We start from the raw sequence: 287,243 nt of genomic DNA, 5'->3' as shown, positions 1-287,243 counted from the left end.
GATATGTGGGTAGAGACCTGTCGTTTTTTTTTTTTTTTTGTTTTTTTTTGGCCCCTGAGGCAATCTGTACATCCAAAATTACTGCTGTATTACCCATGTAGCCTTTAAAAGGGCTGCCCATTTTCTTGCAAATTTATATCACGGAATATTACCAAGCATTGTCACGTACTTGTACATTTTTATTACATTTTCTGGGGTGTTTGGGTTGTTAAGGGGGTTGTTATTATTATTTATTATGCCTTTCATTCCATGACACTGTACATATGTTAGGGTTGTACATACATAATACAGACATTTGCAATGAGCATGACGACATACATACTGATACTGAAGGAGAGAGGGTCTTTCCATGAGATTGTCATTGGCATTTATCATATAGAGGACGTTGATAAAAGGCACTTATCCATATTACTTCCTTTTCTGGCTAGATTTTTTTTTTTTTTTTTTTTACCATCACATTATACACCTCTCGTTTCCATGGCTCAGTTGCAAGCTGCAAGCAGGGTTTTTTGGTGTCCGTCTCCATGTAGGGAGTTTGGTGACCTTTGGTGTCCGAATGAACCGATGCATTCTGAGCGGATCCTTTTCCATTCAGAATGCAATAGAATGCAAACTGATCCGTTTTGGACCGCTTGTGAGAGCCCTGAATAGATCTCACAAATGGAAAGCCAAAACGCCAGTGTGAAAGTAGACTAAGCTGGTTCTACTTTACATCAGTTTGATAAAAGACCCCATTAGTGTAATAACATGTTGGGCAATCAGAAGATTGCTGTAGCAGTGTATATTCATAACTAACAGGTGAAAAAAGTCCAATTGCAGATGGATATAATCAGCGTGGCAATTCCAACGGCCTGACTTCATCAGCCATCACTCAGCTGCCCCAGGACAAGCCAGTTTATGAAGTTTAACTCGGCTCTTGAAATTTAATGCCAGGTGGCTTTTCATGGGGGGAAGGAAGTACTCCAACCATACAAGCATGTATCTACACAATGAAGAACAGCCTGCAGCTACACAGGATTAATCTTTGTAAGAAACGCACAAGTGCAGCTCAGAGCGTTCTAATTACTGAGACACCCCCCCCCCCCTTAACTGATCCCTAGAATGAGTTGAGAGCAGCACTCTCCTCGCAGCAGAGGAGACCATAGAGGTGGGCCATTAGACTTCTATTGAGCCTGTCTTTTGCAAGAAGAAAGAGCACAATATGCAAGCGCTTCCCCTCTTTGTTGTAGCTATTGGTAGGGTTCTGAGCACTCAGACCCCCACAGATCGAAATTTTTATGAGCACTTGCGTCCCTTTAGTTTACAGCTTCCTGTTTCCCCTATAATGACCCCTTACTGCCTGGTTCTCTTATATGGGCCATGTTTCCACTACCATTGGTCACTCCCGCTGTCCGACTTCACAGTGGGTCGGGGACAGGATAGAGGAAGTATCAGTTTAGCACGTGCACAGAAAATGCACTGCACATAACCCTAGCTTAGGAACGGACAGACTTGAGGACAGAAATCTGTGCAAGCATGATCACTAAAACCTGGACCCACTGGTAGCTGTAACCCGTAGAAACAGAATAATTGACTTTACATCATGAGTTTGATGTCACCGTGCGCTTCTGCACTTGGTGGCATCAGCAGAATCGTGCTCTCCGTGTACAATGACAGGGAAGTAAATCAGTTCCTTGTCACCGACAACCCCTGGAAATGGCGCTCATTGAGCGCTGTACACATATGCAGAAGCGCCACATTTGGACAGTTGCTAGGGAACAGCATGATGTCGGTGATTATATCGCAGGTATTACCTGTGCATGGGGGGGGGCGGCTTGGTGGCATGAAGTGAAGATGTGATCTGTGTCTACTGTACATGTCTATCCTATACAGATCAAAGGAAGCTGTGATCTGTGTATGGGGACAGAAGGGAACACATAATTTGCCTACACAGTGTAAAAAAAAAAAAAAAATTATATACAGTAAAATGTAAAAAAATAAAATAAGACCCTCGACCATAGAAAAAATGGTGAATCTCGCACATACTGTAAGTTTAGACCTGCATGACGTGCGCAGGTTTTACATGGTTGTCAGGTCCTGTCAGAATATTTGTTCGGGCCAGTGGCAATTATAATATGCTTTGGCCTATCTACTTCTTGCACCTTTATTTAAAAATGTTGGTAGTTGGATGATTATCATCCATGTACATAGGCTGCATCTAAAGGTAAGGGAGGGGCAATGCGTGTAAAGAGGATAGGTCAGCAGTTACAAACAGATAACCCCTTTAAGGAACTAAGGGCTATTTATTTATATTTTTTTTATCATTAATCATCCAATATAAAGGTTTAAAATAAAGTGATTAGAAAAAGGAAAAAATGTATACCCCTATATGTAGATAACCACATTTTCATTACCCATTTAAAACTGTGTATAGTATTGGTAAACTTGTGGTTTCTCTTGAAGCGACCCTCTGGTTCAAGGGGAATTTTTTTTTTTTTTTTCAACTGGGGAGCAAATAGAACACTTATCTGGTGCCCTTTTGTAGATCTGTTGATTCCTGGGTTCCTTTTCTTTGATCCAAGATGGCACATTGTACAATTGATAGTGCTGGCCACTCCAAAGGGACGGCTTGACAAGCAGGAAGTGTCGATGCTTAGGTAGTCTGAGAAGTGGTGAGGCCATCTTGGATGAGAAAACAGGAGCCTGGGAATTGGCGAATCTGCAGATGAAGAGAGGGTACCAGGTAAGGCTTGGCGCACGCAGCAGTATGCTTCTTGGCATATTTGCCAGGTAGTGGCCGGGTCCCCATTATAGTGAATGGGGCCGGACGGTATCTCGGCAGCACCCGCTATTCACTGATCTGGTAGGCCGTTGCTGGCCAGAACAGTCTGTCAGATTTGCTTACCGCAAATGTGAATCAGGTCTAAGTGTTCTTTTCACCCAAGTCACTTAGAAACTGCTGATCTCCTGAGCTTTCTATGCACATCTGTACTCTTTACGAGACAGGCCCTTTAGACTTTCTATTGAGTCCGACTCGCTTCCAGTCCTGCATCGAGGAGCCGAGAACAGGCTAAGCGATTGCTTCTCTCCTCTCATTCTACAGGTCGTTGGGGGTGTCAGCACTCAGACCCCCCACGGTCTAAACTTTTGGTATGTCCCTATGACGAATCAGACGTTTACAAAAAGTTCAGTGCCTTTTTAAGCTTAATTAAAATAAGTAAGTATTTTTTTTTTTTTTTTTTTTTTTTTTTTTTTGACAACCACATTAGGGCATAGAAATGCAATATAGTTGAGTCCCCTGTGTGGGACAACCTGTCCGCCCCCATTCTACAGTATTGATAACAGCTGACTAGCGACATTCAGCATGTTGTCAGAGAATTGCTCAAGTGATCAAAGGTTGGCTGAACCAGAAAATCCCTTAAAATGCCACAGTTTAAGTGAATGTTATAGCTGTCTGTGTGCATTCCTTTTAAGGCCATAGACTGTTCATAGATATGCTCTTACCCTAACATTTAAAGCGGGCATCCTCCAACTGCGGCCCTCCAGCTGTTGTAAAACGACAACTCCCACAATGCCCTGCTGTAGGCTGATACCTGTAGGCTGTTCGGGCATGCTGGGAGTTGTCATTTTGCAACAGCTGGAGGGCCGCAGTTTGAGGATGCCTGATTTAAAGTGTCACTGAAAAAACTTTGTCATAGTGACATATCAAAGGTTTTTATCAGTAGGGGTCTAAATGCTGAGACTGCATTGATCACTAGAACGAGGAGAGAAGTGCTCACATAGCATTGTACATGTACAGAGGATTTCCGGTCCTTAAAGACACAGCAGACATCCAGTGGTAGAGTCTGATCAGAGACAACTGTGATCATGGACTTTTAACCCCTCAGATGCCACGGTCAATTGTGACCACGGTATCTGAGCAGTTATTCACTGGGAGCTCTGCACTCCGACTATGACACGGCAAGAGCAATTTTATTTTGTGGCCGCCTGCGGCCTTCTGAAGGCTCTGAGACCTGCCATAGTAAAAAGGCCTGTGGGAATGCTTGACAGGAAGGCAGTGATTTTTACCTTAGACTGCACTGGTAAATCATTGACCTCAATGATGTAAGCGATCAAATGGTTGAATCTTTATGTCCCCCTATAGAGACTATAAATAAAGATAAAAGGAATGTTTTTAACAAAATGTAAAAATTTAAAATCGCCTTATTTCCCTATTTTTACAAATGAAAATAAACAGTAAAAATAAAATAATTGGTATCAGTGTCCAACTTTCCCGCTTTGTTACTAAAGTGAAACACTTCTGCCTCAAACTGAGAGAGATAAAACCTATCCCTTCTATCCACCGATAGTTTGTACAATGTCCAAGCCTCTTGCCTTGCCAGTTTATTCGCCGTAGTAGGAGAGGCCAGAAAACTAGTATGGGTGTCTCTAACTCGAGTCAGATCTACGCACTGAGTTGTTTGCATCAAACTCTAGCCACAAACCTCTCAGCAATTCTAGAAATGTATCTTTGGTAAGAAAGGAGGCGAATTTCCAAATATAGTCTGAGCCTCGGGTACAGCGTGTGGAGATCCATGGGCACTGGGGCATGCTCTGAAATGACTAGATCGTGAATTGACTTTTCCTCTGTTCACTTAAAAGCCTCTATACTGGTGAATAAGTAATCTATACGTGACCATGACTTGTGAACATGGGAAACGTAAGTATAATCTGTGCAAGGGTGGAATATACGACGTATATCAGTTAGGCCAATCGGGTCTAAAAAAGTTGAAAACACAGAATCGCGACCTCTCGGGTTCTGAGGTATTGAAATATATCCCATTCTAGCTTCCCCTGGTGTCAAGACAGTGTTCGTGTGTTGTTGTCGTCGTCCCTAATCACCTTTAACCGAATTGGGGCTTGCTATAAGCAGTTCCTTAGGGACTGGGGGGAAAAAAAATACTTTCATTGCATCACTTTCAATACAAATCATTGGGCCCATAAATTCTGTGAAAACTACACCTCTCTCCCCAATCTCCAGGAGGGAACACACTACTCATCCCTCAGTATGTCAGATACCTCAGATTCAGAAGACACAATCTTGCATGCAAGGTTTTGATGGATTAATATAAAGGACCCCTGCCCTCTCATCCTTAGCTGCCAATCTGAAGACATGTTTGACCCAGAACTTCCTCATTCAATGAAAATCAGCTTCTGCCAGATGAGTTTCCTGCAATAATACTATATCGAGATGAAGTTGTTTTAGGTGTCATAAGACCCTGAATTGTTTATTTGGGGGCTTATGTCCTTTAACATTGCATGTGCTAATATTCATAATCTTAGTGTATGTAGGGACAGTTAATTAGCAGAAACATATAGAAGAAGCCTGGGTCAGACTCGTGGGCTCAACGTACAACCAACTGCAGGATTTCTGTTAGGTAATAGGTCATACAATGAGGTGTGTGCATCGAGAGAGGAAAACATGAGAACTAAAAAAAACAATACTAAAGTGAAGAAAAATGGAAGCACCTAAAGGTGATCTCATTAAAATCGTCCAACCAACTTTGCTGTGGACCTTTTTTTTTTTTTTTTTACTAGATAGCGAGGCTGTCTGATTTATGCCCCCAGCATACAGTAAACTTAACTGCTCCCACAAACAGGCACAAAACCAACTAAACCATTGCATTCCGTCTAGTAGTTCTGCCTGTAGGTGATGTTTGGTCGATGGGCTGCTAGCGCCTGGAGGACGTAGAGATTTTTGCTGCCAAAGATGATCATCTTCCAGAGCCTTTTCCACTTCATGACGTTGCCATGGAAGATCCTCAGGGTTGCCGGATATTGAAGCTGAAACCTTTTCTTTGCTTGGAATAAGGAAGTGCACACTTTGCTGAAGGCTCTCCTTTTCCATGCTGCTTCTGCCGAGAAGTCCTCAAATAGGCAGATCTTGCTGTCGGTATGCTTTCAGAATGGCAACTTTATCATTATAATCCAGGAACTTCATAATGATCTGTCTGGGATGCTGCAGGTCTTTGTTTGCTCGAGGTCCCTAAAGACATGGATCCAGTCCAATTCTAGGGGCTCTCTCTACTTGGTAGGTATTTGTTATACCCAGAGCAGAAGGGTAGACCCTTTTCACATACATTTTGTAGATCTTTGGGTAATATTGATTCTTTCAAACCTACCAGACACAGGTTATTTCTGCTGATGCAATTTTTTAATATCCACTTTATCATGTAGCCATGTATTCTCTTTCAGCACTTTATTAGTATTATTATTAATTTTAAAGCGCCGTTAATTTCATGGTGCTGTACATCCCGACAGGGTTACACAAATATAAAAATACAAGAAACTATTAACAGACTGATACAGAGGGGTAGAGTACTTTGCCCACAAAAGCTTACAATCTATAAGGGAAGGGGAGATCACAGTAGGTGAGGATATAGGCTGCTCATGTGGCTGCGTGGTGGCAGCATGTTCATTGCCTATGGTAGGCTTTCCTGAAAAGGTGGGTTTTCAGGTTACTCTTTAAAGTTTGGATGTTGGAGGAGAGTCTAATTGTGTTCCAGAGTAGGGGAGAGACACGTGAGAAATCTTGTAGTCAATTGTGTGAAGAACAGATGAGGCTCTGTCTTATAGAATCATAATTTACATTGTTGAATCTTAACAAGGTTCCAAGTAGAGCTTCAACATGCAACAAGAAGAAATGCGAGTGAGACAAAACATTTTTTGAGCATTCAATTAATTAAAAATAACTATTAAACTGAAACAGGCTGTTTTTCAGCTGATCCAAATTTTAGGACCACATGCCTTTAAAAGGCCAAATCTGTGCAAAGATGTGGATTCATTGTCATTTTCTGTCAGGTAGTCACACATTGTGATGGCAAAGGCAAAAAAACTCTCCCTTTTTTAATGTGGTCGGGTTGTTGAACTGCATAAGCAGGGTCTCTCACAGCGCGCCATCGCTGCTGAGGTGGGACACAGTAAGACAATCATTTGGAATTTCTTAAATGATCCTGAGGGTTATGGAACAAAAAAGTCAAGTGGAAGACCCCAAAAAATTCATCAGCACTGAGCCAGAGGATCCAATTGGCTGTCCGTCAAGACACTGGATGATCCTCGACCCAAATTAAGTCCCTTGCTGGTGCTGACTGCAGCCCCATAACCATCAGACGGCATCTGAGACTGAAGGGCTTCAAAAACAAAAAAAGGTCTTCAAAGACCTTGTCTCCTTGAACGCCACAGAACTGCACGTTTGGACTTTGAAAGAGAGCACCAAACATGGGACATTCAAAGGTAAAATGTAACCTTGATGGTTTCCAACGTTACTGGCATGACAAGCAAATCCTACCTGAGACGTTTTATATGCGCCACACTGGAGGGGGCGCCATAATGGTCTGGGGTGCTTTTTCCTTCAGTGGAACAATGGAGCTTCAGGAAGTGCAGGGGCGTCAAATAGCCGCTGTCTATGTCCAGATGTTGCAGAGAGCATTCTTTATCACTGAGGGCCCTCGTCTGTGTGGTAAAGACTGGGTTTTTCAACAGGACAACGCTACAGTAACACAATGCCCACAGGACAAGGGACTTCTTCCAGGAGAAAAACATCACTCTTTTGACCCATCCTGCGTGTTCCCCTGATCTAAATCCAATTGAGAACCTTTGGGGATGGATGGCAAGGGAAGTTTACAAAAATGGACAACAGTTCCAGACAGTAGATGGCCTTCGTGCGGCCGTCTTCACCACTTGGAGAAATGTTCCTACTCACCTCATGGAAACACTTGCATCAAGCATGCCGAAACAAATTTCTGAAGTGATAAACAATAACGGCGGAGCTACTCATTACTGAGTTAATGTTTGGAAGTTGGATTTCTGTTTTGGGGGGGGGGGGGGTTTAGGGGAGGTGTGGTCCTAAACTTTTGATCAGCTGAAAAACAGCCTGTTTCAGTTTATTCGTTTTTTTTTTATTAAATTGAATGCTCAAAAAATGTTTTGTCTCACTCCCATTTCTTCTTGTTGCATGTTGAAGCTCTACTTGGAACCTTGTTAAGCCATGCTAAATATGATTTTTTGCCATTTTTCAAGTGGTCTTAAACTTTTGATCAGGACTGTATGAGCATTTGCAACAGGGGATGATGGAGGTGGAGGAGAGGGAACTAGATCTCCTATAGATATCTCTTGAGAGGCGCTCATGGTCAGGTTGTTTGGGGTCCCCAGAGTCTGGTATATCACCACTGCAGGCTTGAGGCGGGTCGTTAGATCTTTGATGCAGGAGGTAGCACTCCATAAAGTGGAGAAATGAGCACTGTAGCAAAAGGGAATGCTGTTTCACGTCCTACAAAAGCATCTGCTCCTATGAGCTTTAGAGTTCATTGTGGCAATGTGTCAAGTTCTTTAGGTAGACTGCCTGTGGGCGCCCTGTCTGTTATTTGTGTTGCAGTCACAATATGAACTGCAGTTCCCTCTGTCTGTGGAGGGGGGGTCCCAGGTAATGAAAGGCCCGTGCTGTCCTTGTGCTGTGTCACGGCTTGTACCTGCCAACCCACACTCCTGACAGATCCCCCGATGGAACTAAACAAGAGACCACTAGTGACTTGGCCATCTCAGGTGCAGAGGTGCGACACATGGTCCCTGGAAAGATGGCGGCATGCACTTGTCTCCCCGCTGACGGTTTCGTTCAGTTCCTGGTAGCAGGAGTCTCAGCTACCAGCGATCACGCTGCAGGGAGGCAGGAGCGGACTGGGAACTTATGTCGCCCTGGGAACATGTAAAAAGGCCCAAATTAACAGAAGGCGGGGCCACACAAGTAGGCAGGGTTAACAATACCATGGTGCAAAATACCATCCCAGCAGAACCAAATAACAGTGTAGCGCAACATACTGCCCCAAAATGTCACCCTCTGTGGTGGCCATTAATAGCTATCATCTTCTGTCCTCCTCCTCCAGTTGTCTATGGGACAGGGGGCTTAGGGGATGAGGTGCGGGCCACAGCAGTTAAATTCAGGAGGGCATGTTCGGCTGCTGGCTGGGTACATGAGTAACTGATTCTTACAGCAATAATTACTGTTGAGAGCTCATTATGTACCTGGTCAGTGGCAGAAAGGAGGACTGAGGGGGGATGAGAGAGACCTTCTCCTGCGTCCTCACATCCCGATGCCAGAACCAGATGTCGTCTTTTTAAAGGTCGCTCACTCTCCGGTCCGGATCAACGGTCAAATGTGACCATGGCATTTGAGCGCTGCGATCCCAGGGCTGGAAAAGCTTCTCCCAGCGGCGATTGGCAGAGCCGTTCATTCCCTGAAGGACCCTCTGTCCCCGTGAAGGATATGAGGCTGCCACAACTATGTGCCTTTGGAGACCCTGCCTATGAGAAATAACGAATTTCTCATAGATTTCAAAGCTAATGCATTGGATTCAAGAGGCGATCTGATGATTGCTTGTTCAAGATGTAAAAAAAAAAATTAAAAAAAGAAAGTAAACTATTAAAAATAAACATCATAAGCATCACTACGTCCCAAAACGCTTTATCATAAATTTTTTAAATCCCATATGAAGAACGGCGCAACGGATAAAGAGAAATCAAAATGGCCGATTCACAGTTTTTTCTTCACTACACCTTCCCCCCAAATTTTTTTTATTAAAAATGATCGAAAATTCTTACACACCCCAAAATCATATCAATGAAAAGTACACATTTCCCCGCAAAAAATGAGCCCTCACATAGCTCCTATCCGAGTGAATGGGATGAGCAGTTGTAATTACACTGCAACACCTCTACAAAGGAGGTGACTCGCAGAAAGTTTTAAAAGAGGAAGTAGCGCTTGCACAAGTTTAAAAAAACATGGCTCCCAAATTTCCACGATCACTGCCGAAATCTTCCAACCTGATGGATAAAATTTGTGGCACACAGAATGCTGCAGCCATTTGTGTTAAATTTTCATGATCGGCTAAAATGACCAAAATTGTCCATTTTAACCAACTTTTATTTCATCTGTATGGACAGCTGAATTCTGGTTGGAAAAATAATTTGTGTTTCTTGCAGTGTCCACAAGAGGGCAACCCATCTCTGCATATAACCTGTTATGGCTTTATGGGAGAACATGTCTTTTAACCATGAAATGTAAATTTGTAACAGTTTTTTGTTTGTTTGTTTGTTTTGTTTCGTTTTTTTGCTAAATGTGGGGTATTGTGGGGTAATTTATACAATATATTTTATTCGTCGATTTTGCACTTTGTCATAGCAAAACTGCCTCTGACATTTTACCTAATCTGTCATCACAGTGCAGTGAAAACGCTCCTCGCTCACTGCTGATCCCCTCACTGCCTCCCTTATGTATAGATAAAACCGGCCATAAATACTAATATATATATATTTTATTTTAAATTGTTTTTTTTTTTTTATATACTGCCCTGTCTGGCAGACATCAGTACCCTGTCAAGGTGAGCACTGACGGTGATCTGTATGCCTGGTGCGCTCGCTAACTAACTAGCTGCTGGGAGATGCAGGAGATCACTGTTGGACACATTTGGTACGTGGGTGACAGGTTATATAAACCTGTTTTATATGCTAATAGAGCCACAGGCACATTTAATAAGGTCAGTTTCGGATTCAGGGTATTAGTAGGGACCTGGCCATATGTTTAGGTTATAGGCCTCAAATCTGATGACAGAATCCCTTTCAGTAATGCAACTTAAAATTTGAATATTGTGAAAGCTTCAATATTCAGTGTCACACTCTAGTCAGCTAATTAATCCATACCCCCTGAGCAAAGGGTACCTCAAAATTGTGACTTTGGGGTTTCATAAACTGTAAGCCATAATCATCCAAATTATAACAAATAAAGGCTTGGAATATCTCGCGTTGCATGTAATGAGTCTCATCTATTAGTTTCACCTTTTAAGTTGCATTACTGAAATAAATGAACTTTGCACGATATTCAAATTTTTCGAGTTTCATCTGTATAAAGTATTTTTGACCAGTTTTAGCTATATATGAGGAAGAGAGTGAGGACAGCAGCAGTGAGCAAGGAGAGTCTTTACTGTTCGGTAATTCACTGTACTGAACAGTGAAGAGACACCTTCAAGGCAGTTTTGTCATGAAAAAGTGCAAAATCAATAAAAAAAAATATATAGCAAAAATAATCTGTATCACTTTTCCTACGCATTTCTAAAAAAAAAATTTTTAAAGGGTGAAATCTAACATAGTAACAGTTTACAGGGCTTAAAAAAGTGAAATTTTTTCAAAACTCAATTTTTTATACTATAAATCTTGTAGACTACCACATGCTACATTCTTATTTGCACTATATTTATTGTATTATGTATTTAGAAGAATTATTATATTATTTGCATGGACAAACAGGAACAATTCATGCCAGCTATTGCCTAAAGAATTGTTAAAGCAGCCAAAACATACACCAATATTTTGAGTTTGATATTCAGATTTCTTGGTGGTTTGAGCCAGTGGTTGGCTGAGCAGGCCTTTCCGGGCATTTCCTGCGTGTTAAAGGGGTTACCCCAGACTAAAAAATGTCCCCCATATGCCTGGGCCCCTCACATTGAATATACTTGCTAGTGATGAGCGGCAGGGGTAATATTCGAATTCACGATATTTCGCAAATATTTTGTAGAATATTCATCATATATTCAAGAATTCGAGCAACTTTTCTATTGGTTGCTAGGGATGTTGCTAAGCTGTGATCAAAGCCTTCTCATTGGCCCACAAGCTAGAAGAAGGGAGGGATCATCACCTGATGTGTACTGTGTTAAAAAAACGAATATTCGATTTTACGAATATATAACGCTATATTTTGAAATATTCGCGAATTCTCATAGTGCAGATATTCGCGATTAAAATTCGCTATTCGAATATTCGCACTCAACACTAATATTTACCTGGCTCCCTGCTCCCTGCACCGCTCCTGGTCCCCGCAAAGCCGCTGCTGCTTCTCCCCGTGCACAGATGAAAACATATGATGTCAGGGCTAGGGCAGCCAATAGCAGGTGGGGAAGGGCAATGCTAGGGAGGCTCATCCCTGTCCCTGCTTGCCATTGGCTGACAGCACAACCCCACCCGCCGACACCGGATGTTTTAATCCGTGCATGGGGAGAAGCTGCAGCAGCGGTGTGGGGACCAGGAGTGGCTTCAGGGCCGGACTGGCCTGCCGGGATAACGGGAATTTTCCCGCTAGGCCGGCAGGCCTGAGTGCCGCAAGGCCGCGGCCCTGGTGACGAGGGGGGGCGGCAGGGCACAGCAGCAGGAGATGAGCGCTTCCATTGTGGAAGCGCTCATCTTCATAGTCATCTGTATCGCCGTCCTCAGGACGGCGATACAGATGTTTATGCTGTGGCAGGGGAGGGAGAGGTGTGTCCCCTCCTGTTCCTCTGATAGGCTGCTGTCCTAGTGCTGGCAGCCTATCAGAGGCCGTTGCAGGCGGCGCGATGACGCCATCGCGCCGCCTGAGCCGTATAGCGAGGGACACAGGCCGGAAGAGGCCTGCATCGCATCGCTGGAGGTAAGTATAAGTGTTTTTTTGTTTTATATAGGTACAATACTGGCACATGATAAGGGGGAACTACTGGGCTGGCACATAAGGGGGAACTACTGGGCTGGCACATAAGGGGGCTACTGGCACATATGGGGGGCTACTGGCACATAAGGGGGGCTACTGGCACATGATATGGGGGCTACTGGCACATGATATGGGGGCTACTGGCACATAAGGGGGACTACTGGCACATGATAAAGGGGGCTACTGGCACATGATAAAGGGGGCTACTGGCACATGATAAAGGAGGCTACTGGCACATGATAAGGGGGCTACTGGCACATGATAAGGGGCGGCTACTGGCACATAAGGGGCAGCTACTGTCTCATAAGGGGGGCTACTGGCACATAAGGGGGGCTACTGGCACATAAGGGGGGTTACTGGCACATGATGGGGGCACTCTGGCTACTGGTACATGATGGTGGGGGGCTCTGGCTACTGGCACATGATGGTGGGGGCTCTGGCTACTGGCACATGATTGGGGGCATCTATGGCGGCACATGATTGGGGGCGTCTATTGGGGCACTTATTACTGGCAGATTATTGGGTGGCACTATATGGGCATCTACTGAGGCTAAAAAGAAGGGGTATTTTATATGGGGGGCTCTGTATAGGGGCATTTCATACTGGGACACGTTATGGTGGGTACTATGGGAAAGGGGGAGGAGCACTATGGGGGTCATCTACGGGGGGCACTGAGAAGGGGTATTTTATATTGGCACATTATGGGAACATTAGCTCAACTGGGGGCATTACAAAGGGGTATGTTTTGCACATTATAAGGAGAATTATTACTACTGGGGGGCATTATGGTAGGCTTTATTACTCCCCCATGGTATGACCCCCTAGTAGCAGCACCAGCCTCTCTCTGCTCTGCTATCCCTCTGCCCCTTCTCCAAATCCTTATTATGAAATCTTTCTCATTAGGATAAAGCACAACATCAGCTCCACTGAGCCCCCGGCCCAGTGTTGAAGTGGTGTCCGGGATCCCCAAGGGCCAAGCCAAGTAATTGTAAGTTTTTATGTGAAATATGTTTATGTTTGTAGTTGATCTTTATTATCGATTTTACATTGCAGATTTTATTTTATTTTTTGCAGCATATGGGTGAGATTTTATAAATATTTGTATTATTTGGTCGAAAGGCTCATTGGGGGGGATTGTAACAGGACTGCCGTAGAATATCTAAAATAGCTGGTCAAGTAAAATGTTGCATGCAACAATCATTAAATAGGTGGCCAACAAAAAAGGGGCGGCTCAAAGGGCGTGGTAAAACACTGTCTGAGCATGCTGAGAGTTGTAGTTTTGCAACAGTTGGAGGCATCCTGGTTGGGAAAACATTGTGATAATATGAACAATGGGGGTTCTGCAAAAGAGCTATCGTGGGGCAAAGTTCATATTCATGTTTACACACGTGTTTTAAAATGAATGCTTTCTCCTATTATTGTAAATAATGACGCAATGCTGTGGGGCTGGTATGCAACTTTTCCCAGGGCTGTTTTTTATCCCCAGTCCGGCCCTGAGTGGCATGGGGAGCCAGGTAAGTATATTCAATGTGAGGGGCCCTGGAATATGGAGAGCATTTTTTAGTCTTGGATAACCCCTTTTAAGTCTTGACCAGAAAGTGGAGAAAGCACGGACTGGAAGAGCAGCATACCAGCAGCGGCTGGAGAATGGTTTAGGAAAGTAATCTTCTTTTTATTTTGAACTCTTATTGACCCTTTTTTTTCTTTGGAACCCACTTTAAATGTTGGGTTTTCACTCTAAGTGAATCTACTCCTGGCTTTGGCTTCTAAAACAACATGAAAACACCTTAATGTGGAAACCCAGCCCATATGAATGCAATCAAATGGAAAGGAGTGGGACCATCATGTGACAGCTGCCCCGTGCACAGCATTGAGAGTGATACTATAAGTCACTATTTTCTCATACATACTTCCTAGCATCTGTAAGGGGAAACTCGGGACCCTTTCTGGTTTTCTCTAGGGAGCCTGAGATTTTTTCTGTTGGCTGTGTTTTTTTGTGTGTGTCTAGTTCATGCATATATTTAAATGTCCTTAGGGCCTTATGCACATGACCGTAAATGCTTTGCAGTCCAAAAATCCACAAAACACACATACCAGCCATGTGCACGCCGCCATTTTCATTTTCCCTTCGATGGAAATGTATAGCACATGTACTAATATTTTGGCGGGGCTACGGCATAGACATATGGATGCGGACAGCACACAGTGTGCTTTCCGCATTTTTGAGGCCCCATTGAAATGAATGAGTCTGCATCCAATCCGCAAGAATTGAGGATTGGAAGCAGGCCAAAAATACGGTTATGTGTGTGGGACCTTATCTTGTGTGCTGCTAATAGTCTGTGCTTCATAGGTGGATTATTGAGAAGAGAAGAATCTATTACATTTGTCAAAAAGAAGCGACACCTGGTTTCGTTGACTAGGACTGAGGGACCTATCTGCAGATGCTTTCTTCTTTTATTACAGGAACATATAGACATAGATTCAGTTTACTGTGCTCTGAGGAATCCCTGCAGTTTGTACAAGAAAAATCCTCGGCTGTTTGCACTGAGAAGAGCGGATGAAAGCTGAACTGATCTACACAGATGCCATCACTGCCCAAACTTCTGACTAGTTTGTGCCAAACTATGGAGGGGTGCTCCCTAATTAACTCGTTCAGCCTTCTGTTCTCTGATAGCTAAAACTATAGGAGACTAATGACTTCAGCAGAAAAGACTGTTCAAGCTCCAACTGCTGATGTCAGCTTTGGTTCCTCAGTATGATTTATTGGTTTACAGGAAGGTACCTTTCATAATACACTCCAGTGTGCTTTAGGAATGTATGCAATATCTCACTGACTGAAGTAAACTAGGCCTTCAAAGATTATGTAGAATATGCTGCTGCCCTAAGAACCCTTGGGAGGTCATGGACATAGTATCCCTGTGATTATGTTTTCTGATGGAGGTTACAATAGTAACCTTTCAGGAAGGACAGCACCAGGGGCGTAGCTATAGGAGAAGTGGCTGCTTTGGGGCCCAAACTCAGAAGATGCCCATCCAGGAGGAGAACTAAAAGATTTTATTGTCAGGGCCCCCTCAACAGTATTATAAAATAACATTATATACAGTGACACTGTGGGAAATTGGGAAATGGTCAGTGCAGCTTCCGGGCCTCATCTGAGAGAGCAATCTAGACTAGCCACAGGAGTAGGGGATGCACGGAAGGAGGAATTTGCGAATAAGTTGCTGGGGATGGGAGGCCCAGTCATTTCTAGTTACACCACTGGACATATATGCCCACTGTCTTGAACCAGTTTTATAATCCACAGAACTATATTAGCGAAAAAGTATATCCTACAATAAAATTGCATCATTATTTTAGCCATGTATTTGTGCTTCTGGTTGCTTTTTAGTTTGTGTTTAGTTTATGACCAGATCCCAGAGGGGGACTCGTTTATCTAATTAATCAAATGGGGAGACTAGAAATCCAGGCTCTGGAAAAGTGCTTAGAAGACTGCCACCTCCACCGCTAAGACATCCATCAACATAATCCTGACCCAAGCAGGGTATAAGGGGTTACTAAAAAATGCACACTGTCCCTTTGAGACTGACTAACTATATTTCTACAGGCAGATTTTCACAGGTATTGTTAGGACATGACTATGTCTGTTGGATGCATTCGAAAACATTCTACATTCAAATATATAATTTCTAATATTTTTATTAAACATCCAAAAATCATATACTGAAATGTTATTACAAAATCTCTTTTGGAGTTTCCTTAAAATAAGTCCTAATTCATTTCATGTACAGTATGTTGGTGCTCATTTCAAATTCCTAATCTGATCAGCTGTGTTAGGAGACGGGGCGCACAGTGTGCACGTGCTGCCTTCCGTCTACTCACTGCGCGTCGTCTCCTCATACAGCTTATCGGCAGGGGTGCTGGGTGTCGGACCCCCACCGCTCTGATGTTAATGACCTATCCTGAGGATAGGTCATCAATATTAAAAGCCCAGACAACCCCTTTTATACAATCTGGATGCCCTGATCCTTCTATTGCTAATAAAGGATGTAGGGTGATTTATTTCCTTTCCCTTCATTCCTATGCAATAATTGCATAATTTCTATCTGATTGCGATGGCTTTCACAAATCGATGCAGTCTAAGCCACATGGATGCAATACCCCGTTCCCCCCAAGCTGCACGATTATGACACACTGATCCTGGTTAGATGTACCCTGTATATTACAGAGTAATTTTGTCAAATTTTTGTCAAAAGTAAAAAAAAAGAAAAACACGTCAAAGTTTCAAGTTGACATATTAGGTATCGCCGTGTCCGTATCGACCGGCTCTATAAACATATCACATGACCTAACCCCTCAGATGAACACCGTAAAAAATACAAACTGTGCCAAAAAAGAAACATTTTTTGTCACCTTACATCACTAAAAGTACAACAGCAAGCGATCAAAAAGGCGTATGCCCACCAAAATAGTACCAATCTAACCGTCCCCTTATACCGCAAAAATAAGCCCCTACCTAAGACAATCACCCAAAAAAAAACTAAAGTATACATATTAGGTATTGCCATGTCCGTAATAGCAAGCGATCAAAAATTCATATGCACCCCAAAATAGTGCCAATCAAACCGTCATCTCATTTTGCAAACAATGAGACCCTACCTAAGATAATCGCCCAAAAACCTATGGCTTTCAGAATATGGAGACACTAAAACATTATTACGGACACATATTAGGTATCGCCGTGTCCGTAATAACCTTCTCTATAAAAATATCACATTACCTAACCCCTCAGGTGAATACCATAAAAAAAAAAATGGTGTAAAAAAAAAGCAATTTTTTTGTTACCTTACATCACAAAAAGTGTAATAGCAAGCAATCAAAAAGTGATACGTACCCCAAAATAGTGTCAATCAACCCGTCATCTCAGCACGAAAAAAATGAGCCCCTACAAAAGACAGTCGCCCTAAAAATAAATAAAACTATGGCTTTCAGAATGTGGAGACACTAAAGAATCATTTAATTGCTTTGTTATGTAAAACTGAATATTTGGTCATATTTGGTATTGTTGCGTCCGTGACAACCTGATCTATTAAAATACCACATGATCTAACCTGTCAGATGAATGTTGTAAATAACAAAAAATAAAAACGGTGCCAAAACAGCTATTTCTTGTTACCTTGCCTCACAAAAAATGTTATATAGAGCAACCAAAAATCATATATCATATGTACCCTAAAATAGTACCAACAAAACTGCCACCCTATCCCGTAGTTTCTAAAATCGGGTCACTTTTTTGGAGTTTCTACTCTAGGGGTGCATCAGGGGGGCTTCAAATGGGACATGGTGTAAAAAAAAACAGTCCAGCAAAATCTGCCTTCCAAAAACCGTATGGCATCCCTTTCCTTCTGCGCCCTGTCGTGTGCACGTACAGCTGTTTACAACCACATATGGGGTGTTTCTGTAAACTACAGAATCAGAGCCATAAATATTGAGTTTTGTTTGGCTGTTAACCCTTGCTTTGTAACTGGAAAAAAATTATTAAAATGGAAAATCTGCTAAAAAAGTGAAATTTTGAAATTGTATCTATATTTTCCATTAATTCTTGTGGAACACCTAAAGGATTAACAAAGTTTGTAAAATCAGTTTTGAATTCCTTAAATACCTTTGGGTGGTTTCTATGATGTAAGCTTCACAAAGTGACTTCAGACCTGAACTGGTCCTTAAAAAGTGGGTTTTTGAAAATTTGCTTCTACATTTCTAAGCCTTGTAACATCCCCCAAAAATAAAATGTAATTCCCCAAATGATCCAAACATGAAGTATGGGGAATGTAAAGGTATAACTATTTTTGTAGGTATTACTATGTATTATAGAAGTAGAGAAATTGAAACTTGGAAATTTGCAAATTTTTCAAAATTTTGGCCAATTTTTTTATTTATTTTTATAAATAAAAATTCTTTTTTTTTTACTCCATTTTACCAGTATCATGAAGTATAATATGTGACGAAAAAACAATCTCAGAATGGCCAGGATAAGTCAAAGCGTTTCAAAGTTATCACCACATAAAGTGACACTTTTCAGATTTGCAAAAAATGGCCTGGTCCATAAGGTGAAAATGAGCCCGGTCCTTAAGGGGTTAAACTTATAAGAGTTTTATTGTACATTGGCAGAGCCAGGGCAAAGATTTTTGCCAACACAAGTGAAGATACATTTTGGTGCCCCCCTCCCTGCAGCTCCCCTGGCCCTGGTCCCGTCTGCATCAGCTAGCTTCTCCTCTGTTTGGTCCTGGTATCTTCACTCTGCTTCAGACAATCGCTGGTTTGAGGACCATATTTTTCGCTCTATAAGATGCACTAGGTTTTAGAGGAGGATAATAAGAAAAAAATATTTTCCATTACACCTCAGGTCAGACCAGCAATCAGACCCACAATGTTAATCAGACCTCAGCTCACAGCCCCAATCAGACCCCCAATGTTAATCAGACCTCAGATTGGACCCCCAATGCCTCAGATCAGCCCCCCATGTCAGCCATCAGCCCCCATGTCAGCCATCAGCCCCTATTGTCAGCCATCATGCTACCATTGTAAGCCATCATGCCCCCATGTCACCCATCATGCCCGTATGTCAGCCATCAGCCCCCTGTGTCACATTTCTCCCCACATGTCTCATTTCTCCCCCTCAATGTCAAATCACCTATGTCACATTTCTCCCCCTTCATGTCACATTTCTCCCCCTTCATGTCACATTTCTCCCCCTCCATGTCACATCACCCCTTCTTTTTACATCACCCCCATGACCCCCTATTGTGTCACATTTCTCCCCTCCCCCATGGCATATTTCTCCCCCTCCATGGCACTGGCACAGACTACAGACAATTCCCCCCCCCCCCCTCATTAATGTTGTGTAAGTAAGTTACAGTATTAAACATTATGCGTTCTGCGTGCGCTCATCATCACCTACCAGTTGGCAGCCAGGCTTTGTGTGAGTCACAGCATGAGTCATCAGCTCCCTCCAGTCCCAGCCGCTGCTGCCCGCCGCGAGCCTCGGCGCCAAACGCCACACCAGTCATACCCCCTGCTGACCCCGTGACCGTGTTGCCGTGCTCGCGTGCTGCTCTGTGATTGAGAGCTGACGCTGGGGCCGCACGGCACACACGCACGAAGGCGGGGGGGGGGGGGGTCGTTGTTGTGCAAGAACTACTCGGAGTACTTGCAAGTGATTTATAAAAAAAAAAAAAAAAGGTTAATTGGTCTGCCTTATGGTAGCGCCAGGCCTTTACATTGGCATTAAGGTGGCGGAGTACTTCTAGGTACACCGTCAGGCTTACCATGTCTTCTTTTCCCAGAGACATGCCCTCTCAAAGCGACTGCAGGGGCCCCCATAATCAATCATATTGTAGTCTTGTGGGCCCCTAGAATGAATTTTACTGGTGGGCCCTAGGCACAGCAGTCCAGCCGGCAGCTACCAATACTAGGAGCTTAGCAGCATAGTGCATAAGATTCATATATTAACCACAAAAATACGAAGCTCCCTCCACTATACAGATAAATTATGCAATTAATCAGTGCAGGATGCTGGACTTAAAAATGAAATGATCTAATAAGCTAAACACTTATCATGAAGATACAACAAAATACTACTCTTCCAATAAAAGTTGATCAGACAAACACAGTTGAACAGTTTAATTTTTCTTTTTTGAAATCATTTTTTTCAGGATTGGCCAACAACGGTCCAATTTATTATATGAGCCGGCTGACCAGCATATGCGTTATTTTCTTAAGGCCGTGAGTACCTTAAATAATACCATTGCAGACAAATACTTATTTTTAGTTGTATGCAAATCAGGTGCTCAGAGTACTGAGATCTTCACTGTGCCAGTGTATGCACAAGATTTCAGGGCCAGACATTGTAGCAGTGGGGATGCCTTGCCCTGCTTATCTTACAGAGTAGGAGTGGCAACAGGGAGAGGCAGAGCTGAAGCGGTGCTATGAGGGGCCAGGCCAGCACTTTGGTGCTCCAAGCACCTCCTTTAAAAATAAGCATTTATCTGCATCTGTAATACTGATTGCGGGTAGACAGGACTTATTTTAGACACCATGATCAACTCTACCAGGCAGAATGCCAGGTTTAATAGGGTTGATTATGGTGACAGGTAATCTTTAAACAGTTGAATATTGGTAATTTATTATTTTAAAGTGCTCCTGACCAGATCAGATTTTACATAGAATTAAGGTGTTTTTTTAGGAGCCTAAGCACAGCCAAGTGAATCACTACTTTTTATCTTTATGTTTTAGGTCCAAAATTATGAGCTAATTATTTTTTAAAGGACTATTTCCATCTGAAACATTTATAGCACATGCTATAAATGTCTGATAGGTGCAGGTCTCACCTCTGATGTGTTATTATTGCATTGAATTTGTAGTGGTGGCTGCAGACGGCCTACATGCTATTCTTTAAAATGTATATCTTTGTATAGGATTTGGAGTTGCCTCAGAAAAAAAAAATATTGGACCACTCTAAAGATGTGTTAAAAATAAAAAGTCAGCATAGAATTTTTTTACTTTTTGGAAAAAATTTCTGTTTACTTTTGGACATTCACCTTAAGAGAAAGGGAGGCATTTATTATTATTGGCTATATTTTGTTGCTTTATTTGTATAAGAATATGCACCATTTGGTCGTTTTCTGACACTCTTTTCTCATTTCAGAAAAGTTGGCATTGCAGAGTAGGAGGTGTGTGACCTCCGGTGGTCTGACAGATTTCATAGTTGGCATAGATTTGATTTTCTGATACATGGATAGGCAAAGATGGAACAAATGTGGGAGGAGGACTTGACCTCTTAATTTGTCGTATCTTATTCCTGCGCAGTTTGGAATAAGACCAGAGTATAAAATTCCAGTCTTAGTAAATTTCCCCTTCAGTGTCTCTGATGGTCCTGTATGAGGCAGCATAATCACTGGCTTCTAGATGTTTGTATCCTACCTGTATTTCATAGATATTTCTCGTGACACTGAAATCTCTGCTTCTGGATCTTGTCATTGTTTTCCCTCTAGGTTTTGCTGACATAAGTGATACTGCAAAATGTACTATAATGGCACTCAGGAAAGATAAATGCATTTAACCAGGTAGCATTAGACGGAGAGAATAAATGGCAAGCGACAATGTTAATGCATCCAACGCATTAGCACACCTAAGGTTTCAGTATTAGTAAAGATCAAGAACTATATATATATATATATATATATATATATACAGAGTATAATAAGAGCATTATAAATATGTGTGTATGTGTATTCACTTAATCATGTGTTATAATCTCTCTATATCCTTCAAGTAACAGAATTGTGGTATCTGATTCACTTCCTGGCAGAGAAGTTTTCTAGCCTTGGTATTATATACAGTCATAAAACATCTGCCATTTTAGTCAACTAATTTATTTTTATGTAATTTAAAACTTAATAAACACTTTGTTACAAAAAAAAACCCCCTCTGTATCCTGTAGACTGAAGCTCTGTTTGACCATTGTTGGTTAAAATGACAAAGAGGCTAACATGAGTTATTAAAGGGGTTGTCCGGCCTAGAACCTGATCCTCAGAACCAGTGCCCAATAAAAAAAAACTGCAATCCTATCATCTGGCTTCACTACTAGTGACCTGCTAGGATGTGTTGTCCTAGAACATGTGACCACTGCGGCCAGTTATAAGCCACAGCGGTCACGAAATCAAGCCTCTTCTGGTGTGATGGTGAACTGAAGTGGCTGGCAACAGAGGCGTAGTGTGGGAGTGGGGGGCTGTATTCTGGTGAGCAAAATTATTTTTTTTTTTAATTGGGCACAGGTTCTCAGGAATGGGTTTGTCAGCTCCTAAGCCAGGCAACCCCTTTATTAACTCTAGTAGCCAGGCTAGCCAGGAGTAATGCTGAGTACTAACTGCTACACCAGGAGTACTCAACTGGCTGACTACGGTTGGGATTTGGTAGCTGTCCAGACCCGGAGGGCAGCAGTGTTAGCTGGCGGCTGCACCGCCTCCAAACTTATCCTGCTCAGCCAAGATTACAGCCAGCAGATAGACTGGGCAGTGAAGGAGAAACAGCACTCCTTTACTGCAGCATCATGTAATAATGGCTGTATGAGAGGCGGAACGTTTCTCTACTACTAAGTCAGTGACCACTGCCACCAATTGCTTAACAGATTGAGGAAGGGAGAAATATAGGAAGAAGAGGTAAAGACAGAGAGGGGGGCATGGGCAACGAAAATCTGGTGTGTGCCCATTTCTGTCTCTGCCAAGCACTGCATGGGCTGTGGGAATTTTAAACACAGGATTACTAGATTAAGGGACTTGTTGTTATGGGGTTATGTGAGGTGCATAGGGTTATTAAGGGAGTTGTCCAGTTTTCGGGAAAAAAATAATAATCCACATCCATTCCATAAAAATTAAAAAAATGACACATTACTTACTTCTTCAATTCAGATGCTTTGATAATTCTTGTACACCAGCTACCAGCACTTGACTACTGCAGTCAATCATTAGCCTCATTGGTGATGTGTCATACCTCTGGCATTGCACACAGAGGAGTATTAATTTAGTGACCTCATGTACCTCCTGTTAGGAACCCCGTGCATCTGTCAGGATAAAGTGACTACCGTTACACACAAACAGGGATAGTGTAGCCCTAAAACTTCCTGGACCTACTATTCCTACCTACCTGCACGGTCACCCTAGGCAGTAACCCCACAACTGGGCGTCAGTCCCTGTACTGAGGATGCAGCAGTTGTAGAGACAGTAGAGCTCCTAGGTGTAACAGCAACGCCCCCATTGCTCCAAGAGGCTCATTTGCATATATTTTTTCTAAGCAATGCGGGCACATATGAACATGGGACCAACACAGATGGCAAGTGCACATGTAATAGGTCACCTAGTTACATAGTTACAAATTTGCTAACAGATGTCCTATAACCCTTGTTCTTGAAGACCTTTACAAAAAGTAACTCAGTTCTCTTACTATGTACTATACAGTACATTGTAGCATTGCAAGGTAAGTTATTATATGACTAACAAGGTTGTAGCCCCCTCTGAGAATAGACACCAAACACTATTTAATCAATAGTTTCAATGTCAATAGTTTTAGCACTCTGACTGAAAGGCTGTATGTTATGAGTAAAAAATAAATAAAATAAAAAGCCTTAAAATGAGTATACTAGCGTGATCTGTTATCATAATTTTTTATGTTAGGGCATGTTCCCCTCCCTTTGTAAACTCTTTTTTTTTTATGTTTTTCATGTTTGCAGAGTTCAATTCTGAGTATTTCAGTTATTCTTTTTAATCTGTCATTTAAATAATCTGATGATTAGCTTCCTGCTTGCACTGGAACAAATCATTTATCATATACAGTCATCTAAAGTTTATACTTTAAAATATGTAGATTGTCCTCCACAATCACCCGCCTCACACACACACACACACACACACTCATTTTAAGCAATATCTGTTCGGTTACTTGTAACAATCAAACTAATATTCTTAAAGGGAATCTGTCACTGCCATTCTGGACTATTATCTGCAGTAATACATGGGTAGTACTGCAGAAAAGAAGTCCAGATCAAATTTTTTATTTTCCTTCTGCCCCCTCAAAACTGTGCTGAAATACAGTCTGGATTGCTGTACTATGCTAGTCCTGTGCACATTCACTGCAGTCCTGACAATGTACAACCCCAATTCCCAAAAAGTTGGGACGGTGTGCAAAATGCGAATAAATGTAAATGAAAACAAAATGCGAATAAATGTAAATGAAAACAAAATGCAATTATTTGCAAATCTCATGGACCCATATTTTATTCATTGTAGACCATAGAACACATATCAGATGTTAAAAGTGAGACATTTTACCATTTCCTAAAAAAATAATAATAATAAAAAAAACTCATCTAGAACACATCTCAAAAAAGTTCAGGCAGGAGCAACACAAGAATGGAAAAGTAAGTGCTACTGATAAAAAAACAGCTGGAGGAGCAAATTGCTACTAAGTCAAAGATGGGCAGAGGTTCACCAATCTGGGAAAAACTGTGTCTAAAAATTGTGGGACAATTTAAGAAAAATGTTCCTCAAAGTGAAATTGTAAAGACTTTGAATATCCCACCATCTACAGTACGTAATATTATCAAAAGATAAAGATTCTGAGAATCTCGAGAAATCCACGTGCACAAAGGACAATAGTGATGGACGAACATCGGCCGGAACGGTTCACGAACGCGATCAAATGTTCACGAATCGCAAGTTGAAAATGTTTATTTTAGGCCATGGGAGTACAAGGCCCCAAACATAAGGCATTCACCGGACAAAAAAAACATCAAGTGATTATGTGGCTGGAGGTATATTAGACGGTCTTTAGATATCAATTTTACTGCAGGCCAGTGGAGTACAGGCCCCAAAAATGATTCATTCAATGTACAGAAAAGAACAAGCTTTGTCTTCTTCTCATTGTCTGTCGCTAGTAGAGGCCTAAGCATGCCAGGTAGGTTCCCCCAGAAGTATCTTGCTGGATGAGCAGCCAATACCGCACTTGCATCAATCTTGACAGGATTCGGCTCCAGGAGGAGAGTAATTTTTTTGTTGGAATGCTTTCTCCATCACAACACCACGTCACTGAATAAACAGAAGACTGGCCAATTCTCTCCTGTCTTACGCAACATTTAATTTTTATTATTAAATGTATTAAATATTTTAACATTAATTTTATTAAACCAAAACTGGATTAAAATGATAAGAAAGTATACTTAAATTTGACAAACCTGGCCTAATAACTCAAGTATGAACTCTGCCTTATAGGTCGATGTTAGTGTCAAGAAGAAGTGCACTCCTTTTACACCCTTGCCAGCTGACTCCACATAGATGTCTACAGAACCTGTTCTATACCACGCCTATACAAGTAGAGCCCCCCTCACAGAGTGGAGAGGATGTCAGCAGTAAGTTTGTGTTGACATCACTGATTAATTTGTCCTTCCTCTGATCCGTCAGAACAATAACCCACAAAAAACGGATCCTGTCTTTGGAGCATACGCCTTCACTCTATCAGCATTTGCTCAGTATTGCTAATGCCAATAAAAACAGGAGTGGATCTAAAACAGAGATGACACGTGAATGGAATATTTGCATGTCTTCTGTGTTTTGTACCCACTCCTGCTTTTGTCTACCAAATCATAAGCCAATTCTGATGGGACTATACAGGCCTTACAGCTGCTACACAGACAGGATCTGTTGTGCGTGTCATTTTTCCTTCCTTCTGACAGATCAGAAGAAAGGTCAAATAAATGATGATGTCATCCAGGCCAAAATAGTGGCCCAGTCATGTAGTGGGGAGGGTGTGAACAGCATGAGAAGTCCACAGAGTGTCCCTATGACAGAGTGGTGAGGTGGAAGCAGCATGAGGAGACCACACAGTGGCCCAATGACAAAGTTTGGTGGTGGCGCCAGCATCAGGAGGCCACAGAGTGGCACAATGACAGTGTGGAGGTGGCAGCAGTATGAGGAGGCCACCGAGTGGCACAATCACAGAGTATGTAGTTGGCAGCAGTATGTGGAGGCCAGCGAGTGGCCAGGTTACATAGTGTGGCGATGGCAGCAGCAGCATGATACAACAGAGTGGCATGGTGACATAGTGTAGACATGGCAGCACCAGGAGGCCACAGAGTGGCAAGGTGACATGGTGTGGACATGGCAGCATCAGTAGGCCACAGAGTGGCAAGGTTACAGTGTGGAGGTGGGTGGCAATACTAGTACTCGCTGAAGATGGTGGGTAAAAGAAGGAGCACTTGGCATCAGATGTTTGGCATCGAGCGGGTAACAGCATCAGAATAGTAGCTGAGGCAGGTAGCCAAAAGAAAACGGTCTCTTTTGTCAAAATGTTGGTGTGGCACCATGGATGATCTATTCTAGTCTGATGCATCAGGCATTGGTGGCTGATCCACACCTGATTCATCTTGATGCAGTGCCCCACTATGTGCTTAACTCTTGCTAAATGTCATATCAAATGTATTGTGGTATCATGCTGTAGCTCCCTTTACCAGGCAGGCAGTATCATTTACATTTATTCGCTCCTGGGTGGTGCAGCAACCACATAGATATATATAGCTGGGGTGGGGTGTAAAGTTAGTGTGTCCGATGTTAATGAAGAGCTGAGGAAGTTAATGGAGGAGGTGGAAATTTTTATTTCCACCAAAATAATTCACAAAAGATTTTACCGCATATAAGTGTAGCGCTTAACACCGAATACAAGTCTTTTTAACAACTAAAATATTTCAAAAGAGATTTTAGCGCATATCAGTGCAGCGCTTAACGCTGAATACAAGATTTTTCGCCACCCAAATATTTCTAAAGAGATTCTAGTGCAGATCAGTGCAGCGCTTAACACAGAATGCAAGATTTTTTCTGAAGTGACATAGCGGAGGAAGTAGATCTGCACTGGAAGAGCGAGACGCGGACCTCGTGCGGTTTCTGTGCTGCAGAAAAGTCCCCGTAGTGTCCAGTAAGCAATACCGTAGACAGATGCGGACTTGTGTGAATTATTTAGCATTTTTGTGCAGGGTTAGTGCATAGTGTTTTCATCTGTATTGGGGCACCGCTCTTATGGACGTCGTAACATAAGTGCGCAGTGTCTGTAACGTAAATACAAAATTTTAACACAACGTAATTCAGTCCATACTGCAAAAAGGACTTTCACAGATATAACTGCAGTGCTGAACGCGGAATATATCTTGATTTTTGTACAGAAATACGTCAATAAATGTTTTTCAAGATATAAGTGCAGCAGCGAATGGCGAATGTATATTTCTTTTTCTACTGCTATACGCCAGTAAAGGCTTTACCAGATATAACTGCAACAGTGAACTGAGAATATATTTTTCTTGTAGTACTGAAATACGCCCCTATACGCTTTCACCAGAAATAACTGCAGAAGTGACCTGAGAATATATATTACTTGTTGGACTCAAATAGGCCACTTTACGCTTTCACCAGCAGTGCGTATGTATTATTATTTTTTTTTTATGAAATAAACCTCTATCATCTTTCGCTAGAAATGAATGAAACCGTGCAGTGCATTTAAATGTTTTGTGTATTATTGAAATACTGCCCTATGCTCTTTCACAAGAAATGACTGCAAATGCTTTTAGCGTAAATAACACCCCTGCTTCAATAAAAAAAATTGGGGGGCAACTGGTATATCACACTAGTAGAAATTATTTGTTCCAATGGCGTTTGTCACTCTGTGTCGATGCGGTAACGCACCAAAACCGCAAACCAATGCTGAATGCACTATAAAGAAAGTATATTGGTATATAACACTCCTGCTTCAATCAGTTTTTTAGGGGGGGCAACTGGTAAATCACACCAGTAGAAATAATTAGTTCCAATAGCGTTTGGCACTCTGTGTAGCTGCAGTATCGCAGCAGAACCGCACACAACTCATAGGTGTGCGCAGCCTATTGCATTATGCACCCTAAAGCACAAACACACACGCCCCACGCATGTGTGTATGTATGTATATATATATATATTATATACACACACAGGCCGGGCCTCACTCTAGCGTTGCCGTGACTCCTCCTCTGTGCCTAGGAACAATATACACTACGTGCAGAATTATTAGGCAAATGAGTATTTTGACCACATCATCCTCTTTATGCATGTTGTCTTACTCCAAGCTGTATAGGCTCGAAAGCCTACTACCAATTAAGCATATTAGGTGATGTGCATCTCTGTAATGAGAAGGGGTGTGGTCTAATGACATCAACACCCTATATCAGGTGTGCATAATTATTAGGCAACTTCCTTTCCTTTGGCAAAATGGGTCAAAAGAAGGACTTGACAGGCTCAGAAAAGTCAAAAATAGTGAGATATCTTGCAGAGGGATGCAGCACTCTTAAAATGGCAAAGCTTGTGAAGCGTGATCATCGAACAATCAAGTGTTTCATTCAAAATAGTCAACCGGGTCGCAAGAAGCGTGTGGAAAAACCAAGGCGCAAAATAACTGCCCATGAACTGAGAAAAGTCAAGTGTGCAGCTGCCAAGATGCCACTTGCCACCAGTTTGGCCATATTTCAGAGCTGCAACATCACTGGAGTGCCCAAAAGCACAAGGTGTGCAATACTCAGAGACATGGCCAAGGTAAGAAAGGCTGAAAGACGACCACCACTGAACAAGACACACAAGCTGAAACGTCAAGACTGGGCCAAGAAATATCTCAAGACTGATTTTTCTAAGGTTTTATGGACTGATGAAATGAGAGTGAGTCTTGATGGGCCAGATGGCTGGATTGGCAAAGGGCAGAGAGCTCCAGTCCGACTCAGACGCCAGCGAGGTGGAGTACTGGTTTGGGCTGGTATCATCAAAGATGAGCTTGTGGGGCCTTTTTGGGTTGAGGATGGAGTCAAGCTCAACTTCCAGTCCTACTGCCAGTTTCTGGAAGACACCTTCTTCAAGCAGTGGTACGGGAAGAAGTCTGCATCCTTCAAGAAAAACATGATTTTCATGCAGGACAATGCTCCATCACACGCGTCCAAGTACTCCACAACGTGGCTGGCAAGAAAGGGTATAAAAGAAGAAAATCTAATGACATGGCCTCCTTGTTCACCTGATCTGAACCCCATTGAGAACCTGTGGTCCATCATCAAATGTGAGATTTACAAGGAGGGAAAACAGTACACCTCTCTGAACAGTGTCTGGGAGGCTGTGGTTGCTGCTGCATGCAATGTTGATGGTGAACAGATCAAAACACTGACAGAATCCATGGATGGCAGGCTTTTGAGTGTCCTTGCAAAGAAAGGTGGCTATATTGGTCACTGATTTGTTTTTGTTTTGTTTTTGAATGTCAGAAATGTATATTTGTGAATGTTGAGATGTTATATTGGTTTCACTGGTAAAAATAAATAATTGAAATGGGTATATATTTGTTTTTTGTTAAGTTGCCTAATAATTATGTACAATTATAGTCACCTGCACACACAGATATCCCCCTAAAATAGCTAAAACTAAAAACAAACTAAAAACTACTTCCAAAAATATTCAGCTTTGATATTAATGAGTTTTTTGGGTTCATTGAGAACATGGTTGTTGTTCAATAATAAAATTAATCCTCAAAAATACAACTTGCCTAATAATTCTGCACTCCCTGTATAGGGGGGAGGTCACATAATATACCACAGTCAAAATGTTATTGTACTATCCTAATTCTTAAAAGACAAGCTTTCAAGAGTTTTCCTTTCTTCCTCGATATTGCTTCAGACCTGAGAAAGAGAGGAACACTCTCCCCAAATTTTTTTAGAGTTTAAAGCAGTTTCAGCACTATAATAAAATAATTTACTTCACTCAGTGCTGTGCTGTCCTCTGCTTGCTTCCGCGGATCTTCTCCTCCTTTCAGTCTCTCCTCAGTGCGCAGGTGCACTGTTATGGGGGATCTGTGGATGACACAGTGTTATGGGGGATCTGTGGATGACACAGTGTTATGGGGGATCTGTGGGTGACACACTGTTATGGGGATCTGTGGATGACACACTGTTATGGGGGATCTGTGGATGACACACTGCTATGGGGGATCTGTAGGTGACACACTTATGGGGGATCTGTAAATGACACACTTATGGGGATCTGTATATGACACATTGTTATGGGAGATCTGTGGATGACATATGACTGAGGAGGGCTATCAGGGGACATTATACAGGGGTAATATAACTAAGGGGTATCAGGGTACACTATACAGGGGTAATATAACTGAGGAGGGCTATCAAGGACATTATACAGGGGTAATATAAGTTATATTACCCCTGTATAATGTCCTCTGATAGCCCTACTAAGTTATAGCACCCCTGTATAATAATGTCCCCTGACTCCCCTTAGTTATATTACCCCTGTATAATAATGTACACTGATACCCCTTAGTTATATTACCCCTGTATAATAATGTACACTGATACCCCTTAGTTATATTACCCCTGTATAATAATGTACACTGATACCCCTTAGTTATATTACCCTTGCATAATCATGTACACTGATACCCCTTAGTTATATTACCCCACCCTGTATAATTTAACCTGATACCCCTCAGTTATATTATATAACTAAGGGGTATCAGGGTACATTATACAGGGGGTAATATAACTAAGGGGTATCTATCAGGGTACATTATAGAGGGGTAATATAAGTGAGGAGGGGTATCAGGGACATAATACAGGGGTGAGGGGTAAGATAAGTAATATTACCCCTGTATAATGTCTGATAGTAGCCTAGCCCTCCTCAGTTATATTACCCCTCATGTACCCTGATACCCCTAGTTATATCACCCCTGTATAATTTACCCTGATACCCCTCAGATATATTATATAACTGAGGGGTATCAGGGTACATTATACAGGGGGTAATATAACTAAGGGGTATCTATCAGGGTACCTTATACAGGGGTAATATAACTGAGGAGGGCTATCAGGAACATAATACAGGGGTGAGGGGTAAGATAAGTTATATTACCCCTGTATAATGTCTGATAGTAGCCTAGCCCTCCTCAGTTATATTACCCCTCATGTACCCTGATACCCCTAGTTATATTACCCCTGTATAAATTACCCTGATACCCCTCAGATATATTATATAACTAAAGTGTATCAGGGTAATACAGGGGACAACAGAGGAGGTGTAGCACTGTGGGACAGGGGGGATGCATACTTCTTTTTTTTATGCCCTCACCTCACCAGCTATCAGGCGGCCAGGCGCGTAGGGTACTCAGATGCAGCGTGACGGGATGTCAACTCAGCCAGCGCCGCACAGCACGCACTCCCTCTCTGCCTCCACCGGGTCTGGGACTCCGCCCCCCTATGTGAATACTAGCAACCGCCCGCTGGCAGCCCTCAGCCAGGTATTGTAAATGAATTGATAGTGCAGCGGGCGGCGGCAGCCAGAAAAACAGACAGGGGAATCAGCTGGGGGGGGGGGCAGTGAGCATGGAGGTGACAAACCTATTAGGCTGTGCCCTGGCACACCCAGTGCGCACGCCTATGACACAACTGCAATTACACTATAATATACTTTCCATGTTAGAAAGTATATTATAAGTACAGTATATTACATCTCTCAGTAAGTCACACCTATTAATAGTACACCTATACCAGTCCTTAAAACGACTTTTGTGCCCCTATTAGCTAGTGTTTGGTGTCCCTAACCGCCTGTCCCTGCTCCACACAGCAACCTCTCCCTACACTGACAAAAGATTGAATGTAAAATGGCGGCCAGATCAGGTTTATTTATAAGGTAGGGGGTATGTCCATGTGCTGAAACGTCTCAATTAGCTGTCCTGTTCCACCTGATAGATGTGTCATGGGTCAAAGTTCTTCACAATGTAAAAGAATATGGCGGGCACGAATATCACCATATGTTCACCCGTTCGAGTAAAGTTCGCTGGGCAACCCGCAAGGCCAACTCTAGGGACAAGCCCAACAGTCAATATGGGATTATCCTGATCTACGGGTCCTCAAGTAGCACTGCATTAAAAAGCATCTGTCAGCAGATTTATACTTATGAAACAGGCTGATCTGTTGCATGTGTGCTTGGTAGCTGAAGGCATTTGTGTTGGTCCCATGTTCGTATGTGCCCACATGATGTTTTAATGTATGCAAATGAGCCTTTAGGAGCAACAGGGGTGTTGCTGTTACACCTAGGGGCCCTGCTCTCTCTGCTACTGCCCCACCCTCTCCACTTTGATTGACATGGCCAGGCAGTATAAACATCATAACTCCTGGTCCTGTCAATCAAAGTGGGGAAGGCGGCAGTTGAAGAGAAAGTGGAGCCCTTAGGTGTAACAACAACGCCCTCTTTGCTCCTAGAGGCTCATTTGCATATATTTAAACATCATTTTTCTCAGCAATACAGGCACATATGAAATATCCAAAACAAAAGAGAAAAACATGGATTGCACATCCAAATGCTATGCACTGATCTATTACTGCTTCTTGGCACAATTAACATCACTTCTCAGCGTAGTTAAAAGTATACAGCCCCCTAATATCCATGCTGTACATGAGGCATTGGTATAAATTTTGATCAAAATGACTAAGCACACTCAATCCACCCAGGTTGCAAGGTTGCAGGCACATGTTAACATGGGACCAACACAGATGCCTTCAGCTGCCAAGCGCACATGTAACAGGTCAGCCAATCTCATAGGTACAAATCTGCTGACAGATGCCCTTTAAAAACAGGAATGATTCTGTACTGGAAATCGCTGCATGGGCTCAGGAACACTTCCAGAATTCATTGCAATACACAAATACAAGTTAAAGCTGTATCATGTGATGAAGAAGCCATATGTCAAGACAATCCAGAAACGCTGCCGCCTTCTCTGGGCTAAAGCTCATTTAAAACTGAAAAATGTTCAGTGGTCGCAATTTGAAATTCCTTTTGGAAACCACAGATGCTGTGTTCTGCGGATTCAAGAGGAGAGGGACCATCCAGCCTATCAGTGTGCAGTTCTAAAGCCTTCATCTCTGATGGCATGGGGTTGCATTAGTGCCTAGGGCATGGGCAGCTTACACATCTGGAAAGTCACATCAATGCTTCTCTGTAATGGAAGGCCTTGCATATTTCAGCAAGAAATGCTAAACCACATACTGCATCCATCACAACGGCATGGCTTTACATAAGAAGAGTCCGGGTGCTGATCTGGCCTCCCTGTAGTCCAGATCTTTCACCAATAGAAAACTCTTGGCACATCAAGAAACAAAAAATCCAGCAAAAAATATTCAGGACCGTTGAACAGCTAGAATCCTACATCAGACAAGAATGAGAAATCATTCCTGTACCAAAACTCCAGCAACTGGTCTGTTCACGTAATAGTAGACATAACCCTGTACCAACTTTTTTGCCATCAAGTTCTAAATGAGTTAATTTTTTCATGAAATGCTAAAATGCCTCACTCTCAGCATTTGATATGTGTTCTATGATCTATTGTGAATAAAATATGGCTCTGACTGCAGGCAATGGGGGGTAGTAGGAAAATAAAAAGTAGAGATCTGGAATCTGGACTCCTAATCTGCAGTACTAGTCATATATTCTTGTATATAATAATCCAAGATCTTGGTGACATATTCCTTTTAACCCTTTCTTGATGTTGCGATTTTCTGTTTTTGCGTTTTCATTTATTGATCCCTGTCTTCCCAGAACTATAACTTTTTTAGTTTTTCGATCACATAGCTGTATGAGGGCATGTTTTTTGCGGTACAAGTTGTACTTTCTAATACCATTTAATATCACTAGGATGTAGTGGGAAGCAGGAGAAAGATTCCAAATGGGCATTCTTTTCGTCATATTGTAACCCCTATAACTTTTTTTTATAGTTATGTCTATGGAGATGTGTGGGGGTTCATTTTTAGCTGGATGAGCTGTAGTTTTTGACAATACCATTTTGGGGTGTGTATGACTTTTTGATCATTTTTATTTCCGATTTTTGGGGGGGAGATAAAGTGATGGAAAGACTGACAGCTTAGCAGGTAGTTTGCCATGGCAGGCCTTGAAAGGTTCAGAAGCGTCCAGGCTGCCATGGTAACCAATCAGAGCCCTGTGATTTGACTATGAGGGCTACGATTAGAAGGAAGAGGGAGCCGCATCCCTCTGCCAACTCCACAGATGGCCCGATCAGTGTCAATCACAGCATCTGAAGGGTTAAATGACGGGGTTGTTTAAAGCACATTTTTATGTTAAACATATTTTGGGGGATTTTTGTTTTAATTTTCCATGTCTTTCCATTATCTATATTTAAAAAAAATATCTAAAATACTGCAGTTCTCACACTGGCGAATAAGTCTAATACTAAGTTTAGACTTCCTTTTCTGTACATGAAACTTTTAAGTAGCCATCATGTTATCATTATAGTCAGAATTACAATGACAGATATCACCTTTGTATAGATAACACATGACCAACCATTCACAATGGGTGATATCGCAGTTTATCTACGGTACTCCTGACCTCTGCATAGGTCAAAAACCATGTTTATAATAATCTCCCATAGAAGTCAATGAGGTTCCCTTTAATTGTGTCTATAACCCATATAGCAGGTCCTGACGTTTTTAGGCCAACTGGTCAGTGTAAAAACTGAAAGATTTAAGGATTTTTATTTTATATATAGTATACATAGGGACATGAAAAGTTTACAAACTCATCAACAATTAAAAAAAATGCTTAAAGGAAATGTGTCACCAAAAATGTTATCTGCCAGTTAAAACCACATAGTAACACATCTCCTTTTTCTAATCTGTTTTTATTTTCTGATTATAGAATATTTTATTTCCTGAACATGATTATGGAGGCGGTCATCTTGCCTAAACTGTTCTTAACAGCATTTACAAAGCATTAAGAATATTGCTTTACAGCAGTGGCAGAGGGGACCTCACTGACTTTTTTGGAAGAGTTTTCTAGGCATGCTCTGTGACCAGTGCAGAGGCCATTGAAGAAGAAAAGAATAGATAAGCTTTGACAATCACCTATTGTGAATGGTGGATCCTGACTTATCTATATGCAGATGTGATATCATTTTAGGCAGGATTAGAATGACATTTAAGCAGATAACTGCAGTAACGTGATCTCTACAGACCAATAAGTGATGGCTATTATTAGGCTTAGGTGCCAGTGTGAAAAACTGCAGGAATTTATGGCTTCTGTTGGGCTCGCTGCATGGGCTCAGGAACACTTCCAGAATTCATTGCAATACACAAATACAAGTTAAAGCTGTATCATGTGATGAAGAAGCCATATGTCAAGACAATCCAGAAACGCTGCCGCCTTCTCTGGGCTAAAGCTCATTTAAAACTGAAAAATGTTCAGTGGTCGCAATTTGAAATTCCTTTTGGAAACCACAGATGCTGTGTTCTGCGGATTCAAGAGGAGAGGGACCATCCAGCCTATCAGTGTGCAGTTCTAAAGCCTTCATCTCTGATGGCATGGGGTTGCATTAGTGCCTAGGGCATGGGCAGCTTACACATCTGGAAAGTCACATCAATGCTTCTCTGTAATGGAAGGCCTTGCATATTTCAGCAAGAAATGCTAAACCACATACTGCATCCATCACAACGGCATGGCTTTACATAAGAAGAGTCCGGGTGCTGATCTGGCCTCCCTGTAGTCCAGATCTTTCACCAATAGAAAACTCTTGGCACATCAAGAAACAAAAAATCCAGCAAAAAATATTCAGGACCGTTGAACAGCTAGAATCCTACATCAGACAAGAATGAGAAATCATTCCTGTACCAAAACTCCAGCAACTGGTCTGTTCACGTAATAGTAGACATAACCCTGTACCAACTTTTTTGCCATCAAGTTCTAAATGAGTTAATTTTTTCATGAAATGCTAAAATGCCTCACTCTCAGCATTTGATATGTGTTCTATGATCTATTGTGAATAAAATATGGCTCTGACTGCAGGCAATGGGGGGTAGTAGGAAAATAAAAAGTAGAGATCTGGAATCTGGACTCCTAATCTGCAGTACTAGTCATATATTCTTGTATATAATAATCCAAGATCTTGGTGACATATTCCTTTTAACCCTTTCTTGATGTTGCGATTTTCTGTTTTTGCGTTTTCATTTATTGATCCCTGTCTTCCCAGAACTATAACTTTTTTAGTTTTTCGATCACATAGCTGTATGAGGGCATGTTTTTTGCGGTACAAGTTGTACTTTCTAATACCATTTAATATCACTAGGATGTAGTGGGAAGCAGGAGAAAGATTCCAAATGGGCATTCTTTTCGTCATATTGTAACCCCTATAACTTTTTTTTATAGTTATGTCTATGGAGATGTGTGGGGGTTCATTTTTAGCTGGATGAGCTGTAGTTTTTGACAATACCATTTTGGGGTGTGTATGACTTTTTGATCATTTTTATTTCCGATTTTTGGGGGGGAGATAAAGTGATGGAAAGACTGACAGCTTAGCAGGTAGTTTGCCATGGCAGGCCTTGAAAGGTTCAGAAGCGTCCAGGCTGCCATGGTAACCAATCAGAGCCCTGTGATTTGACTATGAGGGCTACGATTAGAAGGAAGAGGGAGCCGCATCCCTCTGCCAACTCCACAGATGGCCCGATCAGTGTCAATCACAGCATCTGAAGGGTTAAATGACGGGGTTGTTTAAAGCACATTTTTATGTTAAACATATTTTGGGGGATTTTTGTTTTAATTTTCCATGTCTTTCCATTATCTATATTTAAAAAAAATATCTAAAATACTGCAGTTCTCACACTGGCGAATAAGTCTAATACTAAGTTTAGACTTCCTTTTCTGTACATGAAACTTTTAAGTAGCCATCATGTTATCATTATAGTCAGAATTACAATGACAGATATCACCTTTGTATAGATAACACATGACCAACCATTCACAATGGGTGATATCGCAGTTTATCTACGGTACTCCTGACCTCTGCATAGGTCAAAAACCATGTTTATAATAATCTCCCATAGAAGTCAATGAGGTTCCCTTTAATTGTGTCTATAACCCATATAGCAGGTCCTGACGTTTTTAGGCCAACTGGTCAGTGTAAAAACTGAAAGATTTAAGGATTTTTATTTTATATATAGTATACATAGGGACATGAAAAGTTTACAAACTCATCAACAATTAAAAAAAATGCTTAAAGGAAATGTGTCACCAAAAATGTTATCTGCCAGTTAAAACCACATAGTAACACATCTCCTTTTTCTAATCTGTTTTTATTTTCTGATTATAGAATATTTTATTTCCTGAACATGATTATGGAGGCGGTCATCTTGCCTAAACTGTTCTTAACAGCATTTACAAAGCATTAAGAATATTGCTTTACAGCAGTGGCAGAGGGGACCTCACTGACTTTTTTGGAAGAGTTTTCTAGGCATGCTCTGTGACCAGTGCAGAGGCCATTGAAGAAGAAAAGAATAGATAAGCTTTGACAATCACCTATTGTGAATGGTGGATCCTGACTTATCTATATGCAGATGTGATATCATTTTAGGCAGGATTAGAATGACATTTAAGCAGATAACTGCAGTAACGTGATCTCTACAGACCAATAAGTGATGGCTATTATTAGGCTTAGGTGCCAGTGTGAAAAACTGCAGGAATTTATGGCTTCTGTTGATCAATGTGTTTGTAAGATGATTATATGGCACTTACTAATATAGTCTGTTAAAATTCTGCACCATTTTTCAGATTTCATAAGGTATTTTCCCTTGATGGTCAAGTCTTTTGTGCTGTCCACGCAGCGGTCCTGTCCATAAAATGGCTCCTGATAGAGGGTCATCTGACCAGGCAAATCACCCAGTCTCTTCCATTCAAACACAGTGCACCTGCAATAAAACTCTCAGCATTGGAAGAGCAGATAGTAGATGTGATATATTTGAGTGGAGAAGGCTGAGTGATGTATCTGGAGTTATTTTTGCCTGGTCACATGAGCCTCCATCAGCGGCCATCTTATGGACAGGTCTTCTGTGATATTTGCCTAGGAAGGAGGCATGACTTATGAAATATAGCACAGAAAATCAACAGACTGTATTAGTAAGTGCCAAATAGTCATCTTGCCTACACATTGGTAGTAGCCAGAAAGTGTCCAATTCATTTAAATATAGATAGTGACATGGAAAATTAAAAATAACATAATCAAAAGTTCTTAAAAAATATGGTAAACATAAAAACCTTATTAAAACAGTAGGCGATTGTCACAAACTTACCTGTCTGACCTCCAGCGGCCAGAAGAGACGCGACAGGCCGACAGCGTCCTTAGTAACAGGATGCAATGCTCTTCCTCCCCACAGCGGGCATGAGCTGGAGGAGAATAGCAGTGGGTGGATTTGCTCAGCTGTTCTATTTCTGTGTGCTAGTGTTCTGACTAATGGAGCACCAAGTCATGACCTATCAAGGTCTGATCCTGGGACTAGGGGCTATATTTAAATTCCCTCCTGGCCGTATACCAGTGCCACTCTGACTCACTTGCTATGTTCCTGGTTCCTGTGCGTATTGGGTTGTTTGTTCCTCTAACCCCAGATTGTTTTCTGACCACTCTCTGTCTCTCGTTTGGTACTGCGTTGTCTGTCTGGTTCAGATCTTGGCTTGTCTTCTGACCACTCTCTGGTTCTCTTTTGGTACTGCATAGTTTGTGTGGTTCTGACCCATTTATGTACAACCCTGTTTTTGTGTTGTTTTGTCTCTTGATGTTTGCCTGTCTCTGCACGTAAGTTGCATAGGGACTGTCGAACAGTTGCAGTCTTGCTACCTAGGGATTGCACTGCAAGTAGGTTAGGAAAGCGGGCTGGGTTCAAGGTTAGGGCTCACTGTCCGTGTCTATCCCTACCTATAAGTGTAACAGTGAATTTCTGATGACACATTCCCTTTAACATAAAAGTGTAATTTTCTGATGAAACATTCTGTAACGGCATACAAGGGAATACTCCAAACTCCCGAACGGAACCTCACGAATAGCTGCTAGCAGACAAATAGGAAACGCACCCAAGCGGCTTACACTCCTAGCAATCAGTCTCTAACAGCATACAGTGAGTCCCCCCAAGAACGAGACAAGTCTCTTTGTTGAGGGTCAAGCAGTGGACAGTCAGAGCTGTGTGTTTATTGTTCTTATATAACATTGTTACACACTAGTACCACCCACAGGGTTTTGTAAAAACAACCAATAAACACATACAATACAGTAAAACACTCCCACACAAAATCCTACCCTCTGCCTGTGATACAATTACCTTACACAATGGGTTGATGTAATTATCACAGGCAGGAGAATACACAATGTCTTCTGTCCTGGAGACAACCGAGGAGTAATTCAATTATCTCTCAGGACAAAGGGAAATCGCCAATACACACGTGGAGACAATAGGACAGACATCACTACTCAAATATACAATGTCCCAACCATTACAGTAAACATAGACATTTAACATATCCCCTGATGGCTTGGATCTGAGCGCTCTATATATCCAAACAGCGCTCAGATGCCACAAACACAGTCAAATCGCCATGGGGTTTAAGTTTAGCATGGGCTGATGAGAGGGCCCATAATCCTAGGGCAAGAGGCTGGCAACCAGGCTTCTCCACCACCCAGTGGCGAGGTTGATTTTGCCACACATTTCTTTTAAATTAAATGTTAATTCAACTTGGTGAATGGTCAAAATGCTCCTGTTTTGTGTCTACAGCTCCTATACAGACCATTATGTTTCCATGTTTACAGACTACAAAGACACAAACTGAACCTGTGGTCCTACTCCATTTCATTTGGTCCTTTTAATTCTACTTACATATTGATAGTTTAGCAAGGTGTAGGGGACAGATGTCAATATGACTGCATGATTTGTTTCTAAGTAACAGATTTTGATGATTTGTATGTTTAGACAGTTTATACAATACTCTGTGAAATCTCTTTAAGACAACCCCCCCAAAATTGCACTGAAAGATGGCCTTCTAGAGGAGTGGACCTCTCAAAGAAGATGGCCAGTATGCATAATACATGGTGGAACTGAAAATCTGTCACAGGAAATCTTATCTGAATAAGGGTTGTTTTTCTCAAAGGTGGTCTTCTTAAGAGATTCCACTGTACATATTTGTAAAGAGTATATATATATATATATATATATATATATACAGTACAGACCAAAAGTTTGGACACACCTTCTCATTCAAAGAGTTTTCTTTATTTTCATGACTATGAAAATTGTAGATTCACACTGAAGGCATCAAAACTATGAATTAACACATGTGGAATTATATACATAACAAAAAAGTGTGAAACTGAAAATATATAATATTCTAGGTTCTTCAAAGTAGCCACCTTTTGCTTTGATTACTGCTTTGCACACTCTTGTCATTCTCTTGATGAGCTTCAAGAGGTAGTCACCTGAAATGGTTTTCACTTCACAGGTGTGCCCTGTCAGGTTTAATAAGTGGGATTTCTTGCCTTATAAATAGGGTTGGGACCATCAGTTGCATTGTGGAGAAGTCAGGTGGATACACAGCTGATAGTCCTACTGAATAGACTGTTAGAATTTGTATTATGGCAAGAAAAAAGCAGCTAAGTAAAGAAAAACTAGTGGCCATCATTACTTTAAGAAATGAAGGTCAGTCAGTCCGAAAAATTGGGAAAACTTTGAAAGTGTCCCCAAGTTCAGTCACAAAAACCATCAAGCGCTACAAAGAAACTGGCTCACATGCGGACCGCCCCAGGAAAGGAAGACCAAGAGTCACCTCTGCTGCGGAGGATAAGTTCATCCGAGTCACCAGCCTCATAAATCGCAGGTTAACAGCAGCTCAGATTAGAGACCAGGTCAATGCCATACAGAGTTCTAGCAGCAGACACATCTCTAGAACAACTGTTAAGAGGAGACTGTGTGAATCAGGCCTTCATGGTAGAATATCTGCTAGGAAACCCCTGCTAAGGACAGGCAACAAGCAGAAGAGACTTGTTTGGGCTAAAGAACACAAGGAATGGACATTAGACCAGTGGAAATCTGTGCTTTGGTCTGATGTGAGTCCAAATTTGAGATCTTTGGTTCCAACCACCGTGTCTTTGTGCAATGCAGAAAAGGTGAACGGATGGACTCTACATGCCTGGTTCCCACCGTGAAGCATAGAGGAGGAGGTGTGATGGTGTGGGGGTGCTTTGCTGGTGACACTGCTGGGGATTTATTCAAAATTGAAGGCATACTGAACCAGCATGGCTACCATAGCATCTTGCAGCGGCATGCTATTCCATCCGGTTTGCGTTTAGTTGGACCATCATTTATCAACAGGACAATGACCCCAAACACACCTCCAGGCTGTGTAAGGGCTATTTGACCATGAAGGAGAGTGATGGGGTGCTGCGCCAGATGACCTGGCCTCCACAGTCACCGGACCTGAACCCAATCAAGATGGTTTGGGGTGAGCTGGACCGCAGAGTGAAGGCAAAAGGGCCAACAAGTGCTAAGCATCTCTGGGAACTCCTTCAAGACTGTTAGTGACTACCTCTTGAAGCTCATCAAGAGAATGCCAAGAGTGTGCAAAGCAGTAATCAAAGCAAAAGGTGGCTACTTTGAAGAACCTAGAATATGACATATTTTCCGTTGTTTCACACTTTTTTGTTATGTATATAATTCCACATGTGTTAATTCATAGTTTTGATGCCTTCAGTGTGAATCTACAATTTTCATAGTCATGAAAATAAAGAAAACTCTTTGAAAGAGAAGGTGTGTCCAAACTTTTGGTCTGTACTGTATATATACTGTATATATGTATATATCTTGTCTCAAGCATCAAGCAGAACCATGTTTTGTGCACAAAATGCTGACACCACAAGTGAAGATATTTCATATCATCAAAAACTAATAAAACTACACTTTGGCAGCACTCTGTCCTGTTATAATCTAGTACAAAATCTCACACCGAAGATTTCTTATAACTTTGAATATAATAAACCAATTTAGGATTTCTGTTAGCATTTGGAGCAAATTGAGGCTTTGAGGTTGGAAATATAAATAGTAACACCCGTTTGGATGCTGTCGCTTTTTCTATTTTTGGATCACTTTGCTGTCCATTGGGGATTTATGGACTGAGTGACTGCATCATTGACCCTGTTAGGGATATGACACAAGTGAGTGTGCTGTGGTCTTTGTTATTTTTGCATTTGACCGTGAAAATGATAAGCAACCCAGTAAAGGGGTGAGTCAATGTAAAGTCTACTACTTTCCAATGTGGAGTAAATCATGTCTAATATTGATTTCATAGCTATTTCTTGCAGTATTTTAGTTTCACTCTATTTCTGATCACTGGATTAATTCCTTTGGTAGTCATCATGGAGTCCCCCTATGTATAGTGCAGTAAAGTATCCTGCAATAAATAAATAAATTCTTCATATACACAGTCGAGTCATATTATTATGACCACTTCCTTCTTTCGACTTTTGCTCATGAAGAAAGTCATGTGTTGGGAGCTGGCTTGGTGGGGTACATAAGGTGTGCGAAAGGCTGTCTGTACACATGTCCCTTGTTGTTGTTATGGCTAAAAGCAGTGTTTTATTAGAGTTGCAAAAATTGATGATTATTGGCTTTCAGGCCAAAGGTGGCATTATTTTTGAACCTGCGCAGTTTGTAAACTGTTCATGTGCTGCTTGGTGAAAATGTATTGTGAGTGGACATATGGCACCATTGCGAAAAAGTGATGTGGAAACTGCGGCATACCACTGTGAAAGGTAAATGTCGGCGACAAAACTTCAGAAACATCAGAAAAGTAATACCCTGAAACCATTGCTGGATGAACACAAGCTGATGGTGGCAGCAATATGGTCTGGGGATTGTATTCATGGCATTCTCTAGGCCCACTCATCCATGTGAAAGTCACTCTCAACCAATTTGGGTATAAATCTATCCTTGCAGATCATGTTAATCCATAAATGCTGATTGTCTTCCCTGGGGTAGATGGGATCTTCCAGCAAGATAATGCGACATGTCATACAGCTAGAAATGTCCAACATTGGAAAGAAGAGCATGACCAAGACCTCCAAGTATTACCCTGGCTCCCTTACTCCCCAGCCTTGAACCCAATTGATCTGTGGGACCACCTCAATTGTCATGTTCGCTCTATGGATCCTCCCTACGCACCCTCCAGCAGCTATGGGATGCACTGCAGTATGCATGGCTCCACATACCTGTGACAACTTTCCAGGACCTTAGTGAGTCATTCCCAGACTTGACTGTGTATATACATGTAGATATCTTGCCTATGTTCCCTTAGGGGAAGCTGGATCAGAATTATTTGCAGTTTCTTGATGAACCTACAAGAGTATGCATACCCTTATTGATGGCATTTTATAATATGTTAAATAGCAAAATGTTGGGTGAGCACTTAACATCTGGTGTGTAAAAGTTTTAATTAAACACTATAAAATTGTTATTAATAAAATTCACAAATATATGAAACAGTATCACCTGACCCAAGAGAGAGTCACAAGAACCACCCCATAAATGCACATCCGACAATAAGTCGATATCAAAAATATATATAAAGTTTATTGGACACACCAACAGACACAAATTAAAAATTGTATACAATTAGAACAAAGTGCAGTATGCAATATAATATATGTAACCAACACACACAGGTCCACTGGGTTGCCACAAAATGGGAATATACACTATAAACCAGCATATAAAAATCCAATATAAAGCATGAGGCAAATATAAATGAGGTGAGACCACTAGAAATGCAAACAGACCATGATAGGGTCTAAATTAGAGAGCCAAACCTACATGAGCCTGGAAGAATTAGAATGAGAGAACGCCCAACGCGTATCACCGGAACAATCCGGCTTCCTCAGGGGTGAAGAGCTGTATGTTGGGGTATCACATTATATAGAATGATAAATGAGATAAAATTACATTCACCTGTGCAGCAGGGTGTTGTGAGCAGTGTGGAGGCATATCACGCAGTGCATAACCGGAAGTGTGGAAGTCACATGATCGGCAGGTGGAACGCATATGCGTTCCACCTGTCGGATCACAGCCGCGCACCAAAAATGCAAGTGGGGATGAACATTTAATGCAATCTGGTCCAGTACAATGCGATTAACATGTATAGATGTAGAAATTATATTCCACAATGGGGAAACACATGTACAAGCTGAGTTGGTTGATATGTGTAAGCAGGGATCGTAAACCGGATGTGTGGTAACACATGACCGGAAGTAGGGTACTGCAATGGAACACATGGTGGAACGCATAATGCGCTCCACAAGGGATAGTGGAGCGCATGATGCGTTCATCACACAGATGGGAGGGCCTGGGCAGCCCAATATACCGGAGTGGATACAGGAGAGCATGCTAGATAAAATGTCAATGTTATGAATATAGTATATGATATAGTAACATCCAATATGATGTAGTGAGATTGTGCCTATGCTGGGGACCGTTTGTTGTATATGTATAGATACAGGGGTGCTGATAATAAGACAACCATACAGCCACATGGACATAAATGCAAATAGAGAAGCATATACATATCAGGGGTCAAGGAATGAGCAGCAGATACACAATTATCATCCTATATACAAAATATGAAGCAATCATGAGTGATTAAATAAACATATGAATTCATATTATAACCATTGCATCAACATATATTCCTACAGGACCAATTGATAATGAATAGTCATAAACAATAGTAAGGACCCTAATCTATGATCCAAAACGTGTAGAAAACCTAAAAGGAGAAAAGTAGTGAGGTGATAAATAACTAACTGAAATACAACGTGGGAAAGACCACAGAAGTAGAAGTGAAAAGTATGGTGGATAAAGGAGTGCACAATCGTGTATAGAGAGAGAATTAAAGAAGTGAAGAAGATCTGTAAGGAATGAATTAATTTGGTTAGTTGATAAGTACATGAAAGGATTAATAAATAAAAAATCAGTATGTAACGGCAGGCCAAACGGCCATGCCTGATTTATATATTCTGCAGTCCCTTGCTTGGACCCCCGTGTCAGTATAAACTCGCCAACATCAAGTGACTGCTGATGTAAAGCACAGAAAATTGCCCACAACCACACTGTTTCCAGACCGCACAACCCGTCAATGTGTATGCGAGTTAGCTGGCAGTGCGGGTGCCCAACCAACACAGAGCTATTTGCCCATTATAGAACAAGCCCCATCTCTCCTGAGGTGACAATGTGCCCAAAGACCCCAGACGAAGAGGTAACCTCCCACCTACACGAGATCCAAATGTGGAACCCCAAATTCAGTTGTAAAAGCCAGTGAAGGTGATATCTTCATTTAGTCCATGTGGGGCCACTGTGTCCAGATTAAAGATCCATTTGGACTCCAAACGTAGTAGCTGGGAGGTGGCCGACCCTCCTCTCAGATTCATGCGTACCACGTCAAGGCCGGCAATCCTAAATCCAGAAGTTATGCACGGGTGACAGTCCAGAAAATGCGCAGCGACTGAAGTCAGCGGTTTCTTAGCTTGGATCCGGTCACGACGGGCCAAGGCAATATTTGATAGGTGCTGTTGGATACGCTTCCGTACCTCCTGTCCGGTCTGGCCCACATATATTTTTCCACATTCACAAATGAGTGCGTAAATCACATTCCTAGTCCTGCAGTTGATGTAATGACCCAAGGGAATCGCGGCCGGATGCCTGCAGGTGGAAAAGGAGTCAGTACAGAACATGTATTGACAAATATTGCAATTCCCGCACGGGTATGTCCCACGCATCCTGACACCCCTCCCCAGCCCCTGTGTAGGCCTCTGGAAATGACTACGTACCAGTTTTTCCCGTAGATTTGGGGCTCTGCGTGCGATAATCTTAGGACTTGGGTTGACATAACCGCTCAACTTGGGATGCGCCAGTAGAAGATGCCAGTGTACATTTAGTATTGTGTATAAATCACGCCATTGGTTGTTATATTTGGTGATGAGATGTACCTGGGTACTCCGAGACTTAGATTTTGGCTTCAACAATTCCAGACGATCAGCCACCTTTGCAGTTTCAAATGCCCCTGAAATTACTTTCTTAGGGTAACCCCGTGCTCGAAATCTGGTTGTCAGATCATAAGAGGCCTCACTGAAGTCAGGAGCACATATCAACCAACTCTGCTTGTACATGTGTTTCCCCATTGTGGAATATAATTTCTACATCTATACATGTTCATCGCATTGTACTGGACCAGATTGTATTACGTTCCATGTATGTGATCCGACAGGTGGAACGCATATGCGTTCAGTGGTGAAGGGAAGGAGAGTTCCCGAAACACGTCTGGGCTGGATCGCACATACTACAGAAGGAATACCTCCGTAATAACTAGCATGGCCATGCAAAAACTTTAATTATTACAAACTAAGACCTGGAGTCAAGATAGACTTTTCTTTCCTTATCTCGTGTTGCTCCGGACACAAGTCACATGAGCCAGGTAACAGCCGGAACAGAGCCTCAACTCCCGCGAGAATTCGGGTGAGTTGGCTGAAGGAGGCGCTGACTGTGTCCCGCGTTGCCCTCGCCGAACGAGAGAAAGGCTCGAAACAATAACAAGGAAGGTAAGGTGAAATCACCATTATAATCCTTATAAAGACCGGCTATATAAGCTACATACCTGTACCGTAAAACCGGAATGTTACAAGTATAAGATTGTGCGTGATACTATTGTGTGTCAGCCATTATAAGCAATTGGATCATATGCGCAACATTGTGTGGATGGACATTATCACCTAATACAGATCACTGGTTGGAGACCAGACTGCAGGTTATAAATCAGAGACCAGACTACGGAGACTGTGTGTGTATATACTTATACACGAACAATATACTCACAGAGTAAAAGTCCGGAAAACTGCAGAGTATTAGAGAACTTTCAGCCAAACGATTGTGGAGACAAGGGGCCCCCCTATAAGTGTATCTATGCGAATAGACTTTTGCACAGCATTTACTAATTTATTTTATGTCATATATTTGTGAATTTTATTAATAACAATTTTATAGTGTTTAATTAAACTTTTACACACCAGATGTTGAGTGCTCACCCACCATTTTGCTATTTCCCATAACTTCAATTGGAGGGTGGGTGTCCCTCTCTTGGGTTTGCAGCACCTAATCCACAGTTTCGTCCAGAGTGAGCCACCATTTCCAAAAACATATTCTATAATATGTTCTTTGCTGAAACTCAGCTGATCATCCATTAAAGGGGTTGTCCGGGTTCAGAGCTGAACCCGGACATCCCTCTATTTCCCCCCCGGCAGCCTCCCTGACACGAGCATCAGAGCAGTTCATGCTCTGATGCGCTCCCTTGCCCTGTGCTAAATTGCACAGGGACAAGGGCATTTTTTGGAGATTCGGTGGCGTACCGGGGCTCTCCATGGGGCTGCCAGGAACCCCGATGACGTCACCAGCACTGATGGCCTGATTTAGCTCTGCCCTAGCCAGTAAAACGGCTAGGGCAGAGCTAAAGCCCGCCCCATCAGAGCCGGTGACGTCACCGAACACACTGCCGGAAGGAAGTTTCCGCCCGGCAGTGTGTTATTAAAAACAACAGAGCCTGTGCCCTGCGCGATTTAGCGCAGGGCAAGGGAGCGCATTGGAGCATGAGATGCTCCGATGCTAGCCTCAGGGGGGCTGCCTGGGTGAAAATAAGTGTACAGTTGCAAGAAAAAGTATGTGAACCCTTTGGAATTATATGGATTTCTGTACAAATTGGTCCTAAAATATGATCTGATCTTCATCTAAGTCACAACTATAGACAATCACAGTCTGCTTAAACTAATAACACACAAATAATTAAATGTCTCCATGTTTTTATTGAACACACCATGTAAACATTCACAGTGCAGGTGGAAAAAGTATGTGAACCCCTAGACTAATGACATCTCCAAGAGCTAATTGAAGTGAGGGAGGTGTCAGCCAACTGGAGTCCAATCAATGAGATGAGATTGGAGGTGTTGGTTACAGCTGCCCTGCCCTTTAAAAAACACACACCAGTTCTGGGTTTGCTTTTCACAAGAAGCATTGCCTGATATGAATGATGCCTCACACAAAAGAGCTCTCAGAAGACCTACAATTAAGAATTGTTGACTTGCATAAAGCTGGAAAGAGTTATAAAAGTATCTCCAAAAGCCTTGCTGTTCATCAGTCCACGGTAAGGCCTCATGCACACGACCGTTGTGTGCATCCGTGGCCGTTGTGCCGTTTTCCGTTTTTTTTCACGGACCCATTGACTTTCAATGGGTCCGTGGAAAAATCGGAAAATGCACCGTTTGGCAGCCGCATCCGTGAGCCGTGTTTTCCTGTCCTATTTTTTTCACGGCCAACGGTTCACGGGCCCATTCAAGTCAATGGGTCCGTGAAAGAACACGGATGCACACAAGATTGGCATCCGTGTCCGTGATCCGTGGCCGTAGGTTTTAGTTTCATACAGACGGATCCGAAGATCCGTCTGCATAAAAGCTTTTTCAGAGCTGAGTTTTCACTTCGTGAAAACTCAGATCCGACAGTATATTCTAACACAGAGGCGTTCCCATGGTGATGGGACGCTTCTAGTTAGAATACAGTACAAACTGTGTACAAGACTGCCCCCTGCTGCCTGGCAGCAGCCGATCTCTTACAGGGGGATATGATAGTACAATTAACCCCATCAGGTGCGGCACCTGAAGGGGTTAATTGTACTATCATATCCCCCTGTAAGAGATCAGGGCTGCCAGGCAGCAGGGGGCAGACCCCCCCCCCCCTCCCCAGTTTGAATATCATTGTGCGGCCCCCCCCCTCCCCTGTTGTTAACTCGTTGGTGGCCAGTGTGCGCACCCCCCTCCCTCCCTCTATTGTTTTAATACATTGGGGCCAGTGTGCGCCCCCCCCCCCCAACCCCCCCTCCCTCCCTCTATTGTTTTAATACATTGGGGCCAGTGTGCGCACCCCCCCAACCCCCCCCCCTCTATTGTAATAATAGCATTGGGGCCAGTGTGCGCACCCCCCCCCCCCCGCGATCATCGGTGGCAGCGGAGTAGAAGATTTTCATACTTACCTGGCTGCTGGCTGCTGCGATGTCTGCGTCCGGCCGGGAGCTCCTCCTACTGGTAAGTGACAGCAATGCGCCGCACAGACCTGTCACTTACCAGTAGGAGGAGCTCCCGGCCGGACACAGAGATCGCAGCAGCCAGCAGCCAGGTAAGTATGAATCTTCTACTCCGCTGCCACCGATGATCGGGGGGGGGGGGGGGGGGTTGGCGCACACTGGCCCCAATGCTATTATTACAATAGAGGGAGGGAGGGGGGGGGGGTTGGGGGGGTTGGCGCACACTGGCCCCAATGCTATTATTACAATAGAGGGAGGGAGGGGGGGGGGTTGGGGGGGGGGTTGGGGGGGTTGGCGCACACTGGCCCCAATGCTATTATTACAATAGAGGGAGGGAGGGGGGGGGGTTGGGGGGGGCGCGCACACTGGCCCCAATGCTATTATTACAATAGAGGGAGGGAGGGGGGGGGGTGGGGTTGGGGGGGCGCGCACACTGGCCCCAATGCTATTATTACAATAGAGGGAGGGAGGGAGGGGGGTGCGCACACTGGCCACCAACGAGTTAACAACAGGGGAGGGGGGGCCCACTGGCCACCAATGAGTTAAAAACAGGGGGGGGGGGTCTGCCCCCTGCTGCCTGGCAGCACCTGCCAGGCAGCAGGGGACAGTCATGTACACAGTTTTTTTGTATATTCTAACCTGAAGCGTCTCCATCACCATGGGAACGCCTCTGTGTTAGAATATACTGTCGGAAATGAGTTTCACGATGTAGCTCATATCCGACAGTATATTCTAACATAGAGGCGTTCCCATGGTGATGGGGACGCTACAAGTTAAAATATACCATCGGATTGGAGAAAACTCCAATCCGATGGTATAACAGAACTCCAGACTTTACATTGAAAGTCAATGGGGACGGATCCGTTTGAAATGGCACCATATTGTGTCAACGTCAAACGATCCGTCCCCATTGACTTGCATTGTAATTCAGGACGGATCCGTTTGGCTCCGCACGGCCAGGCGGACACCAAAACGACTTTTTTTTCATGTCCGTGGATCCTCCAAAAATCAAGGAAGACCCACGGACGGAAAAACGGTCACGGATCACGGACCCACGGACCCCGTTTTTGCGGGCCGTGAAAAAAAACTGTCGTGTGCATGAGGCCTAAGACAAATTGTCTATAAATGGAGAAAGTTCAGCACTGCTGCTACTCTCCCTAGGAGTGGCCGTCCTGTAAAGACGACTGCAAGAGCACAGCGCAGACTGCTCAGTGAGGTGAAGACGAATCCTAGAGTGTCAGCTAAAAGTCTCTGGCATATGCTAACATCCCTGTTAGCGAATCCACAATACGTAAAACACTAAACAAGAATGGATTTCATGGGAGGATACCACAGAGGAAGCCACTGCTGTCCAAAAAATACATTGCTGCACGTTTACAGTTTGCACAAGAGCACCTGGATGTTCCACAGCAGTACTGGCAAAATATTCTGTGGACAGATTAAACCAAAGTTGAGTTGTTTGGAAGAAACACACAACACTATGTGTGGAGAAAAAGAGGCACAGTACACCAACATGAAAACCTCATCCCAACTGTGAAGTATGCTGGTGGGGGCATCCTGATTTGCGGCTGCTTTGCTGCGTCAGGGCCTGGACCGATTGCTATCATCAAAGGAAAAATGAATTCCCAAGTTTATCCAGACATTTTGCAGGAGAACTTAAGGCCATCTGTCCTCCAGCTGAAGCTCAACAGAAGATGCGTGTTGCAACAGGACAACGACCCAAAGCATAGAAGTAAATCAACAACAGAATAGCTTAAACAGAAGAAAATACGCCTTCTGGAGTGGCCCAGTCAGAGTCCTGACCTCAACCCGATTGAGATGCTGTGGCATTACCTCAAGAAAGTGATTCACACTAGACATCCCAAAAATATTGCTGAACTGAAACAGTTCTGTAAAGAGGAATGGTCAAGAATTACTCCTGACCGTTGTGCACGTCTGATCTGCAACTACAGGAAACGTTTGGTTGAAGTTATTGCTGCCAAAGGAGGTTCAACCAGTTATTAAATCCAAGGGTTCACATACTTTTTCCACTTGCACTGTGAATGTTTACATTGTGTGTTCAATAAAAACATGGTGACATTTATTTCTTTGTGTGTTATTAGTTTAAGCAGACTGTGATTGTCTATTGTTGTGACTTAGATAAAGATCAGATCACATTTTATGACCAATTTGTGAAGAAATCCATATCATTCCAAAGGGTTCACATACTTTTTCTTGCAACTGTATGTCGGGGTTCAGCTCTGATTTCTAATAGAATTCTAAAATGTTGGCACAGTCTTTAAAATTTTAATGGTATTTTTACATTGCAATTAAATTGTAGTGAAGCTTAATTTTGAAATATATAAATGTTCTGGCAAATAAAGTATCTAAATATAGATAAACTGTGACATACTTAACAGAGGAAATCCATGTAAAATACTCTAAACATGCAGATTAGGGCAAGGAGAAAATCCTATGCAAACAAGTTCGTTGCCTACCACATGCAGTTCTGTGCTTAGAATCACAGCTCTATGCCCACAGTACACGCCAGCACAGCCTAATAAAAATATTCTCAACTAGGCATGCCAGTATTATAAAGAACATGACATAATATGCCAAGTGATAAGCATAACAACATCTAATAAGCCAAGTAACATGCACATAGTAAATGCCAAACAGGATGCATCATGCCAAACAATATCCAAAATATAAAATGCCAAACAAGATGTAATAATGTCATGTGAACTGCCAAGAAAGACCCCTTGGATGTGCTTAATAGGATGCACCCATCTGCTGTTTATACCATTTGGGAATACGGTTACTTATCGAGTTCTGTATTTTTCCTTCAGGTAACACCTCTTAGACAGATAGGACTTTATCGTGGTACTAAAGCGATATCTTGTCATTTTTAGGAAATTGTAATTGTAGTTTCTACAGCAAAACCAAATATGTGTACTTTATCCAAGGTCTGTCACTATTCGGCAATGACCTATCAACTACAGTGATGCATGTATAGTGTATAGTATGGCTGATTCCCTGCTGTGCTTATAAATACCAATGTAAAATACTGCCATGTGAATGGGGAATTAGGTTTTCTACAGCACATTCAACATTAAAAACATCATCAAGAGCTTCCCATTGGCTGCAACTTAGGCAAATTGACTATTTCTGTGTGCACATGGCAGCGTTTTTCTTTTTTCCAGAAGCTGATTTGAAAAATGCTTGAGAAGTGTTGTGTTACTTCTTTGAAGCAGATTTGATTGTGGGTTTCTATAGAATCCATTGGGAAAGGGTCATATGCATTGCTGATTAGGAGGCACATCTGAAATGTAGTTGGTGGCAGTCCTGTTTGTAAGAAAAGATTCAGCTAAGGATCGGCTACTGATTTTTCTGCTATGGATTTTGCTGTGTGAACCTAGTTTTGGTCTAGACACTGGCTATACATGCTAGTCATACGGAGGTACAGGAGAGGAGGTACAGCATCACTATTGAAGCCCTATTACGGCTCTGTATATGAGCCTTTATTATTAGGCCTCTTTCACAATACCGTTTTATTTTTCCATTTTGCGGGTCGTTTTTTGCGTTCCGTATACGGAACCATTCATTTCACAGCATATGCTGTGAAGATACGAGATGTGCAGCACCTGATACTGGAAGCCTGTGCTAGCATTTCTCCTGCGGTGTTGCTATCAGTGTGTGAAGAGTGGGAGAAGAGGGTTGCATTGACAATCCAACACAATGGGCAGCACATTGAACACATTTTATAAGTGGTCAGAAACTTGTAAATAACTAATGAAAGAATAAAGTTACATTAAAACCACGCCATTGTTTTTCTTGTGAAATTCCCAATAAGTTTGATGTGTCACATGACCCTCTTCCTATTGAAAAAACAAAAGTTGGATTCAAAATGGCCGACTTCAAAATGGCCGCCATGGTCACCACCCATCTTGAAAAGTTTCCCCACACACATATACTAATGTGCCACAAACAGGAAGTTAATATCACCAACCATTCCCATTTTATTAAGGTGTATCAATATAAATGGCCCACCCTGTACATATATAGCACGCAGTCCCTTTAAAGTAAACGGTGCAATTCCCAGTTCAGTTTTTTGGAAATAATTATATATATATATATATATATATATATATATACACTTTCTATCATTGCTGCTATCAATTTGAAAATATTTGTTTTATCAATTTATTTATAGAATTGTACTAATCTATCAGATTTTATCCTATATAATAAAAATCCATATATGTCCATGTTTTCCATACAGAAATTGGAATGACCATCTGAATTCGGTCTAAAGATTATTATTATGCTCTAGACCCATTTCAATCCACAAATCTGGAGATGCGGAACGGAAGCATGGAACGGAACACTACGGAAGCACTACGGAGTGCTTTCTGGGGTTCCATTCCATGCCTCCGCACCACAAAAAGATAGAACATGCTCTATCTTTTTGCGGAACGGAGGGATCGCGGACCCATTCAAGTGAATGGGTCCACGATCCCCATGCGGCTGGGCCGCGATCGGTGCCCGTGCATTGCGGACCGCAATTTGCGGGCCGCAGCACGGGCTTCACACGGTCGTGTGAACGAGCCCTAAGAATGGAATGAATAATGTTGGAAATAATGTTATGTGGATCTGGCCATGCTCCCACACTGCTGACTAGTTATGAGCAAGCCCTCACCCAACTGTGTACTCAGTAGCACCGTTGATCACTGAGGGTAGTCGCCTTTCTCCACAGCTTGTTTATTCCACTTGAGTAGGAGAAACTTGAATCAGGGCCAGATGCTGATACATGTGTAGTTGGCAGTTATAGTCAGGTCTAGTTCAGCAGGAAATGATATTTAAATAACATGCAATTTTATTTATTTTTTTAAATAATTATTCTTAGGCCTCATGCACACGGCCGTTGTTTTGGTCCGCATCTGAGCCGCAGTTTTGGCGGCTGCGGACCCATTTACTTCAATTGGGCTGCAAAAGATGCGGACAGCACTCCGTGTGCTGTCCGCATCCGTTGCTCCGTTCCGTGGCCCCACCAAAAAATATAACATGTCCTATTCTTGTCCACGCTTTGGGGACAAGAATAGGCAGTTATATTAAAGGCTGTCCGTGCCGTTCCGCAAATTGCAGAACACGCACGGATGCCATCAGTGTTTTGCGGACCGCAAAACACACCACGGTCGTGTGCATGTAGCCTTAGAAGAACATTGGCTGAATGAGTTGCTGCTTTCATCACTAATTGAAATACTGGTGGAAAGTATAGCACTGTAATTATAAGGATGGGTGAAGCACACAAACAGTACAACTGAGCGACAAGTAAAAGCTTTCAATCACACTAAAATGTTAATTAGCAACGCTATAACAGCGCAGTGGCAGGTTTGAGGGTTTGCTATAAAGTTCCTTTACCCTGCACAAATGTTGGCTATTTTCTAAAATCAATGTGTGGTGAGCACTAATGGAGCAGTCAGTTTTCAGCAGATGATGTTTGATGATGGGTATGCTATGATCAGTTATAGAAGGAGAAGGAGTGTGAATCTTGGTGCCGAGAGCCGGTGAGTGGTGAACATACTAAGGCCTCTTTCACACGACAGTATGTCCATTTCAGTGTTTTGCGGTCCGTTTTTCACGGATCCGTTGTTCCGTTTTTTGCTTCCGTTGTGGTTCCGTTTCCGTTCCGTTGTTCCGTTCCGTTTTTCCGTATGGCAAATACAGTATACAGTAATTTCATATTAAAAATTGGGCTGGGCATAACATTTTCAATAGATGGTTCCGCAAAAAACGGAACGGATACGGAAGACATACGGATGCATTTCCGTATGCATTCCGTTTTTTTGCGGACCCATAGACTTTAATGGAGCCACGGAACGTGATTTGCGGCCAAATATAGGACATGTTCTATCTTTAAACGGAACGGAAAAACGGAAATACGGAAACGGAATGCACACGGAGTACATTCCGTTTTTTTTGCGGAACCATTGAAATGAATGGTTCCGTATACGGACCGTATACGGACCGCAAAAAACGGCCCGCAAAACGGAAAAAAAAAACGGTCGTGTGAAAGAGGCCTAAACCTGCACATACTGAAAGATAATTATTAGACTATTAGCGCTCATTCACACGGCCGTAGGTGGGCCATTCCGTGCATTGGAGACCGCAATTTGAAGGTCCCCAATGCACGGGAAACCTCCATACAACTGCCGGGATGAATCCAGACCAATTGAACTTGAATGGGTCGGCATTCGTCCGTTCCGCAAAAAGATAGAGCAAGTTCTATCTTTTTGCAGAACAGAAGTACAGAACAGAACCCCATGGAAGCACTCCGTGGTGCTTCCGTAGTTTTCCGTTCCATGATTCCATTCCGCACCATTCCGCATCTCTGGATTTGTGGACCCATTGCAGTGAATGGGTCCGCATCCATGATGCAAAATGCACACAGAACGGTGCCCGTGTATTGCGGATCTGCAAATGCGCGCCGCAATATGGCAACGGCCGTGTGAACGAGCCCTTACAAAATATCAAACACCAGTCATCTGATGATAACTAGAAATGAGCGAATCGAAGTTGACAAAGTGGAATTAGATCAGAATTTCAGGAAAAATTAGATTTGCACCGAATCCGAATTTCCTCACGCTTTGTGGTAACAAATCACATTTTTTCCTAAAATGGTGAGAACATGGCTCAATGAACTCAGTGAAGGCAGGATCACCCATAATGCCATGCATGCAGCCAATCAGCAGGCAGCCAGCCCTGTGCAGTTATATGTTCTAAAGCCTTTTGTGGCATGTATTAGTGGCAAAAGTATCAAAGCAAATGTTTTTCCAAAAAATTCTGCGAAGCGGGCGAATCAAATTTTTGAAAAATTCACTCATCTCTAATGATAACCAAGCAAAGCATCTCAAAGAATTCAAATCTACTGTGCTTCCTCTGCAAGACCCATCAGCAGAATAAAGGATACTGTTTGAAGCAGGCTATGTTCTTGGTTGTTTTATCAAACTTTTCAAAGTAAGCAGTCTTGTGTATGTGCATGAGGAGTAGCCTGACATCATGTCATTATATGACATGTATTCTGCAACATGCATTCTTCTCTATATGCCCTATCTCTAATTGTCAGTTTGTGCTCAGCTCTGAAGTGGGTGGCAGGTAGCTGCTATGATGTCTCTGATATAAAGTACACATAGAGACAAGGTCATTCTGCTCTTCTGTCTTACATATACACTGTGACAGACCGCTTAGCACCCCAGCTGGGTGCCTCCGCCAATAAATGCTTCCTAGTGCTCACCGAGTACTTCCAAGCACTCCACCGAACACCATCAGCACTGTAGTCCCCACTTCCAGTGTTACAGCTTGGCTGGGGTCTCGCTGTCCTCCACCCACCCTGGGCCCAGGACCAGGATCCAGCTTCCAGTGGGTAGAACCAGGGGAGGGCTGGCAGCCTTAGTCCTGCGGGCAAATCCAGTCAAGTGGCCCACTGCACCCTCGAATCAGCTCACCATCCACGCCCACCTTTTCCTTGTTTTATAACGGATATTGATGTTATAAAGCAAGACAAATATACAAATGTATTACTAACCCCTCCATCCACCCCTCTCCCTTCTCCATCCCTCCCCTTCTCCAACCACCCAGCACCCTTACTCACATAAAAGAAGCAATATATATATAATATAGTTTACAGTGAATTACTGTAAATACTTACAGTTCTGAAGACTCCATCAGGATCAGGATCAATGCTCTGGGCAGCTGGGCTCAGGGCTGGAAGTGGGCACTGCTCTGCAGTTCAGGAAGGAGACTGGGGCTCACCCTAGCATTGCAGTGCCTCCGTGTGACTTCACAGCGTGCGGTGTACACAAGGGGCAGCGGAGATCGGGAGGAGGAGCAAGTACCGTATTTTTCGCCCTATAAGATGCACCGACCCATAAGACGCACCTAGAGGGGGACAATAGGAAGAAAATATTTTTCATTATACCTCGGGTCAGACCCCCAATGTTAATCAGACCTCAGCTAACAGCCCCAATAAGATCCCCAATGTTAATAAGACCCCAATATGAATTACCCCCAATCAGACCTCAGATAAGAGCCCCAGCTCTCTCATCATCCCCCAGCAGACTTTCCATCAGCCCCCAGTGCCTCTCATCAGCCCCTAGTGACTCTCATCAGCCCCCAGCAGCCTCTCCATCAGCCCCCAGCAGCCTCTTCATCAGCCCCCAGTGACTCTCATCAGCCCCCAGTGCCTCTCATCTGCCCCTTGTGCCTCTCATCAGCCCCCAGTAGCTTCTCAGCCCCCTTCAGCCTCTCCATCTGCCCCCTGTCCCTTTCATCATCCCCCAGTAGCTTCTCAGCCCCCAGCAGCCTCTCCATCAGCCCCCAGTGCCTCTTATCAGCCCCAGTGCCTCTCATCTGCCCCCAGCAGCCTCTCCATCAGCCCCCAGCAGCCTCTTCATCAGCCCCCAGCAGCCTCTTCATCAGCCCCCAGTGCCTCTCATCAGCCCACAGTGCCTCTCATCTGCCCCCAGTGCCTCTCATTTGTCCCCCAGTGCCTCTCATCAGCCCCCATCAACCTCTCCATCAGCCCCCAGTGCCCTCACTAGCCCCCAGTGTCCATCAGCCTAAATATAAAAAAAAAACAAAAAAACATTTTCCTGCTCCTGGACACTGCCGACCTGCCGCTCTTCTCCTCCAAAGTGATCTGCATCTGCTGTCGGCTGTGCAAGGCTGCACACAGCGTGACATTACAGAGCGCCTTAAGCCTGTGCGCAGACCTGCACAGCTGACAGCTGAAGACCAGGAAGCGGTGAGTACAAAGCCTTCACCGCTTCCTGGTCCTCTGGTGCTCAGACTCAGACAGCGGCCGTTTTTACCATGCTTTAGGGCGGCCTGGGGTCCCCTGGGTAGAACCGTGTTGTAATCCCAGGGGAGTATAATACCGATAGCAATTCCCAGAGTAAATATAGCTGTTCCCCCCACACACGAGATGAGACTCTATGTTGACGGTGGAACAAATCAAGAACTCTCTTTATTGAAGACCAACTCAGTATATATACAGTTCAAGAAGTCTAACAACATAACTCAATCAAACATGAACAGCATGCAAACAGACATCCCCACCCCCCAGTGTCTTAATGAAAGAATAGGGAGAGACGAGACACATGTGATGGGATTATCTCCTGAGTGTATGATAGGGTGATCTACTCCTCTACACCGGAGTCGGCTACTCCTAGAGTCAGCTATCTTAACTCTATCACTAACACAATAGAACAAAGGGACAAATAAACTAACACATTCATTGGGAGTCTCAGTGCAGAGTTAACCCTTTTTGTGTTGCAGGATTCACACCCTGCACCTTTAATGGACAATAGGAAAGATGTGGCCTATAACTCCACACATAAATCAGGGTTAATAGTTTATTGTAACCCCAAGAGATCTGAGGGGGTCTCCATAGTTCTGGGTCCACAGTCAGTAGGAAGGAGTCTAGCCCTCAGGCTTCTCCAGCAGCCCCATTGACGGTTCAGTCAGTCACATAGACATACAAGCAATATGGATGACATTATACAGCAGTACTAAGAGCATAATTGTGAAAGAAGCTGTGAGGTGCAGTACAGTAAACACTTACTAGAACCAGCCTTGTCTCTATTTGCCTTTGCCTCTCTGTGCAGGTCTCTCTGCCTCCTCCCTTTCCTCTCTTCATAGACTTCTATGTGCAGCATCTGTAACCTGGTCTCTCAGTGAGTTGATAATCGGGCTTGTCTGTGCTTCTCAAGATGGTTATATCAGTCAACTGAGGGTGAATGATCAGCTCAAGAGGTGTGTGTGAGTGCATGTGTGTATGTGTGTTTGGGTAGGGTGTTAGGGGAAGGAAGTGGGGGGAAGTGGTTGATAAGTAAAAAAAATAAGCATTTTTCTCTGTTATGGAAAGTGGTTGTGGGACCACAGTGAATTTGACTTTGGGATAAACTTAAGGATGTTATCCTGGCAGCTCCCTGGTTTTACCCTTTGTACAAGTATTCGTTATTTGCTGCAGGGAACGCACCAGGCCACTACCTTGTTGAGTAGTCTGTGTGTGGTTGGTATCTGAGCAGTGGGGATCAGAGACCCCAGTGTGAAGCACTGAGGGATCAGGCAAAACTTTTAGAAGTAACAGACAAAGGTCAGGGCACGAAGAATTAGTGCAAATCCATGAAACAGACCAAAGGCCAGGGCAGGCAACACAGGGTCAGTACGGTGAACAGACATGGGTCAGGTCAGGTAGCAGAGGGTCAGAATCGGGGAATTAGGCAGAAGTCAGTACATAGAAAGACAAACAGATTATAGCACCTTTGCAGGATTTAACAAGTTAGTGAAACCTATTGCTCAGGCAAAGGGTGGGACAAACAGCCCAGCATATATAGCAGAGATGATCACTTTAATAACCTAAAACACAAAAACTATTACTCCAGAATTGGCCAAAAACGGACCTGTTCGCCATGCTTCGTCTCCCCTCCCTCTAAGCAATCAGGCAAGATGGAGATGGCCTCGCCATCCTCGCAACACAATGAAAGCACTCCTGACCTGAACTTGATTCTCTCAGGTGTGGTTCCCCTACTGGATTGCAAAAAATTAGCCATAGAAGTGGCACTGAGCATTACTGTGGGCATACAGCCTACATTGGAGTTCACAATTTAACCCTCATGAATAACATGCAGGAAGAGGTAACCCACAATAGCCATAAAATAGAAATATAGACCGAGATACAGAAACTGAGAAAATACTGCCTCGAATCTCAGGGGAGAACAGATGTTTTAAATACATAAAGGGAATCAACTCGGTAAAAGAGGAGAGAATATTTAAAAGAAGAAAAACTGCTACAAGAGGACATAGTTTTAAATTAGAGGGGCAAAGGTTTAAAAGTAATATCAGGAAGTATTGGATGCATGGAATAGCCTTCCTGCAGAAGTGGTAGCTGCACATACAGTGGAGGAGTTTAAGCATACATGGGATGGACATAAGGCTATCCTTCATATAAGATAGGGCCAGGGGCTATCCATAGTATTCAGTATATTGGGCAGACTAGATGGGCCAAATTGTTATTATCTGCCGACACATTCTATGTTTCTATGTCACACTAACAAATAATTATGCAACTCAGGAATAAAGTAGAGAACCTTGAAAATAATCTGCAGCCAATGGGGCTGCCTGAAACTATTCACCCCTCTGAACTGCTTGGCCTTTGCAGAAAAGAACTACTAGGGGACTGCAACGTGGAACAAGCTTATATGGTTGGTCCAGATTCACTTACAGCTGAGCAGGACCTTGTCATGACCCAGGTTCAGAACAGATGCCTGCACTAAATTATTATGCGCCTACTTGATTTTACTGATGAGGTGGCTATGTTGCGGCCTTTCAGGCATCAAAGGTTCCTGATTTCTATCAGGGGACATTACATATTGCCCTTTGAAGACCATTCCACAGAGGTTGCATTGTGCCAAAGGGTATCGAGCTCTATTTGCTCTTTTTTGTTCATTAAGAAGGCTCATTTCTAGCTTCTTCATCCTGTAACCCTCGCCCAGGAAAGAAGTTGATCGCTCTCAGAGAGGCAGTCAGGAGAACTCCTGGATGTTCACGCATCATTAGAGGAGCTGGTCCGGAATTTATTACCTTTTGATTAGGGCTTGGAAGGATAGAATGTGGAAACTATTGATGGTCACCACAGAGGGACAGTTTATGGGGAGGTATTTTGTGCCGCACAGTGGCATTTGTTTCTGTAGGATGGCATTCTGTGCAGTACTATGGTATTACTTACCCTGCCAACCTGTATTGATCCAATCTACTTGGGTTGCCTCACCTTCTGTCAATTCGGATCCACCTACAACATTGGGGCTACTTTTAGTTTCTTCCAGGGCCACTTTAAGTTCCCAGTCTGCCCCTGGTACCTAAAGGGCTGTGATTTCCTCTGGCATATTCCCTCGTTTCTGGCAAAGGCCTCATGCACACGACAGGTTTTTTTCACGGTCCGCAAAAACGGGGTCCGTAGGTCCGTGATCCGTGACCGTTTTTTCGTCCGTGGGTCTTCCTTGATTTTTGGAGGATCCACGGACATGAAAAAAAAGTCGTTTTGGTGTCCGCCTGGCCGTGCGGAGCCAAACGGATCCGTCCTAAATTACAATGCAAGTCAATGGGGACGGATCCGTTTGACGTTGACACAATATGGTGCAATTGCAAACGGATCCGTCCCCATTGACTTTCAATGTAAAGTCAGGAGTCCCTTTACTTTCACACTTGCGTTCATATAATGCAGACGGTGGCTCCGTTCAGAGCGGATCCGTCTGCATTATATTGTTAAAACATTTCTAAGTGTGAAAGTAGCCTCAGACGGATCCGTCCAGACTTTACATTGAAAGTCAATGGGGGACGATCCGTTTGAAAATTGAGCCACAGTGTGTCATATTCAAACGGATCCGTCCCCATTGACTTTTACATTAGTCTGGACGGATCCGCTTGCCTCCGCACGGCCATGCGGACACCCGAACATAACTTGAAGCGTCCCCATCACCATGGGAACGCCACTATGTTAGAATATACTGTCGGATATGAGCTACATCGTGAAACTCAGATCCGACAGTATATTCTAACACAGAGGCATTCTCATGCTGATGGGGATGCTTCAGGTTAGAATATACTGAAAAACTGTGTACATGACTGCCCCCTGCTGCCTGGCAGGTGCTGCCAGGCAGCAGGGGGCAGACCCCCCCCCCCCCCTTGTTTTTAACTCATTGGTGGCCAGTGTGGCCGCCCCCCCTCCCTCCCCTGTAGTTAACTCATTGGTGTCCAGTGGGCCCCCCTCCCTTCCCTGTAATTAACTCATTGGTGTCCAGTGGGCCCCCCTCCCTCCCCTGTAATTAACTCATTGGTGTCCAGTTGGCCCCCCCTCCCTCCGCTGTAGATAACTCGTTGGTGGCCAGTGGGCCCTCTCCCCTCCCTCCCCCTCCTAATTAAAATCGCCCCCCCCCCCTATCATTGGTGGCAGTGGAGACTACCGATCGGAGTCCCAGTGTAATCGCTGGGGCTCGGATCGGTAACCATGGCAACCAGGATGCTACTGCAGTCCCGGTTGCCATGGTTGCTTAGCAATTTGTAGAAGCTTCATACTTACCAGCGAGCTGCGATGTCTGTGACCGGCCGGGAGCTCCTCCTACTGGTAAGTGAAAGGTCTGTGCGGCGCATTGCCTATAGCACAGACCTGTCACTTACCAGTAGGAGGAGCTCCCGGCCGGTCACAGACATCGCAGCTCGCTGGTAAGTATGAAGCTTCTACAAATTGCTAAGCAACCATGGCAACCGGGACTACAGTTGCGTCCCGGTTGCCATGGTTACCGATCGGAGCCCCAGCGATTACACTGGGACTCCGATCGGTAGTCTCCACTGCCACCAATGTTAGGGGGGGCGATTTTAATTAGGAGGGGGAGGGAGGGGAGAGGGCCCACTGGCCACCAACGAGTTATCTACAGCGGAGGGAGGGGGGCCCACTGGACACCAATGAGTTAACTACAGGGGAGGGAGGGGGGGCCCACTGGACACCAATGAGTTAACTACAGGGGGGGGGGTCTGCCCCCTGCTGCCTGGCAGCACCTGCCAGGCAGCAGGGGGCAGTCATGTACACAGTTTTTCAGTATATTCTAACCTGAAGCGTCCTCATCACCATGGGAACGCCTCTGTGTTAGAATATACTGTCGGATCTGAGTTTTCACGAAGTGAAAACTCACCTCTGAAAAAGCTTTTATGCAGACGGATCTTCGGATCCGTCTGTATGAAAGCAACCTACGGCCACGGATCACGGACACGGATGCCAATCTTGTGTGCATCCGTGTTCTTTCACGGACCGATTGACTTGAATGGGTCCGTGAACCGTTGTCCGTCAAAAAAAAGGACAGGTCATATTTTTTTGACGGACAGGATACACGGATCACGGTCTCGGCTGCAAAACGGTGCATTTTCCGATTTTTCCACGGACCCATTGAAAGTCAATGGGTCCGCGAAAAAAAAACGGAAAACGGCACAACGGCCACGGATGCACACAACGGTCGTGTACATGAGGCCAAAGGGTGATAATTTTGTGGAGATTGTATGTGGATGGTAGATGGAATTTTAAGGTGATAATGCCCCACCATGAGGCAGAAGTATCTTTCTATTAGAAGACCACCAAAGCGGTATTGCAGGGCAGACAGATAGGCTACATAAGCAATTTGCACAAGATGGTGTCTGAACAATACCAGAGGCCAGCACGAAACTGAGGTGCACAAAAACTGCAAGATTCCTCACTGCACAATAAAGAAACCTGGATTGCGGCCAGAAGTGATTTTGAATAGCGGCTGGAAAGAAAGATGAGGATGTATTGGACTGTCTTTCATAAGGACCTTTTTTGTTTTGGCAAAAAATAAGGGTGTCTTTTAGCAAACCTGGCTAGAGGTTTCACGCTGACTTTAATTTTTTTCTCTGAGGGACAGACAGGGCACTCTTCAGACAAATCCCAAACTTCTAAATTCTATCCTGGTAGACTACTATGCCACAGTGTACCAAGACCACCTCATATACATGACCAATGGCTCAGAATATACACTCACCTAAAGAATTATTAGGAACACCTGTTCTATGTCTCATTAATGTGATTATCTAGTCAACCAATCACATGGCAGTTGCTTCAGTGCATGTAGGGTTGTGGTCCTGGTCAAGACAATCTCCTGAACTCCAAACTGAATGTCAGAATGGGAAAGAAATGTGATTTAGACAATTTTGAGCATGGCATGGTTGTTGGTGCCAGACGGGCCGGTCTGAGTATTTCACAATCTGCTCAGTTACTGGGATTTTCTCGCACAACCATTTCTAGGGTTTACAAAGAATGGTGTGAAAAGGTAAAAACATCCAGTATGCGGCAGTCCTGTGGGCGAAAATGCCTTGTTGATGCTAGAGGTCAGAGGAGAATGGGCCGACTGATTCAAGCTGATAGAGGAGCAACGTTGACTGAAATAACCCCTCGTTACAACCGAGGTATGCAGCAAAGCATTTGTGAAGCCACAACATGCACAACCTTGAGGCAGATGGGCTACAACAGCAGAAGACCCCACCGGGTACCACTCATCTCCACTACAAATAGGAAAAAGAGGCTACAATTTGCACGAGCTCACCAAAATTAGACTGTTGAAGACTGGAAAAATGTTGCCTGGTCTGATGAGTCTCGATTTCTGTTGAGACATTCAAATGGTAGAGTCCAAATTTGGCGTAAACAGAATGAGAACATGTATCCATCATGCCTTGTTACCACTGTGCAGGCTGGTGGTGGTGGTGTAATGGTGTGGGGGATGTTTTCTGGGCACACTTTAGGCCCCTTAGTGCCGATTGGCCATCGTTTAATTGCCACAGGCTACCTGAGCATTGTTTCTGACCATGTCCATCCCTTCATGACCACCATGTACCCATCCGCTGATGGCTACTTCCAGCAGGATAATGCATCATGTCACAAAGCTCAAATCATTTCAAATTGGTTTCTTTAACATGACAATGAGTTCACTGTACTAAAATGGCCCCCACAGTCAGCAGATTGCAACCGAATAGAGCATCTTTGGGATGTTGTGGAACGGGAGCTTTGTGCCCTGGATGTGCATCCCTCAAATCTCCATCAACTGCAAGATGCTATCCTATCAATATGGGCCAACATTTCTAAAGAATGCTATCAGCACCTTGTTGAATCAATGCCACGTAGAATTAAGGCAGTTTTGAAGGCAAAAGGGGGTCCAACACCGTATTAGTATGGTGTTCCTAATAATTCTTTAGGTGAGTGTATATTCTCAGCTTACACATTGACAAAGCTCTAGGACCTGATTATACTGGAGGGTTTGATAAGACTTGTCAATTCAGGTTTTCACAAATTTGACTAGATATTTCTATCACTTACTTCGCACCAGTCAGTTACCTAGACACTGTAATGTGGCTTACATGAGGTTGCTTTTGAAGCCTCCCAGAGAGCCGCAATGCCCCATCTCTTACCCTCTCATTTCATTGATAAATTAAGATTTGAAGATTGTGACAAAGATCCTAGCAGTGAGAATGGGTTCCAACATTCCATCAACAGTTGGCCTTTCTCAGGTGGGCTTTGGTAAAGGCCGCTCTGCTGTGGTGAACATTAGGAATGTGTTGGCGGCATTGGATTAGGGTTACCACTGCTCCTGGCCTGGAGATTCACCTATGCTACTTGCTCTGGATGCTGAAAGGGCTTTTGATAATGTCTGGGGGAGTGGCTGGGTGTGGTGTTGGACAAATTGAATATTTAGGGACACTTTTCTACTTTTTAAACGGTCTCTATAGTAATCTGACTTCTAGGTTGCATTCATCTTGCTTTTTGTCTCCCCCTTTAGTTTAGAATGGTTTATTGGAAAGTAAATCAGAAAAACTGTACCAATTGCAGTATTTCAAGACCAAGTCAACCCCACACAGCGGGTGATTGAGAAGGTGATAAGCCAAGATGCAGGCTATAAAAAAGAACACAAAAACAATGAACTAACGGCAAAAATAAAAACAATAATAATAATAATATTAACCCCTTAGTGACTAATGACGTACTGTGTACGTCATGATGTGGTGTTAGTTACCGCATCATGACATGCACAGTACGTCATGAGATCAAAGTGTCACCGCAAGTATATTGGTCCCCTTCCGGGTGCCCAGACAGCTCAGCTGTCCGTAGCACCCTTTTAGATGCCGGTGTCACCGCAAGTATACTTGAGGTGACACTTTGATCTCATGACGCAGTGTACTGACGTATATTGTAGGGCCATCAGAACCACTGGATCTTCAAGAACAAAGTGGGTCTAAGTAAAAAAAATATCTAACATTTTCCCATATACGCACACTTATAATTGGGTAAAAATGAACAAAATAAAATTCCCTAAACATGTTTGTTATCGCCGCATCCGTAACAACCAGCTCTATAAAAATATCACATGACCTAACCCCTCAGGTGAACACCGTAAAAGAAAAAAATTGTGCCGAAAAAGAATTTTTTTGTCACTTACCATCACAAAAAGTGCAACACCAAGTGATCAAAAGGGCGTATGCCCCCCAAAATAGTACCAATCAAACCGTCACCTCCCACTGCAAAAAATGAGACCCTACCTAAGACAATCGGCCAAAACATAAAAAAGCTATGGCTCTCAGACTATGGAGAGACTAAAACTTTTTTTTTGTTTCAAAAATGCTATTATTGTGTAAAACAAAAATAAATAAGAAAAAGTATACATATTAGGTATTGCCATGTCCTTAACGACCTGATCTATAAAAATATCACATGACCTAACACATTAGGTGAACACTGTAAAAAAATTAACTAAAAACCATGCCAAAAAAAGTCATTTTTTGTCACCTACCATCACAAAAAGTGCAAAACCAAGCGATCAAAAGAGCGTATGCCCCCCAAAATTGTGCCAATCAAACCGTCACCTCATCTCTCAAAAAATTTTACCCTACCTAAAATAATCTGCCAAAAAATAAGAAAGCTATGGCTTTCAGACTATGGAGACATTAAAACATAATTTTTTTTGTTTCAAAAATGCTATTACTGTGTAAAACTTAAATAAATAAGAAAAAGTATACATATTAGGTATTACCATGTCCTGATCTATAAAAATATCACAAGACCTAACCCCTCAGCCAACAAATGAAATGATGCTAGTTTAAATGGAGCGTGTCTTAGTCCCACAGGTCTGTTACTAAGGACATATGTAGCTGGTAATTTTTGGAAAGATGTGCACAACAAACCTGCTAGGACAGAACATATATTGGTCCAGAATGTGCTAATGCAACGGGCAGCCACACCCCAGGGCCCTCTATGTCGCATCCCAGGTGTAGGAAATGCCGAGTGGTATATTGCAGCCTAAAATGTCTCTTTATGTGTGTCAAGGTGCTCCTACCTGGATACGGCTGGCCCCCAGGCTTTGGCTCCGAAGCATTAAATAGGGGGAATAATTGAGGGATTTGAAGAAAAAAATATTGTTCAGACCTTGAGATGAAGTTCAATGGCAGCTTTATTGAATAAACGTTTCTCCAAACAGTTTCAGGCTTTGTCTTGGTTCCAGCAGGCTTTGGCATTAAACTCGCAAGCAAACTCAACTCTGCTATATATTTTTCTCGCTCTACTGTACTGATAAGCTAACTTGGTGTCTTTGCTTTCTCTTTATGCTGCACTTCACTCTTATATTCGGACTTATGTTCAGCCAAAAAGTAGGTTAGAATCCTGGCAGCTCCAACATGTAGTCTCAACCAGAACAAACTAGAACTGCTGCACCTCCTTCTGGTAGCAAGCAGGACTGGCCTACATCTGACCAAAGGGGGGAGAATGGAATGGATGTTCCAATCTCTCTAAGGATAGCTCTGCCATTTACGCTGCCACCTGCTGGTGAACCAGGCACATAACATGCAATAGACAGTTACATAACAAGATTATGAATGCACATTGTGGAGGACCAGGAAAGACATACATAAGATGACAATATATTAGCCCATTAGAGATAGTAGCAGGGTGCAGTAGTGGTAACACCACTCAGGGGTGTTACACTAACAAAAGGACATGCCCACCATATATTGTACATTGAGCCAACTGAATCACTTCCTTGAAAACAGAGGTGAGACCAAGCGTTAGAATCGGTTTAATCGCTCAGGAACCATGTAAATCCTATGGAGGACTTGAAGTGATGTTTCAACCAAAGAGACCCGCCAACTTTCCCTACTTATAGTCTTACAAGTGTGCCATTTAGATAAAGGCAGTGTGCAATGGATGTCCTCCTCCCACTTGTTCATAACAGGTAGCTCATGGTCACTTATCGTGGTATTTAATAAGTTGTATAGTCAAGACACCAATCCTACCCTTTCAAATAAGTATAGAATGAAACGCTCAAAAGTAGAGGACTGAACGTCCTAAGTGGCTCTCGTCATAGTCTGCCAGAATCCTCCTTCCCCCTTTATAAGGTTAACATGCAAGGAATTCCTGCCCCCTATCCACAATATTGTTAGATCTAGCTTTACTGCTAGGTATTTGGAGGACATTGGGTTAAACAAGGTTATCCAGATTGGGCAAAAGGAGGTTAAAACAGCCTTCTACGTGGATAACCCTTTGGCTCTTTTTCGGGGTATCGCATAAGCCCAACCAATGGCGAAATTCTTGAGTTACAAATGAGACACCCTGCCAGATTCTAGCAGTACTTGGGTTTTGTCCCTATCTCAGTCAAATCTCATATAACATATCTAGTGGTGTGAGAGTGAGAAAGACTCCCAGTTCATTATAGTTCTCAAATAATCTCCCCTCATTGATAAGATCCCGGTGGAGATGAGATGTCGGCATCAACTTCCTCTGTCCTTTTTGGAACATTGCCACTTTGTTGAAATGATAAGCTTCTCAAAATTGCTATACCTCCTCCAGATTATTCCTCTTCTGTTAAAACATTTGGATGTTTCCAAATTTATCTCTGCCTTCTCTAATTTAATCTGGTCTGGGAAGCGTCCCCAAATTGCTATGCAGAAATTGATGCTTTGGAAGCCAGATGGTTGAGTGAAATTTCCTAATGTAGGAAGATACAATTTGACCTGTCTCATGAGACATATAACAGATTAGATTCATGGGTCAGATCATTTTTTCAATAGGGGAACTTGTTAGCTTGCCTTCAATTTAGACTCCAACCTCCCAGCGGACATCAAGTTTTCAACACTCCTGAGAGATACTGTGGTGATGTGGAAAAAATCTGAAAAACCCTTGGCTTACACTTTTCAGTGTTGAAAAGTATGCCTCTTTGGGAATATCCAGGATTCCCACATGGCAAGGAAAACAGGGTATTTCGGGAATGGCAGCACAAGGGGAATAGAACAGCAGGACACTTGATACAGCAGGGGGGAGGGGGGGATGTTAGTACACTACCAAGGAATTGAAAGATACTTACCAGCTAGAGGACTCCCAATTTTTGCAGGCATTACAAGTCTTGTCCTTCTGTAAGAATAGGTTGAAGAATTTAACGAATGAAGCTACCACTACCTGTTTGGACTAAATAGTGGCTTCTGCTCTATGCCAATCTTTTTTCCCGGAGTTGTATAGGGCTAGGTTCTTCCGCTTTCTGAGCATAACTTCTTCTAAATTTTTCTCTAAGTGGGAACAGATAAACTCAGGAATAAGGGAGAAAATTCTGGAAGGGTGGTTGAAGGAACTCACCTGTGTTGTGAGTGAATGTTGGAGGGAGATCTACAAATGAATGCACAATGCTATCTATGGATTTAACTTACCTTCTTCTCCTCTCTTCCCAGTTCGTATTACTCACTTCCCCAAATGTAAGGTGCCAGCTACTGATCTCTGGCACAGGATATGGAGCTGGTACAACTTGGTAGCATACATACACTCTCATTGGTCTTTGACTCTCCCACTGGAACCACAGCCTCTCTTGTTTCACTATGTCCGTATGCCAGATTTAGGTACATCTAGTTCTAGTAGCTTTCCTCTTTGACTTCATACTGTTCTATTGGTTGCTAAAAGAGTACTGTTACAGGATTGACTTCTTCCGTTCCTAGAAAACAGTGTCAGATGTTATCCTAGAATTAAAATCACTGCTAAGATATACGGTAACTGAATTGAAGAGGAGAGACATAAGATCTTTAGAAAATGGAGAACATTCCCACTACACATCACTCTAATAAGAGAAGGTGGTCCAACCATTCCAATACACCACTTGGTATCTCACTTCGTCTCTGAAGGACATGTTAGAAGTTTTGCAGTTGCAAAATGCTGATTCATCTGTGACTCTATCGGTATGTAATATTGAGTCATGACCCCTTCAGAGTCTGTGGCGGCACCCCTAAAACTTTCTGTAACCTCCACTGGGGGGCTATCTATTCTTCTTATGTATAGTCAAAGTAACCCACCTGGTCTGCAAAGAGCCCTTCCGCAACCCCTCCACCCCCTCATATTTCTTCTTCTCCCTTTGCTCCCTTCTCTAGTTCCAGGATGAGAAGGGTATCCTGAAAGATGTTAATACTGTTTATTTTGTACTGTTTTGTACGTCATAGGAACATAATAACTGAATTTGACAACTTTGTAATTTTCTCTTTTTGAAATGTTTAAAAAAATTAAATAAAAGCTTTAGCCATTTGACCACTATATGTCAAAAATGTAAAAGATTGCTCTTGGTCAGTAATCTAATGGACACTGTGGTCATGACACATGATCTCGGTGTACATTGAGAAAGCACAGGCTGGTATAAAAGGTGACTGCAGGCCAGGGTTATTATTTCTCTCAGCTGTTACAGATTCTGATTATAACATTATATTAGGGGATTTTGAATCATGCAGTTCCATAGACACATATATGAATAGTTAAGGTTGAAAAAAAGGCACAGTCCATCTAGTTCAACCTAAAGTCCTAATGACAAAAAAACATATGGGTCACCAGTTGCCCCAATTCTTTCCTGATTCCAGATATGGCAGTTAAAATAAATCCCTGGTTCAACGCCCCATCTCCAAAAATTTTGTGCCAATAGCTTGTGATATTATTTTTTTCAAGAAAGGCCACATTCTTGAACTTGTACAATGAATCAGCCATTACAACCCCATCTGACCCCATCTCACTGCTCTCACAGTAAAGAATCCTCCTTTCTTCCAGATGTAGGGGATGCCGTTTTGTCATTGTTACAGACATAGGTAAGACAAAACAGATCATTAGAAAGACTTCTGTACCATTCATTCATTTATGTGTGCATGGCAGCCCCTATGCTGTCTTTTTCCAATCTGTTTTGGCACTGAAATCCACCCATTCCCTTAAAGGAACTGTCCGTTTTCATGATATTGATGACCTGTCCTTGAGATAGGTCATCAATATCAGATTGGAGGCAGTCTAACTCTTAGTATATCTGCCATTCTCCTGTTTGAAGGGGCCATGGTGCTCTTGCGAGCGCTGCATCTTCTTCAATGTTTACTTGCCTGCTGTCTACGTTGTAGCGGCATGCAAGGTAATTACAGCTGTTCGTCTCATTCGCTGCAACTACAGAGCAAGCTGTGTGCAGGTAAACTTTGAAGAGCACACAGTGTTCGCACAAGCGCTACATCCCTTTGAAATAGCTGATCGGTGGGGTTGCTAGGAGTTGGACCCCTACCAATCAGATATTGATGACCTATCCTGAGGATAGATCATCAATATCATGAAACCAGATACCCCCTTTAATTACTTTAGGCTCCATCTTCTGCACCCTCTCTAGTTCAGCTAATATTATAGACTTTTATGTAGCTCCATTTAAATTGTATTTTGATTTCTCAGCAATGGACAGGAAATCCAATACTACTGACAAAAAGAGAGATTCAGCAAGTTTCTGAAATGTACTGTTTGCTTTTAGTGAATCAGTGTCTGCATGGAAAACACGACCTAAAAATACAAATGCCGTGGTTTCGTCCGTATGGGAAATCCTGGCTCCAGAAAAGCACAGTGTGTTATGACAGATTAGAGCTGCATGTCCAACCCAGTCTTCCCTTCTCCTTCCGAATATCTCAAAACTCAATGGCTTTGGTTCATACAACACACGTTAAAGGGCTTCTGTCACCCCCCATTGTGCAATTTTCATTAGCCGACATTAGCTTTTTGCTAATGTCAGCTGAGTGCAATCATACATGTCCTACCTTTGTCTGTGGCTTATTTCTTGTGAAAATCATACTTTTATCATATGCAAATTTCTTCACTACCAGCAAGTTGGGCGTGTATTTGCTGGTAGACGCCGCATCTGCCGCTTCTAGACACACCCCATCTCCTCTTGATAGACAGGGCCAGCGAGCGCTCTCCTCCTCCCGTTGGCCCCGTCTGCTGCTGAATTCCCGCGCCTGTGCCGTAACGTTCCTCGATCGGCGCAGGCGTACTGAGTGAAGGACGCGCGCTTGCCAGCTCCTTCCTCAGTGCGCCTGCGCCGATAACGTCACACTACACCCGGAAGGGAAGACTGCCGATTATCGCTGATAACGGCAGTCTTCTCTTCCGGGTGTAGTGTGACGATTATCACTGATAACGGCAGTCTTCTCTTCTGGGTGTAGTGTGACGTAATCGGCACAGGCGCACTGAGGAAGGAGCTGGCAAGCGCGCGTCCTTCACTCAGAACGCCAGCACCGATCGAGGAACGTTATGGCGCAGGCGCGGGAATTCAGCAGCAGACGGGGCCAACGGGAGGAGGAGAGCGCTCGTGGGCCCTGCCTATAAAGAGGAGATGGGGCGTGTCTAGAAGCGGCAGAAGTGGTGACTACCAGCAAGTACACGCCCAACTTGCTGGTAGTGAAGAAATTTGCATATGATAAAAGTATGATTTTTACAAGAAATAAGCCACAGACAAAGGTAGGACATGTATGATTGCACTCAGCTGACATTAGCAAAAAGCTAATGTCGGCTAATGAAAATTGCACAATGAGGGGTGACAGAAGCCCTTTAAACATCAGGGGAATGTGATATTGTTGGATCTGGCAAAATAATACCTTGCTTTGTATAAGAATATCTATATGTCAGGAAAAAAGTGTCTTTCTGACATAATCCTCGGTGTCTACATCAGGGGCTCCATATTGCATCCCTCAATTTATCTTCTTTGAGCAAGGGTACATTCACATGACCATAGGCCGTCAATGCCCGTATTGCGGATGCAGAGTCATGGTCCGCAATCTTCAAGATATGGTATGGTGCAGAGGCAAGGACTGGAAGCCCACGGAAGCACTACGAAGCGCCTCTGTGGGCTTTTGGGTCAGTGCCTCTGCACAGCAAAAGATAGGACATGTGCTATCTTTTGCCGTGTATTGCAAATTGCGGACCTATTCAAGTCAATGGATCCGCGCCGCAATATGGTGCCCGTACATTGCAGACCGCAATTTGCATTCCGCAGCATAGGCACAGAAGGCACACGTTCGTGTGAATGTACCCTAATAGATTCTTTATCTCATTTTACCTCCACAGTTGTAATGCTAATATGTATTTTATTTGCCATTTACAACATACACACAAATCACAATAACCCTATACTTGTATGTAGTAAATCATAAAACGAAAATTAGTAATGATAAATATAGAAATCACAGTATCCAAATCAGTATAGGGTTTAATGCATTTTCACTGCCTCTTTTCAGCCAGTTAAAATGTACAAAGGTCCAGGGGAAAGACAAAATCCAGAGGCTAAACATGTTCCATGAGAGAATAAATAAATTGCATACATTTTTATTAAAAACGCTCCGATACATAGCATGCATTGTGACAAAGCAGGTCCAATAAGGATATTTTAAATATATTGTTAGTATTGGCTTTACTCAAGCCATTGCAGCCAAGAAATGATTAAAATGATGTTATTTTGCGGAAAGGAAAATAAGAAAGGGGAAGAGAGAGGCTGGTGGCCCCCATCTGTGTGAAAAAGTGTTTAAGCCAAGGAATACACAGTCAGCGGTTTATGTGCGGAGGTAAAAATATCAGGCACACAGGGTTATTGTTACAAATACTGCTAAGAAATAACCGAGTGGGGGGTGGTGAAGAAAGAAGGGGCTGGTAGGGAAACGCAGTGACTAGCGAGGATGTCAGCCAGACAGATGAGCGTTGTGTACTGTCAAATTAGAAAAGGATCATACCAGGTAAAGTGAGGTGCTGGGATTTCTTTTTTGTGCGTTGTACTTTTATGCAGTATACGAATGTTAACTGAGAATGAAAGGAAAACGTGAATTTTTTCGAAGCTAAATGTGCCAGAATTTTGGCTAAATTCTTGCCAAAAAAAGCCTTGTGTACAGGCCTAGCACACATGTATGTGTTGTATGCACTTTCTGGGCTACACTATGCAAGGCTGCATGGCTTAAAGGGAATGTGTCATTAGAAAATGACCTATTGTTTAAATCACGTTTTTATGTTCAGTATATATTTTTTAGACGTTTTATTAGTTTTTTTAATTTTCTATGTCACTATCTGGATTAATTTTTTTTTACATAATCCTGCAATCTTCACATTGGCCACTAGGCCTAAAATATGTTAAAGGGATATTCCCATCACAGAAAATGGGGGCATAACACTAGGATATGCCCCCATTGTCTGATAGGTGCGGGTTCTCCGCACCTACAATGAGAACAGAGAGGGGAAATGAACGGACGGCGCACTGCGTATGCGCAGCCGCCCTTCGTTCATTTCTATGGGGCCGCTGATAATAGCCGAGCGCTGGCTCAGCTATTTTCGTCTTCCCCATAGAAATGAATTGGAGCAGGGGTCACGCGTGAACGGTGTGCCTCCCATTCACTTCTATTGGAGCAACGCTTGGTGGTGGACGCTCCGTTCTCATTGTACGTGCGTGTCCCAGAGGTGGGACTCGCACCTACCAGACAATGGGGTCATATCCAAGCGATATGACCCCATTGTCTGTGATGGGAATACCCCTTTAAGACTTTCTGCCTTTTGAGAGCAGCTACATGGGACTGTAATATCCTGTATCGGCAGATGATTGCTAACGAGCTTTCGTATGAACATTCGTTGGTGATCATCTTGCAGTCTAATACTGCCCCCAATTGCCTGATATATGAGCAAATGCTCATTCATTGGACAATCCAAATCATTTGCAGATCGTGGTGTCTAATAATGATCTGCTGCCGGCAAACCACTATAGAGCCTGGGGAAGAGCGGTGGCCAGGGGTGCACCACCAATGAGGCGAGGTGAGGCGAATGCTTCAGGCAGCACCAGGTAGGGGCAAGAGGGGGGATTATCTGTTTTTGCAGTATAGTATTGGGAAGCACAGTGGGCACAGTATGTGGCGCAATATTACCCTGTATGTTTTGTAGCGCTGTAAGTAAGGTTTTCCAAGTATGTCTTTAACAGTATGGCTGGAGGGAAGGGGTTAGGTGAAGAAATTGTCATTGGGGGTTGGGGCGCCATTTCAGTTTTTGCCTCAGGCAGCAGAAAGGCTAGGTGCACCCCCGGCGATGGCATAGCGATCACTCCTCGCCATCTGCAGGGGAGACTGCTGCATGTAATATCAGCGGTCTCCTCCGCTAGCAAGCAGGTGATTGCTGGGAAGGAACACTTCCCTCCTGACAATCGTCTGCCACATCGGGCTGTGTAATACAAGCATTAGACACAATGGACAGGAGGGGGCCATGTTTGCTTCTATGTGAGAGTTTTCTAGGCATGCTGTGTGACTGTGTGCAGAGGTGAGGAGGGAGCTGATAAGCTGTGACTACACCTATTGTGAATGGTGGATTCTGTATGATCTATAAAGAGGTGTTAGACTACTTTTACACTCGCGTTTGGTGCGGATCCGTCTTGTATGTGCATAGATTGATCCTCACCGATAATGCAAACGCTTGTATCCGTTCATAACGGATCCGTTTGCATTATTCATTAAAAAAATAACGGATCCGTCTTGACTTACTTTAAAAGTCAATGGGGGACGGATCCGTTTTCAATTGCACCATATTGTGTCAGTGAAAAACGGATCGGTCCCCATTGACTTACATTGTAAGTCAGGACGTATAGTTTGGCTCCGCATAGTCAGACAGTCACCAAAACGCTGCAAGCTGCATTTTAGTGACCGTCTAAAAAACGCAATGGAGACCAAACGCAGCCAAATTGATGCATTCTGAACGGATCCTTATCCTTTCAGAATGCATTGGGGCTGAACTGATCTGTTTTGGGCCGCTTGTGAAAGCCCTGAAACGGATCTCACAAGCGGACCCAGAAACGCCAGTGTGAAAGTAGCCTTATGTGTCAATGTAATTCTGCCTGCGATGACAGCGAACTACTGAAAAGTTATCTGTACAGAACAGGAAATCTTGACCTATTGACCTAGAGGCTAGTGTGAAAATTGCAAGATTATATAATTTTTTTTTTTTTTTTTTTTATATATATATAATGACATGGGGGGGGGGAAAAAAATCACAAAAATGATTTAAAAATGTTGATTTAAACAAAAGGTCATTTTATGATTACATGTTACCTTTAAATTGTTACATGTTACCTTTTTGGTGCAAAATTTTGACACAAAGAAATCTCTAACTTGTCATCAGGAGGCACTGTGATACATTTAGTGCATCATTAGACTTTCTGGTCTGCATTTAGGATTAGTTAATCTGCTGATATGTGTTTTTGTTGTATGAGTTCGGACAATTGTTTAACCCAATGATGTAAAAAAAGCAAAAAGAAAAAAAAACCTGTAGTGTATCATTTATTGTTCAGGCTAAATCTAGTTTCCCAAAATGTGGCACATCTTATTGTCTATTTGATCCACTTTAGTAACCCCAATCTTTTGTGGAGTTGTAGAGATGTTAGTAAGGAAAGGTGAGAATATGGGATGTTACACCTTTTATAAATCTTATTGAATGCAGTGGAGAGAAGAAAAGAAATCCATCTACCTCAGCATCGAGTTTTGGAGCCTGGAGCTTACATAACTGTGGAGGTGGGAGCACATAGTGGGCATTGGGTTGCATAGCCCATATCACTTATATAAGGGACATAAGAACTAAACCTCCTCATTTGTATTGGTTTTTAATTAGCCTTATTACTCTCTGGCGGTAGAATTATTTTAATGACAGAAGAGTGGAAAAAAGACCAAGATGAATCAGCAAATTTAAGTGGGTTATCCATATGTAAGCATCATATTCCTGTGTGATTCCTAATGTACATACAGTTCAATATAAGTCTCCTGAGTCTGAAATCTCCATATTGTTGCTGCTCACAGATTATTTATCATCAGGCTGATACTAACATCATTTTTTTTCATTTGTCTTATAGACACGAAAGTGTTAAAATTGTGTTCGCTTCCTGCCTACATCTTTCACACGTCCCGGTCAGTGATGATGAAAAAACGGTTTGTGTTTCATCCGTGAAGATGTCTGTGAAGGATCCATGTTTGGTCCATGTGTTTCCACAGCATCTCTTACTAATGGTCAGTGGCCATTGAGAGAACGTGACTGCCTTCTGTGTTCCGTGAGGGCTTTTCGTAGACTGTGATAGACTTGAATGAGCATGTCTGGTCTAGACCAAAGTAGTGCATCTTTTTGCTGATCCACAGTAAGTGGAAGACCACGTGTCGTGTTAAAGAGGCCTAACGGTTTATTGAAACAGTAGTACTAGTTGTACATAGAAGGCAGCCATTGAAAATCCCTAGGCCTCTCCTTAAAGGGGTTGTTTGCATTTTTATTTTATTTTTTATAGATGATCTATCCTCAGGATAAGACCTCCTTCACACGACTGAATGGCTTTTTCAGAATTTTGCGGTTCGCAAAAAACGGATCCACAAAAAATACTGATGACATCCGTGCGCATTCCGCTTTTTGCAGAACGGAAGATCTGGCCCCTAATAGATCAGTCCGTTATGCGGACAATAATAGGACATGTTCTATCTTTGAACGGAAACTAAATACGGAAATGGAAGGCATACGGAATACCTTCCGCTTTTTTTGCGGATCTATTGAAATGAATGGTTCCATATACGGTCTGTAAACTGAAAAAATTAACGTTCATGTGCAGGAGGCCTAAGGGTACTTTCACACTTGCGGCAGAGGATTCTGGCAGGCAGTTCCGTCGCCGGAACTGACTGCCGGATCCGTCAAAACGCATGCAAACTGATGGTATTTGTCAGACGGCTCAGAATCCTGATCCGTATGACAAATGCATTGAAATGCCGGATCCGTCTCTCCGGTGTCATCTGGAAAAACGTATCTGAAATTTTTTTTTTTTTCACATTTTTTTGCGGTCTGAGCATGCACAGACCGCAATGCCGGATCCATTTTGCTTGTTAATGCATTTCAATGGGAAAAAATGCCAAATCCGGCATTCCGGAATTTTGGATGGAGATAAAACCGCAGAATGCTGCGGTATTATCTCTGTCCTGAAATGGCAAAAAGACTGAACTGAAGACATCCTGATGCATCCTGAACGGATTGCTCTCCATTCAGAATGCATGGGGCTAAAATTGATCAGTTCTTTTCTGGTATTGAGCCCCTAGGACGGAACTCAATGCCGAAAAAGAATAACGCTAGTGTGAAAGTACCCTAAGGCCTCTTGCACACGTGTGCTGCCCGTGCAGTGCTGCGGACCGCAAATTGCACAGGCACCGACCGTGGGTCCGCTGCATGCGGATCGTGACCCCATGCTTCCGTTTTTGTGCAACGGAAGCATGGAACGGAACCCCATGGAAGCACTCTGTAGTGCTTCCGTAGGCTTCCGTTCTGTGTTTCCGTTCTGTTCCGCACCGCATCCAAATCCAAGAGCTGTATTGGCAGGACCAAATACATTTAGCATTGCCAAAGCAAAACAAAGCAAGTGAATTCAAGCGAATGGGTTTGCATCCGTGATGCGGAATGCACACGGCCGGTGCCCCGTGTATTGCGGACCCTCCATATGCGGGATGCAATACGGCCACGGGCAGCACATGGTCGTGTGCAAGAGGCCTAAGTCCTCAACATAAGATCAGCGGGGGGCTGACTTTCGGCACCCCCGCAGATCAGCTGTTTGAAGAAACCACTGTACTTGTATGAACGCTCCCTTCTCTCTTCTGTTTACCTGCTCTCTGTCTCAACTGCAGTGGTGAGCAGGTATAATTACATCCCAGCCTCCCCATTCACTTCAATGGGACGACTCCTTTCTGTACACGTGAATCTGAAGGAGCCGTCCCATAGAAGTGGATGGGGACGGCAGAGTTGTAATTACACCTGCTTGCCGATGCAATGTTGAGGGCGGGCAGGTAAACAGAGAAGAGAACACAGGGCTCGTACACAGCTGATTGGCAGCAATGCCGACAGTCAGACCCCCACCAATTAGATATTGCTGACCTATGTTAATGTCTGTAAAGCGCTGCGGAATATGTCAGCGCTGTATAATTGCATAAAATAAATTAAATAAATCCAGAGGGCAGGTCATCAATATAAAAAAAAAGCAAAGAACCCATTTAAAGGGAATGTGTCAACAGAAAATGACCTATTGTTTAACTCACGTTTTTATGTTAAACATATTTTTTAAGAATTTTTGGTGATGATATTTTCAATTTTCCATGTGAATATCTATATTAAAATCTTTTTTCATACTAGCCGCTGTCTAATAATAGGCGCCACTTCTTGTTCTGTACAGATCACTTTACTACAATCATCTGCTTATCAACTGGAAGAAAAGAAAATTGGTGACACATTCCCTTAAAATACATGGTGTAGACAAAAACCTTAGATTATGGTGGCCAAAGACATAGGAACCATTATTGGTCCTAAATTTACATTAACATTGGTTTTATACTCTGTGTGTACATGCCACTTCAATAATGTGTAATAATTAGTGTTGAGCAAATCAAAGTTCATAAAGTGGACTTCAATCAGAATTTCAGGAAAAATTTGATTCGCTGCAAAGCTAAATTTCCTGATGCTTCATGGTAACGAATCGATTTTCCATGAAATGGTCATAAAAATAAAAAAAAATCATGCTTACCTTGGCCAACTTGCTTGAAGCTCCCGCGGGAAATCTCGTGCGTGGTGATGTATAACGTCACCACGACAGCCGACATGATGACAACATTATGCGCCGCGCAAGATTTCATGCTGGGCCTACAAGCAAGATGGTGGCAAAGTGGCCTCTTTGCCCTCAAATGCATAAGGTATGTATGATTACATTTTTTTTGTTGTTGATCAAAACCTGAAAGGCCTTAATATTCATCTCAGATGCTGCAATCAGTGATGAACGCAGCATCTGAGGGGTACAATGACGGGGGCAGCGCAATTGCCGTTCCCTGTCATTGCACCCACTATTTACAAAGAAATGCACTTCGTGACAAAGTAATTAGTCACAATTGAATTTTTTTGTAAAATTAGGTGAAGCAGCCGAATAGAATTTTTGAGAACATCGCTCATCTCTAGTAATCATCTCACCATAATTTGTAAATCGTTGGATACCTCTGAATTGGAAAGGAAAAATCAATATCATCCCCCCCCCCCCCAGCACCTGATCCCTTAGCCGAACGCCTTGCCTGGCTATATTAATATTATATTGTCAGTAGATAAGTCATAACAGTCACAACTTAGCAGCTGTGAGAAAAAAAAGCCCAGCATCCAATATCTGAATGGGGCAGCTATATAAAATAGGGATTACATAGTTATCATTTCTCTTGTGGCAGAAAAGTGGCTTTAAAAAGTTATGTGCCTAGGCGAAAAAAAGATGCAAGTGCCTCTTTTTTTGCCACCCTCGTCACTTCTCCAAAGGGGGAGTGACAAGGATGGGAAAGGGGCGTGGCCAACAACAGAGACAAATTTATTTTCATCTACGCCAGTTTTCTGGTGCAAATGAAGCCAGAAATCTACGGCAGAGCTCAGCTATTTAGGCTCACGGATGCGCTTCATCATAAAAGTGGTGCATCCTGCTAAGTCAGTGCAGAAAGCGCCTGTCTTGATAAATCTCCCCCATGTTAAGAGGCACACAGGCCTCCCAGGCAGCCAGTGTGCAAGTGGTCATAGCTGAACTGGCGCAAATGATAGCAAAATTTGTCGGGCTCTGGAGGCCTCGTCCCTTCTGCTAGGCCCCGACCCCTTTTCTCAGCACTTTGGAAAAGTGATGAGAAATGCTAAAAGTTGCAAATGATGGTGTGAGCCATAATTTGTGAATTTTTAACGCCACTTTTGTTGGCATAAGTGCACTGATAAATCTCCCCAATGAGTCTAATAGAGTAAAATAACCTTGTTGTCCATAGCAACTAACAGCTCCGCTTTAAAAAATGAAATGACAAAATGAAAACAGACAAAAATTAAAGCTGCGCAGTGATTGGTTGCTATGGGCAACAAGAGTAATTTTTGTATCAGACAGTTTTGATAAATGAGGCCTACTGTTCTACAGTAGGAAGAAATTCCCTGGGATCACAGGTCCATTGTTTTCTCATCTAACTTAGTGTAGCTGTGTAACAGTGTATATGTGTGTGTACATACGGTGTATATATATATATATATATATATATATATATATATACATATCTATCTATCTATCTATCTATCCATCTCATATTTATCTATCTATCTATCTATCTCATATCTATCCTTCTATCTATCTCATATCTATCTATCTATCTATCCATCTCATATTTATCTATCTATCTATCTCATATCTATTCTTCTATCTATCTCATATCTATCTCCTATCTATCTAATATCTATCTGTCTATCTATCATCTATCTATTTATTTTTTCTATCTCTATATATATATCATCTATCTATTCTTCTATCTCATATATATCTATCTAGCTATCTATCTATCTCATATCTATCTATTCTTCTATCTATCTATCTATCTATCTATCTATCTCATATCTATCTATTCTTCTATCTCATATCTATCTTTCTATCTCCTATCTATCTATCTCCTATCTATCTATCTATCTATCTATCTATCTATCTATCTATCTATCAATCTCATATCTATCTAGCTAATATCTATCTAGTCTGTATCTATCTATCTATCTATCTATCTATCTCCTATCTATCATCTATCTATCTATATATCCATCCCATATACTGCAATATGTGTATGCATCAAGTAAATTGAGATTTCATTAGAAGAAAATACCCTAATGCAAAACTGAAGAAAGGCATTAACTCCGGTTGTGTAGGAAAAAGAAATATAGAGTGGAGGAGGGGGGAGGAAAGAAAAGTGCATATGATAGGTATCAAGGGAATAGCAATACCACTCATTAGTAAATGCCCCGTTAGCATTACTAAACACATTTAAAGAGCAGAGGTAACAGCAGGAGGTGGGAGGGGGAGCTCAGGACCCAGATGCCTGCAGATATTACTCTAGAGAGGGCTGGAGATTCTCAGCAAGCAGATCTGGAGATTTTCATCTAGTTGTATCTCTTCATTAAATCACCAGCTCACATGGTGCAGTATCTGCAGGGTACGGATATACTGTATCTCCATAACAAGTTCAGATCTCAGACAGTGACATCAGATGGGGCACTCATCAGTACAAACAGCAATAAGCTCATATGCTGCTAAAGCCAGCCTCACAAGGGGGAAGATTGTGGAATATTTCACAAAGATAATGAGCAATAATCATGTGTAACGCCCCAGAGTGGCATTACTACTTCTGCACCTCACTACTATCTCCTATGGTTAACCTAGTGTCAACCTGTGTATTTATAAAGTCCATCACAATGTGCATTTCCTATTTTGCAACTATGTTCAAATGTAATATGCCTGGTTCACCAGCAGGTGGCAGCATAAATGGAGGAGCTACAGGTACAAAAAATGGAGCGTTCCCTTCCATTGTAACACCCCCTCTCTGGTGTGGTGGGTGTTTCCCACTTGCTGCAGGAAGGGTGGAGATTAGTTCTAGTCAGTTTAGCTTACCCCCTGCTAGGGGAAGGTCTAGCTTACCCCTTGCTAGGGGAAGAAAGCAGGTGCACATCCCTGTTGGACGTGCCTTGCCCAGGCCAGCTGAAGCACCTTCAGCTTAGCTGGACATGGAGGCAGAAGCTTGAAGCCTCAGAAGCCAGGAGTCGAGTTCCCTGGACAAACCTAGAGTCAGACTACGAGAGAGAAGTTTCAGCACCCAGAGAAAGCTAAATCTTACAGCTAGCCTGTCAGCACAGCAGAGCCAGAGAGCAACAGATGTAGCAGAGAGGAGTTTGCCTGACACAATTAATGCTAACGCATGCTGGAACCAAGATAAAGCCTGTAAACTGTTTGGAGAAACGTTTTTTCAAGTAAAGCTGTTATCAACTTCATCAATTTATTTCTCCATCCCCTTCATTAACAACCCCCTTTTTCATTACTCTGGAGCAAACGCCTGGGGTCCAGCGTATCCAGGTAGGAGCACCGTGACACGTCCACAAGACATTAAGGGACAGTATAGGCTACCCTACACCCCTCTGGCATTACTACACCTGGGTACCATCTACTACATCACTAAAAAAGGGCCCTGTGCCCATGTTGTTTCACTGCAACTGGCGTCACGAAAACAAGTACTTTTTCTTCTTAAAGTGCCCTGGGGGGAGTCGCCCGCTGCACATATACAGAGCAATCTCCTAAAATGAGACCGCTGTCCTCCTTGTGGGGTTTGTACAGGATAAGGCTTATCAGACCTCATACAGTACAACTGTCTCTTTGTTGTCCATAGCAACCAATCAGAGCTAGGCTTTCATTTTAAAGAAATTATGAGGCCCATCACCCTTCCCTGCCAGTCACTTGGTGCTCCATACTTACCAATGTTTCAGATGGTAAGTTCAGACCATTTAAGCCCCACCCCAGGAACGCCCCGATCTTGCCCTTAAACAACTACTTATGGGTGGGCCCTAGACAGAGCGAATTTGCCAGGACTGTCTCTGAAAATGCCAGGACTGTCTGTGAAAATCAGGGACAGTCCCGCCAAATTCGAGACAGTTGGCAACTATGGTACTCTGTGTAGGGTTTTATGCGTGTTTGTGTCCAACACGATAGTGGAGGCCTATGTGCGCACATGCCCATTCACAGAAACGCAGAGCTGTTTTACTGGTCAACTTCCAGATCGTCCCTTTCCAGAAAAGAGCAGTGTACAAGGTTTGGTGACATATCACAAGATCTGTAGCCAATACCAAAATACTAAATACAAAAAAAAAATAGACAACCATGTATTTGGAGACCCATCATTATTGTAGACATCCATGAGTGGCTTATGAGAAGTCCTCGACACAAAAATGATCCCAGCAGAACACCAGGTCAACGTGTACTGAAATCCCTTCACCTGAATACATAGCGCGTGGCGTATTGTAAGGGTGTCTTCACACGTGCCGGAAAAATCCAGCAAAGAAATATGTAAGTGCAGATTTTTACAAAGGTGCGGAAGTTTGACACGTGGATAAGGATGCAGATATCTTTGTGAATTTTGATGGAGACGTTCTGCTTTGGGAAAAGCCACAACACATCATAATTTACACTGCCAAATGCTATTCCACAGCACTTACACAGGCCAAGAATTGACACTTTCAACCCTATATGATAGCATAGGGAAGTCTTTATTCTTATGTTTAGGCAGATTTTTCCGTCACGTTTGAAGACATGGTTCCTGGATAGAAGGACATTTGGAACCTTTGTCTGATGGGTTCCATCTAATTCAAAGAGAGTAGTGGCACACAGAAACTAACATAAGCTGCCCCAACAGCCACTTCATAATCCAAAAATTAGCATTTGCCGTGTGGATATGGGTACACGAACTGTGGGTCCAATATTCTTTGATGAAAATGTGAACAGAGCAATGTACATGAACATCCTCAAGCGATCCTATGCACAATTAACGGAGTACTTTTTTTTCAGCTAGACAAGGTGACTCTCCATTCGTCACCCAAGTCCCTGTGCCGAGCTCATAGAAGAATGTATGGTAGAGTGTGAACCAGTAAGTACACGGTCGAACCGTACCCAACCAAACCACATCACCAAAGAAAAACAAGTTACAAGAGCCAAAATTCCACAATAAAATTACCATCTTTATTGAAAATGCATAATAAAAAATATATAGTAAAGACACATTAGATACAAATAAAAGGCAAGGAGGGTGAGCCCACATACACAATACAAGCGTATAGCAAAACAACCGATCAGCAATATAGTACAGACAAGTGCCCATGTATCTTACAAAAATACAAAAAGTTAAAGGCCCCTACAAAACGAGTGCTGCAGCAAGGCTCACCAGCCACACCCGACGCATGTTTCGACAGAGCCATGTACATTATTATAATTTATTATTAAAGCGCCATTCATTCCATAGCGCTGTACATATGAGAAGAGGTATACATACACAATACAGACAATTGCACTTATCATAAACAAAACAAGTTACAAACTGGTACAGAAGGAGAGAGGGCCCTGCCCATGAGGGCTTACAATCTACATGGTATGGGAGAAGGACACAGTAGGTGAGGGTGAAGCTGGTCATGGCGGTATAGAGGCAGCAGGGTCACTGGTTGTAGGCTTGTCTGAAGAGGTGGGTTTTCAGGTTTCTTTTGAAGGATTCCACTGTAGCTGAGAGTCTGATATGTTGGGGTAGCGAGTTCCAGAGTGTGGGGGATGCACGGGAGAAATAATGGAGGCGATTGTGGGAAGAGGTGATAAGAGGAGAGGAGAGAAGGAGGTCTTGTGAGGATCGGAGAGTGCATGTGGGGATGTATCGGGAAATTAGCTCAGAGATATAGGGAGGGGACAGGTTATAGTCGGCCTTGTATGTATTTGTTAGTACTTTGAAGTGAATTCGCTGGGCAATGGGGAGCCAGTGAAGGGATTGGCAGAGAGGAGAGGCAGAGGAGTAATAGGGTGAGAGGTGGATTAGTTGGGAAGCAGAGTTGAGGATAGATTGGAGGGGTGCGAGAGTGCTAGATGGAAGGCCACAGAGGTGGATGTTGCAGTAGTCTTGCAATGTTCAAGCAATCCTATGCACAGTAACTGAGTATTGTTTTTTCAGCAAGATGAGGTGACTCTCCAAATGTCACCCAAGTCTCTGTGCCGAGCGTTCACAGAAGACTCTATCGTAGGGTGTACAAAGAGTTGTGACCTCCACAGTAACCAGACCAGTGTGCTACTTTTATCTCTAGGGTTACCTGAAGGGTAAGGTTATGAAGCTAATCCCCAGACAGTGCTGAACTGAAATTCATGTCCAGACTATGGAACATGTGGTGTTGCAGAAGCAGTTCCTTCTATGAAAAGGTCAAAGTCAGAAGATCATACTGTACCTACCTACCGTGTGACCATAGTAACCTCCAGAATGTAGAGGCAACTCCTTTCTCACATTGGGCCTTCCATAATACTTGTTTTGGGGATAGGAAAGTGATTATTTTAGCTGACATTATTAGGATAGGACAGTGATGGCTTGTACTGTGTAATGACATCTTTTATGAGACAAAAAACATGTATTTTGGGTATGATCAGAATTTGCATCAACACCAAGGAAATCTAAGCAGATGCCATGACTGAGGGGTTCCTGGGAAACCTAGATACATATGCCGTATGCTTGTTAGGCTGAGTATAAGGTAAATAGTGTAGGATGGGGGAAGGGGGGTGGGGGGGCGCACTGTGACCATCTTCTTTAAGACCCCACATACACCTGAGGCCAGCCCCAGACATGACTATACCAGTACGTTACTGGAAAATGAAGAAAAGAGCACCTGAAAAACGTAATGTGCTTGAGCTGAGACTGACAAATTATAAACTGCTAGTGGTGCTGCCACTCTGCAATGGTAACGGTCATACAGATGCTGGATATCCTCCTGTGGTATCTCATTCCAAGCTCTTTCAACTTGGAGCCATAATTCAGCTAAGGTGGTTGTTGGCTGCTGTGTATAGATCCATCATGTCATCCAGTCCCAGACATTTTCCATGAGGCAGAGATCTGGCCAGGGGAGCTGCTGGATACCCTGAAGAGCACGTTGTGTAGTGCCAGCATTATCTTGTTGAAACACCATGTCACTTAGTCAACATAGACAGTAGAACTGGTTCCTGTCCTGGACCTACCGAGGGCTGGCCAGTGTTCACTATATGTACACCAGATGGGAACGGACATGGTAGCTAATGGCTCCCCACACCATGACACTTGGTGTTGGCCCTTTGTGTTTCCATACAATGCATGATGGCATTTTCATTTCCCCATCACTGCTCTATTTTTGATAGGTAGTCATTTTAAATGGGTTTTCAACATAGAAACATAGAATGTGTCGGCAGATAAGAACCATTTGGCCCATCTAGTCTGCCCAATATACTAAGTACTATGGATAGCCCCTGGCCCTATCTTATATGAAGGATGGCCTTATGCCTATCCCATGCATGCTTAAACTCCTCCACTGTATTTGCAGCTACCACTTCTGCAGGAAGGCTATTCCATGCATCCACTACTCTCTCAGTAAAGTAATACTTCCTGATATTACTTTTAAACCTTTGCCCCTCTAATTTAAAACTATGTCCTCTTGTAGCAGTTTTTCTTCTTTTAAATATTCTCTCCTCTTTTACCTTGTTGATTCCCTTTATGTATTTAAAAGTTTCTATCATATCCCCTCTGTCTCGTCTTTCTTCCAAGCTATACATGTTAGGGTCCTTTAATCTTTCCTGGTAAGTTTTATCCTGCAATCCATGTACCAGTTTAGTAGCTCTTCTCTGAACTCTCTCCAAAGTATCAATATCCTTCTGGAGATATGGTCTCCAGTACTGAGCACAATACTCCAAATGAGGTCTCACTAGTGCTCTGTAGAGCGGCATGAGCGCCTCCCTCTTTCTACTGGTAATTCCTCTCCCTTATACCCAAGCATTCTGCCAGCATTTCCTGCTGCTCTATGACATTGTCTGCCTACCTTTAAGTCTTATGAAATAATGATCCCTAAATCCCTTTCCTCAGATACTGAGGTTAGGACTGTATCACTGATTTTATGTTCTGCTCTTGGGTATTTTTGCCCCAGGTGCATTATCTTGCACTTATCAACATTAAATTAAAGATATTAAACAATATGGGTCCCAGAACAGATCCCTGAGGTACCCCACTGGTAACAAAACCATGGTCTGAATATACTCCATTGACTACAACCCTCTGTTGTCTGTCCCTCAGCCACTGCCTAATCTATTCAACAATATGGGAGTCCAAGCTCAAAGACTGCAATTTTTTGACAAGCCTTCTATGTGGGACAGTATCAAAAGCCTTACTAAAGCCTAGATAAGCGCTGTTATTTTAGTCAAACAATCAAAAAATCTCTAAGATTAGTTTGACATGATCTTCCTGAAGTAAACCCATGCTGTTTTTTATCTTTCAATCCATGGGATTTTAGATGTTCCACAATCCTCTCCTTGAGTATGGTTTCCATTCATTTCCCCACTATTGATGTCAGGCTTACTGGCCTATAGTTGCCAGATTCCTCCCAACTACCTTTCTTGTGAAGTTCCTTGAGCATGGGTCCCGAAACAGAAGATTCCTACTTACCTGCTCCAGTGTTCCGCGCTGTCTCCATCTTCCGAGCCTGCTTATGTGCTGCTTGTGACCACATTACAGCTGAAGCCAGTCATAGGCTGGAGTGGTGCATGTGACCATACCCATAGCCAGCCAGATGTACACAATCCCAGGACTGGAAGATGGAGACAAAGCAGAACACTGGAGCAGGTAAGTAGGAATCTTCTGTTTGAGGGGCCATGCTGCAGACACTTGTTAAAAAGAAAATTTTTACTGGAAAACCCATTTAAAGGGGTATTCCAGTTGTTTCAAGTTATTCCCGATCCACAGGGTAGAGGTTAAGTATTAGATCAGTGGAGGTCCAATTGCTGGGAGCACCATCGATCATGAGAATGGGGGCCCCATACACTTGCAGTCCCCTGAAATGAACCATTAATTTCTATGGGAATTTCAGAGATAGGAGAACGCTGAGCACTCCTATGGAAACAAATGGAATGGCCATGTGCATGTGCAACCTGACGCTCCGTTCATTTCTATAACTGTTAGATCGGTGGAGGTCCTACCACTGGGAACCCAATGATCACTAGAAGCTTACTGTAGCTCCACTGAAATGAACGGAGCATCCGGTTGCACATGCGCGTGGCCGCTCCATTAATTTCTATGGGAGTTCCAGAGATAGCCGAGTACAGCGCTCTCCTATCAAATGATTGGTTCCTTTCAGGGGGTCCTGCAGGAGGTACGGGGACCCTGTTCTGTGATTGGTAGGGGCCCCACCAATCTAATAGTTATCCTCTATCCCGTGGATAACTTGAGACAACCGGAATACGCCTTTAAGTGATAGAAGTCTATAAGGGAAGTGCTTGGATGCAGTGTCCCACTATAACAGTTTTCCAGGAATTCTGATCCCAGAAAAATGGAAGATATTTCTCAGATTTTCAGAGACAATTGCTCAGCTGCTTCCACAACCTGCTGTCCAACAGACACTGACAGCTGCCCACAGAGCTGGCAGGCAGAGAGGGGGCAGTGTGGGCAGCTGGCACTGTGAGCTCCCTCAGACTAAGCAGAACGGGCTACCTGAGGGAAAGCTGACTACTATATAGTCCGTATATCTGGTAGACTTCTTCTAATGCAATGCACAGGGCACTGATGGGGAAGAACGGGCTTTCCTGTGGCAGTGCCCGGCGGGCAGGTAACATTTGCCATGACTCCGGTGGGCTGTCACACAGTAATATGAGGGGGTGGGCTCAGTAATGAGGAGGCTGGTAGAGGAGAGCACGCGCTCGGGACAGCGGGAAGACAGAGAGCGGGCACACTGCTGGAGACAGTACTATGTACATTGGAGTGGGCACCGGCTGGCATCCCCGGCTCTGGGTGGAGCATATAGGAAACTTTTCTGTGTAATGGAAGCTAAACTTTCCTCGCAGCCTCCCCTGTCAGCGCTCGTGAACTTTGCATAGACGCCGCTATCTCCATCCATCGTCTCCCCGTGATGAGCTGAGACCTCCTGCCCCCGAAGGGAGATGGCAGTGGGGGCACAGCCCCAGACAGACAATGGCCGGGTGCCCTCACTCTCCCTGACGCCTACTGCTGGCCAAGAAATGGAGTTCGTGGCCCTCACAGCTGTCCAGACGGAGAGCGGCATCCCCCGGCGCCTGGGACTACTGGGGACCCCGCTCCCGGGCCCCCCGCAGAGCTCCGCGTCTCACAAGAGATACCGGCGCCTGCAGAACTATCTGTACAACGTGCTGGAGCGACCCCGGGGATGGGCCTTCGTCTACCACGTCTTCATGTGAGTACCCTGTGCCCTGGCACCACTCTTCTCATACTGGAGATGTGGGGGGCAACAGATGTATACATTGTATTATGTACATGATTTAGATCTCTTGTATATAGTTGCCCCCCCCATCCATTTGAAAGGGGGTGAGGAGCCCTGGCAAGGGGCATTCCCTACAACTCTGTACTTTTGGTGTAAGCTGTGGCTGGTACAAGTGTAGTACCAAGTACAGTCCTCACTAAAAGTACAGATGGGGACATGTCGCCTGCCTGATTGCTGACGTCGACCCCACAGATCTAATGATAGGTCATAATGTTCTCCTAGAAAGCCCCTTTAACTGCACATGAAGAGAAGATTTGGTATTTACTTTCCGTCCCTTTAAGAATGACCTTAGCAATCTTATTTCTAACCGGTGACTGTATCTGGTATTGCCAAAGCGGGAGCGTTAAAGGGTCCCCTGGACATTACCAATCGCCTTCATTCTGGAGGTCCCAGAGCAGGTGTCACCTCTCAAATATTGGTGGCATGTCGTATCCATGTGCGGGAATGCCAAGCAGTGACTGGAGGCTCCTCCACGTGGAGTAATAGGAGAGAATAGATCTCCAGCAGTTCAGTATTTCTGGACCTCCTTTTTCTGTAATGAATCTCACTATTGTCTGTGAAGGTTCTCATTTAATTAGGTCATGGTATATCTGTAAAGAATAAATCAAGGCAACTGGACGTACTGTAGATTTCCTGAAAACATTTCACTCGTTCTTCCAACGAGCTTTCTCAATTCTGAGTGACTGTACAAAAATTTTTGTACAGTCACTCAGAATTGAGAAAGCCCGTTGAAAGAATGAGTGAAACGTTTTCAAGAAATCTACAGTACGTCCAGTTGCCTTGATTTATTCTTTACAGATAATCTCACCTTTGGAACTTCCCGAAGGGTTTTCCGCTTTAGACCTGATACCTGGTTGTTATATTCCTGAGTTATCCCTCATTTTGGACCTTCTTCAACTGGTTACATCACTGGAGTATTTGGGTAGAATGGCAGGTCACTGATTTCATGTGGCACCATGCTGTGCTCTCAGTGGTGTACCCTAGCAGAAAAGTGGACAAGCTGGACCCTCCTTTATAGGGAAGGTATCATCCATTTCATGCTGCCCGGACCACGAGTCCCTCGCTGAAAAGAGCTTTGTTTTTTACTCTTAAATGCTGCTTAGTCCTAAAAAGAGCTGGGCACGGGGAAGGGTCTGCTAGGTGGCTTCCCTCCACCTGGCTCAGCTTCACAGGAGGGTCCTGTAGGGTAAACGACGTATTACATGGCAATACCAGAATACAAAGAGGGCTATAGTCTGCCAGAGCAATAGCCGCTTGTACAGCATGGCTTTTAGAGAGGGATCCTGAATGAAGACCCCCTCTATGTTGTCTTCATGCCCTAGTAGTGCTTATAGACAGGGGTGTTCTTCATGATATCTGTATGGAAAGGAGTGGTCTAAGCTAGACAACTGTTTGATAGTATAACCTATGGAACTATTGAGGCGGTTTTGTCATTACTGATATTCTGTAGGTAAATATAGAGAAGTGTTATCTTCACATGTGTAGGTGACATCCATGACGTTGACAGAACCACAGTTATCTCCACATACATGCAGATGAAGCGTGAACCCAGCCTAACATCACCAGTTATGACCTATATTCCTGAATATCGCTGTATTGTGGCGTCTTCTGGTTTCTTCTTGCACAATAACAGGACATTACTAGCACGTACAGAGGACTAGCACAGCTGTGAATATTCATACAGAGGTTTCACTTCCTCCTGGACCACTCCAGTATCTACACATGCTCCAGATGGGTGCACCGAGGCTCAGGACATAGCATCTAGGCTCCCTCCTCTTCCAATGATAAGCATGTCAATAGGGATGTGTGTCTGGAAATGCTCTCCTCACTAGATCGTAGTGATATTCTCCAATATTAATTCAGCCACTAACAGCAGACTGGACATTCATGCATCCCCCCCACCTAGTTCAGTTTACTGTCCTCTAAACTGTGTATCAAGTCCCTGTGCTATAGGATGACCTAGATGGCTAGTATCTCCAAACTATGAAAGCCTAACCCTTATTTTTGTAGAAATACCGCTGATTTGTGTCTCGTGAAAAGGAGATTTTACCCTCTTTCCATTCATTCCAGGCTTTTTAACATCAACAAGTAGCGCCAAGATTCTGCCCAAAACTTGATGCAAAATTCTGGTGCAAAGTTAGGGTGGGTCCACACTAGCGTTAGGGATTCCGTTATGGCTTTCCGTTATAACATGGTTATAACAGAAAATAACGGAAAACCCATCCATTTGCTTTACGTCCTAATAGGTCTATGGGGAAAGTATAACAGATCCGTCTAGGTCCCGTTATGCAAGACGGAAAACAAAGTCCTGTCGCTAGGACCCAGACAGATTCGTATTTATTCCCATAGACTTCCGTTTTAAAGGCTTCCGTTTTGCATTCCGTCATGATACATGTCTATAGTCAGAAGAACGGATCCGTCGTTCCATCTTATGGATTCCGTTATAACGGAATCCCTAACGCTAGTGTGAACCCCCCCTAAGTGAACTAAGAGGTGGTAAAGATGCACCACATTTATCATCCAGCCTCAGCCACTGTGATAAATCTAATTATAATCTATGAGGTCCATAGGCTCCGTTCAATCCTAAACGGAGCAGGAGAACGGAAAGGCTGAACGCTGATGTGAACTCAGCCTTAGGCCTCATGCACACAAATGTATTTTCATTCCGTGTCCGTTCCGTTTTTTTTGCGGACCGTATACAAACCATTCATTTCAATGGGTCCGCAAAAAAAAGGAAGTTACTCCGCGTGCATTCTGTTTCTGTATTTCCGTTCCGTAAAAAAATAGAACATGTCCTATTATTATCCGCATTACGGACAAGGATAATACTGTTCTATTAGGGGCCAGCTGTTCCGTTCCGCAAAATACGGAATGTACACAGATGTCATCCGTATTTTTTGCGGATCCGTTTTTTGCGGACTGCAAAATACATACGGTCGTGTGCAAGAGGCCTTAGTGTTATGAGTGTGAAGTGCTGCACCACACAGGACATGATCAGACATACTAAGAACGTACAATGTGTCTAAGGCCTCTTGCATACGACCGTATGGCTTTTTCAGTATTTTGCGGTCTGCAAAAAACGGATCCACACAACATACGGGTGACGTCCGTGTGCATTCCGTTTTTTGCAGAACAGCTGGCCCCTGATAGAACAGTACTATCCCTGTCCGTTATGCGGACAATAATAGGACATGTTCTATCTTTGAACGAAACGGAAAAATGGAAATGGAAGGCATATGGAGTACCTTCAGTTTTTTTTGCGGATCCATTGAAATGAATGGTTCCGTATACGGTCCATATACGGAACGCAAAAAACGGAACGTAAATGGAAAAAAAAAACGTTTGTGTGCAAGAGGCCTATGGGTACTTTCACACTAGCGTTATTCTTTTCCGGTATTGAGTTCCGTCACATGGGCTCAATACTGGAAAAAAAACGCTTCAGTTTTATTCTAATGCATTCTGAATGGAGAGCAAGCCGTTCAGTATGCATCAGGATGTCTTCAGTTCAGTCCCTCTTACGGTATTTGGCAGTTCAATCTGCAGGCTGCATGTTATAGAGCAGGAGGAGCTGAGCAGATTGATATATGGGAAGAGATGCAGTAAAAAGTGAGGTTAGGAGAAGGACCGCCCATATGACTCCTAAGCGTAGAAAGAGCAGGGATTTAAATGAATAGATGACTTTCCCATAGAACTATACATCAATCTGCTCCGCTCCTCCAGCTCTATAACCTGCTGCTGGCGGATTGCATTGCATTCTCATGGTGGCAGGTTCCCTTTAACAGAGTTGATCTTTGCTGAAGATGTGCCATATTGAGGAGACATTTTTAGTTCCTCTCCCATGAGAGGTGCCATAGTAACGTGGTTTCGTAGCTGCAATTGCGAGACATATTTATCAATCTGGAAAGTAGGGATTTTGTGTTAGGAAACTTGAGCGTATGTATGCCAGATCTGAGCTTGTGCTTACTTTACAGCAGTTGTTAGTTTTAGAGACATTTATTATATGCCGTGGACATCCCAAAAACTATGTTACAGATATATCACATAAAGACGTCTCGGGCAGCACGGGAACCATGCTCACAATCCAATGTCAGTGTCACAGGACTAGCGTTAGAATCTGTGTAGTCCAAGTCATCAGTATCAGATCCGCGAGGGTCTGACTAGCGGCACCCTGACCGGTCAGCTGTTTGTAGGACCTGCTCTCTCCTAGGACCTCACAGCTCTGTATACTGTGCAGTGCTTTTCCCATTCACTCTTTCCACCTGGCCCGACTTGATGTATAGATCTCTCCTGAGCCCAGGTGGGGGAGCACCCAGATGACTATTTTCCCTGTATCGGCTCCTTTCTAAGTCATGTTTTCACTGGGAAGCAGAAGCATTTCAGTGTAGACCATAGTTCTTCATAATGAGGGAGCCTGTTGAGATTTCATGCTGCCTATGGTTCCAAAATGTCCCCCAATTTGGCATTAAAGGCTGGGAACTATGCTCTAGTGCTGACCTCAGTGGTGGTGACTGCAGGGGGTGTCAGAATTGCCTACATACATAAGCTTGTGTATAGGTATAGGTCCCTGATATCAATCCTCGGCCAGACCGTGGTGGGATCAACCTAAGCATTTTATGGAGCAGATCATCTTTTCATAGAAAACCAACCCTATTCACTATTTGATCTATCATGTATACAAGGTAAAGGTGCTATAGAAAAACCATTTGAGTGTACAGGTAAGTCAGTAATGGCACTAGCACTATGGCATACATACAGATACAGCTTGGTGACTGCATGGGCACAGCAGTTGTGCCTAACCTATAGCCGTGGAAATTGACGTCATATTACCTCAAGTATTTCAGAAGACATGTCCATGTTTAAAACACAAGCTTCACACACATAACCGTATCCGTTTTGCTGTCCTCAAATCGCTGATCCGCAAAATACGGATCCTGTCCATTTGCCAAATGAGTCTGTGGTCCACATTTAGTGGAACGGACATCGATATGTGGAAAGCACGCAGATGATCCGTGCAAAAACATGGTTTTGCAAAAACATTTCAATTACTTGTCCACAAAATGCAGACCCCAGACCCATTGAAGTCAATGAGTCTCCCAAAAATGTGGATGCAACATGGACGGTATCTGTATTTTGCAGATCCGCAATTTATGGACTGGAAAATACATATTGTCATGTGCATGAGGCTTTATGGTACTGGCATATACATTTTTTTTTAATATAAATACAGTACATTTTACAATAAACACCTAGCCAAAAAATTTAAAAACAAAATATAAATCCATATAAGTTAAATTCTAATTGGTGTCTAAAAAAAACTAAAATAGGTCTCACAAAAAACAACAAAAAAACAAGCTTCATACAGCTAAAAATAATGAGGGAAAGAATGCAAAAAGCTGATAAAAAAAGAGTGATCTTCAAGTCCAAAAGGAGTCTGGGGATATTCCAGTGGAAAACATCGGGTGGAATACCCCTTGAAAGGGAATCGGTCACATGCTCCATGCTATGTGTTTTAGAGCACACAGGAGCGTCTCTTGTATTTTAGTCATTTCAACCCCTGCTCTTTCTAGGCTTAGGAGTCCAGTGGGCGGTACTACTTAGTGACTGCCCAGGGACCGCCCACTGGACTCCTAAGCCTAGATAGAGCAGGTGTACATTTGTACCATAAAATGATATACTGCTCACCTCTTCTGGTTTTCTAAGGTACTGCCTGCAGATCTGACACTGGCTAATACCAGGGATTCTCTCAGCTGGCACACATAACAGCCACGCTGTGTTTGGTGGTCTGCAATTTGCAGGACGGAACGGGCGGCCCATGATAGAAATGCCTATAATTGTCCGCAAAACGGAGAAAAATAGGACATGTTCTATTTTTGTGTGGGACCACGGAACGGAGCAATGGATGCGGACAGCACACGGAGTGCTGTCCGCCTCTTTTACGGCCCCATTGAAATGAATGGGTCCGCACCTGAGCAGCAAAAAATGCTGCTCTGTGGACCCAAACAACGGTCGTGTGCACACTGAGTTTCTTGGTGCCGATTCCGGAGCGTTTCTGCCTAAAATCTTCTCCAAAAACGCCTCAAAACAGCCTCCCACTCACTTCAATGGGAAGCAGCACTTGCTTCTTTTTTCTATGTGTAATAAAAAGCAGCATGGGGCAGAATCAGCGCTGATTTTCCCATTCCCAATTAATAGGAAGCAGAAAGAAAATGCACCAAAAACCACTTCTGGATGAAAAACACTACAAAAAAACATTGCTTTTTTTGTCAAAAACACATTAAAAAAGTGCATCTTTTTCAGGCGTAAAACTCTGCTTGGATTGAGCGCTGATTGTTTACATGTGTGGTGTGAACTGTCCCCTACCAATCACAACGCTGCTTACATTGTGTAAGCAGTAGAAGAGCTGGCAGCTGGTAGGTCGGGCAATTGTTCTACCTTTCACATGGAATTATGTTCAGACTTGATAAATGACTCCTCGGCCCATGTAAAAGGGCCTGGCGCTTGTGGGTTATCACGCCTGAGGTCTCAGATGTCTGTGCTAAATGTGCACCTAAACGGAATCTTGGCTAATAAAGGGTGAAAGGATTTTCCAGCAATGATTATGGAGAAACTGCTGAATAATTAACCATGAAGCGACTTGTAAAACAGTTTAACGCTGCTACAGCTAAATAAGTGCGGGCGGTCCCATGTGGCACTGTAGCGTCTTTATGGGTTACGTCTGCTCTGCACGTCGTAAGGCGTCACCCAGTAACCAAAGATGTGTTTGCAAAATGACTCTCCTTTCCCCTTATAACTTGAAAAAAATAGAAAAATGCAGGAAACGTCTCGTGCAGTCTTTATAAATAGGGTCTTTGTATTTCAACACATATTTGTGGTTTCATCATTTCTGAAATCCAAATCTCAGAGGTTGCTTCAAGTAGATATGGGGAAAAATGCACCAGCAAGAAGTGTTCCATAGAAATTGTGACGGGGAAAGTTGTCAAGGTGTGGATATTTTGGGGTGTCTCAGTAAGGGTGCGCGGATCCGCAAAATATGGATGACATCCGTTTTTTGCAGACCCATTAACTTCAACACGGTCTGAGGTCCACATTTGGTGGCCAGGAATAAGACATGTTCTATCTTTTGCTGAACGGACATGGATCATGGATCATCAGTGTGCTTCTCGCATCCATATGTCCATTCTGCAGAATGATAGAACAAGTCCTATTCTTGACTACAAAATGTGGACTACGGACCAATTGAAGTCAATAGAGCCCTTCCAAAAAAACAAACAGATGCAACACGGACGTCATCCAGTTGTCACCTGCTTACAGCAGTACCTACTCTCTGACTGTATGCAGTTACAGATGTTGGTGCTGCAGGTGTTAGGTTTTACCTTCCGTTTTTTTTTTTGCGGATACATTAAAATGAATGGTACCGTATACGGAACACAAAAAACGGAACGTAAACGGAAAAAGAAAACGCTTGTGTGCAAGAGGCTTTATTGTCCGCATAACGGACAAGGATAGTACTGTTCTATCAGGGGCCAGCTGTTCCGTTCTGCAAAAAACAGAATGCACGCGGACATCATCCGTATTTTTTGCGGACCGCAAAATACTGAAAAAGCCATATGGTCGCGTGCAAGGGGCCTAACACTATTCAGTCAGTGCTTGAAGTGGCAAACTGTGTAGGGACACAGAGAAATGGTGACACACCAGGTAGTGATTTATAAAAAAAATAATTCTAATAGGATTAACAGAGGAACGGCACAACACAGATTTAGAAGATAAGATGTTCCAGAATGGTTATTCCATATCAGGATAGCAGGTAGGTCCTCTATAAGTTGTAAAGACCATAGCGCTGAAAACTGCATGTGAGAAATAGGATTGTGTGTTTCATATGACGGAAATCACACAACCTTTTTCTGCTGCGCCATTACTGCCATGTGTGAATGTACCCCAGTATACATGGGTTGGCACATACAGTATATGCAGTATTTTCCTGAGGTCTTGTGTCTATATGGTGGTGACACGGCTCTTTCTACCATTGCCCTGTGGGTAAGACACATTGGTATTTGGATGTTACCACTTCAGGACCACCCACTGTAAATTGAGGTGGACATTTGCTGTGCAGCACTGACATACATTTTCCCATAGAAATGCCCACGCCTTGCCCTGGTGTCATCATGGGGGGCTGATTGGTTCAGGTCCTAATCAGGTTTGGTCGGAGGTCGGAGGAGAGGGACCAGCTCTTACCATGCAGTATTGGTATGGGGCTCCTGATGTCAGCAGTCATTGGTATAAGGACATGTTTTTGGACACTTTCTTGCTGGTTAGTCACAGTGAGGTGCATCACTCCTAGAATTTCTGCTAAACTTCTGCTCAGAGACGCAAACAGGAAACGGCACAAACGGTTTCCTCTCCGACTGTGAATCTGTAGAATAAGCAGATCTCTTCTAGATAGCAGTGTGGAGGGTGGAATAGAACATCTAGTATATGAGTGCACTCCCTGACATGATTACTATGCGTATGATTCTACGTTAGCCACTAGAGACTAGAAGTGGTTGGTACCTACCACAGATAAGACCTCTGTCCTATATAGAGAAGCCAAGATGTGCGGTCGGTGAAAGTCCTACCATGAAAGGTTGGAGATCCGCTGTGCACCACTCAGCAGACACCGACAGTCTCCTTTCCGCTCGCCTCCTGTGGTTTTCATGATTAATATTTGAGCTGATTGTGCATACTGAGAGTCTATCCCCTGAGTACAGGGAAAACAGGAGCTGCAGAAAGTGAAATCCTCACACTATTTTATCTTCTCTTCTGTTGGGTATTTCTTGTCTTTTATGGAATCCATATAGGAAAGGGGATGTTAAACAGGTTGCCCAAGATTAGAAAAACATGGCTGCAGTCTTCCAAAAACAGCTCCACAGCTGTCCACAGGTTGTGTGCGGTATTACAGCCCAGCCCAATTCACTTCAATACCAGACATGACCCATGGAGAGGTGTGGTGCTGTTTTTGTAAACCATGGACTTGTGAATTAGGATGGCAGTCCGCATGTGTTCGCATGGCAGTCCGCATGGTTCTCAGTGTACAGCAACATGTTTTGGAGGGGTTAAAGGGCTGCTGAAGCGTTCCTGCGCTAAGAACCGGCTGTCACTAAGTGCAGACTCCGGCTTAATAGTCCAGGGTTGGAGGAACCCCTGATCATGTCCCCCTGTAATCAAGTCACTGGCTTTTCCACTGACCCTATCGTAGCTGGGGGAGTGATACTCAGTCAGCCTTGGGGACCTATGAAGGACCCTCGGGCTATCTGCACTATAATCCTTCTGTTAGGGCACACTAAGGCTACATGCACACGACCGTTGTGTGTTTTGCGGTCCGAAAATTGCGGATCTGCAAAACACGGATGAAGTCCGTGTGCATTCCGCAGTTTGTGGAACGGCGCAGACAGCCATTAATATAACTGCCTATTCTTATCCGCAAAACGGACAAGAATAGGACAGGTTATATTTATTTTGCAAACCACGGAACGGAGCAACGGATGCGGAAAGCACACGGAGTGCTGTCCACATCTTTTGCAGCCCTATTGAAGTGAATGGGTCCGCATCCGAGCCGCCAAAACTGCGGCTCGGATGCGGACCAAAACAACGGTCGTGTGCATGTAGCCTAATATTGCCCTAACAGCAGCCTGTGTCATACTGAGTATGATGGACTAGCATGCAGGAGTATACTAATACATTCTAAATGTGAAATGAAGTTCTAAAACAGTAATTCCATAATGGCATTTAACAAGAAGTGTAATAAATAATGTAATCATTTTTTTTAAATAACCCCCCCCCCCCCAAAAAAACGCAATTTTTTTGGTGTAAAATACATTTTATTGTGCATACATTAAATACAATTAAAAAAATACACATTAGATATCTATTTGACTGTAATAAACAGATACAAAAATAATAAAAAAAACTGCCAACAATCATTTTTCTATATTTCTTTTGCAAAAAAAATTATATAGATTACACTGTAAGTTATATTTACGCCCGTACAATGTAAAAAAAAAAAAATTCTCCTGCAAAAAACAAAGCCTCAGGCAGCCACGTCAGTGAAAAAGTTAAGTCTGCTGAAATGCAGAGAGGCAAAAACTAAAAAATGTTGCTGTTCAGACAGCCATACAGAGAGACATGTCTTCAGGTCCTTTCTGCACCAGGTGATTGTGGGAATACTTCCTTATGGAAGATTATGTGCTTACATCTTACGTTAGTTCCTAATGGACACATTGCATGAAGAAGACGTTCATTGTGCTCCACACATGGGCCATGCGGGACTGGAAACACATGCTTCAGAAGAAACACATTTATTGTTCTTGTCATTTTTACAAGCAAATTTACAGCCAAAATTTCACATGTGAATATAACTTCAGACCCATAGCTCCAATACGCGTGGGAGCGAAGAGTAAAGTCTAACTGACGTATGATACCTCTGGAATACTTTTTATAACATGAGAAGATTCCGTCACGGGACAGTTTAACACATGACTTTTCTAGTTTTCATGCATATTAAGCCTCTTAGGAGAAACGTTCATGGAACTTCTCCAGCCGGCACCAGCCGTTGTGCTGCGGGAGCACAAGAAGATAGAGCACTTACCAACGTTTCAGTCCAAAATTGCTAGGACTTTTTCAGCCTTGGCCTCATTCTGCCTTGAGTGTCCCCCAAACACCCCTTATAACACTAACTGGACTCCAGCTTTCGATACCTCTATAGTCCTCTACAGAATCCATATTATGTTAGTGAAGCATTCTCCTCCCTACGCCTGGCCTTCATCACCCAGTACGGCCAGACCGTCCTTCAACTGGACATACTGTATTACAGTAGAGTGTACAACATAAATGGCGAGACAAGAGCTCTTTATGTGATTCTCTTCAGAAGGGCCTGTGGTAAGTAATTAGACTTTTACGTAGACTGGACTTTTTGTTAGGACAGCCCCTCTGTGTAATGTCTGGCTTTCTAGATGGGTATTTACAGACTGACTTTCCAGTTACCTCATAACTTAAGAAGGAATCTGTGCTGCACGTGTGGTGATTTACAGCGCTGGAGCTCTAGTGAGGATGAAAACGTTCACTTGTGTCTGGCTCTGTTTAACGGTATAAAAACCAAGCATAGCTTCCAAATGAAGATAACATCTTGTCAGTGATACATCCAAAGCTGTACTTGTCTTCTGATGTTCTGTGTGATATTATAGTACTTTTTTATGCTTTATAGATAGCATGTTAATAATGTGCTGAATGCACTTTTTTAATGGGGTCAATAAATACCAAGTTCCACAAATGTTAGGGCCTGACAGAAGATGGTGGGGTCCACCTGTCATAGTGAAGTTGATAGTAAGTCGGATCAATGAGTCACATCATGTAAAAAAGATACTCATGTAAAGGAAGAAAAGTGCAAAAATATACAGAGACTAAAATCAAATTAGAAAAAACAAGAATTAGATTTAAAAATGTTATTATCTAGGGCCTGTGTTGGCAATCTAAATATATTGAAGATGCAACATGAGTTGCATCTCTAAGCATCTGCTCACATTTGAGACATACCCTCCTGTCCATGTTTTTTTCTTTTTATTGTAGCATACCCTATAAAACATCTGACCTTACCTTAAAGGGGTCGATAAGAGTTTTTTTTAAACACTCCCCACCCAGTGGTACATGTGAAGGGATTTATACTTACCTGCACCCTGCCGCTCTATTTTGGCTCTGTGGCTGTGGGGGCTTCAGGTTTCTATCTGGCAACTTCCACATGGACGCGATTAGGTGCGACTGCAGCAGTGATGTGTCCCCAAGTGGCACCTGACCCACTCACTTGGGGACGTGTCACCACTGAGGGCAGCAGGGGTGTTGCTAAGTTAAAACATTCAGGGCTTGGGCCCTGGATGTTTTTTCTAGTGCCCGGAACATTGTGGCTGCAGACTATTTAACTGTATCGCAGTCCTCAGGACGGCAATACAGTTGAATCGCTGCAGTGGGACATTGAAGCCAATGGCTCACTCCCATAGGCCACTAGGCCTGAAGCCTAGGGGAGAGTAGAACAGCACAGGTGGTTGTGAAGTGATGACATCATCTGGGCTCAGTCTGCGCAAAGATGTAATTGCGCATGTTTGCGCTATATCATGACCGCCTGATTCCAGAAGCCAGAGACTCAGGCAGTAGAACGCTTGAGGTACGTGGGCACTTTATGAGTGCAAGTGAGCTCTCTAAGTACTGGGGACACTACAGGGGTACTATAAGTGCTGGGGGGCACTAAGGGGGCATTATACTGACTGGGGCACTATGTAGGTGGCATAATAATACAGGGGCCACTGTAAGTACTGGGGGATATAAAGGGGCGCTATAAATACTGGGGGTATTACTAGGGGCACTACATGAGTGCACTATAATACTAGGGGCACTATAGGAGACATTATACCTGCTGGGAGCACTACAGAAGGGCATTATACCTACTGGTGGCACTACAGGGGGCAATAAACCTAATGGAGAGGGCATTACAATGGACACAGGGGGTAGTTTAAGGCGCATTATTATAACTATTGGGGGCACTCTAAGGGGAATTACACCTACTGGTATAATGGGAGTACTACAGGGGACATTATTACTACTAGGGACATTTAGTGGGTATTATAGCTACTGAGGCACAATAGGGGGCTATTTTATTTATTGTGGGCACTATAGGGGCATAATATCTACTTGAGGTACTAGAGAGGGAATTATAACTACTGGAGCCACTATAGGAGATATTATTGCTACTGGGGACACTGTTGGGGAACTGTATCACTGTAGGGGACACTGTGAAACATTATTACTACTGGGATTTCTGTGGGGGTATAATATTTTTAGGTACAATATGGAAGGCTCTACTACTATTAGGACACTCTCAAGGAGCATTAGCACTGTAGGGTACACTGATACTAATGAGGGCACTCGGGTAGAGAATTATTGCTATTAGTAGGACTTAGGAGCACTTTGGGGAACATCTCATCTATGGTACTGTTAATTCTACAGTATAGTATTTGGAGTCTTTAAGGAGCACAGGGGGCAGAGTATTAGGGGTAGCAAAAAGATAACACTGTTGGGGTATCAGGAGGAGGAGGATGATCAAACAAATATCGGTGTGGCAAACATTGCAGAAACGAGATGTGGCTGAAAGAAGTCATGTGTTGTTTGGGCCAAATGGAGAAGATGAGGAAAGAGAACGTCTATATCAGAGGAGACGTTACTGGATGTAATAAGTTTGTGCTGTATTCTTCTTTCCAAATATGCCTTTAGCACTGGGGCTGGGTGGATGGTGCTTGAGCCCCAAATCTTTTGAGGTGCTAGCAACTCACTTGGAGGCCAGTCTTTGGCTGCAGCAGCGTATGTGACCCCGTCCCTGTGGAAGTTGACAGTCGGGAACTGGAATTCCAGTGAAGACAGCCCAGGAGTCACAGAGCCGAAACGGAGCGGTGGGAAGCAGTTAAATATAGAGCTCTTCACTTGTACCACTAGGTGAGGGGGTGTATTTAAAACAAAAATCATGGACAACCCCTTTAAGCCACCGCCATACCTACAGTCTATTCACAGACATTAGAGAAAATGTATCACACCATGCACCACAGAATTCTGGCTTCAGACTCACAAAATATGGGCTTTACAACTTTCTGGAGTCACTAGCTATATGGTTGTTTGGTTTGTATTTTTCCACATTTGTCTCCACTCCAGCTCTTCTGACATGTGCTCCTACATCTTTTCTGTGTCATTTTTCCATTTTTGATATCCAGGTCTTCAAACGGTAAGGCTAGCAGTGACAGGATGGCACCAGCCGTTGCCTTTTAAGGGATACAACTCAGTTGGCTTTGTATCCAGACGCATGGGAGGCAATATTTCTATGAAATATTTATTACATTGAAATGGAGATTCCAGAAACTCCCTTCAATAATTCATCCATCAAAGTATTGCTGTCTTTTCCCCTCCTTAACACGTGGTGCTGTCTTAGCCGCTTAGGCAAGCAGAAGCTATATGTCGGTTGTTTCTTAGAACTTAATGGAAATAGCTTGTTAAATCCTTGGAAGGTCATTTTTTCACAGTTCCACAAATCACGATGTTAGGATTGCTCCAGGAGTCCCCACAAACATATGCCTACTACGTCTCATCCCGAGGCCTCTCGGTGTTAAATGGGTACAGAGAGGGCTCTGTTATCGGTTCTGAATGAACAGCAAGCTTTCATCTCTATTCCCCTGGCTCGGGGAATGGAATAAGCTGTTAACTCATGGGGTGCTGTCAAGTAAGTCTGGAAGAGTTCAAGTCTTCTCTCCCTCCTCCCCTTCCTAATTTCCCGTCAGTAGATCAGAAAAGGCCAGAAGTCTGTGCACTGGAGTCTGTAGAGTAGAAAAGTGCACACAGACAGGTGGACATAGACTCCTTGAATCAGACCTCAAGGGAAACATGTGAAGGGTTCGTCCCATTAACTCTGACAGCTGGATCGAAAATGCATCTGTCTTTTCCTTGGTTTGATATACTCCATCATATCAGCCCGCGCCATACAGCCAGTCCCTTAAATTGAGATCATTCTTGAGATTAGAACCGTTAGAGGAAGATTGATAGTGAGGATGAAGAAGGGAATGACCTGTTTTGACATTGTATATTAAACCTTCATAACCACTATCCTCATGTTCTTGGAGACTTCTTTGTAAAGACCTTATAATATTGTGACTGTATCTTCCTGTAGATTTCTTTTGTATCCTTCAGCAGAATTTATACTCTTAGGGAGCATTCACACGAACGTGTTTTTCTTCCGTGACCGTTCCGCGATTTTGGCGGACAATGCACGGACCCATTCATTTCTATGGGTCCGCGAAAATTTCGGAATGCCTTTTATTCTCATCCGTGTGCTGTCCGTTCCATGTGTCCGTTTCTTTTATTTTAGAACATGTCCTATACTTGGCCGCAAATCGTGGTCCGTGGCCCCATAGAAAGTCATTGGGTCCGTGAAAAACTGATAGCACACGGAAATGCATCCATATGTCATCCGTTTTTTGCGGACCCCTGGACTGAAAACATTCTAGGAAACCCCATTTCATGCCGATTTCCGTGCTCATGGAGCGTCCCCATCACCATGGGATCGCCTCCATACTAGAATGTACTGTCGCTTTGCGATTTTAACTTAGCACTGCTATATTCCATATTCGTGTTAATTCTAGCAAGCTGACCCATTAGAAACACAGCTCTAAGTTGAAATCGCAATGCGATTAATATAACTTTAAAGTAATCGCATTGCGATTTCAACTTAGACCTGGTTTATTATGGTTGGCTTGGTAGAATTAGCGATGATGAGGAATGGACATTTCATTTTAACCCTTCAGTTTTTTTTGCGGACCGTGAAAAACGGATGACACAGAAGCACCACGTCCGTATTATACGGAACACACGGATCCGTGATTTACAGACTGCAAAACCACCACGGTCGTGTGAATGCTCCCTTAGATTGTGTTTAAGGAAAAGGATGCTATTCAAAATTATCACAGGCCCATGCAGTTAGGAAACATAGTCGCCCCTAGAAGCAAGAGTTACAGCAGTTGAACCCTCACCAATTGGATATTAGTGGAATATACTGGTACTATGTCACCAATGTCTTAAAGAGACACTGTATGAAAATGCAATGTAAGCTACAAGCACCATGTTACAGAGCAGGAGGATCTGAGTAGATTGATATATAGTTGTAATTTATATTGTAATTTATTTATTTAAATACCTGTTCATTCCAGGCTTTGAAATGAAGGAGGAGGTCCTATCAGTGATGGACAGCCTCCCCTCTATGACAGTGTATACAGAGAGAGCCGTCAGTCACTGATAGGACCGCCTCCTTGACTTCAAAGTCCAGAATGAGCAGGAATTTAAGTTATACTAAATCTTTTCCCCATAAAACTACATATCAATCTGCCCAGTTCCTCCTGCTCTATAACATGCTGCCTGCAGCTCAGACACCATGTTCAGTGTGACAGGTTTCCTTTCAATAAGGCAACATTTTTAAAGGGACCTCATCATATTGAAAATGGCATAATTTATTAATTTAACCCTCTGCTCGTTTTGTTCTAAGAAGTAAGAAGAGGCACTTGTAAGTCAGACAAATATAACATAACATTTATAATGAAATAACCACAAATGTCTTTTGTGTGCTCACATCATTATCAGTTTTATTCAACCCCCAAGTGACATTCAATCTTAGTACTTAGTACAACATCCTTTTCCAGTTATAACAGCTTTTAAACGTGAAGCATAGCTTGACACAAGTGTCTTGCAGTGATCTACAGGTATCTTCGCCCATTCTTCATAGGCAAAAGCCTCCAGTTCAGTCACATTCTTAGGCTTGCGCACTAATACTGCTTTCTTTAAGTCCCACCAGAGGTTCTCAATCGGATTTAAGTCTGGTGACTGCAATGGCCACTTCAAAATGTTCCAGCCTTTAATCTGCAACCATGCTCTAGTGGACTTGGAGGTATGCTTGGGATCATTGCCCTGTTGAAAGGTCCAACGTCTCCCAAGCTTCCCTGTACCTGTAGAAGCAAAACAGCCCCAAAGCATGATTGACCCCCCCCGCCATGCTTCACAGTAGGCAAGGTGTTCTTTTCTTCATAGGCCTTGTTCTTCCTCCTCCAAACATAGCGTTGATCCATGGGCCCAAACAGTTCTAATTTTGTTTCAACAGTCCACAGAACACTATCCCAAAACTTTTGTGGTTTGTCCACATGACTTTTGGCATACTGCAGTCGACTCTTCTTATTCTTTGGAGACAGCAAGGGGGTGCGCCTGGGAGTTCTGGCATGGAGGCCTTCATTACGCAGTGTGCACCTTATTGTCTGAGCTGAAACTTCAGTACCCACATCTGACAAATCTTTTTTCAGTTCCTCAGCAGTCACACAGGGATTTTTCTCCACTTTGCGCTTCAGGTAGTGCACAGCAGTCGAAGTCAGTATCTTCTTTCTGCCACGACCAGGTAGCCTTTCAACAGTGCCCTTTGCCTTGAATTTGCGAATGATGCTTCCTATGGTGTCTCTTGGTATGTTTAACATCTTTGCAATCTTCTTATAGCTATTGCCCTTCCTGTGAAGAGAAATCACCTCTTCTCTTGTCTTCCTGGACCATTCTCTTGACTTCACCATGTTTGTAAACACACCAGTAAATGTCTAGAAGGAGCTGAGTATCACAGTCCTTTTAAATCTGCCTAATTGGTGCTTATTGTGCTTGATTGCTGCTCCTTGACATCCACAGGTGTATTCAATACCTGATCGAAAACACTTGAATGAACCTCTGTTCTTAAGAGTGGTAGTCTTTAAGGGGTTGAATAATTGTGTCAATGAAGAATTCACAAAGTCATTTTAGTTGCATTTGGTTCTTTAAAAAGTCCTTGTAAGATTTCATTCTAACACAATTACAAATGTACACTAAATTCCCTAAAACCCTTAACAGCATTGGGGGTTGAATAATTTTGAACAAAACTGTATATATCAATCTGCTCAGCTCTTACAGTTCTATAACATGTGGCCCACAGATTGTACTGCATTTTCATAGTAATGGGTTCCCTTTAAGAAACCCAATAACATTTGTACCTGTCTGTAGGATTTCAGAATGTTTTAATTGTAATTTGCAGATTACAGAGGCCATAGTGTTACTGTCCAGTTGCTGTTTAGGACGTTTGATTTGGAGAAAGAATTGGAGAGTCTGCTGCCACCTCATAAGCACACCTTATATCACTGGAGCAGAGGGAACGTAGATCCCCACTTCACAAATTCACAGTCCTGTATTGTCTGTGTAAAGCACCTCAATAACAGAAGCTTAATATCTGCATCTGTACCCCCAAGAAATGACAATCTAGTTCTTAATTGCAATAAAGTAGGGAACAACCAGAGTGTGCAATCTGAAAATATTGTTCAGACAATCTGAATATTTTAGTTCAGTTAAATTGCTTCTCCACAGATATTTGGATCTCTATGCCCCATGTTAAATGGAGAGTGAGTGTTTCAGTATAGAGGACCTGTGTCACCGTACAATGTTAAAAATCAGATGGACAAGCAACTAGACCAGAGGCTGGGATAAGGGAGCAGGTCACCTCCTATTGCATCCCTAATCCTCGCCCTAACTCCTCACCGTATGAGCGGACCTAGATGGTAGGACGGCTCATACCCAGGAAGCTTAGGACCCTGAGTCGCCCTCATAGTCCCTCAAATAGAGAAAGGGGATGAGACAACCTGTTCATCCCAGATATGGATGAACAGGAGTCTCACTGGCCTAGCTGCCAGGAAAGGGACAGACAGTGCATAGCAACTGGATCGGCAGGTAAGAGCTCAGAAAAACATGCACTTACCTGCCACTGCAACCACGACGACTGGACCCCATGCAGATGTACTGGAACCTGTTCACCTCACAGGAAACAGCACAAAAGACAAACAAATAATCCAGCAAACCAGAAACTGCCTGGACCCCCATGGGGATAGGATGCATGGCGGCCCCAGCAGAGCTGCACACTGACTTGTGATTCCCCCTCCGAGGACCCCTGGGACCCCCTCACCGGAGGTACAGACAAACAAGGGGATGTCTAGCAACCATGCTGGGCATTACACCAAACATACCAGACATAGAACACCAAACTAGACATAACAGCAAACCCCCAAAACAAACCTACACCAAACATAACAGGTAAGGTAGGGAACAAGAAGGAGAACATAGGGAGACATCGCTAAAGACCTTAATGTTTCACAAGGAGGCCCTCACGGACAGGTGACACATCCAGAGAGGAGCTAAGCTCCTTCTCCTACAAAGGCAGACAAACAACTGACCTCCATCTAACAACTCCATCATAAGAAGAGCCATGCGGCCACACCCAGCTCCACCTTGCACACACCTTAACCCTGTACACGCCAAAATGGAAAGGAACACTAGACTTAAAGGGGAAGTGTCCAAACATGCTAAAACAACACATTGCCACTGGCAACAAGCATGCTCGGCACAAGTGTCACGGTCCTCTACCACCAGACCATGACACAGCCGTGACAACCTGTTACAATGGAATGCAGTGCCATCTGCAGGCAGCATGTTTTAGAGCAGGAGGAGCTGAGCTGATATTTAAAGGGTCATGTGCTTATGTTCTACGCCAGTTTTTTTTTTTTTTGCATAGAAAAGTCACAAATATTGTTGCAAGTGTCGATTTGTGACACAATATGTGACTTTTAGCTTTTTCCGACATCCTGGCCAATTTTCCAAAAATGGCTGGGAGTAGGCAGGCAGCCGTGTGGCCCAAATCTTTTGCCAACATGAGCTCCTAGCTGGAGTAGATTTCTGTTCTGGCACACGGACAGCAGAAGAGGTGACAAATTTTTTAAGAGGCATGTGCATGTTAATAAATTGGTAGGCATGTTAAACAATAAATGACCGCTTTAGTTTTGTTGAAAAGGATTCAGCAAAACTTGTAATTTATACATTTAAAGGATAACTGTCACATTTAGACCCTAATTTCAATTTTCATATATGTAGTTATTTATAACATGATATTCCAGAATCAGTTACTATTAGACTGACTTACCCCATATTTAATAAGATTCAGCCCTTAGCAACCAGTCTGCATAAAACTGCAATTTCACTATTCAATTAAGATGGCCGCCACTGCCCCCCCCCTGAGGCTAATCCCGCCTGCCCTCACTAGCCAGTAACAATAGCCCCCCAAAAGTGTCAGTAACCAGAACCCTCCCCCTAAAGGGTTAATCTCCTGCAGCACAAAGGGGTCCTCTTACCACATGGTGCTATAGCTTATACACTGAGCAGATGGCAGATCTCCCTTCCCTGGTCTGCGCTGCTCCAACTCTGCATTCTCCAGCTCTGCTGAGTGAGGGAGCGTCTGCTAAGCGCAGGGACAGGGAGAAGTGCACACAGCCCAGGCACTGTCATCAGCTGCTGGGGAGGACCTGGCTTTAATAATTTACCTACAGTCCCTGGCTGTCAGGAATGTGACCTTGCACGCTGCCTGCTTCTGCATCCTCCGTCTATTGGACCATGCCTAGCAACTCTATTTTAAGCACAGGTAAAAGTAGGCAGTACAGGGAACAAAAATGTGGAATTAAGGGGTAATTGAGTACACAGTGAAAAGTTGAAATAGGGCCAACAAGGAGATATTAATCACCACAATCCAATACTCCAAAAAAAAAAAAAAAAGAGGACAGTTATACTTTAAATCTCTTTCTAAGTTCAGTTGTACACAGGGGGCATCTTATCAAAGACTGACAGCTATCTATGTATACTACAGAGACTGCTATTAGTCACTGAAAATAGCCAAAATGGCAGAGATTTAAATATGTAAATGACATTTTTTACTGAATCTTTTCCCACAAAACTGTAAATCAATCTGCACTACTCCTCCTGCTCTATAATATACTGCCTGCAGATTGCACTGCATTTCATGGTGAGGTTCTATCTAAGTTTGATAGAATTTTCTGGGTTGAATGGTAAAATATGCTGAGAACTATAGAAATGTACAGGAAGATTTAAATATCCAGTGACAGCAGCAATCCAGGGCTGCATGCAATGCAAAGTATTCCTCCGGACTGCAGCTGTAGCTCCATGGTTAAGGAATCACTGTACTTTCACATCATTTCATGTAATAGAGAATGGTGTAAATAGCACATTTCTAAAAGACTTCAATTCATTTTAAAAATACACCTGCATCCACCTAAAAAATCTGTAGTGGTGATCACTAGAGGTCTCACTTTCACCTAATTTGCAGTCCACTACCTGTTAGGCAAGATCCATCCCTAGTAACAGAGACTCAGAAAATGTCAGAGAGGAAGTGGATATATGTCAAAGCTAGCTGAGATACTGAGCATGATAACAAAACTGCTTTTACATTGCTTCTGCATCATAGGAGCCTCCTACCTTTCTGTAAGTGTGATTTATACATTTGTAAATATACAAAGTGGGAAGTAAAGGAAAGGACGTCACAGCAGTACAGTGCTGGCAGAATACACAGAAAAGAGACGCCCCCTGCTTGTGAGAGAAATGCATCTAGCTGTTTTTTCAGTTTAAAAATCAAATACTGAAGTTATTCACCGAAGTCTTGTGAGACTTCCGGAATAACTCACTTTTGTCTCGTCAGAGGCCGCACATTTTAATGCTGTACAGAGACCGATCTCAGTACAGCATTAAACCGAAGTTTTGAGCAAAGCGACTTCGGATCTAGGATCTGAAGCTCGATTCGCTTATCCCTAGTTACTATTGTCACAGTGTTAAGATACAGTTGAATCAGAATATATTTTTGCTACTATCCCTTAAAATATGTATTATCCACTCCTTCCTAGAAAAATATCTTTGTATGTACAGTATGTGTTCAAGTACCGGAATGTTCATCTTCCAATGGACACCTCACAAATAGTAAAGATGCTGATGTAGTCATATATTGCTTGCACATCCTCTACCAAAAATCTATAAGCTTTCTTCCAGATGTTACTTACGAACGAGTTTATTTATTCAGGGAAAGTTGATTGCATCTCTTGTGATGAGGCCAGATATGATTTTTCAAGCAACCTTAATAACAAATTCTGATTGAAGCTTGGCAGTTAGAGCGCAGCAGGTGTCTTGAAGCACTGTCTTATGACACTTTGCTGATTTAAGTCTTCTACCACTTCTTAGGTTAGATGTACAGGTAGCTGTCAATATTCTACAGCTGGGAGTACAGAACCAGATGCGGTCAAATACATCCTTCTAACCCAGTGGTCAATGAAAAGGCTGAACATCCCATTTGGGTCATGCTGATGTGACTGCATTTATCATATTGTTCACTCTCTATTACTGTAGAACGTGGGGTGTTTTTTAATAATCACAGCAATGCTGTAACGCTAAATCCAGGTGTAAATTCAAAAAAAAATGTAGAATTGATGCTTTATACTATCTCTCCATTGACAGTGCACCCTGGTTTTAGCTTTAAAACTGCATCAGAAAATCTGATCAATACCTGAATGTGTATGGACAGCTTAAATTTTTTGCCTTTTATGCCTTTTTTTTCAGTTTGTTTTTTACAGCTTTGATAGTATATAGGATGCCCTTTGAAGGCCAGTTGCCATTTTGTGATTCTGCTCAGACACATAGGGCCAGATTTATCATTAGCTCAAGTCAGAATAATGGAGTGAAAAAGTCGCAAAAAAATGCGCAAACGCTAAAACTGCGCACAAATTTGCGACTTTTTTCAGCTCTGCGCTATGCTAGCCAGTTTTCAGAAAGTGGGCGTGTTTTCTTATGTAAATGAATCTCTAGACAGATTTACTATTGGGACTATTTAAAAAGTCGCTAAAAAGTCGCAATAAAATGCGCAATTTCACTCCAGTGAGGACCATGCTTATCTTATGAGACTTTTGAATAGAACATGCAACTTTTTCATAAGGACGTGCGACTATTGTAAAGTTGCTTACTGACGTATAAACTGCTACCGTCAAACCACATTTATTACAGTCTTAAAGGGCCGATCATAAATCTGACTTTAGCCATATGTGAAAGTGGAGTGAGCTGTCAGTCATGATAAATCTGGCCCATTGACTGCTGTATACAGTTTGCTGATGACAAAGCGGCTTTTAATTAAAGCCTTTAAGATACACTCTGGTGCTCCAGATCAAGGTACCACCCAGGGGTTAATATCCACGCGTGGCTGAGAGACTAGACGCTGACACATAGATGTTAAATGCAATCTCTACTTAATTACAGAAAGTAAGCGGTATATACATCTTCAGAAAAGGGCAGTACTTTCTGAGGCCCAGGCATTATTTCATTAAGAGATAAGAGAAGAAGAGATAACACTCTAGCATCTGCGCACTGTGCACTACTTTGGAATGTGAACTAATGTAAACATCTGGTTATCGCCGCCATGTTGTAATGGCGTCTATCCTAACAATAATACTGCACACGTCATATATGACATTTCAAAGAGGTGTTCTTCTATAGGCAGTGAGTAATATGTGTGTATCATATTCATCCAGCCAAGGGATTGGCTTAGCATCCTTTCACAGTGCATATATTTTTTTCAAAGTATCTGTGGGGAGATAGAAGACAAACACTGGTCACTGCACAGTTCTCTGCCCCCCCCCCCTTTCTTCTCCTCATAGCGTTTCATTGACAGAGCTCAATTAACAGCAGAAAGGGGAGGGGGGAGGCTCCTGAGATAAGAAGTTTGTAACAACTTAAGATTAACCAGTTACATTCCTAGAGATACAAAAAATATAGAATAAAATTCATACATCTCTAACACTGATCCGCACCTCTTTTTACCAAATCCTAAAATATATTGCTATGGAAAGCAACTTCTTCAGTACGTAAGAAAGCCACACCGAAGTTCGCCATGTAAATCTGCGTAGAAAGTCTATCATAGCCTTCACCAATATAAAAGTAGTCTTCTTTATTTAAACATGGAGCAGGACCACATCTCACAAATGAAATGCTGCTTTACCATGGCCTACCAAAATCCATATTTGTTTTGTTTAGAGTATATAATAATACTCTCTGTATGTATAGTGCCAGCATATTCCGCTCCATTGTACAATCTTAGGGTATTTGTACAGAAAAAAAATCAGATAACGGTAATCAATAATTCACACAAAAAGAATGAGGGCCCAGCCCACAGGAGCTTACGGTCTATAAGTAAAAATGGTGAGGATTTTCGGTATTTTCCCATTTAGGCTGTGGATCCAGCAGGATGGAGAAATATAAGTCTTCCCTTTATATTTCTGGTTGTTTTTAAGTCCACTCATGGCTTTGGCTCAAAAGCTGGCACAAAACCTGAACATGTGATTTCAGCCTTAAAGGGAACCTGTCACCGGGATTTTGTGTATAGAGCTGAGGACATGGGCTGCTAGATTGCCACTAGCACATCCGCAATACCCAGTCCCCATAGCTCTGTGTGCTTTTATTGTGTAAAAAAAACGATTTGATACATATGCAAATGAACCTGAGATGAGTCCTGTCCCTGACTCATCTCACATACAGGACTCATCTCAGGTTCACTTGCATATGTATCAAATCGTTTTTTTTACACAATAAAAGCGCAGAGAGCTATGGGGACTGGGTATTGCGGATGTGCTAGCGGCCATATAGCAACCCATGTCCTCAGCTCTATACACAAAATCCCGGTGACAGGTTCTCTTTAAAGGGGTTGTACAGACCCTGAAAAAAAAAGAAGAAAATTGGGGATGGCCAGGCATGATGTGTGAGTAAAAAAATAAAACCAAACACTCACCTGCTCTTGTCTTCCAGGTTCCTGAGGCGCGTCTCCGTCCCCGCCCCCGCCTTTTTTAGTCTCAGCCCGACAGGATGTGAGACATGTCAACTTTCCTGCATGTCGCTGCTGCGGGCCAGTCAGTGGCTTCAGTGGTGACGTGTGAAGAAACACCGTGCCCAGCCATCCGTAATTTATTTCTCAGGTCACAAACACAATCCCTTTTGACAGGCTTTGATGAAATTATGTTTTCCCCATTTAAGTTAGTGGGTCAAGATACCCACTTCTCATGAAGAGGTCTGACTACTAGGAAATGTGGTGATTTTGAATTATTTCAGTGTGAATTTTTTTTTTCCAGTATCTGTATTTTCATGAATCCTCACTGAAAATACTTAAAAAATTATTAACTTTATGTAACTGATTTTCTGTATAGATGCATAGATATTGTGGCTGTTGTAATTGCTTCTTTAGTCTTTTTATACACTTCTGTGTATGACTGAAGAATGTTTCCTGTTGACGTTCTTTGTTCTGGTTCCTCCCCGCTGCTTACGTTTACCAAATTTTACCAACAACTCGCACCCCTGGTTTCTTGCACTTATACACTGTAGGCATGTGTATTCAGTAGTAAGAAAACCATTCTTTTTGCACTAAAAGAAATATTTAGATAGAATATCTAAAACATTTTACCAAATATGGATGCTACCACACTACTTTATCTAAGATGATTACTTCAGCTCACACATGCTGACAATCCAGAAAGAATAAGACATGCAGATGGGACAAGCAGTGAAAGGAGTGATCTATAGCTACCTAAAGGCCTCATGCACAAGAGCGTTTTTTTGTTTCCGTTTCCGTTCCTTGCGTTCTGTATACGGTCTGTATACGAAACCATTCATTTCAATGAGTCTGCAAAAAAAACGAAATGTACTCCGTATGCATTCCATTTCCGTTTTTCCGTTCCTTTCAAAGATAGAACATGTCTTATTATTGTCCGCACAACGGACAAGGATAGCACTGTTCTATCAGAGGCCAGCTGTTCCATTCCGCAAAAAATGAAATGCACACGGACGTCATCCGTATTTTTTGCGGATCTGTTTTTTGCAGACCGCAAAATACCGAAAGAGCCATACGGTCATGTGCAATAGGCCAAATACTACTGATTATAGAAATAGCAGAATTACTACATAAGGCCTCATGCACACGACTTTGTGTATTTTGTAGTCCGCAAAACGTTGACCCACAAAATACAGATGACGTTTGTGTTGCATGCATTTTTTTTTTGCAGATCCATTGACTTAAATAGATCCGTGGTCCGCATTTTACGGCCCAGTATAGGATGTGTTCTGTCTTTTGCGGGAAAAGACATATGAATGCAGAAAGCACACAGATCATCCTTGTGCTTTCCGCATTCGTATGTCTGTTCCCGCAAAACCTCAGGGCACAAACTCTCTGTTAGGTTTTGTGAATATGAACTGGCGACAAATAAGATAATGGGTGTTATCATTTCTGTTGTCTAAGGGGTGTGTTCTGCACAATCTGATACTGTCAGAACTCATCGGACAATGTCAGACAGTGTACGGACCCGCAACCGGTAACACCCAGTTGTCAATTTAGTCATACGTTTCTAGGAGGAATAACATAGGAATGGCACAAGACAGAGATCGAAGAAAAGATGCACCATAATTGTGGGTTTTATGAAGGATATAATAGTTTCTGAAATCAGACATTTGCGGAGAGCTGTGCCAAATTCATTATTGAGGAGATTAATCAATACTGGTGCAAAGGAAGACCTCCTGAGCCCATAGCAAGCTATCAGAATTCACCTTTCATTTTCCAGAGCTCCTTGGAAAATGAAAGGATGAATCTGATTGATTGCTATGGGCAACTAAGCCAATTGATTAATCTCCCCCTACGTATTTAACCCCTTCAGCAACCTTAGGAATGTACGGGCCCGGAAGTGTGTATACAAGGAAGGGAACACATGATAGCATGGTTCCGTTCATTCTATAGGTGTATGTGGTGTATTATAAAGTTATTGATTTCTTACCTGGCTGAATTCAAAGGAGGAGTCACCTGGCTTCAGAAATGCTTGTCCGGGGAACTTACCTGTTTGGATGAAGCCCCGGGATCTTCTTCTTATTTCTTCTGGGCGGCTCCGTGCGCGAACCCAGAGAGGATCAATCTTACCGTCATTACTGGCGCACGAATGCGCAGTGACTGCCCAAAGGAAGACCGGGAACCAAGGACCTTCTCTCCTGCTGCTCCTCCGGAAAAAAAGGAAAAAACAAGAAAAGAAAAGAAGATACTCACCTCCGGTTAAAGAAGTAAGCGATCCAGAGCTGCCGTTACCTTCCCTCGAGCCACCGACAGTTGGACCTGGTAACAAGGGTGAGATTAACGGTCATAATAGTCAGGACGGCACCCAGACGCTGCGCAATTTTTATAAACAATCACATCAGTTTAGTGAAGATAAAATACATTTATTTAATGAGTTTTTGAAGTTCTTATCTAACACAAATAAGGAGAATTCACACTCCTTACTCAGGTCCGGGTGGATAAGACATCTGTGAATCCATAATTAGTCAATGACAGATTTACAGGTAAAAATAAAGATTCAGTCTCTGTTTTTAACCCTCAAACGAATAATTTTGAGGGTATTACAATCCTGCCTTAAAGAAGTTTTGGTCATTTTTCCCCACTTGGATACCACCTCTCAGCTTCAGTAAAGGAAAAAATATGGAACAGGGAATTTATTGAATTATACTCCCTACTCCCATCATCCATTAATAAATCAGAATTTAAAGATATTAAGGATTCTGACTCAAAAAACATAAAAACCTATTCAATTTTTAATTGGTTACAGGCTTTCTCTATTTATGCAGCAGTCATGGGAGAACGCAAACCCGAGCTATGCTGTGGTTTATTTTATCATATGTATTCAATTTTGGAAGCTTATCTCAGTTTAGGCGGAATGGCTTGGAATAGATATGACGAGTCTTTTAGACAGAAACTGTCGGTATCTCCTACTATGCCATGGGGAAACAAGGATATTGGCCTATGGGTAAAACTTATGTTACTACAAAAAAATACTAATATTCAGGCAGCAAAGTAACAACAAAAGAGGCCTATGCTTCGCATTTAACTAAAATATATGCATTTCCGGATCCGGGCAGCACATCATGCGGCCCAAAATAAAATGAATGGGTCCGCAAAATGTGGAACAGAATTGTGTACGTGTGAATGGACCCTTAAAGAATATAGTCTTTAGTGAACTGTTTACTGTTTTAGTTGCTTTACATATTTGCAGGCCAAATGTTGCTAACAAAAGAATTCTGTTATTATCAGACAATGGGGTAGTTTTCGCTATTAATTGTCTTGCGTCAAAATCTATCCCGGTTACTATATTACTTTGTACTTTACACCCAACTTTACACCCAATCCATAACTCTTGTTTATGCCCTATATTTGCTATGCAAAATTGGTTGTATATTAGGCCAAAGGTGGATGGTCCTTTATTCCTACACCGGGACCATTCTCCTCTTACAAGATTTCAAATTAATGCAATTTTAAAGAAAAGTCTCTATATGTTAGGATATCAAGACTGTAATATTTCTGCCCATTCATTCGAAATAGGAGCAGCCACCTTGGCTGCTCAACAAGGATTGGCTTCATCCTTAATAAAAAATTTAGGTAGATGGAAATTGGATAGGTTCAAGATCTACAAACCGGATTCCAAAAAAGTTGGGACACTAAACAAATTGTGAATAAAAACTGAATGCAATGATGTGGAGATGGCAAATGTCAATATTTTATTTGTAATAGAACGTAGATGACAGATCAAACGTTTACTCCGAGTAAATGTATAATTTTAAAGGAAAAATTTGTTGATTCAAATTTTCACGGTGTCAACAAATCCCAAAAAAGTTGGGACAAGTAGCAATAAAAGGCTGGAAAAAGTAAATTTGAGCATAACGAAGAGCTGGAAGACCAATTGACACTAATTAGGCAACATGATTGGGTATAAAAAGAGCTTCTCAGAGTGGCAGTGTCTCTCAGAAGCCAAGATGGGTAGAGGATCACCAATTCCCACAATGTTGTGCAGAAAGATAGTGGAGCAATATCAGAAAGGTGTTACCCAGCAAAAAATTGCAAAGACTTTGCATCTATCATCATATACTGTGCATAACATCATCCGAAGATTCAGAGAATCTGGAACAATCTCTGTGCGTAAGGGTCAAGGCCGTAAAACCATACTGGATGCCCGTGCTCTCCGGGCCCTTAAACGACACTGCACCACAAACAGGAATGCTACTGTAAAGGAAATCACAGAATGGGCTCAGGAATACTTCCAGAAACCATTGTCAGTGAACACAATCCACCGTGCCATCCGCCGTTGCCAGCTGAAACTCTACAGTGCAAAGAAGAAGCCATTTCTAAGCAAGATCCACAAGCTCAGGCGTTTTCACTGGGCCAGGGATCATTTAAAATGGAGTGTGGCAAAATGGAAGACTGTTCTGTGGTCAGACGAGTCACGATTCGAAGTTCTTTTTGGAAATCTGGGACGCCATGTCATCCGGACCAAAGAGGACAAGGACAACCCAAGTTGTTATCTACGCTCAGTTCAGAAGCCTGCATCTCTGATGGTATGGGGTTGCATGAGTGCGTGTGGCATGGGCAGCTTGCATGTCTGGAAAGGCACCATCAATGCAGAAAAATATATTCAGGTTCTAGAACAACATATGCTCCCATTCAGACGTCATCTCTTTCAGGGAAGACCCTGCATTTTTCAACAAGATAATGCCAGACCACATTCTGCATCTATCACAACATCATGGCTGCGTAGGAGAAGGATCCGGGTACTGAAATGGCCAGTCTGCAGTCCAGATCTTTCTCCTATAGAGAACATTTCGCGCATCATAAAGAGGAAGGTGCAACAAAGAAGGCCCAAGACGATTGAACAGTTAGAGGCCTGTATTAGACAAGAATGGGAGAGCATTCCTATTTCTAAACTTGAGAAACTGGTCTCCTCGGTCCCCAGACGTCTGTTGAGTGTTGTAAGAAGAAGGGGAGATGCCACACAGTGGTGAAAATGGCCTTGTCCCAACTTTTTTGGGATTTGTTGACACCATGAAATTCTGATTCAATATATTTTTCCCTTAAAATGGTACATTTTCTCAGTTTAAACTTTTGTTCCGTGATTTATGTTCTATTCTGAATAAAATATTAGAAGTTGGCACCTCCACATCATTGCATTCAGTTTTTATTCACGATTTGTATAGTGTCCCAACTTTTTTGGAATCCGGTTTGTACATCAGACCAGAATTGTTATTATTAGTAATAATAAAATGTATTTATATAGCACCACCATATTCAGCAGCGCTTTACAAGTTCATAGGGTTCATGTACAAAATAAAAGTAACTGGCTAATATGCAACTGAAACACTAGGAGTCAGGGCCCTGCTGGCAAGAGCTTCCAATCTATGAGGAATTGGGGGTGACACATAAGGTAGTTGATTGAGATAAGTAGGATTTGAGCCATTATTGAACTGACAGGAGTGGTGCCGGCCAATCTGCTTCGGGACTACTAGAGGATCGAGTTTAGGCCAGAGGAGTTGGTGGGGGGAAAGGTTTAGTTTGGCAAAAGTCTTTTTAGGTAGCTTGATAAGCCTGCCTGAAAAGATGTGTTTTTACGGCACGTTTGAAGGTGGAGAAGTTGTGAATTGACCTAGTATTCCAGGACAGAGTATTCCAGAGAGTAGGTGCAGCTCAATAAAAGACTTGAAGACGGGAGTGAGAGGTACAAATTATGGAGGTTATTAATCTTAGGTCGCTAACAGGACGGAGAGCACGAGTTTGGTGGTAGATGGAGATGAGGGAGGAGGAGATGAATAGAGGTGCAGCACTGTGGAGAGCTTTGTGGGTAAGGGTGAGAAGTTTGAACTGTATTCTGTGGTGGATGAGCAACCAGTGAAGTGACTGGCACAGACTAGTAGCATCAGTGTAGCGGTTATTAGAGTAGTTTCATTTGTCTTACAGATAATCGGAAGATTTGGATTGTAAGAAACCATATCGTTAATAGAACATTAAATTCAGCATCTCAAAGACAGTATTTACATGATCTTAGTCTAAATTTTAATATATATATTCATTGTTCTGCACTAAATGATTTAAAATTGAGAGATGTTTGGTCTTTGGGTAACTCCCTAGCATTCTACTTACCTTTACCTGATCTCTTTATTCTACATTTTGGTGAAAATATTTATTAAGAAATATAAAGATACTTTTAGGAATATTTGCTCATTATTACCTAATACTGTCATTACATTCTCGGAAATGATTCCGAAATTCAACTAGTCTCACAATGATCTTCGCTTTTTGGATAAAATCAGAAAAAAAGTCAGTCGTCAGATGGAAAAGTTTTTACCAAATTTAAATGTTTTTTCATACAGGCACATGGAATTGGAAGGTTTTACTAGAGGCCTTTATACATCTGACTATTGGCGTTTGTCCGATATAGGCAACAATATTCTTAACGTGGGTTTTCAAAATATGATTGAAGAAGGTCTGCAATGTTTGGGGGGTGCCATGTGATACATGGCTTGTGGGTGAAGTCGCTCATTAATGAGTGGACGTGTTGTTTATTATTATCTCTATTTAAACGGTTTATTAGTTTAAAGAATTAACATTGCGGTCTTTACTTCCACATTTCCTTAATAAATTTTATTCAGAAGTCAACTGGTCCTGGTAGTAATTTCTGGAACCTGTGCCCATATTGTATGGAGCAGGCTGCTGTGCTGAGCCTGCTCCATACGTGGCAGGTGCCGGCTGTATAATAGAGGCGGCACCCGACTGCAATGACAGGGAACAGTGATGACACAGAACTTGGTCATTTAATCCGTCAGATGCTGTGGTCAATAGCAATTGTGGCATCTGTGGAGTTAGTTAGAGGGAGGGGGCTCCCTATGCCTTCCGATTGGAGCCCCTGCAGTGAAATCGTGGGGCTCCAATCGGTTACCATGACAGCCTGGATGCTTCTGAAGCTTCCCAGACCTCTCATGGTAAACTGGAAAAAAATAAACCCATAAAAATATTACAATTTCAAATCACCCCCTTTTCCCAATATTACATATAAAAATAAATAAACATAAATAATCATACTCACCTCATCCATTTCAGTGCGAAAAGGCCAACGCGGCCATCTTGCTTGAAGAGTCTGCTGAAAATCTTGTGTGCAATGAGATATGACGTCATCACGCACCACGCAAGATTTCTCTCTGGTTCTTCAAGCTAGATGGCCATGGCGGCCTCTTCGTGCTCAAATGGATAAGGTAAGTAAAATATATATTTTTGAAATGATTAACTCTTGAAATGCCTTAATATTAATCTCAGATGCCGTTCCCATTGTGCTCGCTGTGTGCTTCATGACAAAGTAATTAGTGACAAAGCAAAGTTTGTTGTAAGATTCGACGAAGCAGCCGAATTAAATTTTTAAGGATTTCGCTCATCTCTGCTGTAGTGAGGTGGTCTCACTAATAGCCGAAAAAGCGAATAATACTGAAGACTGCAAATACAGGAATCAAGAAACCTGCAATATATAGTCAGGCTTCTCAGGGGAAATGCTGATCATCTTTATATAACAATGACACAAACTGCATGAATTTGGCAGTTCCAGTATGAAATTCATACCAGTGTTTCAGCAGCCCTTCAGTGTGAATGTGTGTAAAAAAAAGATAAAGATCATCAGTATAAGGAAGGAACGGCTGAAGACTGATATAGGCTGATAACAGAAATGAACAGAACCCACAAACTCAGATGATTGTGTTAAAATACGTATTCTAGTGTCTTTTTGCTGTACATTTTGTGCTACTGAGTCACTAATATTTTAGTTTGATTTTCTATTACTTTGGATCTTTATTACGATACCACCTATATATTAGGACCTTGTCAAACCCCAAATTTTCATGTCAATATAGGAACTCTAATTTCCAATTAGTGGCATGTATGATCTTAAATAATTACATAGTTAATACGGTTGAAAAAAGACATAAGTCCATCTTGCTGCTGATAAATGGCTGGTTTGTCTGCTGATTGACATCTTTCATCAGGATAAACGAAGCACAATTATCAGGCTGCACATGTCCCTGTGTAATCAGGGATGTACTGCCTATAACCAGGGAGGAATAGCTGCGGTAATAATCATTCCTCGCACATTAACCTTGCATCGGCCTGTGAAATAGGCTAGTGTACAGGAGCACCGATGGACATGTTTAGTGTTGAGCGAAGTTCGGTCCGATGTTTAGGCAAATTTTGATCTTCGTGGTAACGAATCAGGTTTTCCTAAAAAGGCGGCTGCATGTGTTACAAAGTAAAAATAAGTGTAGAGAAGACAAGCCCAGAAGCACAAGATCACCCAAAAAGGCGTGCAGCTAGCCAATCTGCAGATAACCATCCCCTGTGATGTCACAGCCCTATAATACTATCATCCTGTGTGGTCTCCGCCATTGTCCTGTGAGCTGAGCTTAGAGAGAGACATGTCAGGCGCTCGTGTGCTAGGGACAGTGTTGCTGAAAAAATTAAGAGAAGAATATTGGAGAGGAAGAGTGCAGGGAGAGTGTAGGGAAACTTATTCTGCGTCAGGTTTATTTATTTATTCCTACATTTACATATTACTATATCAGCCGTAAACTAAGATATTTAATTAAATACTAATAAGATGGAAGCCTTTATTATTCCGGTGCCCGTGTGCCAACCAATACCATCCAATCTGCACCCTTTAGGGGGGCCAGGTCTTAATGATGACCATCCTCATCTTTTGCTTGCTTTACTTCTTCCAAATCATACTTCAAAGTCTCCATGTCCTAGAAAAGTCAGCAAGATGCAGAGAGAAAAGAAGCTGGATGTTCCTGATGAGATTATCTCCTTGATATTAGATGATGTGGAAAAGGAGGAAAAGCAGAGAGCAGAAGAAGGGCTCCTACCTGTAGAACAGGAGAGCGCTGGGGTTGAAGAAGTAGGTATGCCAGAGTTGGTTAATATTCTGTTTACTGTCAACCTGCAGGAGATTTCCGGCAAGAACAACAATTTGGATATTGTCCCCCAACCTAACCAGCCAAACCCCATACCAGCAACAGCCCCTGTTTAAAGGTGCATTAAAGGTGCCATGGGGCTATTAACAATGAAGACCGATGATATAGTGTGGTCTTCATTATAACATGAAAGGCAGCTATGGGCTACTTGGCCATGCGGTTCTTCAGCACTTCATGGCCGCAGCACGGCCGCTCCGTGTGGTTGTACCCTAAGGCACAATGGCCTGGGTTTACCTGATTTATAGCGATTCATGACAATATAATTCAGAAGGAATTGAGTTTCTGGCAAACTTCAGCGAAGTTACCGAATCAAATTTTTCAAAACGTCGATCATCTATAGAAATGTTGATCAGGCCGTGTAATAGAGCTCTTATGTATGACTGTTGTTAGAATTGCACAGTCCTGGGAGGTCATATTTGTATAGATTCATCTAAGATTGGTGTAACATACCTGAGTACATAACCTCTAATATCAGCTTGGCAATTTTTGTACTAGGCGATAGTGATTGATGGCCTTTTGGGGGCTATATATAGGATGTTGTTCTGTATTGTAATTTCTGTCTGGAAACCTTCCATGGAGCATTCCCATCTCTGTCTCCTTTCTTGGCCACTTCAGTGTTTTCCCTTAAATAGCTATTAAACGTTTTCTAGTCATTTCTGTTGTTTTCTGATTGATTCTTATGCTTGCAGTCAACTGGTATTTTCAGATCCCATGTCTTACCCATGTGGACAACTGCACACATGTCTGCTTTGGGAGTTGTTTGCATTCATAGAAACAGATGTAGCTGTGAGGGATTCCTGGCAGCATGGTCTTGGTAATCCTGATCCCCATACTCATTCCTCAGGAATGTCATAGGGTTCATGGAGATAATCATGTTTTGCTCCTTGTGCTGGCAGCTGGCAGCTGGCAGAGACATGAAAGAGGGCATATCAGCATCCATCTGTTCTACTATATCCTGATTTTACATTATGTGCTGGAATTGGGGGACAATCTGGGCTAAAAGTAAGTAAAGTGTGACGTGCAAATTAGCTCTCTTTCTGAAAAAGGTGTGCCACTAGTACATAGGTGGCAATTCAGTAGGTTACCGTCCAACAGGTACTGCTGTACTGCTATATGCACAGCTTTTTGGAAGGAGAGCTCTTTGTATACTTTTATCCTAAAGAAGCATGCATTTGCTGATAAGACTCTTCATACCTACATGGCGCTCTCCCTTAATACCCCTTTACACGGGCCAGTGATCAGGGCAGTTATCAGTAAGGAGTATTTCTAGGAATGTTTGTTCCCAATAATTAGGCGGTGTAAAATTGCCGCCGATCACACAATGAACAAACCAATGCTCGTTCATCAGGTGAAAGCATTGTTGGTGCGGACGTCTAAATCATCGTTTCTGGGCAGCACATCTTGGTGTGTAACCATTGATCTGCTGCCCAGAATCAATGATTCTCAATGGAGACGAGCGATTGCAGTAGTGATTGCTGGTCTCCTTGCAGTGGAGATGATTGCTGCATGTAAAAACAGAGTTTACCTCCTGTAATGGGCAGGCACTTACCGGGAATGAACAGTTTGTTACTGATAATTGCCTGCTGTGCACATCTTAATCTGTTCATAAAAATACACACCAAAATCCTCACCATGTTGTTAACATAAACCGAAAATCCACAACAATAAACACTTGAAAAAATGCACACAAAAAACACGCCAAAACTGCAATTAATAATGCAGATTTATGTGTTTATTTATGGCGTTTTAGTGTGGATTTCATATGGATTTTCTGGAAATGTGCATCATCGTGTGCAGATAACCTAAAGGTTCATGCACACAAACATAAATAGCACACTGTGTGTGTCCACATCTTTTGCGGACAGACACAGTGTGATTGAACACATTGGGACTGATTTACTAAAGGTACATTCATCGTCAAAGAAGGATAAATTGCCATTTTGCATCTACGTGTGTATCTATTTCCTGGTCAATTTACCGTTTTTAACTTCCCTTTTGCATATGTATTTAACGTCTGTTAATAATGAATGCATTTCATTGGCTTTGCAGTGCCCTCAGTATATATTATGTCCCCATCTCACAGTGCCCTTAGCATATATAATACCCCATAGTGCCCCCACTATAAATATTGCCCCTCTCAAGTGCCCCCAGGACATATAATAACCCTCCATAGTTCCCCTAGTATATATAATGCCCCCCCAAATACTCACCTCACCACAAGCATACGCGGGAACACTTGCTCCAATTACCTGTTTTTCATGTTGTTTTTTTTTTTTTGCACTACATTTAAGATGTTTTTGGGTGCCATTTTTTCATTGAGTTTAAGTGTTTTTTATCAGTTTTTATTTCAAACACAACATTCTCTGGGTATGCCATTTTTGGGCTTTTCCCATAGGATTCTGTTTAGAACTTCAAAAAAGCCAGAACCAGAAAAAAATTATTTGCAACACTGCAAAACCTTTTTTTTTACTAATTAAAAAAAGCATGAAAAACTATGTGTGAAGGAAATCTAAAATAAGTTTTAAGACTTCAAAAGTAAGCAAAAAGTAAAAAAAAAAAGTTTATACATACTGTAGTTTTTAAATTTACTGGTGCTCCAGCATCGGGGGACTGTGACGGCTTGAGCAGTCACATACCGACACATCATCGCTTTAGCAATGTAACGAGACCACTGGAGTGGTGTGTGTGTGGGCTTTATTCATGACGGTATCATATATATAGCTGCCAGGATGCAACAGTGACAGTCATTATCAGCAGTGTGATATATGCTGTATAGATTGACAGGCTCGGACTGGCCCACAGGGGTACAGGGGAATCCCCTGGTGGGCCCCTGAGTAAGGTGGTCCCCTAGTCTCCCACCCCCTGCACAAGTGGAACATAACACAGTAGAGTTACTGCACTACATACATACAGACGTGGACAAAATTGTTGGTACCCTTTGGTCAATGAAAGAAAAAGTCACAATGGTCACAGAAATAACTTTAATCTGACAAAAGTAATAATAAATTAAAATTCTATAAATGTTAACCAATGAAAGTCAGACATTGTTTTTCAACCATGCTTCAACAGAATTATGTAAAAAAATAAACTCATGAAACAGGCATGGACAAAAATGATGGTACCCCTAGAAAACACAGAACATAATGTGACCAAAGGGACATGTTAATTCAAGGTGTGTCCACTAATTAGCATCACAGGTGTCTACAACCTTGTAATCAGCCATTGGGCCTATATATATGGCTCCAGGTAATCACTGTGTTGTTTGGTGATATGGTGTGTACCACACTCGACATGGACCAGAGGAAGCAAAGGAAAGAGCTGTCTCAAGAGATCAGAAAGAAAATTATAGACAAGCATGTTAAAGGTAAAGGCTATAAGACCATCTCCAAGCAACTAGATGTTCCTGTGAGTACAGTTGCACATATTATTCATAAGTTTAAGATCCATGGGACTGTAGCCAACCTCCCTGGACGTGGCCGCAGGAGGAAAATTGATGACAAATCTAAGAGACGGATAATCCGAATGGTAACAAAAGAGCCTAGAAAGACTTCTAAAGAGATTCAAGGTGAACTTCATGCTCAAGGAACATCAGTGTCAGATCGCACCATCCGTCGTTGTTTGAGCCAAAGTGGACTACATGGGAGACGACCAAGGAGGACACCATTGTTGAAAACGAATCATAAAAAAGCAAGACTGGAATATGCCAAACTACATGTTGACAAGCCACAAAGCTTCTGGGAGAATGTCCTGTGGACAGATGAGACAAAAATCGAAGTTTTTGCCAAGGCACATCAGCTGTATGTTCACAGACGAAAAAATGAAGCATATCAAGAAAAGAACACTGTCCCTACTGTGAAACATGGAGGAGGCTCTGTTATGTTCTGGGGCTGCTTTGCTGCGTCTGGCACAGGGTGTCTTGAATCTGTGCAGGGTACAATGAAATCTCAAGACTATCAAGGAATTCTAGAGAGAAATGTACTAGCCAGTGTCAGAAAGCTTGGTCTCAGTCGCAGGTCATGGGTCTTGCAACAGGACAATGACCCAAAACACACCGCTAAAAACACCCAAGAATGGCTAAGAGGAAAAAATTGGACTATTCTAAAGTGGCCTTCTATGAGCCCTGACCTCAATCCTATTGAGCATCTTTGGAAGGAGCTGAAACATGCAGTCTGGAAAAGGCACCCTTCAAACCGGACACAACTGGAGCAGTTTGCTCATGAGGAGTGGGCCAAAATACCTGCTGAGAGGTGCAGATGTCTCATTGACAGTTACAGGAAGCGTTTGATTGCAGTGATTGCCTCAAAAGGTTGCGCAACAAAATATTAAGTTAGGGGTACCATCATTTTTGTCCATGCCTGTTTCATGAGTTTATTTTTTTACATAATTCTGTTGAAGCATGGTTGAAAAACAATGTCTGACTTTCATTGGTTAACATTTATAGAATTTTAATTTATTATTACTTTTGTCAGATTAAAGTTATTTCTGTGACCATTGTGACTTTTTCTTTCATTGACCAAAGGGTACCAACAATTTTGTCCACGTCTGTATATTTAATGTACAGCACCTCAACCAGCCTATGTTCATATTAAAAACTTGTTAGATTATTTATTATATTTAAATGTATTTGCACGGTGGGACCCCAAAATAAATTTTACTGGTGGGCCCTAGGCATCCCAGTCCGACACTGGATTGGTATAGATGAGATTGGAAAGACCTCTAAGGCAGCCATACACATTGAACATCTCTCCTGACTGCCCCATACACAGGCACACTCGGTTGGTGGAACGTGTATGTGTATTTAATGGGGACAGAGAAGAATGCTGCTAGACACCTCTGGTGGTAGCTCATCTCCTGGGAGAATGAAGGGATTGGGCAGATACCCACTTCGCCCAATCCTTCTCTCTCAACCTCATCTGCAGTGGGAGAGTCAATATCTACCCATACACATTTAGACTGTTAACAGAACCTGCTATTCTCAGCGGGTTCCACTGATAATATACTAATGTTTATGTGGGGTCATTAGAGAGATGAAGATGCCAATGAAGTGCCAAGTGGTGGGATTATCAAGTGGTAAACCTTGATCTAATTTACAAATAAACCACAAGTATACTGCGGCTTTTCAAAGTAGGAAAGAGACCATTAGGGCTTATTCAGATGAGCAATGTTGCTGTTTTTTGTTATTTGTAGTGCACATGAACTAAACACTGACACTTTAAGTCAATGGGCCAATTTACCTGTCCAAATTTCCACATGGACCATTGATCTGTGCAGAGAAAATCACAGGATGCACTTTTTCGATTCAGCTGTCACACTTGAATTGCCTATTCAAGTCACTGGTTCCATGAGAAAACGGACAGTGCACAGACGCCATCTCAGTTTTACAGTGCTCGTCTGAAAGAGCCCTAGAAGAAACGACTACTGAAGGGGGTGTATTTCAGGCAGTTAACACCTTAAGGACCCTGCCATTTTTCACATGCTGTTTTTTGGAAACTTGACATGTGTCACTTTATGTGGTGATAACTTCAGAATGCTTCTACTTATCCAAACCATTCTGAGATTGTTTTCACACAATACATTGTACTTCATGATAGTGAAAATTTGTTGTCAATATAATTCATCTTTATTTATAAAAAAATCCAAAATTTACAGAAAATTTGGAAAAATTAGCAATTTTCAAAATTACAATTTCTCAGCTTTTAAGGCAGATAGTGATACATCATAAGAGTTATTACCTTACATTTCCCATATGTCCACTTTCATGTTTGCATCATTTTGTAAATGTAATTTTATTTTTTTAGGATCTTATAAGGCTTAGAATTTTAGAAGCAAATTTTAGAATTTTTAAGAGAATTTCCAAAACCCGTTTTTAAGAACCAGTTCAGTTAGGAAGTCACTTTGTGGGGCTTAGATAGTGGAAACCACCCATAAATGACCCCATTGTAGAAACTACACCCCTTAAAAACAGATTTTACAAACGTTCAGCCCTTTAGGTGTTCCACAAGAATTAAAGGAAAAAGGAGATTTTTGTCAGATTCTCCATTTTAATTAATTTTTTTCTGTAACACATCAAGTGTTAACAGCCAAATCAAACTCAATATTTATTACCTTGATTCTGCAGTGCACAGAAACACACCACATGTGGTCATAATCTGCTGTAGGGGAAGGAAAGGAATGCCATATGGATTTTGGAGGGCAGATTTCACTGGGATAATTTTAAGTTGCCATATGACATTTAAATGCCCCCCTGCAGTAGAAAGTCCAAAAAAGTTACCCCTATTTTGGAAATTATAGGATAAGGTGACACTTTTATTGGTACTATTTTGTGGTATATATGACTTTTGATTGCTCTATATTACGCTTTTTGAGAGGCAAGGTAACCATAATATGGCTGTTCCGGCCCAATTTTTATTTTTTGTCTTTTACGGTGTTCACCTGACAGGTTAGATCATGTGCTATTTTTAGAGAGCATCTTGTCTACTTTAATTTTTAATTTTTTTTTTATGTAAAGTGATTTTTTTATTTATTATTATTTCTTTTATTTCAATTTTGTGAAGACATATACTCAAATCACAGCAATACAACAGTATAAGTCCATATTACAAATTAATAAATATAATAATGACTTCTTTTTTTTTATTTTTATCCTAAATAACCACCCGCCACCCTTAGAGAGAGAGAGAGAGAGAGGGACAGGGGAAAAAATAAAAATAATAAACATAAACATCCGTACCTAGTATAACCATTTTTTCCATATTCCGTCAATTTTTTCAGATTTTTTAGTATAGCTCTCAGTCACCCGTTCTACTTTAATCAGGTTGACAACTGCTTCTCGCTAATGTCCTACTGTGGGGAGGTCTTCCTTTACCCATTTCCTAAGTATAAGGAGTCTAGCTTGAAATAGTACTTTACACAAAACCAACCGTACTTCTTTATTTAACTTTAGATGTTCAGTTGCCCCCAATATACAAACTACTGGATCTTAAAAAAACTTGAACATCCAAAAATACTAGTACAATCTCTGCTATCTCTTTCCAATATCTGAAAAGTCTGGGGCATCTCCAAAAACAGTGTATAAGATCTGCATTCTCTCCCCTACATTTTGGGCACTTATCTGAAGTTCTCACACCCATTCTCTTTAATATCCAATGAGAACAGTGTAATCTATGCACTATAAAAAACTGTGATATCTTATGTGAACCCCTATCCGACACCATAGTATAACTTCTAAGAGCGTCTTTCCATTTCTCTTCTGTAAAAGACTGAAGTTCTTTTTCCCATTTTCCTTTGGCAAGTATTGTAATCCGTTTTTTTCCCCCTCCATCAGGATCCCATATCTTTTTGTGGTTATTCCTCTTTTTTTCTCCTCTTTTGGTAAATTTGTATATTCTATCTGATTGTTCCTTTCTATATTTATCTACATGCACCGCTGTCGTCAAAGCATTCCTAAGCTGGAAATATTTATAGATATCCTTTTGGGGGATCCCAAACTCCCCGACCAATGTATTGTATTTTCAGTTTTACATAATAAAGCAGTTGAAAAAAAAATATATGTTTTTGTATCTCCTTTTTTAGAAAGCCATATTATTTTTGTTTTTCGGGCGATTATCTTATATAGGGGCTCCAGTTTTTGCGGCATGAGGTGACGGTTTGATTGGTACTATTTTGAGGTACACATGATGTATGGTGACAAAAAATTTCTTTTTTGGCGCAGTTTTTATTCTATTTTTTTTTTACGGTTTTCACCTGACAGGGTAAATCATGTGATATTTTTATAGAGCAGGTTGTTGCGGACGTGGTGATACCTGATTTATTTTTTAGATTTATTTTGGTTTTACACAATAAAAGCAATTTTGAAAGAAAAACAATCATGTTTTTATATCTCCATTTTCAGAAAGCCAAATCTTTTTTAATTTCTGGGCGATTGTCTTATTTAGGGTCTCATTTTTTGCAGAATGAGATGACGGTTTGATTGGTACTATTTTAGGGTACATCTACTTTGATCATTTGGTATTACACTTTTTGTTAAGTATTGTGACAAAAAAATGTTGGGGAATTTTTTTTTATTTTTTACGGTCTTCACTAGACGGGTTAGCTCATGTGATATTTTTATAGAAGAGGTTGTTACGGATGCGGCGATACCTAATATGTTTTTTTTAAAATATGTTTTGGTTTTAAACAATAAAAGCATTTTTCAAACAAAAAAATGCTGTTTTTATGTCTCCATTTTCTGGATCTCTTGGGCTTCCGTAGCTGGCAGTCCCGATGCCTGTTCAAGGCATCAGGGCTGCCATAGCAACCATCAGGTCCCTGTCACCGCAGCACGGGGACCCGATGGGGATGTACAAGCTGCCGCACACCCCCTGTATGCCTCGGTCAGCGTGACCGCGGCATACAGAGGGTTAATCTGCCGGCATTGGTGTTTTCACTGAAGCTGGTAGATACAGCAGAGGTCAGGCTGTCAGTATCAGTCGGCTCCTGCTGCTGATCGTGGCAGCGTGTGCGGGGCAGCTGGTTAACCCTAGGATGAAAATGCTCGTCCTAAGGCGTTAAGTACCGGCCAGTTAGGACGAGCATTCTTGTCCTAGGTCAGCAATCTGTTAAAGTGTACCTAAATTGAATTAAAACCTATTTAAATGTGATAAAATGAATTTTTCGTAATATACTTTAATAACTTTTGGGTTGTTTTCCGTGTGGAATAGGCATCTGAAGTTCAGATGTCTATAGCACTTTGGAATCTGTATACTCCGCTCTTTTACCGGATCCGCATCTGGATCTGTCTGACAAATGCCATCCCTCTGTGTCCGGATTGCTGGAATCCTCTGCCGTAAGTGTGAAAGTACCCTAACGTTCGTGTGCATGAGCCGTAATTTTTTTCTATCTGGCTCATTGGTTTTGTATTGGTCTAGTAGTGTATTAACGATCACTGTATACAATTATCACACGTTGTGCATTAAATGTGACTGTATGTCGTTGCGACACGTGATTTTGTAGTTTTCTACAACTGGTGACATATCTGATAAGCTATGATGAAGAAATCAGCTGACCAATCTTTGTTCATCTCTACCAAGATCCACTGAGGCGTATTTTTCCTGTGACTGCAGCACCATCAACTGCCTGCCATGCTGTTGACTTTTTAAGGAGCAATTATTCCAGCAATAAAATCAGCCATGCGAATTAACCCTAAAAAGATCATTCCGCTGTGTATTTCTGCGTTGACTTCCCCTGGTTTTCCGCTGACAGGTAATTAAGTCCACAGAGCGTTTCAGAGCAAGATCTCCAAGGCTTGCTTTCTGAAAATGACTAATTATGCTGGCTAATTGTTAGTGTACATGGGTGGGCCTTAAGCCATGGGTTTTGGTATCGGGCATATTGTCAAAAAAATGTCTTAAATCTATTAACCCCTAATGGGTTATGACCCACACAGCCAGGTTGAAGATTATGCCAGCTGTCACAAGACTGAGCAATGCCAATGTGAAAGCGGGTTAATAGCTCTTCAGGAGGAAAGGAGTCGCCCCTCATGCACTGAGTATCATCTAATTGAAATGAGTATTTCCAGCTTTGTTAATTGTCCCTGAGTTCTGTGGAGGCGTTAATTAGCTAATAAAAGATACAAGAAAAGGCCGTAGCCAGCAAAAATTATGAGAAAAGAATAAAAGAAATGGAATGGAGGAAGCAGTGCTATTAGTGTAAAATGTTCTCTGCCGGTCTCTTTGTGTCACACAGATCGGTCCCATGACAGAATTGGTTCTGCGTGCCCTTGAATAACACCGCTTTCTGCCATGTTGTGAGGGCACAGCAGTGGAGCTACCATACAAAATGATAATATTTGGCATTGGTCCATTCCACTCACTGCTGTTGTTTTTACCCTGTTCTGACTATCTCAGAGCACATAACTGACTGGACAGTTAGCCTGTCATCAAGTTGCCACCAACTTTTATCCTGGTGACCCTTTATATATGAGGGCCTTTCTCACTGACGTATGGAATGTTTTCTCAGTCCTGTACTGAACATAGTTTCTAAAGTGGCACCCTCATAGCAATTAGAATACTAACTAGACCCATTTTTGGAATAGGCTTTCCACAATGAATGCCACCTGTATATTAATCTTATTACAACTTGTAGCCCCCATACAGTATAATCTCTCCTTCTAGCCCTCATACAGTATAATGTCTCCTTGTAGCCCCTGTACAGTATGTCTCCTTGTAGCCCCCATACAGTATAATGTCTCCTTCTAGCCCTCATACAGTATAATGTTTCCTTGTAGCCCCCATACAGTATAATGTCTCCTTGTAGCCCCCATACAGTATAATGTCACCTTATAGCCCCCGTACAGTATAATGTCTACTTGTAGCCCCCATACAGTATAATGTCTCCTTGTAGCCCCGTACAGTATGTCTCCTTGTAGCCCTCATACAGTATAATGTCTCCTTGTAGCCCCCATACAGTATAATCTCTCCTTGTAGCCCTCATACAGTATAATGTCTCCTTGTAGCCCTCATACAGTATAATAATGTCTCCTTGTAGCCCCCATACAGTATAATCTCTCCTTGTAGCCCTCATACAGTATAATGTCTCCTTGTAGCCCCCATACAGTATAATGTCTCCTTGTAGCCCCCATACAGTATAATGTCTCCTTATAGCCCCCGTACAGTATAATGTCTCCTTGTAGCCCCCATACAGTATAATGTCTCCTTGTAGCCCCGTACAGTATGTCTCCTTGTAGCCCTCATACAGTATAATGTCTCCTTGTAGCCCCCATACAATATAATCTCTCCTTGTAGCCCCCATACAGTATAATGTCTCCTTGTAGCCCTCATACAGTATAATAATGTCTCCTTGTAGCCCCCATACAGTATAATCTCTCCTTGTAGCCCTCATACAGTATAATGTCTCCTTGTAGCCCCCATACAGTATAATCTCTCCTTGTAGCCCTCATACAGTATAATGTATCCTTGTAGCCCCCATACAGTATAATCTCTCCTTGTAGCCCTCATACAGTATAATGTCTCCTTGTAGCCCCCATACAGTATAATCTCTCCTTGTAGCCCTCATACAGTATAATGTCTCCTTCTAGCCCCCATACAGTATAATCTCTCCTTGTAGCCCTCATACAGTATAATGTCTCCTTGTAGCCCTCATACAGTATAATGTCTCCTTGTAGCCCTCGTACAGTATGTCTCCTTGTAGCCCTCATACAGTATAATGTCTCCTTGTAGCCCCCATACAGTATAATCTCTCCTTGTAGCCCTCATACAGTATAATGTCTCCTTGTAGCCCCCATACAGTATAATGTCTCGTTGTAGCCCCCATACAGTATAATGTCTCCTTGTAGCCCCCGTACAGTATGTCTCCTTGTAGCCCTCATACAGTATAATGTCTCCTTGTATCCCCCATACAGTATAATCTCTCCTTGTAGCCCTCATACAGTATAATGTCTCCTTGTAGCCCTCATACAGTATAATGTCTCCTTGTAGCCCTCATACAGTATAATGTCTCCTTGTAGCCCCCATACAGTATAATCTCTCCTTGTAGCCCTCATACAGTATAATGTCTCCTTGTAGCCCCCATACAGTATAATCTCTCCTTGTAGCCCTCATACAGTATAATAATGTCTCCTTGTAGCCCCCATACAGTATAATCTCTCCTTGTAGCCCTCATACAGTATAATGTCTCCTTGTAGCCCCCATACAGTATAATCTCTCCTTGTAGCCCTCATACAGTATAATGTCTCCTTGTAGCCCCCATACAGTATAATCTCTCCTTGTAGCCCTCATACAGTATAATAATGTCTCCTTGTAGGCCCCATACAGTATGTCTCCTTGTAGCCCCGTACATTATGTCTCCTTGTAGCCCCATACAGTGTAATGTCACCTTGTATCCTTCATACATTATAATGTCACCTTCTATCCTCCATACAGTGTAATGTTTCCTTGTAGCCCCATGCAGTATAATCTCTCCTTGTAGCCCTCATACAGTATAATGTCTCCTTGTAGCCCCCATACAGTATAATGTCTCCTTGTAGCCCCATGCAGTATAATCTCTCCTTGTAGCTCCATACAGTGTAATGTCTCCTTGTAGCCCCCATACAGTATAATGTCTCCTTGTAGCCCCCATCCAAGGAAGTGGGCTTACACACAATTTTTCCTTAAAGTACTGCCATGAATAAAGAATGGTATGAAAACATCCTCTAACAGAAATTTATCCAAATGACCCAGGGGCAATTTGATGATGAACAGTGATTTTTCCAGCATCCAGCATAAGTGGCTTGGTGAGCAAAACATCAAAATTTTGGGTCCATGGCCAGGAAATTCCCCAGATCTCAATCCCATTGAGAACCTGTGGTCAATCCTAAAAAAGGGCCTGGACAAACTAAAACACAGAAATTGTGATAAACTCCAAGCAAGAACTGGTTCCTGTCGATCAGGATTTGGCCAAGAATCTGGTATCCAGAATGCCAGGGCCCATTGCAGAAGTCTTGAAAAAGAGTCAACACTGTAAATATTGAGTCTTTGCATAACCGTGACATAGTTGTCAATAAAAGGTAAAAAATATATATAGTGCTTATAATTGTACTTCAGTATACCATAGAAACTTCTGACAAAAAGACCTAAAAACACTTAAGCAGCAATCCTTGTGAAAAACAAAATTTGTTTCAAGGGTTTCTGTCACAAGAATTAACCCTATTAAACTAGCTGACGTTAGCGATGTGCTAACGTCAGCTGAACCTAACTAGCCTAGTCCTACTTTTATCTATGCCCCCGTTACTCCAGAAATATAACTTTTATAATATGCTAATTAGCCTCTAGGTGCAGGGGGGGCATTGCCCTTCTCCCACCTCTGGCCACGCCCTGCTACACTAGATTCACAGGGCCAGGCAGCTTTGGTCTCCTACTGCCGGCCCTGTCTGCCATGTAAATCTTGCGCTGTTCAGTATTCGGCGCAGGTGCAGTGAGTGAAGGGCGCTCGCCGGCTGCTGGCTTCCTCACTGCGCCTGTGCCGAACACTGAACGGCGCAAGAATTCCCCAGCGCACAGGGCCGGCACTTGGAGGTGAAGGCTGCCTGGCCCTGTCAATCTAGTGTAGCAGGGTGTGGCCAGAGGTGGGAGAACGGCAATGCCCCCCTGCACCTAGAGGCTAATTAGCATATTGTAAAAGTTATATTTCTGGAGTAACGGGGGCATAGATAAAGGTAGGAATAGGCTAGTTAGGTTTAACTGACATTGGCACATCGCTAATGTCAGTTAGCTTAATAGGGTTAATTCTGGTGACAGAAACCCTTTAAGTCTCAAAACTTTTACACACTGTAGAATAATGGCAGTCAAGTTTTAGGAGGCTGGGGCCCATCTCTGTAGAGTAGGTATAGCTTAGCTGCTGCAGCAATGACTTCTTTTGTAATGTACATCTGAGACCCACCATGAACCTCAAGCGTGCTTAGAAACACTGCTTTAATGCTTTCAAGACATCTAGATCATAGTTCCTCAATGTGTGGTATGCAAACTCTAGGCGATATGTCTCCAATGTACGTGCCCAGGCCGCCCTCCCTTTAATCCGGCCCTGGGTATGCGGCACATATCTAAGATGTGAGAAAAGTGAATTACAAATAGAGGCTCTATTGATCAGAAGAATTTGTCAAAGCGTAGACGGTCCCATCTCTATGGATCAAGGTAACATCAGCACAGCATTAATAGGCCTAATCTAATATGCTGTTGGCTTAGCAATTATGTTCAATGTTGTGAGTATAGACTTTGGAATAAATGATTTCTTTCACTGGAGGATATCTGGCTTAAGAACCTTGAGGCACGCTGATCTATATCATGGCTGGACTGCTTGATCTAATAGTGGCCATGATAACATACCATATAAAAGATAAGGGGTTAACAAACCCCTTCTCATATGCGGTGTTGTGACATGAGCTGACTGAGTGGGCATCCCAGTCTATTAGCAAGTGCTGAGCCCCACATCAAGTAAATGTCTCATCTCTGGAGGATCATAAGTGTTCATTAAGATCTTTTTTCAATTTTCTGTTGTAAGGAAAATGAGCCATCACACAGTGGCTCCTCCTGTGATTGCAGATGACCACTAGAATAGATTTTTGTACTGCTTTACTTCTGTGGGCCTTCCAGTGTAAATGAATGCTTTAGAAACATTACTTTCAAAGCTCCATGAATCGACCCTTCAAGTACACCTTTCTAACTCCCTTAAAGGGGTTGTGCCACTGTTGTTATTTTAATATAATTCTGTGTGAAAAACTAGTTACTTTTGTAATTTACTTTCTGTTATAAAAATGCTCCAGTTGTGAGATAGTCTTTTTACTTCATAGTAATGATGCCCCCTGGTGTTTCATCTGTACAGTAATGTACAGTCGTGGCCAAAAGTTTTGAGAATTACATAAATATTGGAAATTGGAAAAGTTCCTGCTTAAGTTAGTTTTTTATAAGTTTTTATAATAGCAATTTGCATATACTCCAGAATGTTATGAAGAGTGGTCAGATGAATTGCATAGTCCTTCTTTGCCATGAAAATTAACTTAATCCCCAAAAAAACTTTCCACTGCATTTCATTGCTGTCATTAAAGGACCTGCTAAGATCATTTCAGTAATCTTCTTGTTAACTCAGGTGAGAATGTTGACGAGCACAAGGCTGGAGATCATTATGTCAGGCTGATTGGGTTAAAATGGCAGACTTGACCTGTTAAAAGGAGGGTGATGCTTGAAATCATTGTTCTTCCATTGTTAACTATGGTGACCTGCAAAGAAACGCGTGCAGCCATCATTGCGTTGCATAAAAATGGCTCCACAGGCAAGGATATTGTGGCTACTAAGATTGCACCTCAATCAATAATTTATAGGATCATCAAGAACTTCAAGGAAAGAGGTTCAATTCTTGTTAAGAAGGCTTCAGGGCGTCCAAGAAAGTCCAGCAAGCGCCAGGATAGTCTCCTAAAGAGGATTCAGCTGTGGGATCGGAGTGCCAACAGTGCAGAGCTTGCTCAGGAATGGCAGCAGGCAGGTGTGTGCGCATCTGCACGCACAGTGAGGCGAAGACTTTTGGAAGATGGCCTGGTGTCAAGAAGGGCAGCAAAGAAGCCACTTCTCCCCAAAAAAAACATCAGGGACAGATTGATCTTTTGCAGAAAATATGGTGAATGGACTGCTGAGGACTGGGGAAAAGTCATATTCTCTGATGAAGCCTCTTTCCGATTATTTGGGGCATCAGGAAAAAGGCTTGTACGGAGAAGAAAAGGTGAGCGCTACCATCAGTCCTGTGTCATGCCAACAGTAAAGCATCCTGAGACCATTCATGTGTGGGGTTGCTTCTCATCCAAGGGAGTGGGCTCACTCACAATTTTGCCCAAAAACACAGCCATGAATAAAGAATGGTACCAAAACACCCTCTAACAGCAACTTCTTCCAACAATCCAACAACAGTTTGGTGAAGAACAATGTATTTTGCAGCACGATGGAGCACCGTGCCATAAGGCAAAAGTGATAACTAAGTGACTCGGGGACCAAAACGTTGACATTTTGGGTCCATGGCCTGGAAACTCCCCAGATCTTAATCCCATTGAGAACTTTTGGTCAATCCTCAAGAGGCGGATGGACAAACAAAAACTCACTAATTCTGACAAACTCCAAGAAGTGATTATGAAAGAATGGGTTTCTATCATTCAGGTATTGGCCCAGAAGTTGATTCAGAGCATGCCCAGTCGAATTGCAGAGGTCCTGAAAAAGAAGGGCCAACACTGCAAATACTGACTCTTTGCATAAATGTCATGTAATTGTCGATAAAACCCTTTGAAACGTATGAAGTGCGTGTAATTATATTTTACTACATCACAGAAACAGCTGAAACAAAGATCTAAAAGCAGCTTAGCAGCAAATTTTGTGAAAACTAATATTTGTGTCATTCTCAAAACTTTTGGCCAGGACTGTACATGTCCACCTAATATGGTGGTTACAAATGCTCAGTTCTATCCTTCAGCTGCCACCAGCTGTATCTTCTGTTAGAAGCTGTGACAGTAACGGGGAGAGAGCTGTGGCAGAAGGAACACACCCTCTGTGAAAGGACATGCCCCTGAGAAATGACACGCCCCTGAGGTACCAGCCTGAAGAGAATCTTGCAGAGCAATTGGAAATGAATGTGGAGATCTCCAAATCCATTTGAGGTACAGGGCTGGTTCTAGATTTGTTAGGCCTCTTTCACACTTGTCTTGTGGCTTTCTGGTTTTGAGATCCAGCAGAGGATCTCAAAACCGGGCCAAAACAGATCAGTTTTGTCCCCATTCATTGTCAATGGTGGACAAAACTGATCAGGATGCATTCCGTTGCGTTTTGTTGTGGTTTTTTAACTGGACACAAAACCACTGCAAGCTACAGTTTTGTGTCTGGTCAGTGAAACAGAACAAACTGGATCCGGCATGAAAATCAATGTAAGTCAATGGTGCCGGATGAGATTTTTGTTAGTGATCCGGTTTGTTCAGTTTAGATTTAATACAACTGGATCCGGCTGAAACAGATGCAGCTAGATGCACGGATTCGTTTAATTCCAGTTTTGAGATCCTCTGCTGGATCTTGAAACCGGAAAGCCACAATGCAAGTGTGAAACAGGCCTTAGAAAGAGAGTGCCATGTACTTTATGATATCTGATTTTAATTATTTTTTTTAATCAAGCATGGCATAACCCCTTTAAGGTTGTTGTTTTCTTTTCTTTTTTTTTGCAATATTACTTCATACTAAGCATTTTTGGGATTATTGTCAAGTGAATGGAACCATGCAGCAAGAAATATAAAAATGATAAATTCATAAAAATGAGCATTGCATCCTCTTTATTCTCACCATCATTGGAGGTGCCATAGGTGGGAGCTACACCAAAAATTTGGAATAGGAGTAACCCAAATTCAGTGGGGGGAAACAGACCCATCATAGACTGCTTATTTATCTATTAAAGTCAATGGTAACAGAATACAAACTGGATTGTAAACCATAAGCTAACTTTTTACTCTACGCAAGCTCTTGCATTTTGACATTAGGTTGCATTTTGAGGTTAGCCAATGCACTTAGAAATTTGCTCCTGTATTGTCTTCTAAGATGTCAATGGATGTTCTGATTGGTTTCCCAAAAATAAAATCTAGCTGGTTTCTAAAGTGCTGTAACGGCTCCTGGTGTCTACAGTAAGGGTAGGTTTACATGTGGTGGATTTATTACAGGGTGACTGCAACTGATCCATTCATCCGAAATCTGTGCACATCCTGCAGAAGCAATCCCATTTATATATGTCAGCAGTAAACGTGCAATATATACCTTAGGACCCATTCACATGACAGTCACACAGGTGTGTTTAGAACCAATTAAAGTCTATGGGGCCATTCACATGGGTGTTTTTTAATGGCCAGTGAATAGCAGCTGTCAAAAACATTTTCACTGCCAGACGGCCCCATTGAAATGAATGGGCTCATTTGTAACAAGGGGCCTTCAGGGATTTATTTATTTATTTTTTATCACCTAATCCACTTGAATGCGCGTGGACACTTGCTCCTCACTGGAGACAGCAGGACTTGGAGGCAACGTGATGACCTCACAGGATCATGCTTGGAGCGCAGGTATTGCAGCATCTAGTGTGGAGTGAGTGTCCCCGCAAGTGCCTGTGGTGAGTATATATTTTGTTTGTTGACACTATACTGGGGGGCACTAAGAGCAACATTAAGAATACTGGGGTACACTAAGAAGGACCTTATATATGCTAGGGAGCACTAAGAGGGACTATATATATATATATATATATATATATACTCCTGTATATATGAAAAAATAAAGAGCAGCACACAGAAACCAGCAGGTGCAATAACTTCAAAGACCAGCGACCAAAGTCCACTTGAATATATTAAGTAAAAGAAGGCAGTCTTGCGCAGACCGCATTTCCTGACGCCGACTGGATCCTGCGTATCACTGGCATCATGTGAGACTGCTCAGCGTTTTTTATTAGTTTTTATTGAGCACATCATGTACACCTGATTTTCTTTTTATATCATAATCACTTCCCTTTGCCAATCATGGATACAATATGGATACAATATTTGGATATCTTTATTATAGACACTTTCACAAATCACAGAATGAAGATGATGAATTATGTCATGGATAAGATGAAATTGTACACTTTTATATTGGAAGATTTTTTGTATAATCATGAATTTTGGATCAATTATGCAATCACATTTTTTAATTGGGTTTGCTATATATGTATTGCACTTTGCACATGTCACTACAGCTTGACAAAGGCTCCATTGAGTAGAGCTGAAACGTTGCTGCTAGATGGGTTAATAAACCATCCACCTTTTTTTCACTGAACTGTTGGAGTGCTGCCTTCTTTTACTTAATATATATATATATATATATATATATATAGATATATATCTTGTTAGGTATATACTGGGGTGCACTAAGAAGGGCATTATATATACTAGGCGACATTAAGGGGCCTTGTCTATACTGTGGGCACTAAGAAGGGCCTTATATATACTGAGGGCACTAAAAAGGGTCTTATGTATAATAGGGGCACTAAGAGGGGCCTGATATATACTTGGGGGCACTAAGCGGGATATTATATATATATATAGGAGGACACTGAGGGGACCATTATTCATATGTGGGGGCACTATGGGGCCATTTGATGTCCAGGGAACACTATGGGGAGCATAATGTATACTGAGGGCACTGCAGGGGTTGGGATTTAAAAAAGCCTAAGAAATGTATTCATTTTAAATGGATGCAAAATGGTCGATAAAATGGTTAAGACGGCCAGGAAATGGATGCACAGACTGATGTAAAATGGTCATATGATAGAGCCTGTTGAATAACAACATTGGCAGTTTTATTGACATAAAGATTTTTACCTGAACCTGCTGTGGAGCCGGCAACATATATATATATAAAGGCAACATATAATCGTCTATTCAAGAAACATGCAGAGTCCAGATTTTTGCCAGCCACTTAAAAGGATTGGCCTTGAGCCTGCAAATAATAGCTTAACTGGAAACTGTAAGGTCACCTGCATAGGTTGCGGAATACGTGTCGGTAGTACAGTCCCAGCAACGTGATTGAGATTACACAAATCTCATGTAGACTTTGCAGATTTTTTCTGTGCGGGAATCGACCCGCTGTGTGGATTTCCTAATCCGCAGCATGTCCATTGTTTGCAGTGGATTTCATCCATTTCCCATGAAGGATGAGATCTGCACCAAAAAACGCTGTTAGAAATTGTGGATTTTGGTGCAGATCTGGTGCACAAACGCACAGAAATCCGCACAGAAATTTGTGTGGATCTCCTGCATGTTGACCTGCAAGGTATTGTGTTCTCTGAGTTTTAGAGTACAATCACAGAATTTTTCTGCCACTGTGCGCATGTTGCAGACCGCAAACCGCGAGTCAACAAAACATGGCCACTGGCACATCGCTGTGTAGCCTCATTGGCTTCAATGGGTCAGCGATCTGTAAGCTACACCGAAAGCTAGGACATGTCCTTTCATTTGCTGCGCAGTGGCACAGACCCGGAAGCCCACTTAAAACAGAAGGAAGACCGTCTATGGGCTTTCAGGTTTGTGTTGTGGAATTCGTGCTCCAGCAACACATTTAGTGAGGATAATTGCTTCAAGCACATGGGGATGGCATGTTGTAATGCCATCCTGGTTCCATTACGCAGCCTTGGTGCGTCCAGATTTCTGACTGAATCGGACTTCAGAGAGATTTACGCTTAGAGAGATTTACGTTTTTAGTTTGTAAAGTGTCACTGCTTGAGGTAAATGTTTCTAGAAACACTGCACTGCATCCAGATTTCTCTAGAGAACTGGAGCCCCGGCCTATAGATCCAAGTGATGAGGAGGCATTGCCATCTGTCCTGGATCTGTTGTGGTGTCAGTGGAGTGGGAAGAATAAACTAACCCCTGCAACTACTAAGGGTACTTTCACACTTGCGTTGCGGGATTCCGGCAGGCAGTTGCATCTGTATGCAAGCAGAAACCATTTGTAGACGGATACGGATCCGTCTCACAAATGCATTGCATTACTGGATCCGTCTCTCCGGTGTCATCCGGAAAAACGGATCCAGTATTTTATTTTATGCGTAGACCGGAAGACCGGATCCACCAATGCAGCAATTTTAATGCCGGATCTGGCACTAATACATTCCAATGGAAAAAATGCCGGATCCGGAATTCCGGCAAGTGTTCAGGATTTTTGGCTGGAGAGAAAAATGCAGCATGCTGCGATATTTTCTCCGTCCAAATACTGTAAAAGGACTGAACTGATGACATCCTGATGCGTACTGAACGGATTGTTTTCCATATCAGACTGCATGGGGATAAAACTGATCAGTTTTCTTTCAACTATTGAGCCCCTAGGACGGAACTCAATACCGGAAAACTTTGACGCAAGTGTGAAAGTACTCTAAGAGTAACCCTGTCAGCATGACAGTCATAAACCAGTACTAAACAGACACACTGGCAAGTAGGGTTGATCATGCTGATAAAAAATTGTGTGCTGTAGTGGTATGAGCACCGCTACAGCTACGCCCGGGTGCTTAGAACACTCCCCCATGAGATTTGATTGACAGGACATCTCGTCTTGCTGTGCCTTCTACGCCTGCACACTGTCAAACGTCAATGCCTGCAATCTAGATCTGCTGCTTGCTGAGCAGCGCCCTTGCGTTCGTGTGAACCCTGACTTTTAGTGTCCGCACAGTTATGAGGAATGACCTGTCAGCCCGCAGGCAGGTCAGGTATATGGCTGATCCAGAAGGGTTGCCTGTGATAGAAAGATGGAGATACTGTAACTGGCTGGAGACAGGTATATGTCAAATGGTTCAGGCATTTGGATTCCTATAGAAAACAGACAGATTAGGGTTGTCACAATACCAAAATTTTGATTCAATTTCAATAACATAAAAAAGTATTGCGATACTTCATACTCCAAAAAAATCAAACACCAAAAAAGCTGTGCATTTCGCATTTTATGGAATGTCCGGGCCATAATTATAGAATAGGCCTATCCTATTTTTTGGGGGACAAGGTGACTAAAAAATGGGAATCACGCGTTTTATTATTTTGTTTCCCATTATGGCATAGGAGATATATTTTAATAGTTTGGACTTTTTCAGATATTGTGATATGTAATATATTTATTTGTTATTGTTTATATATTTTATATGTAAAATTGGGAAAGGGGGTGATTTAAACTTTTAATGTTTTGGTGTTTGTTTGTTTTTTACTTTTTATTTAGTAACTATGAGCCCACTTAGAGGGCTAGAACCCTTGTCCTATTCACCCTAATAGAGCTCTATTAGGGTGAATATGGTTTTACACTGTCCTTGCGGCCCTTTCCTTTGTGCACACAGCTGCAGGGAGCTTACCATGGCAGCCAGGGATGGCTTCAGTAGCGTCCAGGCTGCCATGGTAACCGATTGGAGCCCTGCGATTTCACTGCTAGGGCTCCGATATAATACTGGGGTTCGGGGAAGGGGGGGGGGTACACTACGCCACCAATGAAAATAATTAAACCGTTAATACAAATGTAGACGACAGGTGCCATCCAAATCACATACCCAGCCTCTATGACAGGGCGCTGCGATCCCCATCAATTAACCCTTCAGGTGCGGCACCAGAAGGGTTAATTGCCGCGGATCGCCCTGCCCTGTCATTAAGGCCGTGTATGTGATACGGCTGGCACCCGGTTTAATTATCTTTATTGGTGGCGCAGTGGCCACAGCCCCTCCTCCTCAGTGCTATCTCTTCATTGGTGGCAGTGGCAGTCACGTCACAGTGGGGAGGAAGAGAGGGACTGCTTCCTTCTCCACTGTGCTGCTAAAGAGAACATGAGAGAGCCGCGCATGCCATGTCCTCTAACTGATACCAGGCTGCGCAGTATCGGAAAATAGCAAATCCCGGTTTAGTATCGATCCAGGTCTAAAAGTATTGATTGGGGATTGATAATTCGATACCCGGTGCATCCCTCATTTTTATAGTATAGATTTCCATGTCGATACTCACCCCTATTCCCTCGCTGTGCGCCTGCAAACCTGAATGCAGTGAGAGGACTCACGAGCGTGCGCACATAATGGAGAGGACTCTAGGCGTATTCCTCTCAATAATGGATTCCAGAGCCAGGGTGAGAGCCCACAGTGTTGGGGGGTGGGGTGCATGGGGCTGACGTATAAATGACTGATTATAGAATCATCGACAGCAGTACAGTTCATGTATTACTGTACTTAATAGTGCTTGCCGGCGGTGGCAGATTTAGGCAATATAGCTGTATAACCACTAATTGTTCCCACTGCTTTGTGTGATGAAAAGCACAACTGAAGTGTGATCGCTGCTGTTCTATTCTGCAATTAGTTTAACTAAAATTAATTAGGGGATAGTGACTGTAGAGATTTCAGGAGCTGGAAATAAATCACCAAGGAAAGCTGAAGCCTACAGAGTAGTTATCGGGTTACTTGTATACAATAGAGCGATTTCGGAACAATACGCATACATGCCTATATCCCTTATGTATTATTCTCAGCTGCTGCCGCCTTTAGGGTTTGCATTTTCCATCTTTCCTCGTGCAAAGGGAGAGTCTCATGGGCCCTTTTCTTTTAAATGCTTTAAAAATCATATGTTGCTGTTTTTATTTCTCTATACATGGCACCCGAGCCATAGCCATTAGTCTGCACTAATTAATACAGGTTCACATTCAAAGTCTGCTGTGATTGCTTTGCTGATGTATAATGAACTAGATGACGTGTTGTCTAACAGGCTGTATTGTGTAAAAAACTATTGGAACAAAGGCGGCTCAGGGGATAGATTACATTTATTAACAGAAGGAAAAATACCGTACTTGGAAACCGCATTGCTATCATCTTCCTAAAGTATTGCTCCCCTTAACGGTGGGATCATAGCAGAGATGTTACTTGAAGATCCTGGGCCCCAGTGCAAAATCTGTAGCAGGACCCTCACTTACTATGGTCCATTTACAATATAATACTAGCATCTTTTATGTGGCAAAGGGGCCTAAGGTCTCTTGCACAAAAAACGGATCCGCAAAAAATACAGATGACATCCGTGTGCATTCCGTATTTTGCAGAATGGAACAGCTGGCCCCTAATAGAACAGTACTATACTTGTCTCTAATGCAGACAATATTAGGACATGTTCTATTATTTTGCGGAAAGGAAATACGGACATACGGAAACTGAATGCACACGTAACTTCTGTTTCTTTTGCGGACCCATTGAAGTGAATGGTTCCGCATACGGTCCGCAAAAAAAAAAAAATGGAGCAGAAACGAAAAGAAAATACGTTCATGTGCAAGAGGCCTAAGGCTGCAGGTCCCAGCTGTGGCTGCTACCTCGACCACCCCTATAGTTAGGTCCCTCCAATAAAAGCCTGTAGAGAGGGAATTTGATGTTCCCAGGTTACCCTGCAAGTTACACATTGCTGTTTTTATATACAGGGTTAAATGAGTTGTCTGGGACTTTTATATTGAGGACATCAATACCAGATTGGCGGGGGTCTGACTGTTGGCACCCTGGTGATCAGCTGTTTGAAGAGGCTACAGTGCTTGTGCGAGTGCTGCAGTCACTTTACCAGACACTCTGCCACACATTTTGTAGTGCCCGTGCATGGTACTAGACATAGCTACATGCACAGTCAATACAGAGCGCTTGCCCAAGTGCCACCCCTTCAAAAACTGATTATTGGGGTGCTCAGACCCACACCAGTCTGATATTGAAGGCTTATCCTAATGGTAGGTCATCAATATTAAAATCCCAGGCAACCCCCTTTAAGGCCTCATGCATACGACAGTTTTTTGGGTCCGCATCCGAGAATAGGCATTTCTACAATGGGCCGTCCGTTCCGCAAATTGCGGAAAGCACATGGCACAAGGCAAAAAACGTTAAGGTCATGTGCATGAGGCCTAAGGAGATGAGTGTTGATAGGGGCCTGTGAGGTGGGATGAGGAGAGGACAGTAACACAGTGTTCACAAAGCTCCAGCAGGAAAACTTGGTGTTTGTAGATCATAAACTTGATAGGTGTAGAGCTCTTGGGGGGGTTTCTAAAGATGGCAGCCTATGGTCTTCCTTTTCCAACTGCACCAACAATCGGAATGTGTAAGCAATGTCCTAAATTCTTTGTAGACACTGACCTCTCGAGAACCTAGGGCTGCAGGACTGAGGTATGCAGGTTATAGAAACCCTTATTTCTAAGGGGTATTGAGCTCCCCCATAAGAGCTATGAAACAGCTCCTCCTGCTAAATCAGCAGAACTGCTTGAGCATGGTCCTTAATACTAATTTCTCACATAGATCCTACCATTCTTCGTAATCCTTCGTGGTTATATACATTTAGGAATCTTTTAATAAATTGATGTTACGTACGCTGACACCATAAACGGCTGTGTAAAAGCTTTCACTTCCTGCCTGCATTAATTGTATATCTTATTACAAATCTTGCAGCTATAATATTTATGCAGTTGTAATTTGTTACACATGCTAGATGTGTTACCTTCTTTATCTCTTGCTTGCTCTTCAGGCATGAAATGTATACTTGTCTTTTAAAGTACATTTGTTTCTGTAACAGCGGCTGCTGTGCGCCGCTGTTCCCCTGCTTACCCCCGTTGTTCTGGGCGCCATGTTCAGCGGCTCTGTCTGTGTGGGTGCTGTTGTTCTGGATCCGCTCCACAGTTTGCTCTCAGCCCTGGCCACAGCATGCTTGCTGTTTGTTCCTGCTGCACTTCCTTAACGGCCGGCGCGCGTCACTTCCTGGGCTTTGTGGCTTAGGTCATGTGACCTCGCTGACCTATCCTAGCCCTCCTGTGCATATATAACTGGGTCATCCCCCTTCCCAGATGGCCTTAGCGTCAAGGTCCTTGTGCTAAGGCTCCTGATAACCACTTGTGTTCCTGTGTTCCTGACTCGTATTTATGTTATTGGATTCTGCTACCTGTCTGATCCCTGCCTGCTAGCCTTGACTCTCCTGTTGCCGATCCGGATTGCCTGACCTGTACCTGTGCCGCCTGCCCTGACCTTTCGCCTGTCTGACTTCGCCTCTGCCTCATCCTTCGGTCGTGCACTGTTGCTCCTGGTAACGACTCCGCCTGCCTGACTACACCTGTACTTCTGGTACCTTTCCCTGGTACCGCCTGGTCCAGCTGCCTCGTGTGCCTATCCTCCTCAAGAGGTAGCGACCTGGTGTTCCCCTCGGGAAAGTCTATCCCCACCATCAGGGGTACTGTGAAGAATCGAGGGGTTCACTTAGACAACGCCCTTAGAGGAGGTAGGACATGTGGCACAGTGGGTTCACATCCGCTGGTTTGTGACTGTTTCATTGTCTTTGGAAACGTCAATATAAAAGTAGACATCCTCATGCTTCCTTTATTGTTCAGTTGACCAGCATGGCATGCTTAAAGGAGTTGAGCAGTGCTACAATGTTGATGACCTATCCTCAGGATAGGTCATCGATATTAGACTCCCTGCATCCCCACCAGCTGTTTGAAGAGGTAGGCAGGCGAGCACTGCTTTCTCTTCAAAATTTCCTACGCTCCGTTCTCCTGTGCAGTGGCCACATATTGTTGAGTTGACTAGGGCTAACAGTTGTAATTATACAGTGTCGCCTTCTCCAGCGAGAAGTCACCAAAGTAATCTTGAAGAGGAAGTAGCACTTACATTGGAGCCACTACCTCTTCAAATCACTGATCGGCAGTGGTGCCAGAAGTCGGACCCATGCTGATCTGATATTGATTAGGATAGATCACCAATATTATTGTGTTGCCCAACCCCTATAAGGTGCACCTTCCAAACTAGTCGCTGAATGCTCATTTGGCCGACATCTATCTATACCGACTTCCTCCAGGGCTATTCAGTGCACCATTAGTCCTTGCCTGTCACTCCTCTTCTCTCTGAAACTACATGTGAGCAGCCACACACAGGTAAGCATTTTACAGTGTGTGTCTAGATGGTTGGGGTCTGCATATGACCACCAGTAGACAGGTTGTACTTTCTTTATATATCCTGTATTTAGTGTCAGAATAGTGTGGAAGACAGCTTTGTTTGTTTCGATTTAGAGCCTTTTTTCGCCATATAGTTGGGAATATTTTCCAACGTGTGCCTCTGACAGAAGGCTCTGACATAGGTATAGGCAAACAGTGGCATATGTCATCCACAGAGCCCATTATAGTCTACTATTCTATTCCATATACCAGGGATCAGCAACCTCCGGCACTCCAGCTGTTCTGAAACTACAACTCCCAGAATCCTCCTTTCACTTCTGTGGGAGTTGCAAGAACAGCCAAGTAAGTGTTCATGCTGGGAGTTGTAGTTTCACAGCAGCTGGAGTGACAAAGGTTGCTGATCCTTGCCATATGCTGTACTTACAAAAAGGTATACCGCCATGCAATAAGACAAAAAGAGAATGTGTTGATGTATAGGTCAGTAGAGATCCTTCCAGCATTTCCAGACTGGTACGGAGCCTATACCAGGTCTAGAAAACAGAAGCACAACTAAAACAATCCTCCAATGCGTTATTTAAAATTCCAGGCGCATATGTAAGCGATGGAAGTGGGGCTTTACAAGGCAAATGAGTTATTAGATTTTATCTGTAACATGAAAGTTCAGATGAGATTTCCCCGCTACAGTCTGTATTCCAATATCATTTTGTATTTTACCGAATGATAACTGAAAACATTGGATTAATGTATACTAGGAGAAATTGCATTTGCTATGATCAGAATGGTTTTTCCGATGCTAGAATTTTTTTGCAGTAGAATTCAAAAAGCCATTTAGCTGTAGTATGAAATGTACGAGCACGAAATGTACTCCATATAAATGTATTAAATGATTAGAACTTATTGAACAATACCTTAGATCTTGCATATTATGGTAATAAAAAGGTTTTCTGGTAATTAGATATTGGTGACCGATCCTCAGGATAGGTCATCGGTATCAGATCAGTGAGTGTCTGACACCCCCAGCTGCTTTGGGCACATTCAGTGTATAGAAAGCTCCATCCACTGAGTAGTCTTCTGCGCCAGCATACTGCAGCTCAGCTCCTATTCACTTGAATGGAAGCTGAGTTACAGTACCCTGGCACAGTCACTATTGATCATCATTACAGGCTGTGGGCTCCTGGACTCTTATCTGACCGAGGATAAAAATCAGCATGGAGTTTGTCTTCATGTTAAAGGGGGTTTCTGGGTGTAATACTAATGACCTAGCCTTAGGTTAGGCCATCAATATCAGATTAGTACGTGCCTGACAACCCCACCAATCACCCGATGCACTCCAGAACAGTACAGCTCCATACACTTAGGAGTGGCGGTGAATGATACTGCAGTGCTGATCCAATCAGCCCCCGCCTATCTGATATTGATCGGTATTACAGTCCCGCTTTAAAGCCACTTTCACACGGCCAGTATTTGGTCAGTGTTTTGCCTCCATATTTGTAAGCCAAAGCCACTAGTGGAGCATGCAGGAAAACGTATAATGGAAAGATTTGTTCCTTTACTGTATTTGGGTTCACTCCTGGTTTTGGCTTACCAATACTCATGAAAAATACTGAACAAATATTGATAGTATGAAAGTGGCCTTAACCCCTTTCAGACCTCCACCGTACATGTATGGCAGAATTCTGTGTTTTAAAGATGGTGCCTGCTTGCATAACAGGAAACAATAATCAAAAATAGGCAATTTGCCATTTTTTGTCCCTTCACCTCACCAAAGTGATTAAAAAGTCATACACACTCCAAAAAGGTATTAATAAAAAGTACAGATCGTCCTTCAAAAAATTTGCCCCACTCCATAAACATACTGTACCTGTAAAACATATGGTGATGAAAAGAAAAAATACCCTCTTTCAAAAGTTATTTTTTTCGTTATTAAAACACAGGAAAGACTATATAAATGTGGCATTGCCGTAATAGTACTGACCTCGAGAATAAAAGTAACAGGGCATTTTTACTTTTTTTCCAGCTTCCCGACAGATTTTATGCAATAGTAAATGGTGCCATTAAAAAGTACAACTTGTCACACAAAAAACAAGCCCTTATACGGCTATGTGGATGGAAAAATAAAAAAGTTATGGCTCCGGGAAGGCAGGGAATGAAAAATGACAACGCTAAAATGGAAAATCTCTAGGGGTTGAAGAGGTTTCTGTGATATTGTCCTTAATATGGATGTGTGAGATGTGTGAGATGTGTGGGAAATTAAACTATAAATGTGCTCTGTTCGGGACAGGAACCAATATGAGTGATTTTGTATCAGCACTATGAAATATGCTAAATAAGCAGAAAATGTATACATTTTGTATCAGCCAGATTATCTGTCTATAGCTTTCAATGTATAGTAATGTAGCATCGCCATGTTTTTAAATTGATGCTTTTTTTCAGTGTTAGTGAACTAAATCGATTTTTCACTCTTGTTACTGAGTGCCAAGTGCTGTCGTCAAAAAGCAGGGTTGGATTAGTAAAGGAGACACTGGGAATTGCTCTAGTACATTCTCATAACTCAGAAGGGTGAGAAATATTTAAATCTGGCGTCACCTGCTTAGGATTACTCTGAGCCTCTTAAAGAAATGGCAGTTCTTTTGCCAAGTTCAGGGCAAGGAGACAGACACTCCACCAGAACCCCTCAGATGTCTCTCCAAGGTCCTGCTTTTCTCAGCCTCAAATAGATAACAGATCTCAAGAAAATGAAGGTAACCTCGCCGAGATCTTGGCCAGCTCTCAGCCAGCTCTAATTACAACATTTAGGCAACCGAGTTCATTCACCCTTGGAATGTAAGAGGCAGAAGTGTTATATCAGTCTATGGACTATAATGCTGAACATAACTTGGAAAAATACAGGTCCTTCTAAAAAAATTAGCATATTGTGATAAAGTTCATTATTTTCTGTAATGTACTGATAAACATTAGACTTTCATATATTTTAGATTCATAACACACCAACTGAAGTAGTTCAAGCCTTTTATAGTTTTAATATTGATGATTTTGGCATACAACTCATGAAAACCCAAAATCCCTATCTAAAAAAATTAGCATATTTCATCCGACCAATAAAATAAAAGTGTTTTTAATACACAAAAAGTCAACCTTCAAATAATTCTGTTCAGTTATGCACTCAATACTTGGTCGGGAATCCTTTTGCAGAAATGACTGCTTCAATGCGGCGTGGCATGGAGGCAATCAGCCTGTGGCACTGCTGAGGTGTTATGGAGGCCCAGGATGCTTCGATAGCGGCCTTAAGCTCATCCAGAGTGTTGGGTCTTGCGTCTCTCAACTTTCTCTTCCCAATATCCCACAGATTCTCTATGGGGTTCAGGTCAGGAGAGTTGGCAGGCCAATTGAGCACAGTAATACCATGGTCAGTAAACCATTTACCAGTGGTTTTGGCACTGTGAGCAGGTGCCAGGTCGTGCTGAAAAATGAAATCTTCATCTCCATAAAGCCTTTCAGCAGATGGAAGCATGAAGTGCTCCAAAATCTCCTGATAGCTAGCTGCATTGACCCTGCCCTTGATAAAACACAGTGGACCAACACCAGCAGCTGACATGGCACCCCAGACCATCACTGACTGTGGGTACTTGACACTGGACTTCAGACATTTTGGCATTTCCCTCTCCCTAGTCTTCCTCCAGACTCTGGCACCTTGATTTCCGAATGACATGCAACAGTCCAGTGCTGCTTCTCTGTAGCCCAGGTCAGGCGCTTCTGCCGCTGTTTCTGGTTCAAAAGTGGCTTGACCTGGGGAATGCGGCACCTGTAGCCCATTTCCTGCACACGCCTGTACACGGTGGCTCTGGATGTTTCTACTCCAGACTCAGTCCACTGCTTCCGCAGGTCCCCCAAGGTCTGGAATTGGTCATGGAATGGTGGACACTTCATGCAGCCTTCAGCCTGTAAATGTAAAAATATCAGACTTCCCAAAATATTTAAAGGGGTTATCCAAGATGTTTTATTTTTTTCAAATTGACAGGAACAGTGATGTACTATTTCTTAACCCCTTAAGGAAACGGCCATATTTCACTTTAAGGACCAGGCCATTTTTTGCAAATCGGACCAGTGTCACTTTATGTGTGAATAACTTTAAATCGCTTTTGCTTATCCAAGCCATTCTGAGACAGTTTTTCCATCACATATTGTACATCATGACACTGGTAAAATGGAGTAAAAAAAATTCATTTTTATTTATAAAAAAATACCACCATTTTGGTAAATTATAATAGATAGTAATACCTCCAAAAATAGCTATTATTTTACATTCCCCATATGTCTACTTCATGTTTGGATCATTTTGTGAATGCCATTTTATTTTTTGGGGATGTTACAAGGCTTAGAAGTTTAGAAGCAAATCTTGAAATTTTTCAGAAAGTTTCTAAAACCCACTTTTTCATGGCCAGTTCAGGTCTGAAGTCACTTTGTGAGGCTTACATAATAGAAACCACCCAAACTACACCCCTCAAGGTATTCAAAACTGATTTTTACAAACTTTGTTAACCCTTTAGGTGTTCCACAAGAATTAATGGAAAATAGAGATAACATTTCAAAATTTCACTTTTTTGGCAGATTTTCCATTTGAATCCATTTTTTCCAGTTACAAAGCCAAACAAAACTCAATATTTATGGTCCTGGTTCTATAGTTTACAGAAACACCCCATATGTGGTCGTAAACTGCTGTATGGGCACACGGCAGGGCGTAGAAGGAAAGGAATGCCATACGGTTTTTGAAGGCAGATTTTGCTGCACTGATTTTTTGACACCATGTCCCATTTGAAGCCCCCCTGATGCACCCCTAGAGTAGAAACTCCAAAAAAGTGACCCCATTTTAGAAACTACAGGATAGGGGGCAGTTTTTTTTGGTACTATTTTAGGGTACATATGATTTTTGGTTGCTCTATTTTACACTTTTTATGAGGCAAGAAATAGCTGTTTTGGCACTGTTTTTATTTTTTGTTATTTACAAAATTCATCTGACAGATTAGATCATGTGGCATTTTTATAGAGCAGGTTGTCACAGACGTAACAATACCAAGTATGACCCATTTTTTTGCTTATTTGTTTCAGTTTTACACAAAGCATTTAAAAAAAAAATATATATGATTATTTAGTGTCTCCACATTAACGGTATTCACTTGAGTGATTAGGTCATGTGATATTTTTTATAGAGCAGGTTATTACGGACATGGCAATACCTAATATGTAACAATTTTTTTTATTTATGTAGGTTTTACACAATGATTTCATTTTTTTAAACAAAAAAATATATAAAATCATGTTTTAGTGTCTCCATAGTCTGAGAGCCATCGTTTTTTCTGTTTTTTGGCGATTATCTTGGGTAGGGTACGATTTTTGAAGAATGAGATGATGGTTTAATTGGCACTATTTTGGGGTGCGTATGACTTTTTGATCGCTCGATATTAAGCTTTTTGTAAGTTGACAAAAAATGGCTTTTTTCGGACCGTTTCTTATTTATTTTTTTTTTTTTTTTTACGGTGTTCACCTGAGGGGCTAGGTAGGACCTCATATTTTGCGGGATGAGGTGACGGTTAGATTAGTACTATTTGGGGGGGCATACGCCTTTTTGATCACCTGGTGTTGCAATTTTTGTGATGTAAGGTGACAAAAATTGCTTTTTTTTTTACATCATTTTATTTTTTTATGGTATTTATTAGACAGGGTGGATCATGTGATATATCTATAGAGCCGGTCATTATGGACGCGGCAATACCTAATATGTATTATATTTTTTCTTCTGTTTTCTATTATAAAATAAGGGGAAAGGGGCGTTGTTTTTTTTTTTTTTTTTTACTTTATTCATTTTATTATTTTATAAATTTTATAAAAAACACTTTTTTAAACTTTTTTTTTCTTTACTTTATTTCTGATATTCACTTTTGGGGGTCTCATCCCCTCTGCAATGCATTACAATGCATTTGTATTGTAATGCATTGCCTGTTCGTGTACTACAGTGAGTAGTACATAAACAGGTTGCCTAGGAGACCCAGCCTGAGGCTGGATCTCCTCGACTCCCGTAGAAGGCAGTTCCCAATGCAGTGCAAGGCATTGGGCAGCGTCTGCATGGCATCGGGCTGCCTTCTGATACATCGAGTCCTGCCACAGCAGCGCGGGGACTCGATGCGCTCCCTCAAACACAAACCTCTTCTATGCCCTTGGCATTGACCCAGGGTGCCTGCTGATTGATTTCTGCTGGCACCCAGTTCTGATCGTCCTTAAGTACCGGGACATCAGGGCGTACCTGAACGCCCTGTGTCCGTAACAGGTTAACAGTAATACCGCCCCGTGAACCCTCCTCTGTTCTAGTCCTACCGTTGCAACTTCCTACTGGAATCTCCATTGCAACTGTGAACCTATTCTTAGTATAATTTTATTATATTTATTATAACACTATGCCAGATGATTTGAAAAAATTAAATGAAAAAGATCTTGGTCTCCCACTTTATAGCAGTCACCTTCTGTTCCTATGCAGTGGCTCTCTGGGTACCTCTTTGTTGGATGTTGCCATCCAAACTAATGTCACAAGACAGATGGGCAGCAGAAGTCATCATGTTCCACTGTAAACAGACGATAGGTGGGAAAAGCTGAGTATGGCAATGGAGAACGGCATATAAACTTGGACAACTCACGTAGGGTGACCCAACTAGAATAGATGATCATCATGTGGCATGCACAATGCTTACCTTTCTGATCAAAATGTTATTCCTGGTATTGGTTCAGACTTTGACTTATTCATTTGTACTGTAAAAAACAATTTCCCGAACTCGGATTCGGTTCAAAGGTACCACTTGGAACCGAACCCGAGTTTGGAAAATGTTTTTTTACAGTACAAATTAATTTATGAAGTTATTGCGCAAAGTTTCATCTGAAGTTGATTCGCTCATTCCTATAAATTATCATGGAATTATAAGATAATCAGTTTTTAAATATATTCTTAAACTGGTTATCCCATGATTATTGTAGAAAATGAAAATCAGATATCATATAATACATGGCAATCTCTTTTAAACAAAGCTAGAACCAGCCATGTACCTCACATGGACCCAGAGATCTCCCCATTCATTGCTCTGCTAGATTTATATCAGGCTGGCAGCTTAAGGGGAGGGTCTTTTCTGCTGCAGCTCAGGAGGTGTGTCCATGCTCTCCCTATCACAGCTCAGGAGGCATGTCCATGTTCTCCCTATCACAGCTCAGGGTGTGTGTCTTTTCTACTGCAGCTCAGGGGGCGTGTCCATGCTCTCCCTATCACAGCTCAGGAGGCAGTTGAAGGATGAAACTGAGCATGTGCGGCCATCTCAGTGAGCAGGACAAAGAAATTAGAAACAAAAACAACAGGTGGCGCTATACAGATACACTGTATTAAATAACTCAGTGGGTATTAAAAATGTTCAATTAAATGCAATTACAAAAGTATTCAGATCTAGGTGCTTATTGTACATCCAGATGTCTGGCATTTTACTGGCTAGGGCAGCGCTAAATCCTGCCCATCAGTGCCGGTGACGTCACCGGGCTTCCTGGCAGTCCCATGGGGAGCCCCAGGTATGTCACCGGATCTCTGAAAACTGCCTTTGCCCTGCACGATTTAGCATGAACTGCTCCAATGCTCAAGTCTGGGGTGCTGCCGGGGTGAAAATGGAGGTATGTCCGGGTTCAGCTCTGAACATGGACAACCCCTTTAACACTAAACTGTAGGTGCCACAATCTGTAATGATCAGTATTGACTGCTGCACATTTAGGGAGAAAAACAGAGGAGCCTTAGCTTGTTATCTTTACGTCAGCCCTAGCATCTTATGCGCTGGATTTGATGGCTTTGTATGTCTGCCAGGGGCCTAATAAAGGTTCCTAGACCCTATTTAGCTTTTTGGCTATCTTTTTTTTTTCTTTTCTTGCATTAGTGCATTGGAATACTGTGGTATTCCTATGTATTGTAGTTTATGAATCAACTTCCCAACTGAAACAAAAAAAGTTAAATGAAATATGTCAAACTAATTAATAAATGGTACTTTTTATTAAATAAAAGACTGAAAACTTACACATAGTGCATAACATATCACAACATACACAAACTATTCCATTTCAGCCCCCTAAAAATTGAGTGCCAAGCAATTTTCAGCCTTTTAGGATGAGGTAACAGATGTGTTTTTTTTTTACGAGATGAGTTGTATTTCTGATTGTAGAATGCAGACCTATTTATCACGGCGTGTTAATACTATACATACTGCGGGTAAATGCATTTTTATATTAAAATTATCATATTAATATGGTTACCATGCTGTTTCCTGTGTTAATAAATTATTCATTATTATGTAAGCCATTTATGTTCAATGAATTGACACTCAACCGCGTGTAATTCTTGAATGTAGATGAGAGATATGTACAGTTGTGATGGAAGGGAGATGACCGATGTATAAGGGAGATGACCGATGTATCCTGTGCATTCATTTCTCACATTTGTCCCACAGGTATAGAGAAAGTTAAGATCCTAAAAGCTAATAATGGAGTATATGAAATGGTCAATTATTCATGTAGCAAATTCTTTCTTTAGGATGGTGCAGACAGTTATGCAGAATAAGTGGTTTTCTAGCATCAGTTAGCATGGTCTGTCATATAATGGGCATTACTGGGCAAAATACTTTTTGTAAGCAATTAGTGGGTACTTATGAATGGGGCTTGTGCAGCATGTGTCCAGCATGTATGTGGCCTGTGCGCAGCATGAATTATAGGTGTCCGGGTCACGTGTGTGAAAAAAGCAAACATCTAGTGTGTTAGTGGCATATGTGCAGCATCTGTCCAGTTTGTAAGTGGCCTAAGTGCCACTTATTGTGTGGCATCGCCATCTACTGAGATGTTCCTGGTGGACATTTGGCTTGTGTTTAAAGGGACACTGACAGGCCAAATCAGCATATTTAGTTATATATATGACATTACAGGTCTTATACAGTCTATTAAAACATCTAAGTATCCCCCCTGTCCACCTTATAAATACAGAAAAATAAAGTTTTATAACCTGCCTGTCTCGTCAATAATCTGCCCAAGGGGCGGCGTTTAATCTCAAATTGCGCCCAGCCAGCCGCTCCCAACTGCTGTTCTGAAGCCCCGCCCAGCTCATCAATATTCACTTCGCTGGGCGGCGGCTACAACTCTCCCCAGTCAAGATCCTGCGCAGGCGCTATGTAACCACGGCCGGGCGCAAGCGCAGAAGATTAGACGAGGATGATGCCAAGAGGATTCAATTGCCCATGCGCAGGATCTTGACTGGGGAGAGTTGTAGCCGCTGCCCAGCAAATTGAATATTGATGAGCTGGGCGGGGCTTCAGAACGGCAGTTGGGAGCGGCTGGCTGGGCGTAATTTGAGATTAAACGCCGCCCCTTGGGCAGATTGGTGACGAGACAGGCAGGTTATAAAACTTTATTTTTCGGTATTTATAAGGTAGACAGGGGGGATACTTAGATGCTTTTAATAGACTGTATAAGACCTGTAATGTCATATATATAACTAAATATGCTGATTTGGCCTGTCAGTGTCCCTTTAATGTGCAAGTTGTGTTTGCGTCATGTGTGCAGTATGTCAGTGGTGTGTGTGTGTCCTGTGTGCAGTATGTCAGTGGTGTGTGTGTGTCCTGTGTGCAGTATGTCAGTGGTGTGTGTGCAGCATGTTTCTAGCAAGTAAGTGGATGCTGTACGGCACTAGGGTGTGCAAGTGGCACCCATCCCATTGTTCAAGGGGGCTCTACATAAATCTTGCACAGGGGTCAATGTCTGCTGTCTATTTGGCATTTTGTGGTTTTATTTGGGTGCTTACATAACATTTACATACATGCAGATACATTTTGGTATACACTGGTGTAAAACAGGACTTGTTATACATAATTTCAGACCTCACAAAACATGAACTATTCAATTCAAATAATACATAATACATGCAGATAGTAATCAGTAGCCAAAATGATTACTTTGGAAGCCAGGAGTGCAGTTTCTTCATACACAAGGGTACAACATAAGAGCAGATCATGCATTTGATATTGGGTTCGGCAGAATAGAGGGCCAAGATCCAATTGAAAATGGATGCCTCAAGGGACCCCCTCAGTATGGCTGCATTTTCATTTATTCAGATTCAGCAGATACTGACGATAAGCTTAAATGTACAGAGAACCAAGATACACAGAATTTTATATAGAATCAGTGCTGTACATTGGGGGGGGGACTTAATAAAAAAAAAGTACTAGCATTTTGTCAAATATTGTGGCAAAACATGGATACGTTTGCCAAGATACGTTTGACACTCGAGACTTGCACCTTTGGTTTCATTTAGTGTACATTTTGACATAAAATCAATAAAAAACCAATATAAACCGATAAATGAAAATTAGAATAAAAATTACAAAAAACTACAGAATAGTTCTCATAAAAATCCAATATAGCAAGGCACTAGATAAGGATAGGACCCTATCCTCATCCAGTGCCTTGCCATATTGTATTTTTTATTAAATATTCTTTATTAATTTTGTAATTTTTTTTATGCAAGTCTAGAATGAACATGTCCATATTGAACTGTCTTCCCACCTCTCACCCAACTCACTTTTTGATCCACTACAATCCGGATTCAGACTCAATCACTCCACTGAAACAACCCTAACCAAAGTCGTCAACGATCTGCTAGCTGCCAAAGCTAAATCTCATTAATCTGTACTCCTCCTTCTCTTCCCTTGGCATCAAAGATCTGGCACTCTACTGGATGTCCTCTTACCTCACCAACAGAAACCATTGTTTCTCATTCATACACCACCTGCTCATCATGCCCCCTCTCTATTGGTATCCTTCAAGGCTCTGTCCTGGGTCCCCTACATTTCTCCATTTCTCCATTCCTCATGGGACAGTTCATAGAGTCCTATGGCTTTCAGTATCACCTCTATGCGGATGACACTCAAATCTACTGTGGCTGAAATATCACTTCCCTGCTATCCAGAATCCCAGTGTTTATCAGCTACATCTTCATTTTTCTCGGTTCTTAACACAATTTTCTCAACATGGAGAAAACGGAATTCATCATCTTTCCACCATATCACTGACCCCCCACTTCACCTTTCCACTACAGGTAACAGCACCCTGCTGTCTCCAGTCTCACAGGTCCACTGTCTGGAAATAACGTTTGATTCTGCCCAGTCCTTCAAGCCACACATCCAAACCCGTACCTCCACCTGCTGATTTCAACTCGGACACATCTCTCATATACTCTGCTTCCTCACCCCTGAGTCAACTAAATACTACTGCATGCCCTTGTTATCTCCCGCCTGGACTACTGCAACATTCTCCTCAGTGGCCTCCCATTTGGCACTCTCGCACCCCTCCATATAAGGCCGTCTACAACCTGTCCCCTGCTTACATCTCTGGCCTGCTTTCCAGATACACCTGTACATGTAAGGGTACTTTCACACTACCGTTGTTTGAATCCGCCGGGCAATTCCGTCGCCGGAACTGCCCGCCGGATCCGGAAAAATGTGTGAAAACTGATTACATTTGAATCCTGATCAGGATTCTAATCACAATGAAAAAATGCATTGGAAAAAACGGATCCGCCATTTATGGACTTTAACTTTTTTTTCACATTTTTCGGGTTTAACATGCAAAAGTTGGATCCGGTTTGACAGAACACGCGTCACCGGATCCGGCATTAATGCAAGTCAATGGGAAAAATTCTGTCAAAATGTTCCGGATTTTTGGCCGGAGGTAAAAATACAACATGCTACGGTTTTCTGAAACAGCCTGATCAGTAAAAAAGACTGAACTGGATGCATCCTGAACGGATTGCTCTCCATTCAGAATGCTAGGGGATAAAACTGATCAGTTCTTTTCCGGATTTGAGCCGCTAGGACGGAACTCAGCGCCGGAAAAGAAAAACGCTAGTGTGAAAGTACCGTAATCTCTGATTCTCACAGGACCTTCCTTCTTTGTTCTCCTTTTATCTGTTCTTCACATATAATCGACTACATGTTCAGTGACAAATAAACAATAGTAAAAACAATAATACAGTCCAAACATATCTCAAATTATTATTTTGGTCTAGGGTGGAAGGCTTTTTGGCACTTGACTCAGCATGTGTCGATCCCACACTTAGAGGGCCGGTCACAGATTTTGTGGCATAATCAAATTAGTTTTGCTTATGAGATAGAGTAAAAAAGTGTGTCTAAAACATGTTTGTGAGTTTACCATGAGGTGATCCATTTTGATAAATGTCTTATCAGTTGATTAATCATACAAGAATACTGATTTTTCTTCCACATTATAAAAGAATAATAGGAATAAGACAAAACTCCAAGCTAGGAAGCTAAAAACATCTGGGTTACATGAAAACTTTCTATGTAGAAATATTGTATGAAAAAGTTGTATTTGCAGAATAATGATCTTGTGTCTAATCTCGAGGAGCAGTCTCTTTGTTATATTTTGCAGCTGTTATTCCATACACTTAAAAGCCAACTGAACTGTATTTTTATATGGAGTCCATGTGGGGTCCCCAGCACACCCAATCAGATGCCATATGAGCATGCCAGATTCTCTCAGAGAATCACTGAATTCAGCACTATTTATTGGAGGTACTGGGAACCTTTCACGTGCTCTTTGCCCCCCAAATGGCCTCCAATACCTATTCAATGCTCATGCTGTCTCCAATGGTCCACTATCATTATCTCATTTATATTAAAAGGCCTTTATAACTTATATGCAAATTAGCTGAGTCAAGTCAAGGGGGTGGAGACCCAGCTGTATAAGTCAAGCTAACTACACTCCCACTCCAGCTTCTTTCTGGCTCGCCAGAGTAATGGGAATGTCAGTGCAAGTCTTATGCATGTGTCGTGACTTTTCAACTCTAATGCATGCGCACTACACCCTGGTGAATCTGCGCTAGCTTCAGAGGTGTACAGCTCATGTACTGCAGTTAAAATGTAACGAAGCATAATGTTGCATGCCTTCTCTACAGGTCTGTACTGGTGTGCCCTCCCCACTAGGATGTCAATTAAGCTAAACAGAGGCAGAACTAAGGGTGTGGAGAGCTTGACTTGTGCAAGTAGATTATAAAATTAAATGATAAAAAGTAAATTATAAAGGTCTTTTGATGTAAATTAGATAATGATGGGACCATCAGAGCCAAGAGCTCCTCGAGGTGCTGGGGACTGTTTGGCGGTAAAGAACATGTGACCAGTTGTGCATGAAGACTAAGTGGCGGTGATCCATTGGAAAATAAAATGCAAGGTCTCCTAGAGAAAAAGAACTGATTTGCTAGTACCACCTTTTGGATGCACTCCCCATGTCAGTGTTCATATTTTGAACAAGCCTTTCAACGTGAGAAGAAACATGAAGAGAGAGAAGGATTTGAGCAAACCTACATTCTTAGAAGATCTGTGGTTAGTTCTTCAAGATGTTTGGTAAAACCTCCGATCTGATTACCTTCAAAAATGCGTAAACCTAGAAGAAGTGATTCTGTTTTGAAGGCAAAGGATGGTCACACCAAATATTGATTGGATTTAGATTCCTCTTGATCATTCACTTTGCATTTTGTTAATTCATAAAAATACGCTGTTAACACCTCTATTTCTGCAGCATTTTTACACACCTGCCTAAAACTTTTGCATAGTACTGTATATACTTTTTTTTTTTTTGCATTGCTAATATAGAAGAAGTAATTTTTAACATTGCTTTTTTACTTTATTGCTTCACTGTACATATTTCACCCTGAATAACCTGCTAAATGAGTTTTTCTGGGTATTTTGGTCATGTGGATACCTAATAAGTATAGTGTTTTGCATTTATTTAATACATACATATGTTAAAATCCATCCAGATCAAATGCGTTTAGTGCATGAGGCCAGGTAGTTGTGAGCTAGACACAGTAGAAGTATGGACACACGTTGGGTTTTCTGATGCAGGAGTGAAGTAAAAAAAAAAAAGAGTACAAGTCATATCTGTCCTTTAAACTTTCTCTCCTTTTATGACTCACTCCTGATTTTGGCTTCCAAAACTGCGTGCAGGAACCTGATTGTGTGGCCGTGTCCTAATACGCCTTAAAATAACATTTAGCTGTAAGCAGCAGCACTAGGGTCAGGGCAGTTATCAGTCTCTAAGTGTAACAAGTATGTTTCCAGTCATTGGCAGCAAGCAGAGATTTTGAAAATAGCAAGCAATTAAAACTCGCAGGGGGAATATATCCACCCCCACAGCAGTTTTCTGGCATAAAAAAACTTTTAGTCCTGTGCAGGCGCTGCTGTATAATCTATAGATCACTTGACTGCTTTCAGAGCTTTCTACATTTAGAAACGCTGGTTAAGGGAAAATGGGTAAAAAACACAAATTTGGAGTTTGTAGCGTGATCCCGCCTTCCCCTCCCCTCATGGTTCTACGGACTTAACTGCTTTGTACCTGGCTTGTATTACACAGTGGTTTTGGAACACATCTCTGAAGACTGTTTCAAGTAATTGACTGTGAGAAGAAGGAAGGATGTGTTTTACAAATCTGGTCCTTTCACACAGGCAACATTTTCACTCCCTCATTCATGGAATGGAAAGGCTTTTGTATATCGAAATATTTCCATACATAAATCTATTTCTTTCTGATGGTTTGATGGTTTTTGCAAAAATATTTCTATTGTACTCAAAAATTGGGATGAGCGAATGTTTCATCTGAAGTCGATTCACATAAAACTTATATACAGTATTAGGATGTATTGGCTCCGATGAGCCAAAGTTATTGCTTCGCGAAGTGTCGCGAGACTTCACGCAATAACTTCATAAATTAATTTGTACTGTAAAAAAAAAACATTTCCCGAACTCGGGTTCGGTTCCAAGGTACAACTTAAAACCGAACCCGAGTTCAGGAAATGTTTTTTTACAGTAGTAATTAATTTATGAAGTTATTGTGAGAAGTCTCGCGAGACTTCACGAAGCAATAACTTCGGCTCATCAGAGCCAATACATTCTAATACTGTACGGAGCTCCTGCTTCATACATTATTAGAACTACATTTTATGCAAATCAACTTCGGATGTTTTATCCAAAGCCAATTCGCTCATCCCTACTCAAAAATATTCCCCTCAAATATCTCTTAACCCGAAGTCTGCTACTGAGTAGTGATTTATGTTGGCTGAGTACACATGTACCACGCTAGTGCAAAGTAAGCAAGACGGGGGTGTTGAGGGGTCTCTGGGGGGGGTAAGTGATACCAGAACAAGAGGAGGTGTAAGTCAAATTCATCCCTCCAGGCAGCTGTTTAAGATTGTGCTGATGGAAGGCGGCATGGGAAATTTTTACCTTTACAGTTCCTGTTGTTTGACTGTATTTTAGCAGTGCTGTATAAAATCCTTTCCAGATGTCCTTAAAGGGGTTGTCTCTCTTCAGCAAATCGGTTTTATGATGTAGAGAAAGTTAATACAAGGCACTTACTAAAGTATAGTGATTGTCCATATTGCCTCCTGTGCTGGCTTGATTCATTTTTCCATCACATTATACACTGCTCATTTCCATGGTTACGACCACCCTGCAATCCAGCATCGGTGGTCGTGCTAGCATACGACAGTAAAAGTGCCGGCCTATACGCCCTTCTGTGGTCCTGTGCTTTTTCCTATAGTGTGAAAGCATGGTGACCACTGCTGGATTGCAGGGTGGTCATATCCCCTGGATACAAGCAGTGTATAATGTGATGGAAAAACGAATAAAGCCAGCAAAGGGGTCAATATGGACACAATACATTAGTAAGTGGCTTGTATTAACTTTCTCTACATGATAAATGTCACTTGCTGAAGTGAGACAACCCGTTTAATGACGTCTATATAACAGTCTTCAAACTTATCATCTAGGTTACTAATAGTTCTTCTTCACCAAATCCTGGTGCACAGACCTCCTTCCTTAGTCCTAATAGTACAAAAAAACATAAAGCTGTATCATCAAAGATTATGTTTTAAAAGTGATGGACGGATAGATAGATAGATAGATAGATAGATAGATAGATAGATAGGAGATAGATAATGGATGAATAAATAGATAGATAATGGATGAATAGATAGATAATGGATGGATAGATAATAGATAGACAATGGATGAATAGATAGATAGATAATGGATGGATGAATAGATAGATAGATAATAGATAAATAGATAGGGGATAAATAGATAGATAAAAAAATATAGATAGATAGAAAATAGATATTTTTATTTTATAATTGTCTTTTTATTAAAGTATTTTATATAATACAGTAATACACCAATGAAAGCAAACATTTGTCCATTAAATGCATAGATAATCAAAGAAGGGACATAAATCCAATAACAATAAATATAGCAATTGAATATTTGCAGGATACATGAACGAAGATCTATTTAGCAAAATATAGTAAAGTGATGTTTGTCACTAAAGAGTCATATAAACAGTAAACTTGTACAAAAGGGGAAGACACCACAAGACAAGGGGGGGGGGGGGGAGGAAGGAGGGATCGGAGACTGGTACCATTAATGTTTAAAGGGATTCTGTCATCAAGATGGAGCTGTTCATATCATCCTCTCAGTCTCCATTATCTAATAAAAAATATACTAGTTTTACCCCCCACCTGTCCTTTCATTTTGGATAAAAATCGGTTTTATTAATATGTTAATTACCTTACTAGCGTGCCCAAGGGACTGTTCCTCCGGACGTTTGTGCCCAGCCGCGTCCCTTATCTCGTAGCCCAGCACCGCCCCACTGCTAGTTATGCACTCCTCTCATCGCCGATGGTGCCCCGTAATCTCGCACATGCGCCCCCTTAATCCACTGGTCAGCGCCCGTGGGCGAAGTGTGCAGACAGCTGGTGCATGCGCGCTTCGTTCGCTGAGGCTGCTGCCAGGACACAGCGCGGGCGCTGACCAGTGGATTTAGGGCACATGCGCGAGATTACGGGGCACCATCGGCGATGAGAGGAGTGCATAATTAGTCAAAATGTGCAAAGTTAGTCTTAGGAAGTGCCTTTTCAATGGGAGGCATGTTCAATAGAAAAAAAAATGGTCCAATGGAAATCTAATATTGAGAAGTTGGAAGAGAATGTCTTGTACTATAGACCAGAAGGGACGTATCCGGGAGCATTCCCCAAAAATGTGAATATGAGATCCAAATCCCAATCCACATGCCAACATCTGTCTGAAACATTGGAGCTGCGGAGTATGGTACCAAACTATCAATACCTTGTATGAGTTTTCCCTATGAGTAATGCGGGAGGAAGTCATTGCCGTCCTATTCCAGATCATTCCACATTTACCAGCCGAGATGGTACGATTCAGAATTTTTCCTATTTAGTCATATACGCATGTCTAACAAGTGTAGGAGAAGGGGGAGAAGATAAGAGAACATATATATCAGATATCAGCCCCTTTGTAGTGTCCGATAGTTTACACAGTTTTTCTAATGCAGTAGGTTTGGACACCTGAGAAGAACCGTATAAGCTGTGGAGAAAATGTTGTAATTGGGTATGATGAAAATTGGTGGAATCTGGCAACTTAAATGAGGATTTAAAACTTTCCCAAGGTAATATTCGCAGGGTTCTATAGTCGACAATATCTGCAAACCTAAATAATTTATTAGTAAACCAAGGTTTTAAAAAAAATGGCTCCACACTCATTGGGAACTGTGGGTTGAATAGGCAAGAAGTCATGGATGATTTTTCAGAGACCAAGGAAAAGCGTTGTTTGCAATTTCTCCAAACGTTATATGTGAGGGGCATAGGACCTAGTAAATTTGGTATAAGTGCTGCTGGTAGCGGTGACCATAACAGAGAGTTGGGGTGTATGGGGGCTATCCATAATTTTTCTATCTCAACCCATCTAGAATATGCGGTGTCTCTTCCCGTTCCAAATACATCTAAGTATCAGGGATTGGACACCTCTCAGTTCTTTACTGGGTACAGCAACCAGCAGGGTTTCAAAGAGGTACAACAACTTGGGTAATATAGACATTTTAACAGCAGCTATGCGACCAATAAAATATATATCGGTAGTGACATCCACTTGTTCATAAGGGCTTTAAGCTCCTTGAAGACCGCCAGGAAATTGTTGGCATATAAGGAGGAGTACATATTGGTAAGATTAACACCCAGATAGCGTATAGAGTTCTCACTCCATTTAAAGTGAAAGTTAGCCTTTAAGATCGTTAGCCTATCAGGGGGAAGGTTGAGCGGTAGGGCCTCAGTTTTAGTCGTATTCACCATATAACCTGAGAGCCTACCATATGACTCTAGCAATTTAGGCTAGTTTCACACTAGCGTTCGTCGGTCCGCTCGTGAGCTCCGTTTGAAGGATCCGCTCAGACTGCATCAGTCTGGCGGCGTTCAGCCTCCGCTCCGCTCGCTTGCAGCGTTCAGCTGTCCGCCTGGCCGTGCGGAGGCGAGCGGATCCGTTCAGACTTACAATGTAAGTCAATGGGAACGGATCCGCTTGAAGATGTCACCATATGGCTCAATCTTCAAGCGGATCCGTCCCCCATTGACTTTACATTGAAAGTCTGAACGGATCCGCTCAGGCTACTTTCACACTTAGAATTTTTTCTAAGTTATTAATGCAGAAGGATCCGTACTGAACGGAGCCTCCGTCTGCATTAATATGATCGGATCCGTTCAGAACGGATCCGATCGAACGCTAGTGTGAAAGTAGCCTTAAAAAGATTCGGGAGTGTGACATGAGGGTCTGTTAAAGTCAGTAGGATGTCATCCGCAAACAGGGATAGCTTGTATTCAATTATATTAATCGTGACCCCATGTATAGCTGGGTGGGACCTAATGGCTGCCGCTAGAGGTTCAATACAGAGGACAAATAAAAGAGGGGACAATGGGCACCCCTGACATGTGCCATTGTAGATAGAAAACACCTCCGAAAATAGATATTTTTAAGCATTCTTATAGGGCTGGGCGGTATAGGCGATATGCGATATAAATTTGTGCCACGATATGGATTTTGCGCATATCGCCTATATCGCCGGACTGTGATATGACCACGGAGCGGCAGTTCCGATCGGAGTCCCAGCAGTGTAATGCTGGGGCTCCGATCGGTTACCATGGCAGCCAGGAGTCACGCTGCTGAAGTCCTGGCTGCCATGGTATGTCAGTGAGCAGCATTATACTCACGTGCGCCGTGGCTGCCGGGCGCTCCTTCTCATAGGTCTGTGCGGCGCATTGCTAATGCTATAAGCATTAGCAATGCGCCGCACAGACAGAAGAAGGAGCGCCCGGCGGCCACTGCGCAGTATAATGCTGCTCACCGACATACCATGGCACCCAGGACTTCAGTAGCATCCTGGCTGCCATGGTAACAGATCGGTAACCGATCGGAGCCCCAGCATTACACTGCTGGGACTCCGATCGGAACTGCTGCTGCCACCAATGATGTGGGGGGGAAGGGGGCCCCTGCCACCAATGATCAATACTGGGGAGGGAGGGGGGGCGCACTGCCCACTGCCACCAATGTTGGGGGGGGGAGGAGGGGGACCCTGTGGCCACTGCCACCAATGATTAATACTGGGGAGGGAGGGGGGGTGGGTTTTGAGTTACCAGAGGGGGCTGATAAGAGGGAGAGGCTGGGGGGCACATGAGAGGCCGGGGGGCTGATCAGAGACTGGGGGGGATGATCAGAGACTGGGGGGGATGATCAGAGACTGGGGGGCACATCAGAGGCTGGAGGGCAGATCAGAGGCTGGCTGCCATGGTCAGCTCCCTGCTGCTGTGTGCACAAAGCACAGGGCAGCAGGGAGAGTGTAAAGTCCTATTCACCCTAATAGAGTTAGGGTTCTAGCCCTTAAGGGGGCTAATAGTTATAAAAAAAAAAAGTTTAAACCCCCCCAAATATAGAAAACGATATATCGCATATCCCACATGCTTAAAATTATATCGCAATATAGATTTTAGGCCATATCGCCAACCCCTACATTCTTATTCCATATGTTCACCATACACACTCCATACATACCTTTACTGTCAGTCTGTGTACAGTATGCTCATTAGCCCATGCCCTGCGTGATATAGGCAAACTGTACATGTGAATGGACACCAGTGTGGATGGGGCACCTGTTATGGTCCCGGGCGTTCATTTCCCACGGGAATGACAGGTAAACAGTGAGTGAAGACAGAAGCCATGTGATGAGTGATAGATCTACAGAAACCATAAGAGTAAACTAACAATAATAATGAGACATACATTATTAAAAGGCCCTAGCAATTGGAAGGATTGGAAGGGGTTAACACACAATGCGCAGTCTCCCTCATGCTTGCAGCACCATGCCATCCTTTCTCGCAGTGTGACTCTCTCTCTGCGGCAGGCTCGCTCCTTATTAAATATTTAAAACCCCAGTTTAAACATTTCAAGAGCCGGCAAATAAATGTCCGTCTTAATTTCTGTTAATGCTCAGCAGTTGTGAGCTGCAAGGTCTGCAGAGCTGGTGCTGGATCTTCCCCTCACCCTCCTTGAATATGGCTTGCTAAGAGACCATGACAACCATTCGGGTGACAAGTGGATCCGAAATTTCAGCTGAATCAAATGTTTTTGCAGTGCCTTTTAAGCCTTTTAAGGCGAGCAGGAAAGATTTAATTATATTCTATTTCAGAAAAATGCAGTTTTTGGGAGAGAGACTTTCATTTAATTCTGGCTGATGATACTGAATGTTTCTCTTCTACAGTCTGTAATAAGAACATTGCAACCATCAGAAGGGTTGGAGGGGTAGTACAGAACTTCTTCTGCTCTGAAAGTGTGGATCTTGGAGAAATCCCAAAGTTTCCATGGAAAAAATAGAAGACCATTCATGTTTATGACTATAAATGGGGTCAGTATATACTGCGCTATCTGCCCATGACTGGTGCTGTCTTCCTGCCACTAAAAAGCTCAACTAGGAATGATCCAGGAAGTTATGGCACAGTGGTTCTTAAACTAGTTTGGGACACACCCGAAATAGTTTACACTTGTCCATAAATGAGGTAGGTTCAAGAGTATCCCCTAAAACCAAGCATAATGTCTGGTAGGGCTGATCCTGCTGACTAAAATCACCCTTGTGTAAAAAAGAATTCTTATGCATTGCACCAAGGGGTATGCCGCAACTTCACGGTGCTCCTTAGCCCCTGCTCCCTGATGCTCTGTCCTCTCCCCTTGATTGATAGGGCCAGGCTTTGTCCCCTTGCCTGATCCTGTAATCTCGCACCTGTGCTGTACAGCCTAGCACCAGCACATGCACAGTAGTCGTCTGTTCAGCGGGGAAGACAGGAGCAGATGCATGCAACAATGCTAGACTGAGGACAGAACAAGAAAGCGGATGAGCTAAAGTGCACTAAAATGCTGTGGCTCATCATTTGCATAAACATGCTTTTTTTTTTCTTGAAAACTGCCCAAGATATTTCAACAAGGGAGGTACAGTAGTTAGCAAAATCAGCTCTACCAGGCATTATTCTTGGTTTCAGAGGGTTGACCCTGCTGACCCGGAAGCTGTCATCATGAGGCACAAATTTATGGGAAACTCTTACAGAAAACAGTTTCCTAATTATTTGTGAAAATGTGGGCCGATGAAATATGCCACCTGATAACAACACTGTATGTCTATGCTACTGTAGTTACTCAGTAGTGTAAATTGTATGCAATGCCCTCAGCCTGCCTCTTGAACGAGAAGATTCATACTTACCTGCTCCACTTAGCTCCTGTCCTCCGATGTCTCCATCTTCCGATCCCCTACATCTGTGATGGCTAACCTCCGGCACTCCAGCTGTGGTAAAACTACAACTCTCCAGATGCACACTTGCTTGGCTGTTCTCAGAACTTCATAGAAATGAATGGAGCATGCTGGGAGTTGTAGTTTCACCACATTTGGAATGCCGGAGGTTAGCCATCACTGCCCTATATCCAGCTGGCCATAGATATGGCCAAATGCACCGCTCCAGCCAATGACACATCACTGCTGAAGCCAGTCATTGGTTGGAGCAGTGCATGTGACTATGCCCATAGCCAGCTGGATGTAGAGGATCAGAAGATGGAGACAGCGGGGAATAGGAGTGGCATGGAGCAGGTAAGTAGGAATCTTCTTCTTCGGGAGGCAGGCTGAGGACATTACATAAAGTAGAATTATTACTGGAAAACCTCTCTAGAATGTGCCACAGGCCATTTCAAAGAGGATAGACATTTTTTCTTACCAATGTAGTTTTGAGAAAGCTGGGCAAGGGGTACTTTAGGAAATTTGGTGTCTTGATATCTGAGCATTATAATGGAGGCTGTGCATAGATGGAGAGTTTTGAAATTGTCCTGGACTGATACCTTTAGCCTGCGTGAAGAAGTTATTTTGGAATACGTTGAGAAGGTGCACAGTTAGAAGAACACCTTCTAAAAGAAGAAAGAAAGGCTATCCCTAACCTAATAAGCCGCATTAGTGAGACTGGAACCTGCTCTCTCTGGCATGTTCAGTTTCCCTTACCGGATCATGCACTAAAACCATTGTAAGTCAATGGGCGCCGTGTGAGGAAAAAAACAACTGATCCAGCACCATTGACTTACATGGTTTTTGCTGCGGTTTTGTGCCCGGCATGGGAACGCAATGAAATGGAACGGAATGCATTCTGGTGCACTCCATTCCGGTCTTTTCAGTTTTGTCCCCATGGGGACAAAACTGAAGCATTTTCCGGTTTTGAGATCGTCTACCAGATCTCAAAACCAGACAGGAAAACGCAGATGTGAAAGTAGCCTTAGTACATACTTTTATTTTGTTCCGCAGCATCTTGTCCTACAACTAGAGTTGTGCTACTCCTCGGTTATTTCTCCATTCTCTGACATTTAATAAATATCATCAAAAAGTCAAATAACACGATCACCAGCTAATAACAATGAAACCCTAGTTAGGCAGAGTGATCCCATCCTCTAGCCTATCCCTAAATATTCCTAGACTGTTCCAGATGTGTGGACCATACAGATAATATAGGGCAGGAATGCTCAACCTGCACCCCTCCAGCTGTTGCAAAACTACATCTCCTAGCATGCCCTAATAGCTGTGGGCTGTCAAGGCATTCTGGGAGTTGTGGTTTTGCAACAGTTGGAGGGCCGCAGGTTGGGCATCCCTGATATAGGGTATACACTGCACAGAGAGTAACACACCCTCACTATGTATGCCTATAATACCAAAAATAGATACTCTGAGGAGCAGCGGTTCCATTACTAACATTACAAATATGGCTACTTTCACACTAGCATTTTCGCTTTCTGTTTGTGAGATCCGTTCAGGGCTCTCACAGGTGGTCCAAAACGGATCAGTTTTGCCCTAATGCATTCTGAAAGGTAAAGGATCCGCTCAGAATGCATCAGTTTGCCTCCGATCAGTCTTCATTCCTCTCTGGAGGTGGACATCAAAACGCTGCCTACAGCATTTTGCTGTCCGCTTGACGAAACTGAGCCAAATGGATCCGTCATGGCACACAATGTAAGTCAATGGGGACGGATCCGTTTTTACTGACACAATCTGGCACAATAGAAAACGGATCCGTCTCCCATTGACTTTCAATAGAGTTCATGACGGATCTGTCTTGGCTATATTACAGATAATTTTTCTTGAAAAACAACGGAATACAGTCAATCAGGCCCCTATCCCAACCCCTTTATCTAGTTCCAGATACATACAGTTAGGCCATATTGGGGTATGTTCTGTATACCCTGTAATTCCATCTAGTTCTCTAGCCTTCCACCATACTCCATGTATGGTGCGCAATAGCTGATATTGACTACCCCGTGTATAGAAAGTTCCATCCTCCAGGGCTGACATTAGGCATTTGCCATTAAGAAGATGCCGTACAATCCATCCAGTCATGTTGACCTTATCCCCAGGTGTTGTAGTTTTATAGTGAGTCCCCCCTGCGTTTTCAGGCTATGCAGCGTTGTGAGTTTTATACATGGGATTCCCCTCTTCCAGATAAAATCCCTGAAGATCGCATTTATTTTAAAGGAAAAATTGGAGTGGTATCCAAATCGGGGCATTATGCAATACATAGAGAAGCTGGGGCATGAGAATAATTTTTAATAGATTTGTGCGGCCAACTAGAGTGAGGGGCAATCGGGTCCAGGCCTGTACCTTGCGTTTGAATTTATCCAGCAAAGGGACAAGATTCAGCTCCCCAAAGTCCTGGGTCCTGGCCAACACCTGAATTCCCAGGTATTTAAAAGATATGACTATCTGTAGCCCTGCAGTGGGTTAACGTCACTGTTTGTACTATTAGACAATGGCATCAATACCGACTTTGTCCAGTTAATGACCAACTCAGACAGCTTATCAAAGTGGTTTGTTATCAACATGGCCTCTGGAAGAGAAGAAGCCCATTCATACAAAAACAGTAGTAGATCATCTGCGTATAAGGCAACCTTTCCGGATAAAGACCAATATTGGAAGCCTCTTACTGCTGCTCTAAACGCTGCCACCAGAGGTGCCACCGCAAATAGTAGCGGCGACAGAGGACAGCCCTTTCTAGTCCCCCTGTGCAAGGGAAAGGAGTCTGAGAGTCTTCAATTCACTGAGACAGGCATGGAGTAGTTGTATCCATTTAATAAACTCAGGTCCAAAACCCATCTTTCCCATCACTGTCCACAGGTATCGCCATTCCACGCTGTCGAATGCTTTTGCCGCATGAAGGGATGGTTACATTTCCACACCATGCATCCCCGCAATACAGGAGGAAGTTGGCCATGTCAAGCACAGGGGAATGGTCTGATATTCTATGGGGAAGATATTGTATGTCCTGAATTAGTTGTTCCATGGCGGTATTGCCCAGTATTAAGTCTATCCTGGATAGTGACCCATAAGTACTAGAGTAGCAGGAGTATTGTTTTACCTGCGGATTCCTCAACCTCCAATAATCCAGCAGGAGGCTCTCCTGCAATAATCTCCCAAATGGGGTAATTTCCCCAGGTGTTGGTTGGATATTAGGATAGAATCTATCTAAAGCTGGGTGAATAACATTGTTAAAGTCCCCAAGTAACATTACCAGGATGTCTGGTGACTCAGCCAGAAAAGAAAGAACCCTCTTAATCACCAGTGGTAAATATGGCGGCGGGACATACAGTAGATGCCTACTATAATACAGGGGATCTTAAATATTTTTCCTTGCAGACAAATATATTGCCCCTCCTCATCTATCTTTTTAGATATACATTCAAATGCTATGTTCCTATGGATAAGGACACTTACTCCTCTTGCATAGGCAGAGTAGGTGGCGTGATAGCAGTGCCCTGCCCACTGGGAGCGAGTAGGTGGGTCTGGTCCTCCATTAAGCATGTTTCTTAAAGGCAACATATTAGAGGTTGGTATTGTTTCATACTATCCATAATAGCCCTCCTTTTATAGACTTCATTTAACCCCCTGACAATCCAGCTCAAAAGCCTCAGCGAACTAGCTATATGCATCCCATAGTAACATAAATGAACCCCTCGTGTAACTCCACAGTGGCCGGTATATGTCATGCTCTCGGTTTATAGCACAAACCCTTTTTCTAGTTCTCAAAGCCTCATATCTCATAGTTGCAGTCCCCCAGGTTGTAAACCAGTAATGTCCCTAAACCGTGCCTCTAGACAGGCAATTTAAAGTGCTGATCTTCCCAGCAGGCCCCTACTAAGGCACCTACCATCTTTTTCACTTTATAAGACGCAAAAGGTGTGCTTTTGGTGGGATTTGAACTAATGGTGGTCTGTGGGTGACACTATTATGGAGGATCTGGGGATAACACTGTTATGGAGGGGATCTGTGGTGATGCACTGTTATGGGGGGATCTGTGGATGGCACACTGTTATGGGGGCATCTGTCGATGACGCACTGTTAAGGGGGCATCTGTGGATGACACGCTATGGGGGAGATCTGTGGATGACACTGTTATGGGGGCATCAATGGATGACACTGTTATGGGGGGATCTGTGCAATTGCAATTGCAGTTTGAATCGTGGCTGGGCCCTGTGCAGTCACTGTACTCTATTACACCGGGCCCCGCTCACAGCAGTCTTTATATGTAAAGTGTAGTCATGGCCTGTACCGCCTGCTTCATTTATAAAGTGGGAGGAGCAGGTGATTGACGGAGTGAATGACATTACACTGACGGCCGGCTTGCCTCCTACGGTAGTTTCATAGTGAGTACTACAGCGGATTGCGCTACTGCAGAGGATTGCGCTACTTTAACAAAGCTCCCATGACTACACTTTACATATAAAGACTGCTGTGAGCGGGGCCCGGTGTAATAGAGTACAGTGACTGCATCGGGCCCCGCCACGATTCCAACACCAGTTGACGGCCTCCAGCCCCTTCTCCGTCCTCGCTGATACATCGCAGGCCACGCTGTGCAGCATAGCGGTCGGCGATGTATCAGCGTCACAAGAGTAAAAAAATGGCAGCATACGCTTTATAAGACGCACTGCCATTTTCACCCCACTTTTAGGAGAGAAAAAAGTCTTATAAAGTGAAAAATACGGTAGTTATAGGTCTGTGGGACCAAATAGTACTTGCTGGCAGAGTTAGCTAAGACTGGTTAGCTAGCCCACCAGTAAGAGGGTGGCGATCCAGTATTAAAAACAGAACAATGCTTATATATAACCACCATTAATGAAGCCGTCTACTCCTCGGCTCCCTGCATGTCTCTCGGCAAGCCTTTGAACAAGGCCATCCATTCCTATATACTCCCCACTGCTGTTATATCCATACTCTCCCTTTGCATGACCCTGTCAGCATACCATGTTAACCCTACACAACAACCCTCCCATGCAATCATGCCCACATACACTCAATCTCATTGTGTGTGATCATGGTACTTGCGCTTGGATTTGAGTCTGTTTATTTAATACTCCCGGTTCCTTTCGTCTCTCAAATGGCGTTTATGTCTATCCAGCCATCTCATCGCTTCTTTCGATTCTTCAAAAAAGCTGGTTGAACCTAGGCAACCACCCTAAGTTTTGCTGGTTACAGCATGGAAAATGGGATGTTGAGCGCCCTCAAACGACGCTTTACGTCCAGAAATCTCGCTCTTCTCTTATATACCTCTAGGGAATAATCGGGAAAGAGTGACACCTTGAGAGTTCAGGCAAGTCTCTAGCTTTTCTAAAATAATAATGTCTCGATCTCTATAGTGTAATATCTTTATTAGCACAGGCCGTGGTGGCCTGCCCGGTGGTAATGGGCGAGTGTGGGATCTTTTAACAGCAAATAGTGGGGTCAAAGTCTCCACTCCAAACTTTTCCTTCAGTCATGCTTCAAAGAATGCCGTGGGGTTCGCCCACCCTTCCTTCTCGGGCACCCCTACTATCAGCACATTGTTTTGGCGTAGCCGGTTTTCTAAGTCATCTTGCTTGGCTGCCACTGAGTCCAACCTTCGTGCATGTTCCACTACAGCTCTACATCTACATCCAGGGCTGTTGTGCGTTCAGCGAGTTTCTTTAAGTCGTGTCTAACAATGGTAATGTCCTCTTTTATTGCTCCCATCTGTACTGTAAGAGTGTTCAACGATTTGCAACATTTGGCGATAGCATGCATTACATCTTTAAGTGTTGGCTCCTCTGAGTCTGATTCCTGGGCCCCTGAATCCACTTCTGCAAGACGCTGTATCTATTGGGGCTACATATGGCCTCTGCTCTGGCACCTGACTTATCTTGTGGAGGCAGCTGCTTCTTGTGAGCTCCTTTTGCAGCTAGTGTTGAAGTTGAGCGGGCATATCTTTCTAACTTTGCCGCAGCCTCCTGTTGCACCTCCACTGCGCGGCCCAGGCACCAAGGAGTTGCCGCTCCGGTGCCATCTTGGATATCCTTATCAACACCTTTTGTCTTCTTTTTATTAGTCATGGCGAGGAGGTATTGTTACTGCCAGGTACCAGAGGGATCCTTAAGAGGTCAGGGTAAGTACTTTTGCAGCGAGGGGATTCTGAAATTTCAGGATAAACAGCTGAGAGTGCACAGGAGCTCAGCAGACAAGCGGCCGCTCACATCGCTGGCTAGCCACGCCCCCTCCCAGTTAGTGTATGTTAAAGGGAACCTGTCACCGGGATTTTGTGTATAGAGATTAGGACATGGGTTTCTAGATGGCCGCTAGCACATCCGCAATACCCAGTCCCCATAGCTCTGTGTGCTTTTATTGTGGGGAAAAAACGATTTGATGCATATGCAAGTTAACCTGAGATGAGTCCTGTATGTGAGATGAGTCAGGGACAGGACTCATCTCAGGTTAATTTGCATATATATCAAATCAAATATAGCAAATTTTTTTTGCACACAGAGCTATGGGGACTGGATATTGCGGATGTGCTAGCGGCCATCTAGCAACCCATGTCCTCAGCTCTATACACAAAATCCCGGTGACAGGTTCCCTTTAGAGCTGTTATGTCTCATGTCACCACGAAAGTTTTATTCTCTCTAAATGACCAGCAAGTGTGATCCCCGACCCGGGTGGGACAAATATCTTCTCTTTACTTACAGATGGGGAAATTCCTCCCAAATGAAATGGAACTCAATTTTAAAACTCAAAAAGTTTTATACATTTTACTCATCTCAAGAAAATGTGTAATTGCTTTCACCCTTCACAAGCAAAACTGAAACATTGCAGACTTTGAAACCTACATCTTTATGCCGAAACCCATTTCTAAACTGCTTACTAATCTAATGTACTAATATCTACTATACTGATATCACATCAGACCACTGAAGCTTCATATCTCCTGTCATAGGAAAAAGATCTGGTATATCTCTATGAGACAAAGATACTTACGGCTGAGAAGTTGAGCAGTCTTTAAGAGAAATGGGCCTTAAAGGGGTTGTCTCACTACACCAAGTGGCATTTATCATGTAGAGAAAGTTAATACAAGGCACTTACTAATGTATTGTGATTGTCCATATTGCTTCCTTTCATTTTTCCATTACATTATATACTGCTCGTTTCCATGGTTACAGACCACCCTGCAATCTATCAGTGGTGGTCGTGCTGATATATATCAGCCCTAGTGATGACAAAAAGACACTTTTTTGGCATCCATCAGGAGAACAGGGTCCTGTATATGCACCAGGAGTGCATACGACCAATGCAGGACGTAAACACAATGTTAACGCCTTAGTTATTTGCAAGCGTGCTTTAAAGCATCTACATTAGTCATTGTCTGATAGTAACTTGATGGTTTGGGGTTACCTTTAAAGCTCCACCAAACAGTGTCTTGACGTATATCAAGCTCTGTGCGCCCTCTATTGGCCATAGAGGTGTAATATGGACTTTATAGATTAATCGTTTACAGAGCTTAAGGGTGCAGCCACACGGTCAGATTGTATGTTTCTCTTCTTTTATGATCCACTCCTGATGAAGGCTTCCAAAACCGCATCAGGAAACCTGACCATGTGGCCATACCCTTAGAAATATTCCAGTCTAAATCAATAAGCTGCTATGTGTATGGGTTGGTAAATGTTCTTCAAATGCTCATGGTAGATGGTTTGCTTTGACTTTATAAACACCACCTAAACTATTTAATCACATTAGCCTTAATTTTAGCTGTATTTATGTCATATATGAATCATGTGATCTACGTTGGGTATTTGATATGTAAAGAATAATGTAAAATCTCCTGCAGACACCCCACGAGGACAGCTGGATCTGGATATATAATATATACAGTACTTCCTGAATCATCTGTTCTGAGATCCAACTCTACCATAGTAAAAAATAATTCTACTGTATGAGTTGATGTGCTTGACAGTACTTCCTAACATTGCTTCCTCTTCTCCTTACAGATTCTTCCTCGTGTTCAGCTGTCTGGTGCTCTCTGTATTCTCCACAATTCCCGAATATCAAAACTTAGCCAACAAGGGCCTGTTCATACTGGTGAGAGATCTGTTTTATGGTTGGGGATCTCCTGTGCCTGGGTCATGTTTGTTTCTTTATCCGTCTACCGTTCTCTGCTCCACTTCTTGGTTCATCTTTACAAAGTTGTGCCCTGTTTATCTGTTCTCACCTCTCTGATTCCTACTGACACTCAGCAGCCACGTCTACAATGCTGTGTGAGGGCTCATTTTTTTCTGGTCAATCTGTAGGTTTTTTATACCATTTTGGAGTGTGTAGCAATAAAAAAAGCATTGTATTGGCCACTTATATTTTAATAGTTCAGGCTTTTTAGGATGCGGCGGTGCGAATGATCTTTACTTTGTTAACCTTTTTTTTTACTATTTTTAATATGGGGAAAGAGAGGTGATTTGACCCCCAGCGATCATCTGCTGAGCTCATATGAGTGGTACGCTTATTCAACGTTTGTTTGCAAGCCGTCTATCCTGTAGAAGCGGTGCCATCTAATTATAGCCGTTCACCCCATTCACTTGAATTGGAGGAGCAGTTGTAGTTAAGCCCCTATTAGAACGCACGATAATAGGCCAATTATCAGGGACAAGCGTTCATAGTAGGGTTGTTTCAATACCCAAATATTGATTCGGTTTCGATATCATAAAAAAGTATTGCGAAATTCGATACAACGCAAAAAAATATAAAACACTAAAAAAAAGCTGCGTGCATTCTGTATTTTATGGAATGTCCAGCCCATAATAGAACAGTCCGATCCTATTTTTTGGGGGGACAAAATGACAAAAAAAAATGGTGAATCGCGACATTTTTCTTTTACGATGTTCACAGCATAGGAGATTTTTAAATATTTTAATAGTTTGGACTTTTCGGACGTGGCGATATGTAATATGTTTATTATTTATTGTTTATATATTTTATATGTAAAATTGGGAAAGGGGGTGATTTATACTTAATATTTTGATGGTTTTTTTCTTTTACTTTTTTTTAAAACTTTTTATTTAATAACTATTTTCCCCCTTAGTGGCCAGAACCTGGGATCTTTTAATCCCTTGTCCTATTCACCCTGATAGAGCTCTATTAGGGCTGTTTCACACAAGCGAGTCCATTGCGGGAATCACGCTCCATGTGTGAGTGTGATCCTCTGCTCTGGACTTGCAGGAGTGGACGGAATTATCATGATTTATAATGCTATGTGTCTCTGCATGTTTTTTTTCCCCACAGAATCATAGTGACATAAAGCTGTCAGTATGATTCTGGAGAAATAAGGTCAAGCAGAGGAACATAGCATTATAAATCATGATAATTCCGTCCACTCCTGCAAGTCCAGAGCAGAGGATCACACTCTCACACACGGAGTGTGATTTGCGCAATGGACTCACTCGTGTGAAACAGCCCTTAGGGTGAATAGGATCTCACACTCTCCCTGCTGCCCTGTGCATAGTACACACAGCAGCAGGGAGCTGACTATGGCAGCCAGGGCTTCAGTAGCATCCTGGCTGCTATGGTAACCGATCAGAGCCCCAGGATTACACTGCTGGGGCTCCGATCAGAAGCTGCCACTGCCACCAATGAGGGGGAGGGGAGGGGACCCTGTGGCCACTGCCACCAATAATTTTAATACTGGGTGAGGGGGGCGCCCGGCGCCACCAATGACATTAACATTGGGGGAGGGGGCGCACTGCGCCACCAATGATTTTAATACTGAGGAGGAGGGTGCACTGTGCCACCAATGATAATATAATTAGCATTTAATACAGGAGGCGGGTGCGGCACCTGAGGGGTTAACTGCCGCTAATCACAGCTCCCCGCCAGCACCCGCCTCTGGGATTTGTATTAAAGAGGACCTTTTATCTGGTAAAAAATTCTGAACTAAGTATCATGATCGATACAGCGCCGCCCAGGGATCTCACTGCACTTCCTATTATCCCTTAGCGCCACTCCGTTCTCCCGCTGTGTCCTCCGGTATCTTCGGGGACTTGGTTATACTGGGCGGAAACTGCCCTTGTTCTCCTGGGCGTCTCCTTCTCCCAGGCTGTAGCACTGGCCAATCGCAGCGCAGAGCTCACAGCCTGGGAGGTCTTTTCATCCAGGCTGTGAGCTCTGCGCTGTGATTGGCCAGCGCTAAAGCCTGGGAGAAGGAGACGCCCAGGAGAACAAGGGCAGTCTCCGCCCAGTGTAACCAAGTCCCCGAAGATACCGGAGGACACAGCGGGAGAACGGAGCGGCGCTTAGGGATAATAGGAAGTGAAATTAGATCCCCGGGCGCCGCTGTACAGATCATGATACTTAGTTCGGAATTTTTTGCCAGATGAAAGGTTCTCTTTAAACATTTACTTTCATTGGTGGCGCAGTGCTTCTGAGGAGAACACGGAGCGCGCTGAGAGCAGCACGCTCATTGTTCTCTGATACTAGACTGCTCAATAGCGAAGCCTAGTATCGAAAAAGGCACATCCTGGTATCGAGGTCGATACCAGGCAAAAGTATCTATTGGGTATCGAAAATTCAATACCCAAAACAACCCTAGTTCATAGGAATGCTTGTTCGCGACAATTGGCTCGTATAACCGAGCAGTCTATCAGCCGATGAATGAGCAAATAGGCACCTTTTTCTGCACTCTGGCAGGGGGTCAGTGATCATGAGCACTCTTAGCTACGATCATTAGGCCGATCATTGGCCTTTGTCTGACCTCCAAGCCAAAAGTAATTAAAGGGTCACTGAGTTTTGGTAAAACTTTTCATGTCATAGAGATATATGAAAAGTTTTGATCAGTGGGGGTCTGAGATCCATTCCCATCCATAGAATGAGGATAGAGAAGTGCTCACTGCAGGGGACGGAATAGAGATGTTCTCATAGACTTTCTATTAAGTCTGTCTCTCTTCCTTTGGTGTGCTCCTCTCTCCACATTCTAGCAGTTGGTGGAGGTCTCAGCACTCAGAACCCCACTAGTCAGAACTTTTGATGTGTTTCTATGATATATCAACCTTAATGACTCTTTTAAGTCCTGATTGCATTTAAAATAAAGAAGTAAACTCCACTCACCTGCTCAGTGCCGCTTGTGGACATGTCACCTCTGAGGCCAGTGAACGGCTGCAGTGATGCATATGAGGACGGACAGAACATCATACTTTATTTTAAATCAGGGCCTTAATTCATTTTAGCCTAGGGTCAGACAAGCCCTTTAAAGTTTGGAAGGCATATAGAACAATTCAGGCAGAATTACCTGCAGTAGTAGTACAATTCATATACCGATGATTAAATGTAACTTTATAAATAAGGAGAAGTGGTTGGTGCACCAATAGAAATCAAAATTTAAGTGGTTCTCTGAGATTTTCATATTATTGGACAACTTACAGGATAGGTCATCAATATGAGATCGGCGGTGGTCTGTCTCTTGGCACCCCAACTTATCAGGCTGTGGAACTCCGGTGAGCGCTGTGACCTCCTAACAGCTTACCAAGCACATTGCAGTCCATTTGATAGTGGCCGTGCTTGGTATTTTGACTCAGGTCCACTAACTTGAATAAGACTGAGCTGCACCTAGGCCATGTGACTAATGAACGTGATGTAGCATGGCATAGGAAGTGGCCTGAGAACTCAGGGAGCAACGCAGCCTCTTTATACAGCTCATTGGCAGCGGTGACGGGAGTCGGACCTTCTCTGATCTGATATTGATGGCCTGTTCTGAGGATAGCTCATCAATATCATAATTCTGGGGAACTCCTTTAATCTTGATCATCTGAAGTCGCTTCTTTCAAAACTTCTAACATTCAGTCTCTGAACATTATTAGAATGTATGGGCTCCGATGAGCCGAAGTTAGTTATTCACAAAGTCGCAAGTACCTCGCAACCGGAGCCGAATTCGGTTCAAGCTTTAAAGTGGTTTTCCACTTTAAAAATCAACTACCGAAGTTATTCAACGAAGTCACGTGCGACTTTGTGAAAAACTAACTTTGGCTCATCGGAGCCCATACATTCTCATACTGTAGGGAGAATGTACAGTATTATTCCAAAGTTTTGAACAAAGCTACTTCAGATGAAGCATCTTAAACATTGAATCTCATATTATGCCAAAGAGGTCGGTGAAGTTTTAAACAGAAAAGAGACATTTGGAAGAGATATAAAGGTGACATTATTTTTAAAGGGAACCTGTCACTATGAAAATGCAAAATAATCCTCAGCCAGCTTGTTATAGAGCAGGAGGGCCTCCTCCTTGACTTTAAAGTTCAGAGTCAGCAGAAAGTTAAATGTATAAAATACAAGTTATACTAAATTCTTTTCCCTGAGAACTGTACATCAATCTGCTCTGCTCGTCCTGCTCTATAATATTCAGCCTGCAGCTCAGGCACATGTGCCAGGTTCCCTTTAAACCACAAAAATGTGTCAAGTGAATGTCCATACTATGGCCTGTCTCTTGTAGTTTTTTCTTTATATGGTTTTATAAGGGGTTTCAGAGCGCTTCAACATTTATTCATCTATGCTGAGCTAAGCCCCTTTAGTACAATTTGCATTCTACTTCCAGCCCCCCTTCTCTCTGTCCCAAATGGCTGACGTCAGGAGTACTCACTCCCGAGGCGAAGTCTAAATTAAGAAGTCCTTGTGTCTCTCCTTTAATTAAGCACAGTCGTCTTTGTTTGTAGAAAGGTGCTAGAGATAGCATTGGACACATTGCTGATGTTTGGGAAACTAGACCCACCCTGAACTGTCAGATCAATAGATTGAGGGAATGGATCCGTGTCCGTCATAACACAGACTCTCCTGATCCACCTGCATACAGTCATTTTACTGTGACCTTATACTCCTATCATTCTGCCAAATCCATTGTGACCCTTCACTCTTGACTAGAAGACATTTATTTTTCCAGAAAGAAATAATTCTGAATTTTGACTTCACCCGTGTTGAGTATAAAATATTTATATGTGAGGCGGTCCCACGTGACAGACACAACGTTTTACACTGAATGTGTCACCTTCCTTTGCTTTGAGATTGTGCTGAGACAAGGAATTCGTAGATGGGAACTAGCTTGAATAGAAAAAGAAAATCGCAAGGGAGAATTCCAGGTGACTGTCTTGGCCAAACAGCTATCATGTAGATACCAACATAACGTATACAGCCTAACGGTCGCTGACACAAAAAGATCCTCAGCTTGTACAGGGATTACTTATGGTCTACATCAGTGGTGGCGAATCTATGGCACGGAGAAAGTCTATGTTGTACCAATCTGCCTTAGGGTCCATTCACATGTCCATAGTGTATTGCTGATCCGCAATACACCCGGCTGGCACCCCCCATAGATCTGCCTATTCTTGTCTGTTTTGCAGACAAGAATAGGACATGTTCTATTTTTTTCCAGAGCCGCGGACCGGAAGATAGGGGACGTGCTCCGGAAATGCGGATGCAGACAGCACACTGTGTGCTGTCTGCATCCATTCCTGCCCTATAGAGAATGAATGGGTCCGCACCTGCGAAACGGGTGTGGACCCATTCAGGACATGTGAATGGACCCTTAGACTTTTCCTGCCATTTATCAGCGCAGGGCGCACTATAAACAGCACAGGCAGCGCACTGAATGTAGGCAAGCTATTATAGCTAAATGATAAAGTGCATGGAGAATATACTATATTGGACTGTAGTATTCAGGGTAAATTGCCGTGTTGGCACTTTGCGATAAATAAGTGGGTTTTGGGTTGCAGTTTGGGCACTCGGTCTGTAAAAGGTCCACCATCACTGATCTACATGGATTTTTATGAGAGTCACAGTTATGACCATACAATGGAAGGCAGCATGCCAGTGACTGAGACTGATATGCATGCAAAGGAACCCATACATTTGGGGCACTAATATGTCGTAAACCAGTGTCCTACAGTGTACTGTATTACATCGCTTTAAACTGCAGCTGTTTTATAGCTAGCATCAGTGTCTGGCAAGTTACTCTGCCATACTACGTAAGCTGTCTGGAGTCTGGCATTGGCACAGGGCAAAGAAAATTCATTTGACAAGTTACAAAAAACAAAGGTAATTTATTACATGGGCATTTTATCTGAGACTGGTAACGTTTGTTTGGCAGAGCAGAGGTGGCCAGCTTTTTGTTGGTTGTGAGCCACTTTGAAATATGACAGGTGGGTGTGTCTAAGCTACAGTACATTGTATATTAATACGGAAAAAGCCTAATAACCCCTTTCCTGCATTATCACGTACATGTACGTGGGGGAATGTGGTGCCTTACCGCATTCCCACATGCATGTATGTGATGGGATCGGGGGGTGATCAGTAACAGCCGGGCCCCTGCTGCATCCAGTGGCATCGCTGTATGCGGTGATGCCGGCAGATTAACCCTTTCACATGCCGTGGTCAGCGCTGACCGCGGCACGTCCGGGGTTTACAGAGGGAGGGGACTCCCTCTGATTCCATCGCCCCCCCCCCCCGCGTTGCTATGGCAGCCCCGATGCCTAACACAGGCATCGGAGCCTACCAACTACGGAAGCCCAGGAGATCCAGCCAGCAGGCTGGGTCTCCTAGGCAACTGTCAGCGTCTTACTGTGTAAAACTCTGACAGTTCAATTCAGTACAATAAATAATGTATTGTACTGAATTGAAACAGGGATCAAATCCTGAAAACTTGAAGTCCCACAGTGGGACAAATAGAAAAGTGAAAAAATTAGTTTTTTTTATAATAAAAAAATTAAAGTTTCAAGTAAAAAAACAAAAAGTGTCCTTTTCCCAAAATAAAGTAAATAAAAATTTTAAAAAATAGGGAAAAAAGGAAAAGTAGACATATTAGGTATCGCAGCATCCGTATCGACCGGCTCTATAAAAATATCACATGACTTAATCCCTCAGATGAACACCGTCAAAAAAACAAAAAAAAAACTGTGCTAAAAAAAACTTTTTTTTGTCCCCTTACATCACTAAAAGTGCAACACCTGCAGAATAGAACCAATCTAACCGTCACCTCATCCTGCAAAAAATTAGCCCCTATCTAAGACCCAAAAAATAAAAAAACTATAGCTCTCAGACTATGAAGACACTAAAACATGATCTTTTTGTTTCAAAAATGCTTTTATTGTGTTAAATGTAAAAAAAAGTTGACATATTAGGTATTGCCGCGTCCCTAATAACCTGCTCTATAAAAATACCACATGACCTAACCCCTCAGGTGAACACCGTGAAAAAGTTAAAATAAAAATGGTGTAAAAAAAGCAATTTTTTTGTCACCTTACATCACAAAAAGTGTAATAATAAGCGATCAAAAAGTCGTTTGGCCCCCAAAATGGTGCCAATCAAACCGCCATCTCATCCCGCAAAAATGATACTCTACCTAAGACAATCGCCCAAAAGTTAAAAAAAAACTATGGCTCTCAGACTATGGAGACACTAAAACATGATTTATTTATTTTTGTTTCAAAAATGATATTATTGTGTCAAACTTAAATGAATAAAAAAGTATACATATTAGGTATTGCCACATCCGTAACGACTTGCTCTATAATATATTAGATGACCTAACAATTTTTTGTCACCTTACATCACAAAAAGTGTAATACCAAAGTCATCAAACCATCATCTCATACCGAAAAAAAATGAGCCCCTACATGATACAGTCGCCCAAAAAATAAAAACTATGGCTTTCAGAATATGGAGACACTAAAAAATCATTTTTTTCTAAAATGCTTTATTATCTAAAACTGAAACAAACAACCAAAATAAGTAGTCGTATTTGGCATTGTCGCATCTGTAACAACCTGCTCTATAAAAATACCACATGATCTAACCTGTCAGATGAACATATAAATAACAAAAAAATAAAAACGGTGCCAATACAGCTATTTTATGTTACCTTGCCTCACAAAAAGTATAATATAGAGCAGCCAAAAATCATATGTACCCTAAAATAGTACCAACAAAACTGCCACCTAAATAGGGTCTTTTTTGGGAGTTTCTACTCTAGGAGTGCATCAGGAGTTCTTCAAATGTGACATGGCAACTTAAACTTATCCCAGTGAAATCTGCCTTCCAAAAACCATATGGGGTTCCTTTCCTTCTGCGCCCTCCCGTGTGCCCGTACAGAAGTTTACGACCACATATGGGGGGTTTCTGTAAACTACAGAATCAGGGTAATAACTATGGAGTTTTTTTGGTTGTTAATCCTTGTTTTTCTAGCGGAAAAAAATGGATTAAAATGGAAAACCTGCCAAAAAAGTTAAATTCTGAAATTTCATCTACATATTCTTTTAATTCTTGTGGAACATCTAAACGGTTAACAAAGTTTGTAAAATCAGTTTTGAATACTTTAAGGAGTGTCGTTTTTAAAATGGGGTGATTTATGGGTTGTTTCTAATATGTAAGCCCCAGAAAGTGACTACATTACTGAACTGGTCCTGAAAAAATTGGGTTTTGGAAATTTTCTTAAAGATTTAAAGTTTTGCTTCTAAACTTCTAAGCCTTCTAACATCCCGAAAAAAATAAATGTCATTTTTAAAATGATCCATGAAGTAGACGTATGGTGAATGTAAAGTAATAACTATTTTTGGATGTATTACTATTATAAAAGTTGAGAGATTGAAATTTGCTAAATGTTTCAAAATTTTTAGTAAATTTGGTATTTTTTTATAAATAAAAATGAAATATTTTGACTCAATTTTGCCAATTTCATGAAGTACATTATGTGTCGAGAAAACAATCTCGGAATGGCCTGAATAAGTAAAAGCGTTTTAAAGTTATTACCATATAAAGTGACACATGTCGGATTTACAAAATTAGACTGCGTCCTAAAGGTGAAAAATGGCTGTGTCCTAAAGGGGTTAAAGATATGAGTATGCGGAATTACTCTTACCCTTGTATTAAAGGGGTTGCCCAGGATTTTACTATTGATAGCCTATCCCATCTAATCACTTAGGGTCTGACACCATGCACCACCGCCAATCAGCTGTTTTAGGGTAGCTTCAACGCTCACAATTATAATGACCACCACTCATAGGCTATTTTGGCATCCACCATCAAATTTATTTTGGTGTAGGGCAGGTAGTGGTTGGCTTCTAGGTACATTTATTATAATTTACATCAGTCAACTGGCATAAATTATACTGAAAATCTAAACTATTTACTTGCTGGCTTAGACTTCATTTCTGGTGGACAGACAGTGCAAGATATTTTTTTGAAATTATTGAGAGGTGTTCACCGCATATTATACCATATAAAATGCCAGTCTTAATAAATCTGACAAAGTATGAGCCAAAGTATTACTAGATATACTCACTACTTTTGTTCTCTAAATTTCCACTTGACTATGTCAGGGGAAACAGTAGTAACATTAATTTTGCCCACTTTTATGTCTGTCCACAAATGGCCCAAATCTGAGAATGTGAAAGCTATATGACATCTCCTTAGGGTGCTGCAAGGAAACTGATAGCAAGATAAAAACTGTTGAGACAAAAGGCAGAGATATGACAGAGTAACTGAATAGGAAACACTTCACAAGGGAAGCTCCAGTGTTCACCAGAGATTGTTTCTCTGTCTGAAGTTCTTTGATGGTACCGCTTGGAAGAGATCTTCAAGGAGATGTAGGTAGCTTACACAAAGGATTGACAGCATTAGAACCCACCACACAAATATGCAGATTATCATAAAAGTAGGAGACCACTATCAGGCGCTGCTGGCATATAGGTCAGTCCTTAGGTTTAGTAATATTATTTTATTAAAGTCAACGCGTTTCAAGGGCGAAGTGCCCCCTTCGTCAGGACAATTTACAGATTCTGTAAATTGTCCTGACGAAGGGGGCACTTCGCCCTTGAAACGCGTTGACTTTAATAAAATAATATTACTAAACCTAAGGACTGACCTATATGCCAGCAGTGCCGGATAGTGGTCTCCTACTTTTATGATAATCTGCATACCAATTTTCCTGGAACTATTGAGACAGGAAGAGGCCCAGGCAGCAGCACGGCATCCCCTGAAGCTGGTGGGGATAGATACCAGCTAAGGCATATATAGCTGTTGTGACTCCTCACAACAGCATTCGGTAAGCGAATTACACACCTAATATTATACTGTTTATAAGGCGGTACCACACATGAGGCGCTGTGTTTTTTGTCTTTTTCTTGTCCACCACACAAATAGGTAGATATGACTACAAAAGCTTTCCTTGGTGGGGGTCTGAGTACTGAGACCTTCACCGATCGCTAAAAAGAGGAGAGAGAAGCGCTTGCATATCGCTCTTTCTTGTTGCTGCAGGAGAGGAAGAGAGATGAACTCAATAGAAAGTCTATGGATACATCTTGTTTCTAAGTTTTCTGAGAACTTTGTATAATATTAAACAATTAGAGGGACATTTATCAAATCTGGTTGCAGTAATAAAGTTGCAAGTGATGCCCGCGTGCATCATTTGGTCAAATTGTGGGACATTTGGTGCATCTCGTCACTTTCAGTAGTAACATGAAAAGTAGGTCAGGTTTTCAGATTAGAAGTCTCATTTATTATGTGCAACTTTTAAAAAAAGTCACATCTCCACACCAGGCAACCCCCCGGTATATTTTAATGGACATAGATACAGTATATGATTATTGTACGCCATTTCATAAATTTAGCACAAACTCACAAAGCAAAAACAGACTTAAAGAGGACCTTTCACCGATTTTTACACTGTGAACTAAGTATACAGACATGGAGAGCGGCGCCCGGGGATCTCACTGCACTTACTATTATCCCTGTGCGCCGCTCCGTTCTCCTGCTATGCCCTCCGGTATCTCCGGTCACAAAGTTATAGTAGGCTGAGATTTCAGTCACTAAGTTATGGTAGGCGGAGTCTGCCCTTGTTCTACTCTAGCGCTGGCCAATCGCAGCGCAGAGCTCACAGCCTGGGAGGTTATTTTCTCCCAGGCTGTGAGCCCTGCAATGCGATTGGCCAGCGCTACAGAAGAACAAGGGCAGACTCCGCCTACCATAACTTAGTGGCCGGAGATACCGGAGGGCATAGCAGGAGAATGGAGCGGCGCCCAGGGATAATAGTAAGTGCAGTGAGATCCCCGGGCGCCGCTCTCCATGTCTGTATTCGTAGTTCACAGTGTTATAATCGGTGAAAGGTCCTCTTTAAACCTGGCACTCTGAAATTCTCCTCTTAATCTATATCTAAAGTCTTTCAGGGAGATTTATCAAGACCAGCATTTTCTGTCAGAGGATGCGCCTAATGTGTGTTCAGGCAGCAGTCCATGCGCCTAAACATAATTATATGGCAGCTGTCCCGCCTTTGCGACCCTCCTTTTTGGAAAAGTGGCGAGGGCGGCGTAACCCCTCCACCCACACACACACACTCACACACCTGTGATTATTTTTCAAAAAGTCGCATTTAAAGTTTGAGACTTTTTAACGCCACTTTTCTAGCACAGACTACATGATAAGTCTTCTCCTTTAATTTTATTTTATTACTTCTTTGCCAGTTTTGATTATTCATTGTTTATCTTCATTCCATGTCTTTGGGGATCTTTTGTGATTTTATTGCTTTTCTGGGGCACATTTAAGCATCAAGCATGTCCAGAACCTTTAATATTGTTAAACGTCTTTTTTATGTAACAGATGGTTATTGCAACTTGGTCCAAATAATATTGAACTGTTGTTAGTTAGGTGTACGTAGAAATTAAAGGGACCCTGTTACCCACTACACGCTGACTTCTCTGGTATGTTGAGTTCTACAGTGAGCCTGTTTTATATGAACACGCTGTACTTTGTCAGACTTACATTTCATTAGTTGCAGAGCAGTGCCAGTGTTGTGAGTCAGAAGCCCTCGGCATACATGAGCTGCAGGCTCCCACCACCTACCTGTGCCTGATTGACAGAATTCTCCCCATGGACAGTAATAAAGAACAAGCTGTCAATCCACATCAGAGGGCTCACAGCACTAGCATTGTGGCCAGACTAGGGCATTCATTACAGACACACTGTAGAAATCAGCGTGTTTGTAACTACTGCATTCATCTTTCAAAGACGGCAGCATGAAATAGGTGACGGGCTCCCTTCAGTTTTTGTAGGCAAATTCTGTCAGGGAAAATAACAATAACTTTTACAAAGAAAGGTGCACACTGCGGACTTACTAAACCCTCATAATGATGTAAAGTTGAGAGATTAGCCAACATATCCTACTGTGGAGGACATGTCTGAGCCCGAGCACCGCGCCAAGGTTACTCAAGTAGCTCGGGACCTAACGCTAATATTGTTATTTTGTTTGATTGTTTATCACATCCACACATTTGCTATCCTGTGTAGAATGTCTATTGTGGTACTTGTGGTCCGCTGCGTGCATCCTCCATTGTATCCATTTTTACTGGGGATTGCCTTTAGCAGCGGACCACAAGCCCCTCCGATATAGATGCACCACTGCATATGGGGTTGAGCACTTCCTGCATTTTTTTATTACCACGCCAATTTGTAGTTTAAATTCTGTCAGGGTCCATTGACAGTGTAACATCTCTGACACCTAACAGACCATGCGCTAAGTGAAGCTGTCAGGAGGAACATGGATCCTGCAGGGTCCAACGTCTTGTTTCCCCTCGGATACTTGTGGATGTGTACAATCTCCTCAAGTCTTACTGTTAAAAGTGACATAACATGTGCATTCAGCCAAGCCTTATGTGGAAGAATTGGGCTTTATCCCGTCTTTATGGCCACACTTTCACAATGCCTTCTAGATGTGCAGGTAATAGGGTCTAATAATGCAGTTTAAAAGTGCTTTTATTTAAAATTTACCTTATGTTTTAATCAGGAATTTGTGATGATTGTGGTGTTTGGCATGGAGTACGTAATCCGAATTTGGTCTGCCGGGTGTTGCTGTCGTTACAGAGGATGGAAGGGACGTCTGAGATTTGCAAGGAAGCCTTTTTGTGTTATCGGTAAGAATCTCAGTATTACCATTAACCTATAGGAATCAGATGATGTCCTTTTATACTCTCTATGTACTTGAATGTCTGTACCTTTCTTCTTTTTCCATTCTCCTTTTTGTGTGTCTCCAGATGTTATAATTCCTAAGGGATAAAGCCTTTTTCCTCTCTCCATCTTCTCCGTCAGCAGAACAGCTGCAGAATGGGGTTTTGTCTCCCATTGTAGTAGTGTTGGAGAACATGGAGAGGTGGGTTAATGGAAGATATTGCAGAGCCAGCATTGTCATGGCTAATAGATGGACTGGGTAAAGAGAAAACGGATGTTCAGCAAGTTTTAAACAATAAGTGTCGCAATGTCTTTTCACCATGAGAACACAGTACCACAAAGCCGTGTCCTTATCCTCTTTCCCACCAGTAAATATTGTGAAAGTCACGCACAAAAATTCTGTTCAGCCTGTCTGACACTTGTTTCTGTGAAAGTGGGGTGGCTTTCTCAGACTCCTGAATGGTAGACAGTCCCTATAATGCCTAGTAGATCTATCTTCACCATTTAGCTGCTACATGACTTAATTAAAGCCATAAATATGGAAAAGTTCAAGGCAAGGACTACACAGCTAATCTGGCCAATGAAATAATGTGGTGATGGTGCAACCCACAAGTTGCCAAGACTATAGCATGCAAGTTGGTGTTCCTTGGTGAAAAAATCCACCAGGAAATACGCAGCATAAAGACATCCCTCATGTTATCTTATGGGGTGTCAATCCTTGCCATGTGTTCTGCTGTGGAATAGCATTCTGCAGTGTAAATAATGATGTATTGCCGCTTTTCTAAAACAGAATGTCTCCATTCATTTCAGTGGGGATGTAATGTGCGCAGACATCTTCTCCAAAATCTGCATAGAAAACTGTGCAACAAAGTCTGCATCTTTGTAAAATTCTGCATATGTTCTGGCAGTTTTCACCATGTATAAAGGGACCGTTCAAGCATTTTTTTTTTTGCCGTGGAATTTTGCACTGGCACTCTTGCTGAAATTCCACCGGTGGCATTTCTGCCTCCCATTCTTTTCAGTGGGAGGCAGTGCTCCTCGATCTTTAGTGCCGTATTCTATTGAAAAGAATAGGAGGCAGAAACGTCATGTTCGCCTGTCGGATTACAGCGTAGGTGTCAGCACCAAAATTCCACTGAAAAAAAAACCACTTGTGAATTTCCAAAACCGACTTTAAGGACCAATTCAGTTGTGAAGTGACTTTGATGGGCTTACATTACATTATACTTTAGGTGTTCCACAGGAATTAAAGCAAAATGGAGGGGAAATTTAAAAATATCTTTCTTTTTTTCTTCCAGAATTTCCATTTTAATCCTTTTTTTACTGTCACACAGTTAACAGCAAAACAAATCACAATATTTATTACCCATATCCTGCAGTTTACAGAAACACACATATGTGGTCGTAAACTGCAGCAGGGCCCAGAAGGGAAGGAGCGCCATTTAGCTTTTGGATTTTGCTGAAATGGTTTTTAGGCATCATGTCGCATTGGAAAATACCCTGAGGTACCCCTAAGGCCTCTTTCACACGGGCGTCAGTTTTTTTGCCCGGATAAGAGGCGGGTGCGTTGCGGGAAAATGCGCGATTTTTCCGTGCGAGTGCAAAACATTGTCATGCGTTGCACTCGCGTGAGAAAAATCGCGCATGTTTGGTACCCAAACCCGAACTTCTTCACAGAAGTTCGGGCTTGGGATTGATGTTCTGAAGATTGTATTATTTTCCCTTATAACATGGTTATAAGGGAAAATAATAGCATTCTGGATACAGAATGCATAGTAAAACAGCGCTAGAGGGGTTAAAAAAATGTTTAAAAAAATTTAACTCACCTTAGTCCACTTGATCGCGAAGCCCGGCATCTCCTTGTGTCTCCTCTGCTGAACAGGACCTGGGGTGAGTATTAAATAGAGGTAAAGGACCTTTGATGACGTCACTCCGGTCATCACATGGTACGTCACATGATCTTTTCCCATGGTGATTCACCATGGTAAAAGACCATGTGATGATCACGCTTCCCATTCACTTCTATGGGGCCTGCGTCGCGTGAAAATCGGACAATATAGAGCATGCTGCGATTTTCACTCAACGCACAAGTGATGCGTGAAAATCAACGCTCATGTGCACAGCCCCATAGAAATGAATGGGTCAGGATTCAGTGCGGGTGCTATACGTTCGCCGCACGCATCGCACCCGCACGGAATAGTCGCCCGTGTGAAAGGAGCCTAACAGTGGTAACCCCCAAAATGTGACATTTTGGAAAGTACACCCCTCAATGAATTTTTCAAGGGGTGTAGAGGTCATTTTGACCCCACAGTTGTTTTCCAGAAATGAATGTTTAATGGAAGGTGAAAATGATTATTGCAATTTTATCACAGATAAGCAATTTCAGTGCTCCATATGTTGTACCCAATTTGTGGCACTGTAAAAAGTCAGCTCTAATTGTTATACTGTAGCCCTAAACTGTTGTCTGGATATACAATAGGGCTACAAACTGAGGGTGCACCATGCACATTTAAGGATTGATTTGTTGATTTACACAGTATTAGCTGACAATTGCAGAATCTGTGAGGTTAAATGATAAAAAGAGCCACCCAAGAACTGACCCATTTTGGAAACTACACTCCTCACAGAATTTTTCAAGGGGTTTAGTGAGCATTTTGACCCCTCAGGTGTTTTCCTCTTAATATATTTGGATCATCGTGTGCCAATGAGCTTTTGACTTAGACTGGCATATGAAACGTCCAGTCTTAGTACCAAGTAGTGGCAGTAAGTGAGCTCCTGTGTACTCTGTTCACGTCTCTTGAAAAGGTAAAAGCAACTCTGATTTTTTTTTTGCTTGAACTGACTTGTATAATCGATAAAAGGCTTGATACAAAAATACATTTCTCTCTTGTCAAAAAGGTGGACTGTGTTTAGTCCTTTTAACTTGAAAGTGATGTGTACGATAAAATAGGGATCATTTGTCCCCAAAGGGCTATTCACATGATCTAACACAACACATTAATATGCTGAAAGCAGCATTTTTAGTTTATTGCATTTAGCGTGGGTAAGCTGCATGGTGAACTGAACAACTGAATTCTTTTCACATTCATTGACTCTGTCCTTTTATCCAGCGCACAGTCAATATTTGCAGGGGATGAATAGACTTAACTCGCTGCATTCTATAATTTTATGGCTTTGATAAAGAATGTGGACAGACATTACACATTCACGTATTACCTAAAATCCAGAACAGAAACAGTTTCTACCTACAGCAGATACACTGACGAGCAAAAGGGTAACAATGTTTTGAACTTTTGACTTTCAGGCTCCATATCTCACCATCCACTACAGCTTTGAATGTGAGACTACCCTCATTTTCTATAGACAATCATCTTGGCTATCTCATACATAAACTGGACTTGCAACTATTTAGCATATGATTAGTTATGTAGATTATTGTCATGTAACTACATTGTTACTGTTTTGCTCCTGGTGGTGGAACAATCTTTTTCTTCTTGTATACTACAAATTACAACCTGTTCTCACATTCCCTAATAGCTCAGTGTGTTATTAGGTTGATTCCCAAACAAAAGGTCACTGGTTTAAATCCAGGAGCAACCATGAAGAAGATTTCCCAAGAAAAGAGAAACAGCATCACCCAGCTCATCAATAACGGCATCTCGTCCAAGAAATTTACAGCTGGAAGAATACGAAATGAAGTCCGTCGTTCAATTCCAAAGCCAACAGTAGGATGTTCAGACAAAATATCGGAGTCAACAAGTTGGCTCATCCCAAGGTCTGTCAGTTCTGGTGCGACAAACACAGCAGTGGAGGTGGCTCGTATGCTTCGTAATAGTGAGATCACAGACGTCCATGCAAGCACTGGGTGACGCGCATTACACAAGCCAGGAATGGTGGCCCGAAAAAAAGGTAAAAAAGCCTCAACGTCAATATTGTCATAAGAAGCTCTGGCTCGAGTTTGCAAACGACGACATAGTGTCCCAGCAGAACAACGACCCGAATCCAACATCGAGATTGGTGAAGAAATGGTTCAATGACAATGAAGTAGAGGTGCTGGCTTGGCCCCCACAGTACCCAGACCTCAACTCAATCGAACGCTTATGGGTAGAGTTAAAGAAAAAGCTGTATACGTACCTAAGTGAACGTGTAGAAGGGACCTGGGAACAGATTTAGCTCATGACATGCTTGAGTCTGATCGAGAGCATGCCCAGAAGCACTCCAGGCAGTGTTGAAAGCCAAAGATGGATTTACAAAATACTAACAAAATAATAAAAATAAAAATTTAGAATTTTAGAAGCAAAATAGTAACAATGCAGTTACATGACAAGAATCTGCCTAACTAATCATATGCTAAATAGTTGCAAGTCTAATTTATGTATGAGATAGCCAAGATGGTTGTCTATAAAATAATGGTAGTCTCTTGTTCGAAGCTGTAGTGGATGGTGAGATATAGAGCCTGAAATTCAAAAGTTCAAAACATTGTTACCCTTTTGCTCGTCAGTGTATTAAAGTTACCAACACGTTCTGTATCTGTCTCCATTATGCAGATAATCACATTTGACTCCTGTGTGCATCCAGTTCAGCCTATTATCCTGCAATGATGATCTTTTTTTTTTAAATGAAATAATGCAAATTTTGATAATCTTTTTGAGTACTGTAGTCCACCCATTTCATTTATTACTTTAATTGCACAGTAATTGTGCGGTAAAATGTTAAAAGGTCCTAATCATGTGCCTATATGCCCCTTTTGATGTACCTAGGATCTTATTTACCTTGGCAGCAGCTGCCTGACACTGGTTGCTATAGTTGAAGGGGTTGTCCGGGCAACAGATATTGATGGCCCATCCTCAGGATAGGTCATTAATAGGCTTGAGCAAATCGACTTTCAGATCATAGATCCGAGGTCAGTTCCTACTGCTATTCATATTAAAAAACAATTTAAAATAGCAATCCAAACTGGGCTTTGGTACCGAGGTACCAGCCAGTACCAAAGCCCACTTTAGATTGTTATTTTAAATCGTTTTTCAATATATGCATACAGTAGGAATTCACCGAAGTCTCGCACAACAAACTTTGGCTCCACAGAGTCAATACATTTTAGTGCTGTACAGAAACAGCATTAAAATCTAAGTATTTGAACAAATTTACTTTGGATCTATGATCCGAAAGTCGAGTCGCTCAAGCCTAGCCATTAATATCAGATTGGTGGAGGTCCAACTTCTGTCACCTCCACTGATCACTGTTTCAGCAGTGTGCAGAACTTTAAGCAAATGGCGTTGTACATTGTGTAGCGGCTATGCTGGGGTTCTGTACCACCCAGACAACCCTTTAAGGTTTACTGTCATCTAAGTCCTTTTCTGTGTTAGTTTTACCCAGTGTTTTCTGGTTTAGAAAGAAATCGTGGCATGTATTTCCCTGCCCATGTACAAAACCTTATTTCCACTGCAGTTTATTTATATAGCATATGGGTGAGATTTAAAGCTTTGTCTTACACTTACACACATTTCCCGTGCTTTGGAAAAATCAAGATATATAACATCCAACAACTCACCCTCGTCTAGTGTAGAACTTACCTTCTCATAGCAGCTGATTAGATTAGTTTCACAGGACTAATCCCTCATAAACCCCCACTGATGCAAAGTAATGCACTGATATTCATCGAGATACTCCAGGATAGCAAACCTTAGAAAACCTTCATACAATTTACCCACAATAGTGGTTAAACTTAGAGGTCTATAGTTTCCGGGCTCACTTTCTGACCCCTTTTTTAATGTTTCCACCAAATTTGCCACACTACAGTCGTGTGGCACAGAACTCGTCATAAGATGGTCAACGACAACTACCAATTTGTTGGTCCAAGCATCAGCAAACACAGTATCCCTGAAAAGCTTGTGGCCAGCTATGTGGCTAATGCATCAAACCTACAGAAAAGCCAACTGGGAATACAGTATTTTAGATGTGTGTGTGTGACCTATTTTAATCTGCAGGTGTTAGTAAGAACATGCATATTTAATGAAAAGTTACTGTTGGCATTTTCATTTATGATGCATGAAAGTAAACTGCGCGGTGCAGGTGCCAGTCTTGTGAGCTGTACCATTTGATGTGGTGTTTTTGTCTCTGAGGTTTCCGGATAAGTGTGTAGGAAATGAGTAATGCAATACTCCCCTGTGCTGTCCACAATGATTTATATCAATAAGCATTGCTAAACCAAACCACAGGACCCCATCAATGCACCTAAATGTGTAGTACAATAATGCTCTTTTTGCAGCAAGCAAAGTATGACATGAAGCCAGAAGCTCCCTTCAGTGCTGTAAGAAGCACTTCTTAGTGCCAAGTGGCATATTTTTAGTACACTTACAAGTATTTTTCACTTCAACTCACATGAACCTTCAGAACAGAACAAGCTACGATCAATCATGCCCATAATCTAGGTTACAAGAGAGAACCCCAATTCCCAAAAAGTTAGGATGCTGAGAATGTACATGAAAACAGAATGCAATATTTTGCAAATCTCATAGGCCCATATTTTATTCACTGTAGATCATAGAACACATCAGATGTTAAAAGTGAGGTACTCCATTACTTCATGAAAAAATGGTCTCCTTTAGATGGCAGCAACACATCTCAGTTGGGGCAGGGGTAACAAGTGGCTGGAAAATGTAGTGGTGCTAATAAAAAACAGCTAGAGGAGCAATGTGCACATGACTGAGTACAAAAAGAGCATGTTAGAGGGGCAGAGGCTTTCAGAAGCAACGATGGTCAGAGGTTCACCAATCTGTAAAAAAAAACTGCGTCTAAAAATTGTAGAACAATTTTGGAAAAATGTTCCTCAACTGAAAAATTGCTAAGACTTATCCCACCATCTACAATACAAAATATCATCAAAACATTCTTTCTAGAATCTGGAGAAATTCATGTGCACAAGGGACAAGAGCAATATTAGATGCTCGTGATACAGGCCCTCACACGGCAGTGCATTAAAACTAGGCATGATTCTCACTTGAACCAAGTGGGATTTGTACTGAGGAGGGAAGCCTGCGACAATACCCTTGAAGCTTTAGATATCATTCAGTATGCCTATTGTCAGCAGATACCCCTTATGATCCTCTCTCTTGATGCCTAAAAATGCTTTCGATTGACTTTCCTGGTCTTCGTTAAGTCAAACCCTCTTACATATTGGTGTCAACCTATTTTTTCCTCAAAAATGTTATCCCTCTCTCACAGCCACTCCGAAAGACTCAAAATTAATGGCACATTATTCCCCTCATTTAATATTCATAACGGTTCAAAACAAGGCTGCCCCTTTCTCCATTATTATATGTTCTAGTGATGAAACGGCACGTCTGCTATACAAGCGAACCCTTGACATTCGGTGGGTGGTAATCAGTAGCATGGAATATAAATACTCAGCCTTCACTGACATTCTCTTGGTTTACCTTACCAACCGTCATGTGCCCTACCCTTAATGTCTGAACTCTCCCGATTTGGTGAATGGTTCAACTTTAAAATTGACTTAATCTGAGGCCCGTAAAGGTATTGTCTCATCTAAGACATTGGTGGCATATCGCTAGGATATCCCACCAATGTCAATGAGGTGTGGGACCCAGGCAATGCAAGATACGAAGTGCAATTGCCCAGATTTCTGACGAATTTGTTTCTTTTTATTAAGCAGAATTTTTTTAATAAAAAAAATTGTAATAAAACAAAAGCTTCTATGTTGGAAAAAGTAGAACAGGTGCTCCAGTCTGAACAGTGTATTTCCCAATGTACTTACACCAGACAACTGGCATAAATAAATTTACAAAGCTTCCCATACAGCTCTACATCATTACTTCACTTCACTTAATATATTACAGAGATGGGTGCCTGCAGCCACCACTCGGGAGAGCTCAGTGCATAGGAATGTATACAGTTACCATTGTCTGCAATGGAAGCTGTAATAATATCTTTACACTGAGCTTCGCATAGTGTTGACTGCATGAAAATGCAGTGTTTTCATGTCAGAGATAGAAGAATAAGTTCAGTGGTCCCCCCCCCCCCCCTCCCCCAGACCTTGAATGCAGTTGCATGGTCTCCCTCCATGAAAGGTACATCACTCTACCATGTAGAGCTGCAGTCTCCATCAAGGAATTATTGCGGGCTTGTATCTTTTCATGGGTTTCCATCAACTGTAAATATCTATGAATTGATAATAGAAGTCGACTCTTAGGAGGATTCCATTGTACTCTAGTATTCATTTGTATTAAAGTCAAATGCATATCCTGTATTATGTAATGGACACAAAAGGCATCTTAAAAATCAAAACGCTTATGCATTTCAAGTATGGGAACCCTCTTGATCATAGCTTTAAAGGCTAGGTACACCTTTGGGGGCAATTTTTTGTTATTGCATTGTACTCATTAGGAATCGACTGATATTGATTTTTTTAGAGCTGATACCGATAATCTGTGAACGTCCAGGCCGATAGCCGATAATTTATACCGATATTCTGTGTGTTTTCATTTTTGAAAAAACTAAAAATTTCTACACAAATCTGCTGAAAATGAACATGTTTATTGTTAACGGGTAGCTTTTTTTTTTATCTTTCTTTTTCATTTATACTTAATATTTTGATGTTTGTGTTTTGTTTTAACTTTTTGCTAACTTTTAGCCCCCTTAGGGGCTTGAGCCCTTGTCCTATTCACCCTAATAGAGCTCTATCAGGGTAAATATGATCTCACACTCTCCCTGCTGCCCTGTGCTTTGTGCACACGGCAGCAGCGAGTTGACTATGGCAGCCAGGGCTTCAGTAGCATCCTGGCTGCCATGGTAACCGATCAGAGCCCCAGGTTTACACTGCTGGGGCTCCAATCAGAAGCTGCCACTGCATCACCAATGAGAGGAGGTGAGGGGACTCTGTGGCCACTACCACCAATGATTAATACTGCTTGGGTGGGTGGGCGCACTGCGCCACCAATGATTAATACTGGGGTTGGGTGGGGGTGGGGGTGGGGGCGCACTGCGCCACCAATGAAGATACTTGCCCATAATTCATTTACAGGAGGTGGGTGCTGGCTGCAGAATCATATAGTCACCCCCGACTTCTATGAGCAGTAGCTGCGATCCACGGCAGTTAACCCCTCCGGTGCTGCAGGTTGTTAACTGCGGCAGATCGCAGCTACCGCTCATAGAGGTCGGGTGCAGCTATATGATTCATTGGTGGCAGCAGCAGTACAGGGGAGGGAGACACTGCTTTCTTCTCCCCCGTGCTGCTGAGGGAACGCGGATCGTGCTGACAGCAGCACAATCCATGTTCCTGATTCGTTATCCGCATATTGGCAAAATAGATACCGATACCAATAACTTTGAAAATCCTGAATATCGGCCGATAATATTGTTAAAACCGAGTACTCATTATGAAGTACATTTTTTTTTTTTAATTGTTTTTTATTAAATTTTTGTGCCTTTTTCTGTACGGAACTGAGATGCTCTAGTACAGGGGTGGCCAACCCACGGCTCTCGAGCCGCATGCAGAACTTTGCCGCTTCAAGTGCGGCTCTAGCGGTGGCGCTGGGAAGCAGCTGCGCAGCCTAATAGAGAACATGGCACGCGCCCCGCTCTAAGCGTGCAACATGTTCTCTTCACTAGCACAGTAGAGAAGGAGGGAGTCCCTCCCTCCCTCTCTACTGTGAAGCGGCTGCCACTGTCACCAATAGGGAGATAGCAGGGAGGAGAAAAAGAGCGGGTGCTGGCGGGGGGTATCAAATACCCCCACTCAACAACAGGGCATGCGATCCACCTGAGGGGTTAATAGCTGCAGTTCGGCGGATCGCATGCCCTGTTATTCAGTCTGGGTGCCGGGTATGTGATACCACCGCCGGCACCCGCTGCCTCCTATGCTTGAATGAATGTGTTAATTACATTCATTGGTGGAGCAGTGGCTACAGCCGCTCTTCATCTCAAATCACAACTGCGCAATTCGCCATTGTCCCCCCAAAAAATAGAATAAGACTGCTCTATTATGGGCCGGACATTCCATAACATTTTTTGGTGTTTTATTTTTTTCGCATGGTATCAAAATCGAATCAAAATTTTGGTATTGTGACAACTCTAGTAGGTGGAGAGGCGCAGTATGACCTGACGCTGTGCGCATCAGGTCACGGTGGAGACCGTGTCAGACCTGCAGAGTAGCCTGATCAGGAGCCCGGTGCCCGATCAGGAGAGGTAGGCGATTTCTTTAAATTATAGTACTGAGCATGGGGTCTGATCTGAGCATGGGGGGTCCTGATCTGAGCATGGGGGGATCTTATCTGAGCAATGGGGGTCTGATCTGACCATTGGGGGTCTGGCCTGAGCATGGGAGTCTGGTCTGAGCATGGAGGTCTGATCTGAGCACGGGGGGTCTGATCTGAGCAAGGGGGGTCTGATCTGAACACAGGGCAGTCTGATCTGAGCACGGGGGGGGGAATCTGATTTTTATTGTCTGATCTGAGCATTGGGGGTCTTATTTTGGGGGTCTGATTTGGAGTTCTGATGAGGATTGGGGATCTTATCTTAGGTCAGATGAGCATTGGGGGTCTGATGAAAAATATTTTTTTTCTTTTCTTCTCTGCTAATGAAAAATAAGAAAAAACCCTCAGATCAGATGAAAAATATTTATTTTATTTTTTTTCTCCACTAAAACCTAGGTGCATATTATAAGAATAAAAATGGGGCTTAAATAAGTGTTTAGGATCTCTCAGTAGTTTAGAGATGAGGGTAATTAGATGCCCGGCAGAAAGTGAAAATACCAGTCACACAGCTAGAAAAACAGTTAACCCTTTGTGACAGAACGATTCAATATTTTTTTTAGTAAAAGCCAATTGAACAAATGGTTTATAGCCAAAAATGAGTAAAATGCAATCATAACAAAATTGCCTTTAAGAGCCAGCCCTAATGTCCATGCACCAAGCCACAGACTAGATTCTTTTTTTATTTCAGTGTCATTCTCTGTTTGTTTAAAGCTCTCAAACATGGTTGCATTTTACCATCTGAAGTGAGGTTGTGCCACCGGTACCAGGTGCTGTCGCTTTGTTTAATGAATATCTGATGACTTAGAGCAGGGATGCTCAACCTGCGGCCCTCCAGCTGTTGTAAAACTACAACTCCCACCATGCCCTTCTGTAGGCTGATAGCTGTAGGCTTTCCGGGAATGATGGGAGTTGTAGTTTTGCAACAGCTGGAGGGCCACAGGTTGAGCATGCCTGACTTAGAGGACCTGTCACCTCTTCTGCCATGGCTGTTTTAGGTCTCTTTCACACTTGCGTTGTCCGGATCCGGCGTGTACTCCACTTGCCGGAATTACACGCCGGATCCGGAAAAACGCAAGTGTACTGAAAGCATTTGAAGACGGATCCGTCTTCAAAATGCTTTCAGTGTTACTATGGCACCCAGGACGCTATTAAAGTCCTGGTTGCCATAGTAGTTGTGGGGAGCGGGGGAGCAGTATACTTACAGTCCGCGCGGCTCCCGGGGCGCTCCAGAGTGACATCAGAGCGCCCCATGCGCATGGATGACGTGCCATGCGATCACGTCATCCATGTGCGTGGGGCGCCCTGACGTCACTCTGGAGCGCCCCAGGAGCCGCACGGACGGTAAGTATGCTGCTCCCCCGCTCCCCGCTACACTTTACTATGGCTGCCAGGACTTTAGCGTCCCGGCAGCCATGGTAACCATTCAGAAAAAGCTAAACGTCGGATCTGGCAATGCGCCGAAACGACGTTTAGCTTAAGGCCGGACCCGGATCAATGCCTTTCAATGGGCATTAATTCCGGATCTGGCCTTGCGGCAAGTCTTCAGGATTTTTGGCCGGAGTAAAAAGCGCAGCATGCTGCGGTATTTTCTCCGGCCAAAAAACGTTCCGTTCCGGAACTGAAGACATCCTGATGCATCCTGAACGGATTTCTCTCCATTCAGAATGCATTAGGATAAAACTGATCAGGATTCTTCCGGCATAGAGCCCCGATGACGGAACTCTATGCCGGAAGAAAAGAACGCAAGTGTGAAAGAGCCCTTAGTAAATACACACATTTCCTATAAAATAACAATTTTGGAGCATCCTTCTTTAGAACACTGTTTAGTGCTGTTCCTCTGTTAGTCTTCCTGACTGTACCTTTTTGTGACATGAAGAAACCTAAAAGTTGCCAGCCAATCGCAAGTATCTGTAGAAAGGTTGATCAGCCTTGTTTGCTATTTTTGGTCATTGTTGTGCACCCCATGTTCTTCACTTCATCTCATGGCAGCCAGACACCATCATCAGCCAGTTCATAGATTTGTGTTCTGTTAAGAGAAGTGTATTATTATGTAGGAAACTGGAAGTGAGACTCTCACGTGATATAATATGGAATAATTGATTCATTTCTCACTGTTTCTTCCTTTAATTGTAGATTTCATAGTCTTGATAGCGTCACTGGCAGTGATCGCAGCTGGGACACAAGGTAACATCTTTGCAACTTCAGCCCTGCGCAGCATGAGATTTCTTCAGATCTTGCGCATGGTGCGTATGGACCGAAGGGGTGGTACTTGGAAATTGTTGGGCTCGGTGGTGTATGCTCACAGTAAGGTAAGAGATCGGTACATATAAAGTAATGTAAAATATCACAGTTATCCACATACAGATAGATTAAGGCTCATATGGAAAAACTAGTATCATTTCAGATGGTTTTGGTGTCTTAGCTTTCTGAGGTTGAGCCTTATTTATGAAATGGCACACAGTAATCTTATATTTGGTGCAAGTACAATGAGGTGTACACCTTTGTCTGTAAAATAACACCAGGGGGTTGCTGTAGAGATGGAACCTTTTAAAATGTTGCACATCATGAATAAGACTTAAAGGTGTTCTGATCTGAAATCCTGGCTCACTTTTCACTCCACTTCAAAAAGTGTTGAGGCTCATCAAATGTCGCAAAATTTGACCAAAAGTCTGAAAAATATGCACCAAATTCTGCACACAGTTTTTTATACCACAAAACTGGCATAGCAGATTTGATACATGTCCCCCAAAGTGTTTGGATTCCAGTGCAGATTGGAAGGTAAAAACAAGCATTTGGCTCATAAGTTATTTCTAGTCTGCTCAAGTGTGACCTTTGTGTAAGGAACACTTCAGAAACAAATTAATATTCTTTAATTTTAACTTAAAGGGGTTGTCTAATCTAAGACAGTGGGGATATATCGTTAGGATATGCCCCCTTTGACTTATAGGTGCAGGTGCTGGGACCCGTACCTATATTTAGCATGGAGCGGGTCAAAGTGGTGGCTGGAAGACTGTGGTCCGGACACCACCAAGCGCTCTCCCCATAGAAGTGAATGGGAGCACACCGTGCATGAACGGCCACCGCTCCCATTCACTTCTATGGGCCTGACGGAAACAGCCAGACCAGCGCTCGGCTATTTTTAGCATCCCAATGGCTGCACATGTGCAGATAGGTGCGGGACACAGAGGTAGCGATATGCCCCCATTGTCATAGATGAGACAACCTCCTTAACTTTCAAGACCTCTACTTCCTGTCAGTGTATGGAGTCATGTGTACATTCAGATGCTCAATACCTGCATCAGTCGCGCTTAATCAGAACAGGTTTCCAACCTGTGGATGTAGACAACGGGGGTCATTTCCTAACTGATATGCACCAGTTTTCTGGCATATATCTGTCAGATTGGGGCGCAAAGGTTATTTGCGCCGCAATCTGCAACTTTTCCCTGGTCACGCCAGGTCTAAAAAAAGGGGCATGGCGTGGGTGTAGAAGGGGGCGGGTGGTAGTATGCATGCGTGACCATGACTCCATTCACTTTTACGAGACTTATGGAGTAGTTATCTATCTCCTTCGATCCCATACAAGTGAATGGATACATGCATTACACTCCTTTCACAGGGTGCTCCTAACCCTACTCTCGTAATCCCTAAGGATCCCAGTGATCATACATCTATCACATATCCTTGTAGAAAGATGATAAATGTTCTGTATGGGAAGTCCATTTCATAGCCATTTCCATTAATGGAAATGGCTATTCTTGTCTGCAAAACAGACAAGAATAGAACATGTTCCATAATTTGGGGGACGGACATACGGACAAGGACAGCATGCAGATTACATCTGTATACTATCTGTTTTGAACAAATGGGTCTGTGTGGGATCCGCAAAAAAATGTGGATTAGATGCAGACCCAAAATTATGGTCTTTTGCATAAGGCCTTAATGAGGAGACTGGTAGTGCACCCACTGAGAACACCACGTGGGCAGGAAAATGTACCAATGTGCACTAGTCGCTCTCAAACTTTACATTCAGGGGATTGTTTTCTGTCTTTCAGTTGTAAAATGTTCCACTACACGCCATTATGGAAAATATATAGTAAGGAGCATCATACGACTGCACACAAAGGGGCACATTTATTAAGACTGGCGTTTTAGAAGCCGGTCTTAATAAAGCCCCATAGCTAGCAGAGGATCCGACGAAGATATGAAGAGGTGCAGGCCTCTCCATAACTTCAGCGCATCCAGCACCAGTTCTAAATGTAAGACAGATTCCTAAAACAAGCGTAGAAAATGGTAAATGAGACACAATTTTAGACCTGCTGTAAGCGGGGCGAAGTCGCAGATAGCGCCCATTTAGGCGTATAGCTGTATAATAAATGACCCCACAGTGCTTATGGCTGCAGGGACACTGTAAGGTGCTGTACTATGCTTTGTACGTGAGTTAATAGTTTTCTGTTCCAATCATTTTTATCAATTAACAGTTGTATGTTGTATGTGAAGAACAGAGCCATCTAGGAGGTTTTCAAATGGGAAAATAATGAGCTTGTTGTAGATTTCATAGTCCTTAAGCCATACCAAATTCTGTGGTTGCTTTTTGCTTATTAACGCAAGTCTTTTATAAGCTTCTGAAGTGCTTGTAAAATGTTCTTCTTGTCCCTTGTACTGCAGGAGCTGATCACTGCATGGTACATAGGTTTTCTGGTGCTGATTTTTGCCTCCTTCCTGGTATACCTGGCAGAGAAAGATGCAAATACGGAATTTTCAACCTATGCTGACTCACTTTGGTGGGGGACGGTAAGTGTTCTATAATTTTTTTTTATTTTTTTTAAATGATCTCTGCAACATGTTAATTTATGTCGTTTGCAGCGGATTTGTCACAGATTCGTTATAGTTTAGCGTCATCACAGATCAATAGTGCTACCAAAAATGTGCCAAATATCTCAAGCTATTTTAGCCCTTCCCCTCTGACTACAATGGGGAATGCAGCTAAAATACTTCTGAAACAAGTAAAATGCCACTTTTCAAGCATATTTGAAAACATGGCCGTCTTTCTCGCATTTAAATGAATATATAACAGAATACACAGCATAGTTTACTGCTGTGAACTCAGCCTTAGGTCATATTCACACGCAGCAGAATTCTGCAACAGATTACAAATCACTTCCATTCTTCTGAATGGAGTTGTTTTGGCAGCAAACACGTGGATTTCTCTAAGCTGCATTCAGATAAATGGAACAGTCACAAACATTTTTACAAAAATCTGCAGTAAATATACTTTAGGCTTCACACAGCGATTTTCCATGTGCAAAATCTGCAATATCTGCTCCGAGTCTGTCTTTCATCGTTTGTTTTCAATTCACACTTTCCTCATCGTCCTATGGCAGTGCACTTATATACCTTGTGATGCCTACGGATTCAAGGAAAGAAAAATTACAGGTAAGAACACATTTTTTCTTTCCTCATCATTCTATGGCAGCACATAGTGGGATATAAGTGTGCTGCCTATGGACTCAAGGAGATCAAAATTACAGGTAAGAACATATTTTTTTTCTGTAGTTCATAAAGAGCAATTTTCTGCATGGCGATAGATAAATTGCAGTAGGGGGAAAAAAACATGTTTCTCTGTGGTGTGGATTCTTCATCGAAATTCACAGAGAAATCTATAGGAGGTCTAAAAAAACACATACAAATCCGTCCCCAAAATCCTTTAAACCGGAAAGCTGGATTAAAAATACAGAAAATGTGTAATTTTGATCCAGATTCTGTGCCTGTTTCCAGAATGCTAAGGGTATATTTATACCTATATACTATATTTAAAGTTGCACCACTGCTGTACTGCTAAAACCATGGCAGATAATACATGTATTTATATTCAGTTTTTGTTGCTGTTTTGCCATCATTTAGGTCACACATTTAAATACTAACAGTTCCCATTCACTTCTAGGAAAATGTTCCTAGAAGAGTTTTTCTGTCAAAAAACCGCTACCTTAATTGTGACAAAACTACATGTCAGTAGTGATGGCCTTGCAGTTCGCCCGGCGGTCGGTTTGCGGCGAACTTTGCTCGTTTGCGGTTCGCCGAACAAATGGAGATGTTTGCGCCCGTCATATTCTTTTACATTGTGAAGAACTGTGACCCATGACACATCCATCAGGTGGTACAGGACAGCCAATTGAAAAGTTTCAGCACATGGACATACCCCCTACCTTATAAATAAACCTGATCTGGCCGCCATTTTACATTCAGTGTTTTTCCAGTGTAGGGAGAGGTTGCTGTGTGGAGCAGGGACAGACTGTTAGGGACACAAATCGCTATCAAATAGGTCCAGAAAAGTCCTTTTAAGGACTGGTATAGGTGTACTATTGATAGGTGTGCAGTACAGAGGGGTGTAATACACTTATAATATACTTTCTAACATAGAAAGCATATTATAGTAGATTTGTATTGTGTAGCAGTGGTGAGCGGTTCTGCAGCGATACTGCAGCTACACAGAGTGACAAACGCAATTCGAAAAAATAATTATAACTGGTGTGATATACCAGTCTCCCCCCAAAAAAACTGATAGAAGCGGGGGGTTATATAACAATAATATACTTTCTATATGGTGCATTTGGGTACAGCAGCATTTGTTTGCTGTTTAGCTGCGTTCCCTCTGCTACACACAGTGACCAACGGTATTGGAAAAATTATTATAACTGTTGAGATATACCAGTCGCCCCCCAAAAAAACTGATAGAAGCGGGGTGTTATATACCAATAATAAACTTTCTATATAGTGCATTTGGGTACTGCAGCATTTGTTTGCGGTGTTGCTGCGTTCCCTCTGCTACACACAGTGACAAATTATATTGACAATTTTTTTTATAATAACGGGTGTGTGCATGCGCGTACGCGAAAATGATATTGCCGATATTTCGAATTAAAAAAAATAATGAATGGAGATCGCAAATTCGAATAATACATCTGGTATGTCACTGTCCATGTTGTGGGACTATTTGTGCACTTCTAGTAATTATTTCTTGGCTGTAAATATGAGCTGAAGGTTTTTCAGGTTCGCCTGCCATTAAAATAATTGGGACCCACCGCGGACTTGCGGTTCGCAAAGATTTGATCGCTTTCGTGAACCGTCCTGTCCGATTTTACATGTAGATTCTGCAACAAAATTTCTGTAGTTTTCACCCTTCGAGTGAAGGATCCCCATGATCTCTAAAACAGTGGTCCCAGGACCCTGTTCCACTACATTGAACGACTGCAGTGAGGAGGATGTTGGCTGGAGCGGTGGTCAAGCATGCATGGTGCCACTGCATTCAAAGTCTATGGGACTGATGGAGATAGGCGAGTACAGCATTGAGCAGTTAATTATCAAATGCAAGTCCTGTGGACTGAATCACTAACCACAACCTTCCTACCTCAGAAATTTAAATATAGCAAATTTCCTCTACAGCAATAAATAACTTGTTTTTTCAAGTTCTTAAAATATGATGGGTGTGCTTTTTCTGTGTGTTGGAAATGTACTAAACTCATACTTGAATGGAATTGTAGGCAAATCAGGCCAAACCATGGTTAGCAAATAAAAAAGCGCTAAATGCAGAATACTGGGTCATGGGAATTAGCTCATACATTTGGAACTGCTAAAACGTGGCTCGTACTCTCAAGACTAAATGGAACAGACCTGTCCGTTTCAGAAGTAATGCAAGTACAGATCTGCTGGTAGAACACATGTTGATGTTGATAACATATCCTCAGGGGTTGATCCTCCACTGGTCACTAAGTGAAGCATCACTAAACACTGTGTGGCAGTGTCTCAATCAAGCATACAAGATTAAAAAGCACTGAGTAAGAGAAAAGATGACTAGCCATGAGTCACGGGGTTACCAGCACTTGGACCTCTACTGCTTAGATATTATAGAGGGCAACAATGTTAAACATTGAGAAACCATCTTAAATGTTATTTGTGTTCAGTACGGCTAAGCGAGCGAATACGATTCCTAATAACAGCAGTGGAGGTGTGGCGGGACTGCTATCTGTTAGGGCAGCCTAAAGTGGGCCAACCTAGGTATAAAAGTTTCCAGAAAATGATAAGAAATTAAAAGGGGTATGGGTAGGTGGGTACCACGAATGCCGTAGGGCTGTGCGTATCGGGAAGGGAGGAGGCCCACAGCTTTATATATAGCTCTTATGGGTGCCTCCCCTCTCACAAATATCGCAAATAACATTTGCTTTACACTTCTCGCTCGTTATCATTGGGGGACACAGGACCGTGGGTATAGCTGCTTGCTGCCACTAGGAGGCGACACTAGGCTGAAAAGTGATAACTACTCTCCTGCCGGCTATACCCCCTCCAGCCTGGAGAGAGCATATACGTTTTTAGCTTAGTGTCGTAGGAGGCAGACCTTTTAGGTTTTGGGAAACAGAGTTGCCTAGTCACTCTGTCTACCCCGGGAGCAAGGCCGGTGTCGGAATCCCTCACCGCCCAACCTCCCCAAGAAGAAAAGTTGGACCAGGGCAGCCCAGCTTCCCTGCTTCACACCAGCCAAGGGGTCACCTGAATCCGGCGAGACCCTCCGCCATTCCAGTCTCCTGCTACTTCGTGTGCCAGCTGCTGAAGAGGTGACCCTGCTGGTAAGCTGAGGAGGGATGAAGAGAAGAGGATGAAGATGGGGTGACTTATCCGGATTAGGTGAGTATTCTTCCCTCCACTATGGTTCTGGGCCCCTGGAGACCATGCTGGGGGGGGAGCAAACACGGGGCCTTGGCCTTGGCCCAGGAATAGTTAAGTCCAGACCTCCCACTCTTGCTCCTTAGGCCCTGATGCCTGCACCGATTCTTCCCGGCCCGCGGGGTGGGCTCCCGCGGGTGGTAACTACAAACAGGCGCCTTCTGACCTCATTCCGGGCCACCGTTCTCCGACCGACCGGGCGTGCTACCCGGTCGGCCAAGCGCCTCACTTATTCGACCCGCGGCCAGCATACACACCCGGGTGCCTGCTAGCGCCGTTCTGGGTTCCTCCGTTCCCTGGCACTGCTAAATCTAGGCCCGGCTTCATTTCGAGCCTACCGTTTTTTGTTTCCCCGGCCCGCCCTGTTTGCTTCCCGGCCCCGGTGATTCCCGGTCGGCCTACACCAAAACATTAGTTCCCGGCTTTTGCGGCCTACTAGGCTGCAACTTTCATCCCCAGGTGAGGACCCTCGGTCCTCAAGGCAGTTTTAACCCTTCCTGGCCAGCCACCTCTTTGAGGCTGGCACCAGATAATCCTGGGTTTCTATCAACAGGCAATGAGCCTTGATATTGAACTATTCAGCCCTTCCTGCCATTTGAGGCTGGCTCATTAATAAAAAAAGGTCCTGCCCTCCTCAGCCCACATCACCGCAGGATCACCCTGACTGTGTGTACCATACTGGGCCTGTGCCCTATCCCAGACAGTGGAGGTTTTCTCACAGTTTCCCAATCCGCCCTCCGGGGCTGTTTGGTTGATAATGCTCCCCCTGTGTAAATCCTGGGGAGGACATCATGAGGGTTTCCCATTCCGCCCTCTGGGGCCGTTTGGTTGATATTTCTCCTCCTGTGGAAATCCAGTGGAGGACATCTGTACGATTCCCAATCTGCCCTCCGAGGCTGTTTGGTTGATAATGCTCCCCCTGTGCAAATCCAGGGGAGGACATTTGAAGGATTCCCATTCCGCCCTCTAGGGCTGTTTGGTTGATATTTCTTCTCCTGTGAAAATCCAGTGGAGGACATCTGAAGGATTCCCAATCCGCCCTCCGGGGGCCATTTGGTTGATAACGCTCCACCTGTGCAAATTAAGGGGAGCACATTTTAAGGATTCCCAATCCGCCCTCCGGGACTGTTTGGTTGATAACGCTCCACCTGTGCAAATCCAGTGGAGGACATCTGAAGGATTCCCAATTCACCCTCCTGGGTCGTTTGGTTGATAAAGCACCGCTGCGCAACCCATTGAGTGGACCTGTAGAAGTTCCGATTCCTCCCCCGGGGTAGTTTGGTTGTTATATCACCACCGGCGCAGCCCACAACTGCCATGGGCTAGATGCTGAGAGGGAGAACTGCGCACGAGCGGGCCAGAGCAGGACATATTCCTCTTTGCTATCCTCCGCACCCCCACCCTTCCTCCCTAGGGTCACTTCAGAACCCTCCCTCCCTGGAGGGGTTGGTTCCAAGGAGGGGATCAGTTACTCGGATTCTGATATGAATCCGGTTCAATCTTCCAAGATTGCGTCCATGCTAGCCAGCAGTACTAGTTGTATGCATTACCCCCTTCCTTAGGTGGCATTTGCACTACTACTTGATACAGTACTTACCTTATGTGTTACCTCCTTCCATAGGTGGACTAACCGCACTAGCACTGGTCTCAGTGCCAGCCATAGGCGTTCCCCCTTCCGTAGGTGGCGGAATTGCAGTTCCACTGGGTACATTATTGTCCATATGCATTAGCCTCTTTCTTAGGTGGCGCTATACATTAGCATTGGTTGCAGTGTTTACCGTGTGCATTACTCTCTTAGGTGGAGTAATTGCGCTTCACTTCGGGTACAGAACTCGCCGTATGCATTACCCCCTTCCATAGGTGGTGTACTTGCACTACCTCGGGATACAGTACTTGCCGTATATGTTACTCCCCTTTATAGATGGAGTAATTGCACTACCACTGAGTACTGCGCTTACCGTAGGCATTACCCCCCTCCATAGGTGTGGTAATTACACTACCGTTGAATACGGTTCTGACTATCCCTCTACTCCCTTCATTAACCGGAGGATTGCACTACCACTGAATGCTATTACATCAGTCGTTTGCCTTCACCATGCTTCCGTCGCATTACCCCCTTCCACATGTGATCCGTTAATGGGGGAATCACTAAGCATCTTTGCAGGTTATATTTCAACTACGCCACAACACTAGATGCCTTGGCTTCCTTCACAGGTGGGCCATGGCAATAGTCGGTACCGCTGGTGCCTTGTAATCCCCATCTAGTGGTATATGGATACTGTGGCTATATGTATCATTCTTTTCTTCCGGCACTGGTTCAGGGCGCAAACATGGTGTCTTTTGTGCTCTCAGGGGAGTCACCCGGCAACACTTATGTGTCCTAGACCCCCCATCCCCATGGGCCTCCACTGTTTAGGTCAGTCATGGTATTAGTCCTCGACAACGTGTAGTGCGCACACTATTGCACAGATAATGGTGATTACGATCCAGTGAGCAGAATGTTGCACTGACTCTGTATTCTTTGTCCACCACTCTTCCTTATCTAGGTGAGAGTGTTATGCTGGCACTCTGCAGTGGCTACTACAGCGTGTTCTCCTCCGCAAGGGAAGTTTTCACGCTAGGGCTAGTGATTGTAGTCGCTGCAGTGGGGCAGCAAGCCGATGGCGGTCACTCCTTTCACTGCTCATTCCCTGGGTGGACTACGTGTCTCCCCACACCGAGCAGAGCGGTTGTCTGTCACACCTTGCCACCGCTGGTAAGGGTTTAGTTCCTGGAACGGAACACCCCTTTTCTTGTCCGGTCCCTCCTCCAGCTGGTTAGCTGACCACCTTCCCCTCCTGTCTAGCTGTCCAGTAGCCATGGGTTGTACAGCTCTGGAATCCCATCTTTATTTTTTCCACGTGACCAGGGTTCCTCGGGTACGGTTGGGGCGTTGGACTTCTGATTCGCACTCCACCTGGCAAGAGTATTTCTCTCATCTTGGTCCTACTCATCTGCCCTTCCAGGCAGGGTTGCCATATTGTCAATATATGGTCACTGGTGGGCTTACCATCACCGGTGATGCTCACATCAGCTTTGCTTCTACCTTTCTCCGATGTATTGGTTCTATGGCCTGCAGTTGGCCATGCCTGGCTCAGGTGTTTTTTTCTCGGTGGTTTCTCAAGCAGCTTCTCTCGCTAAAAGTCTCACAACAAGCCTCTAAGGCTCTAGGGGCATTGGTCTACCAATTTACCGCTTCCTAGGGGGCGTTCTCTTCACCAGAGGAGGATCCTGTGGACCTGGATTTTTGGTTCTGCTTCCACAGTTGCGGCCAGGAGCCGGCTTCGTCCAGTAAGTAACAGCTCTTCCCTCTGGGACGTAGTCTTCTTCTTTTTTATTTCTGGGAAGGCGGCATTCTGAGTGGCGGGATCATCCACCCGGCGTTTTTCGGAGTGGATAGCACCTTCTTGTACGTACATTTGTCTTTTGTCATAAACATAAGGGAGTGCTCCGCCCAGTATCTTCTTTCTTTGCAGAAGGTAGTCGCCACCTTCCACGTCATCAGACATGGGTCTCTTCTTTCTCCCTCGCATTATAGAGAGCGATCTTGCCATCAGCCATTTGATTTGGCCTCTGAAGTTTTCTTTTTCATGACTAGCACTTTCCGCTGTATGGACTTTTACCAGTTTTTTCCTGGAGGTCCCTGTCAACTCTTGGCAGCCTCCAAAAGGGAAGTTTTCCAGGTATATCTGTTTGTCAGTTGCTCGGGTATTCCGCTCATGGGGCAATACACCGCCCAGCGGAGTTATGGCCCACCCGACCAGTGGTCGGCGCTTCTCGGGTTCATCTCCATGCAGCAGCTTTCCAGTTGTAGAAGTCAGTGTCTTGGTCTTCCGGGCACACGTTCACCAAGTTTTACCGGGTGCCTTCCTAGGCATCGGTGAATGCTGCGGGCAGCAAGGTCTTGCAGGCGTCAGTGGATTACACATCCTCGAGGAGCTTTTCTCCATGGGCGTGTGATTTGTTTCCCTCCCCATGGACTGCTTTAGGACGTCCCACAGGCCTGTGTCCCCCAATGATACGAGCGAGAAAACTAGATTTTTGTGAACTCACCTGTAAAATCTCTTTCTCGCTTAGATCATTGGGGGACACATCTCCCACCAGTGATTTCTGTTTGCCGCAAATGATGGCGGTTGTCGAGCCAGTATGGTCCTCAGTTCTGGTTCGATCCGACTGGCATTGGTCAGTTATTGGTTGTTTACTGTATGTTTTTTTCTCCTACTCCTATTGCTTGGGCACAAACTGATATGCTCTCTCTAGGCTGGAGGGGGTATAGCCGGAGGGGAGTTATCACTTTTCAGCCTAGTGTCGCCTCCTAGTGGCAGCAAGCAGCTATACCCACGGTCCTGTCCCCCCAATGAACTAAGCTAGAAAGAGATTTTACAAACACATTTCACGCTGTGTGTCCTCCAGAGACTGCCTAATCATAGCAAATCCTACTGAGCCCCCACTATACACTATTATGTATGAAAGTCATATCACAGGTGCAAGGGCGGTCATATCACAGGTACTGGGAAGTGGCCCTGGAAAAAAAAACTAAAAGTGGCCCCATGGTGTAGGGTGGTCCAAATTGGTGGGGCAACACAAGTAGGCAGGATCTAAATTATCATAGCGCAATACACTGTCCCAGCCGAACGATATACCACAGTGCAGCACAATATATTGCCCTAAAAGCTGTCCCTCTGTGGTGGCCATCAACAGCTGCCATTTTCTGTCATCTTCCTCCATTTGTCTCTGATTAATATATGGGGCAGGGGGCTTAGGAGGTGAGAAGCAGTTGAATTCAGGAGGGCATGTGCGGTCTCTGGCTGATTAAATGAGTATCTGATGCTCGTAGTGTGATTTACCACTAAGAGTTCATTATGTACCTGGCCAGTGGCAGACAGGAGGGCTTGGGTGGCCCCCTGGGACACCGTGAAATTTCCCTGTAAGGTCTATGGCCAATCCGCCCCTGCATAGGTGCAATTGGATACCTGCAGTTCTTCAAAGTTGAAATCCTGTGGACTTTTTTTCCTAGATTTAGGTAAGAGGACAATATTAGCTCAAAGTTCCCTAATAGAGCAGATGAAAGTGGATTATTTTGTTTCGCTATTTCAAGCGTAAAGACTTAAAGTTTTTCTTTTTCCAGAATTTCAATATTGATGCCCTATCCTCGGGATAGGTCATCAGTATCTAATTGGTTGAGGTTCAACATCTGGCACCCACTCTGATGAGTTGTTTTCAGATGCTGTGATGTTCTGATGAACACTGCTTCCTCCTTGAAGCAAACCAAACACAGCGCCATACATTGGATAGCGGCTGTGCTTGGTATTGCAGATCAGCCCCATTCACTTAAATCAGACTGAGTTGCACATAGGCCATGTGACAGATGAACCCGATGTCACTGGCCTAGGAAAAGGATGCAGCACTCAATAGAGTTAGATAACAAAAAGGCGGCTTTTAGGAAATAGGTTTTCTGGAAATAGGTGCTCTTGCCCAATATGACTTACCCTTGTCAATTATGTGAAATTTAGAAAATAAAGTAATGCAGGGCAGGCACTCAATTTATGGGTTCATGAGAAAGTGAGATTTTATTTAGAGAACAATTTAAAATACTAATCATTCATAAAATTCATAAAACAGTGATAATAACGGTCTTATACAAATGGCGATATTAGTTAGTAGCAGCACCTAGGTATTTGTAGCAGCAGTTATCCCAATAGCAGCACCTAGGTAATTTTGTAGCGGCAATTGGTTACAATATCAAAGATAGTTATATAGCAGCAACTAAAGACAGCTTGTTACAATATTAGTTGTTGTGGCAATTAATAGAGAGTCTCTATGGTTATTTGATAAATGGTTTTAGCGATAGTTCATCCTTAAAGCGTGCATTGTGTGCAATAAGACTATCTCAGCATGTCACGGCACCGATATTATAGTGGCTGTTAGAGGTAATGTCTCCTTTGCTGAACGGTGCAGATGATCGCACCTTTATGTACAGTCACGTTTTATATATCAAGTAGTTCCTCCATTATATAGAAAAGGATAATTTTACTCACGGTTATCCCCTAATGCGGCGTCCCGCATGGAGTTTAAACACAGACCGTCCTTTGTATTGTTCCTTTTAGAAACTCAGATCGCAGCTGTGATGAAAAGTCAGCGTCCCTCGTGGTATGGCGGCGTCTCTGCTTAGTTCAGGTTCGCCCCTCCAGTATTCGGTTCGCTTTTATAATCAGCTGCCGGCAGTGGCGTAGCGTGGGTTGCCAGCACCCGGGGCAAGCCAAAAATTGCGCCCCCCCCCCCCCCGCGCCTACCCCAGGCACGCCACTTTTAACAGATACTATAGTAGATCACTAGCAGTCCTATGTAACACCTCAGATAACACAGAGATAACTCTGAGTACAGATAATGTACAGTCATGTGAAAAAATTAGGACACCCTTTGAAAGCATGTGGTTTTTTGTAACATTTTTAATAAAAGGTTATTTCATCTCCGTTTCAACAATACAGAGAGATTAAAGTAATCCAACTAAACAAAGAAAACTGAAGAAAAGTCTTTTCAAGATCTTCTGTAAATGTCATTCTACAAAAATGCCTATTCTAACTGAGGAAAAAGATAGGACACCCTTGCCCCTAATAGCGAGTGTTACCTCCTTTGGCTGAAATAACTGCAGTGAGACGGTTCTTGTAGCCATCTACCAGTCTTCGACATCGGTCTGAGGAAATTTTACCCCACTCCTCAATGCAGAACTTTTTCAGCTGTGAGATGTTTGAGGGGTTTCTTGCACGTACAGCCCTTTTCAAGTCACCCCACAGCATCTCAATGGGATTAAAATCTGGACTTTGACTTGGCCATTCCAGGACTCTCCATTTCTTCTTTTTCAGCCAATCTTTGGTTGATTTACTAGTATGTTTTGGGTCATTGTCATGTTGCATGGTCCAGTTCCGCTTCAGCTTTAATTTTCTAACTGATGGTCTCACATGTTCTTCAAGCACCTTCTGATACACAGTAGAATTCATCGTGGATTCTATGATGGTGAGCTGACCAGGTCCTGCTGCAGCAAAGCAGCCCCAAACCATGACACTTCCACCTCCATGCTTCACAGTTGGTATGAGGTTCTTTTCTTGGAATGCTGTGTTTGGTTTACGCCAAACATGTCCTCTGCTGTTGTGTCCAAATAATTCAATTTTGGACTCATCTGTCCAAAGAACATTATTCCAGAAGTCCTGGTCTTTGTCAACTTTATCTCTGGCAAATGTCAGTCTGGCCTCGATGTTTCTCTTGGAAAGCAAAGGTTTCCTCCTTGCACACCTCCCATGCAAGTTAAACTTGTACAGTCTCTTTCTGATTGTAGAGGCATGTACTTCTACATCAACAGTAGCCAGAGCCTGCTGTAGTTCTCGAGATGACACTTTAGGGTTTTTGGAGACCTCTTTTAGCATCTTGCGGTCTGCTCTTGGGGTGAACTTGCTGGGGCGACCAGTCCTGGGCATGTTGGCAGTTGTTTTGAAAGCCCTCCACTTGTAGACTATCTTCCGGACAGTGGAATGGCTGATTTCAAAATCTTTTGAGATCTTTTTAAATCCCTTCCCAGACTCATAGGCTGCTACAATCTTTTTTCTGAAGTCCTCTGACAGCTCTTTTGCTCTCACCATGGTGCTCACTCTCACTTCAACAGTCAGGAGCACACCAAACTAAATGTCTGAGGTTTAAATAGGGCAAGCCTCATTCAACATGCAGAGTAACGATCTACTAATTATGTGCACCTGGTGTGATATACCTGTGTGAGATCTGAGCCAATTTAAGAGGGAATACATGTGAGGGTGTCCTATCTTTTTCCTCAGTTAGAATAGGCATTTTTGTAGAATGACATTTACAGAAGATCTTGAAAAGACTTTTCTTCAGTTTTCTTTGTTTAGTTGGATTACTTTAATCTCTCTGTATTGTTGAAACGGAGATGAAATAACCTTTTATTAAAAATGTTACAAAAAACCACATGCTTTCAAAGGGTGTCCTAATTTTTTCACATGACTGTAGTAGATGGGTGTGAGGCCCCAGAATTCAGAACACACACAGTGTGACCTGAAGTCTGGGGCCAGAATGCGGCAGTATGGGCCAAATTCTCAATCTTCTCCCTCAACCCTACCATGAAACAGATATGTGGATGGACATTATTATTACAGTAGAATACCGCACCATACCTGTTACATCCAGTGACGTCTCCTGTGATGTAGACTCTCCTCGACGTCTTCATTCAGAGATAAGACCGCCATGATAACTTCTTTCAGCCGCTTCTCGTCTCTGCAGAGTTTCACCGAAAAAAATTTAGGTTCCTCACTTTACTATCATGCTTTCCTTCCTGGTGTCTCAACACTGTCATCCTGCTGTCCCCCAATACTGAGCTAGAGCCAGACAGATAGCTTTCATTCCCCATAATATTATTCCCCCTGTATATTATAATGGCCCCCTCTTTATTATTAATGTACTGGCCCCCTCTTTAATAACAAAGAGGGGGCCAGTACATTAATAATAAAGAGAGGCCATTACATTAATAATAAAGAGGGGGCCATTATATTAATAACAACGAGGGGGCCATTACATTAATAAAAAGAGGGGGCCATTGCATTAATAATAAAGAGGGGGCCATTATATTAGCAAAGAGGGGCCATTACATTAATAACAAAGAGGGGGCCATTACATTAATAATAAAGAGGGGGTCATTACATTAATAACAAAGAGGGGGCCATTACATTAATAACAAAGAGGGGGCCATTACATTAATAATAAAGAGGGGGCCATTATATTAATAACAACGAGGGGGCCATTACATTAATAAAAAGAGGGGGTCATTACATTAATAATAAAGAGGGGGCCATTATATTAGCAAAGAGGGGCCATTACATTAATAACAAAGAGGGGGACATTACATTAATAATAAAGAGGGGGCCATTATATTAGCAAAGAGGGGTCATTACATTAATAACAAAGAGGGGGTCATTATATTAATAATAAAGAGGGGGTCATTATATTAATAATAAAGAGGGGGTCATTATATTAATAATAAAGAGGGGGTCATGACATTAATAACAAAGAGGGGGCAATTACATTAATAACAAAGAGGGGGTCATTATATTAATAATAAAGAGGGGGGCCATTACATTAATAATAAAGAGGGGGTCATTACATTAATAACAAAGAGGGGGTCATTACATTAATAATAAAGAGGGGGTCATTACATTAATAATGAAGAGGGGGTCATTACATTAATAATGAAGAGGGGGTCATTACATTAATAATGAAGAGGGGGTCATTACATTAATAGTAATGTACTGGCCCCCTCTTTATTATTAATATAATGCCCCCCTTTTTATTAATATAATGCCCCCCTTTTTATTATTAATGTACTGGCCCCCTCTTTGCTAATATAATGTCCCCCTCTTATTACTATGCCAATGCCATAGCCTTTCTGCTCCAGTCCTCTCCCACCCTCCATACTGCCCCCAGAGCCTCTGCACTGCAATTAGGAAAGGTAACATAAAAAAAAAAATACTTACCCATCTCCATCCCTGCTTGTTCCCGCCGCAGGCGGCCACGAACGCCTCACTGTGCCTTCCTGCGCCGCGTCATCTCGCGAGACCCGACGCAGGAGGTCACAGTGAGGTTATCGTGACCGAGTCCTGCATCGCTCTACTGCCTTATAGGCTTCAGGCCACTAGGCCTGAAGCCTATGGGGCATAACGGAGGGGACGGGAACCATAGGCTCCCGTAGCCCTCATTGAAATTTCGGCTGCCTGGCGCCCCCTGCAATTTGGCGCCCGGGGCAACGGCCCCTCCGGCCCCCCCCACGCTACGCCCCTGGCTGCCGGTGTTCCGCTTATATGGAAGTAGGTCAGTTTAGTTTACCGTGAGTGTCTCTTTGCGGTGCTCCAATGCTGTGATCCTCAGTTTGTATGCTTGTTCAATAGAGTGCCTCAGCTTTTGTAAACAGCAGATCAGTGGGGTCCCGGGAATCAGACCCTTCCATTCAACCATATATTGAACTCCCGAAAAACTCCCTTAAAGACCATACTTCCCAGAACACAAAGCTAGTAAATAAGGCTGGTGCATTTCAGCTCTGAAGCATGCAGAATTCTGAAAACGGTCTGGTGTATAATACAGGGTATAACTCAGGAAGAGTACATTGTAAATGGTGATGAATGTACTTTCATTTGTATTCTGTGTCCATCATTTAAACCACCAGAGGTCCTCTTTGAGTACGCCAATGGACATTTTATAATGAAGTATACAGCAATGTATACAGCAATTTACTAACTGTACTCATATGTCTATATTTTGATAGATTACACTTACTACCATCGGTTACGGTGATAAGACACCTCGTACATGGCTTGGCAGAGTCCTGGCAGCAGGGTTTGCTCTTCTTGGCATCTCCTTTTTTGCACTTCCAGCGGTGAGTTCTTTTAAAAGGAATCTGTCAGTAGTCTTGACCATTATAAACTGCTGACAGCACTAGGTAGAGAATGGGAAGAACTGTACAAACATACATTTTGTAAAGTGTTTATGAAAGTTTTTCAGAGTACCGCGAATATGTAGTTTTATTCTACCAGAGTCCGCTCATTAAAGGGTTGTCCAGTCTGTACTCAGAGATATCCTAGATAGGCCATCACTAACTGATCGTTGTGGATCCAAAACTCCACACCCCACCAGTCAGCTGTCGTTGAAGTCAGTGGGAGCGACATTGTAGTAATGACTGCCTGTGGTGTGCAGCTTTGGCCCGGACTTCTGGTGATGAAGCCACACCCAAACAGCAGATCAGCGGGGTGTGGGATGTTGGACCCCCTCTCATCAGCCAGTGATAGCCTATCCTGAGGACAGCCCATCACTTAGTAAAGGCTCGCCAAACCCATTAAAGAGGACCTTTCACCGATTATGACATTGTGAACTAAGAATACAGACATGTAGAGCGGCACCTGGGGATCTCACTGCACTTACTATTATCCCTGGGCGCCGCTCCGTTCTCCTGCTATGCCCTCCGGTATCTCCGGTCACAAAGTTATGGTAGGCGGAGTCTGCCCTTGTTCTTCTGTAGCGCTGGCCAATCGCAGAGAAAATAACCTCCCAGGCTGTGAGCTCTGCGCTGCGATTGGCCAGCGCTAGAGCAGAACAAGGGCAGACTCCGCCTACCATAACTTAGGGACTGAAATCTCTGCCTACTATAACTTAGTGACCGAAGATACCTGAGGGCATAGCGGGAGAACGGAGCGGGCGCTGCTCTACATTTCTGTATTCTTAGTTCACAGTGTCATAATCGGTGAAAGGTCCTCTTTAAAGTGCCCTGCAGGTAGAGCCTCACTGTGAAGTGGTCTCTATTATCTGCATTGAGCGGCTTCACAGCCTAGCCCTTTCCCTCTGCTCGAAGTGACAGCTGTAGTGGTTTCTTGGTTGAATGCTACAGCTCTCACTGAGAGCAGAAGGGAGTGGTTGTGAAGCAGGTCAATACAGAAGTTACTTCATAGGGAAATTCTGCCTTCAGAGCACATGTAGGAGCAGATTCTTACAGAATAAAACTTCATGTTCACACTACTCATGATAATAAAAGCTCCATAAAAGGTATATTTGTTCTGTTCTTCTCTGCCAAGTGCTATCAACAGTTTAGCATGGTCAAAACTGCTGACAGAGACCCTTTAATTTAAACAGTTAAAATCAGCTTTTTAGATGAGTGATAAAAAATAGGTATTTTTTTTTCTTCAATAGGGTATTCTGGGTTCTGGTTTTGCTCTAAAAGTTCAAGAACAACACAGACAGAAGCATTTTGAGAAGCGACGGACTCCAGCAGCCAACCTTATACAGGTATCAGATGTTGGAGAGTAAAGGGAGGAGCATTGAATGGCGTAATTCTCATCAAGTGTCCATCAGTATGATTGTATTATCGCCATTCGCATTGTCACCAGATGAAAAATAAGTGTTAATGAATATAAGGAAAGCTATGATAGTCCTGCATAATATGTATGTTTCCAAATAATCATTTCCATCAAGTCCATGTTAGAATTCAGAAAATACTGTAAATGTATGGGGTCGTGGCTCATCCCAAGATCCAAGAAAGCTTGTCTATAAAAAGACGCCATTTACTAAACCCCTTTTATATTGTACAAGGTTCCTGAATCTGCTGCTTTCTATGAAGTGAGAGGAATACAATAGCAGATTTGTTTGTGGGAAAAGATTATAAGCTGCATGGTGCAGCGGTCAGGTGCTATTGTAGACTAGCGGCTTATATATTTGTTTGCTGCTTTGTGCGCTGCTCTGTATGCATAGGTCCTTGTACTTGAGAGAGGATTTTCTCTCCTCTGCCATAATATTTAGGGGCGAGTAGAGTGTTGCTATGGAAGGTATTTATTTTCCTATCAAAATAAAAAGGGCCAGGTCTTCCCCCCTCCCCAATCACTGGCAGCAGCTGGTTTATAAAGTTAAGCTCTCTGTGTATGGAGGGTGTTATGCTTTGAGGTGGGGGAGCTCTGTTGAGGCTGGAAACTGTCAAACCCGGGAGGGAGAAGAGAGGGAACTCAATATCCTGACAGTAACACAAAGCAGATTCTCACCTATTAGTGGAAAATAGTGTGATATAGTGAATAATAGGCGTATGACAGCACTCTATGTAGTGTGCCGTCCTTATTGCTATGATGAGTATAAGGTCAGGCTGGAAAATTGTCTAACATGCAGCAGGAAAGGTCCGAACCGTTAAAACGTAATCTTTATTAGTAAAGATATTTAAAAAAAAATCACAAGATATTCAGACCAAGCATAAAATTATCAATAGAAGTCAAAGCAGCATTTTTGGCAAGTATTGATGTAGAAGTCTTAAATACCTCTATAAAACATGATTTTGGAATTGAAGGGATTCTGCATTTTTTAAGATCAAGGGACGCCTATGTCCATAAAAAATATTCTGTTGTAGAGATATTGAGATTTCATTGGATCAGCTTAACCATAATGAGTTGGGCTTATGCTTCACCTTTGAAATACAGGAGCGCTCTATCACCTTTTTTAAATTTATTTTGAAAAATACTCGGGGAAGCCTTTCTACTACATTATTTATAATACCCAGATAAATTGCTGAGAGCATGGGCATATCTTTCATCAAACAACAGGCTTCAGTAATTGTTTCCAGTCTAGGTGATACCCCAATAGAATTTGGGGGGGGATGGGGTCTTTAATTATGCAAAAGAACAGGATAGAAATACCCGACTTCAGCCAAAATAGAGACCTACACCCCTTGAGACATCTATAAGATAAACAATCACCAAACATTTATGACATACTGAGTAAACATGGGGACATTTTGACTGATGATGCAGATTTAACAGATTTTTTTCCATATATACCACTGATTACGTATAGAAAGGGACTTAGTTTGGGGGACCATCTTATACATAGTCATTACATGAGACCACAACCGTTAGGCTCTTGACTATAGGAAATTACCATTGTCTGGGTTGTATGTCTTGTTAAAATATGAATGTACCTAGACCTGTTAGGAGCTCTGCTATGACTATTACCTACTGTTTGAGAGATTCTGTTAACTGTAAAACTAAGGCTTGTTTCACTCCTGCAGTAAAGCTATCAGGCAGAGGAACAGCCTACCGGAGTTTACCGTATCCAACCTAGCCAGATACTGTCGTTCACCACTAGACCATATTGACTATAATGGGATCTGGTGGGGATCCAGCTGTTTTCCGGTGTCAGTGCTGGGTTCCGGCCGGACAAAAAACAGTGCATGCACCAGCTTTAGTCCAGCTACACCAGATCCCATCATAGTCAATGAGGTCAGGTGGTGCACGGCAGTATCCGGCTAGGCTGGATACAGTGAACTGCAGTAGCCTGTTCCTTCTTCCAGATCAGCCTGCTGATAGCTCTTCTGCAGGTATGAAACTAGCCTAAGAGGTTTGTCTATGTTTGCCAGTGTTATTGCTCACTAGATTATATTGGTAAAAGTTTCCATGAGTTTAGACGCCTTGTAGGGGGAGAATTGCCAGAGAACTAAATAAACCATTGGCACGACATGTGAAAGAATGTCATAATGGCAGCCTGGATACAATACATTTCTCTGCCATTAAATGGATATGGGAATCCCCTAGAAGAGGAAATTGGGATTGGAAACTATTACAAAAAGTGTTGAAATGGATATATTGTTTACCAACCCTATATACCAACCCTGAATCCTTTCTTTTGGCTGTTTTCTCTAGCTTTATCTCTGTTATCACTCTGTAATTGTATTTTTATTCATCTGGTTATGATCTACTAGTATGAATCATCACATAGAAATATAAGCTGCTTAATCTATTGCTCACCTACATTCCATTAGTTCGTAACACTATGTCAGCGGAAACCCACCATCAAATGTGTGTGGAGTCTACCAACTCCACCCAGACAGCAGGTGTCAGGAGAGTTAGAGATTGATGAAGTTGGATTTTAACTGCCCAATCCTTTAGCTCTTGAGGAGATAATTGTTAAGGTTCCCTTCCGGCAGCCCATTCCGGGGGAACCAGATCTGGGCAGCCCATCGCAGTCCCGGGCCAATAATGTGGTGCGCCCGGGGTCCAGAGGATCTGGGCGCTCAGGCTCCAGCCAGCGTACAGGGATGTCGGCATGAGATGTTCACTATTAGGTATAAAAAGCCAGCTCACGTATGTGTCTCTGCCGCTGGATTTCTTGTCCTCTGGCTCCCCCTGCTGTTCACTAGTGGTATTGAAGGCTCCTCTGGCTTTTGTATTTCTGGATTGGTATTGTGACTATTTTTTGGCTTCTGGTTATTTAGTATTGTATTGATCTCCTGGATTTTGACCTTCTGGCATGTTGGTTTTCTCGTTTGCCTCTGGGGTTTTGTACTTCATTGTCCGACTGGCATTTCACCCTTTACTGTACTGCTACTCTCTTAGTGTTTGTATGTTTGTTGTTCCCTGTTTGTGTGTCACCCTCCCATGTATTCTAACGTAGGGACTACTGCCCAGTTATGGGGTCATAGCCTAGGGTGACCTTGCAAGTAGATAGGGATAGTGGGTCCAGGAAGTTTTAGGGCTGCACTATCCCTGTTTGGCCTCATGCACACGACCGTTGTGTGTTTTGCGGTCCGCAAATTGCGGATCCACAAAACATGGATGGCGTCCGTGTGCGTTCCGCAATTTGCGTAACGGCGCGGACAGCCATTGATATAACTGCCTATTCTTGTCCGCAAAACGGACAAGAATGGGACAGGTTATCTTTTTTTTTTGCAGACCACGGAACGGAGCAACGGATGCGGACAGCACACGGAGTGCTGTCCGCATCTTTTGCGGCCCCATTGAAGTGAATGGGTCCGCATGCAAGCCGCAAAAACTGCGGCTCGGATGCGGACCAAAACAACGGTCGTGTGCATGAGGCCTTTGTGTGTGATGGTATTCGCCTTATCTTGACAATAAGTCAGCACTAGAGATGTCAGCTTTCTTCCCTCCCGCCATTCACCATATATGCATGCTGGGTGAACCAAGCATACATATGTATGGGAGGATCAGGAAAGATGGAGGACACTTAAGTTGTGTGTATGGCCATCTTAAAGGGGTTTTCGAGTATTTGGTCGATTTTTATTTAGGCCCTGTAATGTGTTTGACCTAATGAAAGAATCATATTTACCTGCTGCCCGCTGCTCTAGTCTTGCACCCTGGCTCTGTTCAGTGATCTTTCAGTCCCCAGGTTGTTTACCTTTGGTGAGGTTACATAGCAAGGGTTCATTCACACGTCCATAGCTGTTTTGTGGATCCGCAAAACACGGACACCGGCAATGTGCGTTCTGCATTTTGCGGACCGCACATCGTCGGCACTATAATAGAAAATGTCTTATAAATGCCTAAGAAAATGTTCTATTTTTTTTCGTAAACGGAATTTCGGATCCGGAAATGCGGATGCGGACAGCACATAGCATCTGTTCCGGCCCTATTGAAAATGAATGGGTTCGCAAAATCCGGAACTTATCCGGAAAAACGTGTGAATGGACCCTAAAAATAGTTTGTAATATTGGTAAATGACATACTTCCATCCAGTTCAGCCTATCATCCTGCAAAGTTAAACAAGGCAAAAAGGAAGGCAAAAAAAACAATGAGGTAGAAGCTAATTTTCCTCATTTTTGGGAACCAAAGTCTGACTCCAATCAGGCAGTCAGAATAACATCATAGATTAATGACCCTTCTCCAGAATTCTAGTAACTATAACCTGTAATGTAATTTTATTCAAGAAATGTGTCCAGGTCCCTCTTGAACTCTTGAGTCCACAACCACCTCCTGTGGCAGAGAGTTCCATAGTCTCACTGCTATTACAGTAAAGAATCCTATTCTATGGTTTTTGTAGAAACCTTCTTTCCTCTAGGCATAGAGGATGTCCCCTTGTCACGATCGCACTTCTGGGTATAAATAGATCATGGGAGAGATCTCTGTACTGAACGTTTATATATATTACAGTTATTAGATCTCCTTTCAGCTATCTTTTTTCTAAACTAAATAAACTTAATTTTGATTATCTTTTTTTTTCACTAGCAGCCCTTGTCCACTGCTGTTCCACTTCTCCAAACGGGCATAGATGCCACATCACTTACTCAGCCTCTTCTTATGCTGTGCCAGCGGTCCGATGACGCTTTCCCTCCTCTGCCCACCAGTAGTGGACCCAACCACTGGCATCCCATGGTGCTCTCCCTGCTGCAGGTAGAGGTCTGTGCTTTCCTGACAGGCCTATCTGGTTTATTCCTCAGGCTCTCTGGGCCAGTGCATGTGCCCCCTAGTCTTCTCCAGCCAATGGTTGGTCATCTCAGGATATTTAAGGCATCTTCTTCTTGGGGAGGGTGCCTGAGCTGTAAGTTATGTAGCTTGGTAGTTCCCTGTGATGGTGTGCTGTTCTGTTTGTCTGCCTGACCTGACTATTGCCTGTTTACTGTATTGACCCCTTGCAGCATGCCCTGACCTCATGAATACAAACTTACTGTGCCTGCCCTGCCCTCTGCCTGTTTCCTGACTATGAACATTGCCTGATCCCTCAGTTCTTCACATTGTTGTTTCTTACCCTGTGGGTTAGCCACAAACCACACAGGGACTTTTCCAAGAAGAACCTGTCTAGTGGCTGCCCTGCAGCAAAGGCCAGATACCCGTATAGGGGTTAAAGAGTTAAAACCAGGGGAACACCAGATTAACTCCCTTAGGTCCAAAAGTCTTAGCCCAAAGTCAAACCAGTTGGTTGGCACAGTGGTTCCACATCCATCGTCCGTGACACTTCCTAGATACTATAATCCACCCAATCCATTTATTACTATAGTTTTTCAGCTTTGAACTCCCTCTGGCTTTGCTACGTCTTTCTTGTGCACTAGTGCCCAATATTACCCCATGATCTTATTAGCCTTGGCAGCAGCTACCGGACACTGGTTGCTACAGTTGAGTTTACTGTCCAATTTTCATGCCATTTTTACCTAGTGTTTTCCCATTTTAGCATGTACTTCCCTTCCCATGTGCATACGGGCAAGGTCAGGTGCACCACTGCAGCCTATCAATGACCTCACCGTTGACATGTCCTCAAGCGGTACGTGAACCAGCAGTGATGTGCCGCTAGGGGACACATGGTCGTTAAGGCCAGTCATTGACTGCAGATTGCTGAAATGAGCCAGGGCACCAGACCAGAGCAGTGGGGAGCAGGTAAGCAGCAGAGATTCTTTCATTTGATTGAACTAATACTACGCGGTGCAAATAAAAACCTATCAGGCCCTGGAAAACCCCTTTAAGATGCAGTTCTGTGGCAGGCTGCAACTGTTTTTTTTCTCCTGGATATCCCTGTATTTATGATTTTGTGAAATTCAGTGTAAAAAAAAAGCCTAATATAAATCAACAGTTGCTTTCTTTTTGGTACGCCCATAAAGCTGTGATGGGTGACAGAAGAAAAAGCCACAAAGAGAGGCACAAGTGACCATTCCATACATCTAAATGAGATTGCTAAACATCCCATGTACATGCTGAATGGAATTCTGCGACAAACCTTCCATCCCACAGTCATCACTAGCGGTATTTTTAGTTTATGTGTATGAAGGTATTGGCACGGACATGACTTTCACATAACTTATTATGAATAAGCACAGTTCTACTTTGGTACAGGAGTATTTTTGTACAGTCCATGTGTTCGTACCTTATGGTTTGAAGATGGTATAGAAGACTTTGGTGGTTACTAATTGTGATGCTTGTTCTATTTCTACAGACGCTCATTAAGACTGAATTGTAGATGTTCAAAAATCAGTGTAAAGTAGTGCAATACTAACCCTCGCTGCATTCATTACAAGCTTTCTTCTATTCTCGTGGTCACTAGAATTTCAGAAATGTCAGCGTGGGAAACCTATTTCTTTCACTTCTCAAAGCCCAGGAGCTGGTGGTTTACTAAACTTATACACAGTTGGGCTATGCTTGTATAGATGAGGTCATATACCCTGATGACATGTCCCTTGTCTGCTTTTTACACACTGATTTATATGAACATAGATTTCAGGCCCATGCCCCTAAATCAAGTGATCATGTTCAGCCTTTTTGCTTTATGATATTGTCATTGAAAATAACAGTTCACAGCCAAATGTGCTAGAGACAAATTAATAGATATTAAGTTGCCTTGTTTTTCTGGATTCATTTTAAAAGCCTTCATCACCATTTTAGGGGGGGGGGGGGAATCCCTAGACTATTAGAATTGCTGAACAAGGGGGATGATAGATTCTCTTGCTCTCATATTGTATTGCAGTATCAAGACAAAAATTGTAGCAAAGTCACATTTCCATTGAGCTAAATGCAGCCTCAGCAATATCAACTGCAGTTCATCACAATGGTGTTCTACACCATTCACCCAGATGCTTTTAGCTGCAATTTAAATATTCTTCACTTCCTCACTTCACATTGTGTCATGGCGGTATAGGTATGTTCATTTATCAGTCGACTACAATGTAGAGACAGAACTATGTTGTGCCACTGGATGTTTTATGCTAATGTGTCCTAATCATGAATTATTACCGAGGTTTTAGATGCTATATCTTTTGTATGTGTTTTTTGTGTTAGTTTGGTTTCGGCCACTTGTATTTCATATATACCAGTTACACAGGAGGGTATTACAGTGGCAGCTATGCAGCTGCGGTATAGATCCATATGATGCTGTGAGGCCGAAGAACTTGCCCTTTGGGGCCGGATGCACCACCGTAATACGTAAGGCTGGGGCGACAGTAACTCTCCAAAATGATTTGTGGGACTTGTTTGCAATTTGCTGCTGCACAACTATTTTAGAGCTGTGATTTGGCTGTAAAAACACAACTAGATCACAAAGTAAGAAAAGTAAAAACGAGATCACAGAAAGTCAGGCACAGGTGACTTGCATTGTGTTCTTCGAGAGTCGCATTGCAGTGGCGGCACGACCCCAATGTCGGCTTTACTACATGTGATCCTTGTATATTGTTAGCAGTGACATTGAATGCTCTCTCCTCTCTAAGGCTGCATGGCGTCTATACTCCACAGATGTGAGTCGTTCCTACCTCACAGCTACCTGGTATTACTATGACAGTATCCTGCCTTCCTTCAGGTGAGTTCTGCCATAAATAGAGGGAACATGAAATGCAGTATATGTATTTGTGTCAGTATTGGTCATTTACAACCCAACTGCAGACAATTGTTTTTAGGCAAAATGAAGGGGGTCATTTGTCTTTAACAATTACTCGAACAGGATGTTTCACAGGAAGAAAATCCAACCCTTCCTCTTTTATATCACAACATTGCAAAGTGTTTTCTAAACTGTTTACAGGACTATGTAAACTTCTGCTGCTTTAGGATGTGCATCAAGAGAGTCACAAACAGTTAAGCACATAGCAAAGATAAAAAATAAAATGGTGTAATGTGACTGCCATTATATTAAATATATTTCAAAATGACCCACTGGACCCAGAAGGTCAAAATAGTAGTTCAATAGTCGAAGACTATAAATTCCTGTTTCTGGTCTTTTATTTAAAACATAACTTGTATTTCTTATTTTCAAAAACAAAAACCACAGATGAGAAAATTTTAAAATAAATATGGAGGGGTACTTGATAGGGGTGTGGGTGTGTGACGTACTGTCACTGGGTACAGTGGAATGTGGGGGATATTATTGTCATATCCACCTGGAGGTGGTGTGTAGTAGTCTTATGTGATTATTGATTTATATTGTCTGCAGTGTCAACTGGCACTGGACTTCCTATAGACTAAACTATTTGAGATGATTGTCCTACCTAGGACTATGTCCTGACTACATCCAGAATGAAGGCACTTGCATCACCAATTGAGTTTACATCATCTGACAGTGACAAACATCAGCTGGGAAGCCTGTTTCAGCATAAGCAGTCAGAGACTCGATAAGGAAAACACCAACTCCCTCATAGCTGACCTTCTACGACTTGCTGAAAAGGTCCAGCTTTTATACTTTTTTAACCAAAGAGCTTCACCCCCTAATGCAGGGGGCACAACCCATGGCCCAGGGGCCACATGCAGCCCCTAGGGCCAAAGTTTTCGGCTAATACTTACCTGGTCCACGCCGCTCCAGTCCTCCGCACTGCCCCCTCTGCCTCCATCTTCCAGTCCCTGCGCTGTTTACACCTGGCAGTGCATGGGCATCATCACATACACCACTACAGTCAATGATTGACTTCAGCAGTGAAATGCTACTTATACACTGCTGAAGCCAGTGATTGGCTGGAGAGGTGCACGTGACTATGCCCACAGCGAGGGGACTGGAAGATGAAGGCAGCGAGTGCAGGGTGGAGGACTGAAACGGCAGGGAGCAGGTGAGTATAACTCTTCAGTTTCAGGAGCTATGCTGGAGGAATTTGTTAAAAAATCATCTTTACTGGGAAATCCCTTTAAGCCCCTGTTACACAGCACGATATTCTGGACAATTACTGGGAACAAGTGTTCATAGGAATGCTCATTCCTGATATCTGGCCTGTATAATCGTGCTTTCAATAAACAAGGAATCACTCGTTTGTCAGCTGATTTGCATATTTTATCAGGACGAAAGATGTACAATAATTGTCAGCACATCTCCCTGTGTAATAAGGGATGGGCTACCAATAATCAATAAAACTAAGTGAAGGAGGAATGACCGTGGTAGTGATCATTCCTTCCCACTCACTTTGCATTGGCTTATGTAATAGGCCGATGCAAATGAGCGCCGATCAACATTAATTATTTGTGGCCCCTTGAAATGGAACAATGTGGCCCTCAGACCAAAAAAGGTTGTGCACCCCTGATATAGTACATGACAATACCTTCCTCACAAAGCTAGAACCAGCCCTGTACCTCACATGGAACCAGAGATCTCCCCATTCATTGTTCCAATTATTCTGCTAGGTTTATTTCAGCCTGGCAGCTCAGGGGGCATGACTTTTTCTGCTGTTGCTCTCTCTCTGTAATTGCCACAGTGTCTAAAAGAAGATATGAATGGGGACAGTTGAAGAATTTAAACTGAGCATGTGCGACCACCTCAGTGAGGTAGACAAGAAATAAGAAAAAGAACAAACAGCAGGTGGCATCATACAGATACAGTTTATTGAAGAACTCAGTGGCTATACTAAATTTTTTATGCCATGCAATTACAAACGTGTGCAGATCCAGGTGCTGGTTTGAAATGATTGAATATTTTTTGTAGGTCAACCCCTTTCATATATATCACTATAAGATCCTCTGTCATTTTAAATGTACCATATTCCAAAAAAAAATCTTCATCTTATTGTCTGAAGTAGTGATAAAATGCTCAGTCATAAAGAGAACTGTGCACACAGCATTCATTCATTAATTTACCAACTACTATCTTAACCCACCAGGCAATAAAATATTAAGCCCACTCCTACCTAGACTACCAAGGAATTGGGAATTACTACAGACCACCAGCAATTCAAATATGTATTCACTACCCTAGACCACCAGACCTATGACATAAACTCATCTGCTACCTTAGGCTACTTTCACACTAGCGGCACGGACCTCCGGCAGGCTGTTCCGTCGAGTGAACAGCCTGTGGGATCCGTCCTGCCGCTAATGACTGTGTGCACTCGGACAGCCGCTCTATCCCCATTGACTATAATGGGGGCGGGGGCAGAATTACGGCGAGGCAGGGCACGGCGAGAGGCTGTCGGAATAAAACTACGACATGTCCGACATTTATTCCGACAGCCTCTCGACGGAACTCCGCCCCCATTATAGTCAATTGGGACGGAGCGGCAGTCCAGAGGCACACGATCACTAGCAGCAGGACGGATCCGACAGGCTGTTCACCCGACGGAACAGCCTGCCAGAGGTCCGCGCCGCTAGTGTCAAAGTAGCCTTAAACCACCAGGGAGGGTCTAAATAAGTCTTAAGTATTTTTCCTTTATTTTCTGTGGTCTAAAATGGGATGCATCTTATAGATTAGTGCATTTTATAGTTGAAAGATTTGGCACACAAGTTGCTAATATTAGGCCCCTTTCACACGGGTGAGTTTTCCGCGTGGGTGCGATGCGTTAAGTGAACGCATTGCACCTGCACTGAATCGGACCCATTCATTTCTCTGGGGCTGTGCACATGAGTGGTGATTTTCACGCATCACTTGTGCGTTCCGCGAAAATCGCTGCAAGCTCTATTTTGAGCGTTTTTCCCGCAATGCAGGCCCCATAGAAGTTAATAGGGCTGCGTGAAAATCGCAAGCATCCGCAAGCAAGTGCGGATGCGGTGCGACTTTCACGTACGGTTGCTAGGAGACGATCGGGATGGAGACCCGATCATTATTATTTTCCCTTATAACATGGTTATAAGGGAAAATAATAGCATTCTGGATACAGAATGCATAATAAAATAGCGCTGGAGGGGTTTAAAAAAAAAATATATATAATTTAACTCACCTTAATCCACTTGTTCGCGCAGCCGGCATCTCTTCTGTCTTCATCTGTGAGGAAAAGGACCTTTGATGACGTCACTGCGATCATCACATGGTCAGTCACATGATCCATCACCATGGTAAAAGATCATGTGATGAGCGCAGTGATGTCATCAAAGGTCCTATTCCTCAAAGAAGAAGACAGAAGAGATGCCGGCTGCGCGAACAAGTGGATTAAGGTGAGTTAAATTATATTATTATTTTTTTAACCCCTTCAGCCCTATTGTACTATGCATTCTGTATTCAGAACGCTATTCTTTTCCCTTATAACCATGTTATAAGGGGAAATAATACTATCTACACAACCTTGAACCCAAACCTGAACTTCTGTAAAGAAGTTCGGGTCTGGGCATTACATTCAGGTTTTTATCACGAGCATGCATAACGCATTGCACCCGCGCGATAAAAACTGAACAACTGAACGCAATCCCAGTCAAAACTGACTGCAATTGGGTACCTACTCGCGCGGGTTTGCCGCAATGTATCCGGACCTTATCCGGACACGCTCGTGTGAAAGAGGCCTTACCGCTGCATATCAAAACCAAGTGAAATGGCAACAAATATGGAATATACTTTGAGCATTCAGTGACTGTTTAGGCAGCAGCTCAAAATGATCTGTAAGTGAAGGGATAATTACCTGCTATGTATTGTTTGACTGCTTTTAACTCAGCTCCATTAGGACAAAGCTTTGAACTATGGCTTCAGCTTAGTTACAGTGCCTACAGGGAGTCTAAGGTAGTCTAAGACACACCTCCTGTCTAATCATTGGTTCAGGGCTGCTGCTCTCTACCTCCCCTGCGGTTCTGCCTCTTCGGATTGGCTGCTGTGTATAAGTACAAGTCTATCACAGGCTCAACAGGACGTCCATGTATGGAGAACCATTCCATTACAGCAAAAGAAGAATGATTATAAAGTACACTCTGTGGATTTCACAATCAAAGCACTGAACAAGTGTTTCTTTCAGGACCCACAAGTTGCACTGCTCTAGCTTACAATGAAATACAGGGTGGGCCATTTATATGGATGCACCTTAATAAAATGGGAATGGTTGGTGATATTAATTTCCTGTTTGTGGCACATTAGTATATGTGAGGGGGGGAAACTTTTCAAGATGGGTGGTGACCATGGCGGCCATTTTGAATCCAACTTTAGTTTTTTCAATAGGAAGAGGGTCATGTGACACATCAAACTTATTGGGAATTTCACAAGAAAAACAATGGTGCTTGGTTTTAACGTAACTTTATTCTTTCATGAGTTATTTACAAGTTTCTGACCACTTATAAAATGTGTTCAATGTGCTGCCCATTGTGTTGGATTGTCAATGCAACCCTCTTCTCCCACTCTTCACACACTGATAGCAACACCGCAGGAGAAATGCTAGCACAGGCTTCCAGTATCCGTAGTTTCAGGTCCTGCACATCTTGTATCTTCACAGCATAGACAATTGCCTTCAGAAGAACCCAAAGATAAAAGTCTAAAGGGGTCAGATAGGGAGACCTTGGGGGCCATTCAACTCGCCCACGACGACCAATCCACTTTCCAGGAAACTGTTCATCTAGGAATGCTCGGACCTGACACCCATAATGTGGTGTGCACCATCTTGCTGGAAAAACTCAGGGAACGTGCCAGCTTCAGTGCATAAAGAGGGAAACACATCATCATGTAGCAATTTCAGTGCGCCGATCTGGGTCATCCTCGTTGAGATGCTGCAGTAGCTGGAGTTTGTAAGGGTGGCATTTGTGAATAGCTAATATCTGCCGAAGGGATGTTCGACTAATGCCACTCTCCAGCGAGTGCTACGCTGTGGGCTCTTGCTGAATGAAGCTAGGACAGCCACTGATGTTTCTTCATTAGTGACAGATTTCATGCGTCCACATTTTGGCAAATCCAACACTGAACCAGTTTCTCGAAACTTAGCAAGCAGTTTGCTAACTGTAGCATGGGAGATGGGTGGTCTCGTAGGCTCTAAATCTGCTGCAATGACCCGGTTACTGCGTTCACCAGACATCAACACAATTTCTATCCGCTCCGCATGTGTTAACCTCGGTGACATGTCAATGGCTGTAAACCAAGAGAAACTTGTAAATAACTCATGAAAAAATAAAGTTACGTTAAAACCAAGCACACCATTGTTTTTGTTGTGAAATTCCCAATAAGTTTGATGTGTCACATTACCCTCTTCCTATTGAAAAAACAAAAGTTGGATTCAAAATGGCCGCCATGGTCACCACCCATCTTGAAAAGTTTCGCCCCTCACATATACTAATGTGCCACAAACAGTTAATATCACCAAACATTCCCATTTTATTAAGGTGTATCCATATAAATGGCCCACCCTGTACAATGGGACACTAATGAAATTATATTGTCTGCGTTCCTCTCCTTCTTCAAAGATTCCCTTCAAAGATGTAATCTGCTATTGTATATTTGACCCCTTCAGAGAGCTGCTTCTTTTGTTTGATACCTGGCATCGAACCCGTAGCCGAAATGGAGGGGTTAGGCACTGTCAGGGGTCTCCTCGATATCACCCAGTCTCCCCTGCTCTGAAATCTGCAGCACCCCCTTTCTGTACTGGGGAAAGGTAGGGGTCCCTGCCAGTGTTAATGAGCCCCATGTTCGTCAAAGTGTCTGTCAGGGCAGAGGGGCCTGCAAAAGTGTAGCGCAATGCCTATGTGCGAGATGTATGAGTGTCATATGCATGCCCTTAGACATGCCCGATACAATTTATAGAGCTGTGAAATGTATATTTGGATAATACAGCACAACCAAATTGTATTTATTAATATATTGTGTAATCCTGCACAAACTCTTACATGCAGAAGAAAAGATTACACAACTCAACACCCTAGATATCCACCGTATGTACTATTCTAGACTGGTAAACATGACATCTACTCTTTACATGACTTAGGCTATATTCACATGACAAAGAAACAACCGTTGAAAACGGTTGAAGTGTCAGTTTTACATGGCCATTACGCATCCCTGTGTCATATTTTTGTATCCATTTCCTGGCCATCTAACCTTTTTTTATCCGTTTTAATGGCTATTAAAAAAACTGATGAACTTTACTGACCTTTTTTCCCCAACCCCTCAAAAACACCCACATTTTCTGACAGCCAGTATGCAGAAAACAGCGCTCACACTTTTTACTGCCGTGTGAATATAGCCTTGCAATATCCTCTCCACATGTAGGGTAAGTGTAGGTATTGCATCTAGAAGGTATGCATACCATACAGGTCAGCCAGGCTGTAGTCCATTATACATGGTGATGTGTATGTGACCGGCATTGCATACATCTACACATGCCCTTGCCAGCCCCTCTGACTCTGAAATGTTTAGTGTCCTATGTGTTTGCTTGTAACTGTCAGCCTCATTTTTGTGAATGTCACTTATCTTTTCTCCCTATCATCACTAATTTCACTTTGCAACCCTTGTTTTTTCACCCTCAACTTCTATAGATGTGTGGAGTTTGAGGACAGGGATTTGTTTCTTAGGCTGCCTTTCTTTCTTCAGTATCCTCAGGATTCTTCCTTGCCTCCATGCTTCCTATCAGACTTGTAGGTACAGGAGGACAGTGATGTTGGAGTAAAATGTTATAAAATAGTTCTGCATTGGTACAGGATTGCCTTCTCTCTCATGTATCCCGAAAAGTAAATGTTGGTACTTTAACCTAAAACCTTATTAGCCACAACTGTCTTCATTTGTCAGACTGGATTATGTGTAACAGTAACCCATGGCCTCTTTACAGTAATAAGCGGAGTTTCTTTCGCCTGTACGCTGCCTGGAAGCCCAGGTATTTACCTATTGGAATGGGATGATCTGCATGCGTGTGTCTGAATTGTGCAGACAGTAGTCCAGCCTGCTTTACCAAAATTACAGAAAAGAGAGTTTCTGTGTATTAGAATAATGAGCGTGCATGAAACGTCCTGACAAAGACTCGTAGACATTTACATATTCCCAGCTGTGTCAGGGCAAAGACCCCTACTCTGATTTATGCTGAGTTCCAAATTAGTATGGCAAATAGGTAACAAGTACTTATTAGAATTGAATGACACAAACATCAAGGTTGTATCTAAACAAGTCTCGGTTTATTACTTATGGAAAGCAAATACTTATACCACATTGGGGCTAGTTCCAGTTATATACCCACACACTTTACATGAAAGTCATGAAACATCTGGACATATAGAAATGCTTATGAAGCAGAAGGTATAAATGTCAGTTAATCGCAGACTTTCTATACAAAAACGAGACAAACATTTATTAGAATAGAGGAAGTAGATATAGCACACCAAGCAGTTTCCTTTTCTCGAGAATAGCAAAGGTGGGGGCTAAATTACACCTTCCCTTGTCTGCAGACACACACAAAATTCACTGATCTCTCAACTTCAAAAAAGGTCTTACAATGTAAAATGGTCAATGTAGACACAAAGATGGAGTCTCATCGCTCACATCTCCCCAATTTGAGACCTGGCCGGACGTACCCCAGATGTTCTACCTCATAGATGAAATACGGATGTAGTAGAGTTAACAATAATGATTTATGAGTTGTGTCATCTAAACTAAATGCGTTAAGCAAAAACCTACAATTGCTTTTAAATGGCTTTTGTCTCAAAATAACGCAATGAGTTTAGAAATTTGAGTTAAGAGCTTGAGTGCTAACCCTGCTACATCTGTACACTGCCTGTCCAAAAAAAAAGTCGCCACCAAAAAATAAAGGTCACACACTCTAATATTTCGTCGGACCGCCTTTAGCTTTGATTATGGCGCACATTCGCTGTGGCATTGTTTCGATAAGCTTCTGCAATGTTACAAGATTTATTTCCATCCAGTGGTAGAGTCTGACCGCTGCGCAAAGCCTTCTCCAGCACATCCCAAAGATTCTCATTGGGGTTAAGGTCTGGACTCTGTGGTGGCCAATCTATGTGTGAAAATGATGTCTCATGCTCCCTGAACTCTTTCACAATTTGAGCCCGATGTATCCTGGCATTGTCATCTTGGAATATGCCCGTGCCATCAGGGAAGAAAAAATCCATTGATGGAATAACCTGGTCATTCAGTATGTTTAGGTAGTCAGCTGACCTCATTCTTGGAGCACATACTGTTGCTGAACCTAGAACTGACCAACTGCAGCAACCCCAGATCATAGCACTGACCCCACAGGCTTGTACAGTAGGCACTAGGCATAATGGGTGCATCACTTCATCTGCCTCTCTTCTTACCCTGTTGCGCCCATCACTCTGGAACAGGGTAAATCTGGACTCATCAGACCACATGACCTTCTTCCATTGCTCCAGAGTCCAATCTTTATGCTCCCTAGCAAATTGAAGCCTTTTTTTCTGGTTTGCCTCACTGATTAGTGGTTTTCTTACGGCTACACAGCTGTTCAGTCCCAATCCCTTGAGTTCCCTTTGTATTGTGCATGTGGAAATGCTCCTACTTTGACTATTAAACATAGCCCTGAGTTCTACTGTTGTTTTTCTTCAATTTTATTTCACCAAACGTTTAAGTGATCGCCGATCACGATCATTCAGGATTTTTTTCCCGCCACATTTCTTCCTCGAATACGATGGGTCCCACTATCCTTACAGTTTTTAATAATGCGTTAGACAGTTCTCAACCCAATTTTAGTAGTTTCTGCAATCTCCTTAGATGTTTTCTCTGCTTGATGCATGCCAATGATTTGACCCTTTTCAAACAGACTAACATCTTTTCGACGACCACAAGATTTGTCTTTCGAAATGGTTGTTTAAGAAATCAGAAGCAACTCATTGCACCAGTTGGGGTTAAATAACTTGTTGCCGGCTAAAAGATAATCATCATAACTATTTGCTTAGTTAAATCCAGGTGGCGACTTTTTTTTTTTGGACAGGCAATGTATACATGTAGCCGTGCGAAGTTCAGTTGACCCCTGAGCTCATTCATAGTCTTACTACGGAATTGGTAAAAAGTTACTTCTGTCTGCAGTCTTTTCAAGCAGTCTTCTAATACATGACGGAATACAATATACCACTATTACAAGCAAGATTATAACAACAATCACTGAACTCTGGCTCAGGACAACATGGAGTCCTGATCCAAACAGGTATACAAATATTCAAGATGGACCCTTCATCTTTGAGACATCTGTGGACTGTCACCGCCCTGAAGTACTTCAGAACAAGCTAATCCTATTCTGCCCTTTGGGATCCCTTCCAGGGGTGGAACAGTACTACAGATACTCTCAATATTATCAATATTGTTTCTTCTTCTTCTTACAAACTTTATTAATACACATAATCATAAGCTTAATTACAATGTAAATGACTAATACAGGTCCTTCTAAAAAAAATTAGCATATTGTGATAAAGTTCATTATTTTTTGTAATGTACTGATAAACATTAGACTTTCATATATTTTAGATTCATTACACACAACTGAAGTAGTTCAAGCCTTTTATTGTTTTAATATTGATGATTTTGGCATACAGCTCATGAAAACCCCAAATTCCTATCTAAAAAAATTAGCATATTTCATCCGACCAATAAAAGAAAAGTGTTTTTAATACAAAAAAAGTCAACCTTCAAATAATTATGTTCAGTTATGCACTCAATACTTGGTTGGGAATCCTTTTGCAGAAATGACTGCTTCAATGCGGCGTGGCATGGAGGCAATCAGCCTGTGGCACTGCTGAGGTGTTATGGAGGCCCAGGATGCTTCGATAGCAGCCTTAAGCTCACTCAGAGTGTTAGGTCTTGCGTCTCTCAACTTTCTCTTCCCAATATCCCACAGATTCTCTATGGGGTTCAGGTCAGGAGAGTTGGCAGGCCAATTTAGCACAGTAATACCATGGTCAGTAAACCATTTACCAGTGGTTTTGGCACTGTGAGCAGGTGCCAGGTCGTGCTGAAAAATGAAATCTTCATCTCCATAAAGCTTTTCAGCAGATGGAAGCATGAAGTGCTCCAAAATCTCCTGATAGCTAGTTGCATTGACCCTGCCCTTGATAAAACATAGTGGACCAACACCAGCAGCTGACATGGCACCCCAGACCATCACTGACTGTGGGTACTTGACACTGGACTTCAGGCATTTTGGCATTTCCCTCTCCCCAGTCTTCCTCCAGACCCTGGCACCTTGATTTCCGAATGACATACAAAATTTGCTTTCATCCGAAAAAAGTACTTTGGACCACTGAGCAACAGTCCAGTGCTGCTTCTCTGTATCCCAGGTCAGGCGCTTCTGCCGCTGTTTCTGGTTCAAAAGTGGCTTGATCCTGGGGAATGCGGCACCTGTAGCCCATTTCCTGCACACGCCTGTACACGGTGGCTTTGGATGTTTCTACTCCAGACTCAGTCCACTGCTTCCGCAGGTCCCCCAAGGTCTGGAATCGGTCCTTCTCCACAATATTCCTTAAGGCTGGGAGTTTTTAAAAGCCTCAGGAATCTTTTGCAGGTGTTTAGAGTTAATTAGTTGATTGAGATGATTAGGTTAATAGCTCGTTTAGAGAACCTTTTCATGATATGCTAATTTTTTTAGATAGGAATTTGGGGTTTTCATGAGCTGTATGCCAAAATCATCAATATTAAAACAATAAAAGGCTTGAACTACTTCAGTTGTGTGTAATGAATCTAAAATATATGAAAGTCTAATGTTTATCAGTACATTACAGAAAATAATGAACTTTATCACAATATGCTAATTTTTTTAGAAGGACCTGTATAATTAGCACTACTTGTACTACTGTTTGAAAAAGCCCTATTGGCAGAATTGAGAAAGGAATAGGTGTCTCCCCACCATGAGTCTTTGCACTATTTTCCTGTAACCATTTGTCTCTCATGGTTTTCACCTTTTCTTTTCCAGCTTTTACCTTGGGGATCTATATAATGGCAACAAGTAGGTCCTACAACCTGACACATACCTCCCTCCTTTGCTGTCAGGTAGTCTAAAACCAAGGTGTGTTGATTAGTGACAATGATTATCTGATTCTGGACAATGTTAGAGGCGTTCATGAGTTTTAACACCTCCCATATCTAATCATCCAAATAATCAGTTGCCACTACTAGCTTTTCCCACATCTGCATTACCATGGGGTACAAGAACAAGGTACTGAAGAACTTATTGGTGATTCTCATCTCTACTATGTGAGGTTTACCATTTGGTCTGGGTGTATTGTCCTTGGCTCTTCAATAAAGAGTATGTTTAGGTACAGCGTTTATATCTAAGTCGGAATGGGGTATTATAAAGGTTGCAAGAGTAAGTCGGGCAACCACTTGTATGTCTTATGCCCACAGACTAGGAATATACTTTCTGGGACTGCAACCACCGTACTATTAAACAACTGAGTTATCAATTTGGCCAGTAGGACACCTGCTGCCAGTTTTGATCCCTTTTCCTGACTCTCTGAGGAGCTAGAGGTTATTCCAATAATTAAATCAACTAAAGTACGGTTGCTGCGGGTCTGATTCCCACCCTTTTACAGGCTCTACACCAACACCAGGCTGTTCAGGTTAGAGTCATTGCAGCTGAATTTGTCTAAAAAAACATACCTATCGACTGTATCTGGAAACAATAACAGTGTGACCAACTTGCAAAGCATGACACATTGCACCACATGTTCTCGTTCCAGAGGGTAGAGCTATAATCAACTGGTGGCCCTGATCTGTTTACCATGAGCCAGGGGGGCTCAGCCCATCCTGCAATAGGTAAGGGTACCTCCTTGTTTTTTAGTTGTGGACTTAACCTGCTTCATGCCTCTGAAAAAGATAGTAGAGTTGGCCAGTTTAGTCAATTCAGAAAAACTGAGGGGCACGGCAAAATAGGGCATACTGACTGAACTCGCAGGACTGTGAGCACAGATCCAACAGTCTCTAAATTTTTTAATGTCATCCAGTCCTTCAAACAGCAACTGATGGTGCAGTTTCAAAGCATTGTCCCATTTATCATTCAGTGGACGAAACACTGCTGACACGCTCAAGGTAAGAGCCACTGCCAACAGAAGGACCCTCATCCTGTTGTTCCAAGACTTTCTTGCAGTGAGAAGCGTGGACCCAATTCGTCCTTCCTTCAACTTTTACAGCAGTCTCAGTCTTTAGTAAAACTTGGAAAGGACCATCAAATCTGGGCTCAAATGTCTTTCTCACATGCCTTTTTATGACAACCCAATCACCAGCCACCCTTCCACTGAGTCTGGATCTGGAATGGAAGCAAACACTTGTTTATGATTGTGCTCCAACCTGTGGCTGGGGGCCTTTATGTAACTGACCATGCTGTCAGTCTGGAGCTGAGACTGTTGAGGAAAATACAGTCCTAGTCTGGGCACAGATGCAAATAATATCTCAAAAGGGGATAAACCAGGCCTTTTTCCAGGGGTGGTTCTGATGGAGTACAGGGCCAGTAGGAGGCACTCTGTCCAGGGCCTTCCAGTCTCTCATGGCCTTCTGGATTTATAGTTTTATTGTGCCATTCAATCTTTCGACACAGCCGCTGCTTTGGGGGTGAAAGGCCATGTGGGAAGCCTGAGTGACTCCCAGAGCTCCCATTATCTCCCTCATCACCTCCTCAGTGAAATGGCTTCCTCTGTCTGATTCTATGATGTCTGGAATCCTGCAGACAAGTTCACTGACCAATTTCTTTGCTGTATTCTTAGCATTTGCAGACGATACTGGGTAGGCTTCCAGCCATCCTGAAAAGAGATCAACGAACACAAGCACATACTCGTATACTCACACTTTTAGTAGTTGTATATAATCTATCTGCAATCTCTAAAACTGGTAAAATGGCCTGGGTGTGTGTTTCTTGGGTGTTTTTACTACCTGTCCTGGGTTATTCAGAGCACAGCTCATGCAACCCTGTACAAACCTGCTGGCAGTTGTGGAGAAACCCGTGCAATTCATTTCTTCAGCACAGTGTCCACCATTGGCCCTTTGGCCAGGTGTGTGGGCCTCTTGTGCCATCATAGGGTAGATATCCCTGGGGAGGCAGATTTTACCTGAGACCTCCCAGAGACCTTGCTCATTTATGGCTGTTCCTTTTTGTACCCAAGAATCTCTCTCTTTCATCTGCCTGTGCAGACAGTTTAACCAGCACATCTTCAGACATGTGGTGCGCCTTCAGGATGCTGACAGGGATGACCTCTCGGAGTTCCAAGGCTTCAATGCCGCCTGAAATCGGCCATTCTCACCCATGTATCTGCTGCCATCTACAAAAAAAGTCAAGATCTGGATTAGACAAAGGTTGATCGTGTACATGAGAAGATCCAGACGTTTCTTGTTGCATCAATTGTACACAGTCATGTGAATCTGTAATGGGGAGCAACGTTGCAGGATTCAGAATCGTGCATCTTTTGAATGTAATTGAGTCAGGTATAAGGAGGCAGCACTGCAATTTAAGTTGACGGGCCATTGATATGTGCTTTTGCTGTACTTGACTGAGGATTCCTTGAGTGTCAATGTCATGAGTCTGTACCATCAGGGGGTAATCAAGCACAATTTCTGATGCTTTTTTAACCATGAGTTTCACTGCCGCGACCGCCCTGACACAGGAAGGGGTGCCGCGCGCTACAGGATCTAATCTGGCAGAAAAGTAGGCAACCGGACGCCTGCCTGTCTCCATGTTTCTGTGTCAGGACTGAGGTTCTATGGCCACTCAGATCTGAGCAGAATAGATTAAAAGGCTGGTCATAGTTGGGTATGCCCAGTGCAGGTGCAAATTTTAGGTTGTAAAAAGACTCTTCTGCCTGGTCACTGAGAGAAAAAGGTTCAGTACTCAGGCAGTCATACAAAGGCTGCATCAACATGGATGCATTTTGAATCCAAGGTCTGCAATAAAACACCAGTCCCAAAAACATTCAGAATTTTGGTAACCACCAGGACCTCCATTTGAACATATTGTTCAATCTGCTCGGTGACAGGCTGTTCTTGTGCGTGACTCAGAGGATACTGGAGGACCCGAGGTGGACTGCACCCGGGTTTCAAATGAACCATGAAAAGAGTGACATCCAATCTACCAATATCAGTTTTACCCTTTGCCCACAATTTGTCGGGGACTGGCTGCAGGTCCTGCTCCAATTGTACCACACAGAATGTTTGGTCCGACTCCAGGTGTAAAGTTAGAACCCAGGTTAAAACATCATCAGGGGTGTCAATATCTACGTACATGTGTGGTACCATCCTCATTAAAGTGAATATGAGCCCCAGTGCCTGGAGGACATCAGTACCCGGCAAATTGAATGGGATACTTTCTTTTCCTAACAACTGAGTCACCACTGTACTATCTTTTCAACTTCATCTGTATAGTTTCAGGAACAAAAACAACTTCCCCCGTGAACCCTGAGGCAGGTACACATTGTCCACAATCTGGATTAATTATGGTTTTGGTTGCTCCCGTGTCAACTAAAAAGGGAACCTGCTGATTGCCCACCTGAACTGGTATTTCGATCCGACAACCTTCGGTCATCGTGGTCATGGCAGATAAGGACACGGGGTTGCCAACTTCCTATTGTGAGGTCACCGGACCAGGGGTGTGCACTGAACCCTGGTTCTGTTAGTTCACTTGTTGTTCTTGAGGGGGTAACCGTCAATTTCTGCGTATGTGACCAGGTTTGCCACAATTGTAACATCTGAAGTCACCCCTCCTGTCTGGTCTGTCCCTGTTGACCAGACCATGCTCTCTGTTGTCCTTGTACCAAATTGATTTTTGAGGATTTGGTAGTGGACATGTCTAGTTCTAAACCCTTAGCAGCAGAAACTAACTGAGGTAGTGCTGTCACCTTACATTCAGGCTTACATGTCTTTAGTTTTGTCTGAAGGGCAGGTTTCAGTACCTCCATGAAAGCAGATGTCAGTATCTTCTGTCCCATAGGTCCAGTGGTATCCCAACCCATGTCTGTCCACACTGTCCGTAGTCTAGACTCAAATGCCACTACGTCTTCTTTAGTCTCCTGTACTACGTCTTTTCAACTACGGGCGCTGTCATCTTCCTTTGTCCTGGCCCATCTGCCAAAAATCCTGCAATATTTTATGCCCGATGCGTCGGCCTTTTTCCAGTTAGACCATGAGGACTGGTCAGTTTTTACCCTTTCAGCCAGTAACTGTTCTTTTAGAGGGTTATATGGTGATTCTCCCATTTTTAGGCCACTAAGTCGTTTAAGTCAGCCCATGTTGCCCTATATTTGGCTTGTATCTGTTGTAACATACAGTGGGCAGGCATAGGTCTTGTCAGTGGGTCAGGAATTCTACATAAAAATCCCATCTGATCCTTAGGACTCCAAGGTAAATATGACAGTATAGTATGTATTGTTGTTCATACTGACCTCTAACTGGTGGGGCTTGGGGAGTCTGATTGTCTGTCCCGTCTACTTTGTCTGCGGCCCCGTCAACTGGTGGTGGTGCTGGTGGTCGTGGAATAAAATTTGTTCTGATAGTCACTGGGTACAGGCCTGTCCGTGGTCTGGGCTTCGGTGACCCACAAACTCTACATGTCTCAGTCCAGTCAGAGTCCTGATTTCCACAAACACCACATGTCCAATATCCTGGGCCACCCGTGATCATCGGATAAGAGGGCGGTGGGGAACAGGGTACTGGACACTTTTTGTATTTCAGTCTGTCCACGTCATCCTTTTTCACATTGGTATCATAATACATATTTCCTCCAAATGCTACGCTTGGCCATTGCTCATTCTTCACTTTCTCTGGTGCCCGACACCAACATTCCACAACCTCCTCACATTCCTGATCCTTCATCCAACCACTATGTGTTCTTTTGAACCTTTCCCAAACTTCAGAATCTAAATTACCATGTTTCATACCCGCCTTCTGTAACACCTTCTCTGTCTTTTTCTTGTCTTGTTTTCCTTCTACATCTTCGACTATGTGTTTGGCTAATTTGTACCCCTTAGGTATACTCTGTGTATTGCCCATGTCTATGTGTTAAGAATTTTTCTACCGGACGTCTGAAATATCTAGTTGAAACTAAATTTCAACAACCATCTATCTGCTTCCTTATAGCCGATTTCCTCACTAATCTCCTGTTAGTGTATCAACTATATTACAGATAGGAAAACTCTATATTTTCTTAACACTTTCTCAGAGGACTCAAGGGTTCACTATTTCCTCTACGGGCATTTTCTGTGATACGATACAAAATCCAAACAACAACCAAGACATATATAACAACACCAATGACCAATTCAAATATTTCCCAAGACCAATCAAATTCCATATCTCAGCATAAATAGGTTCTTACCATAATAGGCTTGACCGTCAGTAAGACTTCAATAGACCCACTGCCTTAGACCCGGTTGAAGATACGGGAAACACAGATATATTGTGTAAGAATTAAGTTCTTACCTTACAGCTCTGCATATTTTATCTGTGAGTCCAGTTCTCCTCCCATTGTGGCCAGAACTGCAGGGTCAAGAGTCCACTGGTCAAGCCCCACGTTGGGCGCCAAAGAATTGTCAGGGCAATGACCCCTACTCTGATTTATACTGAGTTCCAAATTAGTATGGCAAATAGGTAACGAGTACTCATTAGAATTGAATGACACAAACATCAAGGTTGTAGCTAAACAAGTCTATGTTTATTACTTATGGAAAGCAAATACCCAGTGTATAACCAGTTCCGGTTATACACCCACACACTTTACATGAAAGTCATGAAACATCTGGACATATACAAATGCTTAAGAAGCAGAAGGTATAAATGTCAGTTAACCGCAGACTTTCTATACAAAAACGAGACAAACATTTATTAGAATAGAGGAAGTAGATATAGCACACCAAGCAGTTTCCATTTCTCGAGAATAGCAAGGTGGGGGCTAAATTACACCTTCCCTTGTCTGCAGACACACACAAAAGTCACTGATCTCTCAACTTCAAAAAAGGTCATGCAATGTAATATGGCTGCTGTAGACACAAAGATGGAGTCTCATCCCTCACACCTGCAGGAGATATCTTCTTCCAGTGTCTAAAATGTGCAGAGAGATCATTTGTAGCCATCATATTCTACCTGAATGCATCCATGTTCTTCGTTCCTGTGCAGAGCTGGCTATGTAAAAGTGCATTGAGTGTCCCTTAGGCTACTTTCACACTAGCGTTTTGGCTTTCTGTTTCTGAGATCCGTCATGGGCTCTCACAAGCGGTACAAAACGGAACAGTTTTGCCCTAAATCATTCTGAATGGAAAAGGATCCGCTCAGAATGCATCAGTTTGCCTCCGTTCAGTCTCCATTCAGCTCTGGAGGCGGACAACAAAACGCTGCCTGCAGTGTTTTGCTGTCCACCTGACGAAGCGGAGAAAATGGATCTGTCCCCATTGACTTACATTGTGTGCCAGAACGGATCAGTTTTCTCTGACACAATAGAAAACGGATCCGTCCCCCATTGACTTTCAGTGGTGTTCATGATGGATCCGTCATGGCTATAGAAGACTTTATACAACCGGATCCGTTCATGACAGATGCATGCGGTTGTATTATGGTAACGGAAGCATTTTTGCAGATACATGACGGATGCGCAAAAAACGCTAATGTAAAAGTAGCCTTATTTATCAGGAGCTGTCAATCCAGTTATACTAATACACAGGAGCCATTATTATGTCCTAGCTGATTGTGTCTCCCTAAATAATGTAATTTGCCTAATTTAACCCTCTGAGGGCCAGCACAAGCCATCCATGAATGGATAGGAAAATTGCGACTTTATCATACCAATACATTCCGCTGGTCCTCAAAGGTTTTAAATTTCTTATTCCTTTTCACTGCCATGAGAACATGGCAGACAAGGACTTTAAGAGTGTCGCTAAGATGTGTTTGCATGCAGATGATTTCCAAGGATCGCTGTAGAGGAATGAGGTGTGAAGGCCCGCAGTAGAGGAATGAGGTGTATAGGATCGCCTGACATAGCAGCATGTGTGTTGTAACGCACTCCACAAGGATTACTCCAGGAGAAATGGGTGCCGTATTCCAGGTGCTTTATCATTGAATCTGCAGACTGTCTTGGGGTTTTGGATGACATGGAATGTGGGGAGGCTAATGGCTTCTTAGACAGCTCTTAGCATGAATACTCAACATGGTGAGAAGAAATGTTTCCATGACAGTGGGATTGTCTCTTTACTACACATATTTTATATTAGCATTAGTCCATTCTGTCAAGTAAGTAGATATATTTATTGTATGACTCCAGAAACTGTATTGGAACTTTTTGTCCCCATGTTGAATGGTTTTATTTCATGTAGTTAACAAATGCATGGAGTCCTGATAGTCGTCAGCAGTTTCTTCTAGTTGGAGATTTATCTGCTAGAGGCAGGATATTCATTATGTGGCAATAACCTTATAAATTATCCCCTTGTTAAAGAAGTAACTTCCTCACAGACAGAATAGAGAATATCCCTTTATGCCGTCACTACGTGTCTCCCTTTCACCCAATTCACTTGCTTCTCTTTACCCCTTTCAAAACTTTCTAGCTTTTCATTCCTACATTTTCTTTGCCGGCTCCCACTTCATCAATTCTCATAGACTGTGTTATCTGCTCCTGTCCTTCCCAGTAATAAAGCAGGATTGAAAGATCGCATACGAGGAGCGGGTGCGCCAAGGCAGACCACACGGAGCAGACAGTACTTGGCTCCTCCAGAACGGACTTCCCCTGGGCCAGACCTGACCGCAGAAACTCCTAGTCCTACCAAAGTGCAGAAAAGTTGGAGCTTTAATGATCGTACAAGATTTCGGGCATCATTACGACTTAAACCAAAACCCCAAGCAGATGGTGAGTACAGATACATTAAAGAGTCCCTAAAACTAGTTTGCAGCTTTTCTAAATTTACTCTGCAATCAATTGCTTTACAGTCAAACTCTATTGCACAATACAGACTTTGGGGGAAATTTATCATAGACCATTGTTTTACTCTGGTCTGTGATATCCCCGTGTGCTGTGCTACTGCAGTCCATGCACCTAAACTGATATAGACACTATAGTAGATTTCAGTCTTCTCTTATGCCAGAACAAGCGTAAAAGAAAATAAATATGCGGGGGCCACTGTCCCCTTCCTTGCCTTACTTTTTTCCCTTCTCAGGAAAGTGGTGAGGGAGGTGGAAAAATGCCAATTGTGCAACATTATTTGCGCAAATGGCGTTAAAAGAGTCGCAAACACCGTCTTTGTAACTTTTTACACCAGAAAGCTTGCATGGGGGAATTATAAATTTTCCCCTTTATGTTTTTTGTCCTCTTAAATAGAGTCTGTCAGCAGGGTTGACCAAGCAGAACTGCTGACAGTACTAGGTATGGCTGGGGAGAGCAAGACACATATACTTTTTGTGGAACTTTTAGTATCAGTGGTGTAAATACTATGCCTGGTACTGCGTTGCTTCAATGTGATACACTCTCTGCATTGAGCTGCTTCACAGCCCCTTCCCTCTGCTATGAGTGACAGCTGTAGTGGTCTGTCACAGAGCAGAAGGGAGTGGCTGTAAAATAGCTTAAAGGGGTTTCACCATCTCAGACCATGGGGCATATCGCTAGGACTCCCTTTAATAAAGTTTTACATCATTCTCCGCACAATGGCACTGAATAATACAATACCTTATTGTCAGTAGTGTTTCTGATGCAGTCTACCTGTGACAGCACTTCTAATCATATGCCCCCATTGATAAATCCTATTAATTCGATTAATCAGCGCCAAGATTCTTATTGATGTTATTAAAGTCACTTAAGTCACAAATGGAAGCACCATTGTAAGCTGTCTATATAGTACTCATTCAGCCAACACCTTTTTTTTTAAATACATCTGTCAGCAGATTTGTACCTATAAAACTGGCATCTATGTTGGCCCGATGTTCATATGTGCCCACATCGCTGAGAAAAGGTTCTGCTCTCTCTGCAACTGACACGCCCTCTCCACTTTGATTGACAGCAGGGTGGATTTGATTTAAATCACGATTTAAATCACGATTTAAATCACTAGTCAGTAAGGCTTCATTTAAATCATAGTTTTCTATATAAAGACTAATTCTTGCTGGTATAACTTATAATATGCAAGTAGATGAAGATTTTTAGAATAACAACTTTTCATAATAGTTTGATTAGGTTGATTCTGCATTCATAGGTTTGTAGAAGTTAGGATTAAGGTCTTTTTCTCCACTCTGTTCATGTTATAAAATTTTTGCTGTGAAGAAGAGGCATGTGATCTCTGCTGAGTCAAATTCAGTTTTGAGAACTGCAAAAGTAAACCAAGCATCTGTGATAATATCTTGTAGGCAGAGAAACTGCCCAATAATCTTACAAAAACCTCTGGAAGAGCATGACATTGTGAATGGATTAATGGAATTTATTTACCAAAAAATTACACATATAGAAACATAGAATGTGTCGGCAGATAAGAACCATTTGGCCCATCTAGTCTGCCCAATATACTAAATACTATGGATAGCCCCTGGCCCTATTATATATGAAGGATGGCCTTATGTCTATCCCATGCATGCTTAAAGGGAACCTGTCACCGGGATTTTGTGTATAGAGCTGAGGACATGGGTGGCTAGATGGCAGCTAGCACATCTGCAATACCCAGTCCCCATAGCTCTGTGTGCTTTTATTGTGTAAAAAAAAAAAAACGATTTGATACATATGCAAATTAACCTGAGATGAGTCCTGTCCCTGACTCATCTCACATACAGGACTCATCTCAGGTTAATTTGCATATGTATCAAATGTTATTTTTTTTACACAATAAAAGCACACAGAGCTATGGGGACATTTAGTATTTAGCAGTGCTAGCGGCCATCTAGCAACCCATGTGTTCAGCTCTATACCCAAAATCCCGGTAACAGGTTTCCTTTAAACTCCTCCACTGTATTTGCAGCTACAACTTCTGCAGGAAGGCTATTCCATGCATCCACTACTCTCTCAGTAAAGTAATACTTCCTGATATTACTTTTAAACCTTTGCCCCTCTAATTTAAAACTATGTCCTCTTGTAGCAGTTTTTCTTCTTTTAAATATTCTCTCCTCCTTTACCTTGTTGATTCGCTTTATGTATTTAAAAGTTTCTATCATATCCCCTCTGTCTCGTCTTTCTTCCAAGCTATACATGTTAAGGTCCTTTAATCTTTCCTGGTAAGTTTTATCCTGCAATCCATGTACCAGTTTAGTAGCTCTTCTCTGAACTCTCTCCAAAGTATCAATATCCTTCTGGAGATATGGTCTCCAGTACTGAGCACAATACTCCAAATGAGGTCTCACTAGTGCTCTGTAGAGCGGCATGAGCACCTCCCTCTTTCTACTGGTAATTCCTCTCCCTATACACCCAAGCATTCTGCTAGCATTTCCTGCTGCTCTATGACATTGTCTGCCTACCTTTAAGTCTTCTGAAATAATGACCCCTAAATCCCTTTCCTCAGATACTGAAGTTAGGACTGTATCACTGATTGTATATTCTGCTCTTGGGTTTTTACGCCCCAGGTGCATTATCTTGCACTTATCAACATTACATTTTAGTTGCCAGATTTTTGACCATTTCTCTAGTTTTCCTAAATCCTTTTCCATTTGGTGTATTCCTCCAGGAACATCAACCCTGTTACAAATCTTTGTGTCATCAGCAAAAAGACACACCTTACCATGGAGGCCTTCTGCAATTTCACTGATAAAGATATTAAACAATATGGGTCCCAGAACAGATCCCTGAGGTACCCCACTGGTAACAAGACCTTGGTCTGAATATACTCCATTGACTACAGCCCTCTGTTGTCTGTCCCTCAGCCACTGCCTAATCTATTCAACAATATGGGAGTCCATGTACAGCCTTATTCTACATAATTAAAAAACAAATCTTTTTGATTATTTGATATTTCATGATGGAATAACCTTTGGATGGTAATATATTTTCCTCAAAAAGCATTTTATATAAAAAAAATCCGATTTAAATAAAAAAAATCCGATTTAAATTAAAAAAATCAGATTTGTTTGATTTTTTTTTTTTTAAATCATAGATTTTTATCCACCCTTATTGACAGGGCCAGGCAGTGTAAAGATCGCCATGCCTGGCCCTGTCAATTAAAGTGCAGAGGGTGCTGTAGTTGCATAGAGAGATGAGAATCCAATGTTAACAGTAATGCCACCTAGAGGCTCATTTGCATATATTAAAACGTCATATTTTTTTTGGTAGTGCGGGCACATATGAACATGAGACCAACACGGATGTCTTCAGCTGCCAAGCGCAGGGGACACTTAAAGGGGCTGTCTCATGACAGACAGTGCCCCCATTGGGACCCGCACCTATATCGAGAACGAAGCCCTGAAAATGAAGGAGGGCGCACTGCGCATGCACAGCTGCCCTCTATTCATTTTCTATGGGGTTGGCTAAAAAAGCCGAGCACTGTCTCGGCTATTTCCGTTAAGCCCACAGAAGTGAATGGGAGCGGTGGCCAGCCATGCGCTGTGCGCTCCGCGCTCCCTTTCACTTCTATGGGGAGCCGGCTTGGTGGTGGACGGACTGGAGTCCTCCAGCCACCACCTTGCAGGTTTCCGTTCTCGATATAGGTGCGGGTCCCAGTGGTGGGACCTGCACCTATAAGACAATGGTAGCATATCCTAGTGATATGCCCTCAATGTCAATGATGAGACAAAAACAAGGAAAAAAAGCTTCACCTGCTAAGGGAAGTTAGTCTTTACCCCTTTTGCTTGAATATCTTAAAACTGCTACAGAATGCAATTTTAAGAGTATTCCTGCAGTCAGTCAAGTCCCCCATTCCTCCCTGCCTCGCCATCTTAGTCTGGAGGCAGGCTATTATCATTATATCATTATATTGTTTATGTGCACTAACATGACCTCACAGTCATACAGGAAGTTCAGGAAAGGGGCAGGTCTCAATACACTTTAATAGACAACCAGAAAACTATAAAAGGACTGGAAACTTAGCAGTTTCTTACAAAACCTGCTTGTGTGTATGTGCAGGCATACTAGACAGTACCAGTGCAGAGACACTGCAGAAAGTGCTACCCACTTTTCGTAGGTGTCTGAATATCAAGTTTGCCTGTATAGGCAGGAAGGATTTCTCACTGTCTGTCTCGGTAAATCTGATATACATCAGTGTGGGAAAGCTGGATATAAGTCATGTGGGCCTGTACCCACTGTCCAGTTATCCTTACATTAACCCAGCAGACCCAGGACTCTGAAAGGCAATTCTGCCTAGCTATTGCACTAATTAGGAGTGAGGAGGGGGGTCTATTTAGGTACATAAGACGCACCGGCCCATAAGACGCACCTAGATTTTAGAAGACAACAATAATAAAAAAATATTTTGTTAATCAGACCTCAGCTTACAGCCCCTATCAGACCCCCAATGTTTATAAGACCCCAATAAGACCTCAGATCAGAGCCCAATGTGAATGGCCCCCAAGACCCCCTATGCCTTTTATCAGCCCCCATATGCCTCTCATCAGCCCCCGTTGCCTCATATCAGCCCTCATATACCTCTTATCAGCCCCCATTGCCTCTCATCAGCCCCAATGCCTCTCATTAGCCCCCATATGAGCCCTTGTGCCTCTCATCAGCCCCATATGAGCCCTCATGCCTCTCATTAGCTCCCATGCCTCTTAGCAGCCCCATATGAGCCCCCATGCCTCTTAGCAGCCCCCATATGAGCCCCCATGCCTCTTAGCAGCCCCCATATGAGCCCCCATGCCTCTTAGCAGCCCCCATATGAGCCCCCATGCCTCTTAGCAGCCCCAAAGAACTTAAAATAAAAAAAACACTTAACTTTCCTGCTCCGGACATCCTGCTGTCGGCTGTGCTGTGATCTGACGCCCACGGCGTGAGGTCACAGAGCGCCCTCACGCTGTGCGCAGCCACTGCACAGCCGAGGACCAGGAAGCAGTGAGTACAGAACCTTCACCGCTTCCTGGTCCTCCGGTACTAATGAGCGCATCCATTATGGTAGCGCTCATTAGTATTCACCACATAAGACACAGGGACATTTCCCCCCATTAGACACAGGGACATTTCCCCCCACTTTTTTTTGGGGGGGGGGGGGGATGTGTCTTGAAGCGGAAAATACGGTAATACGTGAATCTATCATTTGGCACCAGGGCAATATAATCTGTTGACACCAATACAGCTCTATAGTCTTGTCACCCCAGCTTTTCGAGGACCCTGAACGGCAACTTGGTATAGCTATATGTGTAGTGTCCCACTAGGTAAATGTGGGCACTACACAAGGGTTAATATGCCTATTGTATTAATGTAATGTTTTTATGTTCATTTCCCTGTGTTATCTGGGTAGCAGGCCTATTAGGGTGTAGCTCAGCCTCCTAGACACTAGAGGGAGCTAGAGGGCCCTTAGTATATATAGTTAGGCCCAGACAGGGAAGTGCCGTGCAGTCCAGGTGGCTAGTAGTACAGTATAACCAGCCTGAAGTTCCTGAGTCTATGTTAGCTCAGAAGAGTCACCCTATGAGAAGAGTTTGGCTCCTGGGAGAAACCTGCAGTTCCCACAAGCAGAGCAGAGCCAGTGTACCAGCTAATCGAGTAAGCTGAAGGGCAGAAGGGACATTGAGCTAAGGCAAGTGATATATACCTGAGGAAGATTGCTACCAAGGATAAAAGCCAGCATTTGGGCATACGGGCCTTGGAATACAGCCAGCCAGAATAACTGAGGAATAGTGCAGCCTGGTCTGGGAAGTGTTGATTGTTACCCTCTGAGTATCTTGCAAAGAACATTTGTCTGCCATTTATAAAGAGCCTGCTAATCGTTATTGCTTCAATGTGGAACTGAAACAGAACTGTACAAAGTTGAACTGTTGTTCCAGTAAAGCAAAGTTTAGTTAATCATCGTGTTCCTCACTTACTACAACTATAAATCGGTGTGCCACCGTTACAGGCACTGGCGTCACGAATCTTAAAGGGACCTTGCCCTAGGCACATTAAACACCTGCAACATCCAGGGCACCTCATCCACCATCAGGCCTGGTCCCTAAATACAGAGAGTGCCCCAGAGGACCCCTGTGCCAGCCTCTCCTTCACTGTTGTACGTCTGCCCAGGGTTTTCCTACAGAACTGTGAGTAACCCTCGCTTGCCCATAAACCGTGACCTCACAATCGCAATACCCTGCAGGTCTGGCGTGCTGCATAAAAAGGGATTTATCACTGCATAACTAGGCAAATTTGGAATCCAGCAATCTGCAGATATGTAATGGAGGCCATGCTTAGTACTATACCGTATTCTGTATATACTATATCTATAAATATAATATCAGGACAACCCTGTGTATATACTATAAATGTAGTTTATTCTCCATCATATCTCCACATGTTACCTTACTTTCTAAAGTTGCTGAAAGGCAAATGTGCACAATTATGCAGTAAAGGGAGGACTAGACAGATTAGCTATTCAGCTGCAAGTTCTAAGGCTGGTACTATGGGGGGTCATTTATAAAACAGAAATACGCCTAACTTAGGAGTATTTCTGCCGCAGATTTGCGATTTCTCCCTGCTCACGGCAGGTCTAAAAAAGTGGGTGTGACGTGGATCGGGAAGGGGACAGTCCGGCTGGCCAGTCTAACTTACCATTTTCTACGCCTGTTTTAGGTGTAGAAAATGATCTAAATGTAAGACAGCAAGGGAGCCCTCTTACATTTAGAAGTGGCAGTGGAGCCACCGAAGTTATGTAAAGGCCGCGCCTCTTCATACAGTAACTTTGGCGTTTCCACCGCCGGGTATAGGGCTTATTAAGATCAGAGTCTAAAACACCGGTCTTCATAAATGTGCCCCTATGTATACTACAGCTGGTACTATTTCACTGTGGCAGGCACGGTCACCAAATGTATTTTATACCATTACTAACTAGGAGATTCAAAATGGCCATACTCACTGTGTAGACAAAAATTAGCCCAGCCTCCTCCTAAACTTCATGGGTCACATACACTAGCATCAGAGGAGGGAGAGGGAGGGGGACAGATCATGGCTGCAGCCTGAGAGAACAATGCACAGTTTTTTCTATTTCACGGCCTGCAGTTGTGATATCTGAAAAAACACACAAAAGACAAGTAAAGCTGCATTCTTATGTCTGTTAGAGATGATCCAGCATAAATGCTGGCTGTCAGCTGGACAAAAAACGCTGCAGTTATAGTTAATAGGGATCCGGCAGTGATCTTTTGAATCTGGATGCATCTGGTGGATGCCAGCAGACTGTTCTTTTCTAGAACAGCCTGCCAATAACTGAAAATGTGAACTTGGCCTATAGAGATTGTTACGTTTTGTTGGTTGTTCTTTTTTCTTTGTTGTGATTCTGGGTTCAGTGGCCCTAACAAACTCTCCATTTTGTTTAGGCTCTGTATTATTGTTTAGGCTAAGCCTGCAAATATTTGTAATGGGGAAATGGGAATAAGCTTCCATCAGAAACATCTAGCATTTCCCTTGTTCCATGTTGAAATGTATTTTTGTCTGATTGTTTCTTTACCCCAACATGTGTTAAACATTTAATGCCCATTAGATGGTCAGTGGGTTCCACTGAAATTGTTTGATTTGACGTAAGTCTAATGTTTATGGCCAGCCTTAGGCCTCTTTCACACGAACCAGACGGATGCGTTCAGGGTGTGTTCAGGGAAACTCGCACCATTTTGCAAGCAAGTTCAGTCAGTTTTGTCTGCGATTACGTTCAGTTTTTTCAGCGCGGGTGCAATGCGTTTTAATGCGTTTTTCACGCGCATGATAAAAAACGGAAGGTTTACGAACAACATCTCTTAGCAACCATCAGTGAAAAACCTATTGCATCCGCACTTGCTTGCGGATGCAGTGCGTTTATCACTGAAGCCCCTTTCACTTCTATGGGGCCAGGGCTGCGTGAAAAGCGCAGAATATAGAACATGCTGCGTTTTTCATGCAACGCAGAACTGATGCGTGAAAAAAAAACACTCATGTACATAGACCCATTGAAATGAATTGGTCAGGATTTAGTGCGGGTGCTATGCGTTCACGTCACGCATTGCACCCAGGCGGAAAACTCGCTCGTGTGAAAGAGGCCTTAGGGAAACTGCATACATTAAGGAGTTAATTAATGTATGCAAACACATGCACCAGATATACCTCAGTGGTACTAGGGTTATAGCTAGGGACCCTGTCAGATTATAAATAAGGCGCTTAGCCGAAACTCGTACACTGGATTTACTGCACTGCTTATCAGACATGTGACTATACATGTGAATGTTTTAAGAAGAGGGCAATAAAAAGAAGCTTTTAACTGGATGATTGCTGGTGCTAGAAGTTTGTTGTAAAATATAAAAAAATATATACTTCTTTACTGCTGTTAGAAGCATCGTGTGAGGACCAAAATGATGCAGCAGCTTTAAACTAGATATAAATGGTAACTCATAGCATTCCATGTACAAAGAGAAAAACCAGATCCTTGAACCAGAGCTGGAGACAGATCTAAACATCATCCCCACAAAGTAGTTCCATCTATCAAATGCCTAAACATATGTCAGACAATGCAGAATAATTATTACAATCCAACTGAGAATGTTAATTTAGTCAATTGTAAGACTGGTTCCATCAGACAAACAGAAGAACATTTATGAACAATCAGCATACAATTGATAGATTTGTACTGCATGGACAATAACAGAGCAACAGTGAATTTTATTATTGTAGTATTCTCATGTCATATCTCATAATCCGCCATATAAATGCACACAGTGATATAGCCACTCTTAAACGTATTCATTTCCATTGCTTTATCATTGCTTTGAACATAAATGTCATTTTATACTGTATGACTTATTCCTGATTCTTTAGGCTTGGTTGTATCAGTAACTTCAGTGTTTTCCTGTAGAGGAATAATTAGATGTGCAATTATTTCAAAAATTTCACAAGGTCTGATATATGTGTGATCCTTGCAACTCCATCATGCTGTTTTTCCTGTGGGGAAACATTTGGGGTGCAGTACAGTGACCACTGTGTGACTAAAACTCAAGTTACAGGTTATTGCATGTTCATTGCACATACAAAAAACATAGCAATGTTTGGGCTTAAATTATACAAATAGGGTGAAACTGTGTAACGTGAACACCAGTAACCAGGCCCTTTCTTTTTCATCTCTATGTGGTATATATATTGTGGGAAGGCGCAAGGGGCCGTCATTGATGGAAGGTATGTCTCACTGAGATTCCTGGCCTGGGTGAGGTAAGAGTCGGTAGTTATAAGTGTCAGCGGCAGCTAGTGCTGACACTGTTTTTTGTATGGATGAAAAAGCCGATCCGTGCCGGCTCTTACTGGAAGTAGCCAAAGTGCTGGGTGGGTGGCTTCTCCCCACACTCCAGGCCAGGTCTTTTTGGCCTATATAAAACCCAGCCAGCAGTCTCAGCTGGGTGTGGTTTATCCTCCATCTGACAGAGAAGCTGGGGAGTCTCTGTGTTTTGGGACCTGTGAATTTGTGCCGTGCTAAAGGGCTGAGATCCGCATGCCGGGAAACAGGCCCCTAAAGCCTGCTGTGGACTGCGGGTGGAAAACTGCTAACCAGGTGATAATTTTGTTCTATGGACATTGTATGGTGTGAACAAACACCAAGGCTGGTTTCACACGGGCGTTGCGGGAAAAGGTGCGGGTGCGTTGCGGGAACATGCACGATTTTTCGGCGCAAGTGCAAAACATGCAAGTGTAATGCATTTTGCACGCGCGTGAGAAAAATCGGCATGTTTGGTACCCAAACTTCTTCACAGAAGTTTGGGTTAGTTGTTCTGTAGCTGGTATTATTTTCCCTTATAGCATGGTTATAAGGGAAAATAATAGCATTCTGAATACAGAATGCATAGTACAATAGGGCTGGAGGGGTTAAAATTTTTTTTATAATAATTTAACTCACCTTAATCCACTTGATCGCGCAGCCGGCATCTCTTCTGTCTTCTTCTTTGCTGTGCACAGGAATAGGACCTTTGATGACATCACTGTGCTCATCACATGGTCCAATCACATGGTTCATCACCATCGTGAGAGACCATGTGATTGGATCATGTGATGTGACGTCACCACAGGTCCTTAGCCGGCAGCTCAACATTACAGAAGAAGACAGAGATCCGCAACTACACGATCAAGTGGACTCGGTGAGTTAATTATTTTTTTTGTAACCCCTCCATCACTATTTTACTTAGATACCTAATATGTATACTTCTTTTTATTTTTGAAAGTTTTACACAATAATATCATTTTTGAAAAAAAAAAATCATATTTTAGTGCTTCCATAGTCTAAGAGCCATAGTTTTTTAAGTTTTTGGGCGATTATCTTGGGTAGGGTATGATTTATGCTGGATGAGATGACAGTTTGATTGCCACTATTTTGGGGTGCAAATGACTTTTTGATCGCTTACTATTACACTTTTTGTGATGTAAGGTGACCAAAAATGGTTTATTTAGCACAGTTTTTATTTTTTTACGGTGTTCATCTGAGGGGTTAGTTCATGTGATATTTTTATAGAGCTGGTCGATACGGACGCGGTGATACCTAATATGTATACTTTTTTATTTATGTAAGTTTTACACAATAACAGCTTTTTTAAAACAAAAAAAATGATGTTTTAGTGTCTCCATATTCTGAGCCATAGTTTTTTTTTGGGCGATTGTCTCAAGTAGGGGCTCATTTTTTGCTGGATGAGGTGACGGTTAGATTGGTACTATTTTGGTGGGCGTACGCCTTTTTGATCGCTTGCCTTTGTACTTTTTGTGATGGAAAGTGAGGTGTTCATCTGAGGGGTTGGGTCATGTGATACTTTTATAGAGCTGGTCGATACGGACGCAACGATACCTAATAAGTCTGAATGTCTTTTCCCTATTTTTTTTTTTACAATTTTCTTTTACTTTATTTTTGGAAAAGGACAAATTTATTTATTTTTTTCCTTGAAACTTTAATTTTTTTTGTAAAACTTTAATTTTATGAACTTTTTTTTTTCACTTTATTTTTTGTCCCACTATGGGACAGGGTCTAATCCTTGTTTCAATACAGCACAATACATCATGGCAACGATCAAGTCCCCACCACAGCACAGCGGGGACCCGATGCATCAGGTGAGGGAGCGCAAACCTCCCATATGCCGCGGTCAGCGCTGACCGCGACATATGAGGGGTTAATCCACCGGCATCGGCGTTATCACCGATGCTGGTGGATGCAGCAGGGAGTAAGGGAGTAAGGACCTGGTGGATGCAGCAGGGAGTAAGGACCTGGCCTCCACAGTCACCGGACCTGAACCCAATCGAGATGGTTTGGGGGTGAGCTGGACCGCAGAGTGAAGGCAAAAGGGCCAACAAGTACTAAGCATCTCTGGGAACTCCTCCAAGACTGTTGGAAGACCATTTCAGGTGACTACCACTTGAAGCTCATCAAGAGAATGCCAAGAGTGTGCAAAGCAGAAATCAAAGCAAAAGGTGGCTACTTTGAAGAACCTAGAATATGACATATTTTCAGTTGTTTCACACTTTTTTGTTATGTATATAATTCCACATGTGTCAATTCATAGTTTTGATGCCTTCAGTGTGAATCTACAATTTTCATAGTCATGAAAATAAAGAAAACTCTTTGAATGAGAAGGTGTGTCCAAACTTTTGGTCTGTACTGTATATATACAGGGGCATAGCTGAAGGATCATGGGCTCCCCTTCCCTCAGTGCTTTGTGGCCAGGGGCAGGGAAGCAAACAGCCTTTGTGCTGCTTGAGGCAGAAATTGAAATGGCACCTTTCCCCCCCCCCCCATGCCAAATTCTTGACCTAACCCCTTCCCCCAGCATGCACTTTCTATAATACCAGTGTCTTCCTATAAGAGACAAAGGTCTTTGGGCCCCCTCAGGCATGATTTTGCTTGTCATTGCTGGTCTCCACCTATCCACTGCATAGGCCGTTTTGTTGCTCCTCCCCTGTACTGAAGTGCCCCTCAATCCAGTCATGCCACCGTGGCAACTCGTCTTCGGATAAACACATCTTTCTGTGCCGGACTTGATATTTCCTGCGTTGCCTGAGGATGCACCACATTTATGATGATGCGCATGCCTCATCCTAACTTTGGCCCATCCTCCAGCAGTCCGTGCGCCTAAACAGAAATCTGTGATAGTTAAGAGCTACTGTAATTTACTGGGTTCATTTGCACCAGAAAACTGGTTTGTCTTGGCTGTTGGTCATGGCCCTTTCCCAACATTTCCACACTCCTGTGACAAGACCAATCTCGCCACATTGCATTGGAGAAGCCTGGTTGCCCGCCTGCTTCCTTTAGACTATGGCCCCATGTTGAAACACATGATTTTCCCCTGCAAAGACTATGTGAAAGAATTGAACTGTATTTGTGTAGTCTGAGTGCCATTCACCTAATAATTGAATGCACTCAGACCTAAGCTATATGGGGATATCTTAAATGTCTATGTTTTATGCAATAGCTGCGCAGTTAAATATTCTTATTAACCCATTGTGTAAGGTAAATGTATCACAGGCAGAGGGGATGATTTTGTGTGGGAGTGTCTGAGTATATTGTACGGAGTCACTGGTTGTTTTACAAAACCCTGTGGGTATTACTAATGTGTAAGAATGTGTATATAAGAACAATAAACACACAGCTCTGGCTGACCACTGCTTGACCCTCAACACAGAACCTCGTCTCGTTCTTGGGGGGATTCACTGTATGCTGTTAGAGACTGATTGCTAGGAGTGTAAGCCACTTGGGTGCGTTTCCTATTCGTCTGCTAGCAGCTATTCGTGAGGTTCCGTTCGGGAGTTTGTAGCATTCCCTTGTATGCTGTTCAGGAGTTTGGTGCTCTGTAAGTAACTGTGCCTGTAGCTCTGGAAGGGGAAGATCGCCTAAACGGTTTTAACCCCTTTTATGTCAGGGGTGCTGTTACAACTCCCTTTTGGGAAAGTGACGAAGGCGGCGTAAAAAGAGGCACTTGCAACTTTTTTTTTTTTTAAGTCACATTTTAAACTAACATAGTACATAAGGCCGAAAAAAGACATTTGTCCAACCAGTTCGGCCTGTCATCCTGCAAGTTGATCCAGAGGAAAGGGGGGGGGGGACTGTGAGGTAGAAGCCGTTTTTCCCCACTTGTGACTTTTAAAGCCACTTTTCTGGCGCAAGGAAGATGATAAATCCCCCCCCCCCCATGGTCCTTTGGGGGCTTGGGTATACCAAATCAAACAAGCACAGTTTTCCTGCTTACTGTAGTGACATATACGCAAGCGTTGATGAGATATTAGAGAACCATGGCAGATCTGTATCCTTATTCTAAAATGTTGCAGCCCATAGTCATTTCTCATAGATAATCATTTTCTTTACACGAGTCATTGAGGATTTTCACAACTTCCAGTCTCCATAATCTACAGTTTAAAGATCAAATTTTGTTACCAAAAGTTGCTGTGGATTGCTAAAATTGAGATGAATCTTCACACTAAGGGTAAATGCACACAGAATTTATGTGCGAACAATCCGCACTGAAATCTGCAGGTGTTCGCAGAGAAATCTGAGTGGTCAATCCACATCAATAGGTGGAGATTTGCATGCAGATTTTCCTCATCCAGATTTTACTGAAATGAATGGAGAAAACCTGGACAGGAAAAGTAAAATGAATTGACATGCTGAGGATTTTAAAATCCGCACCGTAAGTCAAAATCCTCATGGAAAAAATCTGCATCATGTGCATGAGAATTTCAAATTCTCATAGAAATCAATGTACATGACCTAAGGTGTGGATTTTCCGCACGCAATCCTGATTGTGTGCTTTTAGCTTTAGACTTATAATGAAAGACACTATTTTTACATTAATTACTATACAATTCTAACTCTAAAACCTATGCAAATAAATAACTTTTTTTGTAAGAGATGTATGAAAAATGCATTTCCTTTCTTTGTGATGTCAACATTATGCATTTTCTCCCAGCAGAGGGCGCAGCAGATGATAGTAATGAGGAGAAGAGACTTCCCAGTGATCTCACCATGGAAGACATCATGCCAACTGTAAAAACATTGATCAGATCCTTCAGGTGATTGTATTGCACTGAAAGATGTTAGAAATTGTTGAACATGCATATACCCAGCACACAGTGTTCACACTTAGGTACAATAAATGTTGCAGGTGATCAAGAGTATGCTATGTTTGTTTCACACTGTGACTTCTGTTGCGTCACTTTATGGTGTGGCACAGAATGAAATACTGTAGCAGAAATTGCAGAATGATGACATTTTTACTACATCACGATCATGTGAAAATATGTTTAAATGTAAAGTAAATGTCTGCATAAATGGCAGCACACAGTTCTACCCAAAATACTTGTCATGACACAGATGACAGCAGTCCCTATATACTATAGAACAGCTTCTCCCTGCCTTCTCAATAGTGAGTACTTACAGCCCCTCTCATGCATCCCCTGGTAGCTGGTTACATAGTCAGTGCATCTTGGATACAGAGGGAACATGCACTGGCAGAGCTTACCACTGACAATGTAGAGATGGCAACGACACAGGGCACTATATATACACTATTCACAAAAAGTTAGGGATATTTGTCTTGTGGATGAAATTTCAGGTTGAACCTAAAATGCACTCTAACCTTTATCAGGTGAACTTAATGTGACCTTCTCTAAACTTTTCAATGCCCATGTCCAACTGTTCAATGTTACAGTACTTTTTGCACAACTTGCTGTTCTCTATCAAGGAGCTTAACAGCAAAATTTACAACAGGTGTTTGATCCATGTATCACCCAATAATTTTCCTGGTTCAATTACAATTGGTATTTAAACAGTCCTCCTCATCATGCTGTTCACATTTTGACATCATAAGACCAAGACGACACCTAACAATTGGTCAACATTACCACCCCATTTCGAGGCTTCAAGCAGGATGTTCTCAGACGGTCAGTGTGCATCAGCGTGGTCTGCATACATATACACACAGTATGTATGGTCAGTGTTAGGTCTACGTGTATATACCTAAATAGGAGGGAGGCAGTGAGGGCATCAGCAGTACGGCATACATATTAGGACATCGTCAGACATCATCCACAACTCCATCCTCCGTCAGGCAAAACTCCATCAGCCCTCAGACATCAGACAAAACTCCGTCCTCCGTCACCCAAAACTCCATCAGACCTCAGACATCAGACAAAACTCCGTCCTCCATCAGGCAAAACTCCATCAGACATCAGACAAAACTCCGTCCTCCGTCAGACAAAACTCCATCAGCCCTCAGACATCAGACAAAACTCCGTCCTCCGTCACCCAAAACTCCATCAGACCTCAGACATCAGACAAAACTCCGTCCTCCATCAGGCAAAACTCCATCAGCCCTCAGACATCAGACAAAACTCCGTCCTCCGTCACCCAAAACTCCATCAGACCTCAGACATCAGACAAAACTCCGTCCTCCATCAGGCAAAACTCCATCAGACCTCAGACATCAGACAAAACTCCGTCCTCCGTCACCCAAAACACCATCAGACCTCAGACATCAGACAAAACTCCGTCCTCCGTCACCCAAAACTCCATCAGACCTCAGACATCAGCCAAAACTCCGTCCTCCGTCACCCAAAACTCCATCAGACCTCAGACATCAGACAAAACTCCGTCCTCCGTCAGGCAAAACTCCATCAGACCTCAGACATCAGCTAAAACTCTGTCCTCCCTCAGACATCAGCCAAAACTCCGTCCTCCCTAACTCAAAATACGCCCTACTACACACACTCTTCACCTGACGGAGCTGCTAGCTGCTGGAGAGGCAAAGGACCTGTGATGACGTCATGACCATGTGACGAGTCACATGTGTGGGAGGGGTCAGATGTGCACAGCAGCTGGTAGAGTGTACAGAACAGTAGCCATCAAATAGAGCTCTGTACTAGAGATGTGTGTGTAACCTGCATGTAGCAGAGCTGTGTACTGTGTTACAGAGATGTATGTGTAACCTGCATGTAGCAGAGCTGTGTACTGTGTTACAGAGATGTATGTGTAACCTGCAGGTAGCAGATCTGTATGTGTAACCTGCAGGTAGCAGAGCTGTGTACTGTGTAGCAGATCTGTATGTGTAACCTGCAGGTAGCAGAGCTGTGTACTGTGTAGTAGATCTGTATGTGTAACCTGCATGTAGCAGAGCTGTGTACTGTGTTACAGAGATGTATGTGTAACCTGCAGGTAGCAGAGCTGTGTACTGTGTAGCAGAGCTGTATGTGTAACCTGCATGTAGCAGAGCTGTGTACTGTGTAGCAGAGCTGTATGTGTAACCTGCATGTAGCAGAGCTGTGTACTGTGTAGCAGTGCTGTATGTGTAACCTGCATGTAGCAGTGCTGTGTACTGTGTAGCAGAGCTGTATGTGTAACCTGCATGTAGCAGTGCTGTGTACTGTGTAGCAGAGCTGTATGTGTAACCTGCATGTAGCAGAGCTGTGTACTGTGTTACAGAGATGTATGTGTAACCTGCAGGTAGCAGAGCTGTGTACTGTGTAGCAGATCTGTATGTGTAACCTGCATGTAGCAGAGCTGTGTACTGTGTAGCAGAGCTGTATGTGTAACCTGCATGTAGCAGAGCTGTGTACTGTGTAGCAGCGCTGTATGTGTAACCTGCATGTAGCAGAGCTGTGTACTGTGTAGCAGAGCTGTATGTGTAACCTGCATGTAGCAGAGCTGTGTACTGTGTAGCAGAGCTGTATGTGTAACCTTCATGTAGCAGTGCTGTGTACTGTGTAGCAGATCTGTATTTGTAACCTGAATGTAGCAGAGCTGTGTACTGTGTAGCAGAGCTGTATGTGTAATCTGCATGTATCAGAGCTGTGTGCTGTGTAGCGGAGCTGTATGTGTAACCTGCATGTAGCAGGCTGTGTACTGTGTTACAGGGATGTATGTGCAACCTGCATGTAGCAGTGCTGTGTACTGTGTTACAGAGATGTGTGTGTAACCGCATGTAGCAGAGCTTTTTACTGTGTAACAGAGATGTGTGTGTAACCTGGGAACTATAAAAAAGTGTAAAATAAAACATAAAAATTCAGATCACCCCCCTTTTCCCAAAATGAAAATAAAAGAACTAAAAAAATACACATCATGGGTGTCGCAATGTGTAAAAACACCCATTGTATAAAAATATATTCCCCATACGGCAAACGGCAAAACAGAAGAAAAAAAAAGAGTCCAAATGTCCGATTCGCCGTTTTTGGTCACTTCATTTGCTACAAAAATGTAAATAAAAAGTGATCAAAAAGTCTTAAACACCCCAGAATGGTATCAGTGAAAAGTTCAGATTGCCCCGCAAAAAATGAGCCCTCATCCAGCTCTGTACACATAATTACAAAAAAGTTATAGAGCTCAAAATATGACGACAAAAAATTAAAATCTGATTCTGTAAATCTCCTGTCACTCCGAGTTACTCAGAATTGGTAACCCTAATTAATAAATACATGCAACATGAATGCATATATGCCGCTTCACACAGATCACAAGTGTTAGGCCTCTTGCACATGAACGTTGTTGGTCCATTCCGTGCATTGGGGACAGCAATTTGCAGTCCCCAATGCACGGGCAACGTGCGTGCAGCGGCCGGGACAGATCCAGACCCATTCAACTTGAATGGGTCCGTGAATATGTTCTACTTTTTTGCTGTGCGGAGGCATGGCCAGAAACACCACGGAAGCACTCTGTAATGCTTCTGTGGGGATCCGATCCGTGTTTCTGTTCCGTTCAAGTGAATGGGTCGACATCACGGATGAGGGATGCACACGGCTGGTGCCCTGTGTATTGCGGAACCGCCGTATGTGGTCCACAATACGACCACAGGCACACAGCGACCATGTGCAAGAGGCCTTACAAAGATGGGATTTAAGGTGCACATCTTCTTGTGCTTCCCATATTCCACAGATTTATATCACACAGCTACTTACAGTTGTGCTGATAAGTTTACATACCCTTGCAGAATTTATGATTTCTTAAAGGGGTATTCTCATCTTCCCTTTTTCATACTTACCTTCCTTGAGCGTGACGTTCACTTCCTGTACTCTTCTCCCGGCCGGGCCGCGCTTGCGCAGAAGACTGAAGATTCTCTCCCGGCCGGGCCGCACAATGTCCTGAACGCGCACAGCGCCGCGCATGTGCCATGGTGACTTATTCCTGGCCTGTATAGTACAGAGTCGGCGTGCGCATTCGCGGCTCTGTACTATACTGGCCAGGAAGAAGTCATCATGGCGCATGCGCGGCGGCATGCGCGTTCAGAACATTGCGCGGCCCAGCCGGGAGAGAATTTTCCGTCTTCTGCGCAAGCGTGGCCCGGCTGGATTCGACAGGAGAGGTGGCCGTGACCAGGGGAGACCAAAGACAACATCAGGTAAGAGGGGACTTATTTTCTAAAAAAGGATGGGAATTGGGTAATAAAATGTATTTAGAAAAATTATCACTGTCAAATCATTAACAGATTTACCGGTGATCATTAAGATGAGAATACCCCTGTAACCATTGTTCAGAGAATATGAATGATACCACAGACACTTTTCTCTCGCTCATGGTTAGTGGTCGGCTGAAGCCATTTATGTCAAACAACGGTGTTTACTCTTTATAAATCATAATCACAACACAAACTCCCCAAATGACCCTGATCAGAAGTTTACACCCCCCAGTTATGAATACCATGTATTGCTCCCTTTAACATCAATGACAGCTTGAAGTCTTTTGTGGTAGTTATGGATGAGGCTCTTTATTTTCTCAGATGGTAAAACTGCCCATTCTTCCTGTTGAAGAAAAAAAAAAATTCCACCACAGTTTTACGTGATTTTTATTTACAACATTCGATGTGCGATAAAACTGACTGGTTACTTTTATTCTACAGGTCAGATCGAATCCGGCAATACCTTATATGTATAGTTTTTCTTGCGTTTTAATAGTGATAAAAAAATAAAAATATCAGATTTTTTTTTGTCGCCATATTTTGAGCCCCATAACTTTTTTGTAATTATGTGTACAGAGCAGGGTGGGGCTCATTTTTTGCGGGGCAATCTAAACTTTTTACTGATACCATTCTGGGGTGTTTAAGACTTTTTGATCACTTTTTATTTACATTTTTGTAGCAAATGAAGTGACCAAAAACGGCGAATCGGACATTTGGACTCTTTTTTTTTTCTGTTTTGCTGTTTGCCGTATGGGGAATATATTTTTATACAATGGGCGTTTTTACACATTGCGAAACCCATGATGTGTCTTTTATTTTAATTTTGGGAAAAGGGGAGTGATCTGAATATTTATGGGTTTTTTTTACACTTTTTTATAGTTCCCAGGTTACACACACATCTCTGTAACACAGTACACAGCTCTGCTACATGCGGTTAGACAAACTGCTCTATATACACAGTACACAGCTCTGCTACATGCAGGTTGCACATACATCCCTGTAACACAGTACACAGCTCTGCTACATGCAGGTTACACATACAGCTCTAGTACACAGTACACAGCACTTCTACATGCAGGTTACACACACATCTCTGTAACACAGTACACAGCTCTGCTACATGCTGTTACACACACTGCTCTATATACACAGTACACAGCTCTGCTACATGCAGGTTACACACACATCTCTGCTACACAGTACACAGCACTGCTACCTTCAGGTTGCACATACATCCCTGTAACACAGTACACAGCTCTGCTACATGCAGGTTACACATACAGCTCTGCTACACAGTTCACAGCTCTGCTACATGCAGGTTACACATACAGCTCTGCTACACAGTACACAGCTCTGCTACATGCAGGTTACACATACAGATCTGCTACACAGTACACAGCTCTGCTACCTGCAGGTTACACGTACATCTCTGTAACACAGTACACAGCTCTGCTACATGCAGGTTACACATACATCTTTGTAACACAGTACACAGCTCTGCTACATGCGGTTAGACAAACTGCTCTATATACACAGTACACAGCTCTGCTACATGCAGGTTGCACATACATCCCTGTAACACAGTACACAGCTCTGCTACATGCAGGTTACACATACAGCTCTAGTACACAGTACACAGCACTTCTACATGCAGGTTACACACACATCTCTGTAACACAGTACACAGCTCTGCTACATGCTGTTACACACACTGCTCTATATACACAGTACACAGCTCTGCTACATGCAGGTTACACACACATCTCTGCTACACAGTACACAGCACTGCTACCTTCAGGTTGCACATACATCCCTGTAACACAGTACACAGCTCTGCTACATGCAGGTTACACATACAGCTCTGCTACACAGTTCACAGCTCTGCTACATGCAGGTTACACATACAGCTCTGCTACACAGTACACAGCTCTGCTACATGCAGGTTACACATACAGATCTGCTACACAGTACACAGCTCTGCTACCTGCAGGTTACACGTACATCTCTGTAACACAGTACACAGCTCTGCTACATGCAGGTTACACATACATCTCTGTAACACAGTACACAGCTCTGCTACATGCAGGTTACACACACATCTCTAGTACAGAGCTCTATTTGATGGCTACTGTTCTGTACACTCTACCAGCTGCTGTGCACATCTGACCCCTCCCACACATGTGACTCGTCACATGGTCATGACGTCATCACAGGTCCTTTGCCTCTCCAGCAGCTAGCAGCTCCGTCAGGTGAAGAGTGTGTGTAGTAGGGCGTATTTTGAGTTAGGGAGGACGGAGTTTTGGCTGATGTCTGAGGGAGGACAGAGTTTTAGCTGATGTCTGAGGTCTGATGGAGTTTTGCCTGACGGAGGACGGAGTTTTGTCTGATGTCTGAGGTCTGATGGAGTTTTGCCTGACGGAGGACGGAGTTTTGTCTGATGTCTGAGGTCTGATGGAGTTTTGGGTGACGGAGGACGGAGTTTTGTCTGATGTCTGATGGAGTTTTGGGTGACGGAGGACGGAGTTTTGGCTGATGTCTGAGGTCTGATGGAGTTTTGGGTGACGGAGGACGGAGTTTTGTCTGATGTCTGAGGTCTGATGGAGTTTTGCCTGATGGAGGACGGAGTTTTGTCTGATGTCTGAGGTCTGATGGAGTTTTGGGTGACGGAGGACGGAGTTTTGTCTGAGGTCTGATGGAGTTTTGGGTGACGGAGGACGGAGTTTTGTCTGATGTCTGATGGAGTTTTGCCTGACGGAAGACGGAGTTTTGTCTGATGTCTGAGGGCTGATGGAGTTTTGCCTGACGGAGGATGGAGTTGTGGATGATGTCTGACGATGTCCTAATATGTATGCCGTACAGCAGTGAGCTGCAGCGTCTTCACAGTTCAGTACTGCACGGTAAGGACGGACTTTCCTTAGCAACGCTCATTTAGAGAGTGCGCTAAAGGGCAACTTCAAAGCAATTTTTCTCATAGAAATGTATGAATTCACTAAATATAGTACAAAAACATTCCCCCATCACTGTCTCTACACATTATAAAAAAAATGACAGTTAAACTTTAATGTACTATTCCATAATATCCAAGGGTAGGTTCACCAAAGATGAAACAACTCCTAAGCCGCATCAGAGGTGGACTGAAAGTGTGGGGCTAAAAAATATTATTGGTTGTTACACAGCTATATGGATTACAAGCCTCATAATGCCCATGGAAATTATTTTAGTCTGCTATGAAACCTTTGGCATTGGCATACCTCCTTCCTGAGTAATGCACTTCGTTGCCTTGAATCTCTCCTCTAACATAAGTTACTTATTACCAGTAGATATCCACTTTTGCTGTTATTCATAAATCACCTCTAACAATAAGAAATCTCAAAATTTTCTGTACAATGACCTTACCCTAGCCCTCGACATACCTAAACCTCGTAGCTGTAGAACTTCTTGGCTGCATATATCACATATGGAAAGATACCACTCTATAAAACTGGCCATACACGAGATACTTTTTGGCCAAACGGCTATCTCTCTTGACCCTCCCATACACATACCTGCTCAGCTTGGCCATGTTTGCATTGAATTTACAAGCATAGGGTAGTGATAGCGTCTATGCATGTTATTATAGTCCTAGTTTAATATTACAGTTTCTTTCTAGTTACATTACAAGTATTCTGCTTCAAACATGTTTCTTCACTCTTATATAGGATCCTGAAGTTCCTCGTAGCAAAGAGAAAGTTCAAAGAGACTCTTCGTCCATATGATGTGAAGGATGTCATTGAGCAGTACTCTGCTGGCCATCTAGACATGCTTGGACGAATAAAGAGTTTGCAGTTCCGGTCAGTGGTACATTGTAGCATTGCTGATCTGGGGTACATTGGGCAATGAGTGACAACATCTTGGAACTCTTTCATTTATTTACTGTAGGAGCTCTTCATATTGCATAGTTTACATAACTCACCTTTATCTTACCTATGGATCCAGTTTCCAGTGATACTATTTGCAAAATGTTATATTTTACTTCTGGCTTCTTCTTTTTTTCTAGTGTGGACCAAATTATAGGTCGGGGTCCTATCCCTATGGAGAAGAAGCCTCGGGAAAAAGGGGAGAAACTCCCTCCTATTGGATCTGAAGCAGATGCAGCTGATGAGATGAGCATGATGGGAAGAGTGGTAAAGGTAGAGAGACAGGTGAGGGGAACCTCTATGAATACAAGTCTTCTTGCATTAAATAACACAATGAAATTATCAGGACCAGATTTCTATAAAAGAATTGTGTGTAGCTATAAGCTCGTAATGTACCATAGTGATGGAATTGCTATAATGTAAACGACATACGGTATATGGTTTCCAGAAGCCTGTCACAGGGCAGTTAACCTTAGGAAAAGATATGTGTTCTCCAGATCTGTGTTTGACAGCTAACATAGTGATTACAAGTTGTGTTTCGTCTGGAAACTATGGCAAGAAAATGTAGCTCAGATTAATGGGCTGGTTAAACCAGCATTATGTGTGATGAAAGCAAACATTATATGAATTACATACAGCAGGTAAAGGAGAAAGATTAGTGTACTCTGTAGCTGATTTCATTGTATGAGTGCTGGTATCAACAGTGGAGTAGAGACACGGATAAGCTAGGCAGCATATCATAGGAAAGACGTACAAACCAGTGTGGTGAGATACGAAAATGTTGGTACTGTACATCTGTAATATCTGCTTTTACACCTTAGAAATTGCAGCCATACACATAAAATGAAACTCGGCTGAACCCACTGTTTTTCGTTGGGGTCAGCAGATGATCTAAAGTTTATGTGGGGGCCTTCCAACTATCTCCTGATGGCATATGTTTGGGATATGGAAGGATCGGGTATCTTACATTTCCACACGACCATAGCTTTTACCTTGCAAGAGATAAGCCGCTACTAGAAGGATCTAACAGTGGCTTATTCCCTTCTCACAACTGAAATACAGTAAATGAGGGGGTAGGGAGAAATAGCTGTTTGTCAAGTGAGCTTGTGGCCAACTGTTATTTCATGTGCATGGCCACCTGAAATCCACTCACTTCTCTCTCAACTTCTCCCAAGTCATAATTTTCTTATCCAGACTAACTTAAAGACCTGTGCTCTTCTTTAAAAATGGCACCCGCTCATAGCCCACTGAGTTTCTGCTGCGTAAAACGATAATCCTAGTTACAGACATTTAACCCCTCAGATGCCATGGTAATTTGCAACCACAGTATCTGAGTGGTCTTTCCCCACTGTGCTCCCAGGGCTTGAACAGCCTCACAACTCCAAGATCGAGGTGAGCCATTAGGTTGTTATGACAGCCTCAGGCCCTCTGAAGGACACGAGCCCTGCCAGAGCAGTGTTCCTGTGGCAGCACTCAATAGGAACATAATGAATCCCATAAGCTTCAGTGTTAAATCATTGCAGTCTATGGCAGAAGCAATCAGATGATAGCATGTTTAACCCCTTAAGGACCAGGCTCATTTTCACCTTAAGGACCAGGCCATTTTTTGCAAATCTGACCAGTGTCACTTTAAGTGCTCATAACTTTAAAACGCTTCGACTTACCCAGGCCGTTCTGAGATTGTTTTTTCGTCACATATTGTACTTCATGACACTGCTAAAATTGGGTCAAAAAAGTTAATTTTTTTGCATAAAAAAATAAATTTTTTACCAAAAATTTTGAAAAATTAGCAAATTTCAAAGTTTCAGTTTCTCTACTTCTGTAATACATAGTAATACCCCCAAAAATTGTGATGACTTTACATTCCCCATATGTCTACTTCATGTTTGAATTGTTTTGGGAATGATATTTTATTTTTTGGGGATGTTACAATGCTTAGAAGTTTAGAAGCAAAATTTGAAATTTTTGAGAAATCTTCAAAATCCCACTTTTTATGGACCAGTTCAGGTTTGCAGTCATATTGTGAGGCTTAGATAATAGAAACCTCCCAAAAATGGCCCCATTCTAGAAACTACACCCCTCAAGGTATTCAAAACTGTTTTTTCAAACTTTATTAACCCTTTAGGTCTTCCACAAGAGTTGATGGCAGATGGAGAAACAATTTAGAAATTTCTATTTTTTGGAAAATTTTCCAATATAATCAATTTTTTCCAGGAGTAAAACAAGGGTTAACTGCCAAACAACACTCAAAATGGGTTGCCCTGATTCTGTAGTTTGCAGAAACACCCCATATGTGGTCGTAAACTACTGTTTGGCCGAACGGTAGCACATAGAAGGAGGGGAACACCATATGGGTTTTGGAAGGCAGATTTTGCAGGACTGGTTTTGTTTATACCATGTCCCATTTGAAGCCCCCTGTTGCACCCCTAGAATAGAAATTTCAAAAAAGTGACTCCATCTAAGAAAGTACACCCCTCAAGGTATTCAAAACTGGGTTTACAAACTTTGTTAACCCTTTAGGTGTTCCACAAGAGTTAATGGCAGATGGAGAAACAATTTTGAAATTTCTATTTTTTGGAAAATTTTCCAATATAATCAATTTTTTCCAGGAGTAAAACAAGGGTTAACTGCCAAACAACACTCAAAATGGGTTGCCCTGATTCTGTAGTTTGCAAAAACACCCCATATGTGGTCGTAAACTACTGTTTGGCCGAACGGTAGCACATAGAAGGAGGGGAACACCATATGGGTTTTGGAAGGCAGATTTTGCAGGACTGGTTTTGTTTATACCATGTCCCATTTGAAGCCCCCTGTTGCACCCCTAGAATAGAAATTTCAAAAAAGTGACTCCATCTAAGAAAGTACACCCCTCAAGGTATTCAAAACTGGGTTTACAAACTTTGTTAACCCTTTAGGTGTTCCACAAGAGTTAATGGCAGATGGAGAAACAATTTTGAAATTTCTATTTTTTGGAAAATTTTCCAATATAATCAATTTTTTCCAGGAGTAAAACAAGGGTTAACTGCCAAACAACACTCAAAATGGGTTGCCCTGATTCTGTAGTTTGCAAAAACACCCCATATGTGGTCGTAAACTACTGTTTGGCCGAACGGTAGCACATAGAAGGAGGGGAACACCATATGGGTTTTGGAAGGCAGATTTTGCAGGACTGGTTTTGTTTATACCATGTCCCATTTGAAGCCCCCTGTTGCACCCCTAGAATAGAAATTTCAAAAAAGTAACTCCATCTAAGAAAGTACACCCCTCAAGGTATTCAAAACTGGGTTTACAAACTTTGTTAACCCTTTAGGTGTTCCACAAGAGTTAATGGCAGATGGAGAAACAATTTTGAAATTTCTATTTTTTGGAAAATTTTCCAATATAATCAATTTTTTCCAGGAGTAAAACAAGGGTTAACTGCCAAACAACACTCAAAATGGGTTGCCCTGATTCTGTAGTTTGCAAAAACACCCCATATGTGGTCGTAAACTACTGTTTGGCCGAACGGTAGCACATAGAAGGAGGGGAACACCATATGGGTTTTGGAAGGCAGATTTTGCAGGACTGGTTTTGTTTATACCATGTCCCATTTGAAGCCCCCTGTTGCACCCCTAGAATAGAAATTTCAAAAAAGTGACTCCATCTAAGAAAGTACACCCCTCAAGGTATTCAAAACTGGGTTTACAAACTTTGTTAACCCTTTAGGTGTTCCACAAGAGTTAATGGCAGATGGAGAAACAATTTTGAAATTTCTATTTTTTGGAAAATTTTCCAATATAATCAATTTTTTCCAGGAGTAAAACAAGGGTTAACTGTCAAACAACACTCAAAATGGGTTGCCCTGATTCTGTAGTTTGCAAAAACACCCCATATGTGGTCGTAAACTACTGTTTGGCTAAACGGCAGGACATAGAAGAAGGGGAACGCCATACGGTTTTTGGAAGGCAGATTTTGCTGGACTGGTTTATTTACACCATGTACCCTTTCAAGCCCCCTGATGCACCCCTAGAGTAGAAACTCCATAAAAGTGACCCCATCTAGGAAACTACGGGATAAGGTGGTTGTTGTTTTGGGACAATTTTTGGGGTAAATTAGATTTTTGGTTGCTCTATATTACTCTTTTTTGAGGCAATGTAACAAAAAATTTAATTCTAAAATTGTTTCTACATTCGCTATTTAGTTTTGTGGAACACCTAAAGGGTTAACATAGTTTGTAAAGTAATTTTTGAATACCTTGAGGGGTGTAGTTTCTTAGATGGGGTCACTTTTTTGGAGTTTCTAGTCTAGGCTACATCAGGGGGGGCTTCTAATGGGACATGGTGTAAAAAAAAAAAAACTGTCCATCAAAATCTGCCTTCCAGAAACCGTATGGAGTTCCCTTCGTTCTATGCCCTGCCGTGCGGCTATATAGCCATTTACGACCACATATGGGGTGTTTCTGCAAACTACAGAATTGGGGCAATAAATGTTTAGTTTTGTTTGGCTGTTAACCCTTGCTTTATTACCGGCAAAATGGATTTAAATTTAAATTTTGCCCAAAAATAGGTGTTTTGGCACCGTTTTTATTTTATATTTTTAACACCGTTCATCCGAGGCGTTTGGTAAAAAGTTATTTTTATAGCGACGACTTTTACGCACGCGACGATGCCCAATATGTATGGCTCTCAGACTTTAGAGACACTAAGCAGGCATCCTAAAACTGCGGCCCTCCAGATGTTGTAAAACTACAATTCCCACCATGCCCTGATGATGGCTGTAGGTTGTCTGGGCATGCTGGGAGTTATAGTTTTACAACATCTGGAGGGCCGCAGTTTGAGGATGCCTGCACTAAAACTAATATTTTTTGGGGAAAGAAAAATTGTTTTCGTGTCTCCAAAGTCTGAGAGCCATAGTGTTTTATGTTCTCTAGTGAACTGTTGGGGATTATAAAAATTTAGTACTCCATGGAAGTGTGATACTCCCTGAAGCAATCGATAATGCAGAGGCCCGGATGATCGGGGCACGTGTCACATTGAGTTGTGGTGTCCTTCCGTATCCCCCTCTTGTGACACACTCTGCACTTTTTTTGGGTTCGTCCCTTCTTTCCAGTATGGGGGACCACACCTGGAAAGTGTTGGCCAGGGACGATCCGGGCGCCTCCAGTTCCCGAGGTACTCCGGCCTGCTCTTTCCCGGTCCGAAAAGATCAGGTCTTTGAGGACTGCCTCATAGAATTGGAGGAATGTCCCTGTGCTGCCAGCGCTTCGGGATAGTACAAAAGAGTTGTACATGGCAACCTGCACCATGTAGACCGCAACTTTTTTGTACCATGCCCGGGTTTTGCGCATGGCGTTATATGGCGTGAGGACTTGATCAGAGAGATCAACTCCTCCCATATACCGATTGTAGTCGACGATACAATCGGGCTTGAGGACCGTTGCCGCGGTACCTCGCACAGGGACTGGGGTGGTGCTGTTACCGTGGATTGTGGACAGCATAAGGACATCCCTCTTGTCCTTATACCTGACCAGCAACAGGTTTCCACTGGTAAGTGCACGGGTCTCACCCCTGGGGATAGGTACCTGGAGGGGGTAGGCAGGGAGGCCGCGTTGATTTTTCCGCACGGTCCCACAAGCGAACGTGGATCTGGCGGCAAGGGACCTGAACAAGGGAATGCTGGTATAAAAGTTGTCCACGTACAAGTGGTAACCCTTATCCAGCAGTGGGTACATAAGGTCCCACACGAGTTTCCCGGTAACACCCAGAGTGGGGGGACATTCTGGTGGTTGAATCCGGGAATCTCGCCCCTCGTACACACGAAATTTGTAAGTGTACCCTGAGGTACTCTCACAAATTTTGTATAGCTTCACGCCATACCTCGCCCGCTTTGTGGGAATGTATTGGCGGAAACTGAGTCTCCCCTTGAACGCAACGAGAGACTCATCAACCGCGACCTCCCTTCCAGGTACGTAGGCCTGCTGAAATGTGGCCCCAAAGTGATCGATGACCGGCCGTATCTTGTACAGCCGGTCATAGGCAGGATCACCTCGGGGGGGACATGCTGCATTATCGGAATAATGCAGACATTTCCGGATGGCCTCAAACCGGTGACGTGTCATGACCATACTGTACAGTGGGGTCTGGTATAGGACGTCCCCACTCCAGTATTGCCTGACACTGGGTTTTTGGACTAGACCCATATGCAGCACGAGGCCCCAAAATGTCCTCATCTCGGCTGCACTGACCGGCGTCCAGCCACCGGGTCTAGCCAAAACTGAGCCTGGGTTTTGAGCGACGAACTGTTGGGCGTACAGATTCGTCTGCTCCACCATCAAATTCACCAGCGGGTTACTGAAAAAAAAACTAAAAAAGTCTATTTCAGTAAACCCCACTGTGGGAATCTGGATTCCAGGATTGCCAGCGAAATCCGGAATCTCAGGCTCAAAGTCCACTGGGGGACACCAGCTAAGTTCATCGGCAGGGGGCTCCGGTGAACTTATTTGGTGGGCCGGGAAACCAGTACGAACCCCAGGGCGGCTCGTACTAGGGTGGGCCACAGGATCCCTAGCATGTGTGGCCCCTGGCTCCGCCTGGCGGCGTCTCCGCTGCCTTGGTGGCTCATCGTCATCCGATGATGATGAGGAGGATGCGGATGACAAAAGGAACGTGGGGTCATCCTCATCCTCACTGGGGCTCTCAGAGTCGGAGGCAATCTGGGCATATGCCTCCTCGGCTGAGAACACCCGGCGGGCCATGGGTGTGTGTGTGTGCGTGTGTATGTGCGTGCGTGTAAACCTTTATTCTATGTGCGTGTGTGTGGGGGCACGGGTGTTCACGTACTAAAAAGTCCAGGCAAAAAAAATGGGCAAGTGTTAGGAAAAAAAAAAAAAAAAAAAAGTTCAAACTTGCTGATCTGCGGTTCAACGCTGATCAGCGGTCGGTGGGGTGGTGGGGCGGGCGATGCGCTAACAGTGGACGGACGCTAAAAAGTGCCGGCCAGTCAGCGCACGCAGAAAAAAAAAAATGTGGTGGTGGGGGAAGGGTCTGGTGGTGGGGGGAGGGGTTGGTGGGTGAAGGGGGGGGGCTGGTGGGTGGGGGGGGGCTGGTGGTGGGGGGGATGCGGGGGGGGGCAAGTGGCAGGGGGGGTCTGGGGTCTGAAAGTTGAAAAAAAAAAGTTTGGAATAAATGTGCTTTTTTTTTTTTTTTTTTTTCTAACTTTTCCCTTCTTTCCCTGCCTAACGGTGCCTCTCCCTCACTGACCCTAACCTACCTGGGTGGCGATGGGTGCAGGAGGGTGATGGATGCCGATTTAGGGGGACACAGGAGCTGGTGCTGGACGATGCTGCACGGTCAGGGTGCTGGACAGGAAGAGGAGGGGAGAGAGGAGCGCAGGAAGTTTGAATCTCGCGCCTCTCTCCCCTGCACCAATCAGCACCCTGGACAGCGGCGTTCAGCACCAGGGCCAGCTCCGCCTCTGCAAATCCTCGGACTGCGATTGGTGGTGTAAAATTACGCCACCGATCGCAGTCTTTTTCCGGTTCATCGGGTCACAGGACACCCGAATGGACCGGAAACGCAGAAAACCGCAGGTCTGAATTGACCTGCGGTTTTCTGCGATCGCCGATACGGGGGGGTCCAATGACCCCCCCCTGCGTTGTTACGGGATGCCGGCTGAATGATTTCAGCCGGCGTCCCGTTCCTATTAACCCCTGCGGCGCCGGAATGCAGATTTTAAGTCAGGACGTACCGGTACGTCCTCGGTCCTTAAGGACTCGGGAAATAGGGCGTACCGGTACGTCCTCGGTCCTTAAGGGGTTAAAGGGAACCTGTCATGTGGACATTTGATTATAATCTAACTAATTATATACAATCATTAACTACTAAAAAGTACCTTAGATGTATTCACTTACTGGTGTGACAGATGGTTACCTCATAATATACACACAAAGATGCCACATGCCGCATGCTAATGAGCTGATTTGAGTCCAGCGTGATGTCATTGAGTCCAGCCTATATTTAATTCAGAACTATAGCCACTCCCCTGCCCACCTGCTGCTGATTCATATGGAAAATAACTGTCACTCAGCAGCAGGTAGGCGGGGAGAGTCAGGAGCTCATGAATATTCAGGACTCATCATTATCAGCTGGCGCTTTTGAATACAAGATGTTGGCAGATTGACTGGGTCAATTAAAGAAAGTGACCCTGCATTTTGCTAAGAGAATCAGTCACTTATTTATGTTGCCCTTAGTTAGGACACCATAAAGCTGGTGACAGGTTCCCTTTAAGTCCCCTAGGAGGACTTAAAATAAGTGTAAAATAATAAAACTAAAAATAAAGATCATAGGGATCAACAAGTCTCAAAATGCCCAAACTAATAAAATGTAAAAGTATTTATCCCTGTACGGTGAACGCTGTGAGGAAAAAAAATGCCCTTTGCTCTTTTTTGAAGCCTCCCAAAAAAATGAATAAAAAGTATTGAATAAGTCATACTAAATGGTATCAGTAAAAACTACAGATCGTCCCTCAAACAGCTCCATAGAAGTAAATTTAAAGCGGGAGAAGGAGACACCCATTGAGAAACCCTGGCATCTCCTCCTCCCTGTACCGATGTTCAGTATTAACATACTGAGCGGGAAAACTACAGAGGGGCACAGCGGGGCGTAGGAGCCATATTTTTAAAAAAACAGGCTGGGTGGCAGCATCAGCGGGGGGTACTCCGCAAGTAAGGGTATTTATCTAGAATAAAAGAAATGCATGAAAGGTCTGCTTTAAAATTATTAGGTTATTGGGGTCAGGATAAGTATTAAAACTCTAGAAAAACTATTAAAATTTGGTATTTGAGAATGCCATAAAAACGAAAGCCATAAAAGTATGCCGGACTTGTGTTGTTTTTCAGTTCAACGCCATATGCAATTTTTTTCCAGCTTGCCCTCTTGTGTGATTAGGACATTAACACATCATTTTAGTTTTGCCTGAAGTGTTCCTTCCCTTCGACTAATACAGCTATATCCCCTAAATCACCAAAGGGGGAGAGTGGAGGTCAGCCTCTGCAGGGTTTGTTTCTGTAACTTCAAGCAATAATAACTGGACTTTCTTTCATGTATACCAAGGACCTAGTTCTCCTGTACATTAATATAGAAAAACCTCTCTGTGAAATTGTGATGCAGAAGTAATAATATTTATTTATTGTACAGGTTCAATCCATTGAAGAAAAACTTGATGTCCTCCTTGGTTTTTATTCTCAGTCTCTAAAGAAGGGCCCTGTCAGCTCCTCTACACTGACGTCAATGCAATTGCCACTAATAGACCATGATATGACATCTGATTACCATAGTCCTGTGGATCAAGTTGATATATCGGTGTCTGCACAGACGCTAAATATTTCGCGTTCCGACAGCACCAACATGGAATGAAGGACTCACAGTACAGGGGTAGAGTTGCCTTATGCCTCCAGCTTCTCTACTGGTCATTGGTAGAGTCACATGTTTTCCAATTCATGGCTGGAATGGCTACAATACTCCCTGCATCTTACAACATAATGATTATTATGCAATTTCAAGTCTTCTGGAAAAGAAACCCAGTTTTGTCACAGAGAGGTGAGAAGGACTTGTAAAGCCATATATTCTCTGTGCTGTGCAGTTTTTTTTTGGTTAGGAGAGAAGATTTCTGAGATACCAAGGTCACAACATTGAGCTACACTGTGGCCACTGTTAGCAATCCACAGAATTTCTGCATTGTCCTTTCTTGCGTCTATGTCTTGCTAAGTTGGCGAGTGCCAGCTTTACAGCACTCAGCCTCTAGAAAGTGCCTCAAAGGTCTTATTATGCAGATGCTGCTCCTGTCAATCTTTCATCTCCTAGTGCGGGGCAGCACGTGCACTGGTGCACATGCAACTTGAGCTTCTTACTTCTGGTCTCTGTTCAGCAAGGCATTTTGCTCAGCCTAGACACTGAGACAAACTGATATATGCATGGATTACAGTGATTGAAGCTTCATCTCCAGAGGTAGAAGAGCATCCTCCTTATCAGTTTCTGCCACCTGCTGGAGCGGAAGAAAAGTAGACAACTGAGAATTGAACTGTTAGCGTGAACTGAATGAATGTCTACCCTCGTCTTTACTGAGGTGTGTGCTTGTGGGATTGTCTGCTGAGATGAGTGGATTACGTTCATGTAAAAATATCAAAGAACTTTTTTAATAGGGTGTTTGTGTAAATATATATTTATTCCAATTAGTTGAACCATTTGTAAAATATGTGGTTGTCACACACTAAGCACTATTTTGTGTTTATTAGTACATGAGGACATGATGGGTGTGCCTTTCATCCCCGTGATCTCAGCTTCCGAGCTAGAAGATTCTTTGTTGGTCTCGCAGTGGTGAGCCGTGTTGTTCTGTAAATAGCATTGTACTACAATGGAAGATTCCTTTTTTCTGATTTCTCGCCAGGGACAAACAATGTACCGTATTTTTCGCCCTATAAGACGCACTACCCCCCCCCCCCAAGTGGGGAAAAAATAGCAGTGCGTCTTATGGGGGCGAATGCTGTGACTGTCCGGTGAATATGCTGAGAGGGAGGAGGGGTTGGGGGCCGGCGTCTGTTTCTGTAATGGCAGCGGGGCCCGGTGCAGTCACTGTATTCTACTACACTTCCCCGCTCTCTGTAGTATACAGTAATCATATCTAACTTGTGGGTATTGTTAAAGTATTCCAATCATCTTAAATCTAGCGCTGTACTACTTACAACTAACTTCTTGGCAGTCAGGAAGCCGGGCGGGCGAGCGCTCGTAGCGTAGCCCACTACGCTCACTGCGCCTGCGCCACCCACTTTATGAATGAAGCAGGCGTAGTGAGCGCCCGCCCGGCCTCCTGACTGCCAAGAAGTTAGTTGTAAGTAGTACAGCGCTATATTTAAGATGATTGGAATACTTTAACAATACCCACAGGTCAGATATGATTACCGTATACTACAGAGAGTGGGGCCCGGTGTAGTAGAATACAGTGACTGCACCGGGCCCCGCTGCCATTACAGAAACAGATGCCGGCCCCCATTTACTACACAGGGACACTGTTATGGGGGATCTGTGGATGACACATAAGATGCTATATATGTGTCATCCACAGATGCCCCCATAACAGTGCCATCCACAGATGCCTCCACAATGACCCCCATAACAGTGCCATCCACAGATGCCCTCATAACAGTACCATCCACAGATGCCCCCATAACAGTGCCATCCACAGATCCCCCATAATAGTGTCATCTACAGACCACCATTACGGTAGTTCAAAAGCACACCTTTTCGTTCAAAATATATATTTTTTTAATTTCCTCCTCAAAAACCCAGGTGCATCTTATGGGCAGGTGCGTCTTATATGGCGAAAAATACGGTATATAATACAAGCTGACAGATTTTATTTCTGCCCCAATAATACATTTCAAATAAAGTCCCTGTCTCCACTGGGCTCACAATTTACTGTAAATATCAAGCAAACCTAAGTGTATCTTTTTGAACTCCATGCAAATGTTGCCTTTTCAGACTTGAAACCAGGATCCCAGTGCTGCAAGTCAGGAGTGCTAACCACTGGACCACCATGTTCCTCTATGTATTACATTATTTGCATTTCGTGAGGCAATGTAACTGCACAACCAGCATCTATATTTTTTTATTTGATTTATTAATATGACCAAGACTTATGGTATAAAGATAGCAAAATGATCATGTACCAATAGTGGAATTGCAATGTGACTTACACAGCGAGGAGGTTACAAAAGCAGTCTAACAAAGGTTTACACTGAATTTGAAGGGTAACTGTAGTATTAACAAACGTTTTATATATTTCATAGTGACATATGGAAGGTTTTGACCCTCAGTGATCTCTAGAAAAAGGAGAGGGAAGCGCTAACATAGAGAGACTCTTTGCTGAGCCTGTCTTCTCTGTGTGAAAACATCTACTGTATCTCCTAGTTTTAGTGATCAGTGGTGGTCTCAGGACTCAGCCTCCTGCTGATCAAAACCTTTCATATGCCACTATGAAATATCAAGTACTGGTAACTCTAGTGCTTGAGATGAAGTTAAACCAACTGGTGTTTTAATTACCATTTTGGGTATCTAAATGGGGAGACATTGTTGAGTCATCACTGAATATTGCCAAGAGGACTTCACTGTAAAACTTGTTAGGAGACATGTTCATGTGACTTTATAACATAATCTGCCAACGAAAAAATATCCTTCCATTGCAATACAGGCAATTACCATATACATGTCCGTTAATTTATTTAAAGCGGTTGCAAACTTTTGCAGATTCCATTCTTCTTCTGGCCAGTACAATGACTTGGTCTTGCTTGAATTTGTCCTTGAATTTGTTGAAGTGTTCTGCAGGCAGAGGCCACAGTGCAAGCCCCTTTTATCTTAGTCTACTTTCACACTTGCGTTTTGGCTTTCCGTTTGTGAGATCTGTTCATGGGCTCTCACAAGCGGTCCAAAACGGATCAGTTTGCATTCTAATGCATTCTGAATGGAAAAGGATCCGCTCAGAATGCATCAGTTTGCATCAGTTCAGTCTCCATTCCGCTTTGGAGAAGGACACCAAAACGCTGCTTGTGTTTTGGTGTCCATCTGATGAAACCTTGCCAAACGCATCCGGGTACACAATGTAAGTCAATGGGGACGGATCCGTTTTCACTGGCACAATAGAAAACGGATCCGTCCTCCATTAACTTTCACTAGTGTTCAAGAAGAATCCGTCTTGGCTATGTTAAAGATAATACAAATGGATCCGTTCTGAACGGATGCATATGGTTGTATTATCTGAACGTGAGTGTGAAAGTAGCCCTAGTCTAACACCAAGGCTATTTTGCTTCACTATCTCACCTGGTGCACCAGGAGCAGTAAAAAAATTTTTTTTTTTTAAATACCAGTAATTGCCGACTATGTAATAAGAGCACAATGGCTTGCAGAGAGATTGTCTGGTGTGGTATGTTTCAAGTAAACACTCCACCGGCCACTTATTTCATGTAAGCTGTGGGAAAGATCTCGTTTACAGCAGGCTAAATCCCTGCCATTTTAGACATTTGACTCTCACTACTTGGAATACCTCTAGGAATATTTTACATTTTAGATTTTTAGAGAAAAAAAAAAAAGCTCCTTTACTAAACCTAAAAAAAAGTTCCAGAAGCCACACTTTCTAAATCTGGGGTGCAGTTACAGTATGAATGTCTTCCTATGTGCTGTGCCTCTGGATGGAAATATCTTTACACAAACACCCATTTCTGAGATTTGGTTGTAGATGCATGGAAATACAGCACTTGTATGTATGAGAGAGTGGCGTGTATGGTAGACTGTAATATACTATGTCTATGTACATGAGGTATGTGCCCTCATCAATGAATAATATTATTTGCACAGCTGTCTCTCTCTCTCTAGGAGAAGGAAAAATATATGCAAAGCATTGTGCTTCCCTGCATTGCTCCGTCTTCCGTCCCATGGCACAAAGCATGACTTCCCACATCCTAAGCATGTAGCTGCTTCATCCCATCAACCTTCCCTACAGGATTACCTCTAGTTGTGCTTGATATCCATCACATCTTGCCCTAAGAAAACAAGCTGCTGCAAAGCCCGAAAAATGTTTCATCTGATATCAGAAAACGTAACTGGGGCACAGGGAAGACATTCCTCACGTTCCAAAAGGAAATGGCAATTTATATTACTAGCCCATTTACCTAGTGCCAAGATCTGTTCTTTGCCTTCCCTAGAATAGGTTCTGAGTCCATGTACGTCTACCCTAGTGTTACAGAAACGTGCAGTGAATTCTGAGGGGCCTGGAATAGAGTTGCAAAACTAGGTCAGTCTTGCTGAAATAGGGACAGCCCAAGGCTATGTACTGCAAAAGTCTTTACTACACAAAAAAGGTAAATTTTCCTTTCAGCAGAACTGACCGAAATCTCTCCCTGGTGACTGTCTACTGGTTTTATTTCAGTCGCTCATAGCTCACCATTTACAGTATATAACGTGTGGAAAGAGAGGAGATTGTGGTCCTGTTTCATTGTTTCTTCCCTCCCTTGGGTAGTGGAAACAGTAAGAGGTAAATGTCTGATAGTTCCTGTAAACGTATTATCTACCTCACTGCAGACTATTGTCCTCTTTTGTCAGTATTTTAGAAGGTTCCCTCTAGAGTTCTTCTCTTGGTGTGCGAAGGAAAATGCTTCCTCCACAATCATCCTTGCACCTCAAACACCTTGACATATGGCAATCCCTTGGACCTTTGTCATATGTTTTCTAACGTTATGTGTAACTCCATATGTAGAGACAAAAATTTACATTATAGCCAGCTAAACTTTATGTTGCCTAATGTGTTCATCTACATCTGTGAGATGTGTGGAAGCTAGCTATCTCCTCTCTGCTTTTCAGCTATTTAGCCGCTTTCTCCATCATCTGCCTGTGGACATTAGGGTCACTTTGCAGGAGTAGGTGGACCTAACATTCACAAGATGCAGGATGTTGTACAGAAGTGTGCTCTTGATGGGCTTACATCTGTCTCCAGTACTGTATTTCCCACCGCTAGTGAAAGAAGTAGAAAAAGAAACCAGGAATGTGTCAAATTCATTCAGTAGAAAAAGAAAACCAAATTGATGCTTTTCATTGGGTTAGAGTCACATTTCTTGGCATGAGGTTTAAATCACACTGAGGACTATTTACTATGTGCAGGGCAGGAGGTAGTGAAGGGGGTCCAGTATGAAGCGCGGCCTGTCCTGCCAGTGAAGACACTTAGTCATCTATATAGCTGCGCTGCACATTGTAAATAAGACATTTGTCATATGAAGAAATCCTATACCAGGATGTATTTTACAGTGTGTTTGCTGCCAACTGTTGGAAGCTGAAAGCAGTACAGGTGGCATCCACATTGGGCACAACCTTTCAGAAGGGCACCTAGTGCTTGTATGATGTTATTGTCCCAAACGGCAGTGCAGAAAATACAGCTAGATTTGTATTTGGTTCTGATTGCCAAACCTATTTCGTTCTCAATGTAGAATTCTTGCCCCAGCTGAAAGGTAAGGAGGTTTAATTAAGAAATCTCACATGAAGTGAGGTGGTTCTTATCGATT

At 42.9% G+C, this 287,243-nt stretch overlaps 1 protein-coding gene and 1 long non-coding RNA gene across 4 annotated transcripts; one reads left to right on the top strand and one right to left on the bottom strand.

Moving 5' to 3' along the window:
• Positions 1-44,316: 44,316 nt before the first annotated feature.
• On the bottom strand, positions 44,317-58,838 carry LOC122933387. The gene is made up of 3 exons (XR_006388425.1): positions 58,712-58,838; positions 56,798-57,027; positions 44,317-45,689 (listed from the first exon to the last, which is right to left on the bottom strand). It is a non-coding gene; the product is annotated as an uncharacterized LOC122933387 (long non-coding RNA).
• A 30,257-nt stretch (positions 58,839-89,095) lies between these two features.
• KCNQ4 (potassium voltage-gated channel subfamily Q member 4) lies at positions 89,096-282,778 on the top strand. 3 transcript variants are annotated; one of them, XM_044286671.1, is made up of 14 exons: positions 89,096-89,788; positions 178,986-179,076; positions 191,795-191,921; positions 204,360-204,535; positions 206,892-207,017; positions 221,299-221,409; positions 222,714-222,809; positions 230,479-230,567; positions 237,679-237,723; positions 249,452-249,669; positions 263,793-263,895; positions 271,967-272,098; positions 272,305-272,449; positions 281,338-282,778. In XM_044286671.1, exons 1-14 carry the CDS (start codon positions 89,520-89,522, stop codon positions 281,554-281,556), a joined length of 1,947 nt encoding a protein of 648 aa, XP_044142606.1. In that variant the 5' UTR covers positions 89,096-89,519; the 3' UTR covers positions 281,557-282,778. The 3 variants fall into 3 exon arrangements, with proteins under 3 accessions (XP_044142606.1, XP_044142604.1, XP_044142605.1); XM_044286669.1 differs by lacking the exon at positions 237,679-237,723 and adding an exon at positions 236,368-236,508 and having other exon boundaries at positions 89,097-89,788; XM_044286670.1 differs by lacking the exon at positions 237,679-237,723 and adding an exon at positions 236,368-236,508 and having other exon boundaries at positions 89,098-89,788; positions 263,796-263,895.
• Positions 282,779-287,243: the final 4,465 nt, after the last annotated feature.

Source organism: Bufo gargarizans, chromosome 3, assembly GCF_014858855.1.
Source record: "Bufo gargarizans isolate SCDJY-AF-19 chromosome 3, ASM1485885v1, whole genome shotgun sequence".
In the NCBI taxonomy this organism is placed as follows: domain Eukaryota; kingdom Metazoa; phylum Chordata; class Amphibia; order Anura; family Bufonidae; genus Bufo; species Bufo gargarizans.
Note: the sequence above shows the minus strand (reverse complement) of the source record. Positions and strands in the feature narration are given on the sequence as shown.

Excerpts from the sequence above, each read along its gene's own strand:
- KCNQ4 (XM_044286669.1), top strand. The coding sequence starts at position 89,520 with ATGGCAGTGGGGGCACAGCCCCAGACAGACAATGGCCGGGTGCCCTCA. Across the intron at positions 191,922-204,359 it reads GAAGCCTTTTTGTGTTATCG|ATTTCATAGTCTTGATAGCG; the intron begins GTAAGAATCTCA and ends CTTTAATTGTAG. Across the intron at positions 249,670-263,792 it reads ACCAAAACCCCAAGCAGATG|CAGAGGGCGCAGCAGATGAT; the intron begins GTGAGTACAGAT and ends ATTTTCTCCCAG.